Source organism: Cupressus sempervirens, chromosome 8 (assembly GCF_028749045.1).
Source record: "Cupressus sempervirens isolate cs-2001-9-10 chromosome 8, ASM2874904v1, whole genome shotgun sequence".
In the NCBI taxonomy this organism is placed as follows: domain Eukaryota; kingdom Viridiplantae; phylum Streptophyta; class Pinopsida; order Cupressales; family Cupressaceae; genus Cupressus; species Cupressus sempervirens.
Window position 1 is genome coordinate 133,947,647 of NC_143125.1, and position 288,358 is coordinate 134,236,004.

Below are 288,358 nucleotides of genomic sequence, written 5' to 3' on the forward strand. Positions count from 1 at the left end.
TGATGGTATATTACCTAGACACCTTTCACAAGCTTATGCCCCCATATTAACATGAATAGACCAAGCTAAAATCCATCTTTAGTTATATTAAATCTTTCTCATTATTTTCCTTAGTGTTGGCCTATCACCAATCTTGTCTCCATTTGCAACTAATGTGGATTCTTTTGTGACTTTCCATGAGCCGATTAGAGAGGTGAGAAAACATTGTGCATATAGATGACTTACAAAAATCAAAATTCTCTTTAGTTGTGGAACATGATACACATCTTTTAATAATTATTTAACACCTCCTTTCAAGGACAATAAAATATCTCCTTTTCCTACTATTTCACATGCCTTATTATCACCTAAATATACTTTATAATTTGAGAAGTATTTCATGCATGGAGATGCATGAAATGACATGCCGAAATCCAAAACCCAAGAGACTGAAGTATTGTTAGTTGTAATTAAAATCAATGCACCATCATCTTTTTCATAGACTATACTAGCTTTACTTTCCCACACTCTTTCTTGCATTCTTTTATAACCTCTACAATCTTTCTTTATGTGTACATTTTTGCCACAAAACCATCAATTTCCTCCTTTACTTTCTTTTGACTTCAAGTGCCTAGTCGATTTTGATCTTCTATGATGATTGGTTCGCCCCTTATTGTGGCTTCTTCTTCTAGCTTTGGTGTTGACCATTGTCAAGGCTTCACTAGATGAGGATTTCTAGTTGCTTCTTCTCATGTCCTCACTAACTAGAGTGGACACTACTTCATCATAGACTAGCTTGCACTTTGAGGAATTTGAAGTACTAACTACTGTAACTATGGGATCCCAGTTGTCAGGTAAGGAATAGATCAAGGTGATAGATTTAGATTCATCACCTTGAGTCATGCCAACTAAGGTTGTTTGATATAATAAAGTGTTCAAATAATTTATAAGATTTGACATCACAGTCCCTTCATTTTAATCTTGTAGAGCTTCTCGATAATAAAGATTTTATTTGCAGTTGATGTCATTTCATACATACTTTGAAGTTTACCCAAAACGTCCTTTGTTGTTTTCTCATTAATTACATTGAACAAAAAATTATGTGATAATGAAAGAAAGATTGTCACCATCACCTTCTCATCAATCTTTAGCCATTCTTCATCCAGCATTTCAACTCATTTCTTAATTTTTCCTCCAATTACAATTGACTAGTCTTTCTTGATTAGAAATGAACGTTTATGAATTTTCCACAAACTAAAATTATATCATATCTATTATACCAATTATGAAGTTTGTTGAAAGTGCAAAGTGAAAGAACAGAACAACAAGAAAGAAGAAAAACACAAACACATGAATTTATCATGGTTCACCACAAATTGTGGCTACGTCCACACTCTAGGGAATATCTCTTATTAATGTCAAAGTTTGGTTTTTACATCATAGTTGTAGCTTCAGCTCTTTGAATACAATATCATATAATAAGCCTCCAATAAAAAATATATAGAGTCTCAAAAGAAATGAAGAGACATAAACAAATTGGAAGGAAACAATAATAAAAACATAAGTCTGTTGGGCTTCACATATATACCCAATAGTCTCTACAATAATCTTATACAATTTTTTGTAGCATCTATTGGATTTTCTAGAGATTAAAGCTAAGATCACAAAGGTCATGGGCTAAATTTAAAATCTCATCAGTTGAAAGTTTTAACAAACCTCTCACTATAAAGGACTTCTTTTCATAGATCACAATTATGCAATGCCCCTAAAGATTTATTAAAAGAACAAGAGTTATAGTGTATCATAGCTCAACTTCTTCAATTATTTTTTTCGCTCACTAAATGATACCTCAAGTTTCCAATATTACTCAGTATCTATAAAATTATTAATTCAAGTAAGGGGAACAATTGGTTAGTCATTAAACTCCCGCCAACCATACGTTATGATTGGCCTTCCCCTTGAACACCTTCGGCCCGCCCGATAATAACATTAGATCCGGAAGCATCCGACTGGAAGCAATGAAAGGCTTTTTATTGGCCCACATCAATTGACAGTCATATGTTCTACACATTTTCACACGTGTGCCAATGTCAATAAATTTATGGCATTATTTCTATACAATAGTATGATCATCCTTGATAGAAACATTGATCTCATTGTCCTCACCACCATTCTTATCAGCAATTTAGAGGAATTGTAGTGTATGCTAGGCCACACTTGTTGAAGACCCTTTGTAATTGAGCTTATATTGTTTTTCTTTCTTGGCTTGCTCATTTTTTTAGAATTTACAAAGAGATTATTGTGGGATTCATTATAAGAATATGTATCAGTAGAAGGATGTCTTAAATATCGCACACTCAGGCTTGATTCTTAGGTTCAAAGTGTTAAATAGGCAAAGTTGATTTATTTTTTCAAGCTTATTTTTCCCTTAATGTGTTACTTTTAAGACGCTCATCAGCAGATGGAAAGAACCATCCTCATATTTATTAACTTCTACAAAGCCTCTATCAAGTCATCCAGATGTGGACTTGAAAACAAGCCCACCAGATCCAAAAATCCAACTAATTAGGATTTGAACACAGATTTCAAGCCAACAAAATTCTGGATGACCTAAACATCAGGCATTAAGGCTTGATTCCTAGACTAAAAGTGTCAAACAGTCAAAGTTGGCTTACTTTTTCCAATCTTAATTTTGATAGAGTGGTCAGAATGATCATAACTCTTATTTTATGATTGTATTACTTAGAAAATGTACTTGACAACACCTATTAAAGTTGTGTGAGTTTTTTTAATTAGTTAAAAGAAAATATTGAGTAAAGAAAATGATATAATGTAATGAATATCCTCTAATGACTATTGCTATCTTTTATTTCTAATATTGTTAGGTACCTTTAGTACTTACTTTGAACTCAAAAAATGACCCAACATCAACTTTCACAAGTCATCTAAAAGAAATAATCAATCATATGATGACATATATACAACAATTAGAAATACATACCTTGATTTACATGATTCAACATAAATTATTTTAAAATATTTTTTTTGGACAATAGTTTAAACATGACTTACATGACTACAACATTAATGTCCAAAAGCATAAATAATAGCTATGCTCTTTTGTACTAAATTAAAATGTTTTCAAGTATGACCTAGAGAGTGAGGTACAAGTTTGAGGAGGGGTAAAGAGAGAAGGAAAATAAGCTAAAACTACTAATGTTGCTTTTAAAAGAGGGGTAGGGGAGGGAGTGACTTACATAATAAAGTACAAGCATAGAAAGGGCAAAGAGAACCAAAATAGATTTAAAATTTGGTTAGAAGAGAGTTTACTTTCTTTCTTTATTCACTTATCAATCTACTTCTTCCTATCCTACCTTTCAAGTTAATAGATTTTTAACTATATTCTTAAATAATAATAAAATATTCCTCTTAGAAGGGAGTTTATTTTCTCAAACTTCTTAAGTCACTTCCTCTTATCCTTCCTTTTAAGTTGCCATCATTTTTAATTGTTGAATTTAATCTTAAACTAAAAATTTATACTTGTCAATTTAAAAATTATAATATGATAAACAATTTATGTCGATTATAAAAAAAGAATTTGTGAAAATCTATTAAGATGTCTAAAATTAAAATGCATAATTATTAAATCTTCTTCTATGATTTTAAAGTTTTAAATGCACTCTGAAAAATAATTTCAGAACCCCGTTTTTTAAAAGGAGAAATTAAACAATTTTGCTCTTTTAGATTTTAACACTATTAAAGGATACTAAAAGAATTGTACTTTTTTAACCAAAATAATATTGTCATAGCTTTGAAAAGACGAGACACCAATAGAGACAGGAACAGTAGAGGGGAAAAAATAATTGTATAACTTGAAGCAGGAATCATATCTTGATTGACAGGAGGTGGAATCATAATGCTACCAGCTGCAAACCGTATTTGTTTATTGGCAGAAAAAAAAAAATACAGCTCTGCCAATCTATTACCAGCTACAACGTGCTCGGTATTATGGTTAAGCTAATAAAAAATAATTAAAAATCTACAACGTGCTTTTGTTTTGCAGACGAAGTTCAAAGTAACATGATTTTGAACAACAAATCTTAATGTTGCAAAAACATCTGATGCAATCAATGACGTCAACTATATTTCTTAAATGCTTTTAATGTCATCAATTTAAATTTGTATTTGTTTACTGAGGTGGTCAGATCAGCACATTCTTTTCATATTTGTATTTGCCAGCTCTGTTACAAATTCTTTAAACATTGAAGTTTCTTGGCGTACATGCAACTTTAATCATTGACTTGGATTGCCTGGACTTTTTTTTTTTCCTTCACTTAGAATTATTTTCATGTACATGTTTGTCTCATATTTATTGTGAGGATCATTGTTTGTGATCGTGATTGATCAGAATTTATAACCTGATTCTAACAGGTTTTTTGTTTAAATTTTAAATGTATATTCAATCTCCATACTTCTTTATTACTCTCTCCTTGGAATCTATGGTATCTATTTTATGGTAGATGTTTGTCTTATATTTATATTCTGAAAATGATGGATGGTTTTTTTTCTTTTCTTTTTAAGAATGGTTGCTATTTAATAAATTGTCTTGTCTTTTTATAATATTGTATTTAATCTTGACGTTTACTAATTAGTTTTTAATGGTAGAAAGTTTTTTTTGGGTTTTTAAACATTTCATATAATCAATGATGTTAACAATTTCTAAAATACTTTAATGTCATTAAGTTATAGTTAAGTTTCATAGTATTTTTGTTTGGGTATATGTTTTGTCTTATATTAATAGAGAATATGATTTATTTATTTATGAAGAAATGATATTTTTAAAATTCAAATAAAATACATAATACAATGAATATTACAAGTAGGGCAGCATGAACTGTCATAAAAATACAAACTATTGTCACATGTCTGTACTCATAAGAAGATAGCAAGCAAGAAGTCTACCAAGCATATAATAATTAATATTTAAGAATTTTTCATTAATAAAATAGAGTTTGGCATTTACTTGTTGGTGAGAATCTTATAGTGACTAGTAGTGGTAGGTGATTAGGAGTTTTTTTTTTCAAACTAGTTTTCCACTAAAAACTAAACTAGTAGTAATATGTATCTACCAAAATTTCAACTACATTAATAATGATTATTTGATTAAAATAACAAGAAGTTGAACATGAATTGTTCATGTAATATTACTTTCCACAATGTGAAAATCAATTGTATGTAATGCATTTTTCTCCAAAGATCTAGATGCATTACTCTCTCTTATATGCCTGAAGAAATTCCACTTCTAAACACGATGTTGTCATGTTGTCATAAATGATAAATCTATGATAAAAAATTATATATCCATATTTTTAGAAATACTTACCAAAAAATCTTTTTGATATTTCTATAAATAATGTATAAATACAAAATACAATTCTCTAAGAAAAACTTAAACCAAATTAATTCAGCCTACTCAAAATAGATGAATGGCTCTCATTAAACATAAGGACATGGAAAATTAATTGAAAAAAAATATTCTCATAGACACCAAAAAGGTTTTCACAAAACTATAGTATTGTGATGTAAGAAAATAATGTGAATTTTCTTTATTAGAAACACAAGACCATCCTTTACTAAAAGCATAACATTAAATAGGGATTGTATATTGAAATGAGTTGTTTTCAATCCAATTTATATATCATTATATGGTGGAGATGATCTTTAGGATTAAGGACTCTAATTTCTTAAGAAGCATTTGAGGATGGGAGAGGACATGTGAATTCATGTGGTTGATGGATGAAAGGAATTGAAGATTAGAATAAAATCAATGGTTGAAGATTTCTTTGGAAGAATTGGATGGATATGATTGAAATCATATTTGAAATAGTTTGGATAAACATTTAATCTATGCGATGTGCACTTTGACATGTGTATCCTTTTGCAGGATGTGCACATGATAATAAGGGTTAAGAATGTATAATAGGATATGAAGGTAGTGGCTATGCAGCCATAAAATAGACAACATAGAAAAGGACATTATTAAAAAAAAGTTAGTATAAAAAATCTTCCTTGGTATGGTAAGTAACTAATACTTATTTGCTAATGGAGTTACTGATAAAATATTGATTTACATATTGATTGAATAAAAATTATAACTTTAAAACTCATAACCATTTCAAAATCCAAAAGATGGATTAGATTCCATGTTTTTCCTACTATGAGAATTTTTTATTATTATTTTGTATAGTTTTCAATGAATTAAGGTGGTTAGACACAAGAGCTTCTTTATTCCAAAAAATATTATAGTAGAATAATCAAAATTAATTATTTACTTAGAATAAAATTACAAAAAAAATGCATCATATCGATGCATGAATCTTCTTCTTATATCTAGAATCTTTAAAAAAATATTATTATTTGATTGTGATTAGGAGATCAAATATAAACCTACTTATTTTTTCCTAAAAAAATTCATACTTTTGCTCTGAAATTCCAAATTTTGACCAATTGAATTTTTTTTTTTTAATGAGATAATGGAGTGATGGAGGTCCACTCTGATACCACTAATGAAGTACTGCTCTGATACCACTTGATGAAGGTACACTCTGATACCACTGACGAAGGGCCACACCACCCTTACCAAATCACAACCAAGAATGCAACAATATGAAAACAATTTTATTATATTTGAAAATCCAATAGCAATTACAATAACATTTCTCCAAGATCTCTCAAGATCCAATCCAAGCCTAAGCTAGTCCAAATCCACACTCTGGTAGAAACCTCCAAGATCTCAACTTGTGCTCGCAAGCCACCAAGCAACCTCCTTGTTTCTAAACCACAGCCACTAGCTCTTTTCACAAACCTAATCCAAGATCCAAGTGTAAACTGCCTCACATTCGGCACTCTGTCTAGACACTCACAACTCCATCACAATCCTACTGTAAACTGCCTCACATTCGACGCTTTGTCCACAGACTCAGGAAAACTCGCTCTTCACTTTCTCCTTTTTCACACCTTCCAGCTTTCACACATTCAAGCTTTTCCTTCCAAAGCTTCTACTTCTCGAGCTTCTACTCCTCAAGCTACTCCTTGAGCTTCTTTTTGAGCTTCCACTTCTCAAGCTACTCCTTGAGCTTCTCCAAGCTTGATTTAGAAATGCTCATATGCCTTGCTTAAATAGGCACTTACCACCCCATGCATGACTTATCCGCAAGCTTCTAGAATTCTGCTACAACCTTCTACAACTTTCGTAACCTTCTACAATATTCACAACTTTCTACAATATTCATAACTTTCTAGAATTCTTCCCACACACCTTGATAAATGGAATGACAACCATTTATTTTTTTATTTTTTCTATTATGCCACCTATGCACCTCGAAAATATAAATCCTCTTTTCCTTTCTTTTCTCCTTTTTCCCTTTTTTTATTTTTTTATTATTTCTCCTCTAATTTTCGTCACTTTCTCTCTCCTCCAAATTTTTTCTTTTTCTTTTTCTTTTTGTTTTCAATTATTTTTTTCCTCTTTTTTTTTTCAAAATTTTTTCCATGCAAGATGCTCCTGCATCAGACTCCCCCAGTAGATAGAAAAGTGTGTCCCACACTTTGATGCCAAAAGAAAGATCTACCACCATCTTCATCTTCACCAAAGGCTTCCACCTCAATAGGGACAACAAAACCACCATGCAAATCCTCCACATCAACATCTCAACCATCCAATCAACATGCTCATTCCCAGGAAGAAATTGAACATAATGCTTCATTCGAAAACCCTCATCCACATCAGCAACTAGTGAATTCACACCAATACCAAAAAACCCTCCAACAACAATCAGATCATCCAAGTGCTCCACAATCTCCATGTCAGACTCAACCAACTGATCATGAAAACCAATCTCCATCCCAACATCAGCAAGGTTAGGAATATCCTCAACAACATCCTCTATTTTCTCTATAGGTTCTGCATTAGGCTCCACAAACGGATAAGCAAAACCATCCTCTTCCACCTTGACCTTCTTACCTTGATCAACCAATCTAGCATCCAACCGAGAAATCATCTTAGAAAAATTCCTCTCCATTATATCATGGATTTTTGCAATCATCTTAGGGTCCAATCCTCTTGGAGCCATCTTCCAAGATCTTCGTAAACCCTCTGCAACAAATCCTTCTCAGGCTTCTTGTGACAACCTCAAATTGTTTGCAAGTTAGATCGCAACCTGCCACCGCGCACGAACAATCAGGAACCACATCACAAGTCTAGGACAATGAATTTGCAATCCACAAGCTCTCTACAATCATGCCACAACAAGTTTAGTCTTCCATCTCTGCATCAATCGATCAATTTGCATGTCCTCCCAAGGTCCTAGTGCAAACTGCCTCAGCTTCGGCGATTTGTTTACATGCTCAAGAACTCCCACTCTAATAAACTTCACCCAACCAAGGTCCTGGTACAAACTGCCTCACACTTTGGCGATCTTCTTGTACACTCAGGAACTCCTACTGTGATAAACTTCACCCAACCAAGGTCCTAGTACAAACTACCTCACACTTCGGTGATCTGCTTGTACACTTAGGAACTCCTGCTCTGACAAGCTTCACCCAACCAAGGTCCTGGTACAAACTACCTCACAGTTTGGCGATCTGCTTGTACACTCAAGAACTCCTACTCTATTACCACTTGATGGAGGTCCGCTCTGATACCACTAATGAAGTACTGCTCTAATACCACTTGATGAAGGTACACTCTGATACCACTGACGAAGGGCCACACCACCCTTACCAAATCACAACCAAGAATGTAACAATATGAAGACAATTTTATTATACTTGAAAATCCAATAGCAATTACAATAACATTTCTCCAAGATCTCTCAAGATCCAATCCAAGCCTAAGCTAGTCCAGATCCACACTCTGGTAGAAACCTCCAAGATCTCAACTTGTGCTCGCAAGCCACCAAGCAACCTCCTTGTTTCTAAACTGTAGCCACTAGCTCTTCTCACAAACCTAATCCAAGATCCAAGTGTAAACTGCCTCACATTCGGTGCTCTGTCTACACACTCACAACTCCATCACAATCCTGTTGTAAATTGCCTCACATTCGGCGCTTTGTCCATAGACTCAGGAAAACTCACTCTTCACTTTCTCCTTCTCTTTCACACCTTCCAGCTTTCACACATTCAAGCTTTTCCTTCCAAAGCTTCTACTTCTTGAGCTTCTACTCCTCAAGCTACTCCTTGAGCTTCTCTTTGAGCTTCCACTTCTCAAGCTACTCCTTGAGCTTCTCCAAGCTTGATTTAGAAATGCTCATATGCCTTGCTTAAATAGGCACTTACCACCCCGTGCATGACTTATCCACAAGCTTCTAGAATTCCTCCACAACCTTCTACAAATTTCGTAACCTTCTATAATATCCACAACTTTCTACAATATTCATAACTTTCTAGAATTCTTCCCACACACCTTGATAAATGGAATGACAACCATTTATTTTTTTATTTTTTATATTATGCCACCTATGCACCTCGAAAATATAAATCCTCTTTTCCATTCTTTTCTCCTTTTTCCCTTTTTTTATTTTTTTATTATTTCTCCTCTAATTTTCGTCACTTTCTCTCTCCTCCAGATTTTTTTTTTTCAATTTTTTCAATTTTTATTTTCTTTATTTTATTTTTTCTTTTTTCAATAATTTTTCCATGCAAGATGCTCCTGCATCATGGAGCTATAATTTTGGAAACAACATTCAATTTACTAGAGATTATATTAAATATTCCAATTTTTTTTATATAAGCTTCATAACTAGTTCAAGATTTTAGATCAAGTAGACTAACCCTAATGTCCTAATTTTTCATTGTCACTTAAGGCCATAGTTTGGCCCACCATGATCTTGCGGATACCCTATGATTTCTATTTAGTAAATATATAGCCGCTACCAAAAATGAAAGAATTCATTGGTTTTAGCTCATTTCACTAAAAGGTGAAAGGGAAAGAGAAGTAAACAAATAAATACATTTATTCATTTTTTTTAGGGATGAGGGTGCAAGATTTAAATAAATATTAAACAAGGACATAGAGGGAAAAGGAAAGGTAGGTGCTCTACAACCCCCATATGCAGAGTCTACCAAGAAAATTTCTTGAATAAGGAGAAATTGATGATGTCATTATCACCTTGTATGGTTGGTGAGAATCAAGGTGTTCTTAAAACTAACTAATTCCTATTTGTCTAGAAATATATTGAATATCTCAAGCATGGTAATTTTTCCATTTTCTTCTTAGAAAATCCTTGTTCATAATTATCTTCCCCAAGTATTAGACTTTACAACAGTGGTTGAGGCTTACATCAATGCCAGAAGGTGAAATTGGAAATCCAAAATTGCTACTATCAAATAGATTGTTCTAAATGCGTGTTCCCTTTTTGAAGGCACAAAAGTTCACCAAATCCTACCAAGGCCAAGAGATGAAGCCAACACAAGAGGTGGTTGTAACGTACTTCGCTCCCCCAAATCTAGTCTTAAGCCTAACAAAAAACATCCATAGTAATAGAGAATTAGAAAACTAGGCTTATAACTAGTGTTGTTTTCTTTGTTTCCCTAGATATTTCCAAACTTACGCCTAAGAACTATTTGAATGATTGGTTAAAATAGGTTCAGGTAAAAAAATTGGTTTTCATTTCTCCTTCTATTGTATTTTGTAAAAAGGACTATTTCTAATTTTATTCTATAGTCCTGACTTCTAGAAGTCCATTGTGGACAGACAATACTAGAAGGTCAATTCATGTGAATTTATAGTCATACCATGGTCCATTGAAGCCACTAATTATGAATTTCTTTCTTTATCTAGCCCATTTTGGCTTATCATTGAAAGCCCCAATGCCTATCTATGTAATCTCATCCCATGTGTCTTGGAACCAATGGGGAAAGTAGAAATGATAGACCAATATAACACTCTCATTCCAAATAGTTATGGAAAGGCGTTGAATACTCTCAACTTGGATAATTAAATTCTAAATAAACTATATTTTCAATTTGATAATAAATTTATTCTATGCCCCCTTATCTTCTTGGGAGGGATTAATTCTTGTTATTTATGTAGGAAGGAAGGTGATAGGAGGCAAGAATGTCCTCTAATTAAAAAGAGAATGTCTCCTTCCCTCATGTAATCTTACCCTAACTCTACCAAAGGGGAGAACCAACCTAACAATAAAAATAATCCCCCTGTACCCAGTGTCGACAATGTTAAAAAGGGTTTTACTCATTCTGAATGGATTAATGACTCATAAAAACTATGGGCTTCCCTAGAGAAATTGATAGGTCAACCCAAACATCCACCCACCCACCACTCCCAACACCCCCTCCCCTCACCACAACTTGCAATTTTTTCCCTAAAGAACTAAAGGATATTCTCAAATCCCAAGATATTTATTTTGGACAGAGTAGCTCAAATGGAAAATCCAAGCATCATACATAAGATGCATAGAAAATTGCACCAGATATATTCAAGAAGAAAGAAACCTTTTCTAATTCTACTCCCCCTCCAAAATAGGAAACTTATCAAATCTCCACCCCTGACACCTCTTGAGCCTCCTCTATGTCCACTTATGTATAATGTTGTGATGTGGAGCCTAATCAGACTCAGAGGTTTACTCATCATAGTTCCCCCCAGATTACTTCTATAAGGGTTTGGCGGCAGCGTCCCCAATACAAGGTCAAAGGTCAATAGCCCTTACATGGTCCTAGGGTAGCACCTCAGGTGTCCTCCTTGTCATAGTATAGGGTGGGGTCGAGGGGCAATCTCCCTATGGGGCTTTTCTAAGGTAGTTCCCTTAAAGCCAAAAATGACCCTACTATTGGAATAGTCATCGGCTATTATTTTTCTATTGGACAATGTATTCTAGCCCTGATTTTGTAAGTGGAAAAAGCTTGTATAAAATGGCTTTGGTTTAGGGATTTCATAATTTATGGTGATATTGTAGCTTCTTGTAGTGGTATTGAGCTATAAGAGATTTTAGATTGTAATCACTTGATAATGATAATATTAGACCTATTTTTGGTGGACATAGCCTAGTGATTGGGTGAACCATGTTAAATATTTGTGTCTTGTGTTCTCTTCTATGTGATCTATTATTTTTTGATATTGGTTATATTTTCATGTAATTGTTATTTCTATCTATATTTAATCCTAAAAAGTGGTATCAAAGCCAAGTTGTTGTCATTTTTTTAGCCCAGAAGTTCATCATTTATTTTTTAGCTATCCTCTACAAGAAGGTCTCACAATGGAGTAGCAGTGATAATATATGAGGGTGAGCTAAAGGTTGAGAAGTTTAATGGGCTAAACTTTCAATTATGGAAAATATAAATGGAGAACTATCTTTATCAGAAGGATTTATGGAAGCCATTGGAAGGAAAAGCAAATAAACATGAAACTTTGATAGATGAGGACTAACAGATTCTAGATAGAAAGGTACTTGGAATCATTCAACTATGCTTGGAACCATCACTGATATTTAACATTACAAACTTGAAGACAATGGAAGAGTTGATGCAAACCCTATTAATGTTAGATGAAAAGCCCTCCACTTCAAATAGGGTATTTCTCATGAAATATTTATTTAATATGAAGATGGTAGAAGGTGAATATGTTGTAGATCATTTAAATGAATTTAATATGGTTACTAGTCAATTATCTTCTATGAATATTAATTTTTATGAAGAAATTTGGGCTCTCTTGATTTTATGTTCTTTTCTAGAAAGTTGGAATGACTTGGTAATGGCTATGAGTAATTTTGTTTTTGGGTCTAATACCCTAAAATTTGATGATGTGATTGGTGTTATTTTATGTGAGAAAAATTGTAGAAATGCCTCAAATAAATATAATCAAGAAGTGCTTTGAATGCATAAAGCAGAGGTAGAATGGCTGAGAGAGAAAGTAATTCTGAAAATCATCAAAAATCAAGAGGAAAATCAAAGGGAAAGAGGTCTGAATCCAGAGGACCATGAGATTGTTGGTACTGTGGTAAACTAGGGCATAAGAAGTAAGATTGTTGGACTTGAAATAATTATGAAGGAGATAAACCAAAAGGGAAAAAGGAGGAAAATGTGGCATGTAACAAATCTGAAGAGGATGCTTTTCTTCTTTATTTAGAAAGTGTTGATGATTCTTGGGTTTTAAATTTTGGGGCTTGATTTCATGCTACACCCCATAAAGGTTATTTTATTGATTATATCCTAGGGGATTTTGGGCTTTTTTATTTGGGCAATAATGAACCCTGTCAGATTGTAGGAAATTGAAAAGTTAAGATTAAGTTGCAGAATGAGATTTATTGGCTACTACATGAGGTAAGAAATGTTCCAAGGCTAAGTAGGAATCTAATTTCAGAAGAGAAACTTGGTGATGAGGTTTGTGTAGTTACTTTTAATGATAAAAATTGGAAGGTTTCAAAAAGTTCCCTTGTAGTAGAAAGAAGTGTGAAAGTTGACTTTTTATATATTTGCACAAGTCATACTATTCCTTCTACTTTAATTTTTTTAGAAAAAAAAAAGTTTAGGAATAGTTGATGTAGTTGAGCAGGGAGAACAAACAATTGTTGTAGATTATGATGCAATTCTTTGGCACTACATACTTGGGCACATGAGTAAGAAAGGTATGAAATTACTTCATTCAAAGAAAATTTTACCAGGTGTAAAATGTGTCAATATGGATTTCTATGAAATTTGTGTGTATGGAAGATAAAAGAGTGAGTTTTGTGAAGAGTGGGAAGGAAAAGAAAAATGAAAAATTAGAGTTTGTGCATACAAATGTATGGGGACCAGCTCAGGTATCTCCTTTATGTGGATCTCATTATTATGTTTCATTTATTGATGATGCAACAATAAAATCATGCTTTTATTTCCTTACACTAAAATTTGATGTATTTCAAACTTTTAAGAAATGAAAATGCTTTTTTGAGAATGAGATTGGTAAAAAGATAAAATGTCTCTGATCTGAAAATGGTGGTGAGTATTATAGAAAATAATTTGAATATTATTGTTCCTCTAATGGTATTTATAGAAAAAAGACTATTCCAAGGAAACCATAGGAAAATGGAGTGGCTAAATGCATCAACAAGACAATAACAAAGTGTGGAAGTAGCATGAGGTTGCATGTTGGTCTACCCTTAAACATGTGGGTAGAGGCTATTAATACTACTTTTTTTTTTAATAGAGGTCCATCTACTCCTTTGGGTTGTGATATTCTAGAGGAAATATAGATTAGTAAGAGGGTGAGTTATTCTTTTCTCAAAACCTTTGGTTGTGAAGCATTTGCACATATTTATTCTGAAAATGGAACCAATCTAGAAGATAAGTCAAAGAAATGTCTATTTATTGGATATGGAATTGATAAATTTAGTTATAGGACTTGGAATTTTTAAAATCGTAAAATTATGGGTATGTGAAGGATCATGGCCAACCAAACTATGCCCTTAAGTCGCAATGAATATTTAGAAAATCAATGTTATGTTGACATACAATTTTCAACTTGTTATGAACTTTCTATCAAAACATTGAGAGAAAAGAATCTCTAGGAAATTGAATTTATCTTCTAAAATGCTAGGCATTATCTTTTTAAAAGTAAAATTTGATTGGTCAAAATTTTGAATTTTAATGTGCAATAGTACAAAAGTTTAAGGACAAAAATAAGAAGTAGACATCTGTCTAACCACCCTAATCTAGCTAGAATGATAATATCTTTTAATCAGATTCTAGATATAATAATTAGAGTCATTCTCAAATGTGATTCATATTTTTTGGTATTTTAATTCTAGATAATTAATTAATTATAAATTTTCTATTATATTTTTTTCAAAATTAAAATACTCTCATGTCTGACCACCTTAACTAATTCAAAAATCTACAAGATTTTAGTTTTATTTATTTTTCCTTATACTAGAAGAAGCATACAATGTGATACATCTTTTGTATTTCAAAAATGTTGTATCGTTTGGAAATTATAGTTGTTTTTCTACCATTGTGTCAATCAACAATTTATACATAAATCCATTAGAAAATAAGTAATAATTACTTACTAAACTTGTAATTTTACAAATGTTATATTTATGGAAAGATAAGATCATTCTTAAGAAACCCTTTTTATTTCATCAAATTTGGGTGAGAAAACAATTGTGAGATACATGTTTGAAGTAAAACACATACAAGAATAGGCCAAAAACACATTTTTGGGACATTTTTAAGTTGACCATGTAGGGTTGATTTCCAAAGATATACTAGGCCTTATAAAGGTATTAATTTTCTAGTTTGGTATCATGATGGGTGGGAAAAAAATTAGAATGGATTTAGAAATGCTTTGAGGCATTTCAGAACTACATATATTTTAGATCGCCACTTTTTGGCACACCATGATCCTACACATACCCTTGTAAGAAGTAGGGATGCCATATTCAATGAGAAAGTGGTGCACAAAGATTTGTTGCAAGAATATTAGAACAAATAAAATAATTATGTAGTGTTCGACTATACTCAAAAGGAAGATGTTCCAGTAGTCCCACATATTCTACAACAATTGCAACAACAAATTCCATGCACCCCACTGAATTTTAGAGGGTCAACAAGGCTAAGTAGACCCCCAGAAAGTTTCTCTCCCTCTTTATATTCTATTTTATTAATAGATGTTGGTGAAGTTGAATGTTATAGTGAAGTTGTGTAGGTGGATACAAAGATTCAATGAGAGTTTGCAATTAAAGAAGAAATGGACTCCTTAATGAAAAATTAGACATGGGATTTATGCAAGTTGTTGATAGGTAAAAGGACTTTACAAAATAAATGGGTTTATAAGTTGAAAGAACGGGATTGAGGTAAGAAATGATTTAAATATAGTTTAGTGGTAAAAGGATTTGCATAGAAAAGGGGCATTAATTTTAATGAGATATTTTCCCCTATTGTTAAAATGACTTCTATTCGTATTGGTTTAAGCATTGTGGCTATTGAAGATTTTCATTTGGAGTAGCTTGATGTTAAAAAAAAATTTCTTCATGGTGATTTGGATGAAGGGATATATATGGCACAACCACAAGGATCTGAGGTCAAAGGTAAGGAGAATATAGTGTGCAGATTGAAGAAAAGTTTATATGGCTAGAAGCATGCACCTCACCAATCGTATCATAAATTTGACAATTTTATGCATGAGCATGGTTACACTCGGTTTCATTCTTACCACTTTATTTATTTTAAGAGGTTAGATGATGATAGCTACAATATTTTATGTTTATATGTTAATTATATGCTTGTAAATAGGTATAACATTGATCACATTAAGGGTTTAAAAGAATAGTTAGCACATGCATTTTCTATGAAGGATTTGGGGGCAAAAAAACAAATCCTTGGTATGAATATTTATAGAGACATGAAGAACATAAAATTGACATTATATTAGGTTGATTATATTGTGAAGGTGTTGTAACATTTCTCTATAGAAAATGCTAAAGCTATCAACACACCTTTACCTGTTCATTTAAAATTAACTAAGGAGATGTGTCCAAAGACACAAGATAGTAGGATAAGTGTCCAAGTTACTCTATACTTAAACTATAGGAATCTTGATATATGTTATGGTATGTAATAGGCCAAATATTACACATGTAATGGGATATGTTAGCAGGTATATGAGTCATCTAGGGCTTGAGCATTGGAATATTGTTAAATGGATTATTAGATATTTGAGAGAAACATCCAATAAGTGTTTACATTTTGGGGACTCTACTATGATTTATAGGGATATGTTGACTCATATTTAGTAGAAGATATTGATAGCAAGAAGGTACTATAGGTTATGTATTTACTATTGGTAGGACAATAGTGAGTTGGATTTTTTGGTTACAGAAGTTTAATGCTTTATCCACTATAGAGGCAGAGGATATTGTTGCTACAGAGACAACCAAGGAGATGATATGGCTTCAATTCTTCATGGAAGAATTGGGACACTTATAAAGGGATAATTATTTTTTTGTGGATATTTGGATTGTCATTCATCTTGTAAATAAATTTTCTCTACATTCAAAGAAAAAATACATACAATTGTGGTACCATTTCATTCGGTCAATTTTGGATGATGGATAGTTAAAGCTAGAGAAGATACATACTAATGATAATCCAGTAGATATGTTTACCAAGGTAGTAACAAGGGAGAAGTTGAACTCCTCTTCAACTTCATTTGGTCTTCTAGACTGAATAGAATAAAAGAACAACAAAGTCCAAGTCGGTTTGATATTCCAATGGGAGCTATAGGTTTAGCGGAGCTATGACCAGTCTCCAAGTGGGAGATTTTTGTGATGTGGAGCCTAATCAGATTTAGAGGTTTTCTCAATATAGTTTCTTCCCATATTATTTCTATTGGGGTTTGGGGGTAGCGTCCCTTGTAGGGTCCTAGGGGAGCACCCTAGGTGCACTCCTTGTCACAGTACAGGGTGGGGTTAAGAGAAAAGGCCCTTGTGAGGGTTTTTAGGGGCACTTCCTTTGAAGAAAAAAATTACTCTAATATTGTAAAATGCATCGTCTATTATTTTTCTATTGGATGACTTATTCTAGCCCTAATATTACAAGTGGACATAGCCTAGGGATTGGGTGAACGACATTAAATCTTTGTGTCTTATGTTCTCTTCTATGTGATCTATTATTTTCTTACATTGGTTATATTTGCATGTAACTATTGTTTCTATCTATAGTTAATCCTAACATATCCCTCACTCGCTACAAAGAAGGTGAGGCAAAAATTGATTCCTAGATTGGGCCTACTAATTTTCTCCTATTGTGGATGAGGTAGGAGGGTAGGTGGTAATGAACCCACATCTACTTCCCTTGTTCACAAATATTGATGACTTAATAGTTTCTCTCTTATTATTATTTCATTCCATCTCCCTCTCCCCCTCCCCCCGCCACCCATGATCAATGAAAATATATGTTGAAGGAAAGTTCAATCAAGGAACCTCCTTTCTCACCTAGTAAGTATGACGTGAAGGGTGTTGAACACATTACCCTTATAGAGACAAAGGATTTTTTTTAAGATACCAAGAATGGAGAAGAAAGTCTCAAGGTAATATTCCTTCATATTTACTTATTATTCCAATATTAAACCCAAGAAGAAAAAATTTACTAATAGAAGGAGCCAATAGGGTTTGAATATGCGGATATTCTTGATGAGATGCATAATCCCACTTATGGGAGGTAACCCAAATCCCTATAAAGCCACTAAAAACTACATTCCTAGTTGTTTCAAGAGCCTTCAAGATCCCATGGAGACTAATTAATAATCCTAATATAAAATGAAGTTGAACTATGCTTCATGGAATGTAAGAGGGTTGGAATCCTATGAAAAATTTGTTTTTGTTAAGAGGTTCCTTAGATGGAAAATAATCAAGATTTATTCATGCTACAAAAGGCGAAATTAGTTCCAATTTTACTCTATAAATTGATCTTGAATGTATTTGGAAAGATGTAGTTGACTACTCTACCAAATACCAAAAGGGAAAAAGGGGTTCCTCAATACTGATAAGCCCTAAGTGGAAGAAGTATATTTTAGAGTGGGATTGTTCCTCGTGTAATAAAGCAATGCGGATTAGATCAAATGTCAATAACTTTATATTTGGGAATATCTTTAGATAAATGACCAATGACCATTAGGAGAGGATTATGTTTTGGCAATTCCTAATATTCCTTAGATAGTCACAAGGCCTTCAACATGATTGAAAGTTCTTAGGGAAAAAATGGATATATTTTACCTAAACAAGAACTTCCTTAGTTTCTCTAAGTACCCCAAGGATAATTATGTAAATGTCCTCTCCTTCACCCTCTCAAACCATCACCTAATTACCTCTAGCATATTCTTGGCTCCAAACCAAGAGGATGGACCTAGAAAGAAGCCAAACATCTCTCTCAATGGTTCCCTATTGCAGGACAATGATATCATTATTACAATCAATATTATTTCTTAGTACAACACTCACATTATTAATCACTATAGTGAGATGAATATGTGGGTTCAAAATACCAAGTCCTAGTAGAACATATTTAAGGCTAGTAGCAAGAAGAAATCCAAGGATGCTAGTAGAGAAGATAACTACTGATTCAATTTTATCAAAGGTGTAAAGGGGGATGCTCAAAAATATCAAGTTGACCGTTAGGTGATTGAAAGATTTGTAGTCATTATAAATTCTCTTAGGAAATTCCAAGGAAGAAATATTAGGGATGCAAAGATTAGGTCAAGTATTAACTAGATAAATTCGAGTGACAAGTTCTAAGTTTTTCTTCCATGCACTCAAAGTGAAAGAGGCTAGAGATAAGATATTTTGTACCTATGATCAAAGGGACACCCTTACTTCCCAAGAGGATATGATCAATGCTTTGTATAATTTCTATAGTAATAATTTTTCTCTTTTGATGAGTAGAGATATGTTGGGTATTGCTAGAAGTAAAATCAAGAGTATTATCCCAAGAAAGATATTTGTTAAAGAGGCTAAATCTATCATCAGGGGGTTAGTAGTGGATGAGATTAAATGGAATATTTCAAAGCTCAATAATGATAAAGCTCTGAGACCTTATGGGATCTTAGCAAAATTATATAAAAAATAATATATATTTGATTGAAGACTTCCTAAGAGTTTACAATGAAACCTTCATAAGAGGATCCCTGGGACCTAGTGTAAATGTTGGGTTAATCAAATTGATCCCCAAGTAAGGAGACAAGTAAATCATTAAAAAATGGAGACCCATTACTCATCTAAATGTGTCATATAAAATATTATCCTTGAATTAGTGGCCCTCATAATTAAAAACATGCTTGCTAAAATAATGAGTCTAACTTAAATGAGTTTTCTGAAAGTAAGATACATTCTTGAAAACCTCATATCATGTTGGGAGATACTAGATTGGGCCAAGTCATCTAGGAAAAAGAAGAAGGATTTTTTCTAATAAACTATGAAAATCCCTATGACAGAATTGAATAGGGTTATATTCTTGAAATATTGGATTACCTATACTTCCCCCTTCATTTTTCCAAATTACTTCCACATTACTTCCAAATTACAATGGGGCAAGGCCATATTTCTTTTAGTTTCTTAGATCAATCAAGAAAGGATGTTCTCTTTCCCCATCCCTATTTTGGGTAGCAACATAATGCATAGGCTACCTCCTAAGAGATGACACTTTATCTTGTAAAGTACATGATATTTTGTTATCGAACAATGATGAAATCTCCATTGTATACTTTAAATATGATACAACTATCCTAAATACCCTTGGAGGAGAATATAATGGAATACCTCATGGGAAATTCTAAGTTGTTCGACCTTTCCCCAAGTAACAATATCTGATTTTCAAAGTCTACTTTACTAGGTTGGGAAGACTATACCTTGATCTAGTCAGATCGGATTAAGGTTGCTCTAGAAGGCTTTGGTCACATTGTCAGAAACCTTTGCATTCACCTTTCTATTAATCATAATATCAACAACATCTGGTTGTAGATTAAAGATAAAATAGTTAAGAATATTAACAAATGGAACAATTGTAAGGAAACTTGAAAGAAAACTTATATAACCATTTCCACATAACCCATAATAGATCTAAAATAAATATGTAATTGAAATTCACATTCAAGAGAATAGAAAACATATCCACAAAAATGTGACACAAGATAGACCCTGGGAAACGTTTATTGAGGGAAAAATCTAGCCTCCAAAAGCTTCCATTACCATGTATTATTCAGCAAAAATACCATAGGAATACAACCACAAAAGCCTTCAAAGCCATAGCCACAACCAAGAAATCCATGTGAACAAGCATGAATCCACATATCCCATGCCATGCTTCCAACCTTCATGAATTCTCCCTTGGCTAACTTGTCAAGCCTTTTCTTGCTCAACTTTCCTTTTTTTCTTTTTCTCCTTTTTTTCTTATCTCTACAACTACCCTTATGGTTTTTTATATAGTAGCAAGTTCCACAAAACCACCAAGTGGTATTGCATAAATTATGTGCTAAAACCATGTGCTATCTAACCCATTGACCCCACATTTAATAGTGGACATTTAACTCTTTTCTCCAATATTAAATAATTGCATGAAATAGTATCACAATGTTACAATACAACTTATTAAGAATATCCCATGAGAATCTTTACATTTTGTACATCCATCTAGGTGGTCCTAGGTGCAACATTACATAATAAAATAAAATAATACAATATAACAATATTATGCAATGTGTGCAACACCCATTTTCTCAACAATCTCCCACTTGTTGTATATATTACACAAGGTCAATCTGTAGCCACATAAATGAATCAAGGAAACAATCCCTCCTAGCACATCCACCATTACGAATCAAAGTAAATCAAGTGCTCCATCCTAGCACTTGCAACAAAATTAAACTATCCAACATCTCAAACATGAATCATCCACCTCCTATTATGTCACTGCCACTAGACATACATAGAAGCCATCCAAAGAGAAAACCACCCAACTTATAACTTAAGAAGATCATAAAATCTTATACCAACTATAATGCCAAGCATAAACACTTGATCCAAAGGTAATCATATGTATACCTTGTTGTCAAATATCCATAGCTAAGATAACACCCACAACAAGTGTTAACTAATCCAACTATCCATACCTCCAAATGTATACCAAGTGAATCTTGTATAATCATTAACATATCCAATATGTAACTTGTAATCACATTCCTTGAGAGCAATACCTACCACATGTATACCAAGAAGCTTCCACTGCAAAAGATAATGTCAAATCTGTAATCAATCCACTCACTACATTTTAAAGAAGTGAATCCATGTAGTATCAAGGGCATCCCTAATACATAAACCAATAACCTTCAAGAAAAATTCTCATAACAAGTCTCCAATTCTCTTCCAAGTTCTTCACAACCAACAAAGGAAAGAGATAAAGGAATAACCATGCCATCTCTGACATGACATACATGAGCACAAACCAATGATTAGAATCTCCAACCAGTCTCAAATCCACTATAAGTGAAACCAAACATCTAGGAAGATAACCAAGACCAAAGAGAAACCATGCAAATCATAACCTATATCATGTCATTCTACACACTTCTAGATGTAAACTATGCAAGTATAATCTCCCTACAACCCCAACCAAGAAGCCACAACAACACCCAAACTATACCATATAACTAATTATGGATGTAAGACTCTCACAAGAAGATCAAACTCATAAAAAATTCCTAAACCAAGGAATAAACATTCCTAAACTAGTGAAGAGTGAGACCTACTATGAGATGGATTCAGTTAAAAGACTTTGGAGGTATGTGCTTAGAGCCATTATTGAATATATATCTCTAGACATTAGATTTGATAGGGTTAGAACACATCACTTTATTTTGATTAATTGTTTTCATTATGGGATCAAGATTTCCTTTCCATTTTATTTATTTTCCTCCATGAATAAGAGTATTTCTGGGCACAAGAAAAAACCCACTCTATATGAGGGTTTACTGATTTTGATATATGAGCATTTTAAGGCTTAATCTAGAAGTAAAACCTAGTTGTTGGGGCTACCTATGAGGATACAAGGAGCTCTAACTTCTCTTCAGACTCAAAAGAGATTCACAGTATTAGCTTAGAGGAGGATGAAGCTCTACATTCATCTAGAAAAAAGGCAAGGGGTAAAGATAAGAATACACCTACTCTATCAAAAACATCAAGTAGGAAAAGTCTCAAGGGTCTTGGTCTCAAAATTGTTGATCAAGGGGAAGAGGAATATAATGAAAAAGGTGAAGACATGGATATAGATGAGGAAAATAAGCATGAGGAAGATGAACAGATGGAGGAGCCAGTTGAAAACCCTAAGAAGAAACATAGGAGGATTAAAGAGGAGGTCAAACCTATAGAGAAGAAAAATGTGTCCAGTGTGGAAATTTTGGTGCTCCCACCCTCTGCAAGTCTCACTCAAGAGTATGAAAAGGAAAAAATGGAGGAAGGAAGTGGTGAAGTGGTTATAAAAGACAGACGTCTAGCATGGAAAAATTTTAATGTTAGAATTTTGAAGATGGGGATAGTGAGGGAAGCCATGAATCCACAAATCCTAGAAGAGAATCAGGGAAAGGTCCAGATGGAGGATCTTATAGATCTGACACTAGTGGCTATAACTGATAATGCAAGGGAAGTGGGAATGAACTTTCTTAATAATGAAATAAATAGTATGATAGATAATTTTAGATCAATCAAATGGATGTTTCATGAACTGGAGGAGGTTAAAGAAAGAATAGGACAACTGGAAAGCTAGGGGAAGAAATTTGAGGGTGATAATGTCATAGATTAGAGGGACACTATTAGGTTGGTCAAAAAAAGGATGAAAAATTTGGAGACTTACAACCATAACATGGCTAACCAAATCATCTCCATTCTGAACTCTCTCAATGAAAATATTATTACTCTTGCTGGAAAGCTGAAAACCTCCTAGGGGTCTTCTAGAGGATAATGAGGGAAAGGATAGAGATGAAGACATGAAGGATGATGAAACCATAACAAACATATCCGATAGCCGGCTAGATAGGACTTGCTTGAAGAAATAGGAGAAAATGGCTAAGGAGTGTCAGAAAGCCTATGAAGTAGTGGAAACAATGTAGGAACTTGAAAGGAAAGCAAAAGAATAAGGTCTATCTTTTTCTATCTTTTATTTTTTTGGATTTAGTAGGTTTATCATTTGGCTTTTTGTCTATGCTTTGTTCTGGGTTCTTGTTTGGCTGTAGTACTATTTTGGGCTTTTGTTGATTTATTTATAGCCCTATGATGTGTAATAACTTTTGGGTTTCAAGATCCTTGTAAAACCTATTTTTCTTATCAAAAACATTCCTAATCCAAGAAATATGCCCAATATAAAACCATCTCCCAAAATCAACCAACATAATGAAAAAAATATGCAAAAGGAGATAACCAATGCTAGTCCATATTTCAAATGAACTCTCCAAAAATAACTTGTGTACCATAGCTCAAGATCCATATCCATGAAAGATAAGCATAAATATAATGTACCAAAGAAAAATAATGGGCTATACCTCTCAAATAGTAACCAACGAGTAAACTAAGATTGGGGAATGAGAATACTCATCAAGATATCTAGGTCTCCAACCAAGACTCAATGAAGAAAAATCTCATCTCAATTCAGATTAGGTGAATACCCCTTAGACTTCCTTCTAAAAGTATCAGCAATCCCAAAAAATACTTCTCTAATCCAAGAGAGATTAGCATCACCACCATCTCTAAATATCCATGAGCACCTATAACCAATCAATCCATGCCAACTCCAAATGAAACACAACAATATCATGAAGTATCTAGCAAATGATCAATGTACTCAATACCAAGAAAATAAACCAAGATCAATGTCAAAGTTCCGAGCATGGCCTCAGGAACATAAACATGATAACATGATCTAAACCATCTCAAAATAGATAACATGCTCCATATGAGCATACCATAACATGTCAAAAAATCTAAATGTATATGAAGAGTATACCATGACATAATAATGAAACCATCCTAAAACTAAGGATAACATGTCAAATGAAAGCATAAACCACATCTTTACTAAGAACTCCATAAAACCTCAAGATGAAACCATCTTCATATGCCATGAAGAAAACCATCTCTACATACCATGAAGAACCATCTCTACACACCATGAAGATAACACAGGACCCCATGAGTCCTTAAGATCCATCCATCTTCATACACTATGAAGATAACAAGTACAACATGAAAATGTCAAAGATGCTTCTATAGCAATAAGATCTAAGGAAAACCTCCAAAATCTACAAATACTCAATAAATATATCAATGCCAAAAACTCCCACACAACCATGGTATCAAGTCACCCATGGCATCATAAAATCCATCTCCTACATGAAGATCCTCCAAGTCTACACACATAGCTAAAGTCTCAATACCAAATGAAACCAATATCTCTAACCCAAGATGGTACAAACCAAACCAAGAACTAATCCTATACTACCACCTCATCACTATCACAAGCTCTAACTAAACTATGTATCTGAGATATCCATGACATCATGATGCAAAAACCATCCTCTAAACTTGAGAATCAACCAAGGCATCAAACCATCAAAGAACTCAAAGTGCTCATCATGAGCTCCTCAAAAGAAACCAAATAACCATGATCCTCAACCAAGAAGATATACCACCATAAGTAAATCAGGAATCCAAACCAAATGAACATCAAGGGTGCACCTATATATCTAATCATGTCATGTCAAAATCCATGGCACCATGATCACATCCATAAACCAAGCATCTAACTCTCAAAATATCCAACCTGTTAACATAAAATAGTCAACCATGATTCTTCACCATGACTATGCCTCTAAGAACATCTCATCCCTTCTACATGAAGAAAAAAAAAGAAAATAATTTGACTTAGGGAATAGACAACCCAAATCTAAGCCACCAATCTGAATATGCATCAATAATGAAAGATCAATGGGCAAAGACAACCCATAACCAAGCCATAAATGCAACCTATACATATAGATCACTTACAAAACTGCATAACTTGTAGATGCAACAAGTCATCATACATATCCAAATCCAAATACTAATAACCATATCATCATGAGACCAATCTAAATATAAGCTAAGTATACAATGACATCAAATCTCAAATCCCCCAAATATGCAATGTCATAAACTCATAATGTTACCATAGGAAATATATATCATAAACCATTCAGATCAATATATCATCAAATAAATCATGTCAAACCTATACCAAATTTGAACCAATGTGTAGAGCTCTCCAAGAGCTTTTTGTTGACTTCACAAAGTCCAAAGTCTGACTCCATATGCTCAAGTTATGCACTAATCTATGCTCAAAATAAACAACATCTAACTTTCAAGCTCGTAAAACCTTAAAAAATGTCCAAATCACAAAATCAAACCTACACCAAGTTGTAGTGCTTTGAATCATCTTTCCAACGACTATAACAAGTCCAAAATTTGATATTTTGAGAGAAAGTCATGGTTTTTTTCACTAAGACATTCTTTTTACCATTTTTACTATGATTTTTTATGTTTATTTTTTGTGATGAAAATTTTGATGGGATTAAATTCGAAGGCCATCATGGGCTAAAACTAAAAAACCTTTGCATTTTCCCTCAACATGGTCAAACTAGGGCATATTAGATATCAAAATTTATGAAAAAACCAACCCAGATCTAATGGTGAGGTCTACTTTTGCCTAGGAGGTCATTTTTGCAAGCTCCCCCCTGAAACTATCATTTAAATGAAACATCCAAAAAATCATTTTTTTCATCATTTTCACATGCCCAATATCTAACAACAGTCCATCATAACAAAAAATCCAAAACCCTCAAATTTGCAATAAACAACTCATATATATTGCCTTTTCTTTCATTCACTCATGAATTTAGATGGATTCAATCTAGGGTTACAACAACAAAACTAGGCTTTGATACCACTTCTAAGGAAACATGCAAGAAAAATTATATAACCAATTCCACATAACCCATAATAGATCTAAAATAAATATGGAATTGAAATCCACATTCAAGAGAATAGACAACATACCCACAAAAATGTGACACAAGATAAAAAAATCTAGCATCCAAAAGCATCCATCACCATGTATTATTAAGCAAAAGCATCATTTCAATAGAACCATAGAAGCATTCAAAGCCATAGCCACAACCAAGAAATCCATGTGAACAAGCATGAAACAAGCATGAATCCACACATTCCATCCCATGCTTCCAACCTTCACAAATGATCCCTTGGCTAACCTATCAAGCCTTGTCTTGTTCGACTTTCCTTTTTGGCTCTTGGTCCTTTTTTTCTTGTCTCTATAGCTTCCCTTATGGTTGCTTATACAGTAGCAAGTCTCATAAAACCATCAAGTGGTATTACATAAACCGTGTGCTAAAACAATCTACTACCTAATCCATTGACCCCACATTTAATATTGGACATTTTAATTATTTTCCCCAATATTAAATACTTACATAAAATATTATCATGATGTTACAATACAACTCCTTAAGTATATCTCATGGAAATGTTTACATATTGCACATCCATCTAGGTGGTCCTAGATGCAACATTACATAATAAAAAATAATAATACAATATAACAATATTATGCAATGTCTGTAACACCCATTATCTCAACAAAAAGAAAAAATTCCTCTCCTTTGTAGGGAGAGTTCAAGAGTACCATAAGATCTTTATTTTTCTATTTTTATTTATTTTTACATGGAGTTTCAAGCAAGACTCATTTAGCTTCATACAAAAGAGAAATAGAGACTATTTGTGGTATGGTGAAAAAGGGATTAGAAAATATCACATAGTCAAGTAGGAGTCATGTGGTAGAAGAAAAAAAGAGGTGGTTTGTGGCTTAAAGATCAAAATACCCAAGGTATTGCTCTAGCAGTTAAATAGATGACAACAGTCACTCAAGATAGTGAGACTTGGAAAGCCCTTATTTGACACATCTTTTCTTAGGGTGTGTCATGTAGAGAAAAGACATGGAGGTCGCTTATCTTTTTCTTTTTTTTAAACTATGGACTACAATGTAATATTAGAATGACCTAATGTGTTTAAATCTAAATAGAAAGTGTAGAAATTTCTTAAGAATGTCTTCAAAGAGGTTAGAGGCATTGAAGGGAAGCATTTTGTTTGTGGATTAAAATCAATATGGTGGAATTTGAAGAATGGTGATAAATACATTTCTTTGGTGTAGGGATGTTTCACCAAGAAGTTGGCTAAAAATACAATTAGAACTTGCGAGAATGTTATCAGAGATGAAAAATTTATCCTTTGGGATATTCTTAAGAAAGAATTTGATATATCTCATATATTCAATGGAGAACACCTTCTATCCTCTCCTCTTCCATTTCCAAACTTGACATTCCTCATTCTTGTTCTCCTCCCAGTTTTAGATCTTTACTTCTTAGATTGATGAGAACTATCTTCATTAGACCAAGGCTAAGGATATCTACTCAATGTTGAAAAATAATCATGATATTCTAGATCACCTCAATTGCAAGTGAAATTTGAATCTCTTTCCCATTGTGTGGAGTAAATACCTTTCTTCTATTAATGCTTTCCATATTGAACCCAAAATAGCTTGTTTCCTATGGTGTCAATTTGTGCATAAAATTCATTTCAAAAAGATGAGGGGGGGAACCAAATATTTCTTTAGTTTGCAAAAACCCAAAATTTTTATTTCATATTTTCTTTGAATGTTCTTTTGAAAAAGAAATCTAGAACGTGTTTGGTATGGTCATGAATAGAGAATTTTTATTGCAAATTGTTGTATCTAGGAAAATTATTACTGGCATAAAATATTGTAACAATTTCTCGTATATATTTTTTGTTATAGTATTATGTATTATTTGAAAAGCTAGGAATAATGACATTTCTGCGGGGAGGGAAAGAAGCCTTACTAAGTCTCTATGGAGCCTTATTTATGTTGATGTTTCCTTGAAGATTAGAAAAATAACAAAGATGAAAGAAATTAAATTTCTTCAAGTGCTTTAAGATGGATAAATCATTGTGCAAAAGAATGAGATCGCTTATGGGTACACAACTATCAAGGAAAAGTATGAGTTTTAGATCTCAATGGTAGAGTTCATCAAACAGTTGAAACAAAAGTGTCAATGGAGAAGGGAAGATAGTAGGGATCTAGGTACCTCATAGGGTATGGATAAGTGGTTCAAGACTACTAATACTCTAAGCAATAAGATTGTTTCTCTAGATGCCAATGACTTAGATTTTAATCAATAGAAACATCTTGATTATGATAGTGAAAATATAGATGATGATATGCAATAGTAGTTATAAGATACATTCATTTTACTATTTTGCATTAATATGTACTAGAACTTTTCTATCAAGATCTCAGATACTCTATTATTTTTTGACAAATTATGGATAGATGTACTTGAACTCTAAATTTTCACTTAACATGATAATCATTAGAAGAAAGGCTTAAATAAATATATGAATTTATTTATTAAATGTGGACTATAGAAGAAGAATGATAAAATGATTTAAGCTAGGAATAGAGATTTTGTGGGCAATGGTGAACATCAATTTTAATAAGAATAATTATAGTAATTTGTAGTGGTATATTTCAAAATTAATCGATATAGTCATAGGATAAGGTAATAAGGCTATTATATTATGATATATTTTTCTTTGTTAAACATATGTTTGTCTAACATTTGTTAGTGAATCTTATTTTGAAATAGATGTTTCTTTCTTAAAAATGGGGAGAAGTGGAAAGTTTTGTCTAACTAAAAAAAATATTCCTAAGTGTAGAATTGACTCCACCGACCTAAAAATGGATCTTGATCAAACACTACAAGCTAAAAAAAAATCACTTTTACAAAAAAACTAGACAAAACATAGTATGAAGATCTTTTTATCAATTACTCCTAAAACTAAAGAAGATCAATATCATTTTTCCTCCCTGTCATGTTCCCTATCTATATATTCCTCTTCTTGTTCACTAATGTCCTTTACCTATGCATCTTCTTTGGCTATTTCATATTCTTCCTTTTAGTCCTTGCTTTCCAAGACCTCCAAATTTTCATCATATTTATTAAGTTGAGAGGCTTTCTACAGTGGTAGCAATCTTCAATGTAAACATTTCTCATTTTTAAAAAAATTGGCATTCCTTTACTTGTTACAGAAATAAAATAGAATCTTAACAGTTACAAAGACTAAAGATAATTAAAATCTTGAAAGTTGCATGCAATGGATAGTTTAACTCAATGTGAACTGGTGGTTTTTTTATTTACATATAGTTCCTCCTTAATGTAGGGTGGATTTGTTCCACTTTCCAAAATATGGTTTACAATCTTCTTATGATTATGCTATGAATTAGAGCATAAAATAAAAATAAATTCAAAACATTTATTACCATTGCTTATTTTATTGCTATGATTTTTTTGATTGCTATAATTTTCTTTAGTTTGTATATTTCATGTTGGATGTGATGAAGTGAATCATTCTCTAAATTTGATTTGTTAGGATTTTTCAGTCTCATAAAACTAAGGAAGAGTTTTAAAATTTAAGATTTCTATGTATTAAGGGATAGTATATATAAAACAAATAAACTTATACTAATTCTATTGAAATTGGATACATCTTGGCCCTTATTTTCCAAAAATCATTGAATTAAATTTTTAGGTATGCTAGTATTGATACACACAACCCAAATTCTTATACAATTTGATTTTATTCATAAATAATAAACATTTATGATGTGTCCATAAAAAAGAAAATTTTAGTATTTTATGTTTAATTCAATACAAACACTTATTTCTTAGATCCTTATGGTAAATTTTTAATAATAATATTATAGTTTTTGCTCAATATTCAAGCCAATAGGCTTCTTCTCTCGGAGAGACTTCAGTCTAATTGTTTGGAAAATATAGTTCCCTTACATATGAAAAGCATGTAAGAAGTGCTAGAAAATTAAGAGGAATGATGAAAGTAGTCAGAGGTAAGAATGCTTGATAGGATTATGTACTCTTAGGTGTTGGTTGGAGGGCTATAAAATAGACAAACATTTTCAATCATCATTGAATATTTACACAACCTCATTGTTATTTTCTTCATAAATTTGTTTTGTATTTGGGTTCGAGAGAAAAATAGATATTTGTAGCATATTCTTCTCAATGCAACACCATTCTTGGAGACCTATTATGGGTCGGTATAATGGCTATATTGGATGAGATTCACTCATCTATAGGGTGAAAGAACATGCATATTGATATCCACGACTCCATCCATTCCAAATGCTAGAGGATTTTCTTCATATTACTTTCCTCTTTCATTTTTCCTTTTTGAACTCCTCTCTTCTTCTCCTCCTTTTTTCTACTCTCTAAAATAAACTCTCGTCCCTTTTTTATTTCAATTTTTAGGAGTCATGTCTATTTGTTAAACATCTCTTAAGTTTTCATTAGATTTAGTTCATTTATATTATTCTATGTTATATTATTTATTTACTTACTTATTTGTGTTTATTTTATTTATTATTAAGTTCTATTTAGAAAGTTAACATACTTTCTACAATATTGTCTCTTGTATTTAATTTTATTTCTTTCTTTACTCATTGAAATTTAATTATTTTTTAATTATTTAAAGTATCACACAAAATATTATTTTATTAATAATATAGATTAAATAATTATTATTTCCTTGTTTTATATTTTAGTATTAATTTTAATATAACTTTATTATTTATTTAGTAGCATTGTATTATCTAATTATTATTAAAATTCTATCTTAAAATGAGGATATGACAATCTACCTTTCCTCAAATTGCTTGTTCTCAAGCAATTAGATAATTTCTTTTGTTGAGTTGAAATATATATTTTTTTTAGTCCAAATTATTAGGTTGCTATTATGGATATGTTTGAATCCTTTCTAATATTTATTAACTTTCTACATTAGTATTTCATATAAATTATTTTTTAAGATCCTCTTTAACCCTACAAGATGGCAAGATCATGCTCTAATACCACTATAATGTCCCCACTCCTCAGGACATATTTACCTATAGAAATTATTAGCAACATAATCTATTCAATTCAATTCTAATGATTGATATCTAGGAATGTTACTATTTCTACACATCTTTGAGGATCCCTTAATCTAGCTTTCTAACCCTTTAGGAGGATCCCATGTATTCATGAGGAATGACCTTTGATTATTTGGCCTTCTTCCCTGAAACTACCTTTCAAGTTGGGCTTCATGATCCTCTAGGAAGACCCTTTGGGTTCCTCAAAATGATCCTCAATTAGTTATTCATTATTCTTCAAAGACCTACAAGACTATGTTAACACATGTACTACATTTCTCTTCAATAGATTGATTAATATAAATAAATTCATAAACATAATTAAATAAATATAATCCATAAACATACCTTTCTTACCTTCTTCTTTTCTTTGTCCATATGGCTCTATCCTTAGTCAGCCCTTCAATGAATTATTCCTTCTAGATTATCTCAACTCTATATGTACTTTCCAAAATTCTTCATTTTCTAATTATAAGGAAAGGAAAAAATATTATTTTCATTTCTTCTTTTCCAAGAGTCGCAACCTTTCATAATACAAATCCTTTGAAAAGTCACAACACTTCATAGTTATAATCCTTTTGAAAAGTTATAACACTTCATAACTAAAATCCTTTGGAAAATTCCAAATACTTTATAATCAAAATATTTTTGAAGATTCATAACTATTCATAATTATAACCCTTTCAAAATCATTGATACCTTTGTATAAAGTCACTTCCTGATTTTCTTCATATTACTTTCCTCTTTCATTTTTCCTTTTTGAACTCTCTTCTTGTCCTCCTTTTTTCTTCTCTCTAAAATAAACTCTCCTCCCTTTTTAATCTCAATTTTTAGGAGTCGTGTCTATTTTTTAAACATCTCTTAAATTTTTATTAGATTTAGTTAATTTATATTATTCTATGTTGTATTATTTATTTACTTACTTATTTGTGTTTATTTTATTTATTATTAAGTTCTATTTAGAATGTTAACATGCTTTCTACAATATTGTCTCTTGTATTTAATTTTCTTTCTTTCTTTACTCATTAAAATTTTATTATTTTTAATTATTTAAAATATCACTCTAAATATTATTTTATTAATAATATAGATTAAATAATTATTATTTCCTTGTTTTATATTTTACTATTAGTTTTAATATAACTTCATTATTGATTTAGTAGCATTGTATTATCTAATTATTATTAAAATTATATCTTAAAATGAGGATATGATATTCATCTAAAGTGGCATCCCCATATGATGTAGCTTCAACACTCTTTGGTGTGCTAGGACTCAACCTTGATATCTGTAATGGTGCAACACTTCTACTCAGCCTTTGAAGAGTGTGACTAATAAGAAGAGTTGTAGAAACTGGTGATGTAACCAGAGTCTATATTGCAATTTATTCCTCAGGTTTAGTAATCAACTTTAACTCTTCATTCTTATCCCCTTCCTTTTGGACTTCACCTTGTGATGGTAAAATAAGTATAGGACTTTCTTCCTTTCCTGTGTGCACTTCTATTCCATCTTTATCAACAATTACTAAAGCTGGTAAACCTGAACTATTTAGGCTTGGCATTGATATAGTTGTAGGTTGTGCTTCTACCTCTTTCATTTGAACAACTATTGGCATTGTAGATGGTTTTTGTGTTGTATCAACCTTCTATTTTAGGTTTACACTTTGATCCTATGATTCTTTTTCCTTAACCTCTATGGATTAAGGGGGCACATTTGATGTGTTTGTGGTTTCTCCCCTACATATGTAAATTCTCCATTCTCAATCTCATCCACTCTCACCAATATAGGGTTGCTACATAATATTTTTGCATTGGTATAGTCTTATAATATTTTCTTCAAATCCTCCTTAAAGGATTAACAATCTATGTTGTTGTGTCTAGAATATCCTTGATGCTCACTGAGTCCTATTGACTCACTTGGTCTATATGTGGGGGACTATCACTCAACACCTATAAATCTTGCTTCTCTTCTTCAACTGTAGCTTCCTCTGTTGTTCCTTCTATTCTCTCTATAGTATCATCCTTGACTGGGACCTCTATTTATTGCTCACTTTTCTCTTCATCATCTTTCTCAAGCTCCTATTTCTCAACATCTCCTTTCTTCTCTACATCTAGAGTGGATGGTTCATAAATGACTTTCCAAAGCAATGTTCTTTGTGTCACCACCTCTTCTACTTGATTCTTCAAGATGATAAATTCTCAGTACTTGGGGAAAAATCTTCCCTTATATTTACTAATGGCTTTAGCCATCATCTTCTTATCCAAAGTAGGCATCACTCAGGCTAATGTAGACTCTCTTATCTATTTCTCAGTGGTCAAACTCTATTTCCACTTTTGCTCAACTCTATCATAAAGACTTTTGGGTAAGGAGTTGACAATATCTAGTGGAGTAGTATTGAATGTAGCCATCATATAATATATGGCTTCTTTAACCTTACTTTTATCTACACTTCCTAGCTTTTCAAAATCAACATGTGTAAAACTAGACAAATCTACATTGGTTTTGATATTATCACATAAGTTGTCAAAATCAGAAGAGGGATTGTGGCTTAAACCACCTTGAATTAACTCAAGTCATTAGACTTTATCTTCTACTCATCTAAATCTTCCTTCTTTTGTTTCTTCCTCAACCTCCAATAGGTGTTATTAGTAGGCTAGTTCAGTTCTATTGTGAAATGTTATCTTTTTCATTTAGTCTTAGAAAATATTGTAGCTTGTATAGTAACTGCCTTAGTGCTTGACCTAGTTAAATGTACAATAAGATTTTTTTTTTACTACTTCAGTGTCTTCCTGGGTTTCTCCACTTCTTATTTCTTTGCCTTCATCTTTTTCTTTATTTCCTTAGGTGCTTCCTCCTCTTCTTCTCCCTTAGAACCTTCAAATTCATATTTTTTATCTTCATCTTCTTCTTCTTCTTCTTCTTCTTCTTCACCTTTATGGAATCTTTCCTTGAGATTCTTCACCTATTTTTTATTTTTCCTAATCACTGAGTCAGATTGTAAATTGATTTTTATCCTAGACTTATCTTCCTCATAGTTTTCAAAGGATGTTGCATCCTTGTCAATTTATTCTACAAGTAGAGTAGTGATTACTACAAAGACATCATCAACATTGATTTCATATGGCACGGGTTTTAACCATCTAACCCTGGGTAATAGTGCTTGCACATATGTATAATTTGTATCTACTAAGAAATACACATCATTGTAATATTGTTCCACTAGATATATAGGAATCCTCATTCTTTGTTTCATGAATTTCTTAAAATCCTCAAAGTAACTAGTCATTACTGACTCAAAGTTAACTCTTAGTTGCTCAATGAGCTTTGCAATCTATGTATTACTAACATGTTTGTCTTCCACACCACTTTACCAAAAGTAGGAAATATGTTTTACACATTAAAAAATATGCAAAAAATTAGAGATCCAAACTTACATGATGTACTTTTGGCTTTCCTAATGGCCTCCAAGTTTGTTGATAGGTGTTGTAGTTGTAACTAGGCAAAGTCATTTGAATCTTTCTTTACAATTTTGTAACCCAAATCCATTTCCATATAGTAAACACTACTCATTTAGCTTGACTAAAAGAACTTGTGAGCTATCACTCTGACTACAAAGAAAATAAGGGGATCTAATATATTGTCTATTAACATCCACTAGTAAATTTGGACACAATTTTTGACCAATTTTGGTCAAATTTTGACCAAGGTTTGTCACTATTTTTCTCATCAAAATTTTGACCAAATTGCAGGTTGGTCAAAATTATGACAAAGAAATTGTAGCTTGGTCAAAATTTTGATGGATGTATTTGTCAAAATTTTGACCAACCTGCAATTTGGTCAAAATTTTGACGAGAAAAATAGTGACAAACCTTGGTCAAAAATTGGGTCCAAATGTACTAGTAATCCCTTTCTTATTCCACATGGCACCTATATTCTTTTTAATAACTTCCTTTGCATTGCTACGCATGCTCTTAGGTCTATCTAGGGAAGGGTACCCTAATATCTTGTTCACAACCCTATGTTTTAGTCTAATTGGTCCATTTTCCAACCAAATTTGATTGTCATATATGCAACTTAAGATAATTTTGATCCATTCTATTTTAAATACTTGTGGGAAGTCTAGGTCACTCGTTAACCCTTTCCTCTCCAAAATCTTATTCTCCTCCTTTAAAACTCCATTCTCACATAGTTTACTGTAGATATCTCTAATTTCCATGTCACCTATTTTACCAACTTTATATGTGTAACAAGAATGCACATCCTGAATCATTAGGACCTTTGATGGTATCATAAATAGTGAACTAGACAAGTCTCCATTGTATGCAATTTTAGAAATGGTGCAAAATGGGGGCTACCTAACATCATTTCTTATCAACTAAACATTAAAAACCTCTTTCCTGATTGTAGATGAAGAACTAGCTACCATTTTTAACTTCCAAGGGTTTGTGAAAACAAAACAATGTAACTCAGCACTAGTTAAATACCTCTTGAATCCATAAAATGATGTCAAATAACAGTTGAATTTAGTTCACAAATACTTGAAAACTCTTTTTTCCAATCCCTTTCATGCTCTTTGTGCTCTTTGAATGTTGGTAAATGTAAATGAGTCAATATTTGACTATATAACCCTTCATATTTGACATTAATTACTTAGTTCTTACATAGCTATAAGCTCGGCCAATATAGGATTTCAAACTCACTCAGCTAACATAGGATTTCTTGTATGCTTGGCTATAACTAAAATTCCTTTCATGCTTGGTAACAACTGTAATACTTTCCATGCTCGACAATAACATAGAAAATATCAAAACTATAGATTTTCTCTAGGTTCTAATCATTTCATTGCATCTTAATTCATGCATATATAATCTTTTCAGATCTTAGATTCTTGGAATTGATGCATAATATAACTTTTCAAATATCAATTCAAAACATACCTCTTGATTGCCTAGATGGGGGTTGATATGATCACCTAATCCATTGGATGAAGTGATCTAATCTGCACTTGATGTACTAAAATCTTCCTTCTTTTTCCATGTCTTTCTCATTTGCACCTTTACCTTTTCAACATCAACCTTTTCTTTTCCCTTGCTAGATTCATTGCTTACTGTTGGTGACCTTATTGGATAGTTTTTTCTGACATGACCAATCTTTGAACAACTAAAGCCTATAATCTCATTCAGCCATATATTGTGGTTACCTCTGAAATGTGTTCTAATGCAATTTTTAGGAATGTGACCATACTCTTGGAAATACTGACAACTGTACCTTGTGTTATAATCCCAATCCTATTAATTTTCATTGTGGTTTACCTTTGTTTTCTTGTTTGATGTCCACTTGGATTTGGATCTGCATTCATATGCCTTGTGTCCATAATTCTGATAGTTTTAATAATAACCTTAAAAATTTTGTGTGTTGGTAGCCTTGGTCCTACATTCATGTGTCTGATGTCTTTTCTTCTTGTTGACGACAAGTGGGCTTGATATTATTTTCTTTATTTTTCCTTTGCTTACCACTTTTAGATGATTCTCCTTTTTCAATTGTGGAATAACATAAACCAGCAGTGCCATTGCTTGATCTTGGTGATTCCATCAATTTCTCAAAATACTTGATTACTTCACTAGGATTATTAAACTTTTCCTTCTTAGTCTTTCACTTATTTTATAGTAGGGTATTCTTTGTTTCCAAAGTTGTAATCTCAATGTCTTTCCTATTTAGTTCTTGATTTGCAATCATCAATTGATTCATTTTATCCCATTACATGTTTGCAAGCTTTTGCACATCTGATGACTTCTCTACAAGTCTATTACCTAGAAGTCTTTTGTCTTCTTCAATTATGGCTCTATATTCTTTATCTTTATTTTTTAGTTCAATTGTCTCACATAGAAATATTGATTGTGCTTCTTAATCTCTTTTGAGATTCCTAACTTCTTCATTTAGGGCACCATTCTTTTCCATCAGATCAGCAATAGTTGCATCAAACTCTTTAGAGTATCTATCTTCAAATAGTCCAATATCTACTTCTTGTATTGAGTGTCATCTTGTTGAATAGCTCTCTCTTTCCTTCTCTTCAATGAATGATGCAGTTTGTCTCTTGCCTCCTTGAGTCGATGTAGGGAAAGTTGTATTTCAATATTTTGGTTCTCAATAGTCTTTCCCAATTTGTAGACTTCCATCTTCAAGATCTTACATCCATAATTGTCAGACTTTCCTTCAAGAGAACAAATCTCTGATACCAATTGTTGGAAATAATAATGTGAAAGTAAATTCTTGGGGGGGTGGGTGGGTGGGTGAATCAATACTTAAAACTTTTGCCTTTAAAACATATCAACATCATCTATCTCATAACTTAACATATAAATTAAAATAACTTAACTATGCATCACATCCATAGCATAAAGTAAATAACACCTAACACAATAAATTGGTTACCTAGAAACCCTCCAATGGGAAGGTAAAAATGGGGTGGAGATGATACCCATAAATCTTCACTACTATAGTTGTAAAGTGTGACCAATTATGGTTATACAGTATTTGATCATTAACTATGATCTACTCTATGAGTGGTCTTCCCTAATGATGCAAGAGCGTTCTGGGTGTAAGAGAAATATTGCATTTCCCCAAAAATATTTTTATTTCAATCTTTTCTATTTTAATAAGGACTACTAGACATGGTGGTTACTATTTATGGGAACATTTTTTTTTTAGTAAGTTTGTCATATGAGCTTGGAATGTTCTCATTTTCTATAAGAAGGTTCATTTTAGAGTTGTAAGACTACCATAAAAATTTCATTACTCAATCATAACTATTGGATAAGTTATTATGGATTTTTGGTGGAAACATTTGTAGAAAAATATTTAGGCTCATTGTTGGAGGCCTTAGAGTGCCTAGATGAGGTCTGAAAACTTGATGAAAGGGTGCTAGTGCAGTTTCAAGCATGTAGATCAGGAATTAATGTTTCTAAAAAGTGGTTATAATAGCCAATCAAAGCAATGCTTTGTGAGTTATGATCTTTCAAAGTTGGGATACTTGAAATATCTAAAATAATTGTCAAAGATATATTTGGCTGACTCTATATGTATTGTTAGGGTCTGTCGGCCCTAGGTATTAAGTTTCAATGTCTAGAACCTTCCCAAGTGATATAAAATTACCTATTTAAGAAAGGCCTGAACATTGTCTAGGATAGCTCTAGGTGATAGTTCGCAACTTTTCTTGTAGATTATTGTAATGAAGGCACCCATGTGGGTTAGCATATTGTACTTGAGAATTCTATAATTCCACATTTGCAGTGCAAATAAGAAGTCCATAATTTGTTCTTGCATTGGCTATTGTTTCTTTGGTTCTATTGTGAGTTTATGGTTGTAAGGGGAGTACCCTTCATTAAGTGGTATTAGAGATAGAGTTCTTGAGTCCATGGACAAATTGCCAATTGTGAGGCAGTTCACACTAGGACTGTGGTTTGGGCTGAGTATCTAGACAGATCACTGATTGTGAGGTAGTTTGCACTAGGGTTTCAGTGGAAGCACAAAAATGCCTCCACAAAGAGAGCATGCCAGAAGAACTATAGGTGTTACACTTGAGGGATTTTTTCCCTCCAAAGGAAAATGCAAGCATTGGAAGAACAAATGTGAAGAGGAATAAATCTTCCAATAAGAGATGAAAGAAAGGACAAGGACAAAGTAGAAGAAAATGCAAGAGCAGAGGCATTTCTAAACGCAAAGGAAGAGAGGCTTTTTAGGGCCATCTCCAAGATTGGAAGAAGTGATAAGTTTGAGATTCCCACTTTTTTAGTAAATCTTAACATAGAAGAACTAATCAATTGGATCAATGAACTAGAGGAGTACTTTGAGTATGAAGATATTGAGGATCTAGATAAGGTCAAGTTTGTGAAGGAAAAACTAAAGGGACATATAAAGATTTGGTGGCAAGAGGTTTAGTTGGAGTGAAATAGAAAAGGAAAGGACAAAATCACCAAATGGGATTGTATGATAGATTCAATAAAGTGACAATTCATTCCTATGGATTATGAGCTTGATTTGTTGAAGAAGATGCAAGGAATGAAGCAATCTGTAAAATCTGTTCAAAAGTATACCAAAGAGTTCTACCAAGTTCTCATTAGAATTGGTCATGCAAAAGCTAATAAGGAGAAAGTCACCCATAATCTTAATGGGTTAAGGCTAAACATTTAGGATGAGTCAAGTTTGGTTTGAATGAATACTATTTAGGAGGTATACCAATTTTCCCTAAGAGTTGAGGAGAAACTGACTAAGAAGTTTGACAATAAGAATAGTGGAAGAGGTCATGGTGGAAGATCTGGTGAACGATCTTATGGAGGTCATAATGATGATCAAAAGAATAAGGATGAGGCTGTAAGTAGCAATCAGAACCAAAGGGGAAACAATTCCAATTGTTTCCATGATCATAACAATAAAAATTAGAGAGGAAGAGGTAGAGGACAAGGATCTGGAAGAGGAGGCTTCTGTGGTAAATGTTTTCACTGTAGAGAAGAAGGGCATAGAGCATTTGAATGTACCTAGTTCCAAGGAATGATAGATCAAAGAACTAAAGGCTCGAATAAAGTTTCACATATTGATGAAGATGCCAGATCCTCAAATTCTAAAGATGCTAAAAGAGGAGAAGTCCTAGTTAATAGAAGAGTTCTACTGAGTGGTGAGAATGAACCTAATCAAAGAAGGAGTTAGTTTTGCACAAGGTGTAGATGTGAAGATAAGTGTTGTGATGTGATCATTGATGATGGAAGTACTAAAAATCTTGTGTCAAAAATGATGGTCACCAAGTTGAAGTTGAAGAAACAGAAACACCCACATCCATACCATATTGCTCAGGTGCAAGATGACCAAAAATTTATGGTCAACGAGCAGTGCTCAATGAAGTTCAAGATTGGAAGCTACTAGGATAAGGTATTATGTGATATCATACCTATGGACATATGTCATATGTTGTTGGGTAGGCCACGATAGTTTGATAGGCATATTGTACAAGATGGGTGAGCAAATACCTACACTCTAACCAAGGGTGCACTAAAACATAAGTTGAAACCATTGAAGGATAAAGAAGAAAAGGTATTTGGTGATGTTAGAATACGTTTTTTTGATGGAAAAGAGTTTCTCAAAGGTATGAAGCATGAGCATGTGTATTTTCTATAATTCCAAAAGATAGTAAAGAAGAAATAGAGGAGGTACTTGTAGATGTTGTAGATATGTTGGAAGATTTTTCTAATATTGTATTAGATAATGTACTTGATGGATTGGCCCTAATGAGGAAGATCAGTCACTAGATGGATTTGGTTCTAGGAGCCAGTTTGCCAAACAAATTAGTACACAGAATGACACTAGAAGAAAGTGTAGAGTTGAACAGAAGAGTTCATGAGTTGTTGTAGAAGGGGTTGATTCAAGAGAGTCTAAGTCTGTAGTTGTACTAGCAGTACTAGCAACAAAGACAAATGGAGAATGGAGAATGTGCACAAATTCTCATGCTATTGGCAAGATTACAATCAAGTATAGATTTCCATTGCCAAGGATGGATGATATTATGGACTATTTGAGTGGAGCTAAGTATTTCACAAAGATAGATCTGAAGAGTGGATACAATCTGTAAGGCCCACACTAGTACCCTATTTTAGATTTGGATGAAATAAATATGATTAGGATTTAATTAGGTTATGACTGGCATTTTGTTACTAATAATGATTATGAGATCCTAATAGAGACTAATGTAGATTTTGATTATTATAAGGTTGATACCCTATCCAATAACATTAGGTCGATAGGATAAGACAACATGAAAATTAGACTCAAAATGTTCAAGTTGAGAACCTGGTCACGAGATTCAAGGTATGATCTATCAAGCAATTAGGAAAGATAAAATAACATTCACTTTACTGAGAACAACAATGAATGTAGGTTATAATGACAACGGGACATATGGTTACATTCAGAAATTGGTTTTAAATTATGATGTTATAATTATGGAAACATTCTAATAGTCTAAGGAGTTAACCTAAGGAACACACACACACACCCTCATAATGAAATAAAGGAGTATTGCTCAGAATGTTGTTATGATTAACTTGATTGAAAGGATACTAGTTACATGTTGAATATTAGTGATTTCTAATTGAGGCATGTACTAGGTTCCACTTAATTGTTTAAAGGATTTAACAGATATGACTTCATTATTTCATGGTTATGGTAAACAAGTTTTGTGATGGTGTTTAGAATGGTAATTTTGTTATGATAAGATAGACAAACTTTGATACACATATTTTGATATCGCAATGTTTTGAATATTTTATGGAAATGATTAGATGAAGGTTAATTATATATGTTAATGTGAATTATGTGATATTGGATTTCTCTACATTTATCTGCATGTGTTTCTATATTATCTCATTAGACTACTGATGTTTAAGTTAAGTGTGCAAGAAAATTGAACCATGGAAACTATTTGGGGAAACAAGGTTCAATCTATGTGAACATGGTTAAGCCAAGGTGAATCTTTGGAAGATTTAAAACCTTTTTGTAATGTGTTCATTTTGCAATGTGATTGTGCATGGGTGTTATAAGTTTAAAGATCATGTTTATTTAGCAACATGTCATCGTGATGTGTAAAGCATTTAATGTGTGTGTGTTTGCATGTGTGTCCTTTGACACTTGTGTTGTCCATGTGAAAATGACATGTCATATAGGATTTTTGGGCATGAAGTCACTTAACCTAAATTTAATTCCATTATGAAATTAGGTTAACCCACCTTGGAGAGTGTTAGGATGAGTCACCTTCATGATGGTAATCAAATTAAAATTGATAGAAACTTTAGAGAGCCTAAAAGTGGTTCCCAAGTGTTATTTTTGGTGAAAATAAGTTACCCACATGGTAGTAGTATAGGTTGGGGGTCTAAATATAACCATAAGTTAGCCTAGGTGATTTAGGAGGCTCTCTAAACTAGTCATTTTCAAGCCAATTCGAAAATCTGAGTGTCACATGACTTTTGTCCTCATCCCTCCACTTGGGTAAGTTCCTATCGGTAGAAGGTACAAGGGTGTAAGAGGGGTAGGTGAGGATGTAAGTGGAGATCTTTTTAGATAGCTTGTGCCAAACTTAGGGGTTGTTCACCCACTCTCGAATTGTAGAGATAGGTAGGTGTTTTTGGAGAGGAAGCTTGGAAGCCAAGGGAGGAAGGATTTTGGTCACCATTTGATAACCATAGCTTGGAAGGAGGTTAGTGCTTCATGCCATGTTTTCTTCATCTCATGAAGTTGAAGTTGGAAATTTTAAAAGTGCTTCTTGTAGGATCTATATGTGTGATATGGAATCATGTATTGTCATTGAAATCTTTGTGTTGTGTTGTGATTGTGTATATTGTTTCATGAATTTTCTTGGGTTTCTTCATGATTTCCTTGTTTAGTTGAATGTTGAAATTTGTTTATGGGTGTGAAGGCTTCACTCACCCTTGGGAGGGAAGAGAAGCATTGGGTGAAGGGGTTAGTTGGGCTTGAAATATAGTTGAGAACCTTGGAGTATGGGCTCCATTGTATGCCATATTCATTCATGACTTGCTTTGGGGTGATAAGGAAAATGATGGTGTAGAAGGAAAGTTTATGGGGTATGATTTTTTTAAGGATGCTATAGTTGATGGTTGTATGTTTGGAGGATGTTTGTGAAAGCCCCGAAAGGGCATGAAATTTTTAGTTTTGTGAAAGCCCCGAAAGCACATGAAATTTGTTGATTTGTGGAAGCCCCGAAAGGGCATGAAAATTGTTGTTGCAAATATGGTATGATATGGCAAATCTCCTGTTTGAAAGACCACCTTCACCCAATGATTATGATTCCATTTGTGAATCATTGTGCAAACCTTGGTTGGGGTTGTAAATGTGTTGCAAAATGTTGTGATAATGTTAGTTCTTTTTGTTGTGATGTTGTTTGAATGTATCCTGGTTGAGCCTTGTTTCCCCTAGCACAAGGGTGGCCTCCTTGAGCCCTAGGTTGGGAGGCGAGCCCCCATGGTTCTACATTTGTCTTTTATTTGCAGGTTTAGCTTGACGTCTTGGACATTTGGAAATTGTGAAGTCTTACCCATACAAAGAAGAAGAGAATGCTATTGTTCTTGTATTGAAATGGAGGATAATTCTATCATGTTATGTGAATTCATTGTATTGCAGAAGTGTTTTTATTGGACACGTGTATATGCCAAATAGAGTGATTGTGAGATGTCTTATCTTGAGAGGTCCTCCATTGTGTATCTTGATTTGATGATTCCACCACCCCATTGCTGGTTGTTATTGTGTTGATGTTGTCTTATCATTACTTAAAACTAGAATGTGTTAAAAACAAAAGAATTTGTATCTTGATACACCTTGAAGAATGGAATGGACTTTAACATTTTGATATCTTTATCTCCTCAAATTACATGAGAATATTTTTTTTTCTTGATGTTCAATATTAAAAATGAATTAGTTTTAAGAGATGCAATTGATAGCAATGGATTTGTAGGTATCTTAAATTATGAAATTTGGATGGCATTAAAGTATATTGAATATTTAATGCAATGAAATTTTAGTCTCAAAGAATTCTTGAGTTCCATCTTGCAATTAGATTTTGTTAGCAATATAATAGTTGCTTCATGTTAAAATTGCTTATTAGAATAGGAAATGATAATGCACAATACAATGATAGGCTATGTCCAATACAATTTTAATAATCATAGAAATTACATGGAAAGAACTAGACCAATAAGTAAACTCATATAAGAGCCTGTAGATGCATATTAGATTTTGGAAAATGTGTGGGCAAGCCAAAAAAGCCTCGTTCTATTATAGTCAAATAAAATAATAGATCTAGAATAAAATATTAATATCTTAATTAGTAAGTTGAAACTAAATCATCTTCAAAATCCTTCCTATTAAATAAATTGTTAGACCATGCCTTGTCCTATGATATGACCCTAAGCAATAGATATATTTATACAAAGAAAACAAAAATGAGAAAGAATGTATTAAAATACTAAACTGATCAAACAAATTAAATGGGGAAATATATTTTTATGTTCCTACACACTTACCCTCCCCTGCATGTACCAAATTTCTTCTTAGTTAGGGGCCACCTCAAGCAAGAAATTAATTTTTAAAAATAATGCAGCAAATCATGGTGGGCGGCCATGAGAGGTTGACCTTGGAAAAGTGTTTTAAAAAGAGATGACATTGCAATGTTAGTCTTGAGACCCACACCCTCCCTAGGCGCCTAGCATTGGGAGAGGTGAAATTAATAAACAAGTTTTTAAAAAACCACACACTCCTCCTTAATGCCACCAACTACAGTGCAACATATTTGCACCAGGCCGTGCCATTAAACATCATAGTTTTGTCTTTGTCGTTTCATCTGATACATGCACGATCCCATTTTATCATATTGTCAGTACATTTATATATTCAAATCACCTTTGCATTTGGGTTGATAGGCCAAAATAAATATGGTAAAGTGCATCGCATAGGTTGAATTAAGATTAATATAATTTAAATTTAATAAGTAAATGAATTTGATTTATTTGCGGTATGTAAATTTTGAAATTTTTGAGATAATTTTAAATTTAAAAAGATTAAGATTATTTTATTGTTTTAATAATAAAATATTATTATATTTTTCATTTAATAATTTGAGAGAATATAAGAATTATTTTTATATTGAGTTGGAGTTAAATCAAGTAATATAAGTCTTGAATAATTTATATTTACTTTAATAATTAGAATATTAAAAATATTAGTACTAATTATTTAATAAAACTATCATTTAACAAATTTTTGACACCCCTAAATATGTAGTAACTTTCGAATGTTAGAAAGATTGGACAACTTTTTAAAGAAACTAACAAAATAAAATAATTTTCATTTTCACATTTATTTTTCTTCAAAAATAACAATTGTTAAAAAATAGTAATTTTAATTTTATTTATTTGTCTTTAATTTTAATTATTAATATGTAAAATAAAAACATTATAATAGATTGTTGTACAAAAGTACTTTTGTACAAAGTAGCTTAGATATATTTATTTAAATATTATTATTCCCCCTACCTATTTTCTCCTCAACTTTTTACTATTCTAATGTTTGGTTTTTTTTAACTTTTATTTGGGTGTCTTATTGGTATATTAAATACAGTAACACAATTCACTAATTTATATATAATTTTTTCTTTTAAATGTATCTTTAAATTAATAATCTATACTTCACAAATTGGTTTCTCTTATTGTACAACTCAATAATTGTACCCTATTAATATGATTCGATTGACACGACACTACATGCTATTAGTATGATTCGGTTGATTTAGTAATCAATGATGCATGTCTATGTATGTACATCGAAATGGCATCCGTTTGGTGCAAATTTGTTGCACTGTAGCCAGTGCCCACATTCAGGGCCACAAAATTGTCTTTTATTGCCCCAGTCAAAGATACTACATGAAATTAATTTTTCCTTTTTTTGAATTATACTCTCCGATTTGGATGCCTTAATTAGGGCATTGGGTGTTGATTTTAAATATGTTTATGGGACAAAAAAGTTCATGGTATCATGGGATCTTAGAAAAAAAAAATCAAGTTTTTTTGTTTGATGTAGGGAGAAAAAATAAATCATTAATTCTATAATTCTATAATTTTTAAATAATTTATATATGTGATATTGCTATCAAGATTTAAATTTTTATTCTGATAGCAATATCAAAATTTGACTTGATGTGGAAATTGTGTTTGTCTTGAGATCATTCATGTATGTTTTCATAGACAAGGCATATAACTAAATATACAAATTATACGTGATAGTGAACTTAGAATGTGCTCAAATCTATCATTACTTATCATATTTTTGTTTAGTAAAATTAAATTTATATCTTAGAAATGACTTTATAAATGGAATAAATTAACTTTATTTATATTTTTGAATTGGGGGTCTTATTGGTGAGAGATTCTTGTTATAAAGAAAGAGCTCATGAAGTCTACTCTCTCCCAAACTTGCATGGTACTAACAGATGTGTGGCAATCATGTTAAAGAGTTTACTTTTATAAAAAGTACTATACCTAATTCAACATGCCTTCATTTGACAACCACTAATTCATGCAAGTTTGTTGAAGTATTTTAAAATGCATATTTAGCAACAACAATGGTCATGATTTCCTCTACAATAAAAACCATCTACTTAAAATAGATATATGAATTTGAGATTTAACTTCAATTTACTCCAACTGAATTCCAAATGCCCAAAGACAACAACCTAAAAAACTTTATACTAACCAAAAAAAAATTGCTATTACTTTAAATCTCAACCTTGTCTTAAACTTCTAGTGCTCCCCCAAAAAATAATCAACTAATATTTGCAAAAAAATTACCTATAAAACAAGAAATACATAATAGATTAAAATTCACCACCCTTCATACATAAGCAGGCATCATTCAATACCATATTAATCGAATCATAGTAATACTATGTCAATCAAATCATATTAATAGGGTACACTTATTGAGTTGTCGAACAAGAAAAATAAATTTGTAAAGTATAGATTATTAACTTAAAGATAAATTTATAAAACAATATTATAAATAATTAGTAAGTTATGTTAAGGGGAAATCAAATATTATCAATATTGTATTTAATACAAAAACTATCAATATTGTATTTTACAATTTTATATAATTTTAAATAAATTTATTTAAAACAAATCATTTACACTATATTTTTATTTTAGAAAATTTTAAATTTTATTAATATATTTTTATAATTTGTAAGTTTAAATTGTATAATAGATTGTAAATCTTATAACTCCAATTATGATATTTTTTTAAATTAAAGAAGAGCAGTGTAATGTCAAATCTAAGGAAACCAATTTTATATTTAAAATATGTAAATTTTGTATGCTTATTTTTATATCAAGAGTAAGGTTAATTTTAAGCAATTTTTGGAATTGTCTTAAATCTTCTATCTAAATATTTTTTTAAACAATAAAATAAAATTGCGATATAGTTTGAAATCCTAATTTTTTAACCATTGAAAACTAACTTTTAAAAACTTTAGAAATATACAACAATATTATTTTTTTTGACTTATTTGTCATTGACTACAAAATATATTTTTTGAAATTTTAAATAGAAAATTAAAAACATCGCACTACAAAAGTGTGAAAAGCCAATAGAAAAAGAGAAAAAAATTCTCAAAACAATAAAATAATCTTAATCTTTTTAGATTTAAAATTATGTAAAAACTTTCAAAATTTTCACTTCAACTAAATACAAGTTACATACCGCAAATAAATCAAATTCTTTTTTATTTTTAAAAAAATGAGCCGGGTAAACTTTTTTAATGTGACCGGTAGCGCTGGCGTGACACGCCCACCGGTACCACGAGGACGGGGGAGACTAGAACCCATGACCAACCCCCTGCAACAGGGAAGATTTAGCCAACCAAGCTAGGGCCCCCACCCGCAAATAAATCAACTTCATGTACATATTAAATTTAAATTATATTAATCCTAATTCAACCTATACGATTCACTTTACCATATTTATTTTGTTTGTCAACTCAAATGCGAAGGTAATTTTGATATATAAATGTATTGACAGTACGGTACAATGAGATTGTGCATGAGTCAGATGAAATGGCAAAGATGGAACTATGATGTTTAACGGCATGGCCCGATGCAAATATGTTGCACCGTAGCTGGTGCCCTCCTGGCAATGGCTACCCAGCTAGTTATTTCGATTGGTTGGGTATGTTGTCCATCTTCCTTTCATCTCTCCATCCTGACATTCCAACTTCTTGACGTACCACAACGATCAACGCATGGACCCCACTACAGAGTACAGTCTGATGCAAACCACTTGAGACTAGCATTAATTGCACTTTGTAACTCTCTCCCTTTAGTATATTATGTCAATCTATTCTTCTTGTCTAAGGTTATTGCAACACCACTTTTTTTTTCTTGATCATTTCTTGATTCTGTAGATGCAATGTAAAGTTCTAATATAGTTGTGACTCTATATGAATGAGTTTTAAATATAATCTACAAAGCAAAAATATTCATAACTCTTGATCCTTTTCAGTTAATTGATATATAAGATGATCAAATTATGATTCCAGTGATGGCTTGATTTGATTAGTGTTTCTTTTGATACTTATTTCTCTAGCTTATGCAATGAATATGGTAAATTTGTGATCCTTAATGTAATCATTGACAAAATCAATCACTATAGTGATCTTCCCTAAGCACAAATTTTGTAGAGATTTTTTAATTCAAAACCCAATATGAAGTCAAGATTATCGTAAGAATTCACTATTATTATTCTTAATGAAGCTTTTTAGTGGTTCACTCTTTTTTTTTGAAAAAATAAAAAATTATCATAACAAGAACCAATGCTACAACTAACCAAAATAGTTCACTTATTCATTGTTTACTTCTTCTATTTCAATCCATTCTTTTTATCTTTATCCATTCATTGTTAGAATAGAATAAAGATAAATAATACATTTTTTAACTTGTCTATTAAATAAATAATGAAAATTTAAATTTATTTTAATTTCTTATAGAAAAACTTAACCAAAATATTAAATGTTCAACATATAAAATTAAATGAAAACTTTTAATTAATTATATAAAATTTAATTAAAAAAATTGTGATTGTATTTGATAATATAATATAATACTTCAAACTATGCTTCACATGAAGTCTTGATTTACTCATTCTATGAATAGATTATTCTATCATTTGTAGGAAAATTACATTGTTCCTTTCAAGACACTTCAACAAGCACTTCCTTATCTGAATCTAGAATTTAATATCCGTTATCTAAACCAAGTGTTGTATCACTCAATTTTAGAATCTAGAATTTATAAAGTGCTGCGTATGAGAGTAGTAGTGGGAAAATAACAATCTTCGCCTCCCTGGAACTTGATCCCAACCTAGAGAGTGTTAATCAGGTGTGGCAATTGGGTAGCTCAGTCAGCAACATGATTCCTAGCATCCACGGTTTTGCTGAGGCCAACAAAAATAGTCTAGGAGACCTTAATCTCCAAGTTGGATCTTCCTCTGCTTCCCCTGCTGAATAACCTACACCAGCTATTAATAATGTGAGTATTGTGTTTTTTAATTATGGATTTTTTTGAGATATTAGATTACCAGGTTCTGTATTGTGTTTCTAGATTTTCATATTCATAATTATATGTCATTATTCATCATTACAAGAGAGTTGTAAAAATTTCATCATCATTGGATTTTGTACAATTCACTAAATGGTGAATTGTGGATTGTAATCTAAAGGAAAAGAAATATGCAATTCAATTTAAATAATTTTTTTCTTTTTTCATTTTAATATTTCTTCTTATATTTTGAAAATGTTTTAAAACTTCAAGATCCAGATAAGGAAGAGGAAACGAAAGGGGTTTTTATAGTCCACCACACCAGCTATAGTTTTTGGGTTGACATATGGTGACAATGATATGGGATTACCTCCTTTTCGGGAGGTACCTTAATGCACTACAAACAAGGCATACATACCCTACCCTACAGTGGGATTTGAATTTGTGACTTCTCTTTCAAGAGTACTAGTTCTATATGCATTATAGAAAGAATTCCAACAGAGACAATTTTAAATTTGAGTTTTAGTTTGAGTTAAAATTTGTTTAGCCTCTTTTAGCTTTTTTTTTATTTTGATAATGAATAATAGATTGCAGATCCAAAATAACCAAGTAAAATACTTGCAAACAATTTGAATCAGAATCAATATTAATCTACTAGATGTGGAATTTTGTGAATATTTAGCATTATGTGAAATTGAACTCTTTCTATAATCTTAATTAAATTCATAGTGAAGGTGATATAAGAGAGTGCTAGTAAAAAGTGGCTTCTGAAGTTCAAGCCTTGGAAATAACATGAAATATAGGTTGCATTCTTTCTATATTCTATAATCTATTATAACAAATTCATTTTCTTTATTTAGTTTGGATTTAGGAGCATTTTCTTTCTATTGATTTCAATTTGGGATTTTCACATCCCTATAATATTTTTGCTTTAGTTTGCAATGTTATGGGTGGAGATAGGATGAGTCAAATCCAATAAACACGATGACTTCTATAACATCGTGATAAATATCAGACAAACATCAACAATGACCACCAAAAAATGTATTATACATATCCAATGTATGGGGTTAATGATTTACACATGTCATAAGACTTAAATTATTTTTCCTTTTACATTGAGTTAAAATTAAATGTTTGGAAGCCTTTTAGCATGACCTATCTGTTATATTACTCGAATATTTTTCCTCACCTTTTAATATATTACCTAACTATATTTTCCTATCCAAAATACCAGCACTAAATACCAATCAATAATTAATTTTTAAGAGGTATATTCTTGAGCTTCTAAGGTTGGGTCCCATGGAGGGGGGCTTCATTAAAAATATATTAGTCCAAGCTTAAAAATTCTAGCTCCTAAATTTAGGGAAGTGAAGTTCCATTAATTTTAAATTTGAAGATTAACTAAGAGATTTTAAATTCATGTGTCATAATTGTATTACAAAGATGGCTTTTTAGGATCCATATACCACATGCCTTGAATTAATTTTTTTTGTCTAAAATCCATATCATTATAAATTTAAAAGTAAAATCCATAACATTCCTTTAAATTATATTTAAAAACTAAAATTTTTTAAAATAAATATTGTTTTAAGTTAGTGGAGCTATGTCTAACCCTGAGATCTAAAGACCTAAAAAGTAGGAGCTTCTATTTGGTATGAAAATATTTTAATACACTGTTAGGGAGATTAAAGGTCTATTTTTTAAGTAGATGAGGTCTCATGATTTTTTTTGGGCTACAAAACTAATTAGAATATTTTCTTTTAAAATAGAAACCCCATTTTTTAGGTCATAATTTGAGTGGATGAAAGTGAGGTGAGATTCAAACATTGACAAAAAATAATAATTTAATCTCATGTTTTCCCTAAATAAAATTCACATGTATACTCATCTTATTTTTCCTAAAATATCTCTATAAGTACAACTCCATTTTAAATTATAACACTATAAATCTTAAGTTTATTTTCAATATACAATTTAGAGGACCATTATCTCTATTAAACTTATTAATTTTTTTTAAAAAAACATAAGAATACTTGCATTTAAATATTCTCCTTAGTTTAAAGTTTTTTAATATTTTCATTGACCAATGGTTGTAGGAGTCAATTGTATGAGGAACACATGACTCAAGTTGGAATTGAGGATATAATTGATAATCAAAGTGCAATTGTGTTATGGATAAATGTTTGGTTTATATTACAAGGTATTATATTGCTATTATTATTATTATTTATTTTAATAAAGGCACATGATGTGGTAAGTCAAACTATGCACCCTTAATGGGAGATGTCGTGGGAAGAACGACTAATGTGGAGTTCAAATTCCTCACTATGGTTCCTCTCACTAATTTCAATATAACTTTAAAAATTTGGTGGAATTGCATGGAAAGAAACTAGAAAATAAGGTCAAATGTATTTTAAGGGGTTGAATGTTCCAAATAAAAAAAAGTCATTTGTGGTATTGTGTGGAAATAAATTAGAAAATCAAAAAACTAATATTTATTGTTAATAAAATAAAATTATGATTTAGATGTTCATAAGATATAAAAACTGAGGTCAATTAGGAAGTTGTTCTTTTAAAAAGTAATTTTTTATTTAACATATGTATTTTTTAATTCATAACTTGAGACATTAGTATATTATATAGGTTTTTCTTATTTTGATAAATGCAATCTTTAAATTAATTCTAATTTTATTATTATATGAAAATTATTTTATAGTTTGTCATATATTTTAATATTTTAGTAGAATTATTCTTATATTTTGTGTTGAGGATTACAAAATATAAGAAAGATATTTTAAATATAAAATTTTAAAAGAAAATTACACTTCAATAGATCTACAAGCTAGTAGTACTAGACCTTTTTAAAATTGTTTACATGAGTAAAAGTTGTCACAACATCATACTTGAATAATTCATTTTAATAAATTATTGTTAAAGTCATTGTTAACATATATTTTGAGTTGAAAATTTGTGACCTAATAATAATATATTGAGCTCGATAATGTATTTGACCACAATTATTTTTTCTACTAAAAATACTTATATTCATTTGTGCTAATAAATTATCTTAAAATATAATTTATCAAATTTAAGCTTCCTTCTGATCTAAGCACCACCAAAATGGGACTTGATAAAATAATGCCCTCCACTTCATTTCCCCATAACCCCATAACCCTTTAATTTTGCCCAAATCTAGCGCTTAATTTTGTTAAGTGATTTAATTTCTTTCACATAAAATGTTGTTATTGATTCTATAAGATATGCTATTTTGCTACTTATTTGGAAAAGTAGATGTTTAGTTTTCTAACTATATTATGCATGAGGAAGTAGAAATGTTACAATTTTACTATGACATTATGTTATAATTGACTTTTTGTGCTTTCAAATGAAGACATATTATGCCAAAGCAAAAGGGAATCAAGTAAGCTCTTGAGATTCTAGATGTAAGAATTGAGAATGGTGTATATGTTGTAAGCTAGTTAGGAAGATGATTTGGAGACTTCTATATATCATTGTATCTTTTATTATTTAAATCTAGAGTCTACTCTATTGGATTGCTATCATTTAATGTAATTCAACTTTGTTCAATAAAAAAAAAATGTTCTAGAAAATATCTATATTTGACAAGTATTTAATGATAGTGATCCAATTTATAACTTTCAAACTACACAAATGAATATCACGAGTTGTTGATAAAATGATTACGAACAATAAAAAGTATGAATACACAAGAAATCTTGTATAAGAATGTCATTATTCAATTGAAAATATATTAGTAAGGGCTCTAGTGGCACAGGAAAGAGAGGGAATTAACATATTTAAGGTAGAACTCCATCCTATAGATTTTTTAAAAAGAGACATTAAAGAGATCAATTTCTAGGATGAAGCAACCCCAAAACCTATTTCCATTTGGAAAATATTAAATCAGTCATTTAAATCTATTCAAATATTTGTTGCGATGTTTCAATTAGAAATCACATCAAGTAAGAAGTATATAAGGTAATGCAAATGAAAATTAGAGTCTTATTGTTGTTCCAATCAACAATAGTTAGATGTCCTTAGTTTTTTGTACCCTAGTGGCTCTTACATTATGAACTTAATCGTAGTTTCTTAGCTAAGTTTATTGATTCTTATAAGTTTAATATGGTTAAGTATAGCTAACTTATTTTATTATTCTTGTAACTTGGATATATATGTTTAAAATGGTGGGACCTATAATTTCAGCATAGTTTGTGTCTTGTTTGATTGCAATCTTAGGTTTCCCTTCATTGCCATAGAGTTTTATCTTGTTTGGTTGTAATCTAAGATTTTCCTTCACTACTTTTTGTTGGTCTTCATGTTATGTAATGAAATCATGATTGCTTTTGTTAATAATCCAATAAAAAAAGAAAACCTTAATAAGACTTTATGAATTTGTTAAAGGAATATCTCATTATTACATAAATGGAAACCTTCTAATTGAAAATAATAAGTTCAAATCAATAAAAATATGATAATAAGAATAATCTTCATTTATGTACACAAATTTAACTAAAAACTAAGTAATCATTATTATCATTCAGTGAAATAAATATTATTAAAAATTAAATTAGGACTTTACTCAGTGAAATCCATCTAAAAGAACTTTTATCACAGCTAGTTTTAGGGTTCAATCATCAACATCTAGGAAAGAAGAAATGTAGATAAATTGTTTGATGAAATGGTTACACCAAGCAAGCAATGCATATGCTATGTTTGGCAAAATGTCTTGAGAAAAAATCAAATGTATAGAACATTATGTTGATGATTGTCTCATTGGAAAACATGCTTCATGTAATGCCAAGGTTTCTAGAGTATTCACCCACACCTCACCATAAAAGTTGAATTATATTATTGAGCAAATTTGCAGAAGCTGGAGAAATGGTATTACCAAAGAATTATGAAAATCCCATCACATTCTATTCAAGGGTAACTATTCAAGTACATACAAGACAAAATACCACACAAAAGAAAAATATAAGAGAATTTAACATAGTGCTGAAAATATATTGTAAATGTAACAAGAAATACAATGGCAGCTTTTGAGAATGGACAATAACCCAAACAACTTATCCATATAAAATATGGATGCACAAACCAAAGAAATAAATGCATGTACAACTAATAGAACATTTTCAATGCAATGATAACTATGTGTATATATGTGACTGTACATTAATGATTAACTCTTTATTTCTAATTAATCATGAAACACACTAATCTACGCATCAATTTCAGCATGTTCAAGGAATTAGCATACAATCAAAATCATTAGAATAAGTAAAATTTTTCCCTTTCATTTATTATGTAATTCCAATCAATGCCATTGTGTAACTTTGTTATCTTATTCTAAGTCCTTCCAGTATAACCCATACACACGAGTCTACCTAGATTAAATCATAAGGAGAACAAGGACTTGATAAGTGAGTATTTGGTTGTTAAGATTGATGATTAATGTGATAAAAGGGTGTACTTTAGTTGATTAAAAATGTTTTAGAATTAGGAGTATGTAAGTGCAATTCGGGCATAGGAGTCGTGTTCATATGAATGGAAAAGAAGAGAATTACTACTACTATAAAGAGGAAGGAATTTTATAATTCTTAATTAAAATTTCTAAAAATTGAAAAATTAAAATACGAGTCATCAATCTTTTATAATAAATAAATTCAAGAACTCTTCTTTTAACCAAGATTGATAGAAGTGATTTGCTTCTATAATCTTAAAATTAGAATTATTTATGTTCACATATCAAATGTCACATTTTAAATGCTATTCATTTCGCTACAAAAATAATTTTAATTGTCATAAATAATACTACTATAAATTCTAAATTTTATACATAAGTACTTAGAATAAAATTCAAAAACAAATCCTACTAAACATAATAATAAGTATTTGTTAAATAATTAAAAATATAAATAAATAAATTTAGATTTATATTAATATTATTATTACATTTAAAAATAATAATAATTACTTTTAGATTGAATTAATTGAGATGTAGTGTATATCTATTGTTAGTATTTGTCTAAAGAAAATATTTTTATGCTAACATTTTATGGTGTCTTTAATGGAAGTAATTTATAATATTGTTTACCCTTCCTCATTTTTATTATACAAACAATAATCACATAAATTATAACACAAAGACAAAAAACTTGAAGATTGAAACTACATATTTTACTTCTATTGTTTTTGATTTGGTGCAAGATGACTATTCTCAATTGTATCAAATCTAAAGAGAAATTACTCTCCAATTAAAAGTATGCAATTGAAATGTTAAAAAATCAATTATTTAACTAAATATGATTAATTAGAAAATTAAATACAATTTTAAAAATAATAAATCTAACTAAAAAATTAAAATTTAATTAAAAAGTAAAATTGACTAAAAGTGAAATAAATCTAATTAAATGATTTAAGTTAAAAATAAGATAGCTTGAAATCTTTATTAAAAGATGTGATAAAATAAGTATCATTTCTCCTTTATGTTGATATGGGATAAGATTAGCACAAAAATTAATATTGTTTTAAACATCAACATGAAATTGTAATTTTTATCATTAGGAACATGACATTCCAATACAAGTACGTGGATAACAATTTTCTCATGAGAGGAAGGAACTTCTTTTCTTTTGCATTCAAGACCCTCCAAGACATATTGTGAAAAAAATAAAAATTAAAGAAAAACACAGAGCCTTTGAACACAATAGAAATCAACATTTTAGATTAGAAAAACCAAAATTCACCAAAAGATCAATGATAATTTTGCTGATATAAATTAAAATCAAAGTGTTTCAATCAATAAATTCAATAGAACCAAAATAGAGAGATGAACAATGGGTAACCATATCTTAAGAATTTGAAGGTTGCATTTACATAAATCAATGATCAAGAACTTACTAAAAAGATATAAAACAAAAATTAGAAACTTCTTTGCAAATTAAAAATGAGATTGCTAAGAATAAAGTTGGATTTTTAGAAATTTTAGAAATTATGAAATTTTTCAATGAATCATCAAAAAATCAATTGGAAAATAAAAAATGGACCAGGTCTTCAAAATTTTCCATCAATAATACAATTTCCGGGAGCAAAGCTCCAACACAAAGCCTATCAACTTAATTAGATTGTGTATGAGGAGCAAAGTGTCTTTCAATAAGTGGAATTAGATTGTGTATGAGTAGTAAAGTATTTTTCAATCATTTTAATTAGTAATATGTCTTAGAATCTATGTTAGATATGTATTTTACAAAAAAAAAAATTTACATGTCTAGGATTAAATTATGGTTACATTCTTATAATAGTGAGATTCTACTTTTCAAGTTGCTAGATATAGTTCACTTTGGACTATGGGGTCAGTTCTATAGTGTTATTTACAAAGATCTTTCTAAATAACACCATGGCATTGGTGCATTCTATGGGCCCTATAGACACATGTTTCTCCTTGGTCAATCCTTATAAATGTAAACTCAAAATTTAAAACAAATAAAAGAGCTCTAATATGCATATTTTGTATCCCTTTTAGTGTGAAAAATTGGGATGTGCTAATATTAATTACTTTTTAATGTCCAGATTGGAATAATTTCAAATGATTCCTTGCTTGTACTTATGGTTATAGTTAAAATGTCTTGAAATACAATAAGAAAACATCAAATTCATGAAAAAAGAGTGTTTAATCAATTGAAAACAAAAAGGTTGATGAAGCTAGGTATTTGAAAGTTGAATTTGAATTTTTTAAAAGAAAGGAAGAACTTCACAATTTTTGGTTTAACTTAATATAGGCAAACCATAATATCCAAATGACTAACAATCATGTAAAGAAAAGTGTATAAATATGTGTGATAATGAGAATTTAAATTTATTTTAATTTCTTGTAGAAATACTTAACCAAAATATTAAATGTTGAACATATAAAATTAAATGAAAACTTTTAATTAATTATATAAAGTTTAATAAAAAAAATCGTGATTGTATTTGATAATATAATATAATACTTCAAACTGCGCTTCACATGAAGGCTTGATTTACTCATTCTATCAATAGATTATTCTATCATTTGTAGGAAAATTACATTGTTCTTTTCAAGACACTTCAACAAGCACTTCCTTATCTGAATCTAGAATTTAATATCCGTTATCTAAACCAAGTGTTGTATCACTCAATTTTAGAATCTAGAATTTATAAAGTGGATCTGATATGTAGTGCACCCAATAAAAAGCTTCATTAGGAATAATAATAGTGAATTCTTACTATAATATTGTCTTCATATTGGGTTTTGAATTAAAAAAATTCTACAAAATTTGTGCTTAGGGAAGATCGCTATAGTGATTGATTTTGTCAGTGATTACATTAAGGATCACAAATTTACCATATTCATTGCATAAGCTGGAGAAATAAGTATCAAAAGAAACACTAATCAAATCAAGCCATCACTAGAATCATAATTTGATCGTCTTATATATCAGTTAACTAAAAAGGATCAAGAGTTATGAATATTTTTGCTTTGTAGATTATATTTAAAACTCATTCATATAGAGTCACAACTATATTAGAACTTTACACTGCATCTACAGAATCAAGAAATGATCAGGAAAAAAAAAAAGTGGTGTTGCAATAACCTTAGACAAGAAGAATAGATTGACATAATATACTAAAGGGAGAGAGTTACAAAGTGCATTGAATGCCAGTCTCAAGTGGTTTATGTCAGACTATACTCTACCACGGGGTTTGTGCATTGATCATTGTGGTAAATCAAGAAGCAAAAATGTTAGGATGGAGAGATGGAAGGAAGATGGATGGCATACCCAGCCAGTCAAAATAACTAGTTGGGTAGCCATTGCCCTTCTTTTGGACCATGTATGTACCCACGTCCTTGTCACCAACAAATTCCTAAGTGCTAGCAATTGGAAGGAAACTTGCAGGTTTAATTTTCTCTAACTTCCCATCCAACCAAAATGTGCATAGGAAGATGGTGCAACCTTAATAAGGAAGAGTACATGTCAGAACTTGGAGTACCTAAGACCAAAAAGATCCACTCTCCAAACGTGGCCCCTAAAGAGGGAGTTAGATGAGAAGAGCTCATCACCTTGGAAAAAGGAAGGGTTGGGCCACGTGACCTAAGATCCCAAGGAGATTTTGCATGGGGGCACATACACAAAAGTATGACAAGTGCATTTAAAAGGATAGATGCATGGTTGAGCACTTAGTAGGGAGAGTTTGGAATTTAGGGGTAAGGGAATTAATGATTGATGTTTGGGGATGTGTATATGAAATCAATAAACTAGAATATAGTAAATATAGTTCGACTTAGATGTTATTATTTTTATTTTATTGTGTAAGGTTATAGAGGCTGGAGGCTAGTGGTTAAGGGTTAGTGGTAGAGTTAGATAGAAGTTGTTTTAGGGTGGTAGTAATAATGTTAAGGACAAAAAAATAATAATAATAATTAAGTTTAGAAAGGAATACTATTATTAAAAAATAGTTTGTTTAGCTAGGAAAGGATGGTGGTTTATTTAATCATATCATTTAATGTTTAGGAGAGGAGTTTTTAAGATAAGTAAGAGGAAGGTGTGGAGTGGTTTAATTTGTAATATTAAATATTGAGAAGTCTAAAGTGTAAAAAAATATTTAAATTTAGATTTTGAATTATTAAATGTGAAAATAAAATAAAAATATATTAGGATTTAACTAAGCCAAACAAGTATGTTGTTTTGGGTGTTATCATCCTAGTTGATGTGGGTTAAGAAAGAAATTAAGTATGGGTTAGAGATTGATTAGGTATTATTAGAAAATTTAAGGCATTGCTAATGTTAAGGGATAAATTAATCTTCACAAGGGTGTTAATAGTATAATAAGAAATTAATGTTGATAGGAGGCAACAGTATATCAATTTAAGTCTAGATTAGTAAGCTAGTGGAACCTCGACAACTAAATAACTTACCATCTCAGTTGAACCCTGAAGTATAATTTCTTTATAAAAAAAAAAAAAAAGGTTGTGTTTTGCCCTGTAAGTTTTGGGCATGACATTCTAGTATCAGAGCATAGTTATACAACACTGGGCATTAATGAGCCCACAAATGAATGTACAATTGTAAGTTATCATAATATCAGAATACCATATTGTAAGGAGATAGGTCTCCTAGGATAACGACTTGTAATAAATCTTATTACTTATTTGGCAACAAAATTGAACACCCTAAATGGATAACACTAATTAGTCATGGTAACAACCTAAAACTACAAAGGATTAAGATATGATAGGATATTATCTCAACCTTGTGGGAGTTCAAATTTAAAAAGATCTCTATGTAACCCCCTCTCGATAGCAATGAGACTTAATGATTCTAGATCTTGATACATGTGAAAATATTTCTTCTTAAACCATACCAACATTCAAGATTGAATGGGTGGTAGCTCATATCGATGATGTTTAGGTATTGGTAAGAACTCGAAAACCCTTCTCTTCTTTCCATCAGGAAGACCCTGGTATTACCCTAATGCTTTTAAGAATTTGAATTTTTATGAATTGTTGTTGTTATTTTTTATTTTTGTATATTTTGGTAATTTCATGAAATGTTCATTTATGATGGTTTCTTGATATGGTCCCCTTTTGCCTTAGGACATGACTTGTTTTAACGAAAGATTTACCATTGTGGCCACACTTCTATTTAATTGGTACTTTTATTTTGTTTTAAGTTATTGTTGTCACTTAGGTTTGCACCCTTGTCCAAATCCTATGCATGAGGACAACGTAGTGAAACATGGAAACAACCTCCAAGCTGTGGGACTTGAACTGTGAGGTTGAGTCTTCAGAAAAGGTCAACTTCCTCTTATTATCAAGATGCACCTAACTACTCTTGGAGAGGAAAAGGGAGAAGGAGAGCATGAAAGCAAATCTACCTAATCTAATCTAAAGAGGTGATGCACCAAAATAGAGTGTTCAGACCAATCTCTGCCCATATATGCACTATTGAACCAGAATGAAACTAAGGATATTACACATTCAGACTTATTTTAATCAAATAATCACATGCAGATCAAAAGACCAAGATGAATGACACAAGGAAAGGGATATTCACTTATATTATCATTCATGGATGCAAGGAGATACAGTCATGTAGATTACTAATTTCCACAAAACACCAGTAAGAGAAAAAGAGTTCTTGCACTTTCATACCAATGGCTGAAGGAGATAAGGTAGAATATCATTCAGTTCAGAGGCAAAGGGAATTTTTACACTGAAATTGTAGAGCAATAGCAGAGAAAAGTCAGAGAAGGATTGACCTCTTCAAAATTTACAAAATCTACCTTTATAGCTTAGGCATAACTGGGATATTTTCTAGCTGAAGTTACTCTACAACCACCACCTTTAAGTCCTACAGAAAATAATCATAGAACAAATCTGAAGAAAATTTGATCTTGTTGTCAAATAATGCCTTGAGAAAATAGAAATGGCACTATTAAGCCATTCTGAACAGGTAGGTAGATTGGATCAGTGGGGTGAAGTGTTCTCCCCTATTTAGCATTCATTTCCTGGTAGTTGGAATCGATCATAGAGATCAAATTCGTGCAAAACCCTGGCTTTCCTTCATTTCTGGCTTGGGAGTTAGCATAGTCAGCAAGTCAAATGAGACCCATAAGTAGGAGGATCCACGTGGGCCAACGAGCTTATTTCATTTTTCCACCCCGCGAGTCCTCTTAAATTTGACCACACCTTATGGACTAATTGCACCACCTTAACCCTGACCACGACAGTCTTGCTAAAACCCTTAACTGTGGCAATTGTTTTAACTATTTTCATTAACTATTAATGTTACTTGAGCCATCGAAACACGTGTCCTCCATCGACCTTCCCACATTTTTTAACTTCCCTACGACTCCATAAAGCACGAAAACCTTGATCGTTGATCTCCGCGAGATCAACAATTGAGAAGATCTTTTGTATTTGCACCTTCCATATAATTTGAGCCCATAACACTTGGCACCACCTCACCAACCCATACCACACCTCAGTGTGACACGAAACCACCTAGCAACGCTCGGAGAGACAAGCCCCACAGGGACACGTGGTGGCAAAGTGCTTGCCCACATTTATTAAGGTTGACACAATTTCATCTTGCAAGAAAGTGTCATCCATTGATCTATGAAGATCTGACGGTGGGAGCTCTTTGTACATCATCTTGTGAAATAGGCAGGCTCGTGACATCATCTAGGACAGGTGTCACCAGGGTGCTTACCCGCAATGTTTAACTCACTCGCAACTTGATCAAGCAGGGGTGTGCCAACCATCGATTGCTGAAGATTCGACGGTACCCAAAACTTGTGCATTGAAACTCGACAAAGACCCTGGGTGATGTCATGTTGTCCACGTGTCAAAAAGGGGCAATCCCGCAATACATAAGATCCTTGCAACACCATATTGTAGGGAAGCGATGGCCATAGATCATCATAGATCTGATGGAAAATAAAACCTACATCTCTGCAGCTAGTCAAAGGAAGACAAACCCACCTTCCACATGGTGCAAAAGGGCTTGCCCGCAATACTTAAAACACTTGCATTTGTATCTTGCAGGGAAGTGCCTGCCATGGATCTGGCAAGATCTGACGGCGAGGAAAGTTGCACGTCGGCGGGGCAAAATATTAAAATACCTTAGTCATTAAAATATCATAAATTTGGTGGGTAGTCATTGGGTAGGCTGGGTAATCATTTAAAATTAAAATTTTGGCAGGGCGCAAAAATAAGCAACATTTTTGGCGACTCACAGGGGATGTGAGCCTGCTATGCATATGACTAGTGGCCTGAAGCATCCATTGGGCTATAGAGTCATAAAATGTGAATTAGTGTACTATGAAACCCTAACCTTACCTCTGAGTAGAAAAACCTAGAAACCATATCTCTGCAACTGGAATCAGAGACCAAAACTTCCTTCTGCAACCTTCAAAATTTTGAAAACTAGCTATCTAACAGAGAGACAACCTGTACTCATGCACTTCTTGGAAAAAATAGAGAACAAACGGGAAAACAAAACTAAACTAACTATATACATGAAACCTCAAACCCTGTTAGAAACACGGCTTAAGATAAATCCCATTGACTGGGATAGGCAGAATTTCACCATCAGGCCTGCTTAACTGGAAAGCATTGGCCTGCTTGCAATAACAATTAGATAGGGACCACTCCATAATGCATCAAACTTTGAGTCTCTTCTTGGTTTTTCCCTATCTGCATCCCATTTTAGAACCAAATCTCCCTCCCTGAAGATTCTGACCATAGCCTTCTTGTCAAAACTCTTTTTTAATTGTTGTTGGTGTGTCTCTAGGGTCTGCATAGCTTTATTTCTCTTTTCTTCTAGCTCCATTAGCTCTGTCATCCTTACTACCATAGCATCATCTTCAATCAACTCCAGCTGATGAGCTAACTCCAGGGTTGAGAACTCTAATGAAATTGGAAGCCTTGCTTCTCTACCATATACCAGCACAAAAGGTGAATTCCCTATTGATCTTTTAGGTGTTATCTTGTTAGCCCACAGAGCAGTTTTCAATTTTTTATGCCAACACATTTGCTTATCCTCTATTGCCCTTTTCATGATCCTGGTCAGGTTCTTGTTGGAGGACTCAGCCAAACCATTACCTTGAGGATAGTAATTTGAGGATGTGCTCAAATAGATATTATGGTCCACTGCCCATGCACAAATCTGAGCTCCAATAAAAGATTTTGCATTATCTGAAATGATGGTTGAAGGGGCACCAAACTTGGTCACAATTCCATCAAGGAACTCAACAACTAAAGATTCAGTAGCATCCTTCAATGCAACTACCTCTAACCATCTGGTGAAGTAATCTGTAGTAGCTAAAATCCATTTGTGACCTGAACTAGAAGGAGGATTGATAGGGCCTATGAAATACAATCTCCATTGTGCAAAAGGCTGGTCCACCTGAATAAGATGAAGGGGAAGAGCTGCAAGCCTTTGCTTTCTAGAGAAGAAGGCACATTTTTCACACTTCCTTACATACCTATGGCAGTCATGGAATAGAGACGGCTAGTAATAAACAGCCCTCATGATCTTCACTACAATTGTTCTAGCTAAGAAGTGGCCACCATCAGGACCATCATGAAGTTCCTTGATCACCCTTTTAGCTTGGTCTTTGTCAATACATCTTAGTAGGGCTTCATTTAAATCTTTCCTAAAAAGGATACCATCAACTATGACATAAGGAATTGACTGCAATCTATACTGTCTCCTTTTAGCTTTGTCTAATCCTTGAGGGTATCCATTTCCTAGCAAGAAATTCCTCATATCACCCATCCAATTCCTTGGGTCACCATTTCTCACCTCTTGTTGCTCTGTCAATATCATAGCAGCCTCCTCATCAAGTTCTTGAGATGATAACATCTATTTACACAACCCTTTCCCTCTTACCAACTTGGTAATCTAAATGTCAACATCATATTCCATTACCTTTGTAATCCAACCAGCTCTCTTCTCACTAATATCTTTGTTCAAAAGGAAATCCTTCACACTAGCATGGGGGACTAACAAATGAATCTTATTATGAGACAAGAGATGTCTAAACTTCTTTAAGGCCCTGATGACTGCAAGGGCTTGCTTCTCTACATAGTTGTATTTATCTTCATACTCTTTGAGACCTTCACTAAAGAAGGCTATGGGCTACTCTTCACTCTTGTCATTTGCTTGAGTCAAGACAACAGAGATACTTGACTCACCACCTAAGGTATAAAGAATGAAATCCTTCTCAAAATTTGGATTCATGAGAGTAGGGGTTGAGGCTATGGTTGCCTTGATCTCTTTAAAACATTCCTTCCCTTCCTTGGTCCATGCAAAGACCATACCTTTCTTGAGAATAGTTGTAAGAGGTTTCACCATGGTAGCAAGATTAGGGATAAATCTTCTCACAAAATTTATCCTACCTAAGAAACTTTGTAGCCCTTTCTTGTGTTTAGGAAGAGGGAGGGCAAGTATTTCTTTTGTTCTCTTTGGATCAATAGTCAAGCCATCCTCAGATACAATGTGTCCTAATAATTTTCCTTGGTTAGTAGCAAAGACACACTTGCTTGGGTTAAGGGAAACCCCAAACTCTCTGCATCTTAAGAATACCTACCTGAGATGATCAAAATGATCTTCCAAATTCTTTGAATACATAGTGATATCATCAAGGTAAACTGAGACAAACTTGTCAATCAAATTCTTGAAGGCCATCTTCATTGCCTTCTGAAATGTAGCACCTGTATTGGTTAGCCCAAATGGCATCTTACAATAAGCATAGGTACCCCATTTAGTGGTAAATACAGTCTTGTACCTATTAGGCTCCTTAACCAGTACTTGATTGCAGTTAGAAAATCCATCAAGAAATGAAAACCTCTTTGAACCACTGACCTTGGATAGAATCTGCTCCATAGAAGGGAGAGGATAGTGATCTTTAAGGGAAGCTTGGTTGAGGTCCCTAAAGCCCACACATAATCTAATTTCCCCATTCTTCTTCCTAACAGGGACAAGTTTTGCTACCCATGATGAGTGCTTGATAGGGAAAATTATGTGGGCCTCAATCAATTTGGATAGCTCCTTTCTCATTAAGGGTTCAATTTTAGGATTCACTGGTCTCTGTTTTTTTCTTACTGGCTTTACATCATCAACTAAATCTATAGTATGTTGAAATAACCTTGGGTCAAAACCCTTTAAATCATCATATGTCAAAGCAAATATATCATTAAATTCTTGACATAGATGAATAAAATTTTCTTGTTCAATTTCAGAACATACCTTACCCATGTTTAAGGACTTTCCATCAGCAACCATGATTGGAATATGATCATCTTCTTCAGCAGCTAGGTTCACACCTCTGCCTCTTGCTTGGTCATTAGGATTGAAGGCACTTTCTAAGGTAATGAGACCCTCAGGCAATTTATTATAACTAAGATGAATGATCTGATCACCATACTGATCCTATAGTCTTCACTAATTTCTCTCTGAAAACTCTGCCTCATTCTGCAAGAAGCTCACAATTTTTTCATCAGACTCAAACACTTGCCAATGGATGTTGTTATCAGGGATGGCAGGCCTTACTACCACTCCAATTTGTTGCTTCTTCTCCTCCTAAATATTCCCTAGCACATCATAAGATGCACGTATTGCTGCAAGTCTATCAACATGTCTGTTTTCTTTTTTAGGGATGCTTTGAATATTAAATGCATTGAAACCTTCAAGAAGATCCCATACCCTATGTTTATAAGACTTGAGCAAACCATTCTTGGTGTTATTCTGATTTCTCACTTGGTTAACCACCAACTCACTATCCCCATACACCCGTAAGGCTTGGATTCCTCTCTTTTGAGCAAGTAGGAGACCTTGAATCAAGGATTCATACTCGGCTACATTATTAGTGCAACGGAACTTGAGCCTAAATGAGAAGTAATACCTTTCTTGTGCAGGAGAAACCAACATCACACCAGCTCCTGACCCATTTTTATTCCTTGATCCATCAAAGTACATACTCCATATCCAACTCATATCTTCTTTAATACCCACACGATTGGGAACTAGAACATCTTTTTCCAATATACAATATGTACTGAGCCCTGTTTCAAAGATTTCTAACATAGGATCAAATTGATATGCATTAGCCCATTCATCCAAGAAAAAGTTAGGTATCTCTACTAGGGAAGTGGTGGGCTCACTCACTATGTCATTCTCATCCATCTCTAGAATAGGGAAATTCATGTTGATGGAAATAGGGGTGTAAGATTCGGTATGATGGAGGGCTTGAGGCTCTGCTCTAATTGAAGCATTGGCTCCATATCTCATCTTAAAAAACATATATGACCAATCAGAAGATATGTAACCACCTATTTGGGCAGTAAAGTCTCTTGACAGATAGATGGTAAAATATGGCTTGACCTCAGCAACAGAGATATCTTGGGTTATAGTACAACTAGGGCATGCATGTAAGGCCATCTCCACATTCCTAAAGATCCCTATAGTCTTGACAGTACTACCATCCAACTGTAATACATCCCTAACAATGGGCTCATATTTCATTCCTAAAGCATCAGCAACACACCTAGGCATCACTGACCTGTTAGCCCCTGAATCAATCATGCAATTATGGACTAGCTTGCCCCCTATAATTAGAGAAACATAGAATGGAGGAGGTCTAACCTTTTTTCTTGTTTCTACCTCCCTTGATGGTTGTACTAGGCTTGTGGCACTTTCCATGCTGAATGTTTGATCCTTTGGTTCAATTCTTTCCAATTCTTGCTGTAGCAACCTCTTTTGCATGGGTATGGTAGCAACGACATCCCACATGGAGATATTCACATTTTTCTTCTTCATTTTCTCTACTACATTGAATGGCATAGCAGGTGTTCTGGTAGAACCCTTGGGAGCTGCAATTTTATGAGGTTGAGATGGAATAGCCTGAGGATCACTTGTATCTTTTCTGCCATGGTTTTGTCTTTGCTGCTAAAAGGTACTCGATTGATTTTTTTTGCTTGCTCATGAGATATTGCATTTGAAGTTGAGGCCCAATTGGGAGGAGGAGGGACAACATCTTCCATAGCTCTTTTTTTTCTTCTAGTGTTATGAGCAATGGAATCCTAGTTTACATTACAATGCTCCTCCATCCGATGATTCATAAAAGAGAAATCACCCTGTCTTTGCATATCTGAGGCATCCTTAAATTGGTCCTCCTTGTATGATTGTTTTGTTGTAGGTTCTTGGATTGTCAAGGCCATAAAAGATTTAGCCTTCTGACACATACAATAGGCATAGGAGTAGTTACAAGAGGGACATAAATCTTGATCTTGAGCCATGTTGTTTTGAGGGACTATGGCCCTACTTTTGTTTACATTTGAGGTTGAAGCATGGCCACCCTATCTACTCTGATCAAAGGAATTATTCCAATGATTAGGATTCAGAGGCCTACCACTATTGGGAGCTTGGTATTACAATTGATGAGGCTTACTACCTTGAGCTTGCTGTCTTTCTAAAGTCACCACCTTGTTGCTCATTTTCTACATCATAGAGAAATTATCCTCCAGCCTTTTTCCTTGATCTTCTAACTTCTTCCCTTGATCTTGAAATTTTTTAGCAAGGTTCTTCTCTCTTTTATCCATGTTCTACATTAGAGATTGCATCATCTCTTTGATTTCATCTATCCCATTTGAAGATGTGGAAGCTTGAGAGATTGGGACAAGGGATTGTGATGTAGAAGTTGTGGGAAGAGGAGCCATTGCTAGCTGATGATTTGGAACATCAAGAAAGAAGGGCATAGGAGGCCTTGGAGCTAGCTTACCTCCTTGTATCAATATATTTTCTTCCCTTATTGCTATGTCATAGGCATTATGCAAGGTATCTCCTCCCATAGTTTGGCTTGTAGTGGCAATATCACTATTAAAAGCTCTAAGGTAATGCAAGAAGGCGTTACCAGGGGTAGGCTTCACTGAAGTACGTATTCTATCCCATGTCTTCTGAAATCTATAATTAAAATCAGTCATACATTCATGGGGGGGCTCTTTTTATAGTAGTCAACTGCTCTAAAAGTGACAAATGGTCACTTTTATCCTCAAAATGTTTTCACAATCCTGCTCCTAATCCATCCCAATCTGTTATAGAACCGTGAGCTAAACCTCTATACCATTGTAGTGCTTTTCCTTTCAAGGATGAGGCTAGGAGCCTAACTACAACATCATCCTTTGTAATACCATGGATATTACAAACATTTGCAACCTCTTGAATGTGTTCTGAGGGAGAGATAGAAGTTTCACCAGTAAACTTTGGTATACTTTTGAGAGCAGCTACTGGTATGTCATGTCTTTGGGCTAATAAGAGAGGGCTTCCACAATTAAAGGTGGCAAAAGTATGAGCTCTAGGCAACGCCATATAGACAAGTGATCTATTGATATGTATTGATGGCAGTCTAGGCTAAGATTTAATAGTAGGAGGAGTAGAGATAGATCTTATAGGGGTATTTGTTACTATTGCACTCCTAACTGGTGATAAAGATACTCTAATCTTCCTTCTTCTAGGGTTTGAAAATGAAAGCTCTTGATATTGAAACTTACCTCTAGAAGATGCCCTTGTTTCAGCTCTGGGCATAAATTACTGCAACTTTTGGTCTGGAACCAGATATGTATTTGAAGCTCAGATCGCCTAGTACTTCGAAGCATGAGCCTCTTGAAGGCTTAAACACCAAAGCCAATACTATCTCCTCATTATTGATCTTGAAATTTTCCCTTTTGACACCAGTAGGCTTGAAATTTTCTAAAAGTGTTCCCACCGGGCGTGCCAAAAACTGTTGTCACTTAGGTTTGCACCCTTGTCCAAAGCCTATGCATGAGGACAACCTAGTGAAACATGGAAACAACCTCCAAGCTGTGGGACTTGAACTGTGAGGTTGAGTCTCCAAAGAAGGCCGGCTTCCTCTTACTATCAGGATGCACCTAACTACTCTTGGAGAGGAAAAGGGAGAAGGAGAGGATGAAAGAAAATCTACCTAATCTAATCTAAAGAGGTGATGCACCAAAATAGAGTGTTCAGACCAATCTCTACCCATATATGCACTATTGAACTAGAATGAACTAAGGATATTACACATTCAAACTTATTTTAATCAAATAATCTCATGCAAATTAGAAGACCAAGATCAATGATACAAGGAAAGGGATATTCACTTATATTATCATTCATGGATCCAAGGAGATACAGTCATGCAAATTATTGATTTCCACAAAACACCAGTAAGAGGCAAAGAGTTCTTGCACTTTCATACAAATAGATGAAGGAGATAAGGTAGAATATGATTCTGTTTAGAGGCAAAGAGAATTTTTACACTGAAATTATAGAGCAATAGTAGAGAAAAGTCAAAGAAGGATCGACCTCTTCAAAATTTACAAAATCTACCTTTATAGCTCAGGCATAACTGGGATATTTTCTAGCTGAAGTTACTCTACAACCACCGCCATTAAGTCCTACAGAGAATAATCATAGAACAAATCTGAAGAAAATTTGATCTTGTTGTCAAATAATGCCTTGAGAAGATAGAAATGGCAACATTAAGCTATTATGAACAGGTAGGTAGATTGGATCAGTGGGGTGAAGTGTTCTCTTGTGTTTAGCATTCATTTCTTAGTGGTTGGAATCGATCACAGAGATCAAATTCGTGAAAAACCCTGGCTTTCCTTCATTTCTAGCCTAGGAGGTAGCATAGTCAGCAAGTCAAATGAGACTCGTAAGCAGGAGGAACCATGTGGGCCAATGAGCTTATTTCATTTTTCCACCCTGTGGGTCCTTTTGGATTTGACCACGCCTTATGGACTAACCATGCCACCTTACCCCTGACCATGGTGGTCTTGTTAAAATCCTGACCGTGGAAATTATTTTAACCATTGTTGTTAACTGTCAACGTTACTTGAGCCATCAGAACATGTGTCCTCCACCTGCCTGCTTGCATTTTTAAACTTCCTTGCGACTCCATAAAGCAAGAAAGCCTTGATCGTTGATCTCCACGAGATCAACGATCGAGAAGATCTTTTGTATCTGCACCTACCATATAATCTGAGCCCATAACACTTGGCACCACCTCAACAACCCGTACCACACCTCAACATGACACGGCACCACCTAGCAACCCTTGGAGAGAGAGGACACATAGGGACACATGGCAGCAAAGTGCTTGCCCGCATCTATTAAGGTTCATGCAATTTCATCTTGCAGGAAAGCGTCATCCATTGATCTGTGAAGATCTGACAATGGGAGCTCTTCGTACATCATCTTGTGAAATAGGCGAGCCCATGACATCATCTAGGATAGGTGTCACCAGGGTGCTTACCCGTAATGTTTAACTCACTCACAACTTGATCAAGTAGGGGTGCTCCAACCATCGATCGCTAAAGATCTAACGATACCCAAAACTTGTGCATTGAAACTCGACAAAGACCCTACATGATGTCATGTTGTCCACACGTTAGAAAGGAGCAATCTTGTAATACATAAGATCCTCACAACACCATATTGTGGGGAAACCATGGCCATAGATCATCATAGATCTGATAGGGAATAAAACTTGCATCTTTGCGGCTAGTCAAAGGAAGATGGACCCACATGCCACGTGGTGCAAAAGGGCTTGCCCGCAATACTTAAAAAACTTGCATCTGTATCTTACGAGGAAGCGCTCGCCGTAGATCTAGCAAGATTTGACGGCGAGGAAAGTTGCACACCGGCGAGGCAAAATATTAAAACACCTCGATCATTAAAATATCATAAATTTGGCAGGTAGCCATTGGGTAGGCCGGGTAAGCATTTAAAATTCAAATTTTGGCGGGGTGCAAAAATAAGCAACAGTTATTTTATGAGGCAATTTTTTTGTGAGTGTGTTGCCTTACATTTATAAGTCAGTCATATCAGGGGAAAATTTTTGACAACCATCATGAGGAAATTTGAATACCACCCCTTTCTTGTCATAAGATACGATGTCATTCAACTTTATAAACATGGAAACACTTTAACCCTCGAACGAATATACCTCAATTTCACACCATGCTAAGACTTAAGGTAAAGGTGTTGGAAGTGGTAAGACTATAAAAACCAAAAGTGATAGGATATGCAATGTTATTCCTAACCTAATATCTAATTAGTATACCAAACCAATAGTGCAATGGCCAAATTTCTCAATTAAGATGTAACCAAGGAACACCGTAACCACCACGTGCCTACAGTTGAGGACTTGTAAGCGGAGTTGATGTTAAACTAAACCCAATGAATTCTTGGAGTTTTTACAAAAGATATCAACCCTTCATCGATAAGTTGATCTTGGACTATCATCATAGACCTTGTCAGTGCTTAGGTGAGTGAGTGACTCAAAAATAATAGGGAGTAAGATAGTTGGTAAGAACTAATGAAGAATATGATGACATTGGTAAATGAATAGTTACCCAAACTAGTCATAGTATATAAGATCAAAAGCTACAACACCAAAAGAAAACCCTAAAATCAGAATAACCATGTGAGAAGGAGGAAATCAAGTAAGTATGCCAACTTAGGTACAACATAGGAGGGGATGGGTAGACAAGTATAACTAACCTGTAAAAGGAAATGGCCTTGATTAAACAAGTTGACAAGGTAATAAGACCATGCAATGAACAAGGAACTAACTTAACAATCAACGAGGTATGATTCTAGTAGATATTGAATACATTATTCATGATAAACCATTCTTAACTGCCAAGAGACTGGGAATGCTACAATGAGCCTGAACATTCTAGATATAAGAGACAACCACCCTATCCATTTAGAAAGGAGTTAGCACAAATATATTTATATTGGGTATCGATAAGTACCCTAATGTGGGATGATACCCGAACAAATCAATGGTGATGTTAATCAATTTTAAGAAGAATTATCCCTCAACGAGTTATGGGATGATATTTTATAAGTCTGTATTTTGATTATATGTAAACTTGTTAGGAATGTGAGTTGATCTTAAGGCAAGGCCTAAGTGGAACAATTATGTCAGATCAAGTTAAGCCCTTTATATGGAAGTTATGTCCCTAGTTATAGAGACTTCCAAGAGGAAGTCGATAGCTAGGGGGGCGAGGATGTAAGGCCCACACTAGTACCCTATTTTAGATTTGGATGAAATAAATATGATAAGGAGTTAATTAGGTTATGATTGAAATTTTGTTACTAATAATGATTATGAGATCCTAATAGAGACTAATGTAGATTTTGATTATTATATGGTTGATACCCTATCCAATAACATTAGGTCGATAGGATAAAACCACATGAAAATGAGACTCAAAATGTTCAAGTTGAGAACCTAGTCACGAGATTCAAGGTATGATCTATCAAGCAATTAGGAAAGATAAAATAACATTCACTCTACTGAGAACAACAATGAATGTAGGTTATAATGACAATGGGACATATGGTTACATTCGAAAATTGGTTTTAAATTATGATGATATGATTATGGAAACATTCTAATAGTCTAAGGAGTTAACCTAAGGAACAGACATACACACCCTCGTAATGAGATAAAGGAGTATTGCTAGGAATGTTGTTATGATTAACTTGATTGAAAGGATACTAGTTACATGTTGTATATTAGTGATTTCTAATTGAGGCATATACTAGGTTCCACTTAATTGTTTAAAGGATTTAACATATATGACTTCAGTGTTTCATGGTTATGGTAAACAAGTTTTGTGATGGTGTTTAGAATGGTAATTTTGTTATGATAAGATAGACAAACATTGATACACATATTTTGATATTGCAATGTTTTGAATATTTATGGAAATGATTAGATGAAGGATAATTATATATGTTAATGTGAGTTATGTGATATTGGATTACTCTACATTTATCTGCATGTGTTTCTATATTATGTCATTGGACTACTAATGTTTAAGTTGAGTGTGCAAGAAAATTGAACCATGGAAACTATTCGGAGAAACAAGGTTCAACCTATGTGAACACGGTTAAGCCAAGGTGAATCTTTGGAAGATTTAAAACCTTGTTGTAATGTGTTCATTTTGCAATGTGGTTGTGCATGGGTGTTATAAGTTTAAAGATCATGTTTATTTAGTGACATGTCATTGTGATGTGTAAAGCATTTAATGTGTGTGTGCATGTGTGTCCTTTGACACTTGTGTTGTCCATGTGAAAATGACATGTCATATAAGATTTTTGGGCATGAAGTCACTTAACCTAAATTTAATTCCATTATGAAATTAAGTTAACCCACCTTGGAGAGTGTTAGGATGAGTCACCTTCATGATGGTATTCAAATTAAACTTGATAGGAACTTTAAAGATCCTAAAAGTGGTTGCCAAGTGTTATTTTTGGTGAAAATAAGTTACCCCCATGGTAGTAGTATAGGTTGGGGGTCTAAATATAACCATAAGGTGGCCTAGGGGATTTAGGAGGCTCTCTAAACTAGTTATTTTCAAGCCAATTCGAAAATTTGAGTGTCACATGACTTTTGTCCTCATCCCTCCACTTGGGTAAGTTCCTATTGGTAGAAGGTACAAGGGTGTAAGAGGGGTAGGTGAGGATGGAAGTGGAGATCTTTTTAGAGAGCTTGTGCCAAACTTAGGGGTTGTTCACCCACTCTCAAATTGTAGAGACAAGTAGGGTTTTTGGGAGAGGAAGCTTGGAAGCCAAGGGAGGAAGGATTTTGGTCACCATTTGATAACCATAGCTTGGAAGGAGGTTAGTGCTTCATGCCATGTTTTCTTCATCTCATAAAGTTGAAGTTGGAAATTGTAAAAGTGGTTCTTGTAGGATTTATGTGTGTGATATGGAATCATGTATTGTCATTGATCTCTTTGTGTTGTGTTGTGTTGTGATTGTGTATATTGTTTCATGAATTTTCTTGGGTTTCTTCATGATTTCCTTGTTTTGTTGAATGTTGAAATTTGTTTATGGGTGTGAAGGCTTCACTCACCCTTGGGAGGGAAGAGAAGCCTTGGGTGAAGGGGTTAGTTGGGCTTGAAATATAGTTGAGAACCTTGGAGTATGGGCTCCATTGTATGCCATACTCATTCATGACTTGCTTTGGGGTGATAAGGAAAATGATGGTGTAGAAGGAAAGTTTATGGAGTATGGTTTTTTTTAAGGATGTTATAGTTGATGGTTGTATGTTTGGAGGATGTTTGTGAAAGCCCCGAAAGGGCATGAAATTTGTTGTTTTGTGAAAGCCCCAAAAGGGCATGAAATTTGTTGATTTGTGGAAGCTCCGAAAGGGCATGCAAATTGTTGTTGCAAATATGGTATGATATGGCAAGTCTCCTATTTGAAAGCTCACCTTCACCCAATGATTATGATTCCATTTGTGAATCATTGTGCAAACCTTGGTTGGGGTTGTAAATGTGTTGCAAAATGTTGTGATCATGTTAGTTTTTTTTGCTGTGATGTTGTTTGAATGTATCCTTGTTGAGCCTTGTTTCCCCTGGTGCGAGGGTGGCCTCCTTGAGGCCTAGGTTGGGAGGTGAGCCCCCATGGTTCTACATTTGTCTTTTATTTCCAGGTTTAACTTGAGCTCTTGGACATTTGGAAATTGTGAAGTCTTACCCGTACAAAGAAGAAGAGAACACTATTGTTCTTGTATTGAAATGGAGGATAATTCTATCATGTTATGTGAATTCATTGTATTGTAGGAGTGTTGTTATTGGACACATGTATATGCCAAATAGAGTGATTGTGAGATGTCTTCTTTTGAGAGGTCCTCTGTTGTGTATCTTGATATGATGATTCCACCACCCCATTGCTGGTTGTTATTGTGTTGATGTTGTCTTATCATTACTTAAAACTAGAATGTGTTAAAAAAAAAAGAATTTATAACTTGATACACCTTGAAGAATGGAATGGACTTTAACATTTTGATATCTTTATCTCCTCAAATTACATGAGAATAATTTTGTTTCTTGATGTTGAATATTAAAAATGAATTAGTTTTAAGAGATGCAATTGATAGCAATGGATTTGTACGTATCTTAAATTATGAAATTTTGATAGCATTAAAGTATATTGAATATTTGATGCAATGAAATTTTAGTCTCAAAGAATTCTTGAGTTTCATCTTGCAATTAGATTTTGTTAGCAATATAATAGTTGCTTCATGTTAAAATTGCTTATTAGAATAGGAAATGATAATGCACAATACAATGATAGGCTATTTCCAATACAATTTTAATGATCGTAGAAATTACATGGAAAGAACTAGACCAATAAGTAAACTCATATAAGAGCCTGTCGATGCATATTAGATTCTGGAAAATGTATGGGCAAGCCAAAAAAGCCTTATTCTATTACAGTCAAATAAAATAATAGATCTGGAATAAAATATTAATATCTTAATTGGTAAGTTGAAAATAAAGCATCTCCAAAATCCTCCCTATTAAATAAACTGTCAGACCATGCCTTGTCCTATGACCCTAAGCAATAGATATATTTATACAAAGAAAACAAAAATAAGAAAGAATGTATTAAAATACTAAACTGATCAAACACAATAAATGGGGAAATATATTTTTATGTTCCTACACACCGACCCTCCCATGCACGTACCAGATTTCTTCTTAGTTAGGGGCCACCTCATGTAAGAAATTAATTTTTAAAAATAAAGTAGAAAATCATGGTGGGAGGCCATGGGAGGTTGACCTTGGAAAAGTGTTTTAAAAAGAGATGACATTGCAATTTCAGTCTTGAGACCCATACCCTCCCTAGGCACCTAGCCTTGGGAGAGGTGAAATTAATAAACAAGTTTTAAAAAAAACCACACACTCCTCCTCAACGCCTAGCAAGCAAGTGGGAAAGGCACATAATAGAGACTTGCTTTTATGAAGTCTAACATGGCAGACGTCCCTGTACATGCTTAGCTATGAGAGCTATTGAAAATAATATATCTGCACACTACCCACGCCTGGGAGAAAGGAAAAAGCACTTAAAAAAAATCTAGGTTGCTTTAAACTATTTCCTTGGCAACTTCTTTTGGGTCATGTATGCACCCACGTCCTTGTCACCAGCGAATTCCTAGGCTTAATTTGCTCTGACTTCCCACCCAACCAAAATGCGCATAGGGAGATGGTGCAGCTTTAATAAGGAAGAGTGCATGTCAAAACTTGGAGTACCTAAGACCAAAAAGATCCACTCTCCAAACGTGGCGCCTAAAGAGGGAATTAGAAAAAGGAAGGGTCAGGCCATGTGACCTAAGATCCCAAGGAGATTTTGCATGGGGGCACGTACACAGAACTATGGCAAGTGCATTTAAAAGTATAGTGCATCGTTGAGCGCTTAGTAGGGAGAGTTTAGAATTAAGGGGTAAGGGAATTAATGATTGATGTTTGGGGATGTGTCTATGAAATCAATAAACTAGAATCTAGTAAATATAGTTCGACTTAGATGTTATTATTTTTATTTTATTATTTTTATTTTATTGTGTAAGGTTATAGAGGCTGGAGGCTATTGGTTAAGGGTTAGTGGTAGAGTTAGATAGAAGTTGTTTTAGGGTAGTAGTAATAATGTTAAGGACAAAAAAATAAATAATAATAAATAAGTCTAGAAAGGAATACTATTATTAAAAGAATAGTTTGTTTAGCTAGGAAATGATGGTGGTTTATTTAATCATATCATTTAATGTTTAGGAGAGAAGTTTGTTAAGTAAGAGGAAGGTGTGGAGTGGTTTAATTTGTAATATTAAATATTGAGAAGTCTAAAGTGTAAAAAATTATTTAAATTTAGATTTTGAATTATTAAATGTGAGGATAAAATAAAAATAGATTAGGATTTAATTAAGCCAAACAAGTATGTTGTTTTGGGTGTTATCATCCTAGTTGATGTGGGTTAAGAAATAAATTAATTATGGGTTAGAGATTGATTAGGTAGTATTAGAAAATTTAAGGCATTGCTAATGTTAATGGATAAATTAATCTTCACAAGGGTGTTAATATTATAATAAGAAATTAAGGTTGATAGGAGGCAACAGTATATCAATTTAAGTGTAGATTAGTAAGCTAGTGGAGCCTTGACAACTAAATAACTTACCATCTCAATTGAACCCTGATGTATAATTTATTTAAAAAAAAAAAAAAATTGGTTGTGTTTTGCCCTGTAAGTTTTGGGCATGACACCATCAAATTTGTATTAGAGAAGGTGATGACTGAAAAAGTACTTTCAAGACAAGGGAAGGACTGTATGAGTGGTTAGTCATGCCTTTTGGGCTAACCAATGCACTAAGCACTTTCATAAGGCTCATGAATGATGTATTGAAGGAATTTTTTAGTAAGTTTGTCATTGTTTACCTAGATGATATATTGATCTTTAGTAAGACACTGGAGGAGCATTTGATCCATATTTGCAAGGTGTTTGATAAGTTGAGGGAAGAAAAATTGTTGATAACCCTGAAGAAGTGTAGTTTAGTAAAGGAGTTGGTGTACTTAGGATTTTTTGTCTTAGTAGAAGGTCTAAAAATGGATCTAAAGAAAGTCAAAGCTATTCTTGAATGGCCTACTCCAAGGAGTGCGATAGAGGTAAGATATTTTCATGAACTAGCTACATTTTACAAAAAGTTCATAAGAATTTTTAGCAGTATTTGTGGACCTTTGACTGAAACAGTGAGAGGGGATAGGAAAGAGTTTAAGTGAACTATAGGAGTAGATAAGAGTTTTAATCTTTTGAAATAAAAAGTTACTGAGAAACCTATTTTAGCACTTCCTAATTTTAACAAGGTGTTTCAAGTAGAATGTGATGCTAGCGGTACTACAATAGGAGTTGTTTTGAGCCAAGAAGGTAGACCTATTGCTTATTTCAGTGAGAAGTTGAATGATGCAAAAAGAAAATATTTTGTTTATGATGAGGAATTTTATGCTATAGTTCAAGCATTGAAGAAGTGGAGACACTATCTTGTTCCTAAGGAGTTTGTTTTGTATATTGATCATCAAGCTTTCCAATATTTGAATAGTCAAGGAAAATTGAAGCAAAGGCATTTAAAGTGGGTTGAGTTTTTGTAGAGTTATACATTTAATTTGAAATACATGAGTGGGAAGTCTAACAAAGTTGTAGATTCTCTTAGTAAAAGACAACTTTTGCTAATAGAAGTGCAAATAGAGGTGGTTGGGTTCAAAGAACTTAGTAGTTTGTATCCAGATGATCCTAATTTTAGTGAAGTATGGAAGGCTTGTACATAACCTATTACACTTGACAAGACAAGGTGGTTGGATTTCACTATCCAAGATAGTATGTTGTTCAAAGGAAGCCAATTGTGTATTCCTTGTAGTTCAATGAGAGAGAATCTCATCAAGGAGAAGCATAGTGTAGGATTGGTTGGACATTTTGGCAGGGATAAAACCATAACTTTGGTTGCTGAGAAGTATTATTGGCCATAGTTGTAGCAAGATGTGAAGAATTTTGTACAAAGTTGTAGAGTATGTTAGGTGGTGAAAGGAGTGAAGTAGAATACATGATTGTATTAGTCATTACCTATACCAGAGAAGCCATGGGAGGATGTTAGCATGGATTTTGTTCTTGGATTACCAAGGACTTAGTGTGGGCATGATTCTATTTTTGTGGTGGTTGACAAGTTCTCAAAGATGGTACATTTTATTCCTTGCAAGAAGACTAGTAATGTTGTTCATGTACCAAAATTATTTTTTAGAGAAGTGGTATGGGCTGCCAAAGAGTATAGTTTCAAATTGAGATACCAAATTTGTTGGGTGTTTCTAGCATAATCTAAATTTTAGTTCATCACATCATCCATAGACTGATGGACAGACAAAAGTGTGATTCATAGTTTGAGAAACTTGCTAAGATATTTGGTTGAAGACAAGCCAAAAGGATGGGATCCAATTTTACCACAGGTAGAATTTTCATATAATAATTCTATCAATAGGAGTATTGGTAAATCACCAATCGAGATTGTATATGGGATTAATCTCAAAAATGCTTCTAAATTGAGGCAGTTGGATAGAGGAGAGATAAGTAGGGCTGAAGCAGAATATTTTGCTAAACATTTGAAGAATATCTATGAGGAGGTGAGGAAGCACATCATAAAGATGAATACAAAATATAAGGCTAAGGCAGATGTGAAAAGGAGGTATAAGGAATTTCAGATTAGAGATGATGTCATGGTTCACTTGAGGAAGGAGTGTTTTCCAGTGGGTACATGTAATAAGCTAAAGATGAAGAAGTTTGGCCTGTGCAAGATAGTGAAAAGGCATAATTTTGTAAATGCTTATGATGTGGAGTTTCCTGCTAAATTAAATATTTCACCAGCATTTAATATTTTAGATTTGATAGGGTACTATGAAGGAGGTGATGGAGATGAAGTTGCAGAAGTCCAGTGGAGTATTCTAGCAACTAGTTTAGCTACAAAGGAGATTGAGGAGAACTGGACAGTTGTGTTGAAAAAAGTACAAGGAATAGAACATATGAGGAATACTTGGTCAAATGGAAAGGGAGGCCAGTAGAGGATTCATCATGGCTAGCAAAGGAGGAGGCTAACCATCTTGGTTTTCCTCTGAACACTTAAGACATGATGGAGTCACTTCTCAAATTACCTCAGGTGTCTGATGTCGAAGCATCCTGGGTATACGAGCAGTCTTGCATCACCCCAAAAGTATTTGTATTTCAGTCTTTTCTATTTTAATAAGGACTAGTAGATAGGGTGGTTACTATTTATGAGAACTTTATATTTTAGTAAGTTTGTCATATGAGCTTGGAATATTCTCATTTTCTATAGGAAGGTTCATTTTAGAGCTGTAAGTCTACCATAAAAATTTCATTTCTCAAGCATAAGTATTAGAGAAGTTATTGCAAATTTTTGGCGGAAAATTTTGTAGAAAAATCTTTAGGCTCACCATCAGAGGCCTTAGAGTGCCCGGATGAGGTCTGAAAACTCGACGGAAGAGTGCTATTGCAATTTCAAGCCTATAGATCAAGAGCTAGCATTTCTGAAAAGTGGTTATAATAGCCAATCAGAGAAATGGTTTGTGAGTTATGGCCTTTCAAAGTTGGGCTATTTGAAATATCTAAAATAATTGTCAAAGATGTATTTGGCCGACTCTATATGTGTTGTTAGGGTCTGTCAGCCCTAGCTATTAAGTTAATAATGTCTAGAACCTTCTTGGGCACCATAAAATTGTCTATTTAAGGCCTGAATATTGTCTAGGACAACTATGGGTGATACTTTGCAACTTGTCTTGCAGATTATTGTAATGAAGGCACCCATGTGAGTTAGCATATTATACTTGAGAATTCTATAATTTTGCATTTTTGGCACAAATAAGTCCATATTTTATTCTCACATTAGTTGTTGTTTCTTTGTTTCTATTATGAATTTATGGTTTTAAGGGGAGCACCCTTTATTACCTGACAAAGGCTTATAAAGACTATTAGGTCTCATCTTTCTAGAGGATTTTAACTCACAACTAAGTAAGCACTTGGTTAAGAGATTTACATCAGCCTGTTAGGACTACTCTATTAGGAGATTTACGTTGTATCACCTATTAAAATGATTCAACACCATGATCCTTTAGTTAGCACTCTACTGCTTAATGTTAGATCTTCTCTTTACTATAACTCTATCTTGATCCTCCTGATCAAATCTATCTTTACTTAACCTTTCACTACTTGTCTTTGTTCCTCCTAGACTGAATATGCATTACATAAATCTATCATAGCCTCCATAGCCACCGTGAATGCTCTCTCTACACTTAGCATTCATCTCTCACATGCATACAAACTCTTTAGGGTTTGTATCCTCAAATAAACATAGGTGGTAATGGGCTAGGTCAAAATCAATGGCTATGGTTGATCCATATTGCTACCTAAAACTTCCCTTAATATAATTGGTTGCATGTATGACTCAATCCTTATCTTCTACAATCAAAAACTAATTTTTATGTCAGCCAAAAATAGTATACATAGAAGTTTGGGCCATTACAAACAACTATGTCTTTGACTGGTTACTCAAGATCCAAAGACTCTAATACTTGGCCTTCACTATGCTCTTAATGTTATACCTTAGCTTCTAAATAGCTTGACACTCACTATTTACTCGGTACCTAAATGACTCATCATGCATTTACTGCTTCACACCTACTAGTGCTTGGCACTAACTATCATATTTTTGGGCATGTATTGTCTAAAGCCTTATGCTTGGCATACACTATGCACTCAGCTTGCACTATTTTCTGCTAGATAATGACTTAGGTATTTTTGCCATTGCCTTGTCAAAACCAAAATCATATCAACATTACAAGATGAAATAGAGGTGATAGTCTTATGCAATGATGATATCACATATACTATTGACCCTATAAAAATGGTCAGAAAGAGCACCGAAAAAATCAATGCACAAATTCTTAGCTTGATGATTCAACCAAATCAAACTAAAGAGACATAGGTAATAAAAGAAGAATTGATATGGAGACCATGTTGGCTAGAAGTAAGCAATGTTGAATTTTTAGCTATAATAAAAGTTCAATAAAAGTTTTTTATTAAACTATTTTATGGATTGTGATCTAAAATATGCATGTGTTCTTCTTACAAGGCTTTTTGAGACCTCAGAGACCTTCTCAACATGATAAGGGTACTAGCAAAATTCCTTTAGGTAAATAATCCTTAAGGGACATTGATAAAGATAATAAGTTACAAAGAATTTTTTCTTTGGAACATTCACAAACTAGATTGGACTTAAATGGTTTTAGGAAATGAATGTTGTTCTTGTTTGATGAAAAGGAAATATGCAACAGATACATGAAGATTTATTTGTTTTAGGATTGAAAAAAATGTTTTACTTGATCTATAACCATTCATTTATCCTTTGCATGCATTATTGACTCAACCTATCTTTGGGACACTTCTAGTACCCCATTTTATTTTTATCCATTTCAAATTTCTTTGCTACCAATGTACTCTGCAGGTCTTGATGAAGTGCAAATGCCTGCTTTGATGATCACCATTATGATATTTCTGACTACAATATCAACAAGAAGAAGCATACAAGCATCCATGTTTTCATTGACTAGAGCTAGTAAATCCTTATTTTACTATTTTTTTAATGTGTTAAATATGCATTGATTTGTTTTTTCTTGGATGCATTTCATTTTCATAGATTAATTTTGTGTAGTAAGAGATACACCTCCTTGGAATAGAATAGAGACTTATATTAGTGATAATTTACCATCATTTCCTAGATCAACATGTGTTGCTAGTACTGGATCATTATAGGCATCATTATTGTTGATCGAGATGGATATGATTCTATTAAAATTACCTAGGCTTATTGGTACTTTAAAACTATTATTTTTCATTGTATTTTACTAATTGATAAATCGTTTTGGATTGATTGTCCCATGTTGTTTTTGCAAGAAATGATGTGTTTTACGAAACTCTTTATGAAATGACATTGAAGCTATTTGGGCCCACCGTACATAAAAGGTACATAGCTTCATATCATTGGTAAAATATTTTTTATTTCATCCATTTATTGTACTATATTCAAGGTATGTAGCTTAAGTTAATTATTTTATTTAAATTTTTTTTATACTTCTCAAAAGGTGGAATGAGCAAGATGTTGGCTTAAAAAATGAGCTCATAAAATCTTTAGAGGGGCTCTTTGGAAATAACATTTTGGACAATGCCGAAGCTCTTTAGAAATTTTTAATACATCTAAAGTGTGTGAGGTAGAAATATAGAAGGGATTTAAATCTTAATCCATAGTATGAGTGTCCTCGTATGATTCCAAAGATAGAGTGGAATTAAATTTGAAAATGCAAAAGAGAAAAGGATAAATGATAAAGAAATTTAACCAATAGATGATAGAAGAGGGTATGTGATAGTATTAAGTAGAATGTAATCATGCACTAATTAATGATATTTATATTTATATAATCTAACATATTTCAAAAAATTATAGACTATAAGGCACATCAAAGGCTATAAAGGCTTGACAAGAAAAGCATGGCCAACACAAACTTGGCTCTAGTGACTATATCAAACTTCACACATGACTTAAATTAGTAGTAAATAAAATTTTGAATCAAATTTTTTATATCACTTTTTTTTAAAAATTGTTTAATCAAACCATACATGAAAAGTTGATGATATTAATCCAAAAATGTAGGGCTTGGAGTTTAATGTAGTGCCTAGGGAAAAAGACAAAAAAAAATTCTTCAAGCAAAGCTATAAAGTCATGGTTGTACACTTATACCAAGATTCCTATGCCCAAACTAAAGATTTTGGTGCATCGAGGTAAGTAGGAAAAATGAAGCTATATAAAATTGAATACTTGAGAAATAATTTATTTGATGTTAATTTTGAACATAAATTGACTATTCTTGTTTTATAAATAAAACAATGATAACAATGTGCATGACATATCACTAGAGCAAAGGCCTTGATGTACATCATAGTGATGAAGGTATACATTTTCTATTGAATATTAATAATGTAATATTAGTAAAATTTAACATCTTCAATTGCAATTGGTGTAACCTTTTCTTAATATTTTAGAACATGTAGAACATCATGGTGAACAAGTGGAGCATGATTTGAGTGTTTAACATGTTGAGGTGGGGCTGATCAAAATGATATTGTAGCTGATGTAGCATTTTTAGGTAAAGAAACATCCATGTTTTTTATCATTAAAGGTAGCAAGAGGGTGATGGCCCATGAAACAAGCTAGCATATTAATAGCACTAGCAACTTTTAGCACATAAACAACATGTGGCTTGCCTCTATCAAAAATCAAAAATATAAAGTTCAGAGTATTAATAGTACTAGTAATTTCATGCAATAAAATAATAATAACAGAGTATTTATGCCACATAGGATTGGTAAAAGTTTGAAATCCTTCCATGTTGAACAAAAAACTAGGAAAACCCATAAAACAAGTAAACTAAATTTTTTCCAACTACTTAGACATGAGTGTGGAGGTCCACTCTTCCTTGAGGAATTAGAAGATATCCTTGTAATATTCACCCACATTCAGCTTAGTCCCATTAAAGTTCTCATATACAGCACAAAGGATCATCAAACAAACATGCATAACTTTAACATAAATCTTATTGGAGTCCTCAAGATGGTTGTTAAAGATGTCAACCTACCTTCTCATCTCCTAAATCTTTGAGTCCTCTCTACAAATTTTGATCTTTTTTATTCATAGCATCCCACTAGTAGCCAAGCTAGTAGCATCCTAAGTCTCCTCCAGAACCTGCGCAACAAAGGGGTTGGGAGAGGGATTTGGTATAGGGTATTTTTTCTAGGTCTCCAAGGGGGTGGGAATATGAGTGTGTTTGACATTAGAGGGAGGGGGGATTCCAAGGATTTCCTCGAAGAAGGACCTAAATTTCCTCAATAGGGTTAGCCATGGAACTACTAGAATTTGACCCACTAACATTTTTCAAGGCTTGTTTACACTTCTCTTTAGAAAGGCAGTTAGACCTATGAGATCCAAGGGTTTTAATAAAATCACCTTACTCAATAGTATAAACCTCATGCTTTCCTTTTTTGGTGAGCTCGCTAGATTTTTTGTTAGATGGAGATTCTATTTTGGGTCTTTTCTTGCCAATATGGGATGGGTCAACATCAAGGGGCCTAGGGGTGGTTGCATGAAAGATAATGGGTTCCCTAACTGGTGGATAGAATGTGTAGTGAAACTTATAAAGCTTGAATAGTAACCCTTGATGAAAAATGAAATTATCCTTGCCTTTTTTATTATCCTCTAGAGATGTTTCACTTAATAGAATGAAGTAGGTAAAACATAATGGAGATTAAGGTTTTGTAGCATAAATGGTTTAGAAAAGGAAAATGGTAGAAGTAGTAAATAGTAAAATTACCTTCAAGAGTGAAGTACTTCGTAATAATGTAGAAAATATCTTTGCAAACACCCATAAAATCTTCCCTTCTGAACCCATCATTCTTTTTGACCGATTCCTCCAAGGGATTCAAGAATTGGTTAAGGGCATTGTAGTCAAAAGTATTACTCATGTTTTTTCATTTCCTCCCCTCCATGGCCAGACCCATGTCTTTTAAGATGATCTCTTCATTGACCTTGAATGTTAGGCATCCCACCATCTCCTTCCTATTATTCCAAGATGAAACAAACTACTAAAAAATATTCTCATCCTTGTTGGAATTCTTTAGAATAACTGAGGGGGGTTGAATTAGCTATCCAAGGTCCATATGTATAAATAAAACTTTTCAGAGCTTAGTGAACCCATAAAACATTTATCATCATGCATGCATCCATAAGATTATGCAATCACTTAAAACTTGTAGGTTACTGTCTAATCAATTTACAAAAATGTAAACATGAAACATAAAAAATTCAACAGCACACTTGACACAATGATTTATGTGGAAACTTAATTTGGGAAAAACCACTAGTAACATGCTATTTTTTCTCACTTTTTTGAAATGATACCCTATGAAAGGCCAACCTTGTTAAAGGTTACAATGCACACTATTAAATGTGACCCTATTAAAGGATTTCAATCACCCTATTAGGAGTGAGCCTTCTTAGAGAACTTTAGACCATTCACTTGGAATGCCACCTAAAGATTTACAAATTACTATTAGGTCAACCTTAATCCAAAGGATTTACCATAAACTTATACAATTATTAGAGAGTAATAGTAAGGCTTGATATGATAACAACTTACAACTCAATTTGATGATTACAAATCTCTATTTTAGTCCTCCATTCTATTTGCCTTTCACACACTTCAACTCTAATAGCTTGTTCACCCTTTAGGGATCCATACCCTTAAGCTTCTTTCTTAACTTGCCAATGCAAACTCTTCACTTAGGTCACTTGATGAAGCAATACCCTAGACTCCTTGTCTTTCTTAGGTTCTCATGCATGACAACCCTTGCTTCTGACTAGACATCCCTATAAATAGAGAGTTAGGATATTTTATTACTCATTCTCCATCGTCCAATTTAGGGTTAAGATAGATTAGGTAGGATTTAATGAACCTACCACTCATTTCATCTAATTTCTAGAAACTTCTCCATTAATCCTCTTTGAATTCACCTCAAAATGGTTTACAATGAATTTTGCGCCACCAGCTCATCAATCTTATCTTGCACCTCATTCACACAATCCAAGAAAAGAAACTTGTTGTCTTCGATCTATCAAATTCACAATATTTCTAATAATGTTGACACTTGGCATTAACTTTCTTTTGATGCTCAACACAAACTGTGTTGTTCAGCATCTTTACTAGTGCTCAACATCAACTAAACTTTACTTGGCATCTACTATTTTTCTCGACATACACTAAAATAGTCTTTTACTTGGCTTCAACTAATTTTTTGCTTGGTTTGTACTAACTTTTCTCAGAACCTATTGTCCATTTGGTCAAGCTTGGTAGACAAACATTTTTTAATTTGTTCTTCTAAACTTGCTTAGTGTAACCAACCTTTGCAACCTTAAGTAGATTATCAATACACTATGATATCACTATCTTAGTTGATTATTGTACTCTTTTTTTAATATCATAACTCAACCTTTCCTCTAAGTGCTATTGTTACATCATTTGATCAAATCATCTTCATTAATCAAATAAGTGATAGTACTTAAATCATATAAGCAATTGTCTTACTAGCAAAATAACAAGTTTGACATTAGTTACAAAACAATGATTGAAACAAATTTATCATACTTGTATCAATTATTTTTCAACAATCTCCCTCTTTGGCATTGATGGAAAATCAAACTGATCAACCAAATTGCCTCAATTAAAATAGTAAGATCAAAACAATACCGAAAAGAAAATAGTTCCTTGTATTGAAATCTCTCCCTCTATCAGCAACTTTCATCTTCTGAATATGTTACAAAACTCTATTGTGTCATCCTTATGACTCCCTTTGAATTACATCTTATATCTCCCTCTACACTATCTTCCTCTTACTTGGTAGATGTAATCAGTAGATACACTCACTTTCTTAGCAGTCTGAATTCCTCCCTCATACTTTGTGTTAGGATTTCTCCCTCTTTGTTCAGTTCCTTTATGTGTTGATAATAATATCTTTCTTCAACATCTCTTCTAATTAGTTCTAGTCTCCCTTATCCTATATATATATATATATATATATATATATATATCTTTTGATTAGTTACTATCTCCCTCTTTGACAACAATGCCAAAGACTTGTCATCTTAATATGCATATATGAACTTCTTCAGTTCCTCTTTTAGTCACTTTGCTTGTGACTAATTTGTAGTTTTAGCTTTTTGATTACTTTAGGTAGCCCCTAAAGTAAGATCCACTACATCAATGTGTAACATATGTTAATCAACTTGTTTGATGCAGGACACTCCTCTTGTTTCTTAGATAGTTTTTGATAGGGATATCACCACTAGTTTACCTCTTATATACTCATGAGCATCTTTAAGTAATTCTTTTATGAAGATATTAGAAATTTGTTCTTTTGTGTTAACATATTCCATCTTCACCTCTTTATCTTGAACTAATTCTCTTAAGTAATGATACTTGATTGCAATGTGCTTAGTCTTTGTGTGCATCACATGATTCTTTGATATATTTATAGCACTTGTATTATCACAATAAAGTATCACTAGTTCGGTGATCTCTTTCTTCATACCTTTCATTAGTTGTTTGATCCATACAATGTTTGTACAATTTACAATAGTAGCAACATATTCAACTTCAGTAGTAGATTATGAAGTGCAATTTTGTTTCTTGCTAGTCCATGTAACTAGCCTCTTGCCTAAGAAAAATGCTTCTCCACTGGTGCTCTTTCTGTCATCAATGTTTCCATCCCAATCAGCATCAATATAGGTTCTTAATTCAAATTTCTCATTTTTCTTGTAGTATAGACCATATTCCTCTGTTCCTTTTTGATATTTCATTATTCTCTTTATAGTCATCAAATGATTCTCCCTAGGATTAGCAAAGAATCTTGCAACTATCCATATAGATAATGCAATATTAGGTCTACTATGTACTATATATTGTAATTTGTCAATCATAGACCTATATAATGTTTGATTCACCTCAGCTGAATCATCATTCTTTGACAATTTGTGTCCTGTCACCATAGGTATACTTACTGGTTTGGAATCCTCCAATCCAAAAGTTTTTAGTATCTCCTTAACATACCTTGACTAAGTGATATATATACCATATTTCATCTGATATACTTGAAAACCCATAAAGAACTTGATCTCTCCAAACATAGACATCTCAAATTCTTGCTTCATTTCATTTGCAAAAGTCTTACATAAAGAATCTTGACCTCTAAATATGATATCATCAACAAAAAAATAAGATAAAAAATGCCTTTTCCTTTCTCTTTCTTCAAGTACAAATTATTTTTATCATCAATCCTTTCAAATCCTATCTTCACAAGATAATTATGAAGTCTCTCATACCATGCTCTTGGTGCTTGATTCAAACCATATAAAGCTTTGTGTAGTCTAGATACCATGTTCTTATTGTTAACATCAACAAATCCTTCTAGTTGTTCTATATAAAATTCTTCCTCTAATATACCATTCAAAAATGAAGATTTAACATCCATTTGATAAACTTTGAAACCTTTGTATATAGAATAAGCAAGTAGAGTTCTTACTCCTTCCAATCTAGCAATAGGACACTAGTACATTTACACCTATTTTTCTACCAAATTTTTTGACCAAAGCTATGAATCCTCCTTATTTTTTGTTTTCATTCCTGTGTTGGTCAAAAAAAAATATTTTCTCACTTTGGTTGAAATTTCGACCAACTTCAGTTTGCCCAAGTCGAAAATATGCAAAGTTTTCCAAGTTGGTCCAAATTTTGACCAACAAATTTTTGATAAACATGGTTGAGCATGCTTTTGAGTTTAATAAAGTTTTCATTATTGAACTTTGGTGATTTCATGGGTCTAAGTTTAATAAATTGTTAACTACTAAACTTTGGTGATTTTACAAGTTTGAGTTCAGGATTTCGGATTAGCTCTAGTGATTTCAATCATTTTTGCTAATGTTAGTGCCTTTTTTGAACCCCACAATTCTTTAATCTTCTACAATGTGAGATTTCATGCCATAAATATGATTTTTATCTCACTCTCTATTGGTGTTGTTGGAAAATCTGCACAAGAACTCATTTTCTGCTACATCTCGAATGGCAAAGACTGAGGCTACATGATTGTTTGGTTTTATGAAAGTGGCGGAAAGGGTCATCATATAAGGCCTAGGATCCCATTTTTAGTTTCTATGCCCTAGTTGTATTCTGCCATGGTTTTGTGCTTGATTCAGGAGCAGGCAAAGGGGGCACAAAGGTAATTAGACAAGGTAGAGTGAGGGGCATAGGGGTAACCAAGCCTTCCTTTTATGTAATGTGGTGAATAGATAGGTAAAATATTTCATTACCGACCTATAAATATCATGTGTTTTCATTTTGTAATGTTAAATTTGTACATATATTAAAAAAATTATTAGGGTGAAACCTTTTTTTTTCATTTTATAGTAGGTAAGTCAAAATAGAGGAGCTATTCACTACGAGGAATTGTGACGTTGTGGAAAGAAATGGAGTGTCGAGCAGTATACTCTATGGGAACTGATTACGGTCTATCTAAAGGTCAAATGTTAGCGACCACCTATTCAGGAAGCTACATCTTTTCCTTAGCATAGACATTTGGAAATCAACAAGATAGTAACCCTAAATTAGTAAAGGGAAAATAAACATCTATATCTATAATAGGTCAGAACCGTAACCATTAAACTCTCTTTGAGACTTGATATGAATTTTTTCATTTGCAAGATGTTGGTAGTTGTTTGATAGAGACTTTCCTTTGATTGAATGAAGAAATGGATGTTGGGTTTTTTAAAATAGTACACTGAGTGTTTTCTTCCTTTTGTATTTGGAGAATTGTGATTTGTTAAGATCTATACAAAGTTCTTTAAATTTGTTTCGTACCCAACTTGACAACATATAATCATATAGAGAACTTGTATTACTTAGTGTGGAACAAAGAGGCCCGTTATAGAGTTCCAACTATTTCTTTGCTTTGCCTTTTATTTGTATATATTTATATGTGTTATGAGAGTAGAACACTAATGTTGGTGACCTAGATTTGTATCAAATTGCTCCACTTTAGTTGCACACCTCTTATAAATAGGAATATATCTACATCAAGAAGGTTACCTACCTCAATCAAAGCATCAATGTTTTTCATTTTTACTCTATTTTTGGTCTCCTGAATAATTTTTCTTTCTCCATTTGTGGTCTTAATATGGTTGAATGGCAGAAAAATGTATGAAAGCTAGAAATATTGTAGTGTAAAGTTGTGAACATAATTCTATAAGCATATCTTCTACTTAATTTATGGTCATATAAGCATTAACTGTCTCATTTTCAAGGGAGATCCTATTTATATGATTAGCTATGGCATTATTTTTTATTAGGTTTGGTATATTCTTTGCACTATCATTAATCTTTGGAAAAGGCCAAACAAAGATATAAGACCATGACTGTCACCCTTATTAGGTCATTGTTTCCTTGAAGGTTGTTTCTCATGATACCTTCATATATCATATTCTTAACTATCACATGTCAACTAGGTATGTCAAATATCTTCATTTTATTGTATAATGCTTTGAACTATAACTAAATCACTCTTTGTGGTTTGTAATATGTTCTTTATGGTGATTATCTGGAGGTTCTACAATCTCTACTATTACTAGGACTTTCTTCACATGTTTTTTTCCCAAGTCTTGATATTTGCACCCTAAAATTGTCCTTAGAAGATTTCACTCAACTTGTAGGTACTAAAAGACAACTCTTTCTTATATTAGCATCTAGAAATATACTATGCACTCTCAATGGCACCACTACTTGTAAGTCTGCCACATCCCCTAAACATGATCTGCCACTATCACAAATCATCTTTTTGAGGGATGTCAATTGATTCTTCTCTTTTACCTTGTCAAAGCTCATACAAAACCTCAGTAGGTTATTATCTATCTATTGAATGATCTCCTTCACTAACACTCAATCATAGTGCTTTCCACTATTGTACATCAATGCATCATATTACAAAAGTTTGTCACTTATTTTTCTATATTGTTTCATGCTATTAAAAGCATAATGACTACTCATTAGAGATTTCATGCACTAGTACTGATTAGATGGTCTCCATTATCATGAGTTGATAATCTTTTCCACCTTTATGACTATTTGGCCCTATACGTCAATCTTGTGTTGAGATGACTATCACGTAATGATCCTCTCTACCTTTGATTATTTGGCCTATAGGTGACCCTCATTTTAAGATATGACTATCATAAACATTTTTCTTGTGCTGCCTTCCAAATTGTTGCTCCTCTAGCATTCACAAATTAGTGTTTTGGCATGTTGTTCACTTGATCCATCTTGTTCTCAAGAAAAGTTGTTTCTTAGCTGTGACCTTGATTGAAAAAATGATGGGGCTCTTAAATTTTTCTCATAGCTTTGAATCTATGTTCATTTCACCTCCATCACTCCTCACTTGCATAGTTCTTCTTCTTTGTATTGTGCTCTAGCAGTCCTTCACAACTTCTTTTTGACTACTCCCTTATAGTAGTTTTACCTTTGATAGTCTTCCCAATGAACCACTTTAAGATTGCATATGGTTATTAAGAATAATGTTGCCATCTTTTCTGGTCATTCATGTCTAGCACTTAAAATAACTACCTTGATGCTTCACTAACCTTTTTCCTTTACATGCTACTACATCGTTGATTTGGATTACATTTAATTCATATTGTTAACATACCTTCAACACTATCACAATAGTGTCGTTATCATTTCTTCATCATTGTTATTTATACACCCCTTTTACAACCTTTGCATGCTCACCATACTAGTCTTCAATACTATTAGAAGGACCTCATAGGTCTGTCACATAATGACAATTCCCTTTGAGCTCATGGAAAGATTTGAGACCTCGGTCTTCTTAGTGCATCTTTTTCTATTACATAATAGACCTCTACTTTTTCATGTCCTCCATGACTACTCTTATGGATACCTCTACTTTGTCTTGCCTATCCCAATTTGTTGCTCTTAATTTCAATAGCAATGTTTTACTTTTAGGATTTTTTATTAATGTTCCATCATTTTAAAGCACTATTATTGTCTCAAATTATTATCATTTTGTAAAAAAACACTATGTTAATAATCTTTAATCTATATTAGAAACTGACCATTTCTTTGGTGACAATTTATCCACTTTGTCAATTCTAAAATGCTCCATTGGCTGTCATACTAATTGGTCTACATCAAGTGTCTCATTTTCCTCTATCATTGTCCTATGAATAACCATTTTGATCTAAATGATCTTCACACTTGGTCTTAGGCAGAAAAACACCCTTAAGTTGCTATTATTGTGGATAAATCTTATTTCTTATTTAAGTCCTTGAAATGATAATATGAACAAGGAGAAACTCCAAGATTTTGGTTGCCAGATTTACACCAAATATGCCTCTGTGAAATAACATTTCGCCCCAAGCACTATTCTTCAGTACCTTTAACGTGGGTCTTAGTGCATTAAGCAGTTAAACACTTGATGAAACACATGTAACAACGTTCATAGTTTATTTATATTTTTCCCGTTAGTGAGAAAATTCATGTTGTTATTAGAGCTATAGAATTTTATAACATCAAGAATAACATAATCAGATAGACTAGCATAATATTTCTTGAGGTCAAACTTTGCACTTTTTGAACCTTCCTTGATAGGATTCATTCCATGAATACCATCTTCTAACAAATGCTTAGAAATGTTCATAGCTATATCTAGTTTGTACCAAAATGAATGATCCCATCCAATTGTGTTTGATACTAAAAAATTTTGATACCTTATAGAATTTGCAAGACCATTGCTCAAATTATTGATCATTTTTGTTATGCACATAGCCATAGAGAAATTGTAAAATGACTTCCTCTAATTGTATGCAGCCATAGAGAAATTGTATGTAAATAACTCCTAACTAGACTCTTGAAATCTAGAAATACTTAATACAATTGTTCCCCATATTGCTCCACAAATGAGAACAATTGAAAATTTTGTTAAATTTAGTAATGTGCAAACCCTAAAAAGACTTAAACAGAAAAAATTAATGGTAGTGAAATATCTTTCAATGAGGGAGCAAGTCCACATCATAACCAAACACCATCACTGGATGGAAACTCCCCTTAAGGGGAGCCATTTTCTATCTAAATTAAAGAAGGAGGTGGTAATTTCTCCATTCTACAACTTGACCAGTAAATCCAATGTCATAGGAACTTGATGGCCTTAGTGGCTTTTGCTAGCTTGTCACCTAAATCCTTAATGAAGTTCTTTATATTCACCATCTTTCTAATCAATGCCTTTAATGTTGTCTTGATGCCCCCATATTGTCTCTAAGAATGCTAACCATCTAAACTCAAACATGGTAGTACAAGGCCCCTATGTCCCCACCCTTTCCCTCTCCTATTGCTCCCCCATCTTGAATACAACATCTAGATGTTCTTGTTGAGGTAGCCTCACATAGCATATTGGCTATTCATTTATTAACAAGCCATTTTATTTCTCAGACCTCATCATTCACTTGGCCTCAAGATCTTAATAAAATAATTAATTTTTGTCATTTTTACAAATATTAAATTAAACCTTTCTTGAAATTTTATTTTTTATTTTTTCAAAAACCAAGTGTTTTACATAGGCACCAAAGAAATAAATGACTTGCTTTACATCAACAATTATTATTATGTCAACATCATCACAAAACACACCAAAAGCCATAAATATTTAGTTCTCAATACAATCAAAGACTCAAACTCTAATCAGAAAACTATTGAGAGTCATTTATAATGAAAATTTAGAAAAGCAACTAGACTTATTTACAAAAATATTAAAATGTGTCATTTTGAATCACACAGTTGTTTTTAGAAAAATATTATAGGTTTCATCAAATAATTAAGAAATGTATTCACCATGTTGAGCAGTAAACCCAAACCATAGAGGAAAATTCTTAGGCCATAATTACTCACTCTATTCCCCAAGTAATGCTAATAACATAATTTGAGTTCTAAGATAATAAGAAATCGAGATATGAGGTAATTAACCCTAGAGATGCTCGTATAACCCTAGACTCCAACCACAAGAAAAATATAGATTTAAAAAATCAATACTAGGTTGCAATACCCTAGTCAAAACATGAATAGGTCAAGACTACTTTATAATAGTCCTTGGCAAGCCTAGGTATGCCTAGCACCCTACCACAAGAGTGCAGATTTAGCTCAGCTATGTTTAAACATACCTGAACCAAATTCATAGGCTCGAGGTAGGACCCTGAAGAGACCAAGTGACAATATGCCTGGAACAATAAAAGTTGAGTTTTAAATGAAAAAGAACATAGAAGATGAAAGTAAACACCTTTCTATATTGATAAGTAGGATATATTTTCCATAGAAAGTCAACTTATGGTATTGCTATCAAGATTCAATTGTGTAGTTTTTGAGACCCATGTTTTTTGAGTAGTACTTCACAAGATAGCATGATAGACCATAAAGAACAATTATTTTAAAGCTAGGTGTTCAAATTCTTACTAGATGATAAGATAGGAAAATGGAGTAGGGTGGTTGGGAAAAGTGCAAATTATACAACCCTAGGGGCGATTTTGTTGCCATCTGTAAATCACAAATATGGATAAGCCCTCTATCATAGGGTTCACCAATTTTTTAACTTCAAGTTTGGAATTTTACAAATTTATTAAAAAAAATGTATAAAAATTATGGAAGTTTGTGAAGGTTTTTATTAAAATGTGTTTAGAAATCATTTGTATCCTAGGGTTTTTTTATTTTTTCTATTAGATAATAAATACACTCAATTACTTCCATTCCTTGATAATCTAGAGAACTGATCCAAACAATAAGAGTGAAAAAATTGTTTATGCACAAGTAGAGAGGAGAATGGAGCTACTGTGGTTATGTCAACTGCCTTGTTCAAGCAAGTAGAGTGCCATTAGCTGGACACATGTTGCTTCTAAATAGAGAAAGACCCAAGTACTTGCATTTATAAGAGATTATATAACATACAACAAAACAATATCATGATCAAACAGAGGTGTGGTGCTTAGGGTTCTTAAGGAAGTTGTGATCTTAACATATTACTAACTTTGCCTCATGAACCTTCTAGTTCACCTTTATCTCCATCTGCATAGTGAGTTGCAATTTACTCAAAGTGCCTAGGTGTATTGTCTCTAAGAATGCTAACCATTAAATTACAAACTACAATATCCAGTCTCTGAGAAGAGTCTTCATTGTTTTAATTTTATGGTTACATACAATGAAAAAAAAGTTGCTCTATAGTTTGCATGTGGCCTGATCATGGTAAGAAAAACAAAAGTAGTTCCTTAAACTCAACCTCCTATTATAATAATTTTAAATTACATCAATACTTTTCCCAAGCTTTGTCCTAATTTCTTTGATAAGTTTTTATTGGCACCCTTTTTAGCCCTGTAAATTCAATTTTATATTTTAGCTTTAGAATTCATTACTTATTCATCTTTTAAATAAATTAAAATGAGATTAATAATTTCAAAAAATAATAATGTTGATAAATACTCTAGAGATGAAATCATTATGAAGCTTTATATAATAGAAGCTAGCATTAACCATCGGCCAGAAGATTGGTAATGACAAGTAACACTGTTAATACAAGACTAAAAAAGACTCAATAAGAACAAGATAACAAAAGTGACAAAGAGTGACAAAGATAGTGAAGGATCCATTTTTAGATAAAAGAGAAATTTAATTTCTTCTATAAAAATGGGAGAAATATATCTAGCTTAAGTATTTGGACCAGCACAACAAGGCATTGGATTTTCTAGATTTTATATTCCTCTCTCTATCCCAACATGTTTTTTCACAAATTGGACAAAGATCAAGATCCCCATTTATTTATTTATTTATTTTTCCTCTATGACAATGTGATTATTGCACTCTTTGAGCTGATTGACATGAACTTGTATCACTGGCAACATCTGATCTATCTTTCTTACCATATTTGAGACCTTCCTTTTATGACCTCATAATTGGCTGAATGGGCTTTCTTATTCTTTGTCCACACTTTCTTAGTCCTCTTCCTTTATATCCCATTTTGTGCATGATCTTTAAACAATATTATTTTCAAAAAAACCTTTACTTTAGAAATTACAACTTGCACTTCCAAAATCTAGCAATTCATACACATCCTTAACTTCAACTTCTTCTTCACTTGAAGAAACTTTAGGTACATCATCCATATCAACTAAAGGACACAAATTACTTATATTACATGTAACATAACACACTAGAGGGTGACCTTAGATTCACATTTTTTTTTTAACAGCTTGATTCTTGCTTCGAGATCTTCATTCTTCTTGTTAACTTGATCAAACAACTTTAAATTTTCTTTTAATTCTCGATTTTTCTTTTTAACTTTCTCCCATTTTTTGAAGAATATCGTTTTCACATGAACTATCATGCATATCTTTTCTCGAATTTGTTATAGTTTTTACCAATTCTAAATTAGTAGCCTTTCCTTATTCTCCAATAGGTCATGGTCCCTCTTCAGAAGGAGGAAGCTTCGCACATATTTCCCTTTGCATAGCTAGTGTGGTGATTTTTACCCCAACTGAATGCTAAGTTGAATTCTACAGTTATGATTACAAAGTAGCAGCACTCTTTTGAAAACCACTGAGGACTTCTTTGCAGAATCTTTTTTAAAAAGCTCATTGGTTTGTGCTCAAAACATTTGTATCCATATGTTTATTATCTTTTTATGTTCTAGGTCATCGGAGACCCAAGGAATTGCACTCAAAATTGAAAAACTTCATTGTATTATAATGCAGAAGTGTTGTTACAATTAGAGAACACATTAGTTGCACCAATTTTTCTTTCAAAACCATATGTGTAGATATAAACTATTGGAATATTCAAATGGGAAGAGTAATTTTGAGGGTGGGGGGTGAATCAGAAATACCACACTTTGATCTTTTCAAATCCTTTAAAACAAATAATTGAAAGTAAATTGCATGCATGTAAACATATTAAATAAACATAAAATAAACACATGCATCAACACACATAACACCATAAATTTGGTAATCCAGAAACCCTCTAGGAATAAGAAGGTAAAAATGAGGTGGGGATGATACCCATAAAATCACTGCAACAATGAATGTTTGACCACTTCTGATGGTCTGCCCTATTAAAGGCTTTACACTATGTCAATAGTGACCTGGTTAAAGGATTTTAAACACTTTACATGAAGTTTCACCCTATTAAATGATTTAGTCACCTCTTCAAAGGATCTACAAAATAGCTATTAAGCTAACCTATCATCATAGGATTTACCACTATCTAATACAATTGCTGGAAAGTATTAGAAATCTTTTGACTTGATTGTTTACAATCTTCAATTGCTAATTTTAGGCACTTGATCTATTCATTCTAATGTGATCCTTGTTTGATCTGATATCTATTTGTATCCCTTGCTTTGTTCTGATCAACTGGATATATAATTACTACTCAATTCACTAAGTCTTTGATGCCCCTACTATTTTCCCTATTCTGCAATTTTTGTTATCTTCTTAGCAACTTCCTTAACTTCTATTTAGCAACATGAAATCATGGGGTCTAAGCCTTCTTATAAAGAATTCACAGACTTAGGGTTAGGTATGGATCTACGATCCATATTGAATCTTGAATTCCTACTCATTTCTTGCACTTTTCTCATTGGTTGCATGCCTTCTCCATTTTTCTTATTGGCTGCATGTTGATTGCATACGAAATATAAAAGAGGATAAGCTTTGAAATCCTTCTATGTCGGCTCAAAAAATGGTTTACATATGAGTTTGTGAAGCCACAAACTCATATGTTGATTCTATGTAACTTGGAACATACTAGACTACTGATGCTCAGTACATGTTTGATCCTGGTTTGCTCGACACCTATTACATTTTGTCTTTCTCAACACATGAAGTGTTCTGACTTGCTCGGCATCAACTATGACTGGGCACCTATATATCACTCAACACCTATATAATGCTCGATACCTGAAGTCACTCGACAACTGTTAGAATTCTAGCTCGATACATGCTATAGCTTGGCATATATAGTGTACTCGGCTTCTATGTAGAAAGTGATTAAGTGTGTTAACACTCAATTGTTGAAACCATTCTAAGACCAACAATCTCACCCTTTGACATGAGTTGTCAAGAACACTTAACTAAACATTATTGATCTAACCTTATGTGTACATTAATCATTATGCTCTGCATATGTACAAAATTTCAAAATTTGTTCAAAATACCTTATAACTCCCCCTGAGCTAATTGTGCCTTGTCTATTCTCACAACCAAAATTTTGTGTTGAATGTACTTGATATTCTTTGTCTTCAACCTGTTTCTATTTCTTGTACCTACTTGTTGAGCTATTCTATTTTCTCTGATTGTACTTGCAATTTTTATTCATATCTCCCCCAAAACATTATTTCTCCTCCACACTATTTACACATTAAGACTTATCTCCCCCTTTTTGGCTATATGCAATCTTTTCCCTTTTATTCTCCAAAAGAATGAACGAAAGAATATGATTACTAGAATACTTAGTATTTTCCCCCTTAAACATTATATCTACCTCTCTTATTGATATTTCTCCCCCTTTTTGACACTTATGTCAAAGGGTTCTAAGGAGTAATACCATATTTAGCCAAAAATGTACTATTTACCTCCATTATCATTTTCAGAGCTGCATCCCAATTTTCCAAAGCAATGTCTAGTGACTTATGCTAGATGGCAGTCTCTGCAGCAAGATGTACAAGCCCATCAAGTGTAGAAATATTAGGATCTTTCTGTAAAATAGTTTCAGCATAGACTTGCTCTTTGTGGAGGACCTCCAAATATGGGGTAATGGAGGACTGTATCTACATCAATTTGGCCTTTATATTGGACTCTTCACTTGTTAGTGCAGCTAATTATCTTTGAGTGCATAAAGCAATTAGGAAAAATGCTTCTCACTTTGAGCTAGATCTCTTGGTAATTGCATGCTAGAAATCTTTAGATTTCTCTCCAAGCTCATTATCCTTTGGCCTATTTCTTGTGTGAAATTGAAAAAATCACACAGCTTTTTATACAATGAGAAGATATTCTCAAGTATAGTTTTGACCTTTTCAATCTACTTGGCCAATTCAACTTGTTGGAGTGCTATGCCACTTGATATTTTCTTATTTACCTTTCCTTGAAACTTCCTTTTAGACCATTCCATAAGTTTGACATTTGTATCTTGGTCTTCACTTCTCACCTAGTCAATTATATTTGATAATTGTTCCATTATAGGATTTGACTCATTTGGTGATTGCAAGTTGAAGGCATCCATAAAGATTTCCTTAATTTCATGTAGTTCTTGCTTATTCTTATACTCTTTTCTGAATATTCCTTGTCTTCTCCTTCTATTTAATGCATCTTGCATCTCTATAATTTGCTCCATGGTGATAATCTTTGAGTCATAAGAAGGTATGACTATCTCTTCATCTAACTCAGGGTATCCATAGTGAAGTACCTTGGTAACCTTTGTAGAACTTGAGCCTAGTGTGGAGATTTGCAAAGGTGTGGCTTCAGTGCTCAGCTTCTGAAGAGTTTTTGTAGGAGTACCTATTTTTGGTAACTCTACCAGTGTTTGTATTGTGGCCTGCTGCTCTTCTTTTGATGTGTCCTCCTTGTCCTCACCAAACTTCCCTTCTTCTACACTCAACTTCTAAATGGTGTCACTTCCTGCTATTGCAATTGTTGGAGATGGTGGTGGAAGCATTAAAATTTGAGTGCTAGTATGTGTATAGATGAAAGGTGGTTCTTGTGGTTTCACCTTATCTCATTTTGGTTCTAATACTACCTTATGTAACTCATCTACACTTAGCAATATAGGATTTGTGCATAATTGTACCTATAGAGTGCATTAGTGAAGGATCTTGGAGAGATCCTTTGCAGTTAGGGGATTGATGTTCTTAGTAGAATTGTTAGGAACATCCTTGATTGTTATAGTGTCTGCAGGTGTGATGGTTACATGAGGAGGGCTAGGGGGTGGCTTTTGTGTGTCTTGCACACTCTGCTCCTCTTGTTGTTGTTGCTCAGTTGTTGCCATGTCTTCTCCCTTTTGTGTTTCCTCCTTTCCTTTTTCTTTATCTTCCTCATCTTCCTTTTCTTCTTCTTTTTTCTCTTCTTGTCCTTTTCTTGTTTCTTTATCCTCTTCCTCTTTCTTCTCTTCTTCTTGCTTCTCTTCCTCTCCTTTCTTCTCTTCTATTTTATTTTCCTCCCCCACTAGTTTGGTTTTCTTTTCCTTCTTGTTGGCTTTAGCCTTATCTACTTCTGCATCCTTGTCATCAGTAACTTTGCCTATTGACTTCCACAATTGTGTGGACTTTTTCACTACATCCTCAATTTTATTTTGCAAAATACTGAAGGCTCTATATTTTGGTACACATTTTCCACCATGTTTCTTAGTAGCCTTAGTAATTTGACCTCTTGTCAGATTAGGCATCACTTGTGCTAAGGTAGATTCTTTGATCTCCTTCTCCATTTTGAGATAATAATGCCATTTGTTTTCAACTATCTCATATAGCTCCCTAAGGATGGTATTATCTAGCTCTAGAGGTGTGTTTTTAAATTCAACCATCATGCAATATACATATTCCTCTATTTTGTTGTGCTCTTCTCTACTTAGCTTATTGAAATCAAGGTTTTTCAAATCATTCAAATCTACATTCTTAATATTTTCACAAATTTTATCTATAGTAGATTTGGGAGGATGGCTTACCACTCTGAATTTGCTGATATCCTCTGATTTAGCCTTCTCATCATTAGTGTTTGGTTGTGCTACATACTTTCTTCTTTTCTTTTACACTTCACCAGTTTGTTTAGTGGTCTTTTTCTTCTCTTTTACTTGCTCCTTGGCCTTTTGAGTAGAGGCCCTTGTAGTAGCTCTTGTTACTAGTGTTGGCTTGGCTTGAGATGACTCTGTAGCTTTCTTTTTCTCTTTTGGCTGGGTAGGAGGCTGAGTTTTAGCCTTTCTCTTCTTTGATTTGGCTTGTGTAGGTGCTTCCTTAGCTTCTTCTTCCTCGGCACCTTCCTCCTTATCTTCTCCTAAGACTTGGGTTAATTCCATTCGGCCTTGCCCTTATTCTTCTTCTTCTTCCTCTTCAGCACCTACTACCCCTTCAATTGCTACACCAAATTTCTTCACTAGTTTATCTTTCTTCTTTAGGGTGGAGGTTGTTTTAAGTTCCATATCAACCTTGGAATGCGCAACATCATATGTCCCATAATGAGGACCTCTTTATCAATCTCTTATGCAACCAATGTTGTGATTGATGTTGAGGCTTCATCCACATCAAGTTCATAACCTAATAGCCTTAGCCATCTCACCCTTGGAATTGCTACTTGTATGTAAGTGTAGTCAATGTCTACTAGGAAGCATATGTCATTGATATGTTTTTCCACTAGAGAAACTGGTATCCTAACCCTTTGCTTCATGGATTTCTTAAAATCCTCAAAATAGTTTGTCATTTGTGCTTCAAAGTTGTTACCATTTGATCGATGTACTCATTGATTTGAGTGAGTGTAGTTTTGTTTGGATTCTAGTTCACCTTTCCTATTGATGGAAACTCTTCCAAGACATAAAAGAATATACACACAAGAACTAAACCAAACTTGCATTAAGCACCTTTTAATTGTCTTATTGCTCTTAAGTTCTCATTTATCTATTGAAGCATCAGTTTTGCTAGATCATATGTATGATCTTTCTTTACAATCTTATATGCTACATCACCAACAATGCATGGTACACTATTTAATCTGCTGGATTGGTAAAATTTGTGAGATATCACTCTCACTACAAAATCTAGAAGAGGATCTATTACAGTATCAATTGTCATGCCCCTCTTATTCCACTTAGCCCCTATATTCCTTTCAATGACCTCTTTTGAATCATTTCTTAGGGTCTTAGGCTGATCTAGGGTTGGGAAATCTATAACCCTATGCACTATCTTCTTGGTAATCTTAACTGGTCTTGTTTCTAGCCACAAATAGCCATTGTGTATCCTGCTTAAAACAATTCTCATCCACTCTATTGTAAAACCTGTAGGATAAAATAGGGCATGGGTCAAACCCTTTTTCTCAACTATCAGAAATTCATCCTTGAGTATTTTTTTATCACACAACTTGTCATAGGCTTGAAAAATTTCAAGGTCTCCTATTGCTCCTATTTTGTAGTTGTAAAACTTCCTTACATCTTGTGTGAAGCATCACCCTGACCTATCATAGCATGGATATTTTATTTACATTTTGATATTCGAGACCTTGATATTTTGACAATTATTTGAGACTTAGATGGATCGTGGATGTGCTTTATCTATGGATTTTGATACTTTAGTAGTCTTTACATTATTATATGCACTTAAAAAACCTGTTATTGAGTAAGAAATGTTCAACATATATGGATGCAGCTTTATGACTTGATATTATCAAATTTTGATGCAATGAGAGATTTTAATTTGACTATGATGAATTCTGAATTATAGATAAATGTTAAATTGAATGATGATGCTTTATGACATGCAAATTTTGATGTCTTAATATTTCAAGTGGAAATATTGAAAGGACTAGGAAAGGAAATCTAATTCAATTTATGTTAATATGGATACTATTAATATATGCACTTATGTTGTATATGTTTATTTGACTCCTTGGACTACTGATGCTCGAGTTTGATGTGCAGGAAGGGGAACATGGAAATTTAATAGGGAAACAAGGTATAGACACATGTTTAAATGACTCTACCAAGGTGAATCTTTGTAAGATTTGTAAACCTCATTGTGATGTGTTTATTTTGTAAATGTGAGATGTATATTTGTAGTATGTATTTCATGTGTAGATTTTGAATGTGTCATGCGTGATGTATAGTGTATTTTGTGTGTGTCACTTGACACTTGTACTAGTTATGTGAAATGACATGTTCTTTGATGATGGATCATGTGGCCACCTTATTCTGAATTAAATGCCTTAATTGAGAAATTCAATTATTGCTCAAAAATTAGTAAAGAGAACAAGGTTATCACCATGAGAAAATTTGAAAATTAAACTACCTAGCATTGAGAGGGCCATAAAGTAACTCTAGGGTAAATTTGTGACAAAAATAAACCCTACCCATGTTAATACTATAAGTTAGGAGGCTAATAATGACCCCTTGGGTGCCTAGTAGACCTAGGAGAACCCAAAAAAATTGCATTCTTTATTGAATCCGAAAACACGTAGGATATATAGAGGCATGGCTAAATTGGGAACTCAATTGGCCACTCTCTATCTTTAGAGACAACGAGGGTTTGAAGGAAGAGCAAGGAGCTCTACTACAACTTTCATTGCCTTTGCTTGGAGTGAGGTTGGTACCCATGATCCATGATGTTCTTTATTTTGCATGTACATAAGATATGGTGTTCTTCATTCCATAATGGATTTTTGGTGAATTGTAGTTGTGTGTGTGGAAGAGATCTTGTGTGAGTGTTGCATGTGAGAAGTCTTGGGTGATTCCTTCCTTGAATCTTGCTTTGTTTTCATGTTATTTTTTTTGTGAAATGGGTTTGAAGCATCACCTACCCTTGGGAGGGAAGAGATGCTTGGGTGAAGGGGTTAGTTAAGCTCACAAATGTAGTTGAGGAACACTCCCATGTGTGGAGATGATTGTATATGTTCAATGGAATGTGTTCATCTTGCTTACTTGCATTTTGGGAGGTATAAGGAGGTGTGTGGAAGGGAAGATATTGTATGCCTCGAAAGGGCATGTTGGTATTGAGAGGATGTGTATATTAATGAATCATAGCTTTGTAAATCCTCCTCATGGTGAGAGCCCACCTTCACCCTATACTTGATTCATTTTTTGAATCTTTGTGCAAAGCCTTAGGATGGGATGTGTTGGAATTTTATTGTGTTAAATCTTGTCATATTGTTGTGATTATGCATGGCATGTGAATGTGTAGTATGCAACCATTTATGCCTCATTTTCCCAAGCTCGGTGGGTGGCCTCTTTGAGGCCTAGGTTGGGAGGTGAGCCTTCATGGTTCTACATTTGTCTTTTATTTGTAGGTTTCTTTGCTTGAGGCCTTGGACATTTGGAAATTGTGAAGTCTTGCTCCTACATAGAAGAAGAGAATACTATTGTTTTTGTATTGAAATGGAGGACAATTCTATCATGCTATGTGAATTCATTGTAATGTAGGAGTGTTGTTATTGGTCTCATGTATATGCCAAATAGAGAGATTGTGAAACATCATTTTGTGAAGTTCTCCATTCTATATCTTGATTGAGGTGCCACTACCCCATTGCTTGCTTGATATAGTGTTGTTGTTGTTTTATCATTTCTTACATTTGGAATGTGTTGAAGAATAGAATTTTGTATCATGATATACTTTGGAAGAATGAATTAGACATTATCATTTTGATATCTTATCTCCTCAAATTTCATGTGAATAATTTAGTTGCTTGATGATTAGTTTGGAAATCTAATTAGTTGTTGAATATGCAATTGATAGCAATGGATTTGTAGATATCTTAGATTATGGAATTGGATGTCATTATAGTATATTGATGTTCATGAAACTATAGTTTCAAGGATTCCATTGAGTTCCATGTTAGAGTATCTTGCAATTAGATTTTGTTGTAATATGATAGTTTCTTCATGTTAAATTTTGCTTATTAGAATAGAATTATTTTTGTTAAATGTATAATGCAATGTTAAACTACCATCAACTCAAATCTAAACAACTTAAAGACTACAAGAAAAGATCTAGGCAAATTAGTTGAACTCAAAAAAAAAAAAGAGACCTGTATATGCAAAAACATTCTCTGCAAAAACTATAACAAAAAAAAAAAAAAAAAAAGCCTCTTCCAAGATACAATCAATTAAATATTATAAACATAATAGAATAATCTTTTATTATTATCATACTAATATAATAAGTTTAAGTCCCTATCATTAATATGATAGAAACTTCAAGTTGTACACAAGAAATATATTATAATACTCCCATTCTATAAGGAGGCGACCAGAACATTTATATGTTGACAGGGTCATATTTTTAAATATATATATATATATACTTTCAAGTAAGAAATGGGTCACATCTCCACCCACTTCCTACCTATCGAATTTCCAAGGGAGGAAAGGTGTTTAAGAAAAAAAAAAGAGTCAAACACATAATACTAATGCATGTCCTAAACATAGCATTCCATCATAAGGCACCTCAAACTAAGTGATTACATTAAATGAGTGAGATTGCTATCTTATCAAACCCACTACCATTCCCTCATGCCACTTGCTTTATAAGTACGTGAGCAGCAATAGTGAGCAGAAAATTATGAGGGCGTGGGAAGCAAGGAGGATCAGGTTTTAATGAGTGGAGTGTATCTAAAGAATTAATAATTGTCATGAATTGACCAACCCATGTTTCTCCGTAGGCACCTAGCTTGGAAAAGGGGGTAAAGTGAACATGTTAAGAAAAGGGTGGACATACGTATGATAAATAATTTAGGGGCTGATTTTAAATAAAATATGTATGCACATTGAGGTTTCGTGCAGCCACGTAGAATAGGATGTAAGTTAATAAAGTTAGTAATCTCAAAGGACTAGAATATGTTTAGAAAGCTCCATAAGTTAATAAAGTTAGTAATCTCAAAGTATGCTATATATATAGGAAATTAATGGGGAATATAATATATTAATTAAATTATGAATATTTAATAGACAACTATAAAGTAACTAATAGATTCGGGTTATTTGAAAATAATAAATAATTATGGTTACGTTAAATAGTTTGGGATGATTAGTGCTAGTATATTATAGAAAAAAATTTAATTGAATCTAACATGTATATAGGATGTATAGATTAGATTGTTTTATTTTTGATATATAAGAATAAAATATATTAAGGGATAAAAATTTTCTTAGTTTATTTCATTTTAAATTTGAATTAAAGCATTGTATAATTAGGATTATAGTTTAATTGATGGTATCTTGATTTTATATATTAAAAGAAATTAAGGAGAATATATACATTTTATTTTGTGATATTTGATTTAATTACTTTTTGGATTATAGATATTTGGGAACATATTAGATATAAATATATATTTATCATTTAGATTATTTGTTAAAGGTAGTATAGGTTTGATGATAGATTTTTATTTCTTTCAATAATTAAATGGGTATTATTTGCAAATGTAGTAATTTTTAGTTTAGTATTAATAATGATAAAGTTTGCATAAGAAGAAAAGATGTATATTGAAATAGAAGTATAAATGTTTTCAAATAATAATTGAATAATAATAATTATGAAAATATTTAAAATAAGGTAAACCTAGTATTAATAGAAATAAATTGATAAATTGAGGAAGCATCATCTTGTTACAACCTTAGAACTTTTTGCCAACACAATTAAACAAATTGAATCTCACTTCCACAACAAGGTGTCTCATATTGAGTATAGAAGAATGAGGGTTTCATAACCATATCATTTTAATGTGGTTTTTCCTTAATTAACTAGTAACTGGGTGACCTCTTCATGGTGAACTCAAGATCCACACTTCGATTGGAGCAAACTTCATTCCTCCTTCTAACTTCATCACCTCCTAGACAAGGATAGATTAAGTTTCTTAACTCTAGTTTTTGCATCAAAAAAAAAAAAAATAGTTGTGTTTTACCTTGTAGAATTTTGAGCATGACATCTTGCACCATGACAACTATGGGTGGAATTATGGACAACGCATCGACAAGGTTGTCTTTGTAGGCTACCTTAGGAATGGGTCTAAACTCAAGTTGTTTTACTTCATTACTAACTAGCTAAACCTCATGACTTTCCTTTCCCTTGGGGTTCTTAGAACTAGAAGCCATTATACCAATCTAGGATTTCAATATATTAAAATTTTAACACTGCGTAGCTTGGGACTTGATAAATACCTTAAATTGACAAAATTTATGCTGAATCATTGTTGAAATCAATGCAAATGGCTTCAAGGTTTCTCTTTGATCACTTTTGCACTCTTTTCATCTTTGCTCTGTGTTTGAATGGCATAAAAATGATTAAAATTCAACCTTATATCTTTCAAAACCTAGCATTAAATGCTTAGTGCATACAATTATAACTCGGCACTTGAAGTTTTCAACATGACTCGACTTCCATTGGATCTTGTTCACTTAACTTCCACTAGATTTCCACTTCACTTAGCTTCCATTGACATATCTCAACTCAGCATCAACCATCAACTTGGTCACTACTAGCTACTTGGCATCCACTGGAGCTTTACTCAGCATCTAAGGACAACTTGATAGTATTTGCAAAAACTTCAAATTTTGACTTGGCAACTTTGCTCATACTGATTTGTTCTTTGCAATACCTTTTTGTCTTGGGATCGATGTATGATATAACTATGTATATTAGTCCCATACACCTATTCATGCTTAGTTGAATGAGGTGTGATCACTTGACCTCTTGGGTGAAGTGATCCCTCCATTTGATGTGTTGCACTCATCTTTCTTCTTCCAAATCTTGTTCATTTGCCCTCTAATTTGTTCAACATCTACCTTCTCTTTTCCTTTGTTGACTTTTGACTTGGGTACCTTTGACTTTGTTGGGAAATACCTATTGATATGACCAATTTTTAAGCAACTAAAACATGTGGTTTGACTTAACCACCTACTATAGTTCCCTCTAAAATGTGTCCTTATGCAATTTTTAGGAATGTGTCCATATTCCTAATAGTAGTGATAGCTATACCTAGTATTGTAATCCTAGTTGTAGTGGTGTGCATGGTTGTTTCTCCTAGTAGGCTGATTAGGTGTCCATATAGGCTTTGATCTACACTCAAAAGCTCTATGTCCATACTTTTTGCAGTTGTAGCGATGACCATCAAATCTTTGTGTCCTAATAGTCCTAGTCTTGCATTCTTGTGCTTGATGTCCTTGGTTTTTGCACTTATGACTGTAGCTTGCATTCTTAGGCTGATCATGCTAATTGTTCTTCTTACTCCTATATACATTAGAGGTATGTCCCTTTTTACCACAGAAATGACAAGTAGGTTTAGTATTCTTACCTTTGTTACTCCTTGTTTTTGCAATCTTGGATGATTCTCCTTGTTCAGTGATAGTGTAACCAAGTCCTAAAGTATCATTACTAGCCCTTGGTGATTTTTGTAGCTGCTCAAAGTACTTGATAGCCTCATTGGGTTTGTTGAAACTTTTTTCTATCTCCTTCTCTCTTTTTAGGTCATTTTGCAGTTGATCAATTTGTATCTTTAATGTAGAGATCTCAATGTCCTTCATGTTTAGCTCATGATGAGCATTCACCATCTGGCTTAAGGTGTCAAGCTGCATGTTTGAGATTCTTTCCAACTCAATTGCCTTCTTCTCTAATCTATTGGTAAGATTTCTCTTGTCATCTTCTATCATAGCCTTGTCTTTGATGGCTTTCTTCTTCTATTCAGTTACTTCACAAAGCATTATGGCTTGTGATTTTTGTTCAAGCTTGAGTATTCTGATTTCTTCTACTTGAGCTTTATTCTTCTCCATCAGTTCTGCTATTGCTACATTAAATTCCTTGGAATCTCCATTGGAAAACACTTGTATGGCTATATCCTTCCTTCTTTTCAAGGACTTTTTCAATTCTTCTCTAGCTTCCTCCAATTTCTATAGAGCGAGATGCACATCAATCACCTAATTGTCTATGATCTTCCCAAGTTTGAAGACTTCCATCTTCAGATCTTTTCTCTAAGTTGTTAGGCTTCTCCTTGTGAGAACTATGGCTCTAATACCAATTTTTGAAATATTCAAATGAGAAGAGTACTTCTGAGAGGGGGGGGGAGGAATCAGAAGTACCACACTCTAATCTTTTCAAATCCTTTAAAAAAAAAAACTAAAAGTAAACTGCATGCATGTAAACATATTAAATAAACATAAAGTAACACATGCATCAACACACATAACATCAAAAATTTGGTAACCTAGAAACCCTCCAGGAATAAGAAGGTAAAACTAGGGTGGGGATGATACCCACAAAATCACTACAGCAATAAATGTTTGACCACATCTGATGGTCTACCCTATTAAAGGCCTACTCTATTAAAGGCTTTACACTATGTCAATAATGACCTAGTTAAAGGATTTAAAACACTTTACATGAAGTTTCACCCTATTAAAGGATTTAGTCACATCTTCAAAGGATCTAAAAAATAGTTTTTAAGCTAACCTATCATCATAGGATTTACCACTATCTAATACAATTGCTAGAAAGTATTAGAAATATTTTGACCTTATTGCTTACAATCTACAATTGCTGATTTTAGGCACTTGATCTATTCATTCTGATTTGATCTTTTCTTGATCTAATATTTTTTTGTATCCCTTTCTTTGTTTTGATCAATTGGATATGTAATTGTTGCTTAATGCATTAAGTCTTTGATGCCCCTACTATTTGCCTTGTTCTACAATTTTTGCTATCTGCTTAGCAACTTCCTTAACTTCTATTTAGCAACATGAAATCGTGGGGTCTAAGCCTTCTTATAAAGACTTCGTAGAATTAGGGTTAGGTATGGATCTATGATCCATATTGAATCTTGAATTCCTGCTCATTTCTTGCACTTTTCTCATTGGTTGCATGCCTTCTTCATTTTTCTTCTTGGTTGCATGTTGATTGTATAGGAAATATAAAAGATTTGTTCTTATCATTATTATCCTTCAAAATCCTTCTATGTTAGCTCAAAAAATGGTTTACATCTGAGTTTATGAAGCCACAAACTCATATGTTGATTTAGTGTAACTCGACACATACTGGACTCTTGATGCTCGACACATGTTTAATCCTAGTTTGTTCTGCACCTATTACATTCTTTCTTGCTCAGCACATGAAGCATTCTGACTTGCTTGGCATCAACTATGACTTAGTACCTATATATCACTTGGCACTTGTATAATGCTCAACACCTAAAGGCACTTGACACCTATTGGAATTCTAGTTCGGCACATGTTGTAGCTCGACATATATAGTGTGCTCAGCTTCTATGTAGAAAGTGATTAAGTGTGTTGACACTTAATTGTCAAAACCATTTTGAGACCAACAATAAACATTAAGTACAACATGTTCAATTTTTTTGTAGATAATATACACATTAGTTAGATCAAAATTTTCTCTCAAAACCATATATGCAGATATAAACATTAAGTACATTTCCAATTTATTTGTAGATATATTTTCTTGTTAAGAAAGACCACTCCTGACAGCATGAACCTAGAACAAAATAGTGAGACAATGGCTACATTGTGGTCTCAGTTATGAAGAAAAGCTTATAAATGTAATTGTCCTTGCAAAAAGTGTAAGGGCTTGAAGAATCAAAGAATTCTAATCACAACAACTCAAAGTCATTGTAGGCAACATGGTCATGTTGAAGGTGGCTACAATTTTTGTCCATTCCTAAATATGGATTTCCTATTGGAGGAACATGAAGGTGTGAATATGCAAGCTAAGGATAACTCTCCCATGGAAGAAGATGATAATGTGCCAAAGGACATAATTGAAGAAGATGGTATTGGAGCAGGTGATGAAGAGACTCACGATGATGGTACTAGCACATCTGATAATGATGATAAAGATTGTCTTGATATACCTTTACTTGAGAAGACACACAAGCCCCTATACAAAGGCTCCCAAACAACTCTTCTCTTGGCTATAGTGTTGTTGGTGAACTTAAAGGTTATAAATGGTTTATCCATTGTAGCAATGTCACATATGTTAAGGTATGCCATTTTTGTCATCTTCAATGTTAGCATACAATTACTATTCATTATATTTACAATAAATATTTGTTGTTGTAGGTTGATAGGTGAGTTTTTGTTACCACCATCAAACATTTTGTCTCGTCCATACCAAGAATTATCTATGATTAGGAATTAGATTGGAATGAAGTATCAAACAATACATGTGTGTCCCAATGATCACATTCTATATCATAAACAACATGAATTTGCAATAGAATGCCCTGATTGTCATATGAGTAGATATCAGTCAGATCAAATAACAAAAAATGTGCCTCACAAGGTTCTTCGGCACATTCCCATTATTCCACATCTTCAACAATTATTCAGGTGCACTAGCTTGGCACAATTTATGGATTACCATGCACACAAGAGAAGTCAAGATGACATTATGTGAATGCATGCAGATGGTTTTGCATTTAAAGAGATAGAAGAAACATGGTCATATTTTAAAAAATAACCTTATAATTTAAAGCTTTCATTGGTAGTAGATGGTGTCAATCCATTTGGATATATGATATCTTTTTACTCAGTGAGGCCTATTTTTATTATTAACAATAATATTCCTCCTTAGATGTCCATAAAGAGGGAACACATAATGTTGTCAATGATTGTGCTAGGTATTTTTTCATTTAATAGTTATCTAAACTAATTTATAAATAGTGCATGAAAATGGTCATAATAATTATGTATTGTTTATGTTCATTCAATTACTAGGTAAATACCAAGTTAAAGATATGAACATGTATATTGAGCCCCTAATTGACAAGTTGTTGAAGTTATACAATGGAGTCACTATGTATGACATCTCTAGACCAATAGGACATCAACAATTTAAATTCCATGCAATGCTTGTATGGACAATACATGATGCCCTTGGGCTAACTCATTTTTGTAGTACATTATATTATTAAGATCACATATTTTTGGTCTGTTATAGTGTTTACACATTACTTATTGTATGCTTAAGATGCACATGATAATTGTACATGATCTTTTAGGTCTTTAGACAAAGGAAAAATTTGCATGTCTAGTTTGTAGTCTAAAGATGAAATCTCGTCATTCAAAAAGTTTAGAAAAGTAGGTGTTCAATGAGTTTAGGCACTTTCTCCACAATAATAATAAGTATCAAATTAGAAAAAAAAAAATCTTTTTAATGGGAAAGAAGAGATATCATCAAGGCCATGAAGAATGACACCTCATTTATAGAAGTTGGAATATGATCAACTAAATCATTGAGGTAATATCCAATTTTTCATCTGAAGTTTAAATTTTTTATTTTGATATTGTCTTGTATTTACTAATGATGTAATTGATGCCCGTGAAGGTCATCAAGGCATCAATGACCAACTTTCTAGAGCAATTAAAAGTTATCCTACTCAATTTAGTAGGTTACTATACTACAAAGATCTGTCAATCGTGCATTTGTTTGACGCTATGCATATTGAAAAGAATGTAATACAAAAAATATAGAAAATATTGGATGGAAGGTGTAAAATAGAAAAAATTGTAAAAATTTCTATTAATATTCATGAGTTTAATCATAGACTAAAAGATTTAATTGAATCAAATAGCAATAGAGACCACATAAATGCAAGTGTCCTTCCTTGGTTATTAATGGAGCAAAAAAGTGATGCATTAAAAGAAGTCATAAAAAAAAAAAAAATTTCAACAAGATTTTCTACAAATATAAGCACTCTTCTATCAAAGATAGGTGAATTTAGGCTAGGGTTCAAAACACATTATTGGCATACCTTCAACAAGGAAAGTCATGTTCTCTATTTATAATATATTTGTAAAATTGAATGTACTACCTATTGCATTATTTAATAATAGATTGAAATGATCATTTTTTAATGATTGCAATACTCCCTACCTCTATCACTCTTACACCAATTTGACAACAATATTAAACAAGTTATATACGACCTTGGAAAATACATGAGGTTAGAAGTGGTTTTTCTTAGATTTGTATAATTTTATCTAAAATTTATTGAATAATTTTATGTAAAATCTCATTTATATGTTCTTGCGTGTTGAATCTCTTTTAGGTGGTTATCATCTAAAGAATTTGATAAAAAAGATATAAAATATTAGAAGAGAAAAATTCCACAGCTTATGTGTGAAATAAAAGAGTTTCTACCTTCAACCTTTTTCAATGCTCAAGAACACTACCTCATACATCAAGTTGAGGAGATTGAATTGTGTGGACCTATACAAACTAGGTCAATATGGATAGTTGAGAGCCACTTGAAATTTATGAAGGGCTTGGTTCAACAAAGAGCACATCCTGAGGGTTCTATGATAGAGGGATATATAGTATACTAGACCATGGTGTACATTAGTGAACATCTTCAAAAGTTTGCAACAAATATCCATGTAGATCGTATTTGGGATCCCAGCTCTAATGACTAATTTGAAGGGGAGTACCTAATAGGGAAAGATAGATTGAGGAGATTGATAGGTAATTATAAGTTGTTTTTTTTGTAGTTTATTAATTCTTATTCATCATCAATATAAGTTGTTTCTAACTAGTCTAATTATTTTCTTTATAATTGGTCATGGGTGGAATGCACTATATTTGTATATTGTAAACAATCTTGATTGGATGATAGTATGGATTGAACAATCTCAAGAAAGTGGTCACTCATTAACATGTGATAGTGTTGCATCGTTAATTAAAGAAGCACATCGTAATGGAGATCTCAATGTTACACCAATGGTACTTGATCTAGTGTATGGCTCAAGAGATACAAAGGTACATAGAAGATTACTAACCATGATCTATAAGTTTAATACCAACTCACAAATCAATGTAAATAATCTTGACATGTTTGAAAAATTATAGCTCAAACACCACAAAGCTCTACACTACCATGGCCATAAATTTCTCATAAAAAAGTTAGACAAAATGAAGAAAATGTGTGATTCTAGGATAAGTACAGTCTTTGTGGTCACCAATATTTCATCTAGAACTGACATACATCCTCAACAATCTAAAAATTTATACTATGGCATTATGGATGATATACTTGAGTGTGACTTTAATTCATTCAAAATAGTTTTATTTTTCATCAAATGGTATAGGCTACAACATAATCAAAATGATCTTGATAGGACTATTATTAAATATGATAGTGGATTTACAATGATTAATACAAGGTCATTTGAGCTAGTCAGAGATGAGCGTTATGTTCTTTCAAGCCAATGTGAGAAAGTGTTTTATTTTGGCATTCCACACAAACCAGGTTGGTCATTTGTTATTAGAGATGATCCAAGAGGAAGGCTAGTAAAGTATAATGTGATGGAAAAGGAAGATACTGAAGAAGTAGAAGATGAAGAAAATGATTATCATGAAATATTGTTACCCAATGATGAAGAAGAAGATGGTGATGATTATAGTCATGCTAATGGTAATGGTGATGATGATGATGATGAAAATCATGATCATGTTGATGAAGATGGTGATGATCATGGCGATGATGATCATGATGATGATGGTGATGAAGATGATGATGATGATGATGAAGATGGTGGTGGTGATGACAATGATCAAAGTGATAAGTACGATGATGGTCATGATGATGATGACATGGATGAAGATGATGATCAATGAAATGTTTGTCTAGGTGTGATCAATGTCAACTATGATGGGGTCATGTATGACCAAAATTTTCTTTCAAAATCATATGTGCAGATATAAACATTAAGTAGAACATGTTAAATATTATTTTACATATACACATTAGCTACACCAAATTTTTGGCTAACATAAGATAAATGATTTACATATACAATCTACTTTATTATTATTATTATTATTTTGGTAAGTCTATTACTTTCATTTTTCTATTGATTGCTAAGAATTACTCATCTTTTTCATAGGGCGACATGGATAGGCCACCATGTTGCAAAGGTGAGGATGCACCATCTCACACACCTTCTTCAACAGAGGTAAACCTTAATTATTGTAATTGTTCAAATTATATAGAAACAAATGTCGTATTATTATGTTCTTTCAAAATCATATGTGTAGATACAAACATTAAGTACAACATGTCAAATACTTTCATTTTTCTACTAATTTCTAAGAATTACTAGTCTTTTTCATAGGGCAACATGGGTACACCACTAGATATAGGCAGGGATGCACCATCTCACACACCCTCAATGGAGGTAAACATTAATTATTTTTATTTTTATTGTTATATAGAAAAAAATTTCATATTATTATATTCTTTTCTTTATGGCTTTGGAGTTATTTTGATGAAATTTTACTGATATTGATGTCACAAATGATAGGAAAAATCTAGAATGATAGAAGTTCAAATGCCATCTAAAATATGGGCATCATTTCTACATGACATCATCTTTAGTGCTGACCCTATGTTCATGGCCCAACAACTCAAACAAAGATACACTAATGAAATTGTTAACATTACCATTGACTATGACACAAGTGAGGAGAAAGAGGTAGTAAAAAAGAATTGGACCATAGAGTCCAATCTTTGAAGGTAAGCAGTAATTAATCTAAAGCAATAATAGAAGTTCAATAGATGTTAATATTTTATAGTGTCTTATAGATCATGATCTCAAATATTATGTGTTCTTGTATAGAAATATGTGATAGTTGTGACATCATGCGGTGAACATGTTGAGGGTTGTAGTGCACAACCTTCATGTAAGTAATACTTTCTTTGTTTGTTTTCATCAACATTATAACACTATACCTTTTTTTTTTGGATGCTTCTAGCTAGTATCCCATTTTATATTTATCTATTGCAGATGTTTTTGCTAACAATATTGTATTCTTCAACTCAAGATGAAGTGTGGATGTCTCCTTTAGTTGGTGGTCCAATATTGCCTTCTACATTGTTCGCAACAAGGAGCATGCAAACATCCTCATCTATACCCACTACAACTGGTAAAACCTTATTTTACTATATTGTGTAATGTGCTAAACATGCATTGTTTTTTCTTTGGGTGGATTTTGTACTCATGTACCTATTTTGTGCAATAATAGATAGAACTTTAGTTGATAGAGTGATAGAGAGTAGTACTACTAAAGCTGATCCATTTCTTGGAGTAGTCTGTGTGACTCGTATTGGTTCATTTGAAGGAACATTGTTGCTCAACAAGAAAACTATGTTTCCATTAAAATTACGAAAGCTTCCAGGTGCTTTAAAATTGTTATTATTTAAAGTGTAAATTTAGTTTACTTATACATAACTCATTTTGGACTGATAATCCCTTTATGTTTTTGTAGGTAATAATGTTTTCTTTGACCATCTTTTTGATATGACATTGAGGCTATTTGAACCCACCATAGGTAAAAGGTACATAGTTTCATATCATTACTGCATAAATTATCTTTTCTTCTATTTATTGTACTATATTAAAGTTATTGATCTAACAATTTAATTTTTTTTTAAAGGTAGAATTTACAAGCTTCTAAATTAAACACTCAGCTAATTACATCTTTGGAAGACCTATTTGGAAAAAATATTTTTGACACTGCCCTACTTCTATAAAGAGTATCAAGGCATATAAAGATTGTGAGGGATCAATATAGAAGGGGTCTTAAGGAGAACCCAAAGTATAAGAATCCTCCTATGATTCCACTAGTGGAGTGGAATGAAATAATAGAAGATGTAGAGGAGAAAAACTATGTGAAAATAGAGTAAATGAACTAGCACAGGGCAAAAGAAGGTATGTCATGATAGTATTAAGTACATTGTAATCATGCACTAATTAGTGATCTTTGTAATTATACAATCTAACATGTTTGAAACTGTTCATAAACTACTGGAGACATATGTGGCTACAAAAGCAAGACTAGAAAAGGTTGGCCAACACAAACTTGGCTCTAGTGGCTATATGAATCTTCAGTCTCAACTTGTAAGTAGCAGCAATAAAATTTCATATATATATTTTTATATAATGTTGCAAACAATTTTGTTTAATGAAACCATACATGGAAAACTGATGATGTTAAGCAAAAAATCTAGGGCATAGAATTCAATGTGGAGCTCATAGATGAAGATAGAAAAATTGCCTTAGATGAAGGCTATAAATTCATGGCTGCATGCCTACAATAAGAATCTAAAAGCTTTGCCCAAGAATCTAGTGCACCAAATGAGACATAGGTAAATTGGTCAAGTTAAAAGTAAATGAAATTGTATAGTTGAGAAAAAAAAAATTTGGTGTTAATTTTGAACATAAATTGACTGCATAACAATGCACATAACATTTTATTGCAGCCTTCATATCCTATCATAGAATCTGCTCATAATGAAGGCCATGATGTGCATTATAGTGGTGGAGGTATTAATTTTCTATTGGAAATTAATTATGCAATTATGAATGCAATTTAACATCTTCAATTGCAATTTGACATGTATCATTTTTTTGAATATTTAAGAGCATGTTGAACATCATAGTGAAGGAGTGGAGCATGTTCCAAGTGTTCAACATGTTGATGTAGTAGAAGATAAAAATGTTAATGTACATGATGTGATATTGTTAGGTAAGAAAAATGCATGTTATGTTGTACTAGTACTTAATTATAGACTTGTAATAGTTAAAAAAAGAAAAAAAGAATGCGATGTTAGTAGAGAAAGCAGTGTGTCAGTATGCAATGTTTAAAGGTAGCCTTCATTTGATAACATTACTAGGATATGTTTAGTTTTGTTTGTTACTTTTGTATCTAATTTTAAATCCATTTCTAGGTTTGCATATATGTTTATAGAATTAAATAGAATGGTCTTACTTGAACATAATTCATGTTCATTTTTCTATGGTTTCTAATATTAGCCCATGGAATTGGTTTAATGTGACTCTAGGCAATTCATTAGTAGTGAAACTAGAATTTCCTTCACCTTGTAGTCCAATAAAGAAATTGCCTGTATTTGAGAAACATGTCCTAGAAATCAATATTGATGAAGGTGAACATCCAAGTCTAGTATATGTTCTTGATTATCCTTTCCAAGAATATTTTTCTAGCCCAAACGAGTTCAAAGAAATAAGTTCAAATCATCATGGTATGTGAGATTTTATCATTAACTTAATTTTTTTTTCAATGAAATCTAGAGCATGTCTCATGTAATGTACATGTTTTGAATTTATATATTCATCAGTTCTAATCCCCATGCTTATGTTTTAGAACTGTGCTTACAACTTCATCTACACAAGTGTAAGGTGTCAAAAAGGAAAGTGCATAGGTCTAAAAATTTCCTGCATGGGGACAAGTTACATTTCAAAGATCATAAAATTGGAGATGAGGAAATTGCAAGGGAAAATACTTGCAACATGCCATCAGAGGCTGGAACACCCCATACGTCCAAGAGTATATTTTCTACCATTGAAAATTTTAATATTGAATGGATGGTATTTTTTGTTTAGAGGAATAATTGTTTGATGTACTATTTTTTAGAGATGTACTTGTTGCTTCTAGTTTCATTGGGGATTCTAATACAATTTTTGCTAGATGGTATTCCCCCAAAAATCCATTGGATCCCCATTTTTCAAATTAGTCAAATGCATGTGATCAAGGGAAAATTCATTTTTTTGAGTCACATTTGAAGTAAGTATACTTAATGTAACCATTTTGGGTTGATAGAATGGTTGGAAGAGTAAAATGCAAAAAGTTGCTCAAAAGTTGTCAAGTGACTTAGTAACTTTTGTTGACAACTTTTCAAAAATGGCTAATTTTAGCTAAAAAGTTGGTTGAGAGCAGTTGGGAAGGCTTAGAATGTATTTAAACACTCATGTACATGCCCAAAAAGATGGTGTGGAAGGATCTAGGTTGTAAGACAACAAATCTGATAATGTAAGACTTTCTCTACAAATTGGTGGTTGCAATTCTTCTTTCTGATTGAAATCATATTGGACATAATCGAATATTGTTGTAACATTCATTTGGTATGGTTTGAACTTCATTGAAACCATTATGTTCAATTCACCTTAACTATTCCTATAGATTGTTATTTATGACAGTTTCTTCGTAGTTTGAGGGTTATCATGTGGATATGATGCATTCCACTTTACGTGACAACTGTTCCTTGTGGAATGGGTCTAGAATGGTGTATTATAGGATTTTATAATACTAGGAGTGCAGAGGAGATAATGGAGATTATATGTTAATACCCCAAGGTAGAGGGTTAAAATAGAAACTATGCATTCTCGATGCCATGTATTGGTCTGAGTGAGATCATTGAATGAGAGGGTAATTTTATGAATGATTATGTTTGTGCAGATGCATTACAAGGTGTTTGATCCATTGGTAGTATCTTGAAGTGCTTGGAGTTTTGAGATTTAGAAAGTCCTAGTTTTGTAATCTTAAAAGGGAGGGTTTTGTGGTTAGGTGTGAAGATGGGCATGACACCACTCGATACCTAGGAAATCTAAGGTTTGGCACCGTAACAAGATTGTTTTTGGGTGTAGAGATTTAGAGAAAAGTATTTGGAGGGTTCACTTTGTAAAAATAGCCTGACTGGGCTAGTTGTAAAGGCTGAAGGGAATTGGTTCTAGGCAATCGCTCAAAGCACCTATATGTGAGTTCTAGATATATTTAGTATCTCTGAAAAGTGTATTTGAAACTATAGTTTGTTTTCAAAGTGTTTTGTAAGGTTTGTGAGTTGGTGAAATACCTGTTTAGGATGACTAGTAGGGATTAAGGCCGAATAAGAGCATTTTGCATCTTGGATTTATAATCCTATGAAAGGTAAGTGTAGAACTTTGAATCAAGTTGGTTTGAATGTGTTGAGGTCCCTGGAAGTGTTGGAAAGGTCATTGAAGTTAGCAACCTTGTGTGAGGGAGGGTATTTGGTGGAACCTATGGAAGGTGGAAGGTAGGTTTAAATTGGGAGATTGAAGATTTTCTACATCAGCTTGCAAATGATCTATATATTTTGTATGCTAGTTTGCATGAGGTTTTTATTTCTCTTTGGTGATAGGAAGACAAACAGTTGGGAATTTTGATAGTAGTGTTAACTCCTTCTATCTTTATTACCAAGTAATGCTTAAAGAGCTATGATAGAAATAGTAAAGCTTTAAGTTTTGTGATTTTTTCTTTTTACTTAGGAGGTTGATTCTCTATTCTGCATTCAATTGAGTTCTATGTTTGCTGATGTTACTATTAAGAAATACATATTCCATTTGAAACTAGTCCATGTACAACCACACTAGCAATGGTGCAATTCTTAGTTTAGTGATATTTATTATTTCACCTAGAAAGTTGATTTATATATCTTGTATGTTGGTTTGCATGAGGTTTTGGTTTCTCTTTGGTGATAGGAAAACAAATAGTTGGGAATTTTCGCAGTGGTGTTAACCCATTTAATGATTCACATGTTGAATGTTTAAAGGCTCTCTACTTTCTCTTGTCTTTAAATCACATAATTTTAGTTTGTACTTTGCTTTTTGTTTCATGTTCTTAGCTTAACTTTGTTTCTATTTACTTGCTTTACCTTCTTGTACCTTCTCATAAGACCATCTCTAGCCTATCCATACAAGATGGACATGTGCTGAATTGGCACCCTAAATCTACATTGTAGTCCTTTGATGGTTTTGGTGTCTTGGATAAAGAGCTCACTTAGCCTACCAGTTAGTCTTAGTTGTTTTCTCTTTCCATTTCTTTACCCTAAATATCTTTACCATCTTGTATCATTGAGTTATTTCATTAATCATTAGTTAGCATTATAGTTAGGATCATTTTTCATAATCTAACCAAATCTAACTAGCATGTTAGAACACTATTATAAGTGAGGTGGTGTTGGGCCATTCATCAAATTGAGTTTCTATGCAATGGATTTGATTTCCCCTCTTATTTCTGATTTTCCACTTATGTACTTGTCATAGTGTCTTAAGCTATTGTAGATCCATGATCCATCCCCTAGTCCAACTATTTCAGCATCACAAAAGAAACATAAAATAGCTCATGTGTTGCCATCTCTACCAATGCCACCATATTCAACAATGCATCCTCTGCCAACTGCTGCTATAGCATAACCTTCATCATCAAGGAAAAGAAGAGCTTCTCTTGGAACTAAGAACAAGAAATCCAAAGTAGTGAGCAATTAATTTCTAAATTTTCTCAATTATTACTTTTTTTGTAGCTTTAAATATATATATATATATATATAAATCATTGAAATTATTTATAAGTTCTATAATAAAAGAGAACTATTATATATTGTAGAGTCAAAAAATGCATGTGTTGTCTACCCGAATCAAGGCTCACTAGTTACCTCTGGCTCTTCTAGTAGCAAGGAGAGGACAATTTGGGAACTGAGGACCATCAGAGCCCCCAGGTTTGAGTGAAGCTACAACTCTTGACCCCTTGGTGGGCAAGAAAGTGAGGACAAGGTGGCTAGAAGACAATAGCTTTATGAGGCTATTATTACCAATTATGATCCAATTAAGGTATTGAAATTGTTTAAGTTCAATGTTAATAATTTGAATTTTTTAATGGAAATTATGATATCTATGTGAAGTATTACTGCTTAGTAAACTTTTTTTTTTATTATAACACAAGGCCACTGAAAAAAACTTATACTTGAAGAGGTCCAACTTCATATATTGTAGAGTCATTGCCACAATATTTTGTTGTCTACTTGGTATTTTTTCTTACAAGGTTGGGATTTTAAAGATTATAGTGCCACAAATTTGGTATCTTTTAGCATACGTTCTTTCATTATGTGTTATTTAAAAAACCTAGATCCATGAATTATATTTACCTATTTAGTATAGATAACAAGTTTGAATATTATTCATGATTGCTAAGGATCTAAAATTGAAAAAACTTATAGCAATAGAAATTTTGACCAAAATTCGTTGAAAATTGAGTCCAAATTTACTAGTGTAATGTTATCATGTTTTGATTTTCTTCAAGTTCAATAAATAGGATCTCAAGAGTTGTTTTCCTATGAATTTTTGAAAAATATGTATGTTGTTTATGTACTTGGGAAAGGAATATTTTTAAACTCTAAGAAGTGGTAATTGTACCTTCATAATAATGTTCATTTGATTGAGTTTATATTTCTAGAATCAAATATCTTTAAGGCTTTGTAGCAATATCTCCTATCAACTCAATGTAGAAAATCATGTGACCAAATTCATGTAATTTTATGTAGATAATAGAAAATCTTACAGATAATTTAGTGTCTTGCTAGCAATTCCATCTTGAATTGTGGGCATGCCTAGTTCTATCAAATAACATCATTTTAAGGCACAAATGTAGACTAGGCAACCCTTGTTTTGTCTCACTAGCAATGCCATCTTGCATTATGAGAATTCTTAGTTCTATTGATCAACATCATTCTATGGCATAAATGTTGGCAATCAATGCTTACTCATGCCATTGAAGAGTAGTTTTTGATAATTTTCACATGGGCTTTATGATGTGGTCTTAACAATGTTGCTCTTTTTGGTTGAATACAGGTGGCTCCTATAAACATTCTTGTAGGTTCTTAGGTATGGGTTAAAGATTTTGAAGTGGCCTAGATTGATGGAGAAGTCCTAGAGATTAAAGGTCAGTAGGTTAAAGTTTAGATAGTTGATGGAAAGTTGGTAAGTAAACATTTTTTTTGAATGACAATCTCTTTAGATTTCTTTTTTAATTTTTTATGACTACTTACAATTGGTTTAACAAAATCCTACCAATGGCAATAGGTTTGTAGGAAAACCAATGGCTTATGTCTAGGAATATTATTTATAGTGTTTCTTTATGGATTGTTTATTCTTTCTTTTTGGTCAATGGTTAAAAATATTCTTTTTCAAAGAAGCTATGTTGCACATATTTCTTTTTTAGGACTGCTTTCATTTCCTCTTAGCAATATAATCACGCTTTATGCATACTAAGCTTGTTCTCCACATTTATGGAAACCACATAAGACATCAACACAACTCTTTTGGCATCAGTAAATACACTTTCTATAAGGCTTTGTTTGATATCTTGAAACTCAACTAAGCCAAGAAATCTGCTTTAGTTGTATGCTTACTCCTTTCACCAAATATCCTACACTCCCTTCACTTGCAACACTACTTTTTCCAGAGTTGTTAGGTACTAGCCATCAAAAGTTTCTTTAAGGAAATGACTAAGATTAAGAAAAGAGAAATGGATCCTAGGAGCCTTCTTACAACTTTGGACCATTCCAACCATTTGCAACAACCAATAGAATATCAACACTAGACAAAGAAAAATTTAATTGAACACATGCACTAAACAATAGCTAATACACTATCATCCACCATGAGAATGCAAGCTCAAAATAAAAATCCTTCACAAATATGGAAACCCTACTTGAATAAACTAAAGCATGATGACAGTGCAAGCTTGTGCATCACATAGGATGGGCTACTATTTAAATACATGTTGAATAGGAAGCAAAACTATTTTTTCGTTGGGAATCTTTCCAAAAATAGAAAATCAAAAGCATGCAAACACACTTCAATCCTCATTGCATATAACTCTTTTTTGTCTTCTTCTGTACAACATTCTGACTTTTCCTAACCATATTTTTAAATGCTAGGCATGGTTTCAGTATTTATTTCATGATTGACAAAGAGATCTACCACCTTATTCTCTACTCTTAGCACATTGTTGAAGAAATTTTGCAAATGTATTCACCATGTTAATAAGCATTAGAGAGTAATACCTTAGCTTGCCTATTGTTACATCTCCTATATTTTAGATCCATAATTATGGTCTTCAAGTCCCCTTCCATTTTTAAATTATGAATTCCATTCACATTCCCTATTTGAAAGCCTTCAATCACCACAAGCCATTCCACCTCATTAGTAGAATTCATTCCAAGGAATAAAAGATACCATGTGATGAAACTTCCACTCTTGTCATGAAATTCAACACTGCAAGGCTTGCTTTGATTGGCCCTAGGACCATCATCCTAGTTTGATACCCTGGAAGTAAAGGCTTGCAATACACATTTTTATGCTAAGTTGTTTTTCTCTCAACCTGATAACTAGGGTTCAGTGATTGTAAATGTTACTCATATAAAACAATTAATAATGCTACCACTAGTAATTCTCATATAATTAGCTATCTATATTCTATATTTGTATTTATTATAAGTTTGTATTATGGATTTAGATGTTTGAAGCTGTATATGCCAAAAAATATTTATATTCTAATATGTGTGACTTATTTTCAAAGAAAATCTTGTAATATAATTCAATCCAGTGACTTGGGCCTAGAGATAACTATTAGATTAAGAATTATCTTTTAGGATATAGTTTCTATAATAAATATTTTATTTTATCAAAGATAAAATACATAATCATGTTTCAACAAGTTTTAGATAAAGGTAAAGGTACAAGTAGCACTATCAACTCTCTTAGAGTCTCAACAATTGTTTTGAAAGGGTGTTTCTTCATTTGCATCATTTGAAGTTGAGAAGAGCTGTGGGGCTACTTCCAGGCTTTTACACTGAATGACAGATAATTTAAGAACTAAAAAAACAATGTTGGTGGTTCTTGTGCTATGTCCAGAAATCTTCAGCTCCAAAATGCCAATGTCAAACTACTCAATTATTTGTAGCACAAACACAAATTACCATATGTCATCATAGAAAATGTGTTTATCCATGTTGTGCATTGTGAATTCTTCAAATCCATCATCAATGTCATCAATAAATTTTTTTCCTTATTTGAGGACTATTGCAAATTATTGGAGTAATGGACACTTTCTATTATCATTCCTAGCAGTTGGAATTGTAAATGCTATCCCAAAAATTTATGTTTATTCCCAAAATTAGAAAATAGGATTGTGAACTTTCAGAATTCAGATATTCTTTCTGCAAGTTTGAACATTTTTTATAGATCAGAAGCATTTTCCATATAGTTTGCAACAATATAACAACTTTGTAGTTAGGGTCATAAAATAAGGTGACCAATGGTAACCTATGGATTTTTAAATTTGGTCTATGTATGTTTAAGCTCTGGCAGTTTCATGCCATTAATCTTCTTGGACTAGGTCCTTTATTTATGTTGAAGTCACTTACAATACCTTGTAAAGTGTAAATAGATTAAAGCGTTGGACTGTAAACTTTTTCCTATTTTTTGTATTTTACTTTTCCTTAGAAATTGGATTGTTTGATATTAGTTATTCATGTTGTGGACTTTTCATGGGAATCCCTTTTCTTTTGTGATAATTTGACGATTTTTTTCATAAGCAAAGTTTTTAAGAGATAAGTTGGTTACATCTTGACTCGTTGAATCTTTCTCAAGTTCTAACCACTTGACTTTGGCCAGTTCTACACTAAGATAATTGAAATTTTGTGGACAATGCTCTTGCTTTGCATTCTATTACCTATATGAAATTATGGTGTCAGAAATGATATTTAACATAGAAATTAATATATGATGTGCAAGGAGCAAGTTAAGAAATGTGCGCATTAGCTACACCATCTATTACAACATGAAATTTCTAGTGCATGGTTATTTGTTTATTGATAGGTGTGTTTTTCTTATAGAAAACTTGGCTAGTACATTATGTTAACGCATAGTTGTATAGATTTGTTTCAACTCAATTACCATTTCCTACTATCCCATGTGGAACAATATAATAATTTTATAAAAATTATCCTATTATTATCCAAAATGAGCACATCCCAAAGGTAGTTAGTCCAGTGATGACATAGTGATAATGATTTAAGAAAGATCTCAATGTAAGGCTTTTGTTGGGTATCTAACATGCCCAATCCATAGCCCTTAAATCAACAATGTTTCCCAAGGCAAGATTAGAAACCTAATTGAACATGCTTTCACTTATTTTTTTCTCTTTAGCTTCTACATTAGTACTCACATAGGGGATAGGAGCCCACAAAAAATATGAAGACCATTGGTCTATGGTGGAAGTTAATTAGTGATGAAGTGGACAATAAAGAAGTGCCCTCTCCATAGCCCTCACAACCATAATGTTGACCTCATAGAGATTAGAAACCTTATATTAATTGGTGGCTTTGACTCCAAAAAATTTGGATGCATCTGCATCACTCACATAATTGATTGTGCTCTATGCATAAATGTCCATTTGTTCCATGCTGTATCAAGCAATTATTTCTTATCCAAGCCATTTAATTTGCAACATTTTAAATCTTTACAAAGATAAAGTTGGAGCAAGAGAATTTTTCTTCTCAAAGGTGTCCTTTGATTGTAAAGCATCCATTATCTGTTGAACTAGCTATGTCTTGTTTGGTGAATAGATAATGGAATGAATGCTTTACAATTAGAGGACACCTTTAAGAAGAAATTTTTTCCTACTCCAACTTTATCTTTGTAGAGATTTAAAAGGTTGCAAATTAAATGGCTTGGATAAGAAATAATTTCTTGATACAACATTAAAAAAAAATTCAATCAAACACTGGTGGAAATTTCAATCAATTCTTGATAGTTTTCTACCAAGACTTGGTCAAAATTTCCACTAATTATAAAAAATATTGACCAAACATTGGTGGAAACTTTGACCAATTCTTGATAGTTTTCTATGAAGACTTGGTCAAAATTTCCACCCATTATAAAAAAAAATTGACCAAAAATTGGTGGAAATTTCAACCAATTCTTGGTAATTTTCTACCAAGACTTGGTTGAAATTTATAATAATTATAAAAAAAATTGACCAAACTTTGGTGGAAATTTTGACCAATTCTTGATAGTTTTATACCAAAAATTGGTCTAAATTTCCACCAATTCTAAAAAACTTTCGACCAAACATTGGTGGAAATTTTGACCAACACTGACAAATTAGAGCTAGCAAAAATTAAATTTTTTTGACAAATGTATTGGTTGAAATTTCAACCAACTAGGAGGTTGGTCAAAATTTTGATGAGAAAAATTACCACGAACTGCTTGGTCAAAATTTTTACCAACCTGGGTCAAAATTTTGACCAATATTCATGAAAAATTGAGTCCAAAATTACTAGTGGGAGCAAATGTTTCTCCATAGTCAATTCCTTCTTCTTGGGTAGATCCTTTGCAAATTTATCTTGCCTTGTTCCTTATCGCTTCACTATTTTCATCTAGCTTGTTTCTATATACCCACTTGGTGCCAATCACATTTTTGTCTTCTGGTCTAAGAACTAGAGTCCATGTTTTGTTTTTCTCAATTTGTTCAATCTCTTCTTCCATGGCTTTACTTCAGTCCACATCTTCTAAGGCATCTTTCACTATTTTGGGTTCTTTCATGTTCAACAAACATGTATCATTTCTCAATTTTTCCCTTGTCATTGGTCTAGCATCTTTATCTCTAATGATGTGTGTAGTAGGATGATGTCTCTTGACATATTTAGACAATCTTGGTCCAACTGTAGTTTCTTCATTTGGTATTTCAACTTCAGAGTCACTATGTACATCTCTGTCAGATATTTTAGCATCTCTCTCAAGTACACTAACCTCAAAATCAAAATGTGCCTTAACTTCATTTTGTAACTTGACATTTGAATGAAGTTGTTGATCTCAAATTGGTTTTACAAGTGAGTGTCAACACACTTAAGGCATTTACTTAGTTCATGTCAAACTAGTAATCCATGTTGAGTACAACATGTAAATATTAGACCATGTCGAGTTGCAATGAGTGTCGAGTCACTCATGTGCCGAGTTACTCAAGTTCTAAGTAGATAGACCATGTCGAGTGATTCAAGTGTCAAGTAAATAGTAGATGTCAAGTAGTTTAGGTGTTGAGTTAGAATAGTGTATGTCGAGTAGTAGAGACTACATATGTTGAGTAACATAGATTGAACATATTTGTTTGTTATGGAAGAAACAACAATGTAAACCATTTTTCATTTGACCTAAGGATAGATTTTGATCTTTTAAAGATAAGGATGAATCTATATGTAGATTCTCTATGCAATTACATGTAGCCAATCAAAAAATGGGAAGGTTTAAGTGGCAAAATAGATGAATCTCAACCTTAGATTCATACCTAACCCTAAGCCACCTCAGTCTTCTTAAGAAAGAAAAAGCCCTAAATTTTTAACAAAGTTGAGAGCATTGCAAAGGGGTGAATGATCAAATTGGAGGAGCAAATAAGACAATTTGCAGAGCATTCAAGGTGACTTAGCAGTAAGAGTAAATTGTAGAATCAATTAAATAAAGAACAAAGGATATAGGATACAACATTGATATATCAGATCATGAAAGATTAATCAGAGATTGGATAGAGGTGATTTGTTATCAGGCAAGCAAGTGCCAACTGCAAGATCTATGCTAAGACATTTTGACAAGTGATTTTAGTTAAATCTATTAACAGAGTAGTCTAAATAGGCTGTATGAAATCCTTTAACCGGGTGGCATTCCAAGTGAATGACCAAAAGTCCTTTAACTAGGAACACTTCTAATAGGTTTTTGAAATCCTCTTACAAGGTGGGACTTAATAGTCTTTGTAAGCCTTTAATAGGGCAGACCTTTCACAGGGTAGATCATGATTCATGGTCAAACCATTGTAACCTTAATTGGATACAATTTATTATTATAGTAGTGAAGATTTGTGGATCTCATCCCCACCCGAATTTAACCTTCTCATTTGGAGGGTTTCTAGGTAATCATATATGGTGTTAAGTGTGTGTGTTTGATTACATGTTTACATGATTGATGCATATGCTTTATATGTTATTTCAATTTATTATGCATGTGATTTATGAAAGGTGAAAGTTAATGGGTCTAGGTTTAAACTCCTGATTCACCCCCCCCTCCCCGCTTCTCAAAAGTTTACTCCTTTCCCACTTGTCATTTGAACATTATCAGAGCCAAGTTCTTAGAAGGAGAAGCTTTACAACTTAGAGGAAAGATCTTGAAATGGAAGTCTACAAGTTGAGAAAGACTATTAAGAACTAGGAGATTGAAATACATCTTATACTACACCAACTAAATGAAGCTAGAGATGCTTTGAAGAGTTCCCTAAAGAGAAGGAAAGAGATTACTATAGTAGAAAATGACACACAATATAGAGAGATAGACACCACCAAGTTATTTATAGATGGAAACTCTAGTGAATTTGATGCAGCAGTTGTAGAGCTAATGGAAAATAATAGAGCACAAGTTGAAGAAATCAACAATCTCATGTTGGAGCAAGAATCACAAGCTATACTACTATGTGAGGTGAATGAACAAAAGAAGAAAGCCATGGAAGATAAGGCCATGATTGAAGAAGACAAAAGAATTTTGGCAAATAGATTGGAAGAAAAGTCAACAGAGCTAACTAGGATCTCAAATATGCAATTGGATACCTTAAGCCAAATTATGAATGCTCATCATGAGATGAATGTCAAAGACATTTAGATAACCACCTTAAAGTTGCAGAATCAACAACTACAGAATGACCTGAAAAGAGAAAAGGAATTTGTTGAAAGTTTCAACAATCTAAATGAAGCCATCAAATACTTTGAGAAATTATTGAGATCCCCTAGATATAACAAAGATACATTAGGATTGGGCCACACAAGCACTAAAGAAGGAGAATCATCCAAAGTTGTTGATGAAAGGAACAATAAAGGTAAGAATTCCAAACCTACTTGTCATAGTTGTGGAAAGAAAGGACATACTACTAATGTGTGTAAGAAAAAGAATAAAAATCAGAATGCTAAGCCTAAGAACATGACTCATTGTCATAAGTACAACAAACAAGGTCATCAGGCACATGAATGTAGAACTAGAACCATGCATGCACCAAGATTTGAAGGATATTGCTACAACTATCAAAAGTATGGACATTGAGCCTTTGAATGTAGATCCAAGTCCATGTGATCATAAAACAAGCCAAAAAAGATAAGATGTTATGGAAACTCTTATAATTGGGATTACAATACAAGATATAGCTGCCACTATTGTCAAGAATATGAACATGTTCCTGATAATTGTATTAGGACACACTTCAGTGGTAACTACAAAAGATGGTTGAGTTAAACCATATGTTTTAGTTGTTATAAGACTAGCCTTATTAGTAAGCATTGTCCAACTAGGTCAAAGGCACCAAGTTGTGAATTTGATAAAGGAAAAGGCAAGGCAAATATTGAACACATCAAGAATGAGATGAACAAGACATGGAAAAAATAAGATGGTTGTAGTACATCAAATGGAGAAGGGATCACTTCACCCAATGGGTCAACTGATCACACCTCATCAAACTAAGCAAATAAGAGCTATGTGGGACTAACACTCAAATGTACTATCACACATCAATTCCAAAGGAAATAGTACTAAAAGAATACATTAACATGAATAGATGCAAGATGTTGTTGAAAATTAAGGATTAAATTTTTAATTTTTCATGTTGTTTCCAAGCATGAAAAGTTTTCAATGGATACCGAGTGAAATGCTAGTTGATGCCAAACTACCAGACTATCTAGTTGATGTCGAGTCTGTAGTAGCTACTGAGTGATGGTAATATCAATGGATTTTGAATTACTTTGAAATAAAGTTAATGTTGAGTTTTCAGCTATACAAGCATTAAGCATTAAATGCAAGGGTTTTTGAAGGGTATATGGTCATTTTTTTAACTCATTTTTCATCATTCTGAATTCAAGCAAGAGCAAATAGAGCATAAGGTAATTCAGAAACTTGTTTGCAATGATTGCAAATATTTTAGTGACAATCTCACACCAGTTCTACAAGATTTTCAATGTATTTATCACAAGCTGAGCTATACAATTTTTATTTGCACAAGCCCTAGTTTGAAAAAATGGTGTCTAGCTTAAGAAGTAAAGAAGGGAAAGAGGTTTTGAATGTCCAACTAGTTAGTAATGAAGTAAAATAACCAATTTTCAAGGCCATCCCTGACATAGCATACAAACAAGATCCCTTTGGTGCATTATCCATGATCCTACCAAAAGTTATTATGGTACAAGATGTTAGGAAATTTCACAATTGCAAAATAGGAGGAATAGGAGACATGGAAATTAGAGAAGCCTATGAAAAACTATGTGAAAATGGTGCTCTAAAAGAAGAATTCAAAATTGTTGAAAAGAAGGATTTGAATCGTGCCCTAGACTTCCCTACTATTTTCAAGGCTGAGTGGATTAGAATTGTGTTAAGTTGAATACATGATGGATCCTTGTGGCTAGAAGGAGAAGCAATAAAGATTACCAAACAAATAATTCATTGGGTTATTGGTTTCCCAACCCTAGATCATCCGAAAACTGCAAAGTGACTCCAAAGAGGTAATAGAGAAAAATATAAGAGCATTGAAATAAAAGAGGAATGCCAATAGACACTATAACTAATTCTCTGATAAAATTTTCTATTAGGTTAATCTCACACAAATTCTATCAATCTAGTAGAATTAATAGTGTACCCTATATTGCAATAGATGTTGGCTACAAGATTGTGAAGAAAGATCATACATATGATCTAGCAAAACTCTAGCTACAACAATTGATGGAGAGCTTAGCAGCTATAAGAATAACCAAAAGTGCACAAGGAAAATTTGGTTCAATAATTATCTACATATTCTTTTATGTACAAAATACATTCCCCTCTTTTGGTATAGTTGGATGGAAGACCAATAGGTCAATTATAGTTCAGAAAAATGATTATATTGAATAGATGGGAGAAAATTTTGAGACATTAATGACTAGCTACTTTGAAGACTTTAAGAAGTCAATGAAGCAAAGGATGAGGATACCTATTTCATTGGTTGAGAAACACTACAATGACATATGCTTTCTTGTTGATGTTGATTATACTTTTATATAGGCTGCTACACCAAGGGTCAGATGGTTAAAACCACTTGGATATGAGATCAATGTTGATGAAGCATCAGTGGCAATAACTACACTTCTAGCAAAGGAAGTGGACAAGACTACAAGAATCTTTGGAAATTATGATGTGATGAAATTAAAGATTGAAATGGAGTTGAAAACTGCCTCCACACTGAAGAAAAAAGATAAACTAGTAAAGAAGTTAAAGGCCAAATTTGGTGAAGGTGGAGGTGAGGAAGAAGAAGAAGAAGATGAAGAGGATGAAGAGGAAGAACAAGAAAAAACACAAGGACCTCTTGCATTAACCCAAGGCATGGGAGAGGACAAGGAAGAAGAAGAAATAGAAGGTGTTGAGGAAGTACCAACGCATGTTGAGCCAAAGAAAAGAAAGGCTATGGCATAGCCTATGACTAAGGAAAAGAAAATTGCAAAGCCAAGTCTAGCCAAGCCAACAACAACTACTACCAGAGTCATCACACGTGCCACAATACAGAAGGCAAAGGAGAAGTCCAAAAAAACAAAACAAGGCAGCCAAGTGTAGAAGAAACAAAGAAGAAAATATGTTGTACAGCTTGAGTCAGATGGAGAAAAGACTGAATTAGATGATTTGAGTCAATTCAAAGTGGTAAGTCACAAGCTACTTTTTGATATTGAAAATGTGTGTGAAAATGTCAAAAATAATGTAGATTTGTTAGGATTTAAACATATTGATTTTGAAAAACTTGAGAAAGAAGAAAAAAAGTTAGTAGAAGATGCCCTATATGCAATGAATTCTAAAGTTAAGACTACACTATTGGAATTTTCTAACTTAGTACCAAAGAAATTATATGATTTAGTTAAGAAAAAATGGCATTATTGTTTAAATTTGGAAAAATAAATAAGGGAAACTACATTGGCCCAAGTAATACCAAAATTGATAAAAGGGAAAATTGCTAAGGCTACTAAGAAATATGGAGTTAGGTTTACACCTAAGTATAGAGCCTTCAACATACTTCAAAAAAGCATTGAATATGTGGTCAAAAAGTCTACCCAAATATGGAAATCAAGCTATGGGTTGACCACTACAAAGCAAGGTGAAGCTAACCCTTTTAAGGGTAAAAGTGATGATAAAGATGAAGATGAAAAAGAAGATGATGACAAATAAAAAGATGAAAATAAAGATAATTTAGTTAGGGAAGAAACACAAAAGCAAGATGATGACACGACTACAACTAAATAGAAACAAGATGAATAGAGTGTGCAAGACACATAAGTGTCAAGTATTAGTCCCCCACATGATACAATCAAGTCAATAGAAACTATTATTGTCAAGGATGTTCTTGATACATTAGCTTAGAACATCAATCTACTAACTGCAGATGACTTGAAGAAAATATTGGACCAATCTACACTACATGCTTTGAAAGGCAATAATTGATATCATAAGGGAGAAGGCGAATCCACAAGAACCACCTTCTATCATCCCTTCAATTCCTCAAGTGCAACCTGTGATTCAAAATATAGTTGATACACTTGTGAAAGTTGTTACTCTTGAGAAGAAGTAGGAAGAAGAAAAAGATACAAATGGATAGTAGGAAGTAGGATAGATAGTTTCATCTATACCTAAAGCACAAGGACAAAGTGTTATTCATGTCATTGTATTAGACAAGAGAAAATCTAAAGAAGATGAGCAAACTCCTAAGGAAAAGGAGAAAGAAGCCATTCAAGTGCTAGTAACACTACCAACATTTATCACTTCTCCTACAAAAGTTCTTTAAAAGCCAAGCACAGAAGCTATACTATTGCAGATCTCAGTGCCAAGCTCAAGCTCTTCAAAATTTGATAAGGTAATTCACTACGGTGATATCACTTTAGATGAAAAGATAATAATTCCTAAATTTTACTATGATACAATGACAATAGATCAAATAAGCATTTTACAACAAGCTTTAGAGAAGAAGAAGCATTAAGAAATGCTTAGGAAAGAATATAGGCAAACGCAAGCACTATAAGTTAAAGACATATTTTTAGATGCATTTAGCTTGTCTACTCCTAAAGAAACAAAGCCACTATTAGAACAATTGTCAGACATAGTGGAAAAGGTCAACAATGAAGACATTGATAGAAGTGCCAAACTTTTAGAGTGGTCAGAAAAGAAATTCTAGAGAAAGGTCAATGAGAAGATATCTGGTGACATAGCACTGACTCAAGTTGCTTTAGCAACAAAGGTTGAGGATGTGAAGAAGGTATTTGAGAACATATTCTCATTTTACACCAAATTATGTGACCTTGCACTCTTCACCCAAGAAAAAAGACATCATATTCTAAGCCTAGAGAGAAATCTCTACATATCAACTACAAGGTTACCTTAGAACCCAACTTAGAGTGAGAAGGAATTTAATAGATTTCTTCAAACAAAAATTCAATTAACTATATTAATAGTAGAAGAGGCTAGCATAAGAGCTAAATTAACAAGTATGTAGGCATCTCACACCCTTCATATGGAGATATTGCACAAGGAGCTAGGCTATGCAGAAACATTGCTAAAGAAAGACCCCAATCTTTCTACTCTAGATGGCCTAGTACACCTTGCTGTTGAGCTTGCCATCTAACTCAAGTCACTAGATGTTGCATGTGACAACTAGGATTGAACTCTAAAAATTATAATGTAGGTCCACAAATCATTTTTGGGCAAACACACTATTCGTGTATAGCCCATTTGACATATGTGTCAAAAGGGGGAGATAGAATAGAAGGGATAGAATATAAGGGGGGGAATATCCTATGGGGAGATAGATTAAAAAGGGGAGAGAAAAAAAAGGATGAGAATATAATATGAGGAAGAATAAAAAAAGGGGGAGTTATACATTTTTTAGAAATACAATGCAGAGATAGAAATAGAGCAGAACAGAGCATGAAAGAGTATAAGTGCATTGACATCAAAGAGTATCAGTCAGTAGAGACAAATCTACTCAAAATGGAGAATAGATTTTGGATATACAATAGACATATTCACTTAGGGGGAGTTATAAATTTTGAGGTATATACATTATTGCAAAATTTTGAAAATTTAAAAGTTTTATATATAAGTTGATTCATGGATATGTTATACTCTAGAAGATTAGACTGATTATGTATATTCAAGTCATTTTGATTCTCATGTCAAAGGGGGAGATTGTTGATCTCAAATTGGTTTTGACAAGTGAGTGTCAACACACTCTAGGCATTTACTTAGTTCATGTCAAACTAGTAATGCATGCCAAGTACAACATGTAAATATTAGACCATGTCGAGTTGCAATGAGTGCCAATTCCCTCATGTACTAAGTTACTCAAGTGCCAAGTGATTCAAGTGCTGAGTCAGAATAGTGTATGCCAAGCATTAGAGACTACATATGTCGAGTAACACAGATTGGACATATTTGTTTTTTATGGCACAAACAACTATGTAAACCATTTTTTAGCCAACCTAAAGATAGATTTTGATCTTTTAAAGATAAGGATGAATCTATATGTAGATTCCCTATGCAATTACATGTAGCCAATCAAAAGAAGGTTTAAGCAAAAAAATGGATGAATCTTAGTCAAAGATTCATACCTAACCCAAACCACCTCAATCTTCTTAAGGAGGAAAAAGCCCTAAATTTTTAATGAAGTTGAGAGCATTGCAAAGGAGTGAATGATTGAATTGGAGGAGTAAACAAGATAGTTTACAGAGCATTCAAGGTGACTTAGGAGTAAGAGTGAATTGCAAAAATAGTTAAGTGAAGAATAGAGGATAGGGGATACAACATTGATACATCAGATCATGAAGGATTAATCAGAGATTGGATAGAGGTGATCTATTATTAGGCAAGCAACTGCCAACCACAAGATCTATGCTGAGACATTTTGATAGGTGATTTCAGTTAAATCTCTTAATAGAGTAGTCTTAACAAACTGTATGAAATCCTTTACCAAGGTGGCATTCCAAGTGAATGACCAAAAGCCTTTTAACTAGGCACACTTCTAATAGGGTGTTGAAATCCTCTACCAAGGTGGGATTTAATAGTCTTTGTAAGCCTTTAACAGGGTAGGCCTTTCATAGGGAAGATCATGATTTATGGTCAAACCATTGTAACCTTAATTAGATACACTTTATTACTATAGCAGTGAAGATTTGTGGTTGTCATCCCCACCTAGTTTTACCTTCTCATTTAGAGAGTTTTTGGGTAATCATATTTGGTGTTAAGTGTGTGTGTTTGATTATATGTTTACATGATTGATGCATATGCTTATATGTTATTTTGGTTTATTATGAATTTGATGTATGAAAGGTGAAAGTTTATGGGTCTAGGTTTAAACCTCTGATTTAACCCCTCCCCCTCCTTTCTCAGAAGTTTACTTCTTTCCCACTTGTAATTCCAAGAAGAGCTCAACTCTTGAATGCAAATCAGTATTCATAGTATGTCACTAAAAGTTGTTGTTGGTTAATAACTTGATTTGTAGCATTTTCTTCAATAGTCATAACTTCATAAAAGTATACAAATGATTTGTATTCTTCTAGTTCCTTCATAGGTTTAGCCTCATATACTTTTATATATTCACCAAATTTCACATTTGCACTTTCCACAATTTTGTTAATGTTAGTATTTAAACACTTATAAGCTTTCTTTCTTGTAGAATAACCTAGGAATATACCTTCTTCACTTTTTGCATCTAGTTTACCATTCCTAAAATCTTTGAGAATAAAGAATTTGCCTCTGAATACCTTAAAATATTTTACATTGGGTGAGTATCCATATCATAGTTCAAAATGTGTTGAATGAGTAACTTTCTTGACTTGTACATGGTTCAAGGTATAGATAGTTGTACTTATAGCTTCTCTCCAGTATTTTATAAAAAAAAATTTCTCTATCATGAGTGTCCTAGAATAGTCCATTACAGACCTATTCCTCCTTTTAGCTATTCCATTTTGTGGAAGGGTTCTAAGAGTAGATGTCTATGTTTTGATTCCTCTGTCATTACAGAACATCTCAAACTCATTTGATGTAGATTGTCCTCCTCTATCAGATCTCAAACATTTCATACTTTTTCTTGTTTCCACCACTTAAACATTTGGAAAGCATTAGATTTCTATTTTAGAAACATAACTATCATCATTCTAGAATAATGATCAACAAGCAACATAATGTACTTATCCTCTTTGTAGTTTGCACTTCAATTGGTCCACACAAGTTAGTATGAATAGTCTCTAGTATTCCTTTAGAGGTATGATTTTTACTCTTAAAACTTGACTTTGCCATTTTGCCTAGTTGACATTGTTTGTGCATTATATTATAAAGCTTCTTCAACTTAGGCAAACCTCAATTTTTTCTAATGTTACTAATACTGACCAAGTTATCAAAATTAACATGACATAACCTCTTGTGTCATAGCCACACATCATCAAATTTTACAACTAGACAAGTAGCATCCTCTATATAAAGGCAAAATAGATTACTCCTGGTTTGATCACCCTTTTCAATCAATTTTCCATTAGTATCATATATCTTAGCAATCTTGTTTTCAAACTCAACCTCACATCTTGAATTATTCAGTTGTGACACACTCAATAGATTATAGTTAAGTCCTTCAACTTAGTAAGCATTTTCACATAAAATCTTTTCTATGAGTTTGATAGAACCTTTTCCTTTTATCAAACATGGTGCATCATTACCAAAGGGTAAAAGCACAAACTTGTGTCACCCTTTTGTAAAGGAGAAGGCTAAAACAATTATAACTGTTCACCTTCAATGACAAAAAAAATAGAATTATCATTTTGAATTTGAAAATGAAGTAAACTAATGAAATGTGTAGAAATGGATGAAGTTTAGGATTATATTTTTTAATAATTATTTGAAATAAGAATTGATATATTTTTCAAAGTTTTATACATAATTTTTTAGTAGTTAAAAAATACTGAAAATTAGGGGTCTAGCTCCCACCACAAAACTAAATGGAAATAAACTTATTTCCATTTGATCTAAGACTATGTTATAGATAACATACATAGCTAGAACAATAAAAAATAAATTAGCTTTAGACCTATATTTTCTCTTTATAATGGTTCAAATTCTAACTCACCTAAAATTGATAGTTTTCATCTCCAACCACATTTTCAAAAAAAATCTATTCTAACCAAGAGAAAAATTATACACTTTAAAAGAGGACTCTCTCCTCTAGAACATCATATAATTTTTAATATTTTTAATATGATTTAATATTTTTTATTTCTCAAAATTGGCATCTTTTTTAGTGTTAAAATATGTGCTTGTAGAGTTTTTTAATTATAACTTACTATATCTAATTAAAACACTATCAAATCTATATGAGAATAATCTTGACTCTAAGATCTATAAAATGGTGTTTATATCTTATTAAAAAATATCATAAAAAATAGTAAGAGTTATTGAAACACCACTTTTCTAAAATAATTGTATTTCTTTATTAATTGGATACAAAATAGTATAAAACATGCATTTAATAGGCATTTCCAATTGGAAAAGTGTGAGAGCATATATAACTTAGATAGAATGAAATTATCTAGATCATATGTTTGAACAAAATTTATTTTTAGATAGAAATACTAAAATTCAATCATTCTAATAAGTCAACCTGAAAGGTGACATAACTATTTAAGGTAATTGTTGTGGTCTCCACAACACATGCCCCATTCTTAGCTAGGAATGGGGATCTCCTACTTTTTTCGACTCCAGGACTCATAGTTCGGGAGTTGGGAGAAGAATAGTTTTTTTTATATACCTTAGGATTTTAGAGTCAATATTCGAAAAAATCACAAAAAAATAAAAAAATTGAGAAACACACAAAATAAATAAATAAATAAATATATATATATATAAAAATTGAAAAAGCATCACACATTTGTGCTGCATGCATTCATGTCGCACGCACGCGTTTGCACCACTGTAGCTCACGTGTGCACGTCTTTGTGCCTTCACGGCTCACGTGCATGCATTCATACCTCCACCATGTGCATGTGCCTCCACGCCACCGCAGCTAGCGCCCGCACGCGCATGCCTACCTCCATGGCTTGGTGCGTGCACCTTCATAGTACGCGTGTGTGCCTCCGTGATTCACACGTGTGTGCGCATGCAGCTCCGCGGTTTGTACCTCATGCGCATTCACGTCGCATGCTCCCAAAGCACCATGCGTGCTTGTCAAGCCACCTTTTCACCTCTAGTTTTGTTTGAGTAGGCATAAAAGGGGTTTAAAATATATCATTTAAGTATAAGTTGACATATATACTTAAGATATATTTTAATATATGCAACGAATCTTTTGAGATAGGTTTTAGACCTCCCAGAGATAAGGTAAAGATTCTAAGAAATTTTAGGGCTTCAAGATTTTAGACTTAGCCAAATTTCAGGGCTTCAAAATTTCAAACTTAGCCAGATTTTAGGATTCACCTCCAGTTTTTTTTGAATGGCTAGTGTTTTTGCTATGCATTGTTAACTCTACGGACTAATGTTTGCTTCTTTTGTAGGTAAAAATGGCATCCTCAACTTGTCGAGGTCATAACTTTTGACTCGGGCCTCAAAATTCAGAACCGCTTAGACCGTTGGAAAGAAGAACTGAAGATCTAATTTCAGTCCCTAAAATAGTGAGCCTTTGGCTACCCAATTTTAGGGAACGATGAAGGTTCCAACTTGAAATTTTGAGCAAAAGACCTCTAAAAAGGTCATTCAAAAATCCTTAGAAAATTTGTGATAAAATATGCAAAAGTTGCAAACATTTGATTGTCTTGGATAATCTAGATCACTTGGTTTCTCACTGGGAAGGATTGGATAGGTGGAGAGAAGACAAAGGTCAAAGATACAGAGGTTGGACAAATAAAGAAAATCAAGTTCCTCATCTTATGCAGCTATTGGGAACAAGATTCAGTGCAGGTGCCTTGAGATTTTTGATTGAAGAAGTAGAGGGAGTGCAAGTTTATGAAATTTATTGGCTATAAAGAGGGTGTAAATCATCAGAAAGGGGCATGGAGCATATACAAAAAGTGATCTAAAACCTCATTTGAGCAAAACCTAGAAACCGTTTTCAAAATTGAGAACTTTAATTTTTTGGTGAATTGAGCTCTGCAGGACCACAGGTTCGTAGCTCCGCAACTCCATAGGTCCATAGCTACGTAGGTCTGTAGCTCCATAGGTACACAGCTTTGCATTTTCATGTAGCTCCACAATTCAAAGGTGCACCGACAATTGATTGCCAGTTTCAAAAATAGCACTTTCCATGCATTGGGAGTGCATTTTGATGGCAAGTTAACTCCAACACACATCAAGTGAAGGGCCAGCTTCTATTTTTGGTGTCTCCATGCACTTCCACTTTGACTGATGGCTTCATCCTACTTTCTCTCTCATGCTTTCATTGTTTTTGACATGTAAAGGGCTCATGCATCCAATTAGTGAATAAAATATGGATGGAGTCCCTCTAAGCACCAGTTAGATTATCAGTTTGTATATATTTAGTTTGTTTTAATGTTTTAGAAGCATTTTATTGCATCAAGATATTTCTCACTCTCAACACAAATTGAGGAGATGATTTCTTATAAATACCCCATTGTAAAATGTAAGAAGGGCCGCCATTATTATGCAATAAAATCATGCTTTTGGTGCTAGCATTTGGAATGTAGTTATTCTTGCCTGAATGTGTCATTCTTTTGTGGATTTTATTCATGAGATTGTGATTGAGCCAAAGGTTTATTGCATTGTTTCTAGTTGTGCGATCTTTTAGTTTTGGTGTTTGCTACAGATATATGAATTCTGTTGACGTAACGAGCTTGAGAAGAAATCACCCGATTGTGTCTACATAGGTTTTGTCTCACATGAGCACACTTTTCGTGGCCTTGCGATTTAAGGAAGAGTGAAACATCATTCGATTTGTCAAAGATTCTCACCAACGATTGCATCAATCGATTCTAGGAAGTGCTACTCCTATTTTCATTGGTTTCCTATCGATTTCTTCGAAGGTTTAACTCGCAGCGTGTTGTGTTCTGTAGCTTATGTCCATTTAGGAATTTCAATTTCAAGTCATTTGATTTCATGTTATTTTCTTTCAGTTTCGTTATTTGCTTTGCTAACCCCCCTATTAGATTACGACCTCATACTAGCTACATTGTTAGAATTGCATACATTGAAAAATAGAAAATACAAAAATATTGTTCTTTTGGCATGATATTTTGAGACAGCAAATAGATTTTACTTGATTCCAAGGTAAAAGAGTTTTTGGAACTAGCAAAGGCCTCCTCATGAACATTCACATTTGTTTTCTACTGAGCAGATTTTGGTACGTCACAAGACAAACACTGAACCTTGGAGTGGATCCTTAAAAAGATTTATTTTTCAAGAGAGAAATTACACTATGGATTCCTACCATTGACCTTGTGCAAAACGAATGCCCAATAGTAATGAACTTACTTTTTCCTCCAGTCATGTGATGTGAACATCCACTGTCAATGATCCATCTATCATTCTTGTTCACACAAGTCTCAAGTGTAGTTGCCTCATCTTCATTAGATTCATCCTTCATTGCAACATACACCACTTCATCATCATGTTCATTAGATTCATCTCTTGTTTCATCTTTAGAAATGTAGCAAGACTTCTTGCCTTTGTCTTTGTAATCTTTTTTGTCTTCATCTCTTCTACTTTTATACTTGTCACCTCCTCTACAGTTCTTCTTCTTTGGACATCTAGAAGCAATATGACCAACCTCATTACAATTGAAACAAATAACAGGTAGTTTACCTTTAAACTCTCCTTTACCTTTGTGAAATCTCCTTGCTAGTAGTGCTTCAAGTTGATCTACATTTTTCTCATCTGTATCACTATCACTAGACACATATTTTGTCTTTTTCTTCTTCACACTAGGTTCTTCCAATGATAGCTTAGCTCTAAAAATAGATTTAATGTTTTCAAGTTTGTAATTATCAAAGTTAGATAGCTCAAAAGCAGTGAGTCTACCTACCAGACCTTCAAGAGTTAGATCATTCTCTAGTATACATCTTAGTTCTTGAATTGTAGAAACTCTAATAGCATATATAGGTAGCAGTGTTCACAAAAATTGTCCTAGTATAGTATCATCATCTATTTTACCAGTAGCTCCTCTTATTTCATTAGGAACTTCTTTTATCTTTGAGAAATATTGAACAATATTTTCACCTTCTTGCATTCTCATATCATCAAATATACCTTTGAGACTCCCAAATTTGACTCTTAGAACATTCTTATCTCCTCCATAGATGGTGTGTAAAGCATCCCACTTTTTCTTTGCACTATCAAGGCTTTTGATATCATTAAACTTAGCATAACTTAGGGTAGAGGCAATCTCCAACATTGCCTGGTTGTGTTCTTTCTTCTTTTTCAAATATTTAGTAGTTAGGGATCTAGCAAAATCAACATGCTTAGTAGTAATGGTAGATTGTGCATGATCTCCAAGTCTTCCAAGGTGTAGCTTCATCAAAATTTTCCATACAGAAAAGTTATCTCTACTAAGCTTGGGTACTTCACTTTTTGACATCTTGATCTTTGTGCTTCTAGTACGTTCAAACTAGTCCTCTTAAGTAGATGGCTTTGATACCAATTGTTGGAATTATTTAGAATAATTGAGAGGGGGGTGAATTAGTTATCCAAGGTCCAAATGTATAATAAAAACTTTTCATAGGTTAGTGAACCCATAAAACATTTATCATCATGCATGCATCCATAAGATTATGCAATCACTTAAAACTTGTAGGTTATTATCAAATCAATTTGTATAAATGTAAACATGAAACAAAACAAATTCAAAAATACACTTGACACAATTATTTGCATGGAAATCCAATTTGGGAAAAACCATTAGTAATATGCTACTTTTTCTCACTCTTCTAAAGTGATGCCCTATGAAAGGCCAACCCTATTAAATGTTACAATGCACACTGTTGAATGTGACCCTGTTAAAGGATTTCAATCACCCTGTTAGGAGTGAGCCTTGTTCAAAGAATTTAGACCATTCACTTGGAATGTCACCTATTAGAGGATTTACAAATGACTATTAGGTTAACCTTAATCTATAGGATTTACCCTAAAGTGATACAATTATTAGAGAGTAATAGTAAGGCTTGATCTAATAACAACTTATAACTCCATTTGTAGATTACAAGTCTTTGTTTTAGTCCTTCATTCTACTTGGCTTTCACACACTTTACCTTTGATAACTTTTTCATCCTTCAAGCATCCATACCCTTAAGCCTTCATGCTTAACTTACCAATATAGACTCTTTACTTACATCACTTGATGAAGCAATACCCTAGACTCCTTGTCTTTCTCAAGTTCTCGCACATGACAACCCTTGCTTCTGACCAAACATCGCTATAAATAGAGAATTAGGATATTTTGCCTCTCATTCTCCATCATCCAATTTAGGGTTAAGATAGATTAGGGGGCACTAAATGAATCTACCCCTCATTCCATTTCATTTCTAGAAACTTCTCCTTTAATTAAAGATATCATATTTCCACAATTATACTTCTGGGTAAGATTATGTGAGAGTTTTTTTGAATCAACATTTCGGATCATACTTAATGATCCATCGTCACATTATTAGCACTCTCATCCTGATGATGGATCATTGAGTATGATCTGATGCAAAAAATCTCTCACACAATCTTACCCATAAGCATAAATCTTATTCTCCTTTAATCTTCTTTTAATTTTCCTCAAAATGGTTTACCATAAATTCTATGCCACCAACTCATCAATCTTATCTTCCACCTAGTTCACACAATCTAAGAAAAGAAACTTGTCAGCTTATATCCATCAAATTCATGATCTTTCTAATAATGCTGACGCTTGGCATTAACTTTCTTTTGATGCTCGGCACAAACTACATTGCTCAACATCCTCCAAAAAATCACTTGAAATGAACTAAAGTTTATTGGTGCTCGGCATCAACTAAACTTTACTCAGCATCAACTATTTTTTGGCATACACTAAAATAGTCTTTTATTGATCTCCAATTGATTTTCTACTTGGCGTGCACTAACTTTTCTTGGCACCTACTATCCATTCTATCAAGCTTGGTAGAAAAATATTGTTTAACTTATTGTTCTAAACTTGCTTAGTGTAACCAACCTTTACAAACTTAAGTAGATTATCAATGGACTATGATATCACTATCTTAGCTATTCTTGTACTTATTTTTCATATCATAACTCAACCTTTCCTCTAGGTGCTATTTTTACATCATTTGATCAAGTCCTCTTCATCAATCAAATAAGTGATAGTACTTAAATCATATAAGTAGTTGTCTTACTAGTAAAATAGCAGGTTTGACATCAGTAACAAAAAATGATTAAAACATATTTATCATACTTGTATCAATTTGTTTTCAACAATCTCCTTCTTAATAATCCTTCCCACCATACATGCATTCCATGAAATGTAGCAAACCCCCTTCCCCATACACAAACATGGCCTTCACATTGTTCCTAAAGGCATTGCAAATTCTATTTGGCTGAATGCAAAACTTATTAATGCCCGTAGTCTCCAAATTGAACAAATTTGAGAAATGTAAAAACTATTTTTTTGTGGAATAACACAAATGAGTTTGAAAAAGACTTTTCAAATATCTTCATAACCTTTTCCTTTTAATTTCATGATGATAGTGATAGGAATAACTAGTGAATAAGCCATCTACCTGACCATAATTGTGCAAACCCTTAATATCACATAACTAATCTATGCACCACTTGCCTTTATAATTTAAGTTGATGTTAAAGTTATAAATACTTAAAATCATGAATATCTCACCACAATGACATGATATCATTAAAATTGTGTGCCTATAAATCTTATAAAAAAATCCCAAGATTGCCTCTTTGACTTATAATTACAGCATGTCAAGTGTCTTTTCGGAGTTGTAAAAAACTCTTACTACACAAAGGGTAGTTGTTTTTCCCTTATGGCACTGCCACATGTATCAATTGATGGTGTTGTGCATGGTTTTCTATACCCATATATTCCTCCCTCATTATAAGATCCCTTATCTCATCTAAAAGAAGATTTTCCCCTCTCCAGCACCTTAACCCATCCATTTGAAGCCTAGTGGAAGTCATTAAGACCAAAACTCCATTTACCTCTCTATATATGTGACCGTATTTTTGGTTCTAAAATCTCTTCATTCGGGCATTAAGATCATCTAGAATAGTATTGACCCTACACCTAGGACTAGTCTTTCTATTAATGGCTTGTATAGTAACTTTTGAATCATCCTCTACTTCAATATTAGTAATTTTTAATGCTAGAGCAATATTAAGGCCCTAGAGGAGTGTAATTCCCTCATCCTAGTTAATTGTGTGGACTCTGAGTGGTCCCACATAGGCAGCCAAAAATTTACCTTTATAGTCCCTTCAAATTTGACCTCCTGCCTATTTTTCTCCTCGAACAACCCCATCAAAGTTAATTTGGTAGCACCCAGCCAATGGTGGAGCCCACTTGGTGTTTGATCTAGCCAATTTCTTTGAAGCATCAATTCTATTAAATCCTTGTAGGAGGTTCCATTCCCTTACAATTTTTATTTTAGCTTAGGAGGGGGGTAAATATTGGATTCTCCAATAACTAGCATTTACATTTTCAAGAAGCATTTTGAGACCCAAATTGAAAATAACTTGAGTGGTATGTTCCTCCTCCCAAAATATATTATTATTTCATTCCTTCTAGATAGACTAGTAGACATGTGAGGGATCAACTTCCAAAGCATAGTAATAAGGGGGTGAATGGAGAAACTAGTCCAGTAAACAAATTTCTTGAGATCCACATCCATAGTCCAATTAATCCTCAACTTATTGATAACCTAATGCCAAATAGAAATAGCCACCTCATAATAAATAAAGAGGTGGTTAATGGTCTTATGCTCTTTTTTACACAAAACACATCTATTGGCTAAACTAAAGCCCCTCTTAATAAGGTTGTCTTAGTTGAGAACCTTCCCATGCAGAAGAGTTCACCAAAAGAAATTTATTTTGGAGGTGAGGTGCTTGTCCTAAATTTTATTCCATTCATAGCTAGTAGCAGAGGGGAAAATATTGAGTTCATAAGACAATCTAGTTTAAAAACATCATGAAGGCATAGGGTCCCAAAGAATTATATCCTCCATGTTAGTTTGTGGGATCCTACTGTGCTTTGAATTTGTTTAATTAGACCCTGGGTAAAGACTTGCAACCCCTAATTATTGATCACTTGGCCCAAATTCATCCACCTTCTATTTCTAATGTACACCTTCTATTTCTAATGTACCTCTCCACTTTATCCCACAATCTTTGTGTTAACATGGTACTCAAGTTATGATTCTTCATAGTATTCAAATGAAGCAATTTATTCTAGTTATCCTTCAATAAATTAATTTTTTGACCATTTCCAAGCTTCGATATTGGATCTTTCTATAAGAGAAATTTACATTTGGTAATGTTATTCTAGATTTTGGAACACTGGGAAAGATTACTATATTTAAAGTTAGTCTTAAATATTCCACCCTATAAGTACTTAGCATGCATAATGTTGCACTAGTCCTCTTTTTCCAATATTGGCTTCCAAGCCATTATACAATTGAGGATTCTATTGATGTTTCTAATTTTTCTTAAGCCCAAGCCTCAAAATTTTTTGGGGGAGTAGATCGTGTCCCAATAAATAAGGGTGAAATTTTTTATTCTATAGTTCTAGACCATAGGAAGTTGTGATGTATCCTTTCTAGTTTGTCATCCATCACCCCAAAGATTTTGAAGATGGACAAGAAGTAGACTAGAATACCTTATAGGGTAGATTTTAGGAGCTAGATTTTACCTGCATGCTTGAAGAATTTTCCCTTCCACCCTATGCTTTTATTTTGAGGTCTCTCAAGGCTAGACTCCTAGAAACTAGTCTTAACATCCTTGACCATGAGAGGGAAGACAAGGTAGGTAGAAGGGAGGTTGGCAAGTTGGCAGCCTAGGATCTTGATAATCATCCTTTGAATATCATGGTCTCTATTAAAGAAAAAGTCTCTTCTTTTTTGAAGATTAGTTTTTTGACCCAAAAGAGTCTACATAATAATTGAGTAGAAATTTCCATTCTTTGGCTTCCCCTGGCAAAGATTCACCAAAGAAAAAGGTGTCATCCACAAACTATTGGATAATAGAGGGGGGAGGGTTGAAGTTGTCCCGATGCCTTTGACTTCTTGGTTATCCACCAGAACTCCCCTGGAGTGTCATTGACAATAATAGAATAGTTAATAGTGTCAACATGTTCTTTAATTAAATTAAAAAAATTGTTATTGAAACCAAAGAAAGAAATAGTTTTGTATAGAAATGATTAATTAACATTATTATAAGCTTTTGAAACATTAGGTTTCAAAGCCATACCAACATTCCTAATTTTTTCTAGAGAGTTGATGATTTCATGAGTTGAAAATGAAATGTCTAGAATTTTCCTTCCTAGGATAAATCCCTTATGATTGGTACTATTAATTTTATCCAAGATATTCTTGATCCTTTTCACTAGTACTTTGGAGAGAATTTTGTAGAATGTGGTACATAGTCTTATAGTCATGTAATAATTAATGTTAATAGGGGTACAATTTTTAGGGATCAACACAATAAAGGTTTTATTGTGCTATTTTAACATTTTACCAATGTGAAGAAGTCTGTAGTAGCTCTCGACACCTCCACCCCCACATTGTCCTAGAATTCTTGGGAGAAGGTTGGGGGAAGCCATATGGGCCTAGGGTTTTGTAATAATTTATGGAGAACATAACTTCAATGAATTCATCATCTAAAACTCTTTCCAAAAGGTGTTGATTCTCTTCAGTAGTAACCAAGTCTCCATGAATGTTTTGCAAAAGATGGTCATGCTACCTACTTGTGTCAATGTCATTAGAGGTAAAAGAGGATTTGAAAGAGTTGGTAGCCAATACCCCAACAATATCTTGTCAACAAGGCTTCTCCTCTTTCATTCTTAAGGGTATCAATAATATTTCTTCTTTTATGATTTGTGGAATTCCTGTAGAAAAAGGTAGTATTCTTATCCACTTCCCTCAACCATTTAACCCTCAAACACTACTTCCAAAAACTTTCTGCCTAGCCTACTAGTTTCTTCCACTCCCCTCTACACTTTTCTTCCTTTTGATGAATATCCAGTGGGGAATTCCCTTTAGCCAATTGGTCCTGGAGTTGGACAAGTGATCCAACAAGATTTTTCTTGGTAACAAAGATGTCTGCAAAATTAAGCTTACTCCATCCTTTAATCCTAGTCTTGATTAGCTCCAACTTAAAAGAGACTCTAAACATAACAGTGCCCATTATGGGGTTGTTCCACCATCTTTCAACCATATTCCTAAACTTTGATAGGTGGGAGCTTCACATTATTTTGTATCTGAATGGGGGATAGCCCCATGGTGGTAAATCCTTCCATCTAAATAATAGTGGGTTGTTATTAGACATAGTATGGCGTAGGGACTTCAAGAGGGCATCATTAGTATCCATCCAGGAAGAGAAAGCAAGGAATTTATCCAATGTGACCTAGATAAAATGAGCTCCTTTTTAGTTATTAGTCCATGTGAAGGGATTGCCAATAAGAGTGATATCATACTATTTATGAAACTCACAAGACTCCCCATGCTATTACTATACTCAACAAGACCCCCAAACTTCTCACAAGGGAAAAGAGGGGAGTTAAAGTCCTCTCTAAATAGGTTATTGTCACATAGGAAGGACTATAAACATTTTCATAATTCCTCCTAGAGGGATTTTCTATTAGCCCTAGTATTAGGGGCACACAAATTGAAAAGCTATCAATGGTTTTGATCTTTTATAAAAGAGGCCAAACGATAGTTCTAGGAAAAGGAAAGGAGATAATCCTTGAGTCTAGATGGGTTCCAAAGAGTAGCAATACCCCTTGAGGCACCATTGGATTTAGAGTAAAATAATATAGCCCTAGCCATAGGTTGTTAACAATATTAGAGAAGTTAGAAAAATTCATTTTAACCTCTTGGATCATAAGGATAGCCACCTTGTTCTCAACAATGTACTATTTAATAGAAAATTTCTTTTTAGGATTATTAAGCCCTCTTATATTCTAGGAGAGGAAGATCATTTATTACCTCTATGATGGGTGTCTGAGGTGAGTTTCCTTTTGGCAAAAATCTCCATTGCACTAAATTTTTGGTGCCTTACCATTTCTTTAGGTATTCCTTTTGTAGAGTCTCAACCCATATATTTTTATTGAATCTTTTTTTCTTTATTCTTCTTCTTTTTCATTTTTCACTCCTCTTCCTCCTCATCAATGTCAATATCCACTAAATTTTCCTCCACTTATTGGCAGAGGTCACTGGCTAACCCCACCTTAGGGGGTTGAGTGATAACAACATGGAGAGGTCATTAATACTCACCACATCACTTAGGGTTTGATTAGTAGCTTTGACTAGAACCATTGGAGTCCCATCTAGAGAACCTTCTTTGGTCTGGGTTTCCCCAATCACATTGCACTGGAAAATTGAATCTGTGGTGCTTCCCACTTCTACTAACACCTATTGGTTGCCTAAATCCTTCTGAGGGTAATCCTCAAGTTTCTTAACCTCAACCACAAAATGGCCAGGATAAGAAAACATGGTTTCCTTCTCAACAAGAGTTTCTTGGACACCTTCTCCCAATGGGCCATCTTGTACCTCCTTAGTCACCTTTAAATTTTCTCCTTTTGAGATATTGATAATAACCTCATACTAGGATTCACTAGTTTTTGAACATTCTCCTTTATCTTTATTAATATCCCCAGGTGAGAAGGATTTTTACTTAGTTTTTGAGCCTTCAGCTTACAAGTATCCATAGTATGACAGCTAGTTCTATAGTTCTTGCAAAACATCGATGTGCTTTCATAAAAAAGCACTTTCATGTGATTCCCAAAACTTAACTTTAGGATGATAAAGGTGGCGAGGGTTTTGTTTATAGCCACACTAATATATTATGTAGTGAACACCAACCTAGATTTGGATAAAGTGACACCATTCATAGCTATGAAATTTCTGAATGAGTCCCAATCTAATAGTATATCTACTCATCCCAATATTCTAATGGAAGACCATGCAACCTTATCCAAACAGGAGCCAAACGTAGTAGACCCATGGCTGGGTCAAACCTTGGCTTCCATTTATCTAGAGTGAGGGGGTGCTTTCCATATAGCCACAACCCATAAGGATCTTAGATAGGTTTGTAGCAACCATAAAATTAAAAAGAAAAAGCCTACCTAACATAGTAGAGGTGGAAACATTGCCTTTCAATTTCTATTATAGTCCACTTCCTAACCATCTCAATCAAAGGCCAAAAGTTTAGGAATTTACCCACCACAGCCAAATGTAGATCAACCATGGTTCTACCCATTACTTAGTCATAGATCCCTATCATAGTCCCTACATCTGTAGTGGTAATGTTGGCCAAGACTAGTTCAAGTATGTTCCTAGGAGCCCACCACCAATGTAGATTTCTAGCCTTTTTTTGTGGGTTTCAATATGCCATCAATTTCAAGACCCAAAATTTGTGTCTCACCTTCCTTCGATAAGATAAGTGGAAGACCATTGTTAACCTCAGCTAGCATCAGGTCCACAAATGGCTCAAGAGGCACATGGTGATAAGAATCTATAGGGGAGGATAGATCCTCCCAAGCTTTAGGAATCATAAATTTGAAAAGAAAATGGAATGGGAAAGTTGTAGGTTGCAGAGAGATTTTCAAACATAATGTAAAGTAAAGAAAAGAAAAGAAAATTCCAAGTTATGTTCTTTTGATTAATGGAATACTTGTAACTATAATAAAAGATGTTGTCAATTTTACCCATTTACTTGTTATTGCAGTGGACCCCCTTTGGCGCAACAACTGTGTGCTCCTCAAAATATGGGGAACCATCATATGTTGAGATCACAACCAAGAGAGGAGGATAATGACAAATAAATTTATGATCATCTTATCCTTTACCTTAATAAATCAAAGAAAAGACCAAAAAATAAATTATTGTTATAAACCTTGTTTGATAATCAAAGAACATTTCCTTAATGAATGTGTTAATTAATTATTGATGAATGTTATGTATTAATAGGTTTTATGTCATGTTAATGAATATTTTTATGTGATTATAATGATTGATGTGTTCATGAATTATTGATGAATGTTGCATAGTAATTAATTTTATATCTTATTACATATTCATTAAGTGTTATATTTCATAAATAGATGAATGAACAAATGGAATATATAATTAGATGTTAAGACTAATATTAGGGGGAGTGAGGGGAAAAATGAGCTTCCACTATCACTTGGTTGGCCTTGTTAAGTGGAGAATATTAAAGTATTCTCAAACCAAGTGAAGCTCAAACTAACATGCTCCTTCTTTCTTACCTTGACAATATTGCTAGAATTTATACGACTTAGCCCCCTATGCAATGACTATATTTTATCTTTATGTCTCATGACTTTAACTCACATCCCTTACTCTAGAAAACCTATCATAGTCTTATTTTCTTTTGTAATTTGATAAATTATTTCTATTTGTTGTACCATGTGCATTCATAGCCTCAACAATTGTGTTCAAACATCTTCCTCCTATTAGGACTCCTAACCAAAAAAATCTTGCTATCACTTGTACTTGTAAAGTGGATGTCCCTTTTGATGGATTCATACCAAAAGATATTTGACCAACTTTGAACCAAACAATAATATAATCCCTTAGAGGATTTTATTTACTAATTATATCATCCAAGGCATTGTTTTTTCATGCATGCTTGCATTTTTTTTGAAGATCATCCATGCATTATAAGATTATTTTATTTTCTAATTATTCACATCTTTTCTCTTTTTCACTAAGATTAGATTTAATTAATTAATTTACTCTTTTGTCCTCTTCTACCTATGTTTTTAGATCAAAAATATTTTTCAATGACTTGGCAATATTCTTGTTCAACTGATATTGTTCTTTTGTAGTAGTAGCCTTGTACATTGAATTTTATTTCCTTGTCCTCTTAGGTTCTTAAAGTGTAAATATTAAATCTCCTTCTAAGTCAACCCCATCCTTAATGTCATATTCTTCTTTACTATTGCAAGTCTTGAAGCTACTTTTATAACTTTAATTCCCATTTTTTTCATCCTATGACATGAATGCATTTATTTCCTTCCCATCTTTACTATTGGTCTTTTCAGATTAACTTTCTTCATTAGATGTATCATTTTCAATGTGATAAAGACTCTCCTTCTATAAAAAAAATTCCTCAACATCATCTACTCATTCATACAATTTTCTTAGTTTTGGAATTTGGAGATAATCATTTTGTCATCATTTTGGAGATTATGCACAAAGTCTTTAAGAGTTATAATCAAAATTGCTAGGAAACATACAATTTTCTAATGTGCCTCAACTAATTTGATTAGAAGTCATCAAGTATTTGAGATGTGAAGTGTTGGAAATATAGATGAAGTAACTGAGGGGGGAGGTGTTGGAAATCTGATTGAAAAGCTCATTGTTGTTGAAGAACAAAAAGGGAGATTATTGTAAAAGAATGTTTTCAATCATTTTTTCTCCATTGATGTTAAACCTGCTATTTGTAGGGATGATATTTGCTTATAAGATCCAAGCACTATCATTTAGTTGATTGATGAAGAGGATTTGATCAAAAAGACATAACAAGAGCACCTAAGGGAAAGGTTGAGTTATGATGTTGTAATGAAGTGCAAGGATCAGTTAAGACAATGGCTAAGTAATGTATTGATGACATACTCAAAGATACAGAGGTTGGTCACACTTAGATATATTGGAGGAAAAAGTTGTAACAAGGATGATACAAAAGCTTTAACTGAGATCATCAGTAGGTGCCAAGCAATTCAGTTGAAGTCGAGCAAATTTTTAGTAGAAGTTGAGTATCAGATATTTCTAGTGTGTGTCGAGTGATCTTCAAGTGCTGAGTGAAGATCAAGTACTAAGCATAAGAAAAAATTTAGTTGGTGCCAAGTGATCTTCAGGTGTTGAGCATTAGGGAAAACATAGTTGATGACGAGTAACACAGTATGTGCTGAGCACTAGTATTTCAATAGTGTCCAGTTGCTGCATTATTTCAAATGATGTACATTTTCAAAATCTAAGCTGACTTAGTGGTTGCATTGGATTTTTTGAACAAATTGGAAGATAAGGATGATGAGTTGTTGGCATAGAATCTTATGTAAACCATTTTTGGGTGAATTCTAAAGGATTATTCAAGAAGTTTCTAGAGGAAACAAAATATGGGTTAGATACAATGTATCCTACCTAATCCATGCAAATTAAAATTAAAAAATGGAAGAATCAAGCAAGAAAATGAACTTGAAGACTTCTATTTGAAGAAGTCATAAACTAAGAAGAAAAGAGTTGTTGATACTATTGTTGTTGAAGTGCCAAATCTACGAAGTGGTTGAAAGGGTGTCAAGAAGGAGACATCTAGGAGAAGGAAGAGCATAGAGGTTCTACTTCTACAAGTGGTCATGAAGAGATGATTTCACTAGTACATTGTGTATGGAGACTCAAGGAGAGAAAGCTTGAAAGGAGGGAAAGTTGTTAAGAGTTGCAAAGATTGAAGGCCAGGCAAGGGTATGAGCTAAGAAGTGATATGAGATCTACAAGATAAGTTGTATGTTTTAGTCAAGTCAATATTTTATAATACTCTCTAGCAATTGTATTAGCTATGAAAATCCTATGGAATTAGGTTGGGCTAATAGCCATTTGTAAATCCTTTAATAGGGTGGCATTCCAAGTGAATGTTTTAAAGTCCTCTAACCAGGACCACTTCTAACAAGGTGGTTAAATCCTCTAACAAGGTCAAATTTAATAGTGTCTTATAAGCCTTTAATAGGGTAGGCCTTTCATAGGGCATCACTTCATAAGGGTGAAAATTGAGTAGCATGTTATTGGTGGTTTTTCCCAAATTGGGTTTCTAGGTAAATCACTATGTTATGTGTTTCACTTGCATGTTGATTTATAGTAACTATATAATAAGATAAGTTAAAGTTTGGATGAATGAATGGTTAAAAAGGCTCACTATACTTAGTGAAAAGTTTGAATAGGATAGTTGGACCTTGAATAATTGATTCACCCCCCCTCTTAGTTATTCTAAAGCAATTCTAACAATTGGTATTAGAGCCATCTATTGATTTAGTTTCAAGGTACTAGAAGTAGGAAGATTAAGAGGTCCAAAAGAGAAGTTCCCAAGCTTAACAAAGAAAAATTGTTGCATGGCAGAGTTTGATGAAATTGCACCTTGGATCAATAGGTGACTATGCACAAACTTCAATTGGAACAGAGCATGTAACTCCAACAGGACCCCTCACTATAGATGACTTAAAACAAAAAGTAGGAGCATAACCAAGCAATGTTCGAAATTGCATCTGCACTTAGCTATGCTGAATATGATGACATCAGAGACTATAACACTACATTCAAAAAGTGGAAAACCTTATTAGACATCTATGGAGGTGATCAGAATATCCAGAGAGCAAAGAGAGAAAGCCTAAGAGGGAAGTTGTATGACATGAAGATATAAGAAGGTGAAAATGCTACTCAGTATGCTACAAGAATAAAAGAAGTGGTGAGTGCAATAAGAAGTCTAGGTGGACAACTAGAAGAAGAAATATCCATCAGAAAATACTTGAGAACTCCACTCCCTATCTAAGCTATAAGAGTTTCAGCCATCCAAGAGCTGAGGTGTGTACAAGGGAACACACTAACCTTTGAAGGAATAGTTGGATGACTTACTACATTTGAGCTATCCAATTTTGACAACTACGGACTTGAGAATCTTGAATCTTCTTTCAAGGCCAAGATGATAATGAAAGACACTGAGGATGGCACATCAAGCAAGAGGAGAAGAAAAGGAAAACATGCATCTAGTGATAGTAGGACATATGAAGAAGATGTGGAATAGTTAGAAGCACTACTGGCTAGGAGATTCCATAGAGGTAAAGGAAAATCCAAAGGTAAGATCCCTACCATATGTTTCAATTGCAATGAAGTAGGTCATAAAGCTACAAGATGTACATAGAAGAAGAACTACAAAGAAGAAGAAAATTATAAAAACAAAAGAGAAGATGAAAGCAAAGAATTCAAGGAGAAAGGCAAGAGATGCTACATTTTTTAAGAAGATTCTAATGAAAATGATCATGAAGTAGTCTATGTAGCCATGAATGATGAATCAGACAAAAATGAAGATGAAGCAACAACATTAGTTACCTGTGTGAACATGAATGACAACTGGATCATAGATAGTGGATGCTCACATCACATGACAGGAGATAAATGTAAGTTCATTACCTTTACTCAATATGAAGGAAATAGTGTTAGATTTGGTAATGATGTCCCATGTCAGATCAAAGGAAAAGGCTCCATCAAACTTATAGAGAAAATTTCAGGTGATAATGCATACTATGTTGAAGGATTGAACTATAGCTTGTTGAGTGTATCTTTTTTAGGCAATGTAGGTTGCGAAGTTGAATTTGGAAACAAAATTACCAAGATCTATGATACTAATGGAAATTTGATAGGAAAAGGTGAACAAACTAGGAGTAATCTATTTTATATTGATATGAAAGATGCAACATGTCTTGTTGTTAGATTTGATGATGTGTGGTTGTGGCATAAAAGGTTTTGTCATGTTAACTTTGATAATCTGATCAACATTAGCAAGAAGAACAAATTCAGAGGATTGCCCAAGTTGAAGAAACCTAAAAACACAATGTGTAAACAATGTCAACTAGGGAAAATGACTAAGTCTAGTTTCAAAAGAAAAAAATACACTTCTAATGAAGTACTAGAGTTAGTTCATGCAAACTTGTGTGGCCCAATATAAGTGCAAAGCTACCTAGGAGACATATACATAATGCTATTTGTAGATGATTATTCTAGGATGATGATGGCTATATTTTCAAAGAAAAATTTTGATGCATTTCAAATGTTCAAGTGGTATTTGGCTAGAGTTGAGAAGGAAATAGGAAAGAACTTGAAATGCCTAAGGTCAGAGAAAGGATGTGAGTTCACATCAAGAGAGTTTGAAACATTTTGCAATGAAAAAGGTATCAAAAAGAAAACATCAGCACCAAGAACTCCACCACAGAATGGTATTGGTGAAAGGAGAAATAGGTCAGTGATTGAATGTGTTAGAACCTTGATGATGGAGAAAAATGTTGCACTAAAATACTAGAGACAAGTTGTAAGTACTGTAGTCTACACATTGAATAGAGTCAAAGTCAAGAAAGGTACAAAAGCAACACCATTTGAATTGTGGTATGGTCATTCACCTAGTATTAAACATTTCAAAGTATTTTGTTGTAAATGCTATATTTTAAAAGACACTAGAAATGGTAAGTTTGATGCAAAAAGTGATGAAGGTATATTCTTTGGATACTCCACTAGAAGTAAGGCATATAAGTGTTTGAATTTTAACACTAACAAAGTTGTGGAGAGTGCAAATGTAAACTTTGATGAGCATGTAGAAGTTCAAGTTGATGAGTCAAAGAAAAAAAAGGATTATAGATCCTTTGTATACTTCTACAAAGGAATGACAACTGAAGACAATGCTACAAATCAAGTTGGGAATCAACAACAAACTTCAGTATCTATCAAGTCTCAACCTGTAAATGCCAAGTTACATTCAGAAGCTGACCTACAGAATGTAGAAAATGCACATACTGACTCTAAAAATAGTATGCAAGAAAGAAATGATGAGATGCTAGGTGAAGAAGAATGAAATGACTCTGAAGATGAAGGATCAAATGTGGAGAGGAGGACTAAATCTAGATTAGCCAAGTATGTGAGAAGACATCACCCTGTAGATCAAATCATTGGTGACAAGGATGCTAGACCCATGACAAGGAATAGACTCAAAAGTGAATCATGTCTACTGAGTAAGTTCGAACCCAAAATAGTAAAAGATGCACTACAAGATGATGACTGGTATAAGGCCATGAAAGAAGGGATAGATCAGATTGAGAAGAACAAAACTTGGTCTCTAGTTCCCAGACCAGCTGATAAGAATGTGATTGGTACCAAATGGGTGTTTAGAAACAAACTTAGTGAAAATGGTGAAATAACAAGAAACAAAGCTAGATTAGTTTGTAAAGGCTATGCAAAAGAAGGACTTGATTATGGAGAGACATTTTCCCTTGTTGCAAGAATGAAAGGAGTAAGAACATTACTTGCATATGCTGCATATAAAGGTTTCAAAGTCTACTAGATGGATGTGAAGTCATATTTTCTGAATGGAATATTGGAAGAGGAAGTCTACATAGAACAACTAGAGGGATTTGTTGATGAGAAGAACAAGGACATGGTCTGCAAGCTACACAAAGAACTTCATGGATTGAAGCAAGCACCTAGAGCATGGTATGAGAGGTTGCACAAATATCTTGTGAAAATAGGATTTGAAAGAATAGATGATAACAACAACTTGTACATCACAGTTGAGGAAGGTTAAGACATTTTGATTTCAAAAATCTTTGTTGACGATATAATATTTGGAGGAAAAGATATTCTTTGCAAAGATTTTGCTAGTCAAATGAAGCATGAATTTTAGATTTCAATGTTTGCAAAAATCAAATTCTTTGTTGGATTGCAAGTACATCAGTAGAAGCATGGCATATTTGTGACTCAATCCAAATACATCAAGGAAGTACTCAAAACATTTAGGTTAGAAGAATCAAAACTAGTCAACAAACCAATGACAACAGGTCATAAACTATCCAAGAATGATGAATCTGCTAAAGTAAATTAGATATTGTATAGGTCAATGATAGGAAAGGTGCAATATATTGTACATAGTAGACTAGACATTACATTAGCTATTGGAATAGTAGCAATATTTTCTGCCAATCCAAGAGAAAATCACTTAATGGTAGTGAAGAGAATATTGAGATACCTGAAAGGAAAAGATGACTTTGGTTTATACTACAAGAGAAATGAGAAGTTTGAACTAAAAGTTTACACTGATGCAGATTGGGTTGGTAACATTGATGACAGAAAAAGCACGAATGGAGGAGCACTTTTCTTAGGAAAGAGGTTGATTACATGGACTAGCAAAAAGCGAAGCTACATCTTACAGTCTACTACTGAAGCTGAATATGTGGCAAGTACTATAAACTACACCAATATTGTATGGATAAAACATTTGTTGCAAGGTATGAAGGAAGAAGTGATTGAGCCTATGATACTTTATTGTGATAATACAAGTGCTATCAATATATCAAAGAACCCAGTAATGCATGTCAAAAGTAAGCATATTGCAATCAAGTATTACTATGTAAGAGAGCTAGTGGAAGACAAATAAGTGAAGATGGAATATGTCAGCTCAAAGGAACAGATTGCTGATATCTTCACAAAAGCACTACCTAAAGATGCTTTTGAGTATCTTAGAAGTAAGTTAGGGGTGATACCCCTAGCTAAGGCTACTTGAAGCAAAAGCAAGAATGCCCTACATCAAATGAGCTAAATGTTGAATATTTTACACATGGATGTAGAGGATGTTTACTTTGGAATTCATGCCTCAAGTAGTAGAAGAACTGACACTTCAAATTAGTCACAAGCAAGGTGACAAAGGGAGACTTGTAAGAGCTACCTCTGCATATTAAGATGCTAATATGTCTTTGGTATTATTGTCAAAGAGTGAGAAGTGAAGAATTGATCAACAACTATTGTAGATAAAAGATTTAGACAAAGGGAGAAGTGGACAACTAAAAAAATAAAGATAAAGGGAGATTTTAGAGGTTGATCAAAACAATAGAAGATGAATAAAACATAGGGAGAAAGATAAAGATAAAGGATACAATAGCAAAGAGGAAGAAGTGAAATGAATCAATCAGAATAGTAGTAAGAGATGTGACGTCATAATTTACTTTTTGGCATTTGACTTACTGTTCTAACCTAGTTAGTTTGTTGTTGAATAGTTTAGTCTGATGGTTGATTAGTTTGGTTTGCCATTAATACCAAAGAGGGAGATTGTTGGAAATCTGATTGAAAAGCTCATTGTTGTTGAAGAACAAAAAAATAGATTGTTGTAAAAAAATGTTTTCAATCATTATTTTTCCATTGATGTCAAACCTGCTATTTGTAGGGATGATATTTGCTAATAAGATCCAAGCACTATCACTTAGTTGATTGATGAAGAGGATTTGATCAATAAGACATAATAAGAGCACCTAAGGGAAATGTTGAGATATGATGTTGTAATGAAGTGCAAGGATCAGTTAAGACAATTTCTAAGTAATGTATTGATAACATACTCAAAGATATAGAGGTTGGTCACACTTACATATATTGGAGGAAGAAATTGTAACAAGGATGACTGTAAAAGCTTTAACTAAGATCATCAGTAGGTGTCGAGCAAGTCAATTGAAGCCAAGAAAATTCTTAGTAGAAGTTGAGTAATAGATATTTCTAGTGTGTGCCAAGTGATCTTCAAGTGCTGAATGGAGATCAGGTGCCGAGCATCAAAAAATTTTCAGTTGGTGCCAAGTGATCTTTAGGTGTTAAGCATCAGGGAAAACATAGTTGATGCCAAGTAACACAGTATGTGTCGAGCACCAGTATTCCAATAGTGATGAGCTACTACATTATTTCAAATGATGTAGATTTTCCAAATCTAAGCTGACTTAGTGGTTGCATTGAATTTTGCAAACAAGTTGGAAGATAAGGATGATGAGTTGTTGGCACAAAATCTTATGTAAACTATTTTTGGGAAAATTCTAAAGGATTATTCAAGAAGTTTCTAGAGGAAATAGAATATGGGTTAGATACAATGTATCCTACTTAATCCATGCAAATTAAAATTCAAAAATGGAAGAATCAAGTGGGAAAAGGAACTCTAAGACTTCTATTTAAGAAGTCATAAACCAAGAAGAAAAGAGTTGTTGATACTGTTGCTACTGAAGTGCTAAATCTACAAAGTGGTTGAAAGGGTGTCAAGAAGGAAATATCTAGGAGAAGGAAGAGCTTAGAGGTTTTGCTTCTATGAGTGGTAATGAAGAGATTATTGCACTAGTACATTGAATATGGAGACTCAAGGAGAGAAAGCTTGAAAGGAGGGCAAGCTATTAAGAGTTGCAGAGATTGAAGGCCAGGCAAGGGCATGAGCTAAGAAGTGATCTGAAATCTGCAAGATAAGTTGTATGTTGTAGTTAGGTCAAGATTTTCTAATACTCTCTAGCAATTGTACTAGATCTAAAAATCCTATGGACCTAGGTTGGGCTAACAGCCATTTGTAAATCCTTTAACAAGGTGGCATTCCAAGTGAATGTTTTAAAGTCCTCTAACTAGGCCCACTTCTAACAACGTGGATAAATCCTCTAACAAGGTCACATTTAATAGTGTGTTGTAAGCTTTTAATAGGGCAGGCCTTTCATAAGGCATCACTTCAGAAGGGTGAAAATTGAGTAGCATGTTACAGGTGGTTTTTCCCAAATTAGGTTTTCACGTAAATCACTGTGTTATGTGTTTCACTTGCATGTTGATTTATAGTAACTTGCTAATAAGATAAGTTTAAGTTTGGATGAATGAATGGCAAAAAAGGCTCACTATACTTAGTGAAAAGTTTGAATAGGATAGTTGGGCCTTGAATAATTGATTCAACCCCCCTCTTAGTTATTCTAAAGCAATTCTAACAAGAGGGGGGTGGGGGAGGGTGAATCAGTTACCATAAAAAAAATCCATAGATCCCTTAGATGTCTTAAAAACTAGTTACTGTTGTCACTCAGTAGCCACACAGAAACATGTTGTAACTTGATAGATGTACTGTAAGTTATTACTGATCTTTCAACATTCACAAAGATTTAATATGCATGCATAAAAAAATAACATGAACACAAGAGACACCAAATTTAATGTGGAAACCCAATATGGGAAAAGCCATCAAGTAACTAGCTATCAATTTTCACTCTTCTAAAGTGAGCCTTGTTAGGAGCCAACCCTATTAAAGGTTACAAAACACACTGTTAGGTGTGACCTTGTTAAAGGGTTTAATCACCCTGCTAGGAGTGGCCTTGCTAGAGGACTTTAGAATAATTCAATAGAACTATCCACCTTCTTAGAGGATTTACAAAAAGGTTGTTAAACCAACTCTGTTAAGAGATTTAGGAAATCATTGTTAGAATAATGAGAAAGTAACAATGAGTTGACCTGAATGAGATGCAACTGAACTTTGTTGATACAAATCTTTGTTCTACTTTACTAGATCCTCTTTGATTGAATAAATCTTTGCTTCTTCTCAAGGATATCTGATGCTTCTTCAAAATTTTCTTACACTTTCCTCTTCACAATAAATACACTTGCATGCTCACTCATTTTTCCATCCATACTTTAGAATTCACAACTTGACCTTTTATTTATACCTTACAAATTATCTAGTCAACTCATTTACAAGTTACAATTATCAATAATCATTACATTAGTCAGCTACATATATTATATGAAACAATTAAACTTTATTTCCCAAAACAATGAAATCCTTCATTGGCCGACCCTGCTCAGTAGACACTATTCCAAAACTTATTTCTAGTGTTAACCAACTAAAGCTTGGTGGACACTGCAAACTCTACAAAATCCTTTGGAGACTGAGTGCGCTTGGTAAACACTAACTTTCCACCATGAACCTTGTGAGCTCGATAGAAACTGACTTCTGCCTCAAAAACCTTCGATGCCTGAGTGAGCTTAGTAGAAAATTTTTCCACAAACTAACTTCTAGGAACACTCGATAGACTCTATAATCTACTTTGATGACCAATTGAGCTCAGTAGATACTAAGAATTGACTTACTGACCAACTGAGCTTGGTAGACTCTATCTAATAACTAATATGACATTTGTGTAACATCAAGGACAACACACAATTGAACAATTGTATCCAACAATCTCCCTCTTTGGTATTGATGGCAACACAACATGTCATAGTAGATGGAATTTTAAAACACGTCTTTTCTAACAGAATATTTCTCTCTCTTAGATTATATGCCACAAATGTCTCAAATACAATAATCTCCCTATGAAGGAATTACATAGCTTCTTTTCAAACAAAAAACTCTCCACCAACAAATTCAAATTTTAGAAAGATATGATAGTATACTCTCCCTCTTTGACAACACATGCCAAAGACAACATAACACAAACCAAATGAATAAAAATGTACCTTGAGTACTAATTGATATGCAATGTTTCCATGACTATGTTGCATCATCTGAAAAGATCTTCAACTTGGTTCCTATTGATGCATCACTAAAACTTCATTTTAGTGAGCTTTAGATAGAAGAATGACCCCTAGCTTACCTCTTAGATAAAAGAATGCATCCTTAGGTAATAGCTTGGTAAATATGTCAGCAATTTTTTCTTTTATATGGACATATTCCAATCTCATCTCCTTATCCTGTACCAATTCTCTGACAAAGGGATACTTTATTGCAATGTGCTTGGTTTTTGAATGCGTCACTGGATTCTTAGATATGTTGATTGCACTTGTATTGTCACAAAACATAACAATTGGTTCTTTGATCTCAACCTTCATGTCTTCCAAGAACTATTTAAACCAAACAATATTAGAATAGTTTAATGCTGCTACAACATATTCAGCTTCTGCTATAGAATGGGATGCATTATTTTTCTTTTTACTTGTCCAAGAAACCAACCTCTTTCCAAGAAAGAATGCTCTTCCACTTGTACTCTTTCTTTCATCAATGTTTCCTGCCCAATCAACATCAGTAAACACTTTCAAATCTAGATTAGCTCCAAATTTATAACACAATCCATAATCTTCAATGCCTTTCAAGTATCTCATGATTCTTTTGATTTTCATCATGTTATTTTCTCTTAGTTTTGTTGAAAATCTTGCTACAAAACCAATTGCAAGAGCAATATCTAGCCTTGTAAGAACTACATACTACAACTTTCCAATCATTGATCTATATAAGATTTGATCTACCTCTTTTGATTCATCATCCTTGGTAAGCTTTAGTCCATTACACATGGGGAGTCCCAACTGGTTTACAATCTTCCATACCAAAATTTTTGAGTATCTACTTGATGTATTTAGACTGAGTAATGTAGATACCATTCTTACTCTACTGAATTTGAAGACCAACAAAGAATTTAATCTCACAAAACATTGACATCTCAAATTCCTTGTTCATTTCATCTGAAAATTCTTTGCATAAATCATCATTCCCTATAAACAAAGTATCATCCCCAAATATTTTTGCCAAAACAATCTTATTATTTGGTTCTTCCTTGATATATAAGCTACTATTATCATTATTTCTTTGAAAACCAATCTGAATAAGATAGTTATGCAATCTTTCATACCATGCTCTAGGGGCTTGTTTCAAAGCATACAATTCTTTATGTAACTTGCAGACCATGTCCTTGTCTAGATCAATAAAACCTTTAGATTTTTTAGTGTAGACTTCTTCATCCAGAATACCATTGAGAAATAAAGATTTGACATCCATTTGATATACCTTAAATCCTTTGTGTGTAGCATATGCAAGTGAGGTCCTAACACCTTGTAGTCTTGCAACAGGAGAAAACGTCTCTCCATAGTCAATTCCTTCTTCTTGAGAGTAGCCTTTACGTACTAGGCTAGACTTGTTTCTTGATACCTTACCATCTTCATTCAACTTATTTCTAAATACCCACTTAGTTCCAATCACATTTTTATCTTTAAGCCTAGGTACAAGAGCCCAAGTTTTGTTCTTCTCTATTTGCTCTATTTTTTCATTCATAGCCTCAATCCAAATTTCATTTTCTAATGCATCTTTGACATTTTTAGGTTCAAAATCAGCAAGTAAACAAGTACCTTTTAACTTACTTCTTTTCATAGTACCTTTAGAGTAGTCTCCAATAATCTTATTTGGAGCATGATGTCTCCTTATATACTTTGCTAATATAGGTTCCTTGCCTTTTGACTGAGTTCCACTATCTTCATTTTGAATTTCAATTTTATGTTCTAGCTATTCTAGCTATTGTTCAAGTCCTTCAGACTTGGTAGGCATTGGATCAGTAGAATTTGAATGTGACTCAGGTTCCTTTAACTCAGTTTGAACTTTTTGCAACTCGGTGACTGAAGACTCAGGAGTAGAAGTTTCCTGATTGACAAATATATCTGACACTGTATCAAGTTCAATGAAAAAAAATCTCTTGTAATCTTATGGTTCCTTTTTTCTTTCTTCTTCAATCCTTTCTACAAACTCATCAACTTTCACATGTGCACTTTCTATGATTTTGTGAATAGACAAATTCAAACATCTATATGCCTTACTCTTGCAAGAATGTCCCAAAAATATGCCTTCATCACTCTTCACATCAAATTTGCATTTTATAGATTCTTTCAAAATGAAACATTTACTTCCAAATACTTTTAGGTAACTTACATTGGGTTTATAGCCATACCATAACTCATAGGGGGTTTTGAATGAGTCCTTCTTCAACTATACTTGGTTTAAAGTATGAACTGCAGTGTTGATAGCTTCCTTCAAGTATTTGATAGCAATGTTCTTTTCAATCATTAGAGTTCTTGCACAGTCCATGATAGATTTGTTCCTCCTTTCAGCTATTCCATTCTACTTGAGAGTTCCAGGAGCTAATACATGTCATTTGATTCCCGTTTCAATGCAAAATTTATTGAATTCATTGGAGATGAATTCACCACCTCTATCTGACCTCAACCATTTTAGTCTTCTCCCTATTTCCTTCTCTACTCTAGCCAAATATGATTTGAACTTCTCAAATGCTTATGATTTCTCTCTCAGATACATGACAGTCATCATTCTAGAGTAATCATTACCAAAAAGAATGAAGAACTTTTCTCTAGTATAACTCTCAATTCCAATAGGTCCACACAAATCATATGCACAATTTCCAAAAATTCTCCAGACTGATAATTCTTACTTTTAAAGCTAGTCTTTCCTATCTTACCAATTTGCCAATTCTTGCATAGACCAACCTTAGGTTTCTTTATACTAGGAATGCCTCCTACTTACTTGAATTTTTTTATTTTCACCAGATTATCAAAATTCACATGACATAACCTTCTATGCCATAACCAACTTTCTTCAACTTGAGAAATAAAACATGAACATTTAGCAAGCTCAAGATAGAACAATTTACCTTTAGTTTGTATGCCTGATCCAATCAACTTTCCTTTCTCATCTAGTAGTCTTGTTTTTCCATACATGAATTCCACTTTGAATCCATTATTGAGTAGTTGTCCCACACTCAACAAATTTTTTTTTAGTCCTTCAACCCAATAGGTATTATCACATACAAGCTCTTTGGTTAGTGAGATTCTTCCTCTTCCTTTTATGCAACAATGTTCATTATTACCAAATCTCACACTACCACCATCATAGTCTTCAAATTGTTCAAACTTAGTTTTATCACCAGCCATGTGATGAGAGAAACCACTGTCTATGATCCATGTATTGTTTTTTCTTACATGAGAGATAAGTGCTATTTTATCTTCCTCATCATTATCATATTCATCTTTCAAAACAATGTAAACAATCTCGTCTTCACTATAGTCAAAATCCTTAGAATCTTTAGCCATGAAACATGTTTTCTTACCTTTGTCCTTGAATGATTTAAAGTATTTATTTGCATTGCACTTGTGACCTTTCTTCTCATCCTTATTTTTCTTTTTTGGGCACCTAGCAGTAATATGAACAATTTCCTCACATTAAAAATAAATTAGAGGAACCTTACCTTTGTATTTCCCTTTGCCTCTAGAATATTTCCTTGCTAGTAGAGCTTCAACCACCTCAAGATCACTACCAAAACTCTATTCTGATTCTTCCTCACTTTCTGACCGAGATTCCTTTATCTTCTTGCCCTTTTCTTTGAGTGAAATCTTGGCTTCAAATGATGATTCAATGTTCTTGGAAGCTGGAACATAGTTGTCATAGTTATCTAGCTCAAATGCAGTCAATCTTCCTACTATGGCTTCTAAATTTATCTTATTATTTGCTTCACATCTTCTTTCTTGAATTGCAAAAACTCTAATTGCATAAATGGGAAGCAATTTTCTAAGAACTTTACTTACATTTTTTTCCTTTTTAATATCTCCTCTAGAAGCTTTGATTGCACTGATGCTTGCTTTTACTCTTTCAACATATTTAGCAATGTTCTCATCCTCTCTCATCCTCATTTGATCAAATTGTCCTCTTATACTTTTTGCGTTGGCTCTTCTCACATTATCATCACCTCCATAGATATCTTTCAGCTTGTTCTACATAGTGAAGGTAGTTTTGCAATCCTTGATATCATCAAATTCTTCATAACTTAGGGCTGATGCAATGTCTATCATCATGGTGTTATGAGTCTTGTTTTTAGCAATGTCATCGGTAGATAATGTACCATAAGGAGTCACATATTCTTCATCAAGATATTTCAATCCTGTATCTCCAATGGAGGCTAGATGGAGTCTTATGAGACCTTGCCATGTTGAAAAGGTATCCCTGTTAAGCCTTGGAATTTCCTCTTGTAAGACATTCTGATCTTTAGCTTAGATCCTTGAAATCCTTCCTACAAGTGCCAAAAGCTCTGATACCAATTGTTGGAAATATAGATGAAGTAACTGAGAGGGGGGGTAGTGAATTAGTTACCACAAAAACAAATCCATAGATCCCTTAGATGTCTTAAAAACTAGTTACTACTATCACTTAGTAGCCATAGAGAAAAATGTCATAACTCAGTAGATGTACTATAAGTTATTACTAATCTTTAAGCATTTACAAAGATTTAATATGCATGCATAAAAAAAATAACATGAACACAAGAGACATCATATTTAATGTGGAAACCCAATATGGGAAAAACCACCAAGTAACTAGCTACCAATGTTTACTCTTCTAAAGTGAGCCCTATTAGGATCCAACCCTGTTAAAGGTTACAAAACACATTGTTAGGTGTGACCTTGTTAAAGGATTTAATCACCCTACTAGGAGTGGCCTTGCTAGAGGACATTAGAAAAATTTAATAGAACTGTCCACCTTATTAGAGGATTTAGAAAATGGCTATTAAACCAACTTCATTATGAGATTTTGAAAATCATTGTTACAATGATGAGAAAGTAACAATGAGTTGACTTGAATGAGATACAACTAAGATTTTCTAGTACAGAACTTTGTTCTACTTTACTAGATCCTCTCTGATGGAATAAATCTTTGCTTCTCATCAAGGATATCTGATCCTTCTTCAAAATTCACTCACACTTTCCTCTTCACAATCAGTACACTTGCATGCTCGCTCATTCATCCATCCGTACTTTAGAATTCACAACTTCACCTTTTATTTATACCTTACAAATTATCAAGTCAGCTCATTTACAAGTTACAATTATCAATAATCATTATATCAGTCTGCTACATATATTACACGAAATAATTAAACTTTATTTCTCAAAACAATGAAATCCTTCATTGGCTGACCGTACTTGGTAGACACTATTCCAGAATCGATTTCAAGTGTTAACTAACTAAAGGTCAATGAACACTGCAAACTCTGCAAAATCCTTTGGAGATCGAGTGAACTCGATAAATACTAACTTTCCATTGTGAACCTTGTGAGCTCGGTAGAAACTAACTCCTGCCATAGAAACCTTTGACACTCGAGTGAGCTCAGTAGAAACTATTTCCACAGAGTAACTTCTAGGAATGCTTGGTAGACTCTATAATCTTATTTGTTGACCAATTGAGCTCAGTAGATACTGAGAATTGTGTTGCTGACCAACTGAGCTCAATAGACTCTATTTGATAATTGATATGAAATTTGTGTAACATCAAAGACAACACACAATTGAACAATTATATCCAATAGTGAAGGTTCAAGGAGGGGCAATGATTGTCTATATAAAAGGCATGCCCAATATTATTAGGCTTGCCTTTGATATAGAGACAATTAAAGTTGAAGATAAAGCCATGCTCATATTTTCTTATTGTTGATGATGTTGAAGATGAGTCTAGAGATTGTAGCCATTAAGAAATAAAGGCACATAAAAAGGTATTCACCTTTGAGATATTTGACTATCCTCATTTCTATATTTCTATATATTATTGATACTATCCATTGTGAATGACATTAAACCTTTTTTTTACTTTGACATAAAACATGTGTTCCTTTGTTCTAAAAGATATTCTTACAATAATTTATAGTTAAAATCATGAAAATTTCCTTGCTCTCAAGAATGAGAAACTTTGTTGAACCTATGCTTTGCATAATCTGTCATTTGGGTTTCTATTATTTGTTGTGTTAGCTCTTCTAGTAGTAAATTAGTATACAAACATAATAATTTTTTGATTGGTAGATGTTAACATAGGTCTAATAGGGTTTTATATCTTTTCATTTTGTCTATCACATGTAACTAATTATCTTAATTCCATGGCATAATCATATTTGTTTGTGGAATCATATCTGCTTCTTATTCATCTCTAGATGAGAAGAATCACATTTGTTTGCAAAATGAGTGCCATCATCCTATACTTTATCTTCCCAATGCCTCTCTTCATATAGCAGTAGAAAATTTGATGGAGAAGCAGAGTGTTGAGTTCAAGGATGTTTTCAATCTCTTTGATAGAAATTATAATGTTAAATATCATCTTATTTTATGTCATTAAACTTTCATAATTCAATTTATTAATGTTTGATAAAAGGATAATTCTATCATTAAATGTGTAGTTTAGTTTCTGGGATGAGATCATGTATAATTTTTTAGCATCAATGTTTTAGATCATATTCTATGATGCATAATTAGAATGAGAGTGCAGGAATGAAAGCTAGTATAATTTGTTGATGAGTTTGTTTGTATATGTTATTTGGGTATCAAGGTTATGCAACTAATTATTTCATTTATTCTAATTTTATAACATTCCTATGATGCATTATAGAATCTGATATCAAATGTTAATATTCAAAAGACTTACGCAATCAAATTTTAAAACAACATTCTTGTCTTAGGAGTTTTTTTGATTGTTGTATGTGATTGGGTTTGTTGGGTATTATTTTTCTTTGTAGGTTGTATTACCACAATGGGTAAACTTGCAACACTTATCAAGTCTTTGGGGAAAAATCCCATTGAAGCATAATTGAGAGACATGATTAGTGAAGTGTGTTGGTCATATTTTTTCCTCATGTTTTTATGAGTATGTCTCTCTAATTTTTCCTAGTTTTTATGAGCAAATTAGGGTTTGATTCCTTTTAAAATTGTTTTCCCTAAGAAAAACCCTAACTCTTATATTGCATATTGTGCCCTAGGTAATCCCTTTAGGTCGTATGCCTTTACTTTGGAGATTGAGCGAGAAAAGCATTTTTGAAATATTATATCTTTCTCAGATGCCTTTTAAAAAGTTTTCATTTTGTTTCACCTTTCCCCAAAAAGCCCCTCACCATCAGATTTATTTAAGATCTATGATGGTCATCTTGTTGTTATGGAAACCTACGGTCACTTTATCTCATGTGACATTGAAACCTCCCACAAAAGGAAAACATAGCGGGACAAAAGTGAAAATGGTGCTAAAATTTCTACCTATCATTAATGAACCATGTTAACACAATGGAAACTCGAATGCATCAGAAGAGCAGTAAATAAAGTCATAACGAGAACATGTCTTATTTTCACAATGCCAGATTTTTCAAGAATTATGGTGGTCACTATGTTACCACCAGAATGTGTAAGAGTTTCATTGGTAGCGACATGGTGACCTCCCACAAAAGGAAAACATGGTGAGGCCAACACTAAAAATGGGCATCAAATAGTTTCTTTATCATTTACTAAGTAGTGTCATTATTATGGAACATTAGAAGGCGCATTAAATAAGGTACCATAATGAGAATGTTCTCTTTCATGAGGCCAAATTTTGTTGAAATATATGGTGGTTGCTATGTCAGCACCAAAAATTATAATATTTTCATTGGTAGCAACATGGTGACCTCCTGTGAATTAAAAATATAGTGGACCTGATTTTAAAAAGTAGCACCAAAAGGGTTAACTATTATAAATGACTATGCCATCATGTCAAGGTGGTTTGATGTCACATGCTAGGTGGATTTGCACTCATAAAAGGATACATTTTGATTAAAACCATCAGATTGAAAATGCATCAATGGTAGGTGCCATGTCACTATGGAAACCTACTCAATATTTAGTGCAACATGGTGGCCAAAGAAAAAATAGAAGGACCCACCACAATTGCAAAACACTCATAAAATACACATCATTAGATTATTGATGAATCAACAAAGGATGCTATGTCACATGCAAAAGTTGCTTGATGTTAATGTATAGTGACATAGAGAGAGTATGACATGTGTCTGCAAGTGCCAGTGGGTCTAGAATAAGTTGAAAGAAATGGAAGGAAAGACTTATGTGGAGAAACTTGATTGGATTAATTGCCAACCTAGCAAATTGAAAATGAGTCACTCATGATTTTATCCCTAGATCATTGGGTTCTTTTATAATTGATAGTGTGTTTTCAAAATTAGAAGGTGGTGCCACCTTGTTTCTCCTTACAGTTCATTTATGAAAATTGAAAGCTCCCTATGTGAACTAGAACCAGAGATATATTGCAAAAATTTTCCATTTCTTCTCTATGCAAATGAATTTTGGGATTACAAAAAGCTAAGAGACAATTGAAGAATTGTTCCTCACACATTTGAATTTGGAAAATATTTTCAATATCCACCATTTTGTTGCAGAATTTTGAGAAGGATAATGAAGAGTCAAGTAAGTGTCTAAATCTATTAGATAGTGAAGAGTTCTAGTTTTTTTGTGTCACTAGTAAACATGCCTCCAAAGAAAGTTTTCTCAAGATAGGTAGATTATGCAAGTAGGAATGTACATGATGACCTTCTTGAATTATTGCCTAAGTCTACAAATGAGTCTGCCTAGATGAAAAGATAATTTCTATAAACCCTAGGCTCAAGATTGTGGATGACTTATATGATAAAGGGAATTGGGTTAGGGATGCTACCACTATTAAAACAAAGCTCCATCTTTTTAAGAAGTGGTTCTCAGAAAGAAAATTATTTGCTCCCCATGGAAACATTTCAAATTTTGATTTGGGAAAACTAGTGGTCCCTAGTGTTTTTATGGATTCTGACATACTAATAGCCATTGCCCAAAATTATGACCTAGCAGCCTAGGTAGTGAGAAGAATGGATTGGGTATGCCTAGTAAGAATAAATCCTAAAGAAATTTGAGAAGTTTTTGGTCTAGAACCATTTTTAGATTATCATGTAACCATTGACCTGCCAGGACTAGAGAAAGAATACTTATCTAAGAAGGATAAAATTAGATAGGGTACATTGAGAGCACACATGGGTTCAATTGGGAAATTTTCAATAGTTACATCATCTAACTAAAGAGTCCTTTAAAAAGCAATTTTTTTTCTTTTAGGACCATAGAAATATATATGGCTCTGTGTAGGGTTTTTAGTGAGGATGAGGAAAATTTTGTGCCCATAAAATTTATGTATATGTTGATTCGGATTTCCTTTTTTGGTATTGATATTATTTTTGATTTTGCATCCTATATAGCAAAGGAAATTCATATAGGGTTAGTTGGAATTGCGAAGAGCGAGGTGGAAAAAACTTTTGACTATTATTAATTGTTAATGTACATGTTCCTATTTAAAGGGGTTACATATTTCCAAAAGGAGATGGTTTTAAACTAAAAGTATGAAGAAGAAGATCTGCCAGCCCAATTGTGGTGTGCAAACATGACCTAGGATGCAAAGGAGGCCAACTTTGTTAGATTTGATAAGTATTTTGCCTCTAGTTTAAGATGCTTCATATTAAGGGACAACCCCAGAATTTCCAAGGCAATGATGGATTTTATCAAACTCATGGATAATCCTTCTGATTTGGAAGTATCATATAATTGTGCAGATATCATACCATACCCTGTTTCAATAGTTTTTAGGGTTTATGGTTTCCAAGGGACTCCGCATGTACTACCCCACTAGGTGCCTTTGAAGATAGGGATAACTATGATGTTGTGGTAGCTAGGAGGATTGGAGGAAGCACAATTGGCTAGAAGAAATAGAGGCTCAATTTTCAAAACTTGTACTGTGGCCCACCATTTCATAATCACAAAGTGTGGTTGGTTATTCTTGTATAAATTCCTAGACCAATACAAGATGGTTGTGTCTCATCCCCATTTTTGTGACACTAAAGGATTTTTTGATGTGTTTAGAAGAAGAGCTAAAGTGGGTGGAAAATACCACCAATTCTATTTCCTTGAAGATATAATAAGGAATGAGTTTTCTCTATAAGAGCAGGAGATAAAAAGGAAAATTGGAGAGTTTATTTTAGAGTTTTGGAATTCATTCATTATTTTGATAATAATTACAAGCCTCTTGTTGATTCAAAAACAAAGGCAGATAGATTTAATAAACTCATGACTACTTTTTCTAAAATTGTGGAGGTCATGAATGAAAAGAAACTATTCTTTATTAATTCTTTTCCAAACAAAGCCAAAGAGGTCATGAGGAGGTTATCTTTTACTCCTACAGCAAGGTTAGGGTAGTTGATTATTCAAAATAGACCTGGCTACAATGTGACCCAAAATAAAAGAACCACTGTAGATAAAGGAAAATAGATTATGGGATCAACTAGTGTAGTTCTTGAGGAGAGACTTGATGAACCCTTGCCCAAGAGGAAAAAAATAATAAAGGAACAAACATGTTAGATTGAGGAATATTCACCTACTCAGTCCCCACTACAAATAGGAGATGAACAGCTCACTAGGGAGCAAGTTGAACAATTGGAATCCCAAGGGGGAGTGTTCATTACTCAATTAGAGTTAGAAGAGGGAAATCCTTAGGAACCTCCAATGCCAAGCCTTGAATTAATAGTGGCAGACTACAAAGGAAGAGAGTTGGACCTTGTAATGGGATAGGCTAGCCATGAATTCATCTCTGGTGATAATTTTGTCAAATCCAGAGCCTTCTACCAATTTGCTTGGAGAACAAACATGGGAATGTTTGAAGAAAGATGTAATAAGCTTAAAATAGAGCATCTAGAAATGGAAGAGGTAGATGTTCAAAATTAGATAAAGGAAGAAATGATGCAATAATTCAAAAGCTTGACCCCTAAAGAAGGGAGACAAATGATAAAAAGCATCTGGTGTTTTGCTGCTACCCAATTGGGATACTATTGATGCTTTGGTTTTTAACTCTATTGTAGACAAAATAAGTAAAGAGGATCAAGGGAAGAAAGAAATGAAAGGTGCCAAATTTAGTGAGGACCAGGCTACATTGGTCATTTGGTTAGTGAGGAAAGGATCTAGGATTGGCTATTCCTAGCCTGATGATACTGGGTTGATTTTGTATAATTTGCACATTTGGGTGTTGGATCAGCCCACTTTACCTTAGCCTAAACTTTAAGAGATGAAAAGGAAAGGTTGGAGTTACAAGATAGGTATGAGAAGGTTCAAGATGCATACAATAAAGAAGTTTAAAAAAGAATTGAACTTGAAAATAAAGTGATGGGATGATACACTAGGCCAAGAATCACCTACCCTTTCCCACTAGTGGAGCCTTTTAAATCCACTCCTCTCATTGAGATCCCAGACACACCACAAAGGCCACAATATTATACTGCAGAAGATTTTGAAGAAGAAAAGAGAAAATTGTGGGCATTACATGTGGAACTGAATGTATGATATGAAGATAAACTATGAAAGGCCCTCATGTATTTAGTTGATAAAATTGATTAGCCCTCATTTTATGAGCAACTAGCAAAGATAGTAAATATATGGGATGAAATAAAGGCAAATGATGAAGCCTTGAAACCAATTGTCAACAAGTGGACCAAGAGGAGAAAAGAGGTCACCTTATTATGTTTTTCCTGTCATAAATTTATCACATGAACATATAGAAAATACTTATGATATTGCCAATGATCTTTTAGAATTTGATCATAAAAGAGTTGAGTTACAAAGGAGAATTGGCAGTTATTTGACAAGTACAAAATTGTTAAATTTGATTTGTTTCCACATGCTTTAGATAAAAAGAATAAATTGAAAAGTAAGGAGGAATGGACCCAAGAATTAGATGACCTATTTTTTCATACAATGAATAGAGTCATAAATGAAAGAGAAAATGCATGTTAGGCATCTACTACTAAAGAAATTGTAAAAGTTCAATTATTCTTTGATTCTTTAAAAAAAGATTTTATTCAAATTGACAAAATTGTTGAATATGTGATTAAGAATCATCATGATATTCTACAATTTAATTGGCCAAATGACACAGTTTTTGACAAGTGGATGGTAGATATCACTCATGGTGAGTATTTAGAAGATGCTAAAATGGATGATGATGAGGAAATGGAACAAGATGAGGTACACATAATTGACACATTAGCAAGAGATCAAAAAGAAGAAGAGGAAAAAAGTGAGCAACCAATTGCATTTGCTAGCATAGAAATCCAAACTTATGACTCAGTAGAACAGAAAATAGATATAACTATTGTCTTATCAGTTCATGATGATATACATGGAGAGCCTTGAGTGGAAGTCAGTCTGCAATAAGCAAAGCCAGATATGTCACAATCAATCCCATTGGCTACAACCTCCAAGGAGCAACAACAATAATAAGGCCAATCATCAAGTTTTTCATTCAAAAAGAAATGTAACAAAAGATTTAACAAAAAATGGTCCCACCAAAAGGTATTATGATGTAAAGTTTTTCTTGTTGCACATTTATTTGTCTTTTATGACAGTAGCATTGTAGATATTTTTCTATCTTAAGGATAGTTGGCAGTTCTCCATGCATGAAGCTTGTTGCATCTCATGCTATATAAATTAGATTCCAAGGCTAGAGGAAGGTCCAAGTCATTTACAATTTTAGTATTATTTAGTATTGTTCGGTCCAATTTCTTGGTGCAAACTTTATGATGTTTTCTCTGCAAATATCTGAAAATACATTGATGTTATAGGGTTTGATGTCTTATTTTGAGTCATTTTGCTATTACAATTGTTATACAATTTTCAAAGGAAATTAATACAAAAATGAACTATCCCCATATCTTTTCTTCCTAAACCTTGTCTCCATTTTTATTGCATGGTTATCTTAAAATTGTATGAGCAAAGTTTGTTCAATTGAATACAATTAAATCAAATTGTATGTCATTTCACTATTGATTTTAGTTCAAATGAATTAAGTAAATGCTTCAGTGAAGTTGATAGGATTTCTAAGGTAATAAGAAGGATGTGTATAAGAATGAGTTTTAGTGAGAATTGTTGATAACATTGATTGTAATGCAGCTAATCAGGTATGAAAATTGGATAGACTCTGAATCCTAATGGATGAGGCACTAATCTATTAGTTCAGTCTACAGATGGAGAAACTATGAATGAGAATTAAACTTAAAATCAAATCAAATTAGTTTTATTTTCATGTTTGAAGAGTGTCAAATCTGGTTAGTGCTTATTTACATTTAACCTCTAAGTCTTAGTTAGCTACTATTTCCCCGAATTACTTGTAAATCTAAGAAGAATTGTGACCAATCTACTATAAGGGATGTGTATTGTTATTTAATGTCATGGAATAAGTTAAATATGTGTATAGTATCATGTTATATATATTTCATCCCTCAAGTGCACCTGCCTTGGTTTTGCAGAGCCTAAATGGTAGAAAATTTCATAGATTTTGTTGGAGTTGGGTCCAAATTTGAAGCACATATAATTGTTTATAGAAATTAGCCAATCCTTAGGTTTTTTTGATCTTTTTATCTTGGTATTAATTTTTTTTTTCTTAATAGTGTAAAAATACCAACAAAGTGAATGTTGATGGCAATGAAAATATCGATTTTAGTGAGGTTTTGAATCTCATGACAAGGAAACTGAAGGTATGTTAGTGGGAAAATGTGATTTATGATTGCATGTGAGGACATCCCTGAAAAGAAAAGGGTAAAGATGGCAAGATCCAAGTTGAAGGGGGCAGCCCTAACTTGGTGGAATTTCATCTAGATAGAAAGGGTGAAGAATGGAAAAAGCATGATCAATTCATGTAATAGAATGATAGCTTTGATCAAAGAAACCTATGTACTTGAGAATTATGGGGTACAACTCCATTGGAGGAAGCAAAGTTTGAAACAAGAAGACATGGACGTAGGCACATACACCGAGGAGTTCCTAAAACTATGTATGAAGACCAATATAGCAGACGATGAAGAGGAGAAATTGGCAAGATACATGAATGTCTTGAAGGTGCCCATTCAAGAAGAACTCAGCCTACATTTCCCTACCTTAGTTAATAAGTGCTATCAAATGGAACTAAAGGTAGAGGAAAAATGGAAGAGAAAGAAAGATTTTGGAAAAGGGAAGAACAATGATAGTGGGAAGAATTTTAGAGGCAAGATCAATTCTTGGAATAAGGGACAAAGTAGTGGCAACAACAACATCTCTAACCAAGGAGACAAAGAAAATAGTGACTCTAATGCAAGGGGAAACTATAGAGGAAGAAGACCTTTCAATAGAGGTAGAAAAAATGAAGGAAGAGGCAATGGACCTTTGAAGTGTTTCAATTGCAATAAAATGGGACATCATGTAGGAAGATGCCCAAAGAAGAGGAAAAATAACAATCAAGGTGAGATGAGAGTAGCATTTTTCCAAGAAGATAAGAAAGAAGACAATATTGATGCTAGAGAATTGGAACCGGAGGAAGGAGCATGTTTGATGAGGAGACGAGTCCTCCTTCAAGTGCCACAAACTCAAGAACCTCCATAAAGGAAGAACCTCTTTGGGACAAAGATCAAGTGTCAAGGAAAGGTATGTAATGTTCTTATCAATTCTAGTTCAACTAATAATCTTGTGTCATGTGAAATGGTACAAAAGTTAAATCTTCCTAAGAAGCCACACCCTTACCCCTATCATGTGTCATGGTTAGCCAAAGGCCAACAAACTCTAGTCATAGAATAATCCTGGGTAGAGTTTTCTATATCTAATTTTAAGGACAAAGTCCTTTGTGATATAGTTGAGATGGATGCCTCACACATCCTTTTAGGCAGGCCCTAGCAATTCGATGTTGATGTCATACACAATTTTAGGAAGAACACCTACTCAATCACCAAAGATGGGAAGACCTTCACTATGAAGCCCCTACCTAATAACAAGTTTGAAAAAGAGCCCACTGTGATTATCAAAAGATAAAAAGAGATGTTGAAAACCTTGAAGGAGTCTAATATGGAGTCATTTTTTCTAATTTCAAAACCCAAGGATAACATTAGGTCTGATCAAAAGGAACCTATACCAAAAGAGATTCTTAAATTGTTGCAAAAGTTCAAAGATGTCACTGCTAATGACTTGCCCACTAGTCTTCCTCCCATTAGGTATATTATCCATCAAATAGACCTTATACTAGGATCATCCTTACCTAATAAGGTACCATACAAGATGACACCATTGTAGCATGCAGAGATTGCAAAACAAGTTACTGAATTTTTTGAAAGAGGACTCATTCAAAAGAGTCTTAGTCCTTGTGTCGTACCTTCATTGTTGGCCCCTATAAAGGATGGAAAATGGAGGTTATGTATGGATAGCAAGGATCTAAAAAAAATCACCATTAGGTATAGGTTTCCCATGCCAAGGATAGAGGACTTATTGGATCAATTATGAGGTGCTTGCTACTTCACCAAGATAGACTTGAAGTTTGGTTACCATCAAATCAGAATCAAGCTAGCAGATGAATGGAAGATAGCATTCAAGACAACTGAAGGTTTTTTTGAATGGTTAGTAATGCCTTTTGGTTAAAGCAATGAACCTAGTACTTTTATGAGTCTTATGAATGAGATATTCATAGATTTTATTAGAAAATTTGTTTTAATCAGATATATCATATTTGTACAAAGATGGAGGGCACATATCATACTAATTATTCTGAATATCTGATTCAGAATGGGCTTCTCTTAAAAGGAGCACAATTATGCATCCCAAAGTGCTCAATGAGAGAAAATATAATAAGGAAAAAATATTGTGGTGGACTAGGAGGTCACTTTGGCATTGACAAAATAGTAGAGATGGTAAAAAGGAGTTATTTTTGGCCCAAGTTGAACAATGATGTTAGGAAGTTCATTGAGTCTTGTACTATTTTTCAACAAGCTAAAGGAATAACAAAAAATCAAGGACTCTACCAACCCTTACCAATCCCTTCAAGGCCTTGGGAATCCATATCAGTGGAATTTTTCATGGGACTACCCAAAACAAAGCAAGGTTATGATAGTGTATTTTTCATAGTGGACAGATTCAACAAAATGGCCCATTTTATGTCATGCAAGAGCACAAATGATGCATCTCACATAGCCAATCCCTTCTTCAATGAAGTAGTTTGGATTCATGACTTTCCTCAGACAATAGTATCAGATAGAGATGTGAAATTTCAAGGGCACTTTTGGAGGACACTCTTCAAGAAGTTGGGTACAAATCTAATATATAGTTTTTCCTATCAACCTCAAATATATGGGCAAACCAAGGTTATAAATAGCTCCCTAAGATGTCTAACTAAGAAATATTCACAAAGTTGGGATACCATACTGCCCCAAATAGAGTTTTCCTTCAATGACTCCATAAATAGGTCAGCTAATACAACTCCTTTCCAAGTAGTGTATGGTTTGCATCCCAAGGGACCATTGGATCTAATGGAACTTCCCTCTGATTTTAGAATCAATGCACAAGGCCAAGAATTAGTAGAACTCATCAACAAAGTGCAGCAGCAAGTGAAAGACACTTTGCAAAAATCTATCTTGAAGTAAAAAGAAAATGTTGACAAAAGAAGGAAAGAGGTACACTTCCAAGTAGCAGACAAAGTTTGGGCATTCCTAAGGAAGGAAAGACTACCTAAGGTTAAGTACTCAAAGTTGAAAATAAAAAAGGTGGGACCCTACAACATACTAAAAAAATAGGTGATAATGCCTATGAGATATCCCTTCCTACAACTTTGCAAATTTCTCCAATTTTTAACATTGCAGACCTTAGACCATACAAAGTTGTAGCAATTTCCAACAATAAGTAGGGTAAGGACACAAGCCTTGAGGATGAAGACTATGTCACTAATCTTCCACAAAGAAAACTAGTGGAAATTGAAGCCATTTTGGAATCCAAGGTACTCAAGCAAACTAGATCAAGGAAGCACATGCAATACTTAGTCAAATGGAAGAGCCTCCCAAATATTGATGCCACATGGCTTACTAAAGATCAAATACAACAACATGGTACTTCGGTGGAAAACCTACTCTACAAAAGGGACCTAATTTTTCAACATATAGGGGAGTATGGTGTAGGAGCACCCACTCTACCTTCAACAAACACCATTAGAAGTTCAAACTAAGGTCCTTGTGGCCTCTCGTCATGCTTAGGCTGATTTCACATTTCCAAGATTGGCATTTTATGAGCCCTTGGTTTAACTATTGGTCATTTATGATACCATATGCTAGGCATAGGTATTTTCTTGTGTTTTTTCATGTTTGGATTCATTAGGATCATAAAAATAAGGTTAGGAACAATTTTGGTCACTAGATATGCAATATTGCAAAACATGTAAAAGTTGCTCTAAAAGTGTCAAAGCAACTTCTTAAAAAGTTGTTAAAACTTGTAAACTCCCTTCCTAAATGGCTAGCTGGTTCAAACCAGTCATATAATCATTGGGAGAATCCTATATAAGCCATTATAGGTGGGTGATAGGATATAGTTGTAATTTTGGCATTGAAAGCAATAAAATCAACACGTCCTTGCAAAACACGTGTTGCAGACCCTAGTATGGAATTAAATAGAAGGAAGGACATGTCTCAGTGGTTTTAGAACTTGAAGGGTTGAATCTAATTTCATTTTATCCAAGTCTCATGTTTTTATCGGCCATAGTTTGGAAGTTATCCAATTTTCTTGCTTGCTGCCTAGGAATCAGCCTAAAAATCAACATCCTACTAGGGCTAGGTTATTTTGGCACATTCCACCATGGGAGATTGATGCCCTTTGGTGGAATGCAAGGTGTAACAATAAACCTTCAGATTATGCAATTTATTTTCCAAAATATGCAAGGAGGTAAGTTTGCCACCATACCCTAGGTGTGCATTATGAATGGTACACCAATCAACAATTACAACAGCCCCTTCTAGATTGAGTTTTTGGATTTACCAGAGGCTAGGATCTTGGAATATTGTCTCTTTTAATTTCCCCCACATGTAATAATAGTTTTATTGTGTTTCTCCTTTGTAGAAAGTATACCTATAGTGCAAATGGAGCCCTAATTAGGCCTTCAAATTCGGTCTAACGTTGTAAAAACAACAACTTGTGTTCCTCTCCATGCTTGGGCACTTTGGCATGTTTTATAAGACCTAGAAGGGTATCCAAATCCTTGGTCAAGTCACCACATCCTTTGGAAGAATCCAAACTTATATCTCTTTCTCATTCTAGGAGGGCTAGAAGCCAATTTATTGGTTTTTCAAAGAAACTACATGCTATAAGTTGTCTTTGGTGAAATGAATCATTGTTTCATGTTTTTTAGGACCTAAATAGGCCTATCAATGATTGTAGGCCACCCCTAGTCTTTGGATCTAGTTTTTGGGGTTTGATCCCTCTTTTGGCTAAGGGAATCCATTAGTGCATATTGAGTTTTTGGTGCTTAGAACTCTTATAAACCTAACGATTAGGTTACCTTGTCTTGTGGGATTGTGATAACCTTTGTACATGCCCATCTCCATACCTGTGATAGGTATTTGACACTAGGACCCTTCACCTTGGATGTTGAGGGAATTTATGAATTCTTACCATTCCTTCTTGTTCGAAGACTTATGCTGCCTACTATTGCATCAGTATTGAGGATTAATTTAATAACAAGTTAGTAGGAGAAGCCTCTACTATAGTTCCTAAACTAATAAAAATTTCCAAAAAGGTGTCTGAAGAAATTACCATTTATGAAAGATGGGCAATGGAGATTGGATTTCAAAGATGGAAAACATAAATATGGCCATTGAAAACAAATACAATAGGTTTAAGAAATGACCACTCTTAATTATTATGTCATTGTGAACTTTAAGGATGTGAGTATTCTGGAATATTATGTAGTTAACTAGTTAGTAAGAAATGACCATCCCAAAGTATTACATTGTTCAAATAAAGTTAATGTTTGTTTATCAATTTAACAAATGGATGGAGTATCAAGAGGATTGGTAAAACTGTAATTTAAACTTCATTTTTTAAATCATTTAAACTACATTTGACTATTTAATGATGGGAAAAAATAGCTTTATAAAGTTTATCCTCATGTGGGGGTTACTTTTAATTTTAGAAGAAAATAATCATCAAGTATGGGTGAAAATATCGTAAATAATGCTCTAATCTTAAAAAATAAATCTTTTATTTTAATATTTCTAAATTGTTGGGATTAGAAATATCTATTAATGATCACAAAAAATATAAAAAAGAAGTTAAAAAATTGTTTGTACTCAAATTCACGTCAAATAGACCAACCAAAATTGAAATGGTCGATGAGAACGAAAATCATCAAACAAAGAAAAGACTAAGAAAAACTAAACTAGGAGAACATATAAAACTAAGAGATCTAAAAGTGTAAAAACTAAAATCACAAAATGAACAACTAAAACATTTTTGTAAATAATAGAAACTAAATTAGTAAAGTTCATCCATCTGAGGAAATCCCTTCTTCAAACCTACATGTGCATTGATTAGTCAACATAATAGATTTCATCTTGAAATCTTGCCCAACCTTCCAATGTTTGTGATTCTTAATTGACCCATTTTTCTTGAGGCTTTTCTTCTTCCTCCACTTCATTTGAACAATATTCACTTTGGAAACCATCCAAATTTTTATCATAATTATACTTGAAAACCCATTCTTAATCTTCATTTATATTGGTATCAAATGACATTTCAAAAACATAAAAAATGCCAAGAATTATTTTCAAAAATCTTATATTTCTTTTCATATTACTCAATCTTAGCTCCTCAAATTGTCATCCTCACCCTGTAAACAAAAAATTTATTCTAGTAGGACTGGCATAAGTACTTATTCTAATTTGGTTTCCAATATTTGGTGATCTATCACAAAATTTTATAATTATTGATAATCCATAGGAAAAGGGATTGTAATTTTATTTTTTAATGTTTAAAGTTGCATTACAAAGGCCTTGTAGGTATTTCTTTTCAAAAGTTACTATCAAAGACTTATTCTTCTATAACTTTAATTTCTCCTGGCATTGAAATTGACATAAGAAAGTGGGAACAAGTGTTTAAATTGTGGGTATGTAAATAATTGACATTTAAAATTATTCTTATGGCATGAATAATTAAACAATGTTTATGCTTTGATGCCTCTTTGAATATTCTAAAATCTATAATAGAGTCATTGAACATCACATGTCTCTTGGGAAAATTGAGCTAAATAAGGACAATCTTTGCAATATCTCCTTCCTTTGATAATCTTGATGTGGATTACAAGACTATAAAACTAAAATTGATTAAAACTTTTTATAAGAATAGTGGCTAAAGAAAAGGTATACCATGTAGAGAAACAAAATGTTACTACAAATATTGAATGCATCCTCAAAACCTAAAACATGATTGAGACTTCATGTTCTAACTCCTCATGATGAGTTTGGTAGATTAGAAGAAGCTTGCAAAAAATAAATAACCACCCTAGAATGAAGCTTACCGCCCACAAAATGTCCTCTCATCTTCTATATGAGAGAAGGTTATCCATTTCATCACCTTAAAAGAGATCATATTAATTTCTATAACAATGTTTCTATCACACCTTGCTAAAAACAAATATGTCATTATTATCACCAATTGAGGGGTTTATTATATCCCCTCACAAAACTAGAGGATCTTTTATAATCGATCTTACAACTAATAAACCAACTTTAATCCAAAGTAGGTGTTCAAAATATTTCCTATCAAAACTTGATATCCTTTTCAAAAATATCGCATTATTATCATCTTTCCCTCAAAGAAAGGTTGTTGCTTTAGCCTAAGATTTTGGGAGAAGTGATTGTTTCCTCACATTTCGTTGGCATCAAAAATTAAAAATATTTATTTTATCTTTTATATAAATGATAATTATCCCCTATTAATACTATCCTTTGTGATTCCCTTTTTTATAGCCACATGACTTGACCATTTAATTCAAATGATCTATTTTTATTCTCCCCAACATCTCCAAATTGTCAATGATTTGTTTTTGAGAAAAAATTCTTTGATTAGTCACCTCACAACCTTGCTAATTTAAATGGTATTCTTCTTGTAATTCAAAAAAAAAAAATCTCCCTTAATCTATTAAGAAAATTGATAGGAAACCTTTACCATTTAGTTGATTGCATTAGCTAATTCATCTTCTAATGTGTTTCCTTCTCTACAAATATTTTTTATCATCACACTTCCTAGTTTTTCAACCAATTTTAAAACTCTATTAAAAAATGCAACCTCCAATTTGGAGTCTTCCTTATTCTGTAAGCATTTCTAGTATTAGACAAACCCTCTTCTATTTTAATCTATTTCAAATCTATTTCTAAAAATAAAGCTAATTCTTCTACAAGGGATTTCAATTCTACCATATTATTAGTGTTAATCTCCAAAGGCTTTTACAATCTTGCAACTATCTTACTATTATGTGAACGAACAACACATCCTACCCCTAAGATCCCTAGAATACTTTTTGATGCTCCATCAAAATTTATTTTGAACTAACATGTTTTTAGGACACCATCTACAATATTCTCGATCCTTTTATTCTTAAATGATTCTCTTTCCCAAAAAATGTGGGGATTATGAGTTCATATCGTTCTTCCACATTTTCTCATCCCAACTAGTATAATAGATTTCTTTGTTCCTATAAGAATACAAAGATGAGTTCATAAATTATATAGGAGTTTCTTTATTAATTTATCAATATTTTTCACTCCATATATTTCCTTTCAAATATTCCTCAATCTATTACCTTCCATATTTCTCATAATGAAGTTGAAATAACCAAAAGGTTACCAAATAAGCTATGATTGTTTATCCTTAACCATGACAAGATTATCATAATATACTTGGTAATGTTGTTAACGAGCTCAATTTATCACTTAACTATTGAAAATATTTTTGTGTAGAGAGACAAGTTAGCAACATGTAATCAATAGCCTCTTCATTATTGTTGTATAAAGATCACACAAATAGGTATTGAAAACCAATCTTTTTCAACCAATATACTATTAATATCTTACCATGTAGATCTCTCCATGCAAAGATACCTACTTTTGGCATACATAATTTATTATAACAATTAATATATTGGAATTTTTTTTATCATTCATATCTTGTTGTTGTGAAACTATCTTATACCCATATTTGTCATTATAAATTCTAGCCTTACAAGCATTCCATATGATTTCATCATTGCATTTCTTAAAGGAAGGTAGATTATTTTTCAAAATTATTATAATTTCATCATTTTCTTATGGTGATAAATTTAACTCTTCATTTCACTTGTAAAAATAATTAGGATCTGAAATAATATGATTTCTTATGTGGAGTGTGCATGTTTGTTTAAAAATATGATTGATTTTGTCCACTTATATTTGGTTGCTTATAATTGGGTAACGACTTCAAGGGTCATGCTAGAATAGATCTTTCCTTCCTTGACAACTGATTTAATATAATATCATTACATCTTGATATAACATTTCACATCTGAGATCCCCTTGAGAAATTGGATATTTTGAATATTTCTTCACCATTTCAATTCATTAGGCATTTTCCTTTTTGATAATCCTACCCACTTAAGCCTTAGTTCCTTGGAGATTTAAAAAAATAAATTTTCTTATTTAATTCTTTATCGATCTACCATGTAATAGATTCTTAATTTCAACTCATCCATACTTAGTTCTGCATATTTTATCCCAAGAAATAAGAGCATATTTTTTCTTCAAATTTGCACCTTTCTAAAAAAGGTTCTCATTTCTTCACTAAATTTGAATAAGCCCCACATGAAAATGATATGCATGACATTTAAAATAAATTATGATTACTAACAAGGTTCCATAGTTAATTTGGCTTGCTAGAAATAGTAAATTTGAGAAAAGTGAGGCTAGTAGGATTGAAAATCATTATATCATTTACACTATTGAATAGTCATTAAGACATTAACATTGAATCAATTGAGAAGATCAAGTGATTATGTCTATACTATAATACATGCTAGAAATATGTTCATCACTAATGTCACAACTTATGGGGTACTAGGATTCTATGTGAAGGAGAATTGATTGCTTAGTACTAGGATGTAATATGTACCAACTTGTGTGGTAGAGGTTATTAGATGATTTCACAATCATATATTCAAGACTATATTTTGGTTCTCTTTGGTTTAAGTGATTTTTTTGGGTATTTTGATATAAATAATTACAATGTGTAGATATAGTTTAAAATAAGTAGCATTGGAAATATTGTCATTTGATGTCAAAAGGCAAGAATATTAATTGTCACTCATGTCAATTAGAAATATGAAAAATATTGTAACTCATGTCGAAAGGTAAGTTGTGACAAATTGATGGAGGAATGTTTGGCACTATGATAAACGCATCATGATATAAATATGCAAAATATTTATAATAATGGTAGGATGTTTCCCTCAAGGTGTCATCTCAATTGACGAAGACTTAAATGCCAAAATTAAAAGAGCCAACCACTCTTATTTTGATACCATTCTTTTATTAAAAAATATTGAATGAAAATGCATATTGGTTTATTTAAAACAAATTCATTGGGATGGACATCCACACTAGGCAAACAAGATTAAACAATTAAACATAATCATATGTTGTTTGGGCCAACCTAGTGTTGCAGAAGCATCCTAGGTGTGAGGGCAATCTTGCATCACCCAAAAATATTTTAATTTCATCTTGTATCTTTTTAGTTTCAAGCTTTTCTATGTTAATTTGGTCTAATAGACAAGAGGGTTACAATTTTTAAGAATTTTCTATTTTTAGTAAGTTTTCCATACGAGCTTGGAATGTTCTAATTTTTGTCAAGAATGTTTGTTTCAAATTATAAGCCTACCATAAAAAGCTCATGGCTCCAACTTCCATATCAAAGAAGTTATTGTAGATTTTCGGTGGAAAATTTCATAGAAATATCTTTGAACTCATATTTAAAGTTCTTAGAGGCCCTAGAATGTGATCAGACATTAGTTGAATGGTGGTTCACATCTCAAGAATTGTAGTTCAGGATTTGCCCTTTTTGAAAAGTGGTTATAATAGTCAATTGGAGCTATGGTTTGTGAGTTATGATCTTTGGAAGTTTGGTTACCTTACTCATGCTCATAAAAATTAAGTTTGTAATTCTTTTGAGCTAACTCTAATGTAATAAATGTAACTTATGTAATTTGGGGTTTGTCAGCCTCAATGGTTAATTTTGAGAACCTTCCTAGGCGGCATAAAATTTTTTATTTAAGAAAGGCTTGTAGGATTGTTTAGGACAGTTCTGGATAGCTCTAGGTATTGGTTCATAGTTTTGCCTTGCAAATTTTAGTAATGAAGGCGCCTATGTGGGTTAGCATATTGTAATCCTAAATTTTGTAATTCTATATTTGTGGTGATAATAGAAAGCCCATATCTTATTCTCGTAAATTATTATTGTTTCTTTGCTTTCTGTTATGTGTTTGTGATATTAAGGGGAGCACCCTTCATCACCTACTTGAAAGGTGTCATCTCTTGGTGGAAGATACATTTTGCAAGGTATATAAAAAGAAAGATTTAGGTTTATTTGTTAAAGAACTAAGGAATATATTTCATAATCATAAGTATAGTGAAGAGCATATATATCAAGAGTAGATACAAAACATGCTTATGATTAGATCTAAAGGGAGTTTATGAGAAGATTATCGAAGCATGTTAGAACAAATATTTTGGAGCATATTATAGTAGACCTTTAGGCATATTACATTATACTTACACAAAGATCAGATAATAGGTTTTTCGCTAGAAAGGTAACACACATACCTTTGTAGGACATATTTTTCAAAAATTATTTTCTCTCATTTTCTATTTTTCACAAAGCTTCAAACAAAGACTTGTGAAATGGCCCAACAACATATTTTCAATAAAAATACAAATAAAACATCACAATAAACACAATATATATTAAAAGTATAGTCACTAGAAAGCTTATTCAACATAGAGAAATCTAGTGTATTTAGTTGTAAAAAAAAAACCTATTTTCTCCTTATTTGAGCCCTCAAAGGAAAAAAAATTGACAAAAAATTTAAGAAATTTGTAAAAATTTGTATTTAGGGGGCTTTGAATGAAACCCCCTTCATTCGAAGCCCCTAGTTGTAGAATGTATCTAACACCAAGGGGGCTTCAAATGAAGCCCCCTAGGCACTTTCCGACAACTTTTGGGCTTCAAATGAAGCATGAATGAAGCCCCTAAGGACCTTCATTCGAAGCTTCTTAAAAATGGAATCCACACTATCCATCGATTCTATACATCAATAATTGATATAAACCATGTTTATGATTAGATCTAAAGGGATTTATGAGAAGATTCTCAAAGCATGTTATAATAGATATTTTGGAGCACATTATAGTAGACCTTTAGGCATATTAGAGTATATTTACAAGAAGATCTATAGTATTTTTAAAAATTTGATTGAATACATAATTTGTGAATATTTTAATTAGATTTATAAGAAGACTCATGAACATACTCAAGGAAAAAGTATGAAGCATTTTTAGTAGGTTTATGAAGCATTTTAAAAAAAATTTATGCACCATATTAGAGCACATCAAAATCAAAAGTAATCAACAAGTATGAAGAAAAATTACTTGGAGAAATTATAACAAATTTGTGAGTAGAACACAAAGACAAAGAAGAGTTTGTGAAGACAAACTAAACACACATAATCCATTGAAGAAGCAACATTTTGAAACATGTGTAACTTACACATTTGGAAGTTGGTGCTTCCCAAAAGAAGAGATTGGTATCTCTTGTTGAGTTGGTGCTCAACAATGGGGATCAATACCTACAAACCATATAAGACAAAATGTGAGTCTCATGTAGTTAGTTCCTCCAAAGATTGTAAGAGATATTTATATAAAAATTATATTTTTCTATGATTTTCCCCTATAATTTGCATTTGTTCTTTTGTTACTCTCGTGTTACATAAATTCAATCTCCCTCTAAGTATAATTATGTACTCTTTGAGTAGTTGTATGTGACATATATCCTCTTGTGAGACACCTCATTTGTCAATAAACTAGATATACAAGTTAGTTACATGTAATATGCTATGTTGATAGGTATTTGTAATATATTTGTTAATGTAGCTATACACATGAATGGCAAGAATAAAAATGATTATTTAAGAACATTTGTGTAATAATCATACAATATGTAGCATAATATAATTAAAATTTTTTTTTTTTTAGAAAGGGCTTCAAGGAATTTAAATTATTCACATGAATTTCTTGAGAGAATAGTTTGCAAAATATCTATTATATTTGTAGTGAACCAAAGGGGAACTTTCTTGATAGATGGAGATTCCAAAATATTATCCAATAAGATTAGATTTGTATGCAAAGAGAATATCATGTAATTATTACTTCTTCAAGTGAATTTTTTTTTCTTTCATGGGTAGATTATATTTTATGTGATACTTTTGTCTACTACTTTTGACAATGAGATTAGGAGGTGCTTCCACATAGTTTGGGGTATTAATATATGAATATCATTCCACATAATGAAGTGGAAGGGGAATATACAAAAGAGAGATTCGGACATAGGTCAAATCAAACACATGACCAACCATGACATACTAGATGAAAGTGATTTCCTCTAGATAATTAACCTTTGTGGGACTCTTCATGTCCAAGCTATCTAAGGGTGAGAAACTCATTGCTAAGGAAGTGAAACCTAGGTGGCACTCAATGAATAAGTTTATTTTTTAGACCTCATGAATGATCTATATCTATCACTAATTGAGATGGAAAAATATATAAAACCTCTTAAAAGGTGTCTACTTATGAAAAGGGTCACAACCTTAATCGGTTCTATCACAAATAATTGTTGACTACTTATGAAAAGGGTATAATCTTGAATATTACTAACAATTGCCTTCAATATTGGTCAATTCCTAAACAACCTTAGCTATTATAATGAGAAATAGATAAAGATATCTCAAAAAATATATTATCTAATGATTAAAAAATATAGAATTATGATATAAATTTAAGAATACTCCTTATAATTTTGACCAAGATAAAAACTTGGCGTTTGTCCGGAACTTAACAATGTTCCCACCTTATAAATTTAATCGCATTTCCTTGTCCATAATGTTGACCAATTGTTTAAAATATATATTTCTCAATTATCTCTAAATAAATTGTTAAAAAAACTAAAACTAAATGATCTATTTGTATATTTCAAAATTGTAGCCGTTGAGAGAATGACAACGGCAAAGAAAACAGTTCGGGAAGAAGCAGTTCAGTTAGAGTACGGGAAAAAACAATTACGTTAGAGAGTCATTTCAAATTTAAACGGTTCTATACTTTCTTGTTGCTTTTTCTTTCCGTTCCTTTTTTTCGAGTGTTTAGCGTGCAGGTTGGTTTTTCTGCATATCACAGTTTTTGTTCAATCTTTTTTTTTGGGTTTTCATGTTACATTTCAATGCGGAGGATTTCATTTCCTGAAACATTAAATCTCTCTGCCGTGTTGGACGATATCACATCCAAGATTGAAACATGGTAAAAAAATGGGGTGATATCACATTCATGATTGCATTCGCCATTTCCCAGATCATCAACACGGCTCAGATTGCATTCGCCATTTCCCAAATCATCGAGACGGCTCAGGTGGGTTTCAGTTCTCAGTTACTCTTTGCATATTTGATGTTTGATAGTAATCGTTGATAGGTCAATGGTTAAATAATTAAAAGTGGTTCAATGTTTGTTTCTCTTGATTGTGTTTAGCGTGCACGTTGGTTTTTCTGCACATCACATTTTCGTTCAATCTTCTTTTTCTTCGTTTATTTTGGGGTTTTCCTGTTACATAATTGTGGCAACTTCTTTCAGATATGTGAAATTTAATATCATTTCTATTCTATCATAAATTTCAATAGCAAATACTGGAATTATCTATATCTCATTCATATTTTCTAAACCATCACTGAAATTTGTGGTCACTAGCAGATACATAATTGATCTAAAAAGAACTTAACAAAAATAGATGCATGACTTTTGTACAGAACAATATATTTATTAAAGAAAAATAGAAATTCACGAACACATGATTGAATACCTCTAACTAGAAGGAACATAATGTAACATGAAAAAATCTTCAGTGCTATAAAAACAATGAATCTCAGAAAGGAACATAAAATGCTTCCCGTACTTGTTTGATTTTATAATAAAAAATCGAAGGGGGAGAGAAGATTTACATACAGTTAGGTTTGCATGAAGTCCTACCAGTAGACTAAAGTCAGAGTCATAAAACTCTTTCAGTGCTGTCTCGATTATTGAACTATCCCACACCCGTTAACAATCACATAGGCCAAAATGTTAATTAAAAATTGTGAATGTTAAATAGCTATCTATTTTCATGGAAACCCTTTTGCCCTCTTTACTATGGTGCTTGTCAGATATGTTTTCTTTATGCAAGTTAACAACAGGGGATGGTCACCAATGTTGCCATTGTAAGATGATGTCAATACCCTAATAAAAAAATCCAATCTAATCCTGCTTTTGGTAGTTGCATAACCTACGCAGACATACAGTACATTGTAAGTTTCATGGAAATCTTTAAATGGCTATTTTCCTCTCTACTCTTTATTTCAATTCTTATCTCATATTATTCATCATGTAAAAATTCATAACATGAAACTGTTACTAAAGAGTCAGACTCAATTAAGACTTCAATAGAAAAGAGATCATCGCTGAAAAGAAAAATTTAGGACAAAATGTAGGTAAGAGACAGAATTGTTGGATTAATTGTCTACATTTCTTTTTGGGATTTGTGACATAGCTTAATCACGACAATTTTTGTAACAAGTAGTATTCGAACTTGATCACAGGTTTGAATCTCATCAACTCTAGATAAAACTGACCTTTATGTACACTAGCTTGAAATCAATATTTACTAATGAAAAAAGCACTTGCGGAAAATTTTAAATTTTTTCTTCTAGACATCTTTAAATTCATTTTTCCCTCCAAATCATCACCATAGTCACATAGATACTGTAACTGCACATTTGTATACTTACATGATGTAAATTAGCCTTTCGCCTAAACCAGCGAACCATTATCGTGTTTCCTCCTTCATCTCTAGTAAATCCAACATGCAGAGGCTGCAAAATTATTAGTTTCAATTTTTCTGTGAATTCATAAGCAATTTCCTAGATATGAAAAGAATCTTCATATAAATATCACCGAATTATTAAATGGATGAGCAGAACATGGCCTGATGGATGTTTGCCAAAGTAATGACTCTATCAAATTATCTGCAAAATGATGTATAAGTTTCCAAACTAGATGTTTACTATAAAAAGATGTCTATTTGATCAAATGCTGAATCTTTCAATAACATGATTAAGAAGATTCAGAGTTATAGAATGTAAGACAACATCTAACAAGTTAAAGTAATTTGTAAGGAAGAAACATACATTCCATGTTAGACATGCCAAATGTTGTAAGTTAAGAAGTGTAATAGTTGATAGGTCAATAGTTAAATAACTAAAAGTGGTTTTATACCTTATCCCATCATGTTTATAATAAGGGTTCCTAACGATTCATTTATTGGAATGTATTTGATAATGATGTTTCATAATGAGGACTAGGAGGACTTCATTTCTTGAAACATGGAATTCTTTCCTGAAATAACGGTTCATAATGAGGGCTTTCACTTTCTGTTCTTTCTTTCATTTTGTTTTACCTCTATCAGTTCAATTTCTTTTTCCATTGTTTATTTTGTTTTGTTGTGTTTAACCTGCATATTGGTTTTCCTATTAATCATATTTTTGTCCATTTTTTTGGGCTTGGATGTAAGTTTTTGTGGTAGAGAAAAGCAACAGGTCAAACGATCAAGGACAAGCCCGTCTTTTAGGTTTCTGAAAATTAATATAGTGTTAAATTGTGAGCAATTTATCACAAGGAATGTATATGATGTCTTTGTTATTATTAGCCAATAGGGACAATTGAATTTTTCATTGATTACGTATTTCTTTTTGATTTCAGTATGACATGTTATCAACGAATTGAATTTTTTGGACCTAGCGACTATTTACAAACCACAGACTTCTAGAGATGTGGGGGGTATTGATATAAGGAGTCCAATTTGAAATATGGGATGGGAGTGAATGAATACTGGTAACTAAATAATGATATTAGCTTCATTTAGAGTGAGGAAGATAAATAACAATAACAACTAGACACTAGTTATCGCCAGGCAATGGAGCCTTCATGAATATTAGGCCTTACACTAGCATAACAAAGACATGAAAGTTTGACATAGCTGCGAAAACCATCTTCATGTTGGAGTAACCGTAGGGTAGATATTCCTAGTTTATAGAGTGAATTCTTGTCATAAAGAGGCAAAAGCATATTTGGGTGACTCTTTGTATGAAATTTAGGGGTTGCAACCTATGACTAAATGCAAGGCTTGAAAAACTATTAGGTATATAATATGCATCATAGGTACATTGTGATTGTTGGAGCTTATATATTATTGGGATAAAACCATTGCCCTTGTAATAGTGAAAAATTTTCACCAGCATCAAGATTAATATATTGCAAAACATGACGTAAGATGCAACCCATGAAATAACCTATAGATCATGATTTAAACTTTATAGTGATTATGCCACCTTGTTGGCATATGAGTTCTCACCCCAACTCTAATGTCCTGAATTAGGCTATGCTTGATTTTCATCTAAACTAACAACACCACAACATAATTTGTTTACTAGTATTCTATGGTTAATTCATATTATATCTATTTAACTTTTAAAATAAATAAGCAATCTAAGCTAAATAACATTACATACATAAATCTATAAATTCATTCCAAAAAGTCATCATATTAGAGATTGGAAAGGAACACACGATGGGATGCCATAAACGTTTGTAAAATTAAGCCCAAGGGCTTGTTAACATCTCTTGGCTCTGCCCAACACTGGGGTGGCCTATTGAGAAGGGGAACTTATTTGTACTCTCTCATTTGTGTTTCCTTACTAACCTATACATCACCACTACCATTTTTAGTTTCAATTCCAATAGCCAACTATCACAAGGATTGTAATGCCAAGCTTCCTTAGGGAACCCATGCATAGCTTTTGATTTTTTTCTTGGAATCTTTTAGAGAAGCATAGACTAAATGGGTAGATCCACCCCTAATATTGATGAGAAAGGTTTAAATAGACATTTCTAGCATGCATAAACAATCACCTTGCATTGATCACTCACATAAAACTATCAGTCACATAAAACTATAGGTTTCAAAGCATTCAGTCTATTGCCATGTAGAATCTTGCTAACAAAGGGTTTGATGAAAATGACACCTGTAGATGTGGAATAAGTATAAAACTTGGCACACTTTATACCGTACTCTTTTAAATCATCAAACTAAGTCTAAAGACCTCAAATAAACATTTCGATCATATTTTTCTCCTTTGGTCAGAGTCTAGACCTTCACAAGGCAAAGGGATTGTTGTAGATTGCTTCCATTCAAATCAAGGTTGTTGTCCTGTAATTCAGAACATGACAGTTTTGTGGAAAATTGAAGAAAACTAAATAAAATACACCCCAAACCTGACACACTTTATTGTTGTAATACATCTATACATGCATAATTCTTATAAATTCATTAAAAAAGTTGTTTTTCTACGCTTAGCTCATCAAAATCCTCCCCTCAAGTCACTCATTTGACCCTAAAGAAGCTCAACAACATGATACAAAGGGAAAAATAGCTAAGTATCACTTCCACATGCCTATCTAACTCCCTTTTGACCTTATTTATATGATGAAAAGGCTTTATGGCCCCATAACCATACAAAACTAACTTTTAGAACTTGTTTACAAGGCCTTATTTGCCTCTTCCATGACATTTACACAAATTTGAAATTTGAACTACATACAAATGGATTGAAAACAAACCTAGAACATAGCTAGAAACCTAGTCCTTATCAAAATGTTATTACCTATCTCCTAGCTAGTAATGATATGAGCTCTTGCACATACTACCATGGAGCAAAAAGAGGTTCCATCATTTGTTGTTATTGTGCCTCAGTTCTTCCTCACTTCGACCTAGTTTGATCATATTACTTCAGCCATCCATGTTGAATCTTCAGCCGATTGATTCATCCATTTGATAAAAAATTAGAAGTACTCCTCTCTTGTTTTCTTGATTACTTTCTAGTCCAAGATTGCCTTAGGTTGCTCTTCGGGAAATTGATGCTCCAATTCAATGATCTATTTTCACCCATTTCAAGAATTTAGGTTGTTTTCTTTCACCTTTCTAAGGGTAAAGATCAATGACATTGAAGGTAGGATGAATTTGAAAGAAAAAAGATCACCAACATTAAAAATATCTGCTTTCCTCTTTTCATTAGCTCTAATCTTGTACCTGATTTTATTCTCTTCAAACTTGTTCTTCATTTTTTTCATTGTATGCAAATTTTGATTGTGTAAGCACAAAATCTCATAGCTTTGGATGGATACTCACCAAGATTTTCAAGAGATTTCAAAATCTCCTATTGACTATTAGTCCAAGGATGGGAAGGTAATTAACTAAAACTTAAATTACTGCCCAGCCTCTTCCTTAGGTCCTCCAATAGTGTGACAAATTTAGCACCTCAATTAGAGAAAATGCTCTGAGTTCATGTAGTCCAACTCTCTCCTCCAAGAACAAATTGGCATTGTTGATAGCATTACTTGTGTTTGTACATGATATAAATGATCCATGTTAGAGTACCTATCAGCTACCACAAAAATTGGATCACACCCTTTCTAAGTCCTTCAAAGGCCAAGTACAAAGTCCATACTTATTTAATCCCATAGCATGTTGGGGATCTACAATGACTAATACAATCCTGCATTTTGGTTGCTCTCTTTGCAATGTTGATGCATTTTACACCTCTCTGCAAATAATTGAACATCATTATGCGTACCTGACCAATAATAGTGTGCACTTGAATGAGCCAGTGTCTTGTTTTCCTCAAATTGTACTGCCAAGCTACCACTATGTTTCTCCTTCAAAAAGTTCTCTCATGTTCATCTTCGAGTGCACAGCTAGCTACCCTTGAATAATAAACCCTCTTGTATCATCCAAGGACTTCTATCCTTATTAAGAGGATTCATTCAAGCTTCATATGCGACTGTGAAGCTTACATTTTCCTTATATATTTTCCTATTTCATCAAATCCCAATATGCTTTGTTGAGACTCCTAGACTATGCAATTAAGCTCCTACTCTAATAATTTGAAATATTTTTAGGTTAACCACTCTTATGCGCTAACAAAAGTAAATATTTTAGAAAATTGAATCATTTGACATGTCTTTGGCTCAACTTATGTTGACTACTTATAAGTTGTTGAGCTCTTTCAAGTTTTCTTCTTGTATGTCGTTGTTCCCTTTCAGCACTGTCCCCTGACTATCGTCGATTTATTTTTGCCAAACTATCACCTTAGTTCTTCTGCCTTGCAATCCTTTGGATTGTCTATCATTTTCACCTTTCTACTTGGCATTGATGGTCTTGAAATTGTTTACTACTCTTTTATCTTTTTCATGCTTCCAAGGGAACTATCATTGTCCATTTCAAGACTCTTCAGACTTCATTCACAGGTTTTTCTTAGTTCATTTCAAAACATTCATGTGTGTATTCAAAAGCTATCAATATCATTCATTACCCCTCTAACTCAAAAGATTTGGAACTTTCCCATATCTCTTTTGGTTATCTCTTTTAGCTAAAAATGAATGGACAAAGCACTAGCATAGGACTACTCTCTTTTTACCTCTTTAGCTATTACTCATCTTTTAATTACCATAATTATCCTCTTGCATTTTGACCAATCTCTATACTGACTATCATAAATGGCTTGAATGGTGCCTCTAAATCTTGTTATTTATTGATTTTGGCTGCATTTAGTTGGTAAACTCAAAAGGTTTGGAACTTTACCATATCTCTTTTGGTCATCTCTTTTAGTTAAAAATGAATGGAAAAAGCACTAGCATAGGACTACTTTCTTTTTAACTCTTAAGCTATTACTCATCTTTTAATTACCATAATTATCCTCTTGCATTTTGACCAATCTCTATACTAACTATCAAAAATGGCTTGAATGGTGCCTCTAAATCTTGCTATTTATTGATTTTGGCTGCATTTAGTTGGTAAACTCAAAAGGTTTGGAACTTTACCATATCTCTTTTGGTCATCTCTTTTAGTTAAAAATGAATGGAAAAAGCACTAGCATAGGACTACTTTCTTTTTACCTCTTAAGCTATTACTCATCTTTTAATTACCATAATTATCCTCTTGCATTTTGACCAATCTCTATACTAACTATCAAAAATAGCTTGAATGGTGCCTCTAAATCTTGTTATTTATTGATTTTGGCTGCATTTAGTTGGTAAACTCAAAAGGTTTGGAACTTTACCATATCTCTTTTGGTCATCTCTTTTAGTTAAAAATGAATGGAAAAAGCACTAGCATAGGACTGCTCTCTTTTTACCTCTTAAGTTGTTACTCATCTTTTAATTACCATAATTATCCTCTTGCAGTTTGGCCAATCTCTATACTGACTATCAAAAAATAGTTTGAATGGTGCCTCTAAATCTTGTTATTTACTGATTTTAGCTGCCATTACTTGGTAAATTATTGTCACATGTTTGTCTATTGTATAGGTTTTATGATTATCAATTGCATGAAGATTATACATGGCCTCTATTTTGGTTGTCTTCCTGTCATGACTATCATGACTATAGGGATACAATCTCATAACCATATAAACCATAGTCAGTCAAAATATGTATTCCATTGCCAATGATTCAAGCTTAGTATACCATCCTCTCCTCTTCACTGTCCTATTATTTCTCTTCTCTACCCCATTTTTCCTCTTCATTATCTTGCATTGTTTGTGTGGCCAAGAATATTCAAAACATGATCACACAATTTATTCGATACTTTCTCTTGGTTTTCTTTCATTCTCAATTCCAAAATTCTCAAGTGATACCACTACTATAAGAGATGCATCTTCTTTTCTTAGTACCTCCTTTGTATTTGTCAATTTTACATGTGGCCGAATTCCAATGGTAGAGCCATGATTTTGGACCACTCCAACAATTTGATTATAATTGGGCTTATAAACTAAACTGACACCAACCAAAAATTATGCTCCAACCCATGCAAATTTTTCTCTTGTCCATATGAAATATTCACCTTCAAAACCATGTCTTTTTAGTACTATTTTGCTACTTCCATGGGCCTTTGTATCTACATTTGTAATCAGAAACCTGCCATCAGATGTTTTAAGATGCTCTATCCATTGACATGGAAGCATCATCATTGTCACTTCATCTAACTATCTTCTTAAATGTTAATCCACAAGAGCTTCTCATAGTAGGGTACCTCCCTATAGTCCTTTTGAACTATCCATTCTTGGCCAATGTTGTCAATCTTTCAACCTACTCTCTTAGAATGGTAGTGAGCTGAAACACCCGTCTTCTTTGAATGCATGTTAGGATCTCCCTCATGATGCTTAATAGGGTAAAAGATAGGGTGATATCACATCTGAGATTGCATTCGCCACTTCTCAAATCATCAACTTAGCTCAGGTGGGTTTCAGTTGCTAGTTAGTCTTTGCATATTTGATGTTTGATAGTACGGGTTGATAGGTCAATTGTTAAATAATTAAAAGTGGTCGTATACCTCATCCCATCATGTTTAAACTAAGGGTTCGTAATGATTCATTTATTGACATGTATTTGATAATGATTTTTCATAATGAGGACTTCATTTCTTGAAACATGCAATTTCTTTCTTTCCTAAAGTAATGGTTCATAATGAGGACTTTCAGTTTTTGTTCTTTCTTTCATTTTTTTTTTCTCTATCAGTTTAATTCCTTTTTACATTATTTGTTTTTTTTTTTGTGTTTAACTTGCATATTGGTTTTCCTGTTAATCATATTTTTGTTCATTTTTTTGGGATTGGATGTTAGATTTTTGTGGTGAAGAAAAGCAAGAGGCCAAACAATCAAGGATGAGCCCCTCTTTCATGTTTTTGAAATTAATATAGTGTTAAATTGTGAGCAATTTACCATAAGGAATGTATATGATGACGTCTTTGTTAATTAGGATGAGAAATAATGGAAGTTTTCATCGATTATATATTTCTTTTTTATTTCAGTATGACATGTTATCAACTTTCAACAAGGAGTGCTCTATGTCAGATTATTTCCTTGTTCTTGGCATTCACTTGTGTTGGCCCAGCAACAGAAGCAACAAAAATTAGGTTTTTATAGCTTACCCTTGTATTGTTGTGCATTAATTTTATTTTATTTTTGTCCTTGGACTTTATAAAAAGCTCTTAAAATACACTTAGTATGTGAAGTTTTTTCGGATAAATTTGAGAAATATTGCACAAGTGAGTTTGTCAAGCTTGGGACAAAAAGCATGTCATTATATTTTAATTTGTCTTAGAATTGATAGAATAAATGAATGAGAAAGCAATACATTTTGACATTGAATTGAATTTTTTGTACCTGGTGACTATTCACAAACCACAAACATTTGGAGATGTGGGGGGTATTGATATAAGGAGTCCAATTTGAAATATGGGATGGGAGTAAATGAATACTAGTAACTGTTAAGTTTCAGGATTTGCACCCTTTACTAAAACTAGACATGTTTAGTAATCCTTACTTAACATGGGATGCATTTCACGATGTGAGACTGGATAATGAAATGAAACCTTTGAATTCTAGGCCGATTCCTATTGAATCTTTCAGTGATAACCTCTAAAACTTAAAGAAAAAATTGAGGGAAAAGGGGAGAAATTATTGAAAACCAAACCTAAACCTAAAGTTTAAACTAAGGAGGTGACACACCAAAAAGGGGTATGGAAATGTAACCCACATGTAATAGAGAGGATTATATAGCTCTATGAAATGCAGATGAAGCACAACTTCCTATAAAGGCTTACACAATTGATTTATAATAAGGTTTTCACACTGAAACTATAAAAGGAGGATAAACTAATACCTCACTTTGACCAATTTCACCTAAAAACACATATCATAACCTACAAACAAACTTACTGTTCTACACAAAGGTGCTAGAATGAGATAGAAAAACAAGGAATAATGAAACATTCACAAGTTAACCTATCCAATCATTTAAAAATGCAAATAGAAATTGTAGAAAGGAAAAGGGCTAACTGATAACTTCATCAAACATAATCACACTACTGTTACCTGGATTATATCTCCAAAAATGAATTACAAACTCTGTAGAATAAAGTCCAGGACCCAAAGAATAGCCACAAAATTTTTATCCATAAAATCAAAACCCCTACAATGAGTTGAGAAACTCATACTTAACACCTTTTTCCAACTACATTTTTCAAAAGCCATAAATGTTGGGTTAGATATAGCCCCAAAGACCAAACTTGAGTCCCTAAAAAGACTCCAAAAAGTGTGCAAAATCCCCCAAAAAGCATGGTCTGAAAAATCATCACAACTGTCTCTCATAAATGCAGTTATTATCTCTAAGAAAACTCCAAAAGTCTCCAAAATGCAATAAAGACTTCTCAACTACCCTGACAAAATCAAATCCGACCGAGACATATAAAACTTCTAGATATTTCCAAAATATCTGACATAAAGGCCATGACAAGGAAAAAGATGACCTATATTTTCTTTTTGTATTTGAAATAGGAAAATACTTTAAATGATTTATAATTATATCATTTAATTATTTCCTTTACAATATATTATTACAAAAAGAAAATAAATCCTCTTACTTGCATTAAAAAGAAAATAAAAAAAATGATTTATGTGAATCATTTAACATTATTTCTTTACAATTTTTAGCTTATGCATATAATAAAAACTTTCCTAACACAAGAAACCAAAGGAAAAAAAAAAAGAGTCCCCCTCCCCCCACATGATAAATATAAAAAACCTTCAAAAGGACTTATATCCCATGAAATGCCTGCGGACTCCAAAAATTATATAGAAGAACTTGGGGCAGGAGATATTAATCAACTACCCTAGAAGGTTTTCATTTTTTACATTTACATTGAGAAGCGTCTGAAGGGTTAAGGGAGAAAAATGATGGTTTCTTGGTCTTTTTCCTGCCGCCATGAATGCCTATTAGAGCTAGAAATGAAGCTCAAATTTAAAAGAGTTTCACTGCTCTTCAATGCCGCCATGAATGCTTCTAAGTCCGCTGGTATCAGGAGATCAAGGGTTAGTCTTTTAATGGCCACCATTGTTTGATTTCTTGAAGGTATGTTGTTTCACATGCATATTATTTATTGTTCTATCTTTTCATCTATGCTTCATTTTGAACTTGAATACACATAGTTAGCTTTGTTTTTAAAAAATCGAGTAGGGTTTCACCATTGATTGAAAAATCATTTCATATTTTCATTGCTGCATACGGGTTTTAACTATTACTTCATGCTGTAGATTTGTTGGCCACCATGAACTCTACTGGTTGCCATGAACTATTTTTTATTTATTGTTTGAAGCCATTATTTTCGAACACCCAAATGGGGTCTCTATGCATACCTTTACGTTGTCTTTATCGCTTGTCACTATGATATTTGTTAGTAGTAATCTGACTCTTCATACTCGAGTTTGCTATTGGATTTTATTGAAGAGATATGGACACTACAATACTTCTTGCTTTGTAACAAAACCCAGGTCGAATTTCTCATGCAGATCACAACATACAAACTTTTTCCTTCTAATATGCAGGTGTTGGCTTTGGTTGATATTTGCATCAAAATGTTTGAGATATCCAAGGACGACACCTTCTGTAACTCTTTTTATGGAGTTGTTTGATTTTTTTTTTAAAACTTGAGTGGCAGGAATTTGTTAGCCACGCTTTGTCTTTTTTGTTGAAACTGGAAATTGTTTAATTCTTTTTTGGGTTTGCTAGAAATGCTCCCTTCATTGTAAAAACAATATGGGTATTGCAGGCACACATATTAGTAAAGATGACACTTCATACTCAACAGTTGAAGAATTTCCTTTGTAATCCCATGAAGCCCTTTTGATGTTCCTGGTCTATCATTGCTAGTAGCCCATATTACTGATTTAAAATAATATCTTCTTCCTATTTATAATTGCATGTGTTGCATCCCTGGCAATTAATCTTACTCTCATACCTTATGGATGAGTGGCAGGAAGAATCTGTAGCTTCTCTTGTTGGTACATCATAATCATAATTTGCTGTGATAAAAGGCAACACAATTTTCTGTAATAAAATCCCTCCTGATTGTGCCTCTCTGATACATATAATATTTTTCAAATGTACCATTCTTTCCATACAATGTCCTCTACTGGTCTGTGATGCTTTGCCCCTTTTAAAGTTCTGAAACCTTTCTCCAATCGCAGGATACATGTATGTTGAAAAGATGCTCTCTTGTTTGTTGCAATGGGTTTGATTTGCAATGAATTCTAGAAATAACCTTACATTTCTAAAAAATGTTATTCTACATTTGTATACAACAAAAAAAAGTTCTCCTATATTATTTCATGGTGAATTTCTTTTGGCTGCCATGAGTATTTACTGTTGATAAAACTCGAACATGGGTTTTACTATAGTTGTAACAGCACCTTGTTTACATACCATATTGGCTCTCATTAGAAATTCATGATATGGATCATCGAGGGTGTTTCATTTTATTTGCTACTCCTTTGGCCAACTATATTGTCACTTTCCTTTGTGTTTCTAGCCCCAACTGAAGCTGCTGTTCAGATGCATCAGTCTATAATCAGCCTCAGAAATAATTTTGAAACTTCATATAATGCTACATTTTCAGGTATCCTGATGAATATTACTTATGTTTCTATCATTGCTATGACTGGCACTTGTTGCATCAAAGAACATTTTGGTCACTGGCTGAAGAATCACGAGTCATTTATAGGCTGAAAATGGTTGTTTGTGGTAAATAACTTCTTCTTGTAGCTTTCATTCTTACATATGTGAAATAAAAGGTTTCAAAAAAAACCTAAAGTTTTGTCCCTTTGATATTTCATTTGCTGTTGAGGCCATCATTGTTGTTTAAGCACTGACTGTTCACACATGCCTTTGCACACCATTAGAACTTCTAACTATTGGGTCCTCTAACTATTTAGAACTTTGGAGAATCATTCAGGGTCATTGTACCATATAGAATCTTAATTCCTATTTTCGGGCATCCAAAGCTTCATAATACAGATTTGTTAGTCTGTTCATCTTTTCTTTCCTTGTTTTATATATCAAGTATTGCTGCTTTGATACAGATAATGATTGTATGTGCTTTTAATGTCCATTTCTACTTATAAAATAGTCATTTTTTATTATATCATTGTTTAGTCCCCTGATATGTATGCTTATTAGTTTTTGGATCTTGTGATATTTCATCATGACATCGATCATTGCTTCTTGTGATATTTCATCATGACATCGATCATTGCTTCTTTTCTGTAAGCCTTTCTATCCTATTGCATGTTTTATGAGGTTCGAGCAGGGGCTCGTGACACTCACAAATGACTTCTATCTATTTCATCTCTTCATCTCACTGTCACTGCTAATTTTCTTATATGATGAAATGAATCAACAGATAGAATATATGCGGTTGTAGAGATAGGCGGTCATTGCTTAGATCCTTTGAGATCTAACATCAGTTACTTCCCTCTTTTTGCCGCTGTTGGAGAGCGTGGAGCTCAGAGCTGGACGAGTATGGAAAGGATCTCGGGAACACATATCCAGTTTATAACCAATCAAAGCAACAAGAAATGACTGGTTATCTCTATCGCTATTTCTTTTGTGCATATATATTTATGTTTATGTACTTCCCTATGAAAGAAACCTAGCTAATTAGACTCATGGCTTGTATGAGATCTTCTCTAATCAGCATGTTAATTTATTTTCATACTTGTAAAAATGAAAATTGTACATATCAGTTGATGATCTAAACAATGAACATTGTATCTCTTTTGCGCATGGTTTCATATATGACCGCAAGATGATGAATGATGAATAGAAAATGAATATTTTCATCTGCAAATTCTTTCTATGATGTCACTTGAAGTAAAATTTAGCATGTGTAAAATTTTGGTAACAGTAACTAAATAGAGATATTAGCTTCATTTATAGTGAGGAAGAAACACTAGTTAATGCCAAGCAATGGAGTCTTCATGATTATTAGGCCTTACACTAGCATAACAAAGACATGAAAATTTGACACAACTGCGAAACCATCTTCATGTTGGAGAAGCTGTAGGGTAGATATATCTAGTTTATAGAGTGAATTCTTATACACTAGCATAACAAAGACATGAAAGTTTGATATATTTGCGAAACCATCTTCATGTTGGAATTGCTGTAGGATAGATATTTCTAGTTTATAGAGTGAGTTCTTGTACACTAACATAACAAAGACATGAATGTTTGACATACCTGTGAAACCATCTTAATGTTGGAGTAACTGTAGGGTAGGTATTTCTAGTTTATTAGGTATATAATATGTGACAGAGGTACATTGTGACCACTAAGCTTATGTACTAGAGTGATAAAGCCATTGCCATTTTAAGAGTGATATGAGTTATCACCCCAACTCTAATGTCCCCGATTAGGCTATGCTCAATTTTTGCCTAAAGTAACAACACCACAACATAATTTTTTTACCACTAGTATTTTATAATTAATTCATAATTTGATTACCAATAGTATTTTAAATTGTTAATATAAACAATTTAAGTTAAATAACATCACATACATAAATCTATAAATTCATTCCAAAAAGCGACCATATTAGAGATTAGAAAGCAACACACAATGGGGTGCTAGGAATATCTATCAAATTAAGCCCAAGGGCTTGTTAACATCTCTTGGCTCCATCCAACATTGGGGTGGCCTATTAATAAGGGGAAACTTTTGGTACTCTCTCATTTGTGTTTCCATACCAACCATTTCACTTCCAACAGCAAACCATCACAAGGGTTGTAATGCCAAGCTTCCTTAGGGAACCCATATAAAACTTTTGATTTTTTTCTTGGACTCTTTTAGAGAAGCATAGACTAAATGGGTAGATCGACCCCTAAGATTGATGATGAAACTTGAAATAGATAATTCCAACATGCATAAATAATCACCTTCACTCACATAACACTATAGATTTCAAAACATCTAGTCTATTGCCATGTAGAATCTTGCTAACCAAAGGTTTGATGAAAATGACACCTATAGGTGTGGAATAAGTATGCAACTTGGAACACCTTATACCATACTCTTTTAAGCATAAAATATTCCAAGTTTTGAGAATTTTGGCTATTGAAATCAAGGTTGTAGATTTCTTCTGTTCAAATCAAGGTTGTCCTATAAATCAGAACATGACAATTTTGTGTAAAAATGAACAAAACTAAAGAAAATACACCCTAAACCTGACACTTTATTTTCATAGTACATCTATACATGCATAATGTGTTGACCCAAACCTGCAACTCCTCGCAAATCAATATGCAAAAACTAAGATGAAGTTGTACAACAAGCTGAGTGTAGTATGGTAAATTTGAAACACTTGTATGGATGCCAAACAAGGTTGTATTGTGTTGGGTGAAGGCCATACAACATGCTATTGGACACCAAATGTGTTATATGGTGGGAAAGAGATGGTGTATGGTGAGCAACTCTAGTCATACAGTGGTACAAGGAGGTTGTACAGTAACTAAAGGGTGGAGAAAACTATGGTGTATGGGCCAAGAAGGTCATGTGGTGAGTAGTCTGTATAGTAGAAACTAGTGTATTTTAATCAAGCCATACAGTATGGAAGGTGAGTGAAGTGAATGTCACTTGGATGGTGTACGGATAGAGGAAAATGCAAACATAAACCTACAGATCCAAATTCATTAAATAACATTGAACCAGAATGGAAATTGAACACATATAATCCTCAATTAATATTTTCCACAAGATGTTGCTCCAATTTGCCAAATCCGAGCAAAGCGAAGTGTTACAAGCAATGGAATAGGGTGAGGGTTGAATTCCACTGAAACTAGACAAACTAAATAGGGAAGGTCTTTCATTTCCAAAATGGAAAACAATAGAGAACTCCAACAAGAATTTGTAGTACAGAGAAAATAATCCAAATTGGATAACTATGACTACCTACAAGCTGTGCATAAATACTCATTGGGAAAAATTTCCAAGGGTGTACAAAGATAGTCAATCATTACACATACCTATGAAAACAAAACTAAAATGGGTTCGAGATATTTTAAATCAATCGGCCCATTAACAAAAGTTTGGTTAATAATCTATTATATGACAAGGACATTACAGTCCTCCCATCCCAAATTTTTCTTGTCCTCAAGCTAACACAATGTCGGATGTTATAGAATGTGCTCACCTTCCTAGCTTGCATCATGCAGCAATAAGTTTTTCTAGTATACAAAATATTCCTTCATTGTTCGGTTCTGAGGGGTCTTCTCACTTACTTCAATGATCTTGGCAAGTTCTAATATGAGCTTTCCTTCTTCACTGAGAGGTGGAAGGTATGCATCTACCTTAACATTCTATCCCACAACTTTCTTTAGGAAGGAAACATGAAAAATGTTATGAATATAGCTTCCATCCAAAATTTTCAGCTTGTAGGTGACTTCACCGATAAGGTGAGCTACACGATAAGGACCATAAAATCATGGCTTCATTTTTTCTTTTCCCTTTTCCTTCAATGAGGATTTTCGGCATGGATGGAGTCTCAAATAAACCAAGTCTCCTACTCTAAAACTCCTCTCTATTTGGTGCCTATTGGAGTACATCTTTTTTTTATTCTGTCCATTGTAAATTTTCCTTCAAGCATCTTAGGATGTCCAATCCCTCCTGAAGCCCGTACCTCAACTTTGGTTTGAGACTGTCACCCAAAACTATGTCGATGAAGGAAAGGGTTTCATACCTGTATAGAGATTTGAATGGTGCCATCTTGATGGATATGTGCTATGTGGTATTGTAACAATATTCCACTAGGTGTATCCATTTGATTCACACCCATTGTGTCAAAATGTAGTTTTGAAGGTAACCTTTGAGCCACTTGTTCACAATCTCTATTTGTTTGTTTGTCTATCTAAGGGTGGTAACTAGTACTTGGTGACAATTTTTTCCCTACCAACCAAAATAGTTTTGTCTAGAAGATACTGATAAACTATCCATCCCGATCATTAACAATGTTTCATGGTAACCTGTGTAGATAAAAAAACTTCTCTAAAAAATTGATTGACTACTTGTGTAGCCTGAAATTCTAAAGGGATGGTGAAGAAATGTTCATACTTTGTCAATCTATCAACTGCCATGAGATAAAATCCTTTATGTTCAGCTTGGGAAGTCCAGTGATGAAATCCATCAAGATGCTTTCTCGCTTTTGCTCTAGAATAGGCAAACGTTGCAATAACTCGCTAGGTAGAGTATGTTTGGATTTGTTTTGCTGGCAGACTACAAACTCTCTTATATACTACAATAGGTCTCCTTTAAGAACTTTCCATGAAAACCTCTCCTTGAGACATCTGTAAGTTTTGAGGAAGCCCAGGTGTCTTGCCAAGTGTGAGTCGTGAACCTCCTTCACGATTTTTTGCTTCAACTTGGATTCTGGCACTAAAAATATCTAGTTCTTATAGTAATCATGTCATTCACCACTTTATATCAATCATCATGTTTGTTACCATCCATTAACTCATAGGAAAATATGTTTTTGGAATATTCCACCAACAAATGTGCTTACCAGTCAGCAAAAAATTGGGTCAGTAAGAAGATGGGGAGTTTCTTGGATAAAGCATTTGCAACCACTTTGTTCTTTCCTTTCACATATTCAATGTCAAAATCAAAAGCCTAAAATTTTGTTACTCATTTTTGTTGCCTCTTGTTCAAGTCTTGTTGCTCTAGAAAATATCTCAAGTTGTTATGATCAAAACAGATGACAAACTTGGCAACCACCAAATACTATCGGAACTTGGTTAGTACATGGATGATAGCCAACATCTCCTTGTCATAGATGGAATATAGATGCTCTACTTGTGTAATTTTTTGACTCTCATAGGCTATGGGGTGTTGATCTTGCATTAGTACTACACCAATCCCTTCTCTGGATGTTTCACACTCTAGAATGAATGGTCGAGTGAAGTTAGGTAAGGCAAGTACTAGAGTAGTGCTCATTACTTCTTCCAACTTATGAAAAGTGTGTTCCTCCTTTTCATTCCAATGGAAAGAGCCCTTCCTTGTCAAATCTCTTAAGGGTGCATTGAGCTAAGAGAATTCTTCAACAAACCTCTAGTAATAACTACATAGTTCAAAAAATCTATGCAACTCAGAGAGTGAGGGGGCAGGGGCAATCAAGGATAGCTTGAATCTTCTCTTGATGAACTTGTACTACATATTTACTAACAACATGCTCCAAGTATAATATTTTTGTCATACCAAATTCACACCTGGATCACTTGGTGAACAAGGGTTGATCCTTCATGATTCTTAAGACTTCATCCAGATGCTTTAGGTGCTTTTCCCATGTCTTTCTATAAATAAGGATATCATTAAAAAATATTAGTAAGTACTTACACAATTATTTATTGAAGATGTGATTCATGCATGATTGGAATTTAGTGGGTGCATTCATTAATCCGAATGGCATGACCTAGAACTCATAATGCCCATAGTGAAAATGAAAGGTCATCTTCTCTATGTCTTCTTCCCTATAATAACCCCAACCAGTTATAACTTCTTCAAAAACCAAATTATTTTATACTTTAGTTGTTTGACATTTCATCAAACACTTTGCAAGATAGCTCTAATACCACAGAAATAATCCCAACTAGTTATAACTTCCTGAAACACCAAATCCTTCTTAAATTCAATTTTTTGACATTTTTTCAAATATTTTGCAAGCAAGCTTTGATACCAATGTAATATCCCTTGCCCAAATTAACTGAATTCAGCTCAAGCAAAATTGTCAAACACTTGTATGCCACCTTTCTCTTTTCTAATTTTTTTTGTGTTTCAAATTGTTTGATATAGTTTGAATGATGCTATTTAATTTAGAATGTTTGCAAATGATATTACAATACCTCTTACAATGAACTAATATGCAAGTGTAGTTATTTTTGGTATTTTCAATGCATATTCATGGAAACTAAATATGGAATGTGTACCTACAGCCAACTGGCATGTTGACAAACAATTGGCATACAACTATTATGCTGATCATAAATGCTATTAGATGGACATTTTGTCAAACAAATGGAATGGAACTTATATCTCCTTATTTGAATTCATTTCCATGTACAATGTTGCTATGAATTTTCCAAGACAAATGGGCTTACAATAATGACTACAACAATGCCAAATTTGATACTGAGTTAACACTTGCAACAGAAAAATTATATGCCTAAGATTACAATGCTAACCACTAATAGTTGCAAGAGGAACCTGATAATAGTGATGCCCATAGATGGAGATGAAAGTTGCAATCGAAATCAAGCATAAATACTGTAGCACATGGCACTGTTCATGCATACTCTAGTAGCAAGGAAAAAAATGATTATTAATGGCTACCAAAGATGAATCTTCAAGTCTGCACTTGTTAGTCCTTCACTATTCTTCAAACCCTTCAGTTATTCCTTAAATTTAAGCACAAATAGAACTCCAAAATGAAGCTCTTCTGAATGCCAAATTTAGTGAATATTTCATCATCTCAAATGTTTGCAACACTAAATAATTGACGCTCTCCAATGGCTAATTGAAATTACAAACCCTCAATTTCTTCTCCCAAGTTCATATCAAATGCACTTGACAATAATCAGATCCTAACAATGAAGCTCTTGCCTCTATTTTTTCTTTTCCTTCACCATTCTAGAAGGAAATAAAATATTATTTAATTGCACTCTCTAGAAGCTTGCCCCTTTCCAATAAAATAATTCGTTTTACTTCTAGAAAATTAAATTAATTAAATATAGTCACTTTTAGATTCATTTATTTATTGACTTCAATTTAATTTATTTCTTTATTTCTCCACATAGCCTTCAGAGAATGAAAAGCTAAGAACTCCATTGAGGGCCCAAAAGATGGGGAACATTACAATCTGCCCTCCTCAAAATTGCTTGTCCTTAAGCAATCCAGCAACACAATGAATTTTAACCTCCACTTGGATCCCAAATGAAGTAGTATGTGACACCCCTGTTAACATTGAACCAACTGCATGCCACTAACATCATCAGGACCAACAAGATAACTTGTAGTATAGCATTCAAAACCTGTGCTAATGATGTAGGAGTTAGAATATCACTAGAAGAAAACAGCACAAGAAATATCTTCATCCTAGTCCCCACCCATATAATATATACAAGATTGGAATTGAAGAGACATAGCTATAGGATAACCATATGCACTCATGCCAACTAGATCAACAATTGGTGCAACCACATCAAAATTTGTTGACACAGGAACATTACCAACTATTGCAACACAAAATTGAATATTTACAGATGGTGAAAACTAAACCCAACTCCACTCAAGTGAGTAATCAACATCAACCTCAAGCATCGAATTAACATAAGAGATTGTTGCATCCATCTCAAACATAGGATTGTCCATGAAGTGAACATCAACACTTTGTTGATTGATAGTATAACATGACTCTATCACTATATTGCTCACCTCATCAACAATAAAAAGTGTACTATCATTAGAGCACACATCTACAACTACATGCATATTGCTAAACTCTTTGTTGGATGGGTTAACTAACACCAAAGTGGCTGCTGATATGACAATCTCCTTGCATGCTCCTACTGCCACTATTGCTACATCGCAATGAAATACATGATCTAGGAAACTCATGCCAACAACTACATCATCTGACTTAACCTGGCATGGATTATCATCACATTTCACTTTTCACAAAAATGATATCATGCTCTGCTCAAATATTAGATTCGAAATTAGTTGAGTCATTCATTTTTTATTTTGATTCATCTCATTCTCTAGCACATCCAATTGTTTCACAATACCTTGTATCTTAGAATCTCCATCCCTTGGCAAAGAAGTAAGCCTTCTACAGGTATAATGAATACCAAACCTTCTGTCACCATCCATAATGTTGAAAACCAAGTCCTCTGCCTATGGGTCAAAAGAAAAGTGATGAGCACTCCTCATAGTGTAATGCCGATAAAAAATCCCAATCTCATCATCATCAAACTGGGAATCAAAAGATGGCTCCAATCTCTAATTTCAAACTATTGGTCAGGCAAGATCCTAGGCAACCCTCTCAACAAACCCAACCAGGAAATCCCTATTAGGAAGCATTGTAGCCAAGGTCTGTAGAATCTTCCTCACCAATCGTTGTATAGAAAGAGAACCCTAAAAGAGAGTAACCTCAGATACTTTATATGAATCCTCCCATACATCTAAACACTCCAATAGATACTCCATGCAGAACTTTGTATAGTAGAAATTATATGTAGAAGCATCAACCTACTCTCTTGTAATCCACATCTGATCCCTCTGAAAATGTGACAGTACCAATTGTCCAATACTACCAGCCATATGGAAAAAAGAAATAGATTGACTTTCAGTAGAAGGAAGCAAATCACCATTAGAGCCCATCTCCACTGTTGCTCTCACCTTCTCTATACATGTACTACACTCATATCTTGGATGAATGTGTTCACTACATCACCATGTCCCTCATCCTCAACTGTAGAAGAAAACTCAGCACCAACCACAATATGTAACTAAATAGAATCTAAGGCTAGCATTGACTGTACCCATTCTAATTCCATGGTAACCTTATCCAACTATGACTGTGACTCCTAAAGAACCAACTGAGTATATTGAAGAGAGTCCATAGTCACCTCAAGCTCCTAAGTGAGCTCAACCACCTCCTCCTCTTTTCCAACCCACTCTAGAAGGTAATCCCTATCAGCAACTAACTGAGAGTTGATAGGAATAAGGTGTCTCAACCTTGTATAATTCCTATTCTTATTATTATTTGTTTTGTAAAATGTCTTTTTACAAATAATATGTAAATGTGAGTGTACATGTCTAGTTGGCATGTTGATCACTTACATGTGTCGGCATCTTTAAGTGTGTGAAGGAGATCATGGATGAAATGGTTATGAAGGATTCCTATGATGCGTAAAAGCTATTTAAGTAATGAGCTATGATAGGTGTAAGAGCATCTTATGACATGAGGCCTATTTGGGTGACCAAGAATGAGTGGTTGGTGTGTGTAAGAGAATATGCCAAAAATAGGTTGGTATGATGGATTCCCTTACACTTCTCTTGTGACCGCTATTTTTGGCAAATTCTATGACAAGCTGTCATTGCCTATTCAACGGATGGATGCCCTTTTCTTGGTACTGGATGTACATGTGGCATTGTGCATGTTTCTTGGTGGTTGAGCCATGAAAAATTCCCAACTCCATTATGGGCATTTTGTTGGGTCTTAAGATAATCATAAAATGGGTATTGCATGTTGTAATGCAATAGTGTGATAGATGAAAATTTGCAGGTACTGAGGTGCTGCTGGAGTCTTCTATTGTTGATGTTGAACTTGCATTGCAACTCTATTGTAATCTTGTGTTGAAGATAATACATTGTGCAGGTTCTGGAGGGGTGGGGTTGTTTTAGCAAAAGGTTTTTCCCCATCGGAAAATTTTTGTTTTATGTGTTCCTTCTCTATTCATTTTCTGTATGCATGGTTGGCTGCAATATTGTTATTTACATGATATTGAATCTGTAAGTGTAGAAGATTTTAAAAGGATTTGCACCATACTTTCCTCATGAGATTAGTGTAGGAAGCTATTTCCGCACCTGAGTTTCCTTACAAGTGGTATCAAATCTTGATCAACTTTTGATCCTAGTTGTTGGGTAGGGTTTTTTGAGCTAATCTCAAGTTGAGTGGGAGTCTTATCCAGAGCATCCTGAATCTTATTTGTAGATTGAGATGGCAAGTTCATCATATGGAAGAATGGAGGTGGAGAAATTTAATGGCACTAATTTTGAGTTGTGGAAACTCAAGATGGAAGACATGTTGAAATATCGTGACCTATGGGAAGTGACTACAACTGCTACAAGACCAACAACTATAGCTCAAGCAAATTGGGATATCAAAGACCATAAAGCTAAGGGTCTCATAAGACTCTATTTAACCGATGCAGTCCTTCTGAATGTTCTAGATGAGAAAACCGCATATAGTTTGCAGGAGAGACTTGGGGCCGTGTATCAGGCCAAATCTTTGGTGAACAAGTTATTCTTGAGGAAGAAGTTGTATTATCTATGAATGGAGGAAGGTGGATCCTTAACGGATCATTTAAATGCATTTAATCTATTGGCTGCATAGTTGACATCTACTGGTGTCAAGTTAGAGGAGGAGGATCATTGCTACACACTTTTGTGTTCTTTACCGAATTCATGGGACCATCTTGTGATGGCTCTCGGAAGCACATTAGTCACCTTCAAAATGGATGATGTGGTGTCTTTGCTACTATCAGAGGAGATGCGGAGAAAGGCTTTCATTTTGAAAAAAGAAGCCCTTGTTGTTTGTGGGAGATCCACAAAAAGAGGAAAGAAGAATGACAATAAGTCTGATAATAAGGGTAGATCCAAATCTCATGGGAAGTCAAAGACTTCCAATAAGTCCAAGGAAAAATATCGAAACTGTGATAAGACTAGGCACTTTCGTAAATACTGTAAAGAGCCTAAGAAGAAGAAGAAAGCCTCAGATTCTGGTTCCGAAAAATTTCAAGAAGATAGCAATGCATTCATCGTAGCTTTGGTAGCCCATGCATCTGATGATGTGTGGTTGGTTGACTCGGGTGCATCTTTTCACATGACCTCTCATCAAGACTGGTTCTCAAGATATGAAGAGTTCAATGGTGGAAAGGTGTACTTGGGTGATGTTTCTCACCTAAAGATAGTTGGACGTGGAAGGGTCACTATTAAATTTCCTAATGGATGAGTAAAGGGAATCAATGGAGTTATACACATTACAGGTCTAGCACAAAACCTATTATCTATAAGTATGCTGAATAATGAAGGTGTGCAAGTTGTTTTTTCGAAAGAAGGATGTAAGATGATTAGAGGATCGATGGTGCTTGCTAAGGGTACTAGGAGAGGTACTTTGTTTCAGCTAGATGCATGTATTCCTCTATGTAATAGTTCTTCATCCTCACCATCTAAATCAGCAGTGAAGAATTCTGTGGTTATTGGTTTCAATGGCAATGCAAACACTTTGGAAGGAAAGCTTCCTGCTGAAAAGACAATGTTGTGGCATATGAGACTTGGCCACATTGGTGAGAAGGGTCTTAGACCCTGAAAAAGAAAAATCTCATTGAGGGGTTAAATGATTGCAATCTTGAGTTCAACTTCTATGAACATTATGTATATGGTAAACAAAATTGTGTTTAGTTTTACTCTAGTTCTCACAAATCTTCTGATGTTTTGGATTTTATTCATTCTGATGTATTTAGTCATGTAAAAGTTCCTTCAATCTCCAAGTCTGTATTTTTTGTATCTTTCATAGATGATTACAGTAGAAGGACATGGATTTATTTCCTGAAAAGTAAGACACAAGTCTTTAGTCGATTCAAAGAATTTAAAGCCCTTGTAGAGAATCAAACTAGTAAGAAGATTAAGTGTGTGAGAATTGACAATGGTGGTGAGTTTTGCTCAGCAGAGTTTGAACAGTTCTGTAAAGAATAAGGTATCAAGAGGCATAAGACAACTCCTTATACCCTGGAGCAAAATGGAGTTGTGGAGAGAATGAACAGGACACTGATGGAGAAGGCTAGGAGTATGCTTAGTGGAGCTGGTTTAGAACAAAGGTTTTGGGCCGAAGCTGTGGCCACTGCTTGCTATCTAGTTAACAGATCTCCTACATCAGCTCTTGTTGGTAAGACACCCATGGAGGTGTGGTCTGGTAAGAAGCCTTCAATTAGACATCTTCATGTTTTCGGTTGTGAAGCTTATGCATATGTTCCAAAGGAGAAAAGATCTAAGTTGGAAAACAAAGCTGTTAAATGTATTTTCATCAGGTACAGTGCTGGTGTGAAAGGATACAAGCTTTGGGATCCTGTGACTAGTAAGGTGTTGTATAGCAGAAATGTTATTTTTAGAGAGCTAACATCTTCTCCTATTGTGCTACAACCAGATGAAAAAGAAAAGAAAAAAGATGTTGTTCAGTTGCCTCCTACCCCTGAGAAGACTGAATAGAGAGACCATGTTGGGTCTAATGATGAGGAGAGCTCTAGTAGCTCTGATAGTTCATAAGAAGAGGAAGAACAACCTCAACCTCAGCCCTTGAGGAGATCCACAAGAGAAAGAAAGAAAACAAAAAGGTTTGGTTATCCTATGTTAGATTCTAGTTGTGCTTTTGCTTTGATTACTAACACTGATGAGCCTAGATCTGTGAAAGAGGCTTTGGGCATGGAAGATGTAGGTTCCTAGATTGAGGCTATGGATGATGAGATGGCTTCATTAGAGATAAACAAAACATGGGACCTTGTACCTTTGCCTAAAGGGAGAAAACCTATTGGCTGTAAATGGGTGTTCAAGAAGAAATTCTGTGTAGATGGCAGTGTTGAAAGGTACAAAGCTAGATTGGTTGCAAAGGGGTATTCACAGGTAGAGGGAATAGATTATGGTGAAATATTCTCTCCTATTGCAAAGTTGACATCCATTATATTTCTGTTATCTCTTGCTACATCATATGATTTAGAGATAGAATAGATGGATGTGAAGACAACTTTCCTTCATGGTGATTTGGAGGAAGAGATTTATATGTCACAGCCTGAGCACTACATTGTTAAAGGTAAAGAATCCTTTGTTTGCAGATTGAAGAAATCTCTATATGGTTTGAAACAATCTCCTAGGATGTGGTACCTTAAGTTTTATGCCTTTGTGTTGTCAATTGGATTTGTAAGATCGAAATCAAATCATTGTGTTTATTTCAGAGTTGAAAATGATCACCTTCTTATTGTTGCATTATGTGTTGATGATATATTGCTATTTGGGAAGGGTAAGGGTATGATTTCTGATTTTAAATCTTAGTTGTCAGCACAGTTTGAGATGAAAGATCTTGGGGCAGCAAGGTACATCTTGGGTATGGAAATCAGTAGAGACAGGTCTAACAGAAAACTTTGGTTGAGTCAGAGTAAGTATGTGAACTCTATGTTGGATAGGTTCAGCATGGCAGATTGTAGACCATTATGTGTTCCTATTCCTATGGGAACAAAGTTATCTGTAGATGATTGTCCAAAATTTTCTAGTGAGGTGGAGGACATGAGTAGAGTACCTTATGCTAGTGCAGTTGGCAGTCTTATGTATGCTATGGCCTATACTAGACCATACATTGCCCAAGTAATGGGAGTCCTGAGTAGTTTATGGCTAACCCTAGACGGGTACATTGGGATGCAGTTAAGTGAGTATTCAGATATTTGAGGGGTACATCAGATTACTCCATATGTTATCATGGTAACTCTTCTGAATCTCTGCATTCATTTTTTATTCATGGGTTTGTGGATTTAGATTGGGCAGGTGATATTGATCACAGGAGATCCACCAGTGCTTATGTGTTCACTATGTTTGGTGGTGCCATCAGTTGGATGAGTAAGCAACAACCTGTGGTTGCTTTGTCCACTATAGAAGCTAAGTACATGGCTGCTAATCATGCTTGTAAGGAAGCCATTTGGCTTAAGAGATTGTGTTCTAATGTTGGTGTGGATGCAGAATAGATTACTATTTGGTGTGACAGTTAGAGTGCTATTTGCCTTGCAAAGAATCCAACTTTCCATGCCAAAATGAAGCACATTGATGTGCAGTTTCACTTTGTGAGAGATATGGTGGAAGATGGAAAGGTAAATTTGGAGAAGGTAGATATTGTGAAGAATTTTGCAGATGCATTTACAAAACCAGTGGGCACTGAGAAGTTCAGATGGTGTTCGGAGTCTATGGGCCTTTCAGCCTATAGTGGTTAGTTCCTGTTATGTTCCTGTTGCTCTTACAAGGTGTTTGACAACTGGGACAATGTTAGGAATAAGGTGTCTCAACCTTGTATAATTCCTATTCTTATTATTATTTGTTTTGTAAAATGTATTTTTGCAAATAATATGTAAATGTGAGTGTACATGTCTAGTTGGCATGTTGATCACTTACATGTGTCGACATCTTGAAGTGCATGAAGGAGATCATGGCTGAAATGGTTATGACAGATTCCTATGATGCATAAGAGTTGTTTAAGGAATGAGCTATGATAGGTGTAAGAGCATCTTATGACATGAGGCCTATTTGGGTGACCAAGAATGAGTGGTTGGTGTGTGTAAGAGAATATGCCAAAAATAGTTTGGTATGACGGATTCCCTTACACTTCTCTTATGACCACTATTTTTGGCAGATTCTATGACAAGCTGTCATTGCCTATTTAAGGGATGGACGCCCTTTTCTTGGTATTGGATGTACATGTGGCATTGTGCATGTTTCTTGGTGGTTGAGCCATGAAAAATTCCCAACTCCATTATGGGCATTTTGTTGGGTCTTAAGATGTTCATAAAATGGGTATTGCATGTTGTAATGCAATAGTGTGATAGATGAAAGTTTGCAGGTACTGAGGTGTTGCTGGAGTCTTTTATTGTTGATGTTGAACTTGAATTGCAAGTGTATTGTAATCTTGTGTTGAAGATAATACATTTTGCAGGTTCTGGAGGGGTGGGGTTGTTTTACCGAAAGGTTTTTTCCCACAGGAAAATCTTTGTGTTATGTGTTCCTTCTCTATCTATTTTTTGTATGCATGGTTGGCTGCAATATTGTTGTTTACATGATATTGAATCTATAAGTGTAGAAGATTTTAAAAGGATTTGCACCATACTTTCCTTATGAGATTAGTGTAGGAAGTTGTTTCCGCACCTGAGTTTCCTTACAAGAGTAACTATGCTTCAAGATCCTAACAACCTCTCAAAGTGCATGAACCTTTGCTAGAGAAAGAGTACTACCACCATGCTCATCAAACATAGGAGCACCCCAACCAGATATTGATATAATCATAATGCTCAAGGGCTAAATAAATGTTACTATCACTCACCTTCATCTAACAAGTCATATGATGCCTCTGTAATCCCTAACTCCTATGCAAGCTCTTTGTCTCACTAACTGCACTAAGATAGGAAATTGAATCAGAACTCTTCACCACAAGATTGCTCATACGTGTGTTATATTCCTTGCACAATTTTTTATTCAACATACAACTACCATGTACCTCAACCAACTCCTCATCCAAAGAAATGGAAGCCCTTGCCATATCAATCTCCTCGCATGTCTTAGCTCCCACCTCAATAGTAAGATCCTATAAGCATCGATCTTGGGACCCACCCAAAACCTCCTTAGAGTCATCACCCAATATTTTATAAGGGGTGTCATACCCAGTACATCTCATAGCATTATCAAATGGATCACTAGATGTGTCCATACTATCTGCATCGACATCTCCTGATAAAGCCTCAACTGCTGACTCTAGACTCTAGAGCATAAACCCACATCTACTAACTTTGCTGAAACACCCACATCACCAACATCATAGCTGAGAGACTCTATATGTACCTTTGTCTCACCTAAGGAAGTAATTGCCTCCTGCACTATAGCAATGCCATGAGATCTCACATACAAATTGCCAATAATAATTTGATCCTTGAGAGAGCTGAAAGTATACGTGGTAACAACTGCATCAACTATCTCTACACTAACTATAACAACAGCTCTAGGAGCCTTAACTTACTAAAGCTCAGTGCCACTAAGTCCATCTTCAATACTAGAGATAGGACTAGCAAGTGTCATACTAAATATAGGTACATCTACATCAAGGACTCTTATTGGGAAAAACTCAAGTTTCCTTCCCTACATCCTTGATGTTAGCCTTCTAAAGGAAGAAACCATATACCTCACTACCCTTTCAATTGTCTCTAGATTCAACAATCTCTCTATCAATCTCTATTGATGAAGCTTAGGTCTCTCCATAATCTCCTGAAAAGCATTCATCTTCAAGCTAACTTTGTCAGTATTCCACTGACTTCTCGAACTTCATTCCTCCTATGTTTGTCCATGGCTAGAAAATGCTAGGGTGTGTTAGTCACTCCAAATGCAACAACAAATCTGACAATAATATAAATTTTCTACCCCAAAATATGGTAGGAAATCACTCTGATGCCATTGTAATAACCCCAACTGGTTATAACTTCTTCAGTCACCAAATTCTTTTATACTTCAGTTGTTTGACATTTTGTCAACCACTTTGCAAGTCAGCTTTGCTACCACTCTAATAACCCCAACCGGTTATAACTTTGTGAAACACCAAATCTTTCTCAAATTCAATTGTTTGACATTTTTTTTAAACACTTTGCAAGCAAGCTCTGATACCAATGTAATATTCCTTACCCAAACTGGCTGATTTTAGCTCAAGGAATATTGTCAAACATTTGTATGCCGCCTTTCTCTTTTCTAATTTTTTTGTGTTTCAAATTGTTTGATATAGTTTCAATGATGCTACTTAATTTAGAATGTTCACAAATGATATTACAATACCTCTTACAATGAACTAATATGCAAGTACAGTTCTTTTTGGTATTTTCAATGCATATTCATGGAAACTAGATATGGAATACATACCTACAACCAACTGACATTTTGACAAACAATTGGCATACAACTATTATGCTGATCATATATGCTATTAGATGGACATTTCATCAAACAAATGGTATGCAACATATATCTCCTTATTTGAATTCATTCCCATGTACAATGTTGCTATGAATTTGCCAAGACAAATTGGATTACAGTAATGACTACAACAATGCCAAATATGATACTGAGTTATCACTTACAACAACAAAATTATATGCCTAAGATTACAATGCTAACTATTAATAGTTGCAAGAGGAACCTGATAATAGTGATGCCCATAGATGGAGATGAAAGTTGCAATCAGAATCAAGTATAAATATTGTAGCATGACATTGTTCATGCATACTCTAGCAACAAGGAAAAAAATGATTACTAGTGGCTACCAAAGATGAATCTTTGGGTTTACACTTGTTAGTCCTTCACTATTCTTCAAACCCTTCAATTATTCCATAACTTTAAGCACAAATAGAACTCAAGAATGAAGCTCTCCAAAATGCCAAATTCAGTGGATATTTCACCACCACAAATGGTTGCAACATTGAACAATCGACGCTCTCCAATGGCTAACTAAAATTATAAATTCTCATATATTTAATATATTAATATATATTATATCCCACACTTATATAAATTATATATATATAATATTTGCATTATAGTTTATCCAACTAAAGCTACCAATTATTAACACTCCCTCCTAGCTTAGAGAGGATAAACAAGATTCATACACAATATGAATAACATATTACCTCAACATAAATAATGGTTTCTAGAATGTCAACTCATATGACATGATCGATGCTACAGACATCAACACTCCTTAGCTAGGGAAGATAAATGGTATTTAATATATTACATATCTTGCAATTGCATACCACATGATATGAAGTATCATCTAACATATAATACCTAGTTTTACATATCACATGACACCGTGATATGAGGAATCACCTAACATGTGATACTTAGTTTTACATATTGGCTAACACATGATATGAGGAATCACCTAACATGTGATACCTAGTTTTACATATCACATAACATGTGATATGAGGAATTACGTAACACATGATACCTAGTTTTACATATCACCTAACATGTTATATGAGGAATCACCTAACATGTGATACCTAGTTTTAGATATCATCTTAGTATGACATCATAGATATGGTCTGATCAAGACTATCGAGTCTCGTGATATTCACCATAACTCAAAATTGTTGCAAGGTAATGTGTACTTAGCATAAGAACACTCATAATCTATTGTGATCGGTTTCAGCCATCACATGATGTCTATCATGATAGGAGATTAAGTTATTGTAAGATTGTCATCTTTCAATAACATTAACAAATACAATTGATAATCATTTGGAAGTCATCACTTCCTCATGATTTACACAGGTTCCATAAGGAATTTAAATGATATCATTAGTATAATAATAAATTAAATCAAGTTTACCTCATGAGTGTTTCACCTTCAACAATGAAACTCCTTCTCAATCAGTATGATTGAGATTGTCACAAGTTGACTAAACCCATTTTCTCCCTCTGAAGCTTGAGTTCATCAACATTTAGACCTCCTGAAGATGCTAGACTCCCTTTGAATTAGAATTCCAAATGCTTTCGTCCTTGTTTTCAAATATTTCCTTTTACAAAGTGAGCCCATATAGGAAATATAATGCATGAATTAATTTTCATCCTCCATGAATATTTATCACTTTAACCTGTGATAACTCATAATTGTAAGCCGAAAGATGCATTCATATGCATTCTATAGTATGTACCATTCAAGAGGACTTTAAAGACCATGGTGCATAGTAGCCAGTCATTACTAGGTAGTGTTTCTTCAAATGAGACTGCTTGGTGCACCCAAATGTGCTTAAATGATTAGGCACATACACTTTTCCCTTCTACATATTGTGATGGTTGTGGGAGACAACATCAGATCATGCTGAAGCATAATTTGAGGGTCAATGCACTGGTTTCCCCTAAAGAAAGATATGGGAAGCAAACCCCACATTGATGATTTCACTCTACGCAATATCCATCCTAAGTCTAACTTGAATGATAGTATGTATCATGTAATGCCACATACTCCTTAATTAAAGGCTGGTTTCTTGGGATGCCGCCTATCTATTGCTTCTGTGAATATCCTTACGTATTAAGAACTTGATAGAAGTTAGAGCCCTTTAGGATTTGTTTTATTTTAAAACAAACATATTTGAATCAACAAAGACTTCTGAATATATATATATATAAAATTTGATCGATGTTTGAATCTCTTAAAGATATGAAGGTCCTCTTCATTCAATACTGGAACTTAAGGAACTCGACACACCAATATAGGAATGTCTACTGGTTCAATAGTCATAAAAATAATCTATAAAGAATGTTCCATATCATCATTAACGCTTGACTATCATTGAGGACAATCACATAATTATTCACTTTATTATAAGATTGTCTTACTATTTCTCCTCTAATTTTGAAGGATATCTTTTTGAAACCCCATACTTTTGCTCGACAGTTTAGATAAATCAAGTCATGATGTATGGGATATTTAATATAGACATGTGCTCCCTATAATCCTTTCTTTGACCCTAATTTTTTTCCCACTAATGGATCCCTACCCAACCTTGTATCATTTTGAATACATTGTGTCCCAATATGCCTACCACATGCACAATCGGGACTTGATCCTCTAAATATATTTCCCACACTTTGCTCCATCCAATCACCATGTTAATACCTTTCACATGACTGGAGTCCACGTAGAAGTGTTCAATATGAGAGTTTAATTGCTTCTGCCCTTCCTATTCTTTTCTTGTTAGTCTCGACCATATATACATCATCTAATAACAATTTAAGCTACTTGTGATGTGCTAAACAAAACATGATTAATGCTATCACCAATTTTATAATTAGACTTTTTGCAGAACAAATCCTTAGTGCCCAATTGCAATTTCTTCTTTATATGCTGAATTTTGATAAATATAAATGACCATAGTTATGTAAAGTATTTGGGTGACCTTCCTGCCAAAACAATCAAAGAGGAGCCTACATGTTTGCAAGTCAAACACCATCTCTTGCAAACTTTTTCACCTTCCACATCTGAAAATTGATGTTGAATTCACCAGTGCCTGGGGTTGCGTCCAAGCTAGTGATTTTTGGACTGAAAGCCTCAAATTGATGCATTCGTCTCTTATAGAGAAAATATAGTAGTAATGATTGGTTGAGTGATTCCTCAAATCTTATTACATCTTGACAAATAAATGTTCAGCTAAAAAATATGTCGAACTCCTTTTTCTTTCTTTCCTTTCAACTTAGGCAACTTGTTAGTGTTCAAACAATAATATTATAGTCACTGCAAATAGGCACATTTAGCAGTCAAGCCACTACTCCACACTAGAGGCACCTTCTTTATATGTGTTGTTCTTCTTACTCAGCTATACTTTGACCTTTAGTTGGTGATACGTCATATCACTACCTGTGTGTACACATTGATCTTTCCCACAACGCTCTTACTCCCACCTTTGTAATTTGATGACTTCCTAACATAGATTCTTTTTCTTCGCATTACTCAATGATGGTGAAGGAAAAGTCTCTAAACTCTGAATCTATCTATCATGGTTTTAGTCATTTTCTTATATATGCAGCTTGGCTCTAATACCATGTTGAGTTTTTCTGATTTACTGCAAATGTAATGGCACTACCATTGTATTTGGCATGTACTATCCAAATGGTAGCCATCTCTCTAGTATAAGATGAAGTATGGATAGACACATCTCTTCACAGGACATGTCTACTCATTAGAATGTAATTAATATAATAAATATCTCATTTATTATATATATATATATATATATATATATATATATATATATATATATCACACTTATATCTCACAGTTATATAAATATAATATATATATATATATATTGTTGGTGTAAATAAGTATGTACTATTTACACTTTACTTAAGTTTCCTTAGGTTAATGCATTATTTTATTATTTATTAGTGAGACACTTAGGAGTTTGTGTACTCTTATGAGTTTTCATGTTAACAACACTGAAGTAAGTAGCTCTAATTCAACACATGGTGTCTACAACACTATAGTTTGCATCATTAATTGAGTTTTCATGTAGAGAATATAGTTATTCACACTCCCATTTTAGCACATGTTGTTTACAACATTATTTTGAGTGCTACACCTTTGTAGGCTTATCCTCTCATCATCGCACTTACTCCCGTGCTTAATGGAGGATAACCCATATTTGGTGGACATGTGCCTGGTTGTATGACTTATTATGTTGCTGACTTCTATGCATTCTAGAAGCTTTCCAAAGGCCTTTATATACAGGCACTCCTAGTGTACTTTTCAATTGGATATTGAATGAATATTATATCGTCATTCTAATCATACTCTCTTTGGTCTACTATTGTGCTTGTGTTTGAGTTCTTTGGTCTTGGGTGAATTTTTCCCTAAGGTAAATTCTTACTTGGTATTAGAGCTATACCAAATTCTTACATGGTATTAGAGCTTGTGGAGATTCTCTTCACATAGTTGTTCAAGACCATTCTTTCTTTAGTACCTTGACCTAAATTTGGAGAATCTACAGACATTGGGAGTGTCTAGAGTCAAAGCAGACCTTGCCATTATGTCTAGAACGTTGATTCAGTGAAATTTGATTATAAATTTGGCTATGCTGAGCCATAGTCAAAATCGAGACAACTTTTTGCAAACTAGCACCCAGAGACTTGATTTGCAAAATTGGTATGATCAATTCAGATTTGCTTTTTTTTTTCATCTGCATCTCTACAAAAAAATTTCTGATCTGCATTATTTTCAAAGAAATTTTTGGCCATCAGGCTAGTAGGAGAGATTTTTGTAGGTGAAGAGTGAAGCTTGCTGGTACAAATCAGATATTTGCATCATATTTAGAAGGTTAGAAAATCTCCATATTGACTTTTGTTTCACAAAAATTGAACATTTGAGGAGAAATCTAGAGTCAATTGATTTTTGGAGGTGCGACGGTGACAATTTAGGAAAATAATTACAACAACAATTTTCAAACAACGATATCTCCCTCATACGGACTCTTTTTTGTGAGCAATTTTTTTTGTTTTGGTGTAAAATTTTGTGATCTACACATTGGTGCAAGTGGTTTGAGATCTCTATTCCTAAATTTTTTTGCAACTCTCAAATCCCAATTTTTGCTACTTCAAATGCTTATTACGGGCTAATTTGGATGCATAATCAGGTTTCATTTTTTTTGAAAGTGCATATTATTTTTGTCTATTTTTCAAAATTTTAATCAAATTATAGGTTACGTGGATAGAAATATTGTTTTCAAAAATAGGCCTTAAATTCGCAAGTGGCTATAGGGTGCCCAAATCATACATTGGGGGGGTTAATTGCTTATTTCTGCATTTTGGAGGGTACATTTATTGATCTCATGAACGATTTTTGTTTCACATGTTGATTTGGAATTAGACCAGGATTGACAAAAAGGAACTATAAAAAATGAAGTGCTTTAGTCATTGATCATCTAAGAAGTGAGCATAAGGAAGTATTTCCTTATTTATGTTCCAATGAACTAATCTCTGACACTGAAGAATAGCCACTTGTTCACAGACTCTTGGATATTATTATACACAATATGAGTTCTTATACTAAGCATGTCATTAATAAGTTCATTCACCCATATGATATGTGGATGGCTCTTTGGAAAAATATGAAGATCCCACAATTCCTCCTTTTCCAGATGAAAAATTCTATCTTTAGCAGCTTCAACATTGGTTCCTCCAACTCCACTTGAGATCCCACCTACTGATACTCCTATTGATTCTACTGATCCACTTGCAGCCACAGATGCTTTGGATTCAGTGCATTAGGAAATTACATGTCTTCCCACTTTAGCTTCATGGGACGACTTCCTTCCAGATATTGCAGGTCTGTTCATGGAGTCTCACATTGAAGATGTGGGAGACATCATTGATACCATTTGTCTTCTCTTTGTTGAGGAGATTACTTCATGCATTGTGGAAACTAATCTTGACACCAACAATAGTGCTTCAATAAACTCAAATATGTGGGATCTATTGACAGATGCAGAGAGAGGTCATATCATTAGCACATTCCACATGCATACGTTGCCATAGTGATAGGTCCAGCACAATAGGGTACACCTAGTCTTCTAGCTCCAACATCAGAGGATGACTACATAGTAGATATTTCAGGTTTGTTTGTGGAGTCATACATAGCAGATTTGGGGGACATCATTGATGATATACATCTTCTCTTTGATGGAGAAGATCCTTCTTCAGTTGTTGTGAGGGTTCACCCTGACCCTCATGTCCATTCTCTACATGATTGATCTTCTCAGGTTGATGTGATTGTGGTTACTTATGAGCAATAGTTGTAGGAGGTCTCTTTACCATCTGAGGAGACAGTATGCTCTTTGGGACAGGTTCTACATCCATCCTTGCTAGATCTGACAATATTTTTTTCAATAGCATTGACGGGGCTATATTTAGTATCGACACAAGGACACTTGAGCAAGTTTTAGAGGCATCAATGATTAGCGGGATTCTTTCTACACACAGGGGAAGCATCTCTTATGTACCTATGATATTGTTTCTTCCAAAGGGGAGGAACATTATTCAACATTCTTAGATCAACTTCTACATTGGAGCAACTATCATTGATTGACATACAATATTTGGGGGGGGACTACCTTGTCTCCTTCTTCTTCTCTTTTATGGGGGGACTTTTCCTCTTATGGGGTTGTGTGCTTCTCATATTTCTCTTTTGTACATACTTGATGTATGTCATAATGGGGGGGTCTTGATTACTCCATCCATCCATGCATCTTTTTTTTTCATCTCTCTTTTTGGGGGAGGGTTTTTCCCATGAGGTTTTTCCTCTTTCTTCACTTTATGAGAGATTGCAATTCATTATGTACATGGTTACCTAACATGGCCTAGTAGTCAGGACCCATCTTACATTTCATCCTAGCTTTCATAAGCTTAAGTGCATTCCCCTAAGTTGCACTTAAGGGGAGTGTTGGTGTAAATAAGTATTTACTATTTACACTTTACTTAAGTTTACTTAAGTTAATGCATTGTTTTATTATTATGCATTATTTTATTAATTATTAGTGAGACACTTAGGAGTTTGCATACTCTTATGAGTTGTCATATTGACAACACTGGAGTTTGCATCATTAACTGAGTTGTCATATAGACAACACAATTATTTGCACTTCCATTTTAGCACATGTTGTCTACAACATTATTTTGCATGCTATACTTTTGTAGGCTTATCCTCTCATCATCGCACTTACTCCCATGCTTAATGGAGGATAACCCATATCTGGTGGACATGTGCCTAGTTTTATGACTTAATATATTTCTAACTTCTATGCATTCTAGAAGCTTTCTAGAGGCCTTTATATATAGGCACTCCTAGTGTACTTTTCAATCAAATATTAAATGAATATTATATCATCATTTTGATTATACTCTCTTTGGTCTACTGTTGTGCTTGTGTTTGAGTTCCTTGGTCTTGGGTGGATTTTTTCCTAAGGAAAATTCTCACATAGTATCAGAGCTATACCAAATTCTTACATATATAATATCTATTTGCACTATAGTTTATCCAACTAAAGCTACCAATTATTAACACTCTCGAAGGTCTGTAATGATGAGGTTCAAAAGGAGTTCGTCTATATGGGTGCATACAAAGCTCCTGGTCTGGATGACTTGCCCCCAACCTTCTTCCAAATCTATTGAGATATTGTTGGGATTGATGTCTGCTCAACTGCTAGAGATTTTTCCATAACAGGTAAGTTGCTTAGATAGTTAAATGATACCTTCATTTTTCTGGTCCTTAAAGTTCACAGTCTCACCTCCATGGCTGATTTTTGTCCCATTAGCCTTTGCAACACTCTCTGCAAATCTTTCTCTAAAATATTGGTCAACCAGATCAAACCCTTCGTTGACAAAAATATTAGTCCCAACTAAAAAGGATTTATCCTTGGTAGATAGATAATTGATGCAGTTATTACCTCCCATGAGGTCATCCAATCTATGGATTGTAGAAAACTCCTCAAAATCTTGTTCAAGTTAGATATCTCTAAAGCTTATGACAAAGTGAATTGGGCTTTTCTCTACAATGTGTTAGAAACCATTTGGTTCAATCAAAAATTCATCTCCATTATCAAAGAGTGTAGAGACTATCAGATTTGTGGTCATTATGAATGGTAAACTTGGTCAAAAGTTCAAGCCTACCAAGAGGATTCCCTTATCCCCTTACCTCTTCATTGTGGTTGCTGAAGTCCTTGGTCGCAACATGACCTACTTGGTCAATGCTAGAGCTATCAAGGGAATCAAACCTACTTCCACTCTCTACCTTAGAAGCTATTCAACAATTCATTGATGATACTTTCTTCTTTGGAGCCTCCTCTATTGGTGAAGCTAGAGAATGGAAAACTCTTCTTTGTAACTATGCCCCTAACTCCTTACCTCTTCATTGTGGTTTCAAAAGTCCTTGGTCACAACATGACCCACTTGATCAATATTGGAGTTGTCAAATGAATCAAACCTACTTTCACTCTTTTCCTTGGAAGTTATTTAACAATTCATTGACAATACTTTCTTCTTTGGAGCCTCCTTTGTTGTTGAAGCTAGAGAATTAAAAAAATCTTCTTTGCAACTACACCAGTGCCTTAGGTCACTTCATTAACTATGAGAAAAGCATAATTTTATTCTTTAACACTGACCTTAAATTGTAGGGAAATATTATTGATATCTTGGATTGCCAAGCAACCACTCTCCTATCGATGTATTTGGGTCTCCCCTAATGATTAAGGAGGTTCAGGGGACTTATGGAATTCTATCCTTGAAAGGACCTAGAAGTAGTTGACAAGTTGGAAGGGTAAGTTTCTTAGCAATGTTGGTAAGCTTCAGCTACTTTTTGTTGCACTTCAAGGAATCCTGGTTTATTTCCTATCTATCTTCAAAATATTGGGAGCCATGGTTGATGAGATGGAGAAAATTTAGAGAGATTTCCTTTGGCTGAGAAGAGAAGATCATAAGAGATTATTGCTGGTTGATTGGGACTAGGTTTTTCTTTCTAGGGAGTGGGGTTTGGGTCTAGGTAAGATCTGTAACTTAAATTGTGCTCTTCTAGCCAAGATTGCTTGAAACCTCCTAACTAAGAAAGCTAGTTGGCACAAAATTATGGAGGCAAGGTATGTGGATCAGGGAAACTATTGTAAAAAATTTGCAGAAAATGGGCATCGGGCTCTCAAATATGGAATAACATTATCAAAAATTAGAATATTCTTGAGAAAGGTATCCATTTGCAAATTGGTAATGGATTGGACACCCAATTTTGGGAGGATGCTTGGCTTCAAAATTATCCTCTTATTAACAATCAATTTTCCCCAATTTGTAATACCCTCCTCTCGATTGGTCCACTGGTAGGTAGTTACATGTTTCTAATGGTATGTGGATTCAGCTAGAAGCCTTGGTGGTTGACAACCAAGGCATGAAATTTCTTATTATTGAGCTAGATACCCTTCTTCTGGATTATAGGATTCCCTTGGCTGGGAGCCTAGATAGGGTGCTCTGGAGACTTAATCAAAATGGAAAATTCTCTATCAAATCTTCTTGCAACCTGCTTATTAATGCTGTTACTAATATTGCCTCTTGGGGAAGGTGTGGAGCCACCAACTTCTACCTAAAGTTATTTTTTTCTGGTGGCTTGTCCTACTAGGGAAAATTCTTACCCTTGAAATTCTAGTCAAATGAGGGTTTAGCCCGGCTAATAAATGTTGCTTATATTTGTGGCCTGAAGAAAGTATCAATTACCTTTTTCTCCACTATGACTATGCTATTTGGGGCCATGTTAAAGATAGCTTGAACATATCATTTGTGTTCAACTCTTTGAACCAACAATTATTTTTAGATTGGAAGTCCCCCTTTTTATATCTTAGCCTCCACCTACTCTAACAAAAAAAACCCCTACACATTTTTTGGTGCATGTGGAACGAAAGAAATGATGGGATTTTTAGAGACACAACTTCTTGAAGGAAGACACCCTCTTTCCCCCCAGTGGTTGAGGAGCTTTTGATTTCTATGAATTGAAGGATTGACAATAATTTTTCTTTATTTGATGATTCTAAATCCAAGGCCAAAAAGGATAGTAAGTGGTCCCCCTAGTTCCTCAGCAGTTGAAGTTGAATTTTGATGGTGCTGGCAAAGGGGGTTTTTAGGATGGAGGAGATGCTTTTAGAAATTTGGATGGGCAAGTCAAGGCTGCCTTTGGGTGTCTCCTCAAAGAGCATACTATTAACCAGGCTAAAGGGATGTCTCTTATGGGGTCTAAGGGTGGCTAATGACCTAGGTCACATTAGGATGAAAATCGAAGGAGACTCAAAAGTCATTATAAATTCTAGCAAGGATGATATAAATGCGGGATGGAAAGTGGATCTAATCCTTGATGATATTCACAACCTTTTGAATAGATTCTATATTGTCTCAATTCAATACATCTACAAGGAAGGTAACTCTGTTGCAGACTCAATTGTTGTTATTGGCCTCCAATTGGATAACTTCAGATTTTGGCATAATTCCATTCAACTACCCCAACCAACCCAATTTCTCATTAACTTGGAGGTGGGAGTATCCTCAAGCAATAATCATGAATGCTAACTCCTATGGATTATATATTTTGGCTAAGGAAATTAGTGGATTTCCTTGCTTGGGCACCAACTTTTGAAATTTTCAAAATTCTCCTTGCATTACCCCCAAGGATAATGAAGTGACCCCTATGCTTAGTTGGCTCCTCCAACTCATTGTGTCATGTCCCCAAATTTTAATCTAATAATTATTTAAATTTAATTAATTACCTAGTCCTAGAATTTAAATAATATAACCAAAGGACCTTTAATTAGTTACTTTAATTAATTAATATGGGGCCCAAGTTAATAATATTAGTAATTGTGGTTCTGATTGATTTAGTATTTTTGGGACCGATTTATATTGTATTTATTTTTTGGTATGTGTTGCCATTGGCTATCTTTGTAAACACTTAAGAGTTCCTCCAAAGGGTATTTAAGCACAGTGTCTAGGTAGTAGTTGTTATGCGATTCGGATTATTTCTTTGTATTGTGAATTCCTGTTAGAGTTTTGGATTATTCGCAATTTTGGGAGTGAAAGATCTTCCCTACTTGGGTTTCCAATTTTAGTGGAACTCAACCCTCACCCCATTCTATTCAAGCTTGTTGGCTTGGATGTAGTAAATCAGAGCATCATTATTATTTACAAGTAACATTATTTCAAAAATCTATTTGTGTCTAGACTACATTTATATCACTAGCAAGATCGCATTTAGATTATTTCTGGCATAGATAGTGGATAATTGTTTCCACCCCTCGACTACCTAGCAATCACTGTACGATCTCCTATCCATTCTTGTATGGATATCCCACATTCATCATACTCACTCACCAGCAACCATCATTTGTACCCATTTCTCTATCACCATAAAGACTTGCAGCAACAACCATATGGATCACCCTGTGTACTGTACCAATTACTGTACGTTCCTTGCATTGCTACTCCATATGGATGCACTCATTGACTATATGAACCTTGGCTTACTACCTTATACTATTGTACCCTTTGACTATACAGTCTTCCCTTGCTACATCGTATAGCTACACTGTGTTGTTCTGATAGTATGTACAATCTACCTTGTTGCTATCATACAACCTTTACTCTTCCCTTCATACAGACGTTAGGGCTTGTAGAAGTTAATTTTGATTTTGAGGGTGCATCTATGTATAGAGGAAAGACACCCTTGGTAATTTTTGGAAAGGAGCATTACAAATTGTTTATTACCATTTGCACTATTTCTTTGTGAACTATGCATAGAATATGATGAAAGACTTCATGGGACCCACAACTTGCCTCTTTATCATGCCAAAAGGTGGAAGTTAGATTTTTTGAGAACATGTAGTGTTTATTTGGGTTTCTTAGAGTATGTTGTACATTTTTTGGCAACTTGGAGATTGCTTGTACAAGATTATCCTCATTTTGAAGGGCTTTTGTATCACGAAAAGACAAATTAGATACAATCATTTGTGTGATTATAGGCTTCACATGAAAAATATTAATTATTAGGGATTCTAATAGATTTCCATTAATAGAAATTACCTCTGATGTGATGTGAGCCATCCCTATTATTACTTCTCATCGCTTTTGAGAAGACAAGAGGTTCTTATTCTCTATTTATCATTTGTGTCCATTTCAATACTTGGGTGTTTTTTGGGTTTTTTGTTTACTTAAAATTCTACATTTGGGCTCTTGATTATTCTATGAGTTAATCTTGTTCTACTAATATGGGCAAGGATAGATACCATATTGAGCCTAATAGAATTAAAAAGGAATTCAAGAATGACCTCATTGTCATGTATATTTGCAAGGATGGTAGCAATCTGTCATTTATGGAAAGTATGATGGGTCATGAGGAGAATGTCTCGGTCTAGTTTGTTAAGTCCTAGAAAGAAAAAAAGGGTTATGGTGAGAGGGTTTACTTTTGAGAGCAATGAAGAGGTTATAGCCTAGGCTACAAGCCTTGATATTATTGGGCATAGGTGGAAGAAGACCAATAGGTCTCTGGATATGGTGGGTCTGGATGAATTTTTTTAGGGACCAAACTCAACTCTTCTTGAATACACAACTTCAACTCAATTATGCAGGGGACAACTTTTTCCTTGTTGGCCTCAAAATGGGGACAAGTCCAATGGTGTAAAACCTTGAATTTGGATCCCTTCAACAAGTAATTGGGCTTATGAACTAAATTATCACCTCTTGAAAATCAAAGAAATATCTATTGAAATATTTTTAAAACTTTAGTCTCTCACTATATTTAGCTAGTTCTAGTTAATGGTCGTTTAAGTTTCTTTTTTAGTTTGCCCATTCAACTCTTTTTTACATAGTCTTAATTAAGACAACTTTTTTTTTCCCGTGTTGTTATTAGTATTTGTAAACTAGCTATTTAAGAATTGATCATACAATTATCATCTCATGATTAATTTTTTATTGTATTAGAGTGGCTAGGGTTTTGGGTGAATTTCTTTGGACAATAAGTTTAATTTTTTTACTCACCATATTTTCAGTTTTTCAACAAAAATGATTAGGTTTTAATTGCAAACTCAGTGAGAACCTAAAATTGTGACTTAAACTCACATGATTTTTTGAAGAATCATGATTTTTTTACTACTCATTAGTAGCGTTCGATGCACAATTTGAAATCTTTGTCCTTTTTGGTTTCCTTCATTTTTCTATTTTTCCGTGGTGGTAGTCCACATCACCAAATGCTTTTTGTCTTGTAGAGGTAGAAGAATAATATTTTTTTGAGCTAACTAAATCATCATTTTTTGGTACAATTCTAGTTGTGTTTCACTGAGTCAACCCAAATTCAATTTTTGCATGTTCTTTGTAGTCAAAACAAAATAAATCCAAGCGCTTGAACATCTTTAGTGTAATGTCCCCATTTTTTCAAGCTCTTGGGATTAGCCTATCATGTGACCCTCGTAGGCTAATGAGGATGGACAAAGGGTCTCTTTCAATGGGCATTTACTTTAGGATTCAGTATCCTATGGTTTGGATTTCGTTTGGCATCATTTGGACTTAATTCGCTATAGTTTTGCCATGTTTTCTATTTATAGTAAGTTTGATATTGATCGAGAAGGAACCTTTCTATTTTTGGAAAGTGCATTTTGGTCAAATGGAAAAATAATAGGTGTGATTCCTATTTCAGACAACATATTAAAAGGATAAGTATTTTGGGAGTTATTATTATTTTGGTGGCCAAATTATTATTGAATCATTAAATGGCTTATTATAAAGTTATAATTTAACTTTATAATTTCACTTAACTTGAGGGTTGAGTCATCATGGGAAGGGGCCATTTATTTAATTAATTCATGAAAGCCTAAGCCAAGGTATTAATTTAAAGTATTGGAGTAAATGAATTATTAAAAAGAAAAGTATATCTTTTTATCCCACATTGGTAAGACTTGTGTTTGAGCTCTCACAAGAAAGAATAAAAAGGGACTTGAGAGCTCATTCTAAGATATCCATTGTTCATTTGATGAAAATTTATTATGTTTCTTGGCTGTGAGAAATGACTAGCGTTTGAGGACTAATTCCTCTCTTGGCAATTTGAATCATCACTGATTGATGATGAATTTTGCAAACTGAATTCTTAGAATACTATTCTAATTTTGTGGATGCAAATTTGGTGCTGTTGTATACAAAATTTGAAGAGAACTATTAAATTGCTGCTATTATAGAGGCTACAATATAATCCTAGAAATTGGTGAGGACTCAAGGTGCTGCATTTTTTTAAAATTTTTGAGAAGATTCAGTAATTCTGGGCTGCATATCAGATTTGAAAGCGCTGCATCACTTTTTAATGGCTGCATGACTAGCATTAGAGGTTGCATTTATTTCCTTCTTGGCAGCCCATGCAAATGTGGGAGGGTTGTGTGAACTCTTAACAGTTAGTGTACATTCATGGAGGTCTCTGTCTCATTCTAGCTAGGTTCTTAATTTAAAAAAAAAGGTGCTCATTTAATATATTTAATTGTTGTGTTATATGACAATTGAAATTAGAATAAATTTGATAATTTTAATCATTTCCAGAAAAGTGTTGAATTTTAAAATAAATTGTTATCTTTATTATTCAATTCTAGACAAAATTCAACAAGTTAATTTTTATTAAAAGTGAAACAAAAGACTTTTAGCAAGCAAATTCAGAAATTAATAATTACTTCAAAAGAAAGCCAAGCAGGCTCATTACATTTGACAAGTGATCAGTTATAAAATTTCTTAGGCCTGCAAGGTTAAACTTGTAGTGTATTGGGTCAATGATGTTTTAGCAAAGCCAAGCTTTTTTCAACTTAGTTATTTTTAGCATTTTGGGGAAAGTCTTTCTATGCTCAATGACTACATCGGACACTCAAATTTTTAGCCAAGTTTGGCACACGTCTTTTGTCCACCTCAGCTGAACAAGACAAAAATATTTTTTATAGGGATCCTGGAGTTTAAATCATAGTTACACCACCCAAGGGGATGGGGGGATGGTGGAACAAGTGAGAAAAATTTTCAAGATAGGGGGACAAGTTTTTGGGATAGGGTGACAGAGGAGCCTTAACTGGGGATTATAGGGGGATGATGGTGGGGGACCAAGGGGATTGTATATATTATACATATGGTAGTTAAAATTCTAGTTATGAAAAGATTTATTGCAATATGAGATATAAAGATGTAAAAGAGTAAATGCTTGAACATTGCATTGAATTGGAAAATCAAACATTGAACATAAATAGTCAAATTAGAAAATAGTTAACATTGGGATGTCCTTCCATCCTCAATAGTGGTGGTGGAATCTAGTGGCACCATTGGGGATGGGGGAAAAAAGTCCCAAGCCCCAATGCATTAAAGTACCCAGTGCGTGGGGCAAAAGGGGGCCGGGGGGGGCATGTTCCCTTGTTACTATGATTTGTTTCGCAATTTGTTTTAGCCTCCCTTTGTTGCCAATTTTGGAATTTTTGGTTCTGATTTTTTTGTGATATATTTTTCCAGGATTTTATGTATCACATACCGTCCTAGCTTTTAGGGGCCTTTCAATTTTGGGGTTTTACAACCCTAAACCCAATTAAGGTTTAATGATATTATTTATAAAACAATATCCTAGGTTCACCCAATTTTCAGTTTTCTAGTGTTTTTTTCTCTATTTTGAGTTCTCAATATTCACTAGGTTGCCCAATAACCTTATATGCATTGATGTCCTCTTTGACCACTGTCATGTTGGAATTAAATGAGGGGTTTAATGGATACAATTATACAACTTGAAAGTAGTACATGATGATGATATTTGAATATCATTGTTTTCAAAAGATTATTTTGGGTATAGAAGCATGTCACTCAAGTACAAATCGATTAGGATAAATGGGATGAATGTAATTGGAAAGTGTTTATGTTGTTCAAACTTTTAGTTATAGATGAGCAACTCCCTTAGGTGTTTTCTCATAAAATAGCTAAAGAAATTTGGGACATCTTAAAGGATGTTTATGAGATATTTGACAAAAGCCACATTTATTTTTTTCTATCACAATGGATGAGAAAACTTTCTAAAAACAATGACTTGCATGACCACAAGATGGAGAAAGAAGATATGGATGGTGGTGATCACTGAAAAGCCTACCTTGATTCTATGAGCACTTCATTGAGATGCTAAATATCACTTCTACTAGTGTATCCCTTACATTCTTTGATCTTTGCAACAAGCTTGTGTATTAGATGGAAGCAATAGATTGGAAGTCAATGCAATTCCTCCTCTCTTGAATAGGTGGCCTTCACAAAAAATTCCTAGCAAAAAGGGTCAGGTACACCTCCAACGTCTTCTAAACTTAAAGAGAATACTATTTAGTGTAATTAGTGGCACTAGTATGGTCACTTGAAGGTAGATTGCAGGAAGTAATTGGTTGTCACACACTCTTCACATAAAGGGTCTTAGCAGAAGGCCAAGCTACTACACATTCTAATTAGAAGGAGCCTACCTCCTATGCCCTCATGGCCACATGCACATTAGATGATGATATGTCCTCATCATGGTACATTGTGTCTGGCACCTCTTGACATTTCACACATCATTTGAACTGGTTGATAGAGCTGATGCCTTTCTTTGATTTAGATGTTTTTGAAGGAGGAAAGGAATATACAAATGTCAGTAAAGGAAATGTTTAGATTTCACTTTGTGGGAGGGATTTGGCATTTCTCAATGTGTACTTTATTCTATGCGTGAAGCTAAATCTATCATCAGCTAATCAAATTATACTTAATTATCCTTAATTGGATATTGTGTTTAGTGCACATAGTGTACATTTTGTTCATATGGAGTCAAATACTATAGTTCTAGTTAGTCTTGAGGATCATGGCTGAAACAAACTCATTGATATAGTAGATTCTCCTAAGCCAGCCATGGCAGCCAAAAATTCATCCATTAATAATGTTTGGTATCAACAATATGGGCATCTAAATATCCACTCCCTCTCTTAGTTGGTGTGATTAGCCTTGTTGTTGGGTCACCTACACTTCAGACATAAAATCATGGGGTGTGCGAAGCATGTCAAGATGCAAATCAACATTGGACTCCATTTTTTACATGGTGATGATTAGAGGGCATCCAAGCCCTTCTAGTTGGTCCATGTAGATTCTTGTGGGCTCATGAATACTCCATCAGTCATAGGATATAGGCATTTTTTCATAATTTTTGATGATTTGAGCAGGAAGATGTTGGTGTATTTGCTTCAACATAATTCAAAAGTGTTATGTATGGTTCATAAGTTCAAGAACTTAGTGGAGAAAGAGTTTGGTTGTCAAATTATCACTCTTATTACTGAAAGTGGTGGAGAATTTTGTTCATCTAACTTCTCTAACTTTTGTGCATCACATAGGATCAAGCATTATCTTACTGCACCTTACACCTTGCAATAGAGTGTTGTTGAGCATAGGAATTGTATAAATACTAAGATGGCTCGATCGATGTTAGAGCATTACAATGTTCCAAAGAAGTTTTGGGGTGAGGTGGTCTTTACTATTGTTTAACTTATGATTCATCTTCCACATTAGCTCTTAAGAAGATCACTCTAGAAGAAACATGGTCTAGACAAAAGCCCAAAATCAGTCATCTAAAGATTTTTTGCTCTAGAACAAACGTCGAGATTCTAGATGACAAGAACACTAGAATGAATGACATCACTTTGATATTAATATTTATAGGATGCACTGATACACATAAGGCTTATCAGTTGATCGATATTGATACAAATTGTCTCATATTTAGTCAAAATGTGGTGTCTTGTGAAGATTAAGGACAATTTCAGCCTTCTCTTGTGGTGTAGGGGAACCCACATGAGAAAGTAGTTTAATATTTTCATTTCCATATGTACATAGAACATCATGCATATTAGATAGATCATGTCATGTCCATGCATAGTAGGATATGTTAGTGAGTCACTTGTTTTCATCATTATTATAATAAAGACCTATTTTGTAAGTTTGGCATCTTTATAAGCCATCATGACCAAATTACTAAGTTGGCCTATGAGCATGAAATTAGTTCATTTAGTCCAATATTAGGATCTTCTAAGTTTTTTATGGGGGTCTCACAAATAGAAATCCGTGGTAGTTTAATATTGCCTACAAATTACAAAGTTGCACTTTTACAACTAGGAAATTCTAGCAATTTTAGAAGTATAAGAATCTTTTAAATACACAAGAGCTCAAAAAAATCCAAGATTCATGTGTATATCTACTATTTTGGTCAAGTTATATTAGAAGGAAAATGTATGAACAGAAGAAAAGGTTTTTGGATAATTTTGAACATAGAAACAAAGAAAAAATTCTGATTTTGATTGAAATATTGCTGCTATCTGGTTACCACATGTTTGTAAAACCTAGTTCAAGTCTAAAACCTATATGGTTGGAAAGAGATTTAGATTATCTTTCCAATGAATCTAGTTGGAGGTTCTAACTCTCACGTATGTGGGAGAAAACTGAAATTTACTGAACAATGGTTGAAATTCTGGGAATTGTTTTTCATGTTTTTGTCGTTGTTTCCAGACTTGGCACATGTATGTATTAAAGGATAAGGGTCTTAAATCTTTATGAATTTTTATGGGGCTGAAATAGCTTTCAAAAGAATGAGGTTTTAAGTCTTGAGACACCAGTATGTGTGACAATGATAATATCTTTCATAGAAGATCTGAAATTGCTTGTAAGTTGAGAGTTCTAAGAAAGAAATTTTCTCTCCTCATTTCACCAGTGAAAATTAATGGAATTTTGAATTTAAGTAATTTAGAGGGTATATTTATTGATTTACAATTTATTTTGGTATATCATTTGATTCTAGTTTACGCTAGTAGGCTCTAGGTGGGTTATTTCCCTTATTTTCAAAGAATACAACTATAAAAACACTTGTAACTTACATGCAGCAATAAGCTAGAGGCTGAAACTTGCAATTTGGACATTTTATTGGATGCCCTAACTAGTGTAGTTGTTATTTTTGTGAAACCAATCACATTTTTTGGTACTTTCTTCATTAATGTGGTAAAATTAGGCCTATTTACCCACTTGATTTTGTGAAATCTATGAAGTGTGTTTTGGAATTTTGATTTTCTCTGCATCATTATTGGTATTGAAGCTTGGGAAAAGCTCCTAAAGAAATTTAATTTTATGTCTATGTCAAAGTCTAAAGGTGAGACATCAAACATGGTCACCACTGCTGAATTGGCAAAGAAGATGCAAGAACAAAAGAACCAATTTATTGTTATTAGATGAACTTGAGAAGTTGAAGGGCCAAATGGAAAAAAGAGTAAAGGTTTCCTTAGAGCATGAGAAAGAATGGGAAGAAGAAAATGACCCTGAGAAAGAGGTGGTTAACTTGCCTGTAGACTAGCGATACTTGATAGAAGCCCTTGAAAGATTTGGCAAGAAGGATACCAAAGTTCACCTACCCATATTTTAAGGTAAGATGGATGCTGATGTTGTTGTAGATTGGATAGAATCCTTAAATAACGACTTTGAGTGTGAAAATTAGTAGAGAAAGATAACGTAAAGATTTCCAAGTCAAAGTTGAAGGGAGCAACCCTCACTGGGTGGAATTTAATCCAAGGAGAAAGGGTCAAAGAGGGTAAGAACATCATAAATTCATGGGGCAGGATAAGTGCTAAGGTAAGAGAAACTTACTTACCTAAGGATTATGAAATCTAGCTAAATAGGAGGAAAGAAAGCTTAAGACAAAAGGAGCTACATGTCACAACCCATACTGAAGAATTCCAAAAATTTAGCCTAAGGGAAAATTAAAGTGAATTTGAAAGTGTGAAAAGTGCTAAGGTAAGAGAAACTTACTTACCCGAGGTTTATGAAATCTAGCAAAATAGGAGGAAAGAAAGCTTAAGACAAAAGGAGCTACATGTCACAACCCATACTAAAGAATTCCAAAAATTGAGCATAAGGGAAAATTAAAGTGAATGTGAAAATGTGAAAGTTGCTAGATTCTAGTTTAATTGCAAAAATTTTAAGTCCATGTACTATACCTGCTATTTTGGCACCCAAGAAGGAAGTAACATGGAGGTTGTGCACTAATTCAGGGGCCATTAATAAGATTACAATCAAATAAGAGTTTCAAATGTCAAGAATAGAAGATTTTCTTAATTGCTTCGGAGGTGCAAAGAATTTTTCCAAGACTGACTTAAAGAGTGGGTAACATCAAATAAGGAAAAGAGTTGGAGATGATTGGAAAGAAATGTTCAAAACCAATCATGGATTGTATGAGTGGAAGGTAATGCCATTTGGAAAATGATGCTCCTAGTACCTTCATGAGACTTATGAATGAAGTGCTCAAAGACTTCAATGGTAAGTTCATCATAGTATATTTGGATAACATATTAATTTTTAGCAAGACAAGGGAAGAACACCTCAAACACATTGACATGGTTTTGAGAAGACATCACAAGGAGAAGGTGGTCATAAACTTGGAAATGCTTCTATTCTTGCAAGAGGATCTGACCTATCTTGGCTTTGTGATCTCCTAAGGAAAATTGAACATGGATAAAGGCAAGCTAAGTGCTATACTCTCTTGGCCATCTCCTAAAAAAGTTGTCGATATTAGAAGCTTTCATGGTCCTACTAGATTTTATCAGAAATTTATAAGAAATTTCAGTCATATATGTGCTCCTATGTTAGAAACTATTAAAGGTGGAAAGAAGTGTTAAGTTTGGGTGGAGTCAATCAGCTAATGAAGCTTTTGAATTTTTTAAGAAAAAGGTTAGTGAGCAACCAATTTTTTGCTTTACCTGATTTTAACAAAGTTTTCAAGTAGAGTGTGATGCTAGCAAGGTTGCTATAGGGGTTGTTCTTAGTCAAGAAGGAAAACTATGGCATGTCCCCTATTTAGTGACATGTTATTTTGCTTGAATTTGCCTATTATGGACTCTCATAGGAAGATGGTTTTGGTGGGAGAGACATTCTGATGATTATTTGGGGATTGGATGGTCTTATTTTCTCTTGGAGAGATGGGGTTTATCATATTTTTATGTGTTATGTGGGGCCAAAATATTATAATTTTGAGTTGAGTTGCACTTTTTATTTTATAAAGTTACTTTTTATATAAAAGTGCATTATAAAGGGATTTCATAAGAATATTTTATGGATACTTCTAGAAGTTCTTAGAGGCTTCTTAGAAAAGTGAATAAATAGAGTGCTTGGCCTCTCATTTGGACATCCCATGACTTGAATTTACACTACTTTTCTCTTTAAGCATTTGTGGCGCCATCTTGGTCTGCAACGAGTCATTTGATCATTAGAAATGAAGTCTCCTAAGGATTTGCATAACTAAGGAGGTGAAATATCCTTTGAAGGGTTGCACTTTGGAAGTGGTATTTAGCTACTTCAAGTTGGGCTTATTTGGACATTTCCAGCAGGGTTTAATTTTCAGCCTGGACATACATTTTTTCTCATATCTCATTGTTGGCTGGGAGTTTGATTTTAATTTTCTAGGAGAATTTTCCTTCGAGCCTAGTGATTATTTCTACACCATTTTCGGCACCTTTTAGCTCAACATTTATTATTTATCAACATCATATTCCATCACACAAGTTATCCAGCCTGCACTTTTTATGTTTAGATCTTTGCTTAACAAAAACTCTTTCACACTTGGATGTGATACCATTAGATAAATCTTACTGTTGGAAACCAGGTGTTTGAACTTTTTAAGATTCTTAATGACAGAAAAAACATGCTTTTCAACAAAGCTATACCTTTGTTCATAATCTTGCAAACCTTTGCTGAAAAATGCAATAGGTTGTTCAAATCCTTGATCATTCTTTTGCACCAGCATTGCTGAGATGGCATCAAAACTGCCATAAGCATACTGTATAAAATCTTTGGTAAAATTTGGATTAACCAAAGCAGGGGCAGCGGACAAGGCTTCTTTAATTGCTTCAAAACAACGCTTCCCCTCTTTGTGTTAGATTTTTTAGGATCTCTGCAAATGTAATAACATTGTTGTAATTCTATGTGTTTCAATTGTAGATTTCCAAGATATATAAATATATCTTCAAGAGGCATGTCTTGTGAAGAGACATGTCTCTATAGTTATATATGTTAATTAATCATTAATTAAAACATTATTAATTATAACATATCTATATTATATAGAAATATATTATATATTATATATAGCATACAATATATATATATATATATATATATATATATATATATATATATATATATATATATATATATATATATATATATATATATATATATATATATATATATATATATATATATATATATATATATATATATATATATATATATATATATATATATATATATATATATATATATCTATTAGAGTATGTATAATTAATGATTAACAATAACCATAGAAAGGATTAACTCTAAGATAGTTCAATCAGATAGAAGTTATAATTTAACACTCCCTCTTAGCTCAGGAGGATTGTAATAGAATACACTATCACAATAATCTTAGAATGTCATATTAAAGACCTTAATATATATATCACACTAGATACATTATCTTTTGATAATATAAGTCTCAATAAGAAGTCTATATCATGAGATCTTTTTATAGTAGGCATTGCTTCACAAAATGTGTCAGAACAAACATGCCAACAAAATCTAATTCTAACAATGAAATGTATATCAATTGTTTTCTACCATGGGTATGACTTAGATACAATCGAAGCTATCTCGACACTGCCTCTTTATTTGGGAAGATTGATATATAACATACTATGTTCTTGAGTATAAGGAGATATCATCTCACTATGATATCCCTAAAATGGCATATCAATATGAATTGAACAACACACATATGTAAAATTAACATATGGAATTTACTTCAACACACTAAGAGGCTAGAATCCTCAATGCTCCCTCTTAAGAAAAAGGAAATTGAAATAAGTTTAACTTACATAATAAGGTGTAATCATATTATGTTTTAAACTAAGAGAGAGAAAGAAAACATAATGGATTTTCATGGTGTCTGGCTATCACCCAAAAGACCCATGAAGGTTATCAATGTGTCCAGCAAAATTTGGCCCAAAGAACAAAGATAACCCAAACTTTCAAAACAATGGGTTTTCATGGTGTCTAGCTATCACCCAAAAGATCCATGAAGGTTATCAATGTGTCTAGCAAAATTTGGCCTGAAAGATAACACCAAATTCAACCATTGTTTAAAAACAAATCAACTAAAATAAAGTCGTCACTTTATAATAGGATCAAAACACATGAAAGGTCATCACTTTTCACAAGAAAATTCATCACTTTTCACAATACAAGCTTGCAAGCAAAAATAATTTTATATTTATGAATATATATTTTAATAAAATGCATTTACAACAAAGTCATATCAATTTTACCTCTGAAGTACACAATTTCAACTTTGCATGAGGCTTGCTAAATATATCAGTACTTTGCTCATCTGTACTAATATAACTCATCCTTGTGATAAATGCACCAGTATCACAAGGTCGCATGACATGGAGCATTTTCTACAAGAGTAGATTTATCACTGTAAGCATATAATCATCAACCATATGATGTTAGTCAATAAGTGCATAAGAAACAATAATCATTAATCATGTCAAGTTTACCTCTAAAGTGATATGATCTACTCCCTCTGAATAAAAATTTGATAGAATCATGTTCTTATTTGCTCCCTCTTAATCTGAAGCAATGTCAAATTTCCTCTTCATAATCTTAATCTTAAAGGATGTTCACTTCCAAAGCCTACACAATAATCTTGGTGGCAAACGTTAGAACTTCCTTTTTCTGCAAGAACATCTTTAGATATAAAGGAATAGATCAATGCAATTTAACTCTTATAGTACATATAAGTTTATAATTGAGAAAGAGACTATAGTAAGTAGATAATTGTAATACTCAAGAGTAAAAAATTACTTATCTTTCTATGACAATCCATAAATGTCAAATCATTAAACCTCCTCTCTAAAGATGGTTTCAAGTGGGAATTTGAACATTGTTTATTAAGTTTATCCCCCAGAATGTGAAATTCCAACTTCTATGTCATCGAGCAATTTTATGTACTCGGTACCTAGAGTATGATTATGCAAGTTATTTAAGGATCTTTTCATTTTCTAGTGATGTTCACAAGGTGTGGCCCATTAAAATCATGAAGTCACATCCATGTATTTTTAGACTCCCTCTAAATATAAATCTTCCAAACTCCAACATTTCCTTTAGAAGAAGTGTAAAACTCTCTCTTAATAGAGAAAGATATTCATAATCTCAATCATCAGGGATATTTGTTTCAAGATCCTCACTTTATCCAACTTGATCATCAGGGTCTTTAGAACTTTCACATCACATCAAATTTGAATACTTCTTTCTAATTTACAACTTGATCTTTTCATCCATAGATGCTCCAAACCTTAAGCTTAGTAGTATAAGTGAACACAAACATGTCCACAAGGGGTAGACCCATTAAATCACATAGTGGCATGAAATTATAGTCCTCTTGACTATTACAATCTATCGATCATTGAAAATTCTATCACAACACGATTTACTCCCTCTGAATCAATATGATCGAGATCATCGAAGATTTACTAAATCATATCATCTATCTACTCCCTCTCTTTCAAGGTTGCCTAGAATATCAGCCTCCCTTTTTTCCTGAAATAACATTCTCGAAGGAAAAAAAGATCAAGGGACATAGCTTATATGTATAGAGATATAGCTAAGAAAGATATTTCTCAGTATATGATAATTGAAAATAATTTTCTCTTGTAATTAAGGGATAATAACTTAGAGACAACACTTGATTCACTTTCACATATTTTCTTTATTTCCATATATACATATTTCCTTATCAAAATAAATATGAAATCAAAAGACATATATATCCATTACTAGAAATCACATATTTAGGTTTATATTATCTCACCATACTATACAAATTAAAATGAATGATCATAATGATAATAATAAAAATTAATGTTATTATTCTAATAACAATTATATGTCCCTTTAAGTAATTACATATATATAATTCTTCATCATATATATTCATAAATAAATATGATAATGCTATGTTTCTAAATTAAATTAAATTAGATATGATGATATATACCAAACAAGTATAATGATACCTGATTTTACCTTTCTCCATGCACGATGACGTAAATGGAACTAATTATATTTCTCCATATGTGGGTGTTTCAAAAGAAGACCCTTCACCATATTTTGTAGCATGTGTGATGACCAATTCTTTTAGAACTTAATGAAGCTCATTTACTATGTTCTATCACACTGCTCCCCTTCACAATTTCTCCTTGCTTTACCAGAGCCTCAATTTATCCATCTTGATCATTAGGGTCTTTGGGGCTACCATCATTAGATTTAATTTGCATAGTATTTGGTAGCATGTGTAACATACCAATCTTCTTTTCCTGTAAGAATATTTATCTACCCAAGAAGATTCAGATATTGTCTTCTTAGAATATTTGAGAATAGAATAGCTCCCTTCTAATGAAATTTCAAGTGGGAATTGAACATTGACTATTATTCCCCCCACAATGTAAAATTCCCACTCATTCCTATATTGTTTGACAATTTTGTATCAAATGTGACAACTCCTTTTTAAGTTCCAATTTGCTCTTTTCATCTATTGAAGATCCAAACATTCATTTAGCTTAATAGTAGAAGTAGACATGTCCTTCCATTTCCTCAAACTCGTCGACAATACACCAATATCTTGATTGATTAACATTGTGCCACATGTATGAATCTCCAACTCATACATCAATTTTGGGACTGATTTCTTTAGAATTTAGTTACAAATGACTATAATTTAGCTGGAAAATGGTAGTATGTAAGTATTGCAAAATTAAAAATGGATCCAACTATATATATAATGTCCAACCACTTGGAACTAATATAGTTTATTTAAAATTGATGGCCTTTGATTTAGGAGATCAGTAATAAATGCAATTGTTGGTATTTATGTATTTGATTCTCATTAACTCTTGATTTGATGCTTATTGATAGTCTGGACTCTAGATCAATGATTATTTTCTCATATCTAACTTGGAACAGTGAGTATTATTTTCTTTGTGTATCTCCTCTTAATCACTTCCAGTTGTCTTCACACTATTGTCTATACTGATGAAGATGTTGTTCTGAATCTCTGATTACACTTTACAAGTATGCTACTAAATTTGCCAAATAGTATTGTGGTACAACTGAGGAATCAGACTATAGATGGGTAGGAGGGATTAATAATTTGATGCAGAGGAGTCAGTATCCTTTCAAGTTTCCTGTTATCCTTTTGAGTTCTCTTTTATTTTTCATGCCAATCGAAATGGTAAATGATTGCATGGAGGAGTGACTCAAGGTTGCATGGAGGATTGAATATCACTTAAGTTCCAATGTCTCTTAGGGATCACCATCTTATTATATCTGATATTGTTATCTATTCTTCTTGTCTTGTACTCCCAAAAATGTTTGATGCTATTTGTGGACATACCTCTATATATCCTGATCACTGCTAATTGTTCCTTTATATTCTCCTATTCGATCTACAACTCTAGATCTATACACCAAATATGTTCTGAGAAATATATCATTTGAGGCTGCCATATGAATTTCTTATAGGTTTATGCTGGTTGTAGTGTTTGATCAGCACTAACTATAGAATTTTTTTAGGCCAATTAATCATCATGCAATCATTGTCTTAAATTCTTCACTCTACAGTAATTGCAGTATCTAATCTAATCAGTAGATATATGCAATTTGTAATGGTTGTTGTCTCTGATTATCTCTCTTTGTGCTTGTACTAGGAATGCCTGAATGACAGAATTCTTTGCATTTTGTGAATCTCTATCCCTCATGTTCTCTTATTGAGATTTGTAATTGTCATGTATTTTTATTCTTTGCTGGTTGAATGTTGCATTTATCGGGTTTCATCATTGTATATGGTTATTATCATCTGTGCAATTCTAAATATCATTGAAAACTTCCCTCTACCCTACTTCCTTCTCCATCATATTCATTGCACGTGCTTCTTGGTTTTTTTTTTCTTAATAATCCTTATCTCCAACCACCAACTATTTTAATGGTTTACGTAACACCTTGTGTATCCAACTTCGTTCTAAAGTTTTGAGGGTGTAATGCTAGGTTTGACACATTCCCACTCTGTAGATGAAGTCATGGATGAGTTGCTTCATGTCAGGAGTGATGCCCAACTTTCTTGCTTTTGTATTTAACCCTCGATCTTCCATCACATTGTGAGCTCCCCACACACTTCAAAATTTTCATGTACTTTTGTGCCTCTATGTACAACTTGTTCTTGTTCATTCTATCATTTTTCCTTTGAATTCAAGGACGCTCATGTAGCAACAAGTATTTAGTTGGTCATAGAGGCAAATCACCCATTGACTCATAATTTAGCGAACTTCTGGCAAGATAGTTCTATACGAATATCACAAATTTGATGATAGAAAATATCTTTCTCACCAATGCTTCCAATTCCATTGTCTATGTAGATCAAAAAAAACTCACTCTTTCTATTGTTATTTTTTTTTGGGTTACATTTAGATTTGGCTTTGATACCATGTTATATTTTTTAGGATCTCTACAAATGTAATAACATTATTGTAATTCTATGTGTTTCAATTACAGATTTCCAAGATATTTAAATATATCTTCAAGAGGCATGTCTTGTGAAGAGACATGTCTCTATGGTTATATATGTTAATTAATCATTAATTAAAACATTATTAATTATAACATATCTATATTATATAGAAATATATTATATATAATATATATAGCATACAATATATATATAGATCTATTAGAGTATGTATAATTAATGATTAACAATAACCATAGAAAGGATTAACTCTAAGATAGTTCAATCCAATAGAAGCTACAATTTAACACTTTGGTCCAACTGAAAATAGTATTTTTCTTTAACATTGTTGTTAAAGGCTTTAAAAGATTAGCAAGATCAGGTATGAAATGTCTCTCAAAATTGATCCTACCAAGAAAACTTTGTAGACCCTTCTTATGGCTGGGCAATGGTAACTCTAAAATTGCATGTACTCTCTCGTGATTTATAGTACTACCATGTTTTGAAACAATATATCCGAGAAGTTTTCCTTCATGAACAACAAATACAAATTTTTTTGGATCAAGAGAAATACCAAACTCTCTGCATCTTTCTAGCACTTGTCTAAGATAAAAAAAAATGATCTTTAGCCTCCTTGCTAAAAATAGTAATGTCATCTAAATATACCAACACTATCTTGTACATTAAATTTCTAAATGCCATAACCATAACCTTTTGAAATGCAGCTCCAGCATTAGCTAGTCCCAAAGGCATCCTTCTGTAAGCCATAGTTCCCCACTTTGTGGTGAATGCTATTTTGAACTAATCTTCATCTTTTACCAAAACCTGATTATAACTAGAATATCCATCTAATAAACAAAACCTTTCAAAACCTTAAAAATATTGTAAAATATGTTCCATGGATGGTAAGGGATGCCTATCTTTTAGTGAAGCTCTATTTAGGTCTCTAAAATCTATGCACAAGTGTATTTCTCCATTTTTCTTTCGTACAGGTACTAAGTTAGAGACCCAAGAAGGTTTGATAGGAAAGACAATCCCTCCTTCCAAAAGCTTGTTCAACTCTTTCAGCATTAAAGGTTCTAGCTTAGGATTCACAGGTCTTTGTTTTTGCCTTATAGGTTTGGTATTAGGCTCAAGCTCAATAGTGTGTTGGGTTAACTTAGGGTCAAAGCCTTTTAGATCAGAATAATCCCAAGCAAAAACATCATTAAATTCCAAAAATAATTTAATAAAAGATTGCTTTTCTTGTGGTGAGTTTATCTTACCAACTTTTAGCCATTTCCTTTCAAAAATTTTCAGCTCCTCATAATGCTCTTCCTTCACTAGCAAACTGGTTTTATCTTTCTTCACCTGATCATCTGGATCAAAGATAGTTTCTAACGTAGCCAAACCTTTAGGAAACTTGTTTTTTTTTAGCTGAATAACCTAATCACCATATTGCTGATTGAATCTATCCTGATTAACAATTGAAAACACATCTTCTTGTAATAAAAAGTTTAAAATCTACTCATCTGAATCAAACACCTGCCAATTTATGTTGTTATCTAGTATTGAAGGTCTAACTACCACCTTTAGATGATGTTTTTCATTCTTTTTTATAACATTATCAATAATATCAAATTGTACGCCTACTACTACAAGCCTATCAGAAAACTAGGTTTTTGCTCTAGGTATGTATATTATATTAAAAGCTTCAAATTCTTCGATAATATCCCATACCCTATTTTTGTATAGCTTTAGAGTATCATTCTTGACAAAAATTAGACCTCTAACTTGGTTCACAATGAGCTCAGTATCCCCAAAAACTTGCAAGCACGTTATTTTTCTCTTCCTTGCCCATTCCAAACCTTGTACCAATCCTTCATATTCAACCACATTGTTAGAACATGAAAATGAGAAATGAAAAGCAGCAAAATATTTATCCTCCTGAGGTGATACTAGCATTACTGCCCCACCAACACCATTCTTACTTCGTGAGCCATCAAAATACATCTTCCATACCTATTTTTCTTGTTCGCTGATCTAATTTGTATCTTTGACCATATTTGGAATTCCTAAACTTTGATCTAAAATCATATAATTGCGAAAGCCAACATCATGGATAATGTTGTTTTGATAGTTAGAAGCATTTTTAGCAGCCCATTCATCAAGTAACATATCCAGAATACCATTGACAGATGTTTTAGAATCTATTACATCAGGTTCATCACTATCAAATGACATCAAATTTACATTAATAGCAGCAGGGACATAAGGTTCTATATGGTCTTTAGCTAGTTTTTCAAACTTAATCATAATTTTTGTACCATATCTTGACCTAAAGAGCATATGAGACCAATCTGATGAAAAATAGCCACCAATCTTTGCTGTGAAATCTCGAGATAAACATAAGGCAAAATATGGTGGAAGGTCTATGACATAAAGATCTTGAGGTATTGAAAAATTTGAACATGCATGCAAGGTCATACTAGCATCTTTAATTGTGCCTATTGTGTTGATAGATGATGCATCCAATTGTACTACACCTTTCTGCAGAGGTTGATATTTCAGCCCTAGCTGTTCTGCTACCTTTTTAGGCATAACTAAGCTTGTGGCTCCACTATCAATCATACAATTGTGAACCAAATTATTACCTATAATCAATGACATAAAAGGGAGGAGGCTTGACAGTTGGAACTACTGGTTTGCTGTTATTTTCTTCATTATTTGCAAATATAGCACTTGGTATATTTTCACCAGCACTACCTCTTTTTGATAATTCAGATTGCAACATATCAATTTGACCAAGAATTGCCAAAGAATCCCACATACTGATAGATACATTCATTTTATTCATATTTTCAAGAACGTTAAAAGGAATTGATGTATGTACCTTAGGCTATGATCTTGTAACAGCAGGTTGCACTCGTTGTTGTTGTTCCATGTTGGCATGTGGAAGATATGCTGATGGAACTTGCTGATTAGTTGGCTTAGATGATCCAGCAATGGTTCCATCACTTACAATTCTGTTATGAATGGTCTTTTGGTCATCTAGAGCTCTCTTTTTGTTTCTAGAATAAACAACAATCTTAGGATCAATGCCATTTATACCATAGAATTCATCTACATGCTAATTTAGGAATGAAGCATCCACAAGGGGTACATCTTATTGTTTCTCTATTTCAGCCTCAGGTGTATGTTGCATACTCATACCATTTTTGTACCATCAAAGTTTGATTGATCACGCCATTGAAATAGGTAGCTTGACTACGAGGTTGATTACATGGAAAACACCACTCATATTCAATAGCCATATTCTTTTGCATTGGTATAGGTACTATATTGTTTACCGAATTTGCAACATTTAGGGGTGCTGGATTGTAAGGCCTATATGGTCTCTGATTTATGTTCTGTTTATTTCCAGCATTGTACCCTTGAAAATTTTGCCTATTTTGGGATTGTCCTTGGTTCTACTATTGATAACTTTGATTATGTTGCTACTGGTAACCTTGGTTCTGTTGTTGATATCCTTGATTTGCAACAAAATTTTGTGTTTGAAAAGGTTGCCTTGGCTAAAACTACTGCTTCTTGAGATTTACCAATTCATTTTTGAATGTTTGCATTAAATTTTCTATCTTTTGCTGACTTTGTTTAATCTCTTGCAGCTCTTGAGAAGATCTTGTAACCACTATTTCTTGGCTAGAAACAACTGGCAATGAATTTAATGGTGGCATTTGTAAAGACATATCAGACTATATATTTAGAAAATGGGCATAAGAGGTCTAGGAGTGATTTTACTTGCTTGTATGAGGCTATTTTTTGCCCTTACTGATATGGAAAATGCTTGTGGCAGCATAATACCTCCTACAGATTGAATCATGACAAAAATATCATTGTTCAAACTCTTAAGATAATAAAAAAATGCATGATCAACACTTGGTCTAATAGCAACAGGTATCCTATCCCACGTTTTCTGAAAACGTGTATTGAAATTAGTCATCTGTTCTTGTGGAGCCCTTTTTATAGTTGTCAGTTGTTCCACTAGTGACAAGTCATTAGACTTATCCTCAAAAAACTTGGTGACTGCATCACCCAATTTATCTCATGTGCTTATTGAAGCCACTAGTAAACTTCTGAACCATTCCAATGCTTTTCCTTTAAACGAAGCTACCAATAATCTAATTGCTACATTTTCTTGTGTCACATGATGAACATTACATAGGGTTGCCACATCTCTAACATGCTCAAAAGTGGTAGTTTGGCTTTCTCCAGTGAAGTACGACACCCCTTTCAAGGCTGCCAAAGGAATGTCATTATGCTATTGGAGATTTATAGGACTCCCCTGATTAAAGGGAGCAAAAGCTCTTGGTTGTGCCATTGCTGGTAACTAAGAGCTGATCTACTATTGATGTATTGAAGCTATAGCTGGTTTTGGAAACAAATTTTCTGTTAAATTTGAGCTTGCTATTGTATCTATAAAAGATGCAAAAAAAATTTACTCAAAAGGCTTAGTTTTCCAATTGGGACTTGCTGAAAGCATGGCATGACTTTTCCTTTGATAAACTCGAGTGCCCTGTGTTGATTTCTGATTTCTCTTTGTTGGTTTTTTCCTAGCAAGAGTCCTCCCACATATTTTACGTGTCTCAAGCTACAGGTATTCAAATGAATTTGAGCTTTTAGTTTGTATCTTTCTCATTAACAATACTGATCTTCTCTTTTCTTTCCCACAGAGTCGCTAGATATGCAAATCTTGAGCAAATAAAAATTTAACCCTGCTATTCACATATCAAAAATAGTAGCAACTTTCTTAAAAAATAAGGCAAGTGTCCCACCAGGCATGCCAAAAATTGTTATCTCCAAAATCTGCACCCTGATTTTCTTTAAGTCCTAAAACTCACAGTGATTTTGGAGAAACATTGGAGCAACCAGAAGTTGTGGGTAACCTATGACTTGGTTGAACCTCTGGATTCTAGGCCGGTTCCTATATGATATATCTGATACCTAACTTGTACTAATGGAGACATGAAAAACTTATATGGAAAAGGGTAGAAAGAAAACCTTGAACATGAAAAGCTTAAAAGATTAAAATAAGGTAATACACCAAGATCGATAACTTGAAGTATTGTTATACTTGAGACACAATGAAAGTTTTTTAATAGATGATCACAAAAACCCTTGCTTGAAGATCTGCTAATTCATATCAATAATTTAAGAGAAAGTTTATGAACTTGAAAATATATGAAAGGAAACTAATCACGATCGAATATATCAATAATGGAAACACAACTCAAAACCTATGAAACAACTATTAGATAAGGAAGATGCAAGATAAGACATAATTTAGAAAGGTCTATCAATAAAAACACAATTTGAATAATGTCAATCACCTTGAAACATACAACAAAATCTTTCACTCCAAAACTGGTTCCAATGAAAACTTTATTCCAATCAAAGGACCAAAAAAAATAATACATCTGCATAATAGCTCAGAATAATGAAGAAAAAGATACTAAGGACAAAATCACATAAGCATCCTTCTTCTCTCTAAATCTGAACCCTTTCCTCAAAAATAAGAGGAGTATATAACAACAATACCATCTGTCTCAAAATAGGAAAATTGGGTCAAAATAATGAGTTAACTCATTATCAAGAACCTCTACAAACTCCAAAAATATGCTCCAAATATCTCAAACTGAGGTTCTACCATCCATGCATGAGAAAAGTCTAAAAAGGACCCCCAAATTGCCACAAATAACTCTATAGTGTGCTCTAAACTCCTCAGTTTGAGACTGGACCTCTAAAAATATCAACTGAGAATGCCCCTCAAAATTTGGCATTTAAAAGTATTAACGCCCTCTCAACTGTTTGACACCCTCAGTTGAGCTTAATATCATAATGCAACTTTCCATTAACTCCAAACTCTCCCTCTTATTTTATTATTTATTGCATTTTAATAATTATTATCTTTTACGAGTTGATTTATAAAAATATCAACTAAAGAAAAATAATAATATTTACAAATTTAAAAGAATGAAATGAATAATAATAAGCTTTATTGTTTAAAAATAATAATATAGACACATAAGAGATCTAATCTATATTATTACTTTAATAACTTGCATATTTAAAAGATTCCTTGTGCATGAACTCGAAAATTTGCTAAAATTTGATTAAGGAATTTTTAGAAGGAAGAGTTGAGAATTTATTTGTTATTTGGCATGCATGAAGAAGCACAAACCAAAGCTCAGCATGGTTACTTTGAAACCCTAGCCATCTACAGCTCAGACCCCTGTGATTTTTCTATTAGATGCCATTTTTTTGTGTGTATCTAGCCTTTGATAGTCTCTATTATGGAAAATGCTTATGTTGGCATGAAAATGCATGGTCTTTTAGGCTTTCAATTGGTGTTTTGGTGTCATTCAAAGCTGAATCCACATTTTTTTGTTGTGGGTTTCTCATTGCTTGCTGGGTTTACACCATTGGATTTGCCTTTGCTGTCAAGACACCTAGAGACTCACGGGCTGGTATGAAATATGGTGCTTTTCCTTTTATTTCCTCAGAAGCAGATTCCATTCTTCTAATATTTCTTATTTCATAGCTAGTTTTTGAATACCATTTCTGATGTTCTCTTTGGCCACCGTTTGGTGATTAAAGCTATATCTCCCCTCTTTTATGGGTTTTCTTTTCTTATAGTTGGGCTTTACCTTGAATGCCCTTTGTTCTCTATGCTATTACAACCGCCCACAGGCTCTAATAGTAGACTAGAAATGGCAATTTCTTCTGCATTTCAACAAAAAAAAAAATGTGGCTCTTTGTTGTTCTCTACTATAAGTGACAATACTTTCTCTATTTTTCTTTATGAACTTTCTTTGCTTCATGGGTATGCAACTAAAAAAAAGAAAGCATATTGACTCTAGCTGTTTATCTTTTTCCTTGTTTGGAGATGCATTCACTATCTTGCTGCTGTTATAAGAAAATGGACGCTATTTTGATTCAGATCTATGGTTTTTCCTTGGACATCATTCACTATTTGGAAAAGCTACCTCCTTGCTTGCTGATACTTTGTACTATAATTGTTAGATTTCTCTATTATTGGTTCTTTGCTTCTGATATCTGGACACCATATCTACTATTGTATTTGCAAAAGATTCATGATATATGAAGCTCTATGCTGACTGTGATCATTCATACTAGATTTGATGTTGTCTCTTTGTTGTTACAATTTTTTTTTATGCCATGAAATATTTTACTGCAGATTCTAAGCATTATTCATTGTATCAATGGTATATTGAAGTAGCATACTTCTCCTTTTTTGATATCAAATGGCATCCTTTTTAAATTTTAGACCTATGATCTTATAGTTCTAGATATGCAGACTGTGATATCAAATAAGATATTTTTGACCCTACTATAACATATCAAAATAGATATATATGCTCTTGAATTATGTTTGGATTATTTTCAATCTCACTTCTGCTAGCTGCTTGTTGAGATAGTAACACATCTAATACTCATGAATACATTTCTCTAAAATCTATGTACTGATATTGTTTGGAGTTACTTTGAAATGATCTCACACATTTCTTCCCTTTTTGTACTTCTCCACCTTGTAATTGTTATATTGATTTGAAATGGCACTTTTATTATGATGACTGCAATGAGAAAACAAAACATTCATAACACCTTCATAAGTACCATTTCTGCATCCTCACATTTCTTCTTGATATTACATCATTCTACTTATATACTATGCTTTCCTTCATCTTTGAATATATTGATTGCTCATTGTCTCCATTTGAGAATGATGTTTAGATTGCTCACTCTACTCTCATTTAGCTGTTCATGCAATTCTTGATGTACTTTTATTGCTTTTAAACCTGTTAAAGAAAAAGGTTTCAAAAATTAAAAATAGTTTGTCCCTCTAATACTTTATTTGTTGTTATTTGTATGCATACCAATCCCACCTGCTAGGCCTGTCCTATTTTCATTAGTTTTAATAAGTAAAAGGTTTCAAAGCAAAATTAATTGTCACTTTAATACTTTTATCTTTTGTGATCGACTTCTCTATCTACTTATGTATGTCTATATTTTACTGAGATGAATAGCGTGTAGGATGGTGAATGCGAGATGAAGTGAGCTATCAACATTTCTTAGATCCATTGGATCTAACCTATTCTCCTTTGTAAATGCAAGGATTGGAAGCATAGAAAGGGCAAGATCTGAAACAACAAGAAAGGTGGGTGTGGACAGATGCCACTTCATGAGTCATTACAGGCAATGACTGGTGTCCATGACCTTTTTCTCCTTTTACTCTTCTTTCATGTTACTAATTTTAGGAGAGTATAGGTGTATATCAGCATGTAGGGACTACTCCCATAGTCAGATGTGTGGGAGAAAATTACTTTCAGCATTTTACTTCTATCATGATTTGTTCCATCATACAAACATTGTATATTATTTTAGTATGAATAAAATATTTTTCTTTTAATGCATTCTTGAGAATTACTTGAAAGCAATAAGCATGCATGTTTTCCTCCATTTGAACATGTGTGAAAATTGAACAATAGTTACATTGTAGCATAATCAAGTGACATCCTATCAGGATTTTGTGGATAGATTGGTAGAGCGCTTTGATAAGAAAGACCTGGAGGTCTTTTTCCGTCATCTTGCATAGCTGAGATAGATAGACAGTTTGGAGGTCTACATCAGTGAGTTTTAGAGATTATCAGTGATGGTTTAGGATGTGTCTGAGAGGAGGTTGGTTATACTATTTACAAAGGGGTTGTTTGAACCTCTAAAGGGGTGGATCAAGGCATTCAATCCCCCTTCATTGTAGGAGGCTATGAGGAAGGCATGGAGCATGGAGCTCATAGAACCCTCCAACAGGTTCACCTCCAGGAGCACCTCTTCATTCAAGGACAATAAGAATTTTGATAAAAATAAGGGGAAAAAAGGTGAGACCAAGGGTAAGTCTACTGCCCCTTTGGATATGGAGACACTGAATAATTTGTGTAGGAAGAAGCTATATTTTTACTGCAAGGGTCCCTACGATAGAGATTGTGATTGTCCTATGAGGCCTAAGGGGAAGGTCAATAGAGTTATGTGAGCTTACTATGAGGGTTCAGATTCTAATAATTTTGGACATGAGGTTGATCATAGTGATGCAAAGCCCGAGGTAGAAGCAGAAGCTCCAGAGACTAAGGAGGAGCCTGAGTTGCACTTCCAAGAGGGATGCTTGTCTAGCATTCATTAGGAAGGATCTTTTAGACTGTGTGGTGTTCTAGTAGGGCAGAGAGTTATTACTTTGGTTGACACTAGTGCTATGCACAATTTCATTGATGCACATTTTGTTGAATGTCGTGGTATTATGACTAAGGAGTTTGAGGGACTATGAGTATAGGTTGTTGATGGTTACACTCTTAAGTGTAACAGGATGGTTAGAAATTTGCCCTTAAACTTGAACAACTATGAGTTCAAGGTGGACTACCATGTTGTCAACATGGGTGATCTAGATATTGTTCTTGGGATGGAGTGGTTGTGCTCATTGGAAGAGGTCACCTTCAAATTGAAGGACATGGAGATTAAGTTTGAAGTAGATGGCAAGTAGCACATTTTGAGAGCCATCAGGAATGGAGACATCAAGACTATTTCCTTCAGATGGTTGGAGAGGTTAACCAGACATGATGACATTGAGTGGGCAGCCGTATGTACTCTCATGCCTACATAGGGGGGACAACATAAGATGGAGTATCATCCTAACATATAGAGGTTGAGAGTGAAGTATGAAAAAGCCTTCAGTGACATCCCACCTAGCAAACCACCAGATAGAGGTATTGAGCACATCATTGAGTTGGAAGAGGGTGCTAAACCCATGATGATTACACCATATAGGCATCCTAAGAGGTACAAGGATGAGATTGAGAAAACCATCAAGGAGCTTCTTGCGATGGGTCACATGAGGACTAGCAAGTCTCCTTTTTCTTCTTCGGTTGTGTTGGTGAAGAAAAAGGATGGTACATTAAGGGTGTACATTGATTATAGGGTGCTATACAAAAGGACAATCAAGAATAGGTACCCCATTCCACAGATTGATGAGTTGATTGATGAGCTTCATGGTGCATGTTACTTCACGAAGATTAATTTGAGATCTGGCTACCATCAGATCAGAGTTAGAGAGCAGGATATTGAGAAGACTGCCTTCAGATGTCATTGTGGGAACTTTGAGTTTGTGGTCATGCCATTTGGGCTAACCAATGTGCCAGCTACTTTTCAGTCCACCATGAACAGGGTCCTCCATCACCAATTGCGAAAGTATGGGTCAATGTTCTTTGATGATATTCTAATTTATAGTCGGACTTGGCAGGAGCACATGGAGCACTTGGAAACAATTTTGGGGATCCTTCAGTTGGAGTCCTGGTATGCCAAGGAGTCCAAATGCAATTTGGGCATGACAAAGCTATTGTATTTGGGTCACATCATTAGTGCAGAGGGAGTAAGGATGGATCTTGATAAGACATGTGCTATTGTGGATTGGCCTACTCCAGAGAGCCTAACATAGTTGAGAGGGTTTCTTGGGTTGTGTGGTTTCTACCATAGATTTGTCAATGGGTATTCATGTCATGCAGCTCCTATGATGGATTTGCTAAAGTGAGCCTTTGTTTGAACACCTAAGGCACAAGCTTGCTTTGAGAGATTCAAGGAGATCATGACTACATGCCCTCTATTAGTATTGCCTAACTTATCTAAGCCATTTGAGCTTCAGTGTGATGTATCTAGAGAGGGTATTGGTGTTGTTTTGATTTAAGACAAGCACCCCATTACATTTGAGAGCAAGAAGCTCTGTGGGCTAGAGAGATCATTTAGTATATATTTATGCATGCATTAGCTAAATTCAGGCAATATTTGGTAGGTGGTAAGTTTTGCATTGAAACTGACCACAATAGTTTGATACATTTCCTTGAATAGAGAGATCTCAATGAAAGGCATTAAAAGTGAGTTAGTAAATTATAGGCTTATGATTTTGACATCTCCTCTGTAAAAGGGACCCAGAATGTGGTAGCAAATGCATTGTCACGTAGACCACATCTCAATGCTATGATTTAGATATTAGAGGATTAGAGACACTTGGTCATTGCTAAGTATGCTAGAGATTCATGGGCATCCAGGATTGTTGATGGGACAGTTGTTGATACCAGGTATACACTTGTGGATGATTTGATTATCTACAAGAATAGGATATTTCTAGTCCTAGGATTGAAGGTGAAGTGTATTATTATGAGAGCACTTCATGATTCACCTACAGCTGGACATCTGAGATACTTCAAAACATACATGTGGGTATGGGAGTGGTTCAAATGGAAGGGGCTCAAAGTAGATGTGTTGCAGTATGTTAGAGAGTGCCCTATTTGTTAGTAGAACAAACAAGAGCACACCTTTCCAACAGGGCTCCTACAACCACTTCTCATTCTTGATAGGAAGTGGGAGTGTATATCCATGGATTTCATTATGAACTTACCTAAGGCCCAAGGGCGAGATTGCATCTATGTGGTGGTAGACAAGTTGAAGAAGTATGTCCACTTCTTTCCCATCACTACTACTTACATGACAACATAGGTGGCTGAAGTCTTTTTCAAGGAGATTTTTAGACTACATGGGATACCCCAAAGCATAGTGAGTGATAGAGATAGAAAGTTCTTGAGTCATTTTTGGTAGGAGGTGTTCCATTTATATGGCACTGAGCTCACACCTAGCACCAATTACCATCCACAGACTCACCCACAGACTAAGGGGCAAACAAAGATAGTAAATAAGTGGGTGGAGGGATATTTGAGGAACTACATAGCTGGTCAATAGAAAACATGGGTTAGATGGATTTATTTATGTGATTATTGCTATAATACTACCTATCACATGTCTATTCAGATGACTCCTTGTAGAGCATTATATGGCTATAATGCACTGAGTTTTGTTGATTTGCTTATGAGTGATATTAGAGTTCCTCATGCTGGGGATTTTATTTAGGAGAGCAAGGACATTGTTGATGCTCTTAGAGAAAATATTGCCAGAGCATAGAATCAAAATAAGTAGTATGCAGATCAGAAGAGGACAAAGAGGATTTTTGAGGTTGGTGACATGGTTTACCTCATGCTGTAGCCTTACTGATAGTCTACTCTCAGGAAGAGGGGGTCAGAGAAGCTTAAGCTTAGATACTATGGCCCTTTTAGGATTATCAAGTAGATTGGTGAGATGGATTATGAGCTTGAGCTTCCAACAAATAGTAGGGTGCACAATTTTTTCCATGTGTCATGGCTCAAGAAGGCGTTGGGTCAGCATGTTGTGCCTTCAACAATTCTTCCTCCATTGGATGATGAAGGGAAATTGGTTCTTTTTCTTGAGTACATCATTGATAGCAAAGAGAGACAACTCTGTAAGAGGACTATCAGAGAGTACTTGGTGAAGTGGAGAGATTTACCCAAGGAGGATGCCACATGGGAGGGAGAAGATATTTTGCAACATCTAGCTTTGAGATTGCTTGAGGGTAAGCAATTCTAGGAGGGGTGGATTGTCATGTCCCCTTTTTAGTGACATGTTATTTTGCTTGAATTTTCCTATTATGGACTTTTGTAGGCAGATGGTTTTGGTGAGAGAGTCATTTTGATGATTATTTGGGAATTGGATGGTCTTATTTTCTCTTGGAGAGATGGTGTTTATCATATTTTTATGTGTTATGTGGGGCCAAAATATTATAATTTTGAGTTGAGTTGCACTTTTTATTTTATAAAGCTAAATTTTATATAAAAGTGCATTATAAAGAGATTTCATAAGAATATTTTATGGATACTTCTAGAAGTTCATAGAGGCTTCTTAGAAGAGTGCATAAATAGAGTGTTTGGTCTCTCATTTGGACATCCTATGACTTGAGTTTACACTGCTTTTCTCTTTAAGCATTTCTGGTGCCATCTTGGTCTACAGATAGTCATTTGATCATTAGAAACAGAGTCTCCTAAAGATTTTCATAACTAAGGAGGTGAAATATCCTTTGAAGGGTTGCACTTTGGACCAACTACTTCAAGTTGGGCTTATTTGGACATTTCTAGTAGGGTTTGATTTTCAGCCTGGACATACATTTTTGCTCATATCTCACAATTGGCTAGGAGTTTGATTTTAAATTTTTGGGAGAATTTTCCTTAGAGCTTGGCGATTATTTCTACACCATTTTTGGCACCTTTCAACCCAACATTTATTTTTGCCAGGTACCATACCAGTCTGTATATGTACGACTATACTTACAGGCCGTATGGTCAGCAAGTTTGAGGGCAGGTTGGAGTTGCATTTTCATCATTTCATCTTCAACATTTAATCTCCAGCATTTGCTCAATCTAGGTTCTTCATTTTAGTTTGTAGTTGCAAGAAATTCTCAGTTGCATTCGGCCAGTAAGGGTTTGTTTGTAGTGTGCCATGTTGTAATGCTTTGAGTTGAAAAATTGTGTATCATATGTAAAAGCATTTGGTTATCTTTGAATAAATATATTGGCACTATTTTACATCAGTTATTTAAGTAGATCTATTGCACAACAATTTCCTTTATTTAGCAATTTACTTTCAGCATTGTATTTAGTTTTCATGTCAAGTGTTTGACGAAATGTCATAGTTTAGTATTAGTGATTATTAGTGGCCTATTGGTAACAACCATTACAAACTACTAGCTTTATCAAGTGAAAAACTAAATGAATCTGAGAAGAAATGTTCTTCATACAACTTAGAAATGTATGCCTTTTAGACAGAAGCCCAAAATTAGTCATTTGAAGGTTTTTGGCTCAAGAATAAATGTTTGGATTCTGGATGCCAAGTGCACTAGACAGGATAAAAAAATTTGATTTTGATATTCACAAGATGCAGCTATACATATAAGACTTATAAGTTGATTGATGTTGATACAAATTGTCTCATATTCAGTCAAAATGTGGTGTTTCATAAAGATTGAGGTCAAATTGAACCTTCTCTTGTGGTGCAGGGGCACCCACATGAGAAAGTTGTTTAACCTTCTCATTTTTGTAAGTACATAGAACATCATGCATATTAGATAGATCATGTCATGTCCATGCATAGTAGGATATGTTATTGAGACACTTGTTTCAATCATTATTGTAATAAAGGCCTATTTTGTAAGTTTGGCATCTTTATATGCCATCATGACCAAATTGCTAAGTTGGCCTCCAAGCATGAATTTAGTTCATTTAGTTCAATAATAGGATCATCTAAGAGTTTTATAGGGGTCACACAAATAGAAATGCATGGTAGTTTAATATTGCTTACATATTAGAAAATTGCACTTTTATAGCTAAGAAATTCTAGCAATTTTAGATGTCTAAGAATCTTTTAAATACCCAAGAGCTCAAGAAAAGGTAAGAGTCACGTGTATATATGTTTTCTAGGTTGAATTATATCAGAAATAAAATGTATGAACAACAAAAAAGGGTTTTTGGACAAGTTTGGATATTGAAACAAAAAAAATTCTGATTTTTGATTGAAAGTTTTTTGTTGTTTGGTTACCACATGTTTGTTCCACCTGGTTAAGGTCTAAAACCAATATGGTTGGAAAGAAATTCAAATTATCTTTCCAATGAATCTAGTTGGAGGTTCCAACTCTTTCATATGTGGGAAAAAACTGAAATTTACTGAGCAGTGGTTGAAATTTTGGGTATTGTTTTTCAATTTTTGTTGTTGTTTCCAACTTTGGTATGTGTATATATGAAAGGATAAGGGTTTGAAACCTTTGTGAATCTGTAGGGTGTTGAAATTTCTTTCAAATATAGGAGGTTTGAATTCTTCTAATTTTTTTGATACAAGATAGACTTCTTTTCAAAGGAGGAAAGCTATGTGTACTTAGGTGTTCTATGAGGTCAAATATTATAAAAGAAAAGCATAGTGGAACAATGGATGGTCACTTTGGTTTGGATTAAAAATATTTAGAATTGGTTATGAGGTATTACTATTGGTCTAAACTTCAAACTAATGTAAGAAACTTTGTGGAAACATATATGATTTGTCAAATAGCCAAAGATGGGACTACAAATGCAGGGCTCTATCAACTTTTTCTGATACCATCAAGGCCATGGGAAAGCATAACAATGGATTTTGTAATGGGGTTGTGAAGAACAAAAAGAAGGCATGATAGTGTGTTTTCTATAGTGGATAGGCTCAGCAAGATGGCTCACTTCTTACCATTCAAATCAGCCATGATGCTTCCCACATAGCAGATTTGTCTTTTAAGGAAGTCATAAGGATTCATGGGCTACCCTTCAACATAGTTTTAGAAAGGGATGTAAAGTTTTTTGGACACTTTCGGAAGACTTTGTGAAGGAAACTTGGAACCAATTCATCCTTCTCATCAGTCTATCACCCTCAAACATATGGGAAAAGAGAAATAGTTAATAGAACATTGGGAAATTTGTTGAGATCACTCAATAGACAACATGGAGAAAAGTGGGATGCAATCATACCCCAAGCTGAATTTCCGTATAATAACTCCATCAATAGGAGTACGAGAAAGTCACTATTTCAAGTGGTGTATGGATTTAATCCTAGAGGCATCTTAGAATTAAGAGATAAGAGATTACAAGAACAAGTTAGTGCATAAGGACAGGAGTTTGCTGCAGCCATCAAAGAGATCCATGATGAAGTCAAAGAAAAACTCCAATGAAACTCTCAAAAGTATAAGAAACATGCAGATCAGAAAAAAGACACTTGGAATTTGAAGTTGGAGACTTAGTGTATGCTAACCAAAGGCAAACATACCAAGCTCATGTTAAGAGAACCAGGTCCTTGCCAAATAGTGAAGAAGTTTGGAACCAATTCTTATGAGATACAATTGCCACCTAAGATTGGAATCTCTCCCATCTTCAACGTAGAAGACCTCACATCATTCAAAGAAGCCAATTAAAGAGTTCATACAACACAGATTTCTAATGTAGAAGACATCAAAGATCTTCCATTGAAGGAGGCACCAAAGCTAGAGAAGATACTTAACACCAAAGTCATAAAGAAGACAAGAATAAAGGAGTACAAATAGTAATTTCTAAAAATCAGAAGTTATTCTAATGTAGATCCTATGTGGGTGACAAAGGATGACATAAAGAAGGGTACTAATCTACAAGAGCTAATCTCAAGTGGGCTTGAGCTAAAATTACCTAGGGTGTCAGGTGTAGGGGCACCCACATGAGGAAGTTGTTTAATCTTTTAATTTCCATATGTACATATACTATCATGCATATTAGATAGATCATGTCATGTCCATACATAGTAGGATATGTTAGTGAGTCACATGTTTTCATCATTATTGTAATAAACACATATATTTTAAGGCATTAGCATGTTTGGCATCTTTATAAACCATCATGACCAAATTGCTAAGTTGGCCTATGTGCATGAAATTAGTTCATTTAGCTCAATATTAGGATCATCTAAATGTTTTATAGGTGTCACACAAATAGAACTGCATGCTAGTTTAATATTTCTTGCATATTACAATGTTGCACTTTTAAAACTAGAAAATTTTAGCAATTTTAGAAGTCTAAGAGTCTTTTAAATATACAAGAGCTCAAAAAAATCCAAGAGTCATGTGCATATATGCTGTTTTGGTCAAATTATATCATAAGGAAAATTTATGAATAGAAAAAATTTATTTTTTGGACAAGTAATATAGAAAAAAAGGAAACATTCTGATTTGTTATTGAACATTTGTTGTTCTCTAGTTGCCTCATGTTTGTGTGGCTTAGTTAAGATCTAAATCCTATACAGTTGGAAAGAGATTCAAATTATCTTTCCAACGAATCTACTGAAAAGTGGTTGAAATTCTAGGTAATGTTTTCACATTTTTTGTTGTTTCCAACTTTGGCACGTGTATTGATGAAAAGATAAGGGTCTAAAACCTTAACTAATGTTTATGGGGTTGAAGTAGCTTTCTAATGAATGAGTTTTGAAGTCTTGAGATGCCAGCATGTGTAAGAAATGATAAAATCTTTGACAAGAGGTCTGAAATTGCTTGTAAATCAAGAGTTCTATAAAGAAATTTGTTCTTCTCCTCACTTCACCAGAAAAAATTGATGTCCTTTTGGATTTAAGTAGTTTAGAGTGTATATTTAATGATTTTACAATTTATTTTGGTCTATCATTTTATTCTAGTTTATGCTAGTAGGCCCTTGGTAGGTTATTCCCTTATTTTCAAGGAATAGAACCATAAAACACTTGTAACTTACATGCAGCAGTATGCTAGAGGCTGAAACTTGGTATTTGGGTGTTTTGTTAGATTCCTTAATAGGTACAATTGTTATTTTTGTGAAACTAATCTAATTTTTGGGTACTTTCTTCATTTGCATGGCAAAATAATGCCCATTTACCCACAGGATTTTGTGAAATATTGGAAGAGTGTTTTGGAATTTTGATTTTTTCTACATCATCTTAAGGATTAGTCTCCACAAGATATGAAGATGTGTTTTCCTTGATTTTTTCATCATAAAAAGGAGGCAATACCATGAAACTTTTCTAATTAAGTTTTTCATTTCTCTAAGTTGACTCACTATTTGATTGGCAAAAATTGATCAATTGATCTTTCCCACTTCATCAAGAGGATTAGCCTCCATGCGCTATAAAGATGTGATGACCTTAATTTTTTCATCACCAAAAGGAGGCAACACTAGGAAACTTCTATAATTAGCATTTCTTTAAGTTGACTCACTATTTGATTGGCAAGAATTGGTCAATTGATCTTTCCTAATTCATCTAGTGGATTAGCTGGATTAGCCTCCATAGGATATAAAGATGCATTGTCCTTCATTTTTTTATCAGAAAAAGGAGGCAACACTATGAAACTTTTCTAATCAAGTTTTGAATTTCTCTAAGTTGACTCACTATTTTATTGGCAAGAATTGGTCAATTGATCTTTCCCACTTCATTTAGCAAGTCCTTTTACTGAAGGCTTTCATCAAGTCTCTTTTATTTTTTCAATTTACTTTTTATTTTAACGTTGAGTTACACTTTTTGAAAAACATAACTTAAAATCACTTTATGTTATATTTTTACCTTTTTATGTTTAAATTTATAACTTAAATGACTTAAGTCATTATGGTGCACTTTATGTCATATTTTAATGTTGACTTTCTTTTTAATTTATCATTTAAGTGACTTAAGCACTTATAGTCTATTTTGATGTTGAGATTTACTTTAATGTTTTAACCTAAAATATTTAAGTGCAATTTCACTTGTTGAATTTATTTATTCATCGAGATGGTAGGGGATAGCAGAATGGGCACAGGGGTGATGACAAATGAGGATGACTATAGAACAATAGGGAAAATTAAAATATAGAGAAATTTAAAATATTTATATGAAAATATAAATAAAACATTTACTTATACATTATAGAACCTTAAACTATAAGAATCAGTAGAATTCATATGCCAAATATGTATGACTTTGGGAGTCAAATTCTAATTTGTTCTAGAAGATAAAGTCAAGGGACAATAGAATGGGTTTATGAGACAGTAAATTTTTCTGCCGATTTTCTGGACGAGGAGAGATGACAAATGGAGATAACTATATAACAATAGGGAATATTAAAGTATAGAGAAATTTAAAATATTTATATGAAAATATGGATAAAGCATTTACTTATGCATGATAGAACCTTAAACTATAAGAATCGATAGAATTCATATGCCAAATATGTGTTACTATGGGAGAAGTCTAATTTGTTCTAGCAGATATAGTCAAAGTCCCCTAGGTGTCCCTAAGTCTTTGAGATGTTTTCGGGAGGAGGATGGCTGAAAAATTTATCTGGGACACATCCCGATAATACGTAAAATATGTTAGTGTAAACATTTAATGGACCCTTTAAAGTGAGATTCACTTAAGTGAATCAAATAGACATGTGTTAAATAGAAAATTTAAGTGATGCAAGTCCATTAGATGTTATTTTTGAATAAAAAACATGTATTGACCCTTCCAAACCATGTTTTTGGTTTCTAAACTACTTTTATGTTGTGAAAACAACTACTTGGGTAGGTTTACATGCAATTTAAAACATGCAGTACATCTTGTAAACCATGATTTCAGTCTTTCCAAGCAAAATGAAAACATGTAATGCATCCTTTAAACTTAAATTTTTTTCTAGGCATCCAAATTCATGCACTTGCATTGCATCCAATCCCTTCTCCAATCCATGTTTTCAGCTTAGATGGAAAATGTTACATGCAATGCATCCTACAAAACCAGATTTTAGGTTGGGCTTGGTTTACAGGGACTTTCATTAGACATTTTGTACATGTGTTTGGACTTGCAAACCACGATTGGGTTATCTATGCAAAGGCATTACATGTAAAGGACCTTTTGAACCACAATTTAGGCATTACATGCAAAATTGTTGCATGCAACATGGCATTCAAACCATGATTTCTAGCCATTTCACAATTTTGTGATATGGAAAGCAATCTAAGAACCACATTTTGTGAGGGTGGTTGAAGGGAAATACATTTGCATCACTTCATGCACAAGTAACACAAGTCTCAAACTATAATTTTCCTCAACTAGACATTTTCAAACATGCAAATGACTCCAACAAGTTCGATCTACACTTAGGAAGACATTTGCAACATCATTCAAATCAACTTGCACATGCATTTGCATTTTCAAACCATAATTTCAAGCTAAGGTTTGAATTTTTCAAAACATTTGGAGTTTGCATGCAAACACACTTGTGAAACCCAATTTGTAGAGAAAAAGTTCATTCCAACTTCTTTTTCCTCCAAATTTTACTTTTTGATCTCCAAGTAAGTGTAAAATTCTAGTTTAGCTTGCATTTCTTGATTAAATTTCTTATTTGCTGCATCCATTTGTTCAAATGCAGCCCTAGTTTTTTTGTTCCAAGTTATTTAAAAGTTTAAAACCTTCATTTCTGAAAAATCCAAAAGGTTCTTCAAATCAAAAATGTATTTGCTGCAAGATTGAAGTGTTGAACTTATCAAGTTGAGTCAAAGCAAGAAGCATGTTCTTCATTTTATGTTTTTGTAAATATTTTGTTTGCTTACTTTTGTTTGTTTTTAGTTTGCTTATGTAGAAAAGTTGGAGTTCTTCCCTCAAAACAATTCAAATGTCCTTCATGCTTTCATCTTCCATATTCCATCCATCTCCAATTCACTTGAGATCCATATTCCTAAATATGTAATCACATTCCTAAAACCCGATTACATGTTTACACTAAGTAAAAATGATGAGTTTTTCACCACATATAATTGCATCTCCAAAACCCAATTTTCGTAGAAACTAACATTTTTAACTTAAAAACTCTCATCCTACATACATCCATATACTTCCTACTTGCATGCTTAGCCACTCAAAACCAAAGCCCTATTTTGCCTACTTGCAATCCACCTTGTAAAATTCAATCTTGGCCATTATTGCCCAAAATACAAGCTGCTCCAATCATTTTGAGCCTTCCAAAGTGTTAAATAAGTATCTGAGTCATACCTAGAACACTTAGGGCTCATTTGGTTATTGGAATATGATTTAGAAATTGGAATTTGAAATTTTGGATTTGGAGTCCTATAACTTGAAACCCAAATTATAGCTTTCAAAATTTAATTTGGGATTGTTTGGTTCAAATCCAAAAATATTTGATATTTTGAATTTGTTATTCCAAACCTGTTTGGTTAATTAGTTAGTCTCTAGAATTGCTGCTCATTCATTTGCTTAGAAAGCCTTGTCTTTTCTTCTTACTTTTTGCCTTACCTACCTTTACACATTTGATTGTCTTTGTTTTTCTTCTACATTCCTTTTCAAGTTTGGAGAATGCTACAATTATACTATGAGAAAGTGTTGCTAACATAAAAGGGTTGACTAGAAACAACCCTTTCTTTCACACTGGATTAAAGTATTTATCCACTGCCTGGCTAGTGATTTTGTAGGCTAGTTCGTTGGTTATGATTTCATTGGTTTCAGTCTCTACCTTATCAAAAAAACTATGATTCCATGCTTAAGAATAAGCATCTAAAAAATACTTCATGAGCTTTGGTGGGAAAAGTGAGACATCGAAGGATGTTCTTGCTCAATTCCAACACAAATTGATGAGAGTTGAACGGTGATTCTTAATAAGGACACTGCTATTATTTTACATGGCTTTTATAGTCAAGCCTATGAACTAGTCTTGTTGAGTCCTCTTGGTTGACCTCCTCTTGCATAGATACTTCAATCCTTGTTGTAGCTTACTTGGATCAAAACAACTCATAAAACTTAAAATGAATACCTATTGTATTGGTATGAAAGTAGAAGAAAATATGTAAAGTGGACGTCAATATTTTTTTATTTCAATTAATATCCAAAGCTCATTTTTATCAAATCAGAATTAAAATGTGAATTAGAGAAATTCCACCTATTTAGATGGAAGGCCAAATGCTGGATTTGTTGGAAATGGGTACACCAAATTCTATTTTTTTCCAATTCCAATTTTGATCTTGCAAACCCAAATAGTGGATTAGAAATTTTTAGGAATTACAAATGCCTATCCTTGATCAAATCCATGAACCAAATGGGGCTTTATCCTCCATGAATTTGCTATCATTGTTTGAATCTTGAAACCCTAATGGATTTAATCCCATTGGAAGATATTTTCATTATTTGGAATCTTCATGCTGTAGTGAACTCTTTGAGACAAGATATGTTAGAATTTCTTTAGAGAATAAAGAGATTTTGTCAAGAAGGTATGCTTCAAATCAAAAGAAGAAATCTTTCATTTGGTCTCCACTTTGCCAATGGTTGTCCTAGAACTTGAGCTAATGTGGTAATGTGCCAAGAAATTTGTTTTTAAAAAATTAGTTAAAGATGTTGTAGGGAAAGTTGTTTTGAGTTTACGTCTAGACTCTAGAATGTGCAAATCTGACCAAGGAGATTTTGCTACAATTGTGGAATGAGAAAAGCTTAATTACATCAATCTTTCAAAGGCCAATTGAAAATTCATCAAAGAGAATAATAGGCTATCAAAAGATGCAACAATTGGAGTGGTGTGAAATATAGGGACTCCTAATCTAATGATCATTCGCAATTGCATCACCAAGTAGAAGGCCTCTGTCGAGAATCTACAATATTGATTTATTTAGAATCAACTATTTCAACATTTTCTTAAAGTTTTTTCTAGTTTTGTAGTTTTAGAAGATAGGTGACATGTAATCAGATTACATGTACCTTTCAATCATGTAATCCCTTAAATCTTCTTTCTTGTTTGACTTTATCAAGGTGGTTGAGTTTCTACCCCCTTTTTCTTTTCTCTCTCACTCCTTTGCCTATTTGAAGGAGTTCCTTCCATTGTAAATATCAAATTTTTTATGCAAATGAAAGCTCTACTAAATTTGTGCAAGCATAATTGTGATTTTGTAGTACGGATTTGAAGGAAAAGTGAGTATAAAGAGACCATTTTGTCTGGAAGTTATGTCTGGAAACAATTGTGGTAGCGTAAATTAGAAGTTGTGACTACAATTTGTGTTTACTATCCTTAACTCATGTTATTTTTGTGTGTTTGTATTAGAGAAAAGTGAGAACAAGAAGTAATTGGATTTGAAGCTACGATTGGAACCAATTGCGGTGGTCTAGATTAGAAGTTTTGACCATGGTTTATATCATAGTTCAAAATCTTGTTGAAATATCAGCGATATCTCATCTTTTTGCTAGATTCTAGTCTAGAGAAAATGAACTTATTGCTGCTATAAAAGACCAAATTGTCAGTGATATCTTTGCAACTTCTCTCGAGAAGTGCTTAAGTTCTCGCGGGCAATGCACAAGTTTTCTAGTAAAATGGCAAACATGCCCATAAATGAGTTTATTATTTCCTTTTCATAGCGTTGACCTTCTAGGGTGTTGGAGAAATGTTTGGGAGGAGAAAATAGGTGTTTTCTAGTGATTTAGAGAGATTACTAGTTATTTAAGTCATTTTTAAAATTCCCAATATTTTTTTTAGAAGTTGTCAATTTCTCTTTGATATTTACTGAGAATTTTATTTTTACCTCCCAGAGAAGTTTCAAAGAATGAGATTTTGAACTATGGTTTATATTACTATCTTATATTCATGGATTTTTTAGAATTAAGTTACTTTTATGTCTCTAAAATGAAATTACTCAGGATTATATGTAATGTTCCAGCCCAAGCAACGATTCCACTACGATCTCTTCTGTGATTCTAGAGGGTAGTATGGTGAGATGGGATGGATGTATGGGAGCCAACTAAAGCCGTAAGATGGATACAAAGACTAGATGGAGTATCTGTACAGGTTAAGAAATGTGCAGTTTTGTACGAGAGACAGGCCATATGGCAAGAGGCAATTTAGGAGCCCATACAGTGACCACAGGGAAGCCATACGATGTAGATAGGTTGGCCATACGATAAGAGAGATGTCATATGGTAGGGGATATTGATAGCCAAATGGATGGATATGGATGTTGTATAGTAGCTATGGAAGGAGTACACAGGGAGTGGAGATTGAATGGCAAGTTGTACAGTTCATAAAACTGGCCGTACTAAGCCAACTCAAGCCATATGGATGGTGAGAAGCACAATTGATGACTGAATAAGAAAATTCAAGCCATACGGATGGTGAGAAGCATAGTTGATGACCAAAACAATATCGTTCATACACAAATATGGAATATTGATGAAAGATTAGATGAATTCCAAATATAATAACAAGACTTGAACACACAAATTTTTCAAAATATGTTTTCCAAGAGAGAGAGCACTCCAATTTTCCAGATTCAAACAAGTAATACATGGAGTGATGGAGTAGGGTGAGGGTTGAATCCCACCAAAATTGTACAAGCCAAATAGGGAAGATCTTTCACTTCTGAAATGGTGAACAATCCCAAACGCCACTAGGAATCCATTGTACAAAGAAATATAATCCAAAGCATGCCTATAGACTACCTACAAGTCGTGCTTAAATACCCATCGAGAAAAGCTTTCTGAGGGTGTACAAAGTTAGCCAATGATGACACAAACTACTAAAACAAAAGTAAAAATGGGTCCGAGATAAAATAAATCAATTGGCCCGTTACAAAGATTTTTTATTTTTATTTTTTATAATGGGGACATTACATTATAGCGTTGAAATCATCAACTTTTGTAACTCTCTACACCCACATGATAGAGATTTCCCTTTAAAGAAATGTGTAGAGGTCTGTGAGCTTCTTAGTCATTCTTATAATATAAAAAAACTAGACATAGATCTAAGTTAGTATGCCTTTAATTAGTCTTTGGGTTGGTGTTTGGTATTTCTATCACTATTTCCAATTGTTAGATAGAAGTGTAATTAAAGAGATCAATCATTCCCATTACCCACTCTATGGATAAGTGGATTCTTTCCTGGAACAAGAAGAAAAAATATTGGTAACAACCTTATAAATATCTCATAACTTCTTACTTACCTTGAGTTGATCCAAGGAACAGTGAGAAGGGAGAGCCTCACTTTAAGGTAGGAGAGACTTTGTCTCACATATTGTGGCTAGTAACCCTATTTTGAAATTAATTTTGTATAAACTGTTAATTGCAAAATATTAACCCAACAAGATGGATATTTGTCTTCAATTTGATTCTTCTAATGGGAGGGATCTAGTTGACATTATGACACTAAATCCTCTGTAGTATATTTGGGCTCCACATCCAATGATTATATGTCTTATAGTTCCTACTGTAACAAATTTTCTTCTTTCCACACTTCAGCCTAGGTAGTGGCCCAACACCATATGTTATCTTCATGATGATGATGAGTTAGTGGATGTTACATCTTCTCACAATAGGATCAAGCAACATACTACAACCAGTTTTTCTCTTATGGCCAATATTCACAATATTTTTGAACTCTGGATAGATCTAGAGGCTTAAGGTATACTAGACTAGGAATATGCAATGACAACTAAACATCAGAGTCTCATGAAAAACATTGCTTGGGTGTTGTTCAATCTTCCACCAAGTAGGAAACCCATTAGAAACTTGAGAAATATGTCAGAATTTGTATAACTTTAGATCTTGTCCATTATAAGAAAACAACAAGATAGTTTCATTTGGGTACGCCAAGTGGAAAATATTTGATCGTGTCGCCTCTCAAATTTGTAAGGGTCCTTTCAATAGAGATTTGAACATCCCATGGGGTCCTTTTGGTTCTTTTTTCTTATCCCATAACAATAATTCATCCCCTACTAAAAACCTTCGAGGTCTTTCTTACATGTCAAAGATCTACTTGACTTTCATTTGATGCTCAGTGATTTTATCTTCTAATTTATCTCTCTTCTTCCAAATGTTTCCCATAAACCACCCTCTTCTCTAAAGGAATTGTCCTTTGACTGATTGTAACTTAGAAAAAAACAATTCCAAATGCAAAGAAACTTGTGTGTCAACACCATATGCAAGTTCAAATTGAGCCATCCCTATTTCCCTTCTAGGAGTGATCATGTCGACCCATAGAGCTTTAAACAACTTTTAACGTCAAATTTTGAGCATTGTCATTCATCAATTTCTCTATAATTGCAATAATATTTGTATTACTCAATTCTACCTATTCATTTTCTTGGGGAAAATAATTTGACAAATGCTGCAAAGAAATGTTGTGTTCATAACAAAACATGGTCAACTCTTGAGATGAAAAATAAGTAGCATTATCCACAATAATCTTTTCTAGCACTCCAAAATAAACTAGTATATACTCCTTCAAGAAATCACAAACCTCCTGTGAATTAGCCTTCTTAGTAGGGATCACCTCCACCCACTTTATAAAATAGTTTGTTACAGTTAGGATATGCATGTGTTTGACACTAGAGTGAGGGTTCAATGGACCTATGAAATCTAAACCCCATTGCTTAAAAGATTTTTCCACAACCACTGATTTTAAGGGAAATGCTACAAGTTATGGTTTTCCAGTGAATAGTTTAAACTTTTCACAATTTCTAAAATAGAGATAGGCATCCTTGAACATGCCAGGCTAGTAAAAAAAAATTCTAAGGATTTTAAAGGTTGTGACCACTAATGAGAAGTGTCCCCTATATACATCTTTATGGAATACCTTCAGGAGTTCATTTTACTAATTTTCATGCACACATCTTATAAAGGATCCATTAATGTTCCTCTTATGTAATGTCCCCATCTTTTTAGCCTCTCAATGGAGTTTTTCGCCTTTCATTCTTTGAAGGCTAAGTGGAGAAATGAGGTGAAATAATTAAATTAATTTCTTATAAAGTCATTAAATAATTTTAAAATTATAAGGTGACTTTATATTTAATTAATTTAATTAAAAATTAACTAAAATAAATATTAAATCACAAGTCACTAAAATAATATTATATTATATGAAAAAGGGAATCTTCTAGAAGCACAACTAATTATTGTTGGAAAGGAGGAAGCCTCTAGAAAAGTGCAATAAAATAATATTTTATGTTTTTCTAGAAGGGGTGAAGGAATAGAATAAATAGAGGAGAGAGCCTCATTGTAGGACATCTAGATTTGATATTAGCATTTGCTTGTGCACTTGTGGAGCCAAGGGTTTTTGCAGGACATTTTAGTCGATAACTCTCTTTAATTGGCAATGTTTAGGCTGTGAAACTATCAATTGATATTGTTGCATTTGCTAGAGGTGATATTTTAATCATCTCATTAAAGCTTATTGATTTTTTGCAGAAATTCATGAAGAAGATACACTTAAGATTTAAGGGTGATTCGATGCCCTCATTTCATCTACACTTTGGAAGGAGTTAAGCAGTGAATTCAGAGGTATATTAGGAAGTTCATACTCATCTGCTACCATGCCATCGCTATAGGAATTGTGAATAGTGTTATCAGTATGGTGGTCATGAATAGTATTGCTACAGTGCTATGAACAATATTGCTATAGTGCATGACTGATTCTGATCAGTTTTAAAGCTGCCTATCAATCTCAAGTTCTCTCATTTTATCTTCATGTTTATGCATTATCTGAAAATACATCTGTTAGGATAAACCATGGACAAAAATAAAAACTACATGCAAATATAACAAATAACAAAAAAATAATAGAACACACAGAAATGAACACAAGGCACCAAGATTTAACGTGGTTCACCCAATCCCTGGGCTACATCCACCAAACAGCAAGTCTGATCTTATTACAATCCAGTGATTACAACCTGATTACAATCTGTAATCCCTTACAGCTCAATACCGCCACAAGAACCAATTTCGTATCACAACATAATGAAAAATACCCAACCCTAAGCCCTTTTATACAAGTATTAAACTACTTTAGGGTTATAACATGTCAGCCATATGTCAGCCATAATATGTCGGCTACCATGTCGGCTACTGCCCAAAAATTTTATGATGTACAGTACTTTCCTGATCAGCCACCATAATCTAACAATCTCCCACTTGGGGACTGATCAGGCTCCACACTAAACAACAATCTCCCACTTGGAGACTGATCCTATAGCAATACCACTACCACATGGGGCTCCCACTGGATCAAACCATCCTGGACTCTACTGCTCTTTTATTCATGTTCAGTCTAAAAGACCAATAGAAGCTGAAGAGGAGTTCAGCTTCTCCCTTGTTACAACCTTTGTCAACATATCTGTTGGATTGTCATTGGTATGTATCTTCTCTAGCTTTAACTGTCCATCCTCCAAAACTGACTGAATGAAATGGTACCGCAACTGTATGTGTTTGGTCTTAGAATGCAGAGCTGAATTCTTAGCAAGATGAATGACACTCTGACTGTCTATGAACAAATAATTATCCTTCTGAGGATGTCCCAATTCTTCCAAGAAGAACTGAAGCCATATCATCTCTTTGGCTTCCTCTGTAGTAGCAACATACTCTGCCTCTATAGTGGAGAGAGCATTAATCTTCTGTAGCCTAGAAACCCAGCTCATAGCTGCCCCACCAATAGTAAAGACATAACCTGTAGTACTCCACCTGGTATCAATATCCCTAGCCAAATCTGAGTCAACATAGCCCTGTAAATCAGTAGTAGAGCCCCCAAAGTGTAAACACTTATTGGATGTTCCTCTCAAATATCTGAGAATCCACTTGACAGCATTCCAATGCTCAAATCTTGGATGACTCATATACCTGCTAACGACTCCCACTGCATGTGCAATATCTGGCCTAGTGCATACCATAGCATACATCAAATTTCCTACAGCTGAAGCATAGGGTACCTTGGACATCTTATCCTCCTCTTCTTGTGTCTTGGGACACATCTCCTTAGTCAATTTCAAATGACCAGGTAAAGGTGTGCTGACAGCTTTAGCATTCTCCATAGAGAAATGTTGCAACACCTTCTCAACATAATCAGCTTGAGATAGCATCAATTTTCTGTTGTTCCTATCTCTACAAATCTTCATATCAAGGATTTGTTTTGCTGCCCCCAAATCCTTCATAGAAAATGCATGTGCTAATTGGCATTTCAGCCCCTTAATATGATCCATGTTAGACCCAGCTACAAGCATATCATCAAAATATAAATATAAAATAATGTAGCTATCATCATCCAACCTCTTAAAATAAACACAGTAATCTGAATGACACCTATTATATCCATGCTCATGCATAAAACTGTCAAATTTCAGATACCATTGCCGAGGTTCTTGCTTCAAGCCATATAAACTTTTCTTCAATTTGCACACTAAGTTCTCCTTACCTTTGACCTCAAAACCCTGTGGCTGAGCCATATATATTTCTTCATCCAAATCACCATGAAGAAAGGTTGTTTTAACATCCATCTACACTAAATGCAAATCTTCAGTAGCGACAAGACTTAAAACAGTAGGAATAGAAGTCATTTTAACAACAGGAGAAAATATCTCATCAAAATCAATTCCCTTTTTCTGTGCAAATCCTTTTACAACTAACCTTGCCTTAAATATTTTCTTACCTCCTTCCTCTTCTTTCAACCTGTAAACTAATTTATTCTATAAAGCCTTTTTACTTGCAAGCAACTTGCACAAATCCCATGTCTTATTTTTCAGCAAAGAGTCCATTTCATCTTTCATTGTAGACTCCCACTGAATCTTAGTATCCACCTACACAGCTTCATCATAACTTTCAGGTTCACCAGCATCAGTAAGTAAAATAGAATACAAAGAGGGAGAAAACCTTTGTGGAGGTCTAATTTGCCTTGTTGACCGTCTAACATTCACTGGTGTGTGTGGTATTTGTTGTTGCAGTTGTTGCACATCACGAGGAATGGCTGGAACATCAGCTTTTGGAGTATCATCCAGCACTACATAATCATCTTCTTTCTTCTCATGTTGCTCCAAGAGATCTTTGTACAACACTTTCTCATTGAATATGACATCCCGACTTCTAACAATTTTAAGATTTTCAAAATCCCAAAGCCTATAGCCAAATTCATTAATGCCATATCCAACAAAGACACATTTCTTTGATTTAGCTTCTAACTTGGTTCTATTTTCAGAGTCTATATGAGCAAAAGCTTCACAACCGAAGGTCTTGAGAAAAGAATAACTCACCTTCTTATTAGTCCATGCTTCCTCTGGAATACCACAACCCAAAGGAGTAGAGGGACCTCTATTAATCAAATATGCTACATTATTGACAGCCTCTACCCACATGTGTAAGGGCAACCTAGCATGCAACCTCATGCTCCTTCCGCACTCCATTATAGTCCTATTCATGCGTTCAGCCACTCCATTTTCCTGTGGAGTCCTTGGAACAATTTTTTGTCTATGAATACCATTAGTGGAGCAATAATCTTCAAATTCATGATAGCAATACTCACCACCATTATCAGATCTGAGACATTTTAATTTCTTACCAGTCTCATTTTCAACCAAGCATTTCCATTTCTTAAAAGTTTGAAATACATCAGATTTCTATCTAAGGAAATAAACCCATACTTTTCTAGTTGCATCATCAATAAATGTAACATAATAATGAGAGCCACCAAGGGAAGATACCTGAGCCGGTCCCCATACATCTGTATGCACAAGCTCTAATTTCTCCTTTTTGTTTTCCTTCCTAGTCTTTACAAAACTCACTCTCTTTTGTTTTCCATACACACAACTTTCACATAAATCCATATTCACACATTTTAGACCTAGTAAAGCTTTCTTTGAATGAAGTACTTTCATACCTTTCTCACTCATGTGCCCAAGTCTATTGTGCCACAGTGCTGTATCAGAATCTACAGCAGCTATTTGTTCTCCTTGCTCAACTGCATCAATTGTTCCTGAACATTAATTTTTCTCTGAAACAATCAAAGTAGAAGGAACAATATGACCTGTACAAAGATATAAGGTGCCTACTTTCACACCTTTTGCTACTACAAGGGAACCTTTTGAAACCTTCCAATTTTTATCATTAAAAGTAACTACACAACCCTCATCACTGAGTTGCCTTGCTGAAATTAAATTACTAATCAGCTTTGGAACATGTCTTACCTCATGTAGTAGCCAATGATTCCCATTCTGCAACTTAATCTTAATTTTTCCCCTTTCAAACAATTTGACAAGGTTCATTATCCCCCAAATAAACAAGCCCAAAATTCCCTTGGACATAATCAATGAAATAACCTCTATGAGGTGTAGCATGAAATGAAGCACCAGAATCTAAAATCCATGAATCATCAACACTCTCTAAAGACAGAAGTAAAGCATCCTCTTCGGATTTGTTACTTACCACATTTGCCTCCTTGTCTCCATCTGATTTATCTCCTTCATTTTTCTTTCGATTCCAGCAATCTTTCTTTTTGTGCCCTGGTTTCCCACAGTACCAGCAATCATTTGGTCCTCTCGATTGAGACCTCCCCCCCTTTGACTTTTCTCTTGATTTCCCACGATTTCCAGAGTTACTTCCTCTTTCAGTCATTCTGCCCCTACTTTGTGCATTCCTACGAGTTTCCTCACTCAAAACAACACTGATCACATCATCATATTTTAGGGTACTAGATCCAGGAATAGAATTACTCACCACCATTACCAAGCCATTCCAACTTTCAAGCAAAGAACACAAAATCAAGAGAGCCCTAATTTCTTCATCAAAATTGATACCCATAGAAGATAATTGACTAGTAATAGTATTAAACTCATTTAAATGATGTGCAATAGATCCACCTTCTGCCATTTTCATATTAAATAAATGCTTCATGAGAAATACCATATTTGAAGTAGAGGGCTTTTCATACAATGTCGCTAGGGTTTTCATCAAATCTTCTGTCGTCTTTGCTTTTGTAATATTAAATGCCACTGATGGTGTCAAGCATAACTGAATGCTTTCGAGTGCCTTTCTATCCAAAAGATCCCATTCAACCTCTGACATAGTTCCCTGATTCTTGGCTTTTCCTTCCAACGGCTTCCATAAATCCTTCTGATATAGATAGTCTTCCATTTGCATCTTCCATAACTGGAAGTTCTGCCCATTAAACCTGTCAACCCTCAACTTACCCTCATCTGCCATCGCTCCCACTCAACTGTGAGACTCCCACTTAACTGTGAGACTCCCACTTAACTGTGAGACTTTCCTGCAGAGGATAACTGAAAGACAACCTTGCTCTGATACCACTTGTTAGGATAAACCATGGACAGAAATAAAAACTACATGCAAATATAACAAATAACAGAAAAATAATAGAACACACAAAAATGAACACAAGGCACCAAGATTTAACGTGGTTCACCCAATCCCTGGGCTACATCCACAAAACAGCAAGTCCGATCTTATTACAATCCAGTGATTACAACTTGATTACAATCCATAATCCCTTATAGCTCAATACCGCCGCAAGAACCAATTTTGCATCACAACATAATGAAAAATACCCAACCCTAAGCCCTTTTATACAAGTATTAAACCGCTTTAAGGTTATAACATGTCAGCCATATGTTAGCCATAATATGTCGGCTACCATGTCGGTTACTGCCCAAAAATTTTATGAAGTATGTATAGTACTTTCTTGATCAGTCACCACAATCTAACAACATCTACATAGTTCTGTATGGACAGTCTAGTTAGATTCTTGAAGACATTGTAACCTAATTTTATATCAGAAAAATATCAATTTTGAAGTTTGAAATATAATGTTGGTTTGCATGCCAACTATTTGACAAAATGTCAATTGGCTGTAAGTGTTAATTTGCATTGAATCGATGTCATATATTGTGTATTGTTCCCGCTATGTAACGATTCAATCTACAAGAAAATTACTACAACTTTTCCCTTGGAATGAAGTACGTATAGTGAGGAATGAGTCTATAGGATGTTCGTATAGTGTAGGGGAGAGAGGGTCTCTATGATGGCCATACAATAGTAGAGTAGTGTGCAGGCATACGGAAGAGATGATAGTACGGTGTGGGATTGCCAACATGAATAGACTGTATGGAGGAAAGTATTTGGATTTCCATACGGTGGAGCAAGCTTGGAGTACAATATTCTAAAGAAGCAATACGATGCTTAGAATGACCATACGGTGGTTGGTCAAGGCCGTACGGGCATAGGAAATGTCGTATGAATGTATATGCATAGATATGGTGTACGGAAAATGATGAATGTCATAGGAAATGAACGGTAACATGTCGTATGGAAAGAAAAAACACCAAGCCATACAACTAGAATGAGTTTCCCAAATTGCACAGGGGGCTCCAATAGAGATATCTGTATAATTAATTCTTCAAATTGCCAAATACAAATTGAGGTAGACACCAATAGAATAGGGTTAGGATTGAATCCCACCAAAATTGTACAAGCCAAATAGGGAAGGTCTTTCACTTCCGAAATGGAAAACAATGCCGAACTCTAATCGGAATCTGCAGTACAAAGAGATAAAATCGAAAGGCATACTTATCGACTACTATGAGCCATGCTTAAATACCCATCGAGAAAAGCTTTCTAAGGGTGTACAAAGATTAGCTGATGGTGACACAAACTACTATGACAAAATTAAATTTGGGTTCAAGTTAAATTAAACAATCGGCTCGTTACACAAAAATAATTAAATACATTTATTTCTGTTTGGGAACATTATATTCCTCCCATCCTAAAATTTGCTTGTCCTCAAGAAAATGCAGTGCTAGATGCTATAGGATGTGTTCACCTTCCCATGTTGCATCGTCCAGTGATAGATGTCACCAACATACCAGGTATTCTCTCACTGTTCAGTTACGCAAGACTTTTTTGCCTACTTCAAGAATCTCAGCAGGTTCCAAGATGAGTTTCACCTCCTCATTGAGTGGTGGAAGATCTATAGTGATGAATATTTTTTGCCCGATAGCCTTCTTTAAAAAAGAAATGTGGAAGACATTATGAATGCTACTACCTTCGAGAAGCTCCAGTTTGTACGCTACCTCACCAATGCGACGGATCATGCGGTAGGGACCACAAAATTAGGGCTTTAGTTTCTCCTTCCCTATTCCCTTCAATGAGGACTATCAATAAAGTTGTAGTCAGAGATAGACCAAATCCCCCACTTCAAAACTCCTCTCTAATTGATGTTTTTCGGCATATGCCTTTTGTCGATTTTGTGCCAATTGCAGGTTTTCTTTCAAACTCTTCAAAATGTCCTATCCTTCTTGAAGCCAATCCTTCGCCTTTGGAGTGTGACTATCATTCAACACTATATCGAGGAAGGAGAGTGGTCTGTGCTCGTATAGAGCCTTGAATGGCATCATTCCAATTGACATGTGATAAGTGGTATTGTAGCAGTATTCTCTGAGGTGGATCCATTTCACCCACGCACATTGTTGTGTCGAGACGTAGTTCCGTAGATAACCTTTGAGTCATTTGTTGAAAATTTTAGTTGGGCCATCTTTTTGTGGGTGGTAACTTGTGCTCTGTGATAGTTTAGTAACTTCCATCTGAAATAGTTCTCTCCAGAAGATACTAATGAAGCATCTATCCTGATCATGACGATGTTTTGGGGTAACCCATGTAGGTGGAAGACTTCTCTAAAAAATAGATCGATAATCTATGCAACCTGAAGGTCTGAAGGGATGGTGAAGAAGTGAATGTACTTTTTCAATAGATCAACTACCATGAAGATGCAATCCCTTCTATTCACCTTGGGAAGACCTGTTATGAAATGCATTGATATACTTTCCCACTTATGTTTGGGAATCGGCAGAGGCTATAGCAGTCCAACAGGAAGAGTGTGTTCAAATTTGTTCTGTTGGAAAATAGTACATGCTCTAACATGCTAAAATACATCCCCTTTCAATCCCTTTCATGAGAACCTCTACCGCATACTTCTATGAGTTTTTAGGAAGCCAGGATGACCAACTAGAGGGGAGTCATGCACGTGCTTTAGGATCTTCTTCTTCAACTTTGATTTAGGCACTAGGTAGATTCAATCCTTATAATAAATGATATCATTCACTGCCTTATAACCATCCTCATGGATGTGACCATCCATTATTTCATAGGCAAAATTATTCTTGGAATATTTCACTAGCAATTGTGCCTTCCAGTCGGTTGAGATATGCTCTAGTGAGCAGATGGTGGGTTTTCGGGACAAGGCATCTGCAACAACATTGTTTTTCCCCTTTACATATTCAATATCAAAATCAAAAGATTGAACCTTGCTTACCCATTTTTGTTGCTATTCGTTTAGATCTTGTTACTCTAGGAAATATTTTAGACTATTGTGAACCATACAGACAACAAACTTGGAACCAACTAGGTACTACCGAAACTTGGTCAGTGCATGCACAATGGCCAACATTTCCTTATCATAGATGGAATACAGGTGCTGGGCTGGTGAAACCTTCTTGCTCTCATAGGCGATGGGGTGTCTGTCCTGCATCAAAACTACTCCAATGCCTTCCCCTGACACGTCACATCCCAAAATGAATAGTCGGGTGAAGTCGGGAAATGCCAACATCAGACAAGTGCTCATGGCCTCTTTTAACCTATCAAATGTGAGTTGCACTTCTTCATTCCACTGGAAATCCCCTTTCTTTGTCAGATCTGTTAAAGGCTCGTTGAGCTAAGAAAAACCCTTGACAAATCCCCTATAGTAGCTGCACAATCCGAAGAACCCTCGCGGATTCGTGAGTGATTTTGGGGGAGGCTAATCGAGGATAGCCTAGATCTTGTCCTGATGCACTTGAACCCCATTTTGATTGACAACATGCCCCAAGTACAATATCTTCATCATTCTGAACTCACATCTGGATTGTTTGGCGAATAGGGACTATTCTTCGATGATACTTAGAACCTCGTTCAAATGTTTTAGGTGCTCCTCCCATGTCTTGCTATAAATGAGAAGATCATCAAAGAACACCAACAAATACTTATGAAATTTCTTATTAAAGATGTGGTTCATGCATGACTAGAATGTAGTAGGTGCATTGGTCAGACCGAATGGCATGACCAAGAACTCATAGTGTCTGTAATGGCAACGAAAGGCCATTTTCTCCACACCCTCTTCCCTCATTCAGATCTAATGGTATCCAAATGGAGATCTATTTTTGAGAAATAGACCGCACCATATAGTTCATCCAACAGCTCATCTATCCTCAGAATGGGGTACTTGTTCTTTATTGTCCTCTTGTTCAGTGCACGATAATCCAAACACATAGGCAATGTTTCATCCTTCTTCTTGACCAACACCATTGATGATGCGAATGGGCTAGAACTGGGAAGAATACATCCCTTATCAAGTAACTCTTGGATTATCTGTTCTATTTCATCTTTGAACTTCTTCGAGTGGCGGTACGGTGTGGTTATAATAGGTTTCACTCTTGGTTCCAACTCTATTGTATGTTTAAATCCTCGATGCAACAGTATGCCAAGAGAAATATCCATGAAAACCCTTTCATGCTTACTTAAAACATCCTAAAGCTCTTTATCCTATGGAGGTGTTCAGTGCCCCTTAATAGGTTCCACCGAGATGAAACATTGTGTAGCCCACACAACATCATCATGTCATAGGATTGCCTCCATCCGATGCACAGACACTTCCTTCGATCCTTCATTTGCCATTCCTTGAAGGATCACCTTCTTCCTATTAGCCACAAAAGTGAATTCCATTCGCTTGAAACTTTGAGTGTATTCATCAAGCATCTCCATCCACTATATGCCGAGGATGACCTCCATGTCGGCCAGATCCACTATGAAAAAGTCCTCTGTCACCATGTGATTTACCATCATGATGCTCAACTGGGGAACTAGGTGTGTGTAGGGTAAGAAAGTCCCTACAAAAAATTTGACCTAAAAGCCCACGTATGTTTTTATGAAATTCAATGTAGCTCCACTATCTAGCCTCACTGTGACCCTTTGTCCCTGAAGGGTACCTCGCACATGGAAAATTGTGCACCTCGGACTACTAGCCAAGGCAATGGATCCTCCACATTTTATTAAAGTGGCAATCCTCTCCATATGGTTGAAGTTGGCCATGTTAATGTTACTGCTAGGTTGGATGTCTTCCACTGGCATTTCCTCTCGATCCTGCTCATCTTCTTCATCGGATATCACTTCGATGTAATGAATTTTCCCTTTCCTGAGGCATCAATGGCCAGGTTCCCAAGGCCTCTTGCAATTAAAACATAATTTCTTTCTTTGGAGTTCTTGTCGAGATGCTTCATCTAGTGATGGCTTCTTGGGTGAAGGTTTGTCCCTCAAGAACATTGGCAATTTTGGATGTGAATGAATCCGAGAGGATGAGGATGATGCCGACGATGACACCATGCTTTGTACCTTACTGATTGCTTCTGTCAAGGTTGACGGGTTGAATCCTTTCACCCAACCTGTCAGTGGTTCTTCCATTCCATCCATAAAGAGAATGACCCGCCTTCGTTCAGAGATGTCTATCACCAACATAGAAAGTCTCTGAAACTCCGTGATGAACTAATCTACTGATCCCATTTGCCTCAGCTGTGCCAGATCTTTGAAATTGAGCTCGGGGTCTTTTTCATCAAATCATTCAATTAGTCTCTCCATGAACTCAACATAAGTCTTTATTTGATCATGCCCAAGAGTGATAGTGTCATGGTGCCACCATTCATGGGCAATGCCCTCCAAGTGTAATGTGGCAAATTTGATCGCTTCTTCTTCGGGCATAAGATTTAGCTAGAAGTACATCTCAAATTTCATTACCCATGCCTGCATTGAAATGGAGCTTGAATTGTCAAATGGAGACATGTTCACCTTACTCAATTTTCTCCTTAGGTCATCATTAAAGAATCCTCCTCTATTTCCACCTCCTGCGTATCTCATTCTTAGATCTATGTAATCCTTGTAGGAGATGTCTTCTGCAAGATTTTCATTCTGCCAATCCACACATATTTCCTTGAAGGTTGGAAGTCTCTCTCCATGATGTGTCTTAATTCATGGTGGGAGAGTTAGCATGGATGGTCAAGAGTGTACTGGGTGAGGGTGTGATCTGCCTACCACCGAATCTGTGCTATGTCCATTCAGTTCTCCAAAAATTTTGTTTTCTGCCAACTTTTTGAGAGTTTCTTCCATAAGCCGCTGAGTATCAATGATCTGTGCTTGGTTCTACACAAGATCCCTTAAAAGTGCAATGAGTTTGGCACCTATCAGTTCCCATTCTCGTTCCTATTCTTTAGTCATTCGATCAATAGAATGTGTCCTTCTCTTTCAGCTATAAACTCGCATTCACCGATCACAGGCTAGCAAGATCGATTGCTCTGATACCACTATAATCTTCTTGCTATGTAATGATTCAATCTACAAGTAGATTACTGCAACCTTTCCCTTGGAATGAAGTATGTATAGTGAGGAATGAGTCTATATGATGTCCATATAGTGTGGGGGAGAGAGAGTCTATGTGATGGTCGTATGATAGTGGAGTAGTGTGCAAGCATCTGGAAGAGATGACCGTACGGTGTGGGATTGCCAACATGAATAGACTATGCGAAGGAAAGTATTTGGATTACTGTATGGTGGAGCAAGCTGGGTGTACAATATTCTAAAGAAGCAATACGATGCTTAGAATGATCGTACAGTGGTTGGTCATGGTCGTACGGGCATAGGAAATACCATACAAATGTGTATGCATAGATATGGTGTACAAAAATGATGAATTCCATAGGAAATGAATGGTAATGAGTTGTATGGAAAGAAAAAACACAAAGCCGTACAACTAGAATCAGTGTCCCAGATTGCACAGGGAGCTCCAATAGAGATATCTATATAATTAATTCTTCAAATTGCTGAATACAAATCGAGGTAGACACCAATGGAATAGGGTGAGGATTGAATCCCACCAAAATCATGCAAGCCAAATAGAGAAGGTCTTTCACTTTCGAAATGGCGAATAATGCCAAACTCCAATAGCAATCTGTAGTATAGAGAGATAAAATCCAAAAGCATACCTATCGACTACTATGAGTCGTGCTTAAATACCCATCGAGAAAAGCTTTCTAAGGGTGTACAAAGATTAGTCAACAGTGACACAAACTACTATGACAAAATTAAATTTGGGTCCGGGTCAAATTAAACAATTGGCCCGTTACACAAAAATAATTAAATACATTTATTTTTGTTCAGGAACATTACATATTGCATCAAGTTAAAAAAAAAAAAGAAGAGTTACATTTCATGTTAGTTGTAGACTAAGTGAAAGAGAAGTCATTTTTTAAGTCATCCTATGATATGAGAAGTCATCTTTCTTATTCTGAAAACAAACTAAAAATAAAATCAGTCATATATCCCTCTGTTGTACAAGTGTTTGACAAATTTTTTAAAAGCAAATATAGCAAGTTTCTATTGGATTTGGATAGGAATATTATAGTGGTATTAGAGCTTTCATCCTACCATCCTATGATTAGTCAAACAGTAGATGAGTGAGAGGGAAATTAGATATTATAGTAGGGAACAATAGAGACAACAATATTATAATCCTCAGGTTGAAGGGGATACATTCTCAAAAGCATTAAGAGAAAGAGATATTGGAAAAATAGTTCAAAATATGGTGGAAGAAGAAAATAGGGATGCAAGACCTGAAAGGAAATTTGATATGATGGTTGATATGATGACAAGCTTATTAGCAAAAATAGATCAGCAAGCCAATCAAAATAAAAACACAGCTGAATATAGTGGAGTTAATGAGGAAAGGTCTATACATCACACTAAAGATACTAGAGGATTAGCCCCTAGGCCTCTTTTTCCCACCTTTACATCAGAGAAAAATAACCACATGATGCTTCAGCTATTTCTTTTGGAGACAAAGCTAGATAGGCCTACTTGGAGTATACCACTCTCCCTCCTGATATGAGAGAAATATGGACATTTGATCAATTCATGAATCAAATAAATAGGAGAGGAGGAAGGAATGATCACTATGCTCCAAGAAATAACAATCAATAAACACTTGGTAATATTTCCATGCCTTACTATGATGGAAGTAACAAATGCATAGCTAGATCTTAGGTTCAAAAGCTTGATAATTATCTTTCTTTGAGACCAATGCCTGAAGAGGATGACATAAGATTTGCCACACAGCATTGTTGTTGATAAAATTGGAAAACAGCTGACAAGCCCCTTTGGGAAGGTTCTTATTATGTAGCCGATGGGCCCTTCGATAATTGTCATGTAGCCAACAGACCCCTTCAGGAAGGTTCTTCGGGAAGTATATATACACCATCTGAGATCATTGTAATCATCATCATAAGTAGTATGTAATATCTTTGGTATATGCAAATAATAAAAGGAGTACTACTATTCTTGTTTATTATCTGTGTGCATTAATCTATTTACCCCATGCGGTAAACATTTGACACCATTGCCCGATGAACCTAGAATGAAGGAGGAATGAAGATTAATTCCAAATCAGCTAAATAAGGATAGAAATAAGATAAAGGGAAAAGATGGAATATGCACCGTTCAATAAAATTTAATTTTGGCACAATAGGCCAAGCACAGACAAAGGTTTCAACAAATTTCTGACGGACACTGAAGCACCAAGGAATTGTTGGAGACTTGACAATGGGTGGAATTGTTGGAAGAAACAAGAGAGAAAATTTTGAACTTTTATTCACCAAGGGAAGAGAATCCAGATGGTAGGAAATTAACTTGCATAGCTCAGAGTACCGAGGGAGCACAAGCATGGAGTGAACTCTTCGTCTGCGATATACTTCTAGAATAGACAATTTCGCTTAACACAAACCCTTCTTCACCAAAAAACATAGCTGTTGGAAACAACATTAGTGCTAGAGTGTAGAGTGTTGGTATCAGAATACAAAGAGTTGGTACCAAAGTGCAGAGCGTTGGTGTCAGAATACAAAGAGTTGGTACCAGAGTGTAGAGCATTGGTGTTGGAATACAAAGCATTAGTGTTGGAGTGCAAAGCATTAGTGTCAGAATACAAAGTGTTGGTACCAGACTATAGAGCATTGGTGTCAGAATAAAAAGCATCAGTGCTAGCATGCAAAACATTGGTGTCGTAGTGCCAAACAACACCCACCCACAAAACCAAGTAATAATGGTTGGACCAAAGGAGAAGATGTCAAAGTTTGATGGTGATGGAATGAACGATCCAATCAAACATTGTAAAACATGCAAAAAAATTTGGAGGGTGAATGGCATAGTAGATACAGATGAATGGGTCCGACAATTATCGACAACCCTAAGGGGGGTAGCAATTTATCTGTTTGTTGATACGGATCCCCAAAAACAAACCAATTGGGACAAAGTTAAAAAGGAGTTTATTACTAAATTTCAATTGCTACGTGACAATAATGAGATCATAGCAAAGATATACAACACAAAACAAGGAAAAAATGAAACAGTTTGAGTATATGCTAAAAAATTAAAAGACTTAATAAACAAGATGGAAAGTATGTTGATAGATGGGCTACAAAAGAGATGGTTCATTGAAAGACTACGATCGAAGTTATAGATGAAAATGAAGATTATACTTCCATCATCATACAATGAAGCATACAATTGGGTGATGAAATTAGAAAGTGAGTAGAAAATAAAAAAGAAGAAGAGTAGCTCATCTGAGTCAAATGACGAAGCATCTTCAAAAGAAGAGAGTAGCAATGATGAAAAGGGCAAGAAGAAGGTCCAAGCTCTCTAGAAGGATATGATCCAAATGATGAAAGAATTTAAGAACATGCAGACAGAGATGAAGGGAAATGACCTCTGGTGTACAGAATGTAAGGCAAAAGGTCACATGAAGGGATCCTGTCCAAAGAACTAGTTATGCAAGATTTTCTAGATTATGGGACATTCCACAAAAGAATGCCCCTTCAATATGAAAACAAGAGGACCTCAAAAAGTGCTCCTGACCCAAGAGGCTTTAGCATCAAGAGGGAGTGGAAACACCGGTAATGAGGGTGCCACATTAGGAGGATACAAAAATAATAGGCAAGGACAAAATAACAGCAATGCCAATAGTAATAATGGGAGCCACAACTGAATTCAGTATGATACAAATGGCCACCCGATGGTACAATGCCACGCATGCAATTTGTGGGGCCACTTTGCCCAAGACTATACAATGAAAAACATACTAAAGTTGTTATGAAGATGGTGTGGTCCTGTAGATCATGAAGATACCAAGTGCCCGAAGTTAGGAGTGAATTTGATCACCATTGGGACAGATGAAGAGGAGGTTCTAGCAATCACCTAGAAACAAGAAAAACTGTATCTTGACCTGACAGAAGAAAAGAAAAGGCTAGAGGAAGTATGGATAGAAATTAAAAAAGTGACACAGGCAGAGAAAGCACATTTGAGGGATACCACAGGTACCTCAACCAAGAATTGCATAGAACAAAACATCCTATGGCAGA